Below are 250,879 nucleotides of genomic sequence, written 5' to 3' on the forward strand. Positions count from 1 at the left end.
GATCAATGTCTTGAACTCAAAACCGGATGGTAAGAACATGAGAGTGCGGAGAATATCAGACAAAGATTTCTGAACAAAAACAACATTGAGGCTTAAATGGACCTTTTAAAAAAAAATGAAGATTGGAGGATACACACATACATGTCAAGACATGTCAATGGGGCAGCTGTTAACCACCAGCCACCGATTACAGAAACTGACAATGGTCCCTTGGCTTTATGTGAATGGCTTTCTTCTTGCCGTAACAAGATACAGAAATCATATCCATTGCTGGTAGGTGCCTGAAGACACCCCTGCTAAGAGCTGGAAATGACCACGTGCAGGTTGTCTTTGCATGGCCCAGGGCGGGATTGATAATCCAATTGGATGACTTGATTTAAGGCATTCGTTTATATGCCAAGACACCAGGGTCAGAAAGGGGTATAAAGCCACAGCTCCAAAGGACACTTAGGACCGAGATGAGAAGAATTTGTTTTTACTCAGACAGCTGTGTATCTGTGGAATTCTCTACCCCACAGGACTCTGGAAGCTATCATTGACTCTGTTTAAAGTAGAGATTGACAGATTTCATTTATATTGCATTCAGCCATTCACACCTCAACTGGATATATCCTTTGCTTCTTTAATGTATTTGTTACCATTCCCATTAAACCCATTGCCATTTAATCACTGCTGCCCTCCACCCTAACCCAGACCTTTTGTTCTCCACACCACACCATCCCCATGCCCCCTCCCCACCAAACAACTTACTCAAAAATCAGAGCTTTTAAAAAATTCATTCACAGCATGTGGGCTTCGCTGGCTGGGCCAGTGTTTATTGCCCATCCCTCGTTGCCCTTGAGAAGGTGGTGGTGAGCTGCCTTCTTGAATTGCTGCAGTCCACAATGCTGTTAGCTGAAACATTAATGCGTTTTCTCCACAGATGCCACCTGCTCTGCTGTATATTTCCAGCATTTTGTTTTTTTACTGCTCACTGCCAGCATATGCAGTATTTTGCTTTTGTATCAGTGAACCCAATGTAGTTTCACAGCAACCTGGTAGCTTTAGGATCAGAGATCAGCATTTTTTTCCAGGTTTATCAATTGAAATTGAAATTCCCCTAGCTGCCACAGTGGGATTTGAACCAGGGTTGGAACATAACTGGTCCAGTAACAATACCACTATACTATACCTTGCAGCCATTCTTTACCATCCCATTCGAACAAAACAGGCTTGGGAATGGGCACTAAGATTTTGTGTGAAGGGCCAACAGCATGAAGCAGGAACACCAAGTGGGGAATAAAATACTTGACCTTGTCCTCACCAATCTGTTGCAGATACATCAATTCCATGACAGAATTTGCAGAGGTGACCACCCCATAGTGCTTGTGGAGTCCCATCTTCACACTGAGGGCATCCTCCAGCATGTTGTGTGGCACGACCACAAAGCTAAATGGGACAGAATCAGAACAGGTGCAGCAGCACCAACATGGACATCCATGGTGTACTGTGGGTTACTAGCAGCAGCAGCAAAATTGTATTCAACCACAATCTGTATGGCAGGCTTTAAAACACGTTAATATCCAAATAAATTGCAAAGTTAACATTTCTTGTAAAGTCAATCAACCTGTTTTTTCAATGAGTGGCTAAAAGTGGTTTGGGGTTTATTCAGTGCAAGGACAGGTCCATTTAAGCATTTGTGGTCAGGTATCCAAATCTCAGCTGAATAACATGCACTAAAACCGTTTAAACTCAGAACAAATGATTTCAATTAATTTAGTATTTCTCTCCCAAACATTATAAAGACTTTAGCCAGTCATACATTTGGGGAACAAGTTATTTCAATTAATTTAGTACTTCTCTCCCAAACATTAGAAAGACTTTAGCCAGTCATACATTTGGGGCATTAAGATTTACAAGAGAAAAAAAATGTATTAATGCAGTTTTCCAAAAGCTGCAATAGTGATCAGCTGAAAATCAGTTTAAAAAGTTAAAAATCTATTCAAGCTTTTCCAGCACTGAACATAGGAAACAAAAAAGCATTTTTTAAAAAACCAAAACATCTTTTTATTTTAACATCCACTGGATTGCATACCACTACAGTTCATGGGGATGAACAAATGAATTTTCCAGGTTCATTTATGTTGAAGGCTTGCCCACTTGACTTTCCATCAGTTCTTGCTGAAGGGTCAGTTTTTGCAGTTCTGCTGAAGGGTCATGAGGACTCGAAACGTCAACTCTTTTCTTCTCTGCCAATGCTGCCAGACCTGCTGAGTTTTTCCAGGTAATTCTGTTTTGTTTTAGATTTCCAGCATCCGCAGTAGTTTTTTGTTTTTATGACATTCCATCATGTTTGATTTTCTTATAGATACTCCAGTCAGTCAATACATTGTCCCATGTCTTCAGCAATCAGCAAAACTTCAATATACAGCTCCACAAGTCAATATCAAATTCCATCATGTTTGATTTTCTTATAGATACTCCAGTCAGTCAATACATTGTCCCATGTCTTCAGCAATCAGCAAAACTTCAATATACAGCTCCACAAGTCAATATCAAATTCCATCATGTTTGATTTTCTTATAGATACTCCAGTCAGTCAATACATTGTCCCATGTCTTCAGCAATCAGCAAAGCTTCAATATACAGCTCCACAAGTCAATATCAAATTCCATCATGTTTGATTTTCTTATAGATACTCCAGTCAGTCAATACATTGTCCCATGTCTTCAGCAATCAGCAAAGCTTCAATATACAGCTCCAAAAGTCAATATCAAATTCTCAGCTAATTATACATTATATAAATGCATTACAAATCTACCCCCAAACTGTCTCACCATGGAATTAAAGATTTACATAGCAGCAGGTGTTAGTCACATTTCTCCAGCCATCCCGAATATGGGGCAGCTCCCTGAGGCAAAGTGCTGTCTCAGGGAATTTACCGACAAGTAAGATAAGTCAAAAAATAGAGAAATATTAAAATTATTAACATGTCCCCCGCATGCGACAATGTCACACGAGTTGGGACATGTTAATAAGAAACACAAAGTTTACTAAATTTGTAAAAAAACAGACATGAAACTTCATTCCGCCAGTGGATTAAGTTTCATGAATAATCTGGAGCCTGCTGGGGCTCCTGGCCTGCCTGCCAGCCAGCCTTAAAGTTGGACGGGCAGGGTCTTTAACAAGGTTAATTAGCCTGTCAAAGGCCTTAAATGGCCATTGACAGGTCGGTGGGCGAACAGCTGATTTCGTTGTCCAACCACCTTCCTGAAGATTTAAATGGACCAGGATGACGTCAGGGGTTCCTCCCGACATCATCCCGCGTCCTGCCCTGCCCCCAAACCACCAAGGGGAAAATCCTGGCCAGGAAGTTATAGGAACTCAAGGGATCACTGAATCAGCACTGCAATTGGTCAATCCATGAATGTTCACTGATATACAGTGAACATATTCTGCTATCAGGTGTTTCCCAGAGGAACAGTGATCTAAATGAGAAGACAAATACTATTTGCCACAGTTAAGTAGAAATACTGACTGCTCAGTGTCATCTCCTGGTCTCAAATTTCCACATAACTAAATCAGGTAAGAATTACAAGGTTGTAACTGCCAATCATGCTTTGAAGCTGGGAATATTGTTGGTGATGTGCGGGCACCAGTCAAGTCCAAAGTGCCAAGTGTGATCTATATATATTTAAACAAATTCAGTCATTTTAATTTTGTAGTTCCATTAGGAGTTCAATTGCCCAAGTATTTCAAAGGGCCGATTGAATTTTAGCTCAACAAAACGAAATTTTTACCTTGGGTGCACACTTGGGTGCTTAACTTCACAGGTATTTCAAAGGGCCAGTTGAATTTTAGCTAAATAAAACAAAATCTTTACCTTGGGTGCCCATCAGGTGTATAATTTCACAACTATTTCAAAGGACCGATTGAATTTTATCTAAACAAAATGAAATCTTTTCCTTGGGTGCAAACCTTCTTGAGGCTGGTTGTTTGATCGTACATAAATCAAATATCGCTTACAAAAACGGCACAAAGTTTCGTCTTGCAGTCATCAGTTGAAGTGCAAGACGAAAAGTTTCAACGTCTGTTTTCAGCGATACATATTGCAATAATACCTCTCAAAAGCTACCATGAAGCCACACAAGAATTTCAAGCAATTACACATCGAGTGTGGTCCAGAAAAACCTGATCAAGTCACCCTAAACCTCAATGCAAAAGGACTCAAGGCTACTGTCAATTAGACAAGGCAAATCCCATTTTCGGATTAGAATGTGAAAAGTGCAGAGACTCAAAATAAAAGGGAAAATAAAGAGATATTTCAATTAGCAGTAAAAATTGAAAAAATAAAGGGGGAAGAAAATAAGAGGGCAAAAACAACTAAAATATTTAAAATTCATGACTGGTTATCCTGGAATAAAGCCAGCCTGTGCATTAACCCTTTCCTCCATCAGCATTCTCACCTCAAGTTAGAAGGGAGTTGAACAAATAGAAATGTAAGTATTCCAGGGTAACACTGTCAGTGTTGCTCTGTCAGAGGCGGAGTCTTTGACATGAGACATTTGAGCAAGTGCGGCCTCAGTTTCTCAGTCACCATTTCAGTGCAACAAGGAAATAATCCCTCAAAATCAATACTAACACGTTACATGGTCATTTTCGCATTAGCATAGGTACCTGTGCACAAACTGAACATTGCACTTCCAAAAAGGTATTAAACCGGTTGGGATGTCCTGAGGTGGCTACTGACACCAACCTTCCTCGATTAGTACGGTAGCCGAGTTCGCCACTCAAAGACCAAGAAATTACAAGAAATTCAAATCATCAATCAGTTGCCTCATTTCAGCTGCATTCTTGCTAATGAAATTCCTCGTGTCCTGAGAAATCTTTTCCAATCCTGCTTCCTTCAGGGCTGATTGGTATTCTTCATTAGTCTGAAGTAATTGGAACAGTTATTAGTTATATCTTTATAGCTATTGTATTATGCGATTTGGAGATTATGGACAAGAATTCACATCATTATAAATACTTTAGCCCTAGGCATACTGTAGAAGACACATCATCAGCAAAACATTTAGCTCCATGAAGTTTAAATGTTATTGCAAAAAAAAACAATGGAAGAATCAGCAAAAGCACGGTGAGCTCAAACACCAAGAAGCTCAACATCATCCAGGACAAAATAGCCTGCTTGTCTGGCACCCCAAATACCTTCAACACCCACTCCCTCTGCCACTGACAGTGATAGCAGTGTATACCATCATCAAGATGCACTGCAACTCAGCAAAGCTTCTTCAAGAGCACCTTCAAACTCGTGACTTCTGCCACTTAGAAGGACAAGGGCAGCAGATGCATAGGAACACCACCACCTGCAAGTTCCCCTCCAAGCCACACAATATCCTGACTTGGAACTATTATTGCTGTTCCTTCACTGTCACTGGGTCAAAATCCTGGCATTCCCTGCTCAACGGGGCCAAGGTGTATCTACGCCACACGGACTGCAGCAGTTCGAGAGGGCGGCTCACCACCAATTTCTCAACAGCAATTAGGGATGGGCAATAAAAAAAAATGCTGGCCGCACCAGCAATACCCACATACAGTGAAAGAATTGAAAAAGTATTTTCTGCCACAGCTTTTAGGAGTACAGAATAGCAACAAAGCAAGAACCCAATAACACTTAAGCAAGGGTAACTCTGGGATTAATTCCACAAAGATCCCAATCAGTGTTGGGAGCTTGTTTTGCATTATGAGCACTTGTTTGCTGCAAACTCCATTTATTATATTCTGTCAATGATGAGTTAAAGCTGCCATACTGCAAAGTACATCTGTTAAATGCAGAAATATTAAATGTTCATGCTAATCACAGATCTCAAAACAATTAGTGTCATTCAGGCATTTATAATGAAGGACATAAAACTGATTATGCAAAAGATAAAGCCATGTGTTTAATGGTTCAGAGGTTCCTTGCTCAATAAGGAACTTTCATGGCTTACGGTGAACCTTGTTTTCAATATTGTTGTCTTCACAATACCATGCTGAATTTTAGCACACAAGAAAACAGAACCCTAATGTCACCATAAAACTTTATTTACCTTTGGCCTGAAACCTTTGCCATATTCATAGATTTCAGTTCCAGGGAATGTCACGCCTTCCGTAAAGAGCTGTTTTAAATTATTGGCAATTTTGTGCAACATTTCCTCTTCATAGGCAAATACTGGACCATCCTTTCCAGCAAGAATGACAAGTTGAAGCCCCGGAGCTAGAGACGGATAACCATCAATGGTACCCAGGACCACCATTTCCATTCTCTGCGGCAGGTAGAGATCCTCCCAACATTTAACCATGTCAGGCCTTCCCCAATAAACTGTATCATCCAGGTCTCCAATTATAATTGGCAAGCTCTTAGGAAGTGGTATAAGCTTTCCTTTGTGGGTGCTCACATTTTTTGTTACCAGTTGTAGATACTTTCCACCTAGATTAAATAAGAGTTATGAATATCTGAAATCAAATACCCATTCAGTGGATAAATACACTAGATAATATGGTGCTGGAGATATGCAATTTAGAAAGATTTCAGTTTGATCATTTTGTGCACTGAGCTAGCCAATTTTAGCTAGGAAAGCAATCAAGAGATGAGCTGGGGGTATAGAGGAGGGAAAAAAACCAAAGCCTGTCTCCTTCTGTCATCTAGTGATACCTGCAAGGAACATATGTAGAGCAGATTTCACTTGACACCATCCCAAATGGGGAATACTGATGACTGAACCAATTACAAAAGCAGCCATTTTGCAAAGAGGTTGCTGGCACAGGCAGATCTAAACTCCAGCACAATTTTAAACCATCTTCAGGAAAGGATGTGAAAGAGCTGGGGTCGGGGAATGTACAATAAGAACATACTCCCTGGGTGGTTGGGTGGAAGATAAACAAAAAGTGAGCAAGCTAGCCAAACAGACAGATGTGCTCATGAAATTGAAAACCAAGCTCCTGTAAAAAGGAGATCTGAAGTGACTACCGACCACTCAAGTAGAGAACATTGCAATATGCAAGAAAAGATAAAAGGGGAAAAAGAGAGAATGTTTCTCTCTACAATTGAGGGTGCAAAAAGACATAAAACCTGGTTTTAGCCCATACACAATAATAATTTGTATAAATGAAGCCTTTTACCTGGTTTCAGATTGCAGAAGTCAGTTACGTAAGATTTATCTCCTGGTTCTGGTCCTGTGATATTTTTACCACAGTCCTTCCTAAGGAAGTCAAAAATAAAAATTTACATATGCTATACTACACACAAACAGGTGAAATTGCTCAAGTCAAACACTAGAATTTTTGAATTCTATCAGTATACACAAGGACATGAACTGATTCAAAGTGATCATAAAATGTTATTTCATAATGTAAAGCAATCGTGGATTCTAAATAGCTCGTGAGAACATACCTAAGTCAACAAGTGTGACGTTCTCATTTTGAGATTGGATGCTAAGATCAAATAAGATTACACCTTTCAATTATTGTGATCATGAAGCAAATCTAACTACTGTATTTGCTTTGTTCCTTTAGATCTTGGGCATACTAGAAGTAAGTATCACGTAACGCCAAGAACTCACTTCTAGACTTCATTTCATCTGCTCGGAACTGGACAAAACTAGCTCAAAAAACAAAAACCAAATTGGGTATGGCTCATTCCCAGTGTTGAGTTAACTATGTTTGGATGTGAACAATAGTGCGCTGACATCACCCAGAATTAACACAAAACTATTGTCACAATAAAAAGAGAGTATATTGGTCTTTGACACCCAGAAGTTTTTATTCATTGTACACAAAATGTTCATCAGTACAACAGAATAAGTACAGATAGTGCAGCACTTTTACAAAATTAGGACAATATTCATGCTCAAAATATTCACTGATCCCACTTCTATTCATGCTTAATAAAAGTAGGAGCCATATAGTTTTAAGTCTATACTCTCCCAACAGTGGAGTTCATGCTTCTAAACATTTCTATTCTTAAATAGAATTAGAATACATTGGGAGTTCGGCATACTTGGAATAACAGTGATACAATAAGTGAATTTGCTGTGTCAGATTACCAAAAATGAAAGCTGTAAACTTAGGACAGCAGCAGAACTACACCAGTTTCTCAACCCTCGTCACCACCAAAAACAGGACTAAATTGATCAATTATTTCCAATGAAACTGGATTATCTACTACCAGCCTAAAGCAGCACGTCCAGTGACACCAATTATATTCATTCTAAAAGTTCAGTGCAATATTCAAATCTGCAGTAATAATCATTTCATTTTTGTCTTCATTGTAAAGATAGCAAATAGTGGTGCCAAGTTTCAGGGTTGAGAGACAGTAAAATTTGCTGCAATTGTGCTAAAAATGTCAGGGTTTTCAGTGTTTTACAGCATTACGTTTCATCTAAACGTGGAGCGTGGAGGGGAACAAAGAAAAGGATGGTGTTTACTATCTCTCCTCAAACTTGCCCCCTCAAATTAGTAGCACTGGGAGCATAACAGGTCTGCTTTGTTTAGGCAGTAAGTTAAAACAAAATGGAACAGGTACACTAAAGGTTAGGCAAAAATATGTTCAACACCAAACATGAATAGAACCAAGATCAGAACATTTTTACAGCCTTAATGGTGAATTAATATTCCCTTGATTACCATGAATACACTTTAAATAAACATAATTTTCTTTTAACAACTGCTTGTGTGCGTGTGTGTGTGACAGGAATAAACCATAAAACTGTGAGGTCATTCATGAAACCTATTTACAAGGCAGTTTTATAAGGACACTTTAATATTTCGGATTGAAAAATTCCAAATATGAAGAGAGCTAGAAAATCTATAGCATTTTAACATAACTAGACAGACAATCAAATAAATATAAAAGGAACAAGAGGATTAGGAAGTAACCAAGCTTTATCAGGGCTTGGTTTTAAGGATGGTCTCAAAAGGAGGAAATAGAGGCAGAGGGTTTCTTAAGTGTGTGGCTTAAGAACCTGAAGGTACAGTTTAAAAAAAGTGGGGCATAAAGGGAGGGCAACACAAAAGGCCGAAGACAGAAGAGCAAGTTCTTGGGAGAGAGAGAGAGGAGAGATGGGAGAAAGGCCATAAGGGGAATTAAAACACAATCAAGGACGAGATTTAAACCTGAGGCAGTGAGGGCCAGGAAATACAGGTCAATGAAGATGAGTGATGAGAGCAAGGGTAGGTCATAGGTAGAACTTTCGATGAGCTATGGTTTAGAGTTGGGATGTGAGTGGCTAGCCAGGTGAACACTGAAATGACCAAGTTGGGATGGTGCATAGGCATGGATAAGGAACTCAGAGGCTGTAGGTTGGAGGAGGTATTACAGAGATGGAAGAAGTCAGTTTTTGTGATTGACAGGATAAGAGTCAGAAATTCAGCTTTCCAAATGGGACAAGAAGCTATGTACAGTCTGGCTAAGCCCGAGATAGTAGCCAGGAGGAAAATGGACTTGATGAGAACTGAAGATGATGGCTTTGATCTTCACTGTTTAGCTAGTAGAAACTGCAACTTATCTAAGGCTGTATTGGACAAGTGGTCTATTCTTGTACTGCCCCAATGGTCAAAGAGAAGCAGACAGCGAGAGGTGGGGCCAACTGAGGGCAGGGAGGTTACCGAGGAGGAGAATGTACCTATCACAAAAAGCTTCTCATAACTTTGGTTAGGACCATTTCAGTGATATGGAGGAAACCCAGTTGCATTTGGGAGGTGAATTATGGAGGCAAGTTGTTTTGCAAGAGGGTCATAGTTGGTAAGAGTAGGAGGGGTCCAGAGAATCACAAGCTTTCCAAAACTCAAATTTATCCATGTATTACCAATGTAGATTTAGCAGAGCACGGTCTTACCACCAACTCAAATACTGCAAGTACTTGTTGTGGCTTTTCTTTCTCTTTAAAACGCTTCATCTTCAGAGAACTTCTGCAGATGGCACTGTTTAGCCTATCACAGCCTGCTGGACTTAACATGAACAGGTCAAACACCGCAGCAACTTTTCAGGTCATCTTCATGTGAAAACAAGTTTAAAACAGATGAAGCAGAGACGTCAGTTCATGAGACAGTTTAGTTGCACTTTCGGATAAGTCAGCAAGACATGGAAAATACCGAACTCCTCAAGATAGCTTCAGTTCCTTGTAATAGCATATTAATACTTTAAAAAATTATTGCTAAGTAGCATTCTTCCAATTTCTTCAAGGAGACTTATCTTCAGATGTATTAAATGTTCAAAAACCTCACTCTATTTGTAAACAATAGCTTTCTGGTGGCAGAAGTTTAAAACCGGGGTAGAAGTCACTTAAAAAAAATAAAAGCAGCTTTGGTTTTTACAAGTAGTTCTTCAGCAGCTCAGACACTAGCTGGTATCCTGTAGAGATCAGTATTCTTAATTCTGGTCGTCATAGTCAAGCCAGTCACTTCCAGGGATAACATTTATTCTTATGTATATTACTGTTTCGTACAGTCTGTTGTTGAGCACAAGAGCTTGTACTTTTTAAACTTCTGTTGCAATTCCAGACCAGAACGAACACACACACACGTCAAACTGTAAATACTATCTTATACTCTAAGATCCAGAATTAGCATATAAACACGAATTAACAGGCAAACCATGGTCAAACACACCACAAACAGCACATTGAACAGCAGACACAACAAAGACAGATCCCACGAATTTTGCAGCAACCCACCCTGATGTCAACGAGTCACAAATTCTTTAAAACCATCTCCGAGGGATTTCAGCTCTTTTTTTTCAAAGATCTGGCCGCCAATTTCCCTCAAAAGCCATTCCAACTCAGACTGCCTCGCTTCGCAGTTGCTCCATCGCTTCTCCCAAAACTGCATCCCACAGGATTCACAAGGCGGCACTCCAGTATCTAATCACTGGCACAATACAAGGTCTCCAGCTGCCTAGAAGAGAACCCCTTTGCCTTCCTTTGCCCCAATTGCCATCTCTTCAGCAGACAGCTTCCTTATGGCTCCACTGAGTTGCTGGGGCTTCCCGAGCCCTAACTTCCCAGCAGTATGGAGCCAGCGACACCCGCCGCAATCTCAGCTCCCCGCGGGCTTCTGAGCCTTCAGGTCCTCAGGCCTAACAGCAGCACTTCAGCTGTATGGAGCTAGCCACTTTCTTCTCCTCCAATTGCTGTCGACTGACTGTTTACTAACTGTTCACTGACCCTTGAACCAATCTGAGAAACCCATCAAAACATCCCAACAGGGACCTGCCTGTTCCTAGGTAGAATCGAACATAGCAACCATTGGAACATTGTGCCTTGAAAGTTATGCCCGCCAGTTAATTAACGGTCATTCCCCACAGGTGCTAACTTACAAGAACACAGAAACAAAAGAAAATTTAAAAAGATTGAATCACTCTTCACAAACATTTGCAGTTTTCACAGAAAAAGATTGAATTGTTGAACAGAACACTGAAAATTCCAGTAAATGTTCCAACAACAAAAAAAATCCCATGTAATAGATTATTAGATATTCAGTCATCAAATCAGTGCCTCAAATTACAGAGAGATGGACTCAGGGAACGCAAGCCCGTTCTTGAAAGTATCCAAGGATTTCATACAAAAATAATGGAATTTGGTTTAATCCGTCTAATAATTGGCTCTGAAACATTTTCTGTCTTTACTTTCTTCACTGCATCCAGGACCTTATAAAATCAGTGCCTTGATAAATCCTGTCAGATAGAAGTTCTCCCATTCGCAAAGAAGTTTCAAAAGGTTATCAATTTCTAAAGTCCTTTCTTCCTGTCAATTCTTGTTGTACTAGTGCAGAAGTTTATTTATGGCTTCCTAGGTAGAATGAAAATGGGAAGATTATCAAATCTGGCAAGAAGTTGTGTACTTCAGGAAACAGGCAAGACAACAGTTGACTTCAATGTCCTCAGGGATCTTGATTACGTTCCAGCAAGTGTCAGTGGATGGGTGCGAGTCAAGTTCCGCAGTATTGCTTCCCAGAGTCCATGTTAACATGTTTTGTGCAAGTTTGCATATGAAGGATAGACATCTAGGCATTTATATGTGGGTATTTGTGAAACTAAATACAAATCATTCTTCCAGAAGACAAGATGGGGCAGGTTTGAGAATGGGATAGAACAGTAAAGTCCCATGTTCGACCCTTGTCCTATTCACAAGTAGTTCAAATTCAGCCTGTGCAGCAACAAAAATTCAAACCTGCCCCTACATTCCCTGGGCTTGAAAGAGGGAGTGGGGAAATAGCCAGACAAGGGGAAGTAGAAATGCAAGCAGGCAGATCTCTCTCCACCCTTGTTGGAGATGCACTTGGGTTCGACTGGATTAGAACTCAAATCATCCACTTACTGAAAAGATTATGCCTTACCATGTTTAACATAACACATTGGACCAAATGGCTTTTTCCTCTTGACAACATGCATGCCCTTTCATTTGAAATTGAAGTCAAAACACTTACCGGCTTCGCTGTACAGGGGGAGTCAAAGGAATCAGTTTCACAGCAGCAGTCATACTTAATTCTTTCAAATGCGGTTGGAAAAAGTGTAGCTCAAAGAACCAAGCAGGAAAGGATAACTCACAGAAATAGTTACACCACCTGCAGAATAGGCAAGTAGGATAGAAGCACAAATTTAGAATCTGCCCCATGTGCAGGAACATGTCAAATACAATTAAATAGCAACTATTCACATTTGTGTTGCATCTCCAAAGTAGAAAAATACTTCAAAGCACTTTTCATCCTTGCCTTCAGTCCCCTCCAGCCTTGATAACTATCCTCCCACTCCCCCATTTTCCCTCCTAGCCTCTGTTCTTGCCTGAGCCCTCAGGTTATGTTCTTCATTGGCTCCTGACTTCACTCCTAAACCTCACTAAGTCCTGGGTTCCATCTAGTGGCACAAGTTGGTCAGTGCAGGTAGCAGCAGCCAACTGCACAGACAAACCTCTGCCACTAGATGGAGTCTGGTCAATCTAAGTGCAATGTAGAGGCAAGGACATTAACTAAAATTAGAAGAATTTGTTTGTTGTATTTCTTTTATATTTAGCGATGTATTTTGTTTTCCAAGTTATTTCACCTAAGAATGTACAGTGCTATACATGTTTGGTGCAGTATTTCAATGCATATTGTTTTTTTTACCGGGTGAGAAACATCCAAAGGAACATAACTGGTTTTAACATTGATTCCTGTGTGAACCCACGATTCACTCAATGTTGTTTCACTTAATCACAATGTTCAGGAGTGCAACCACAACTTGTCATTTTAATGTAACAATAATAGTCTCATCAGCTGCTGATTTATAAGAATGGCATTTTAGTCCAACTTGGAATTCTGCAAATTTTAGCCTGGATTAATTCAAGCAAATTTGGCACAAGCCAGTAAATATCCCAACAAGCCACAGGTTAATATGGATAATTTTTGATATAGGCTTTCCCCAATTATAGCAAATTGCATTCACCCAATTGGTGCAATAATTTGCAGGACAATATTCAAGATTTATTATTTTAATTTCTAATAGTTTCAGTTTCTCGAATAGAAATTATAATCCTAAAGCACAGGAGAAAATAGCCTCTCCAGTTAATCCACCCACCCTTTCCCTAAAGACCTACAAATTACTCTTTCCCCAGCCCCCCAGAAATTTTTATCCAATTCCTTTAGTTTCTATTGAGCTTGCTTCCATCACCCTTCAGGAATGCATTTCAGATCATCACCACCTCACACTGGATTTTGTCCCCCTCATTTTCTAGAGGCTCAAATTTAAGAGTGTTCTCGCGACCTTGCCACATAGTATAATCTATAGTCAAGTGGAATTTTAACACTATTTTGATAAGAATTTTTGCAATCGAGTAGCAATATGTTAAAAACTTCCTTCCAAAAGAGGTAGCTTGGACATACAAAGGCTTTTTTTTATTCATTCACGGGATGTGGGCTTCACTGGCTAGACCAGTATTTATTGCCCATCCCTAATTGTCCCTGAAAAGGTGGTGGTGAGCTGCCTTCTTGAAACGCAGCAGTCAATGTGATGTAGGTAAACCCACAGTGCTATTAGGGAGGGAGTTTCAGGATTTTGACCCAGCGACAGTGAAGGAAATACGATATATTTCCAAGTCAGGAAGGTGAATGACTTGGAGGGGAACTTCCAGGTGACAGTGTTCCCATCTAACTGCTGCCCTTCTCCTTCTAGATGGTAGTGGTTGTGGGCTTGGAATGTGCTGTCTAAGGAGCCTCGGTGAATTCCTGCAGTGCACCTTGTAAATGGTACACACTGCTGCTACTGTGCGTCGCTGGTAAAGCTGAATGTTTGTGGATGGGGTGCTGACCAAGCGGGCTGCTTTGTCCTGGACGGTGTCCAGCTTGAGTGTTGTGGGAGCTGCACTCATCCAGGCAGGACAAATTCATCTTATTTCAGGTGTATAGATAACCCTATTACTTGTTTGCTTTATAACATTTTATTTCACAAACTGTTTTAGAGCATACTAATTTTGTTTAAAACAGGATGCTTTTTAGACATTTGTATGATACAAGTTTACACTTACAGTTACCATAACTCACTGGGCTAGTATGAAGGGCCAGCAACAAAAGACAATGTGTTTTCCAGAAAACAAGCTCGTTTGAATTCTGTGACCACCCCATGCCCCAAGTCTTTGGCAAAATGAGACCCAGAAGTAGGTCTCCTAGTAATCCTCTAAAAGGCAGCCACAGCAGAAGTATTTTTAAGTTACAAAAACCTTTCGCTATATATTCACCTGCAACCAAATTAATTGAAATTTATACAGCTCTCTTCTTTATAAACGATTTAAAGAATTCCTTGCAGTTCCCTCACCAGTAATTATTCAAACATGAAGCTACCATGAGATAATTAAAATTCAGATTCCAAAAAATAACATTTTCAAAAGGAATAAGTTTGAAATTAGCTTTATGATGCTCTGACGGTTATTTAAATTGGAAACACAGGATTACAAGTAGGGCTTAAGAGGCACAATGAACCTTTTTTAAAATTCATTCATGGGTTGTGGGCGCCGCTGGTGAGGCCTGCATTTATTGCCCACCCCTAATTACCCTTGAGAAGGGGATGATGGGTGAGCTGCCTTCTTAAACCCGCTGGAAGTCCGTGTGGTGTAGGTCCCAGTCACAAAATTGTGGTCAATACGAAAAATGAGGCACTTAGTTAAAACAAAAGTTACATTCACTGAATGATAAAAGTCCCCATTGCTTATGGTGAGATCATCTGTGTGGGCACCAAAAAAGCCCCCAAATTTCCCTGACCGTACTACAATTTTTCGATTAAAGAGGCAGCTGAAAAAGATTGCTATCTTCCCTCCACCCCCACCCCCACCCCCAAACACTGTCATCAGGTGCTTTCGTTTCTATTCTTATTCAGGTTCCATGATGTTTCCATTTAATATTTCTGAATCCCATGGCGTTTAATGACTATCCTGTTGTTTAGCCGCTGGATTCAAAAATCATCTCTCATTTGCCCTGCCTCAGTCGTGAGACCTAAAACAGCCACCGTCAGGAGTTTCAGCACATTAACACGTTAAACTAACTTACAGGCACGATATTTCCCACTGAACACGGTCAGGGTCAAGCCTGAGCGAACATTGACCGTGGTGCTGGTGGGCGGAGCGAGCGAGCGAGGGGGGGGCAACTTCCGGGATCCAATCGACAGGCTAATCTGCCGCTCGCTTGCGTCAGAGCCCTGCCAACCGCGGGGCTCCGGGCCAACCAATCGGGTGGCGGCGGCGCCGCCCCAGAGCTCCGAACCAACCCAACGGGCCCCGCCCACCAACCGTTGTTTGTCGTCTTGTTGTGAGTGCTGCGCATGTGCAGTGCACCCCACCCACCATCGAAAGCGCCCAAAGACGACATTAATCATCAAAGAAAAGACTATCGCCGAAATATATATTTTTTTTTGTGAGGAAAATAAGACTGGAATTAAAATCCACACGTATCAAACTGCGACTTAATACGATTTGTTTAAACGCAGCGCACACTTCCGTCTTCGCTGTAATTTCGAATGATAAAATATTTTTAAAAATAAATTTAAAACTATTACATTACCTGATTATGTATCAATAATCACGGTAAATCTAAATATTTCTGTGAAATATCATTTCTTCCCGGCTCTTCGGCACGGAACTTCCTACAAACACGTCTCACTCAACCAGCTCCACACAGGAAATGTACCCAAATTTCAGCTGCGTCGTCGGTTGGAAACAGGCGCTTCTACCGTCACATCCGGGCACAACTTCCTCACATGACAGCACTGCACATGCTCATGTTGCAATCCTCACATTACAACACTGCTCAGCCTCTCATTACACATCCTCACATTACAACACTCCACATGCTCATATTGCAAATCCTCACATTACAGCACTACAAATCTTCACACTGCAAATCCTCACATTACAAATCCCCAGTCAACACTGCAAATCTTCACACTCAACACTGCAAATCCATATACTGCAAATCCTCACACTCAACACTACAAACCCTCACATTACAAATCCTCACATTCCAAAATCTCACATTCAACAATACAAAAGCTCATATTACAATCCTCACACTTATAGAGTCATAGAGGTCTATAGCACAGAAAAAAGCCCTTCAGCCCATCGAGTCTGCGCCGGTCAAACAAGTACCTAACTATTCTAATCCCATTTTCCAGCACTAGGCCCATAGCCTTGTATGCCATGGCATTGCAAGTGCACATCCAAATACTTCTTAAATATTATGAGGGTTTCTGCCTCTACTACCCTTTCAGGCAGACAGTTCCAGATTCCCACTACCCTCTGGGTTAAAAAATTCTTCCTCACATCCCCTCTAAACCTCCTGCCCCTTACTTTAAATCCATGCCCCTGGTTATTGATCCCTCCACCAAGGGGAAAAATTCCTTCCTGTCTACCCTATCTATGCCCCTCATAATTTTATACAAATAATTTTATTTGCAAATCCTAAACATTACACATCCCACATACTTAAAGCATCCCCATACTTATCATTAGTGCAAATCCTCACATTTATAACATTTCATCCTCTACATTTTTTACATTGTGGATCCTCACAATTGTTACAAAGCTGATCTATGTCTATTTTAAGTTCTGAGCTAGGAACTCCTTTGGTAACTATATTATATTGGGTTTGGAGGTCTTCTGGTGCAGGGGGAGCATCCCTTCCTCTGGGCCTGAAGCTCTGGGTACAAGTCCCACTTCAGGACTTGATGGCCACTGAAGGTGTATGCATAATGTGGCCAAACAGGTTGATTATCAGCCTGTAAATCCTTCCGATTATTCCTGATGGCAGGTGGTTAAAAAGCCAGACGGTTTCCTGGTCAGCCATACTGCAGGAGGCAACGGCAAACCACTGAAGTACTTTGCCAAGCCTAATCATGGACCAATCCAATGGAAGTCCATGGTCGCCAATGGGGTGTAGTACCAGAAGGAGGAGGATGATCTATCCTGGCCATGTCAGGAATTTACTCAATTTAATTCAGGTCATAGGAAGTGGAGAGTGAGCATTCACACGAAGAGTGATCGTGTAGAGTGAGACAGGTGATCACATAAAAAAGCTGAAACATGAACTGAAAATGTTGCTAACATACAACCACGCGTGCAAAACTTTAGCATTTCAATTGAACTTTGGATCAGGTCTCCCTGAATTGCTGAATGTTTGCAATATTTTTGTTTTTTGTTGCATCGGGAGTAAAGCTCGTTACAGAGTGGAGTCAATAATAGTAGGATGAGCAGGGTGCAGGATATTCGTGATCAATATAGTGAATAACAATATCAAGTTACAATATAAATATTAGTGAGTAAAGTGAACTAGTGATTTTACAATGAGTATTCTGATCGATGAAGGGTGAAGGATCCGCACCGCTGAACTTGTGTCGGATCGATTTTTGCCAGCACGGACACGGTGGGCCGAATGGCCTCGTTCTGTACTGTTATGATTGTATGAAGTTTACTGTTCTGAATTGCCAGCTGTTCTTCGGAATGGCGGTAATGTTCAGGTCAACAGCAGTCGACAAAATGTGGGTGAAGAGAACTTGTCTCTATTGTGAAATGTTAAGAGTTGGTGTCGCCCTGATTGCCTCATGTTATTAACAAGCAATGAGTCCGAGGCTGATGGACAAACATGTCTCGGGGTCAGGAGATATGTTCAGAATTCCCAGTGTGGAGTGAGCTTCTGGGCTGCACTAGCATCAGTTTTCAAATAAAGTGCCTTAAACCCAAATCAGGGTCTGCAGGCACCGAAAATCAAGAGGGGAGTTGTATTGTGGGGCAGGTGAATAGAGTAAAATAACACAGCATGTATTAGTAAACCTTCCCAGAGCCGGTGTTAGGAATTGCCAGCGAGGGTTCGGGTATGGCGGGTCCATTGCCAGAAACTGATTGAGGAAGAAAAGATCGTTAGTCTACGTGGCGCTTTTTAAAAATAGGAAATTGAGTCAGAAATGGAGCGTCTCGATGCAAGAGAAGGACTGGGGACTTCTCTGTCCAAGGGAAGTCGATAAAACGACTCAAAGGGGTAAAACTTCTGTGGAAGAGAGTTCACTTTAGGTAGCTTTTGGACAGGGGGGTAAATTGATGACTCAGGGTTACAAGCACTACGGGATTAAAGTCTCCAGAAATTAATGATTAATCCTCAAGCAACCAGGCTAAAATGGGTGGTTTTATTAACATTTTCTTTACCTATTTTGGAAATAAAGGATGGATTTAGTAACAATCAAGAATCATCCAATCAGATAACAAAGAGTGTTCTTTCCAATTGGTGTGGGAAACAGAAGTGCCAGGATTGACATGACGAGTGACCAATGGCAGGAGTGTGGGGTGGAGCAGGCGGGAGGCCATCTAATGAAAACTGGAATATGTCCAACCAGAATTGACAGCTCTGGACTCCACTAGCATTGGTAGTTTTACTGATGTAATTGTAGGTTGTGGTTTCTTACCCTATTCCACAGGTTGAGCAGATAAATTGCTGCTCTTCAAATTGGAAAAAAGAGAAAAGCAGCATATTTTAAATAGTGAGAGACCAAGAAATGTTGGTATTAAGAGGGACCAGCGTTTCCTTGTGGATGAGTCACAGGAAGTTAGCCAGCAAATACAAGAAGCGATTAGTAAAGCAAATGGTATGTTAGCCTTTATCACAAAGGGATTGGCGTATTAAAGAAGTCTTGCTACATTATATAGGACTTTGGTGAAACTGCACCTGGGGTACTGTATACTATTTTGCTCCCCTTGCCTTACCGAGGGTAACGTACAGTCACTCGACTGATTCCTGGCAGAAGGAGATTGTCCCATGGCAAGAGATTGACAGACCAGATCTATATTCCTGAAAGTTTAGCAGATTGGGAGATGATCTCTTTAGGACATATAAAATTCTTAAGGGAGTTGGCATGGTAGATGCTGGAAAATTTGGGGAGTTTAGAACTTAGTGGTTACAGTCTCAGGATACAAGGTCAGCTATTTAGGACTGAGATGAGAAGAAAATCCCTTGGTCAGGGGGTTGTGGGTCTTTTGAATTCTCTACCCCACAGAATTGTGGATGCTCAGTCATTGCGTATATTCAACACAGATACACATAGATTTTTTGGATACTAAAGGAATCAGGAGATTATGGAGATAGTGCAGAAAGGTGAAGCTGATGGGGTCAGTCACGATTTTATTGAATGGCAGAACAGGTTCAAAGGGACGAATTGCTGTCTATTTATTATGAGTACTGTGCGCAGTTCTGGTTTCCTTTTTATAGGAAGGAAAGGAGACACTCAAAAGATACAGATTTACAGGCACGTTATCAGACTGAAATGCTATACTTATCAGGAAAGACTGAACAGGCTGGGGCTCTTTTCTTCAGAAAAAAAAGAGGGCTGAGGGATAATGCGATAAAGGTCTTTAAAATTATGAAAATGTTTCATAGAGTAGACATAGAGAAGATGCTTCTATTTGTGTGAGGACCCATAACCCATGGATCATAAGAATAAGATAGTCTGACAAGTCCAATAGGGAATTCAGGAGAAACTTCTTTCCCTAGAGTTTGATAAGAACGTGGAATTGCAGCCATAAGTAAATGAGGCAAATGGCATAAATGTATTTAAGGGTAAGTTAGATAAACATGAGGGAGAAAAGAATAGGTTTTGCTGATATGGTTAAAGGTGGAGGCTCAGATGAAGCATCAACACTTGCATCTCGTCAGGACCTGGAAAAATTTATTAATTTTGCTTCCAATCTCCACCCCTCCACATTTTCACATGGTCCATCTCTGACACTTCCCTTCCCTTCCTTGACCTCTCTGTCTCAATTTCTGGTGATAGATTGTCCGCTAATATCCATTACAAGCCTACCAACTCCCACAGCTACCTTGACTACAGTTCCTCACACCCCGCTTCCTGTAAGGACTCAATCCCATTCTCTCAGTTCCTTCACCTCCGTCGCATCTGTTCTGATGATGCTACCTTCAAAAACAGTTCCTCTGACATGTCCTCCTTCTTCCTTAACCGAGGTTTTCCACCCACGGTCGTTGACAGGGCCCTCAACCGTGTCCGGCCCATCTCCCGCACATCCGCCCTCACACCTTCTCCTCCCTCCCAGAAACATGATAGGATCCCCCTTGTCCTCACTCATCACCCCACCAGCCTCCGCATTCAAAGGATCATCCTCCGTCAACTCCAGCATGATGCCACCACCAAACACATCTTCCCTTCACCCCCCCCAGCGGCATTCCGTAGGGATCGTTCCCTCCAGGACACCCAGGTCCACTCCTCCATCACCCCCTACTCAACCCCCATCTATGGCACCTCCCCATGCCCACGCAGAAGATGCAACACCTGCCCCTTCACTTCCTCTCGCCTCACCGTCCAAGGGCCCAAACACTCCTTTCAAGTGAAGCAGCATTTCACTTGCATTTCCCCTTAGTTTACTGCATTCGTTGCTCCCAATGCGGTCTCCTCTACATTGGAGAGACCAAACGTAAACTGGGCGACCGCTTTGCAGAACACCTGCGGTCTGTCCGCAAGAAAGACCCAAACCTCCCTGTCGCTTGCCATTTTAACACTCCACCCTGCTCTCTTGCCCACATGTCTGTCCTTGGCTTGCTGCATTGTTCCAGTGAAACCCAACGCAAACTGGAGGAACAGCACCTCATCTTCCCACTAGGCACTTTACAGCCTTCCGGACTGAATATTGAATTCAACAACTTTAGATCTTGAACTCCCACCTCCATCCCCACCCCCTCTCCGTTTCTTCCCCCTCCCTTTTGTTTTTTCCAATAATTTATATAGATTTTTCTTTTCCCACCTATTTCCATTATTTTTAAATCTATACCTGTAATGCCCTGTCAGACTTTCCACCCCACCCCCACTAGAGCTGTACCTTGAGTGTCCTGCCATCCATTCTTAATTAGCACATTCTCTTAGATAATATCACCACCTTCAACACCTCTTTGTTCCTTTATCTGTGACATCTTTTGATTATCTGCTCCTATCACTGCTTGCTTGTCCCTACAACCACCTCCCCCCACCCCCAACCTCTCTCCCCTCCCCCCACCACCACCTTAAACCAGCTCATATTTCACCCCTCTTCTATTTTTACTTAGTGCTGTTGAAGGATCATGAGGACTCAAAACGTTAACTCTTTTCTTCTCCGCCGATGCTGCCAGACCTGCTGAGTTTTCCCAGGTAAATCTGTTTTTGTCTTGCATTGTATAGTTGGGCTGAATGGCCTGTTTCTCTACTATACATGCTGTGTAATTGGGGAGGCATAGAGTAGTGGTATTGTTGCTGGGCTAGTACTCCAGAGACCCAGGGCAATTCTCCGGGGACTAATGTGGTTGACTCTTAAAAATGACCTCTGAAATGGCCTAGCAAGCCACTCAGTCCCAAGGGATGGGCAATAAATGCTGGCCCAGCCAGCAACGCCAACATCCCATGAACAAATATATGCAAAAGAAATTTACAGCCCACAAGATGCCTTTGCCTGCCACACAAGTGCATACCAGTAATGGGTGTACCCTGCCTGTAAAAACCTGCCCAACAAGGAACAAGTTGCTTTCTGTCCAATCTGCCCAGATGTCAATTCATTTTAGTTCAAAAAGAAGTGTCACCTGTCTTGATAAAACTGATCCACCCACAAGGAAAGGTGACTAATAAAACAATTCTTCGGGTACATTCTGAATTTAACCCATCCCTTTCCTCATGAAGAATTTCTTCATTTCACGGTTTCCTCCTTTTCTCTGCTTTTGTGCCTGATTACAGAATATGCAAGCATTAGGATGGTTAGGAAGTTACCTGTTGCTTGGAACTCTGCTCATGTTGATTAATTAATTGGGGTACAACACCCTGTTTTGTGATTCTTCTTTTGTTCTACCTGCATAATCAAATATTATTTACTGTTTCAAAAGTGCAAGCATAATCCTATACCCAGTCAGATGGAATGCTGCACCATGTGTACTTAATGTGTGCAATAACTACATAAGATTTTTTAATTTAGAGAAAAATAATCAGTTTTTTTTCCAGAATGCAATCATAACTTTTTTGTTTAAGGTTGTTGTCACAAATGTTTAGTTATGATATTATAGATTGTTAAAAAGCTAATCTTTCTTTCAAATGGACACAAGGACAAGGATATCAGCGCAAAAGATGAGGTTGAAGCATTTGCAACTATCTTCAGCCAGAAGTACCAAGTGGATGATCCATCTCCGCCTCCTCCGGAGGTCCCCAGCATCACAGACGCCAGTCTTCAGCCAATTCAATTGTGATGTCAAAAAAATGATTGAAGGCACTGGATTCAGCAAAGGCTATGGGCCCTGATAAAATTTCAACAATAGTACAGAAGAATTGTGCTCCAAACTAGCCACATCCCTAGCCAACCTCTTCCAGTACAGCAACAACACTGGCATCAACCTGACAATGTGAAAAATTGCCCAGATATGTCCTGTCCACATAAAGCAGGACAAATCCAACCCAGCCAACTGCCACCCCATCAGTTTATTCTCGATCATCAGCAAAGTGATGGGAGGTGTCGTTGACCGCGCTATCAAGTGCACTTATTCAACAATAACCTGCTGGTCACCAGTTTAGGTTCTGCCAGAGTCACTTAGCTCCTGATCTTATTACAGCTTTGGTCCAAACATAGACAAGAGAGCTGAATTCAACAGGTGAGATGAGAGTGACTGCCCTTGACATCAAGGCAGCATTTGACCAAGTGTGGCATCAAGGTGCCCTAGCAAAACTGGAGTCCATGGGAATCAAGGGGAAAACTCTCCACTGGTTGGAGTCATACCTAACACAAAGGAAAACGGTTGTGACCTTTGGAGGTCAATAATCTCAGTCCCAGGACATCGCTGCAAGAGTTCCTCAGGGTAGCGTACTAGGCCAAACCATCTTCAGCTGTTTCATCAATGATCTTCCCTCCATCATAAGGTCAGAATTGGGGATGTTTGCTGATGATTGCACAATATTTAGCACCATTCATGACTCCTCAGACGCTGAAGCAGTCCATGTCCATATGCAGCAAAACCTGGATAATATTCAGGTTTGGGCTAAGTGGCAAGTAACATTCTTGCCACACAAGTGCCAGGCAATGATCACCTCCAAAAAAGATTACCATTGGAGTCCCCCACTATCAACATTCTGGAGTCTACCATTGACCAGAAACTGAACTTGATCAGGTCCCAGAGCCTGGGAATTCTGTGGAGAGTAACTCACCTCCCGACTCTCCAAAGCCTGTCCACCATCATGAAGGCACATGTCAGGAGTGTAATGGAATACTCTCCACTTGCCTGGATGAGTGCAGCTCCAACAACACTCAAGAAACTTGACACCATCCAGGACAAAGCAGCCCGCTTGATTGGCACTCCAAAGGCTATGGGGCCTGACAATATTCTGGCAATAGTACTGCACTTGTGCTCCAGGATTTGCCATGCCCCTAGCCAAGCTGTTCCAGTACAGCTACAACGCTGGCACCTACCCAACAATGTGGAAAATTACCCAGGTATGTCCTCTACACAAAACAGGACAAATCCAACCCAGCCAATTACTATCCCATCAGTCTACTCTTGATCATCAGTAAAGTAATGAAAGGGATCGAGTTTGTTGATGCTTATTTTGGGTTCACCAGGGCCACTCAGCTGCTGATCTTATTACAGCCTTGGTTCAAACATGGACAAAAGAGCTGAACTTCAGAGCTGAGGTAATAGTCACTGACCTTGACATCAAGGCCGCATTTGACCGAGTGTGGAATCAGGGGCCCCTAGCAAAACTGCAGGCAATGAGAATCACAGGTGAAACTTTCCACTGATTGGAGTCATATCTAGCACAAAGGAAGATGGTTGTGGTTGTTGGAGCTCAATCATCACAGTTCCAGGACATCAGGGTCGTGTCCTAGGCCCCACCACCATCAGCGGCTTCAGTGGGGATGTTCACTGATGATTGCACAATACTCAGCACCATTCGCGACTCCTCAGATACTGAAGCAGTCCATGTTCAAATGCAGCAAGACCTGGACAACATCCAGGCTTGGGTTGACAAGAGCAAGTGACATTCACACCACACAAGTGCCAGGCAATGACCATCTCCAACAAGAGAGAATCTAACCATCGCCCCTTAACATTCAATGGCATTACTATCACCAAATCCCCCAATATCAACACCCTCTGGGGGGGGGGTTTACCATTGACCAGAGACTAAACTGAACTAGGGATATACTGTGGCTACAACAGCAGGTCAGAGACATTTGTGGCACCTCCTGACTCTCCAAAGCCTGTCCACCATCTACAAGGCACAAGTCAAGAGTGTGGTGGAATAATCCCCACTTACCTGGATGACAGTAGCTCCAACAACACAAGAAGCTTGACAACATCCAGGACAGAGCATCCCACTTGATTGGCACCCCATCCACACACATTCACTCCCTCCACCAATGTCACACAGTGGCAGCAGTGTGTACCATCTACAAAATGCACTGCAGGAACTCACCAAGACTCCTTAGAAAGCACCTTTCAAACCCACGACATCTGGAAGGACAAGGGCAGCAGATACATGGGAACACCGCCGCCTGGAAGTTCCCCTTCAAGCCACTCACCACCCTGACTTGGAAATATGTCACCGTTCCTTCACTGTTGCTGGGTCAAAATCCTGAAATTCCCTTCCTAACAGCACTGTGGGTGTACCTCCACCACACGGACTGCAGCGGTTCAAGAAGGCAGCTCACCATCACCTTCTCAAGGGCAACTAGGGATGGGCAATAAATGCTGGCCCAGCCAGCGACACCTACACCTCATGAATGAAAAAAATGAGCAGATTTCTTACAGGTTGGTACAGAATATTAAAAATGATTTCACGGAAAGAACAGAAAGAAAAACCTGTCTCGGCCACAATTTTGTAACGTTCTGCTTGCTAATATAATCTCTGCGGTACCTATAACAATATTCTGCAGGCATCTCACATATATCAAGATGTGCCCTGCATAGAGTACACCAATGAAAAGTATCCTGCTCCTCTCCTACACTTGTAATTGTTGCAAAAAATTATAATTGTTGCAAGATGAGGTCACAGAGAAAGGGATGCTTTTTAAGAGCATTTCATATTCAAAAAAACATTGGCCCTGAACTTGCGCAGTCAGATTCCTACTCAGCTCCTCGTTTCTTAGCTTAAAATCCAGCCAATCCTTTCTCGCCCAACCTTCTGACTCAGGCTGGGCGAGAACAGTGGAGTCGAGACGCCTTGTGTCAAGGGCTGGAGAGACAGAGATAAGGAAGCCATGCCCCCACCCCACCCCCCTTTTCTTTTTTTTAACAGCACTAACTGCTGTAAAGCAGGTAAGGTTAAAAACTCCAGCCACTTTGAGAAGCCAGAGAGAAGGTAAGTTTTTCAAGGCATGTGCATAGGATTGAGGGAGAGAGAGGGGGCGGGGGGGAGAGAGAGAGAGAGAGAGAGAGAGAGAGAGGGGGGGTGGGGAGATGCGGTGGGGTGTGGGTGGAGTCAGTACTGTAGCTAGCCAGGAGTTAGAATTGGTTTTAATTCTTCTAACTTTTCCTGGGTAGCTATTCTGATAGGACAGTTGGAACCATCCAAAGTTTGCCATTTATACCGTACAGGGCAATGGCCCAATGGAAGTTTGAACTTCCCAGGAAATTGCCGTGCAACCCTTACCTGGGGACTTCCAGGTGGAGGGGAGGGGCTTCCCAGCACATCAGTGACCACACCCCTGAGCTCGGAATTTACGGGCCATTATATTCTAATATACTGCTTATGTTTGCTGCATTCCTGACTTGAGGTCGACATAAATAGATGTAAAGATGAAACTTTTGATAATTTCTCTCACATACACTCCTGAAAGAGCAACATCATTTGCCTGGGGCTTGCACAGGAAAAGCAAGTACAATGCCATCCAAGTATGTGCTGCCACAAATGCTCCATTGGAGTGATAGAATTGGAACCCAGTATTTCATTGAAAACACCAAAGCATTTTTTTAAGTTTCAGGACATTTTAATAGTTCAGCACATTTTGTAACACAAATGTATACAAGTTGAATTCAATGGCACCCCCTGGCGTTTGGTAACAGTGGAACATTGTAACCCACTGTTATTTAAAACAAAATCATCATTCACTTGGCCAGTGTTGAGCCTCATTTTGGTTTGTATAGTAAAACATTTCAGTTTGTTATAATTCAATAACAATTGAAAGGAGTTTTATTTCACTCTTTATATAAATATAAACATATTAAAAATACAGTAAATTCTACATTCTATTAAAACTACGAACATTGACTACATGATCCAGAATAATTCCATACTAAGATTCATAAGAAGGAATGCTTTGAATCTGCAGTGAGTGGGAATTGGCTTTATAGAAAAATGTCACTTTCCATTTGTAGGTAGGCAGTGGACATCTCTTACTTCAAGCACCAAACACATTCAACAACATTAAAATTGAGATATTTTTAATCTATACAAGACCCTATTTTTCAATATACAATTGACTTTTTAAGGAATATATTGCATTGGTATCCATTGTATAACAACTGCATTTATATTGTGCCTTTAACATAAAACATTACAAGGTGCCACATAAGGAGATGTTATGATAGATGTCCATAAGCTTGGTCAAAGAGGTAGGTTTTAGGGCGGGTCTTGAAGGAGGAAGGAGAGATGGTGAGGCAGAAAGGTTTAGGAAGGCAATTCCAGAGCTTAAAGCTTTGACAACTAAATACATGGCCACCAAATGCGCAGCGATTAAAATCAGGGATGCTCAAGAGGCCAAAACTAGATGAGCGCAGATAACTGAGGGTTTTGGGGCTGGAGGAGATTTCAGAGATAGGAGGGGTGAGGACATGGAGGGGTTTGAAAATATGGATGATAATTTTAAAACTGAGGTATTGCTTAACTGGGCATCAGTGTAGGTGAATGAGCATGGAGAAATGGGCGAGTAGGAGTTTAGTCAAGACTAGAGATGACAAAGGGATGGGTGAGGGTTCCAGAAGCAGATAAGCTGAGGGAAGGGAGGAATTGGGCAATGTTACAGAGGCGGAAATAACTAATCTTGGTGGTGGCACAGATGTGGTAGGAGGATCATCTCAGTGTCACAAGCAAACAAACAGTCTGGCTCAACCGCAAATAGTTGCCAGGGAGAGGGATGGAGTCAATGGTTCAGGAACAAAGTTTGTGGCAGGGACTGAAGACAGTGGATTCTGTCATCCCAATATTCAGCTGCAGAACAGTACTGCTCATCTAGTACTAGATGTCAGACAGGCAGACTGACAGTGTAGAGACGGTGAAGGGGTTCAGAGAGGCGGTAGTGAGGTAGAACTGGGTGTCATCAGCATACATGTGAAAGCTGACTCTGTTTTCAGTTGATATCACTGAGGGGCAGCACGTAGATGAGAAATTGAAGGGGGCCACGGATAGATCCTTGGGGGGGACACCAGAGGTGGAATGGGAAGACACTCAAAAAGTACACAAAAAGAATAGTGATCACAATCCATTTTTGAATTGTGCTGTTGTGCAGTATTTACAACATAATACCTTAAATAAATCATAGTTTCCACTCGCTAGCTCAGACAAGGAGTCATTGTTCACCTAAACTTAGTAGGTTAGTAGATCAGTACTTGGCAAAAGGAGAAGCTGAAATATCAGTTTGTTCCCAAGCTGTGCATTACACATCTGTGCTACAACAGTTTGAAAAGTTAGCATTTCAAACTTTGTGAATACAAAAAAATCTGACCTCCTGGCATATGGCTGTCACAGTACAAGTAACAAAGTTCACAGACTGCTATGGAGGTATTTCCCAGATTAGTTATCCTGGTCTCCACACAGTATAAGGTAGGGCTTTATTCATACTAAAGTGGTCAGTAGCTTAGTTCTGAATTTTTAAGGGACAAAACATAAGCAACAAATTTGCTCCATTTACTGTAAACTAAAAATCTGAAAATGTCTATCAGTGCAACACATCAGTATTTTGTTCTTAGTCACTGAATATTTGCATCTGTAATTACAAATGCAGCAAAATAAGCAAAACATTAGTATAAATTATATGAACCCACCATGCTACATAGAAGGTTACTTCTTTAAAAAAAGCTCAAGTCTGATTTAGGCCACCGTTTTAAGCATAATGTTAAGTGAATTGAAATCCATATTATAAATATGAAAGTCAGAACTGTTAAGGTTTACCTATAATTTGTTATGCCCTGTTTTGCACTTTATATTTGGGCACCACATTGATGCGATAATGCCTGCTGCTGCACACTTCCACCACAAGATGGAGCACAAACAATGCACTTGGAGGGAAATTCAATCAGACCTGAATTTTTGCAGGCAAGACCATTGAACAACCACTGTTTCTTTTTTTTTAAAAAAAACTGTGCAATTGGTAACAAGGTTCATAATTGGAAATTCTCAACGAGTCTGCAGCAGGTTGCCTCTCTGACTCATATTTGCCATCCAAGGAAGCACTCAAGTGGAAGTCAGCTTACACAGAATTCACATCCAAGAAAGCAAAATGCAACAATGGTAAAATCAGTTTGAGATATTCTAGTAAAGCGGTGCTATGAGGAGATTGATATTACACCATGCAATTTAATGCAGCAGTGATTCCAGCTTTGTTTAATGTGCTTGTACCTTTACTGACTTAAAGTGCAGACAGCTGAATAACCCATCAAAAAAAGATACAATTCCAGGCATCTCCTAATAATTCACAGTCAAGTTATATTAGCTGCTTCACTGTTTTTGTTTCAATTGCTGGTTTTCTCAACAGCACAAATTATATCTTCTTCCCTTCTAGTAATTGTCAGGATAAACCTAATAAAATGACATAGATAAGAGGAGTTAACAGAAATGAGCTGCAATACATTTAAAAAGACAATAAAATTCTTAACCAAATACTGCTCATTAACCTGTCAGAGTAACTCTACTATCTTGGCACTGAACTTGTATTTCTAAAAACCTTTACTATTTAAAAAAGATAAAGTGAGTATGGGGAACTGGGTGGTACAGCATGTCACATTGCCCTTCACCTCTGGGGCAAGGATTCAAATTCAGATGGGAGGAAGGCCATTCCTGATGGATACGAGGAACCTTTGTGGCATCTGTTTGGATTTCAACGGAAAGAAAACTGTGCAGGTTATATAAAGCGTGGGCAATCCCCTCCTCGAGGTGGCCGCTTAAGCAGCGAAGTGGAAAATTAACCCCAATGCACCCATTTGTGTCCCACCATCTCCCCCAGATGGTTTTATTCTGCAAGTTTGCTTTTTTTCCCTCGCGTTTTTCATGACCTCGGCATGGCACAATGTCCTTCACAGTCAGTCAATGAAGCACTCCAGAAATGCAAGTCACGGTTGTAACATAGGAAAAAGAGTGTGCTGGGGCACCGAGCAGGGTATACACGCATTGATAATCAAAGTCAACACAGCTATCCCTAACCATATAACACACTTGGAAAACAACTCCAGTCACCTCATCTTCCCTTTGTGTGCGCCTCTTCTTTTGAAATTTAAATTTCTTTTTGTTGAAGTCATGGAGTTTACCAATAAGAAACTTCTTGTCATTTCCCTCCTGTACCAAAAAGAAAATCTGTATGCGTTGACATGGAACGTTACACGTTAAATAATAATTCAGTAAATATCTGCTACGACTGCGAAAGAGGCTGTAATAAAATCTGGCTGAGAGCCAAGGGTCAAATCCAAGTTTGTACAGAAAATTCTCTCTTTAACTCAATTCATTAGCCTAATCGATAAGTGATTTAATCTGCGATCTAACTATGAGGCAATTTGATTTTTAATACAAAGGCCCAGTGGCAATTCAAGTCTGAAAGTACCTACCTTTACAATAAACACTGACCCACCATATCAATTTATTAAGGAAAACAGTGAAAATAGCTTTCAATTGAAAGTATAAATTAATTTGGGGAATTATAATTTAATATAAGCACTCAAATTTATAAGGGCTTTATTAGAGTAAATAACTGTTTCCACCAGTGGAGGAGTTGGTAACCAGAGGATACAGACTTAAGATAATTGGATAAAGGACCAGAGGGGAAAATGAGGACTTTTTTTTTAAAAAAAAGTCAGTAATACAGAAAGCACTGCCCTTTAGCAGCTTCAATCGTGATTTTCAAAAGGGAATTGGATATCTACTTGGGAAAAAGACAAATATGCAGGGCTTCAGGGAAAAGATTGGGGGAGCAGGGCTACGTAGCTAGTTCTTTTAAAGAACCTGCACAGGCAGGATGGGCCGAATGGCCTATCAAATTATCTCCTGGAGTTTAACTTTCCATTCACAACGTAGCATCGTAAGTGTTCCATTTTGTATACTATTTCCACGTGCTTAACTCAAAATTTTAATAGGAATGCAACTGAACATGATATCAACAACGTACTGTACAAAAGTTCTTATCAAGATTCTTTCTCCACCACTATCGCAGTTATATTGACCCAACGATGTCAACAATTCCATTTAGGTGATTTATACAGGAATTTGAACTCTGCAGTGTTCACTGACGGTATTTTTTGGCATTGTGCTTTTATTCATACCCTTGGTATGCCAAACGAATAATCACTTTAGTGAAAGGTGGATTATTCACATTTAAATAAATAAAGCATTAAACGTACGTTGATCAAAAATTTGGATACTTACATTGGCAATTTGTTCATTTAATAGTTTAATTACTTTCCTTTGACCATCAACGACTTGCCAGTGGAAATAAACTACTATACTGAAAGAAAAAAGAATAGAATGCCAATGTTGAACTTTAACTACAATTCAGTATGTAGATCCTGATACTGGACTCAAATCTATGCAACCCAATATACTGAGTATGCTGTCTTTATTTTTTTCCACTGATACAATAAGCAGAAACCACAATAATCTTCTGGTTTCAGTATAATTTTTTTTCATGGTGTTGACTCTGCCCAGACTCCACATCTAAAAATTGCAGCAATGACTCGCACGTTATTGTTCCAGAGAAATAAAAGCAAATGCCCGTTACTCCTCATTACAAAGATAGAATTCTAAGAATTCACACACACAATCCTTACTCAATTAAACTAATCACTGTCACCTACAACTTAGCAAGGGCAAATTGTATCATATTTAAATGACCAGACTGTCCAGCTGCTTTTTATTAAGTAGTTCTGAACACCGCATTGTGGTGTTGGGTTTTTGGGTTTCATAAAATGCCTGAAGAGAAGCTAGGAGCTCATTTTACCAAGCTTGAAGGGGAAAGGTTATTAGCATTCGATGCTTGGATCCAAGTCATCAGTTTGTTGGATCCTGTTTGCATGCTTGTTGTAAGGGGTGGCCACTTTGGTACTAATGATAGAGTCGAGTAGCAGACACTTCATAGGTAGAAACTCTGTTTCAGCAGCAAGTAAATGTGTGCTTACACTTCAGACTCTAACTCTACACTACTGCTACCAACTACTGACTACAGAGGTAGCCTGCGCTACTCTCCTATTGGATACTAAGATCCTGTGATCCTCCATTACAGCATTCTTCTTAAAGGTATATTACACATCAGATTATCACACACTTAAACCACTTGTACATCTCCAAGTTATTGCTTGGGGTCTGGTGCAGCATGACAAAAATTGTAAACCCCATGAAATGCTCAACTTATCCATACCCAGCTTTTACAAGACCACTGCAGGAGGATGCTACAGTAAATATAACAGGTCAGCAATATTTACATATACAGTTTACTTTCAAACATATTAATGAAATCTGTTACCACGGCATTTTTTTTTGTTGCCTATGCATGAATCAATGATTCGCTGATTTCCCCAAGTACTATTTTTCTGTTGCAACCCTCAGAAATACACTGAGTTACAGCACCCATGTAAGTCATTCAACCCAAGCAGTTCTAGTAGGTGTTTACTCTGCACACAAAAAAGCCCAAATCTTATTATCCACCCTGTTCCCATACCCTTCACCTCCTCCTTCTTCGTCCAGTTATCCAACCTATGCTTGAATACTAGCAGTTTCAGAATTGTTACGATGCACCAGCTCTCCAAATGAGCATCATGACTTAGGTGCCATTCTCCTGCTTTTTCCCCGTACCCTTGCACATTGTTTCTATTCAAATAATCATCTATTGCCCTCTTGAATGCCTAAGTTTAACCTAGCTCCACCACATTTCCAGGCAGTGCATTCCAGACCAGAAATACTTGCCGTGTGAAAAAGTTTTTTCTCACATCACATTTGCTTCTTTTGCAAATCGCTTTAAATCTGCACCTTGTTCTCGATCCCTTGACAAGCGGGAACAGTTTCTCCCTATCTACTCTATCCAGCCCCCTCATGATTTTGAAAGCCTCTGTCAAAACTCCTCCTCTCCAAGGAGAACAGTCCCAATCTCTCCAATCTATCTTCATAACTCAAAGTTTCTCATCCCTGGAAACATTCTTGTAAATCTCTTCTGCACTCTCTCCAACCTGATCACATCCTTCTTATAGTGTAGCGCCCACTGTACACAATACTTCAACTGAGGCCCCTTGAGCCTGCTCCAACATTCAATAAGATCATGGTTGATCCACTTGTGTTTTGAGTACTACATTCCCATCTACCTGCGATAACCTTTGATTCCCTTGCTTAACCAGAATCTATCTACCTCTGTCGTAAAAATATTCAGTGACCCTGCTTCCACTGCCTTCTGAGGCAGAGAGTTCCAAAGTTGCACACAACCCTCAGAAAAAAAAAATTCTCACCTCTGTCCTATAAGGACAACCACTAATTTTAAAACAATGCCCCCTAGTTCTGGAATCACCCCCAAGAGGAAACATCCTTTCCATATCCATCTTGTCAAGGCCATTCAGGATCCTATTTACTTCAATCAAGTCACCCCTGACTCTTCTAAACTCCAGAGGAAAGAAGCCTAGCCTGTCCAACCTAACCTGCTCAATCGCAGGTATCAATCTAGTAAACCTCCACTGAACTGCCTCCAACGCATTTATATCCTTCCTTAAATAAGGAGACCAAAACTGCACAGTATTCAAGGTACAGTCTCACCAATGCCCTGTATAACCAAAGCATAACATCCTTACTATTCCTCTTGTAATAAAGGATAGCATTCCATTAACCTTCTTGACTACATGCTGTACCTGCATACTAACTTTTTGACTCATGCACGAAAACACCTAGATCCCTCTGCACCTCAGAATTCTGCAGCTGTTCTCTATTTAAGTCATACTCTGCTTTTTTATTCTTCCTGCCAAAGTGAACAACTTCACATTTTCCCACATTATACTCCACCTGCCAGATTTCTGCCCACTCACTCAACTTATCTATATCCGCCTGCAAACTCCTCATGTCTTCTGCACAACATACTTTCCTACTATCTTTGTGTCATCTGCAAATTTAGCTACCATGCCTTCGCTCTCCTCATCTAAGTCATTGATACAAATTCTAAGAAGTTGAGGCCCCAGCACAGACTCCTGGGGGACTCCACTGGTCACATTCTCCCTGTTAAAATCTCACATTCCATCATGCATCTATGGCCCCTTGTACTGGAAGCTTTCTCGGGGGGGGGGGCATACAGTTTTAATGTGGGTGAAATGTATGGGTTTGGGTGCTGGCGAAATCCCAGTAAATGCGAGTGTGCTAGGAAATTAGCTCCAACCTGCCAACTTAACTGTAGCCTGTTAGGCTACATGTGAACAACCCTCTCGGAAGATATGGGTTACCAATTTCAATATGTTAATTGCTCAGATATAGCAATATTAACATGGATTTTGCTGTTTAACTTTGGCTCCACAGGTTTCCCATGCTTCCTGGAACTCACCAGTCTGTGGTCAGTAAAAAGGAAATGGATAAAATTAAATATCACCGTTGTCCAATTATCAGCCCAATCACAGTCATTGTAACCTTAAACTGAGATGCATAACAACATGGTGATAACAAGGAGGATTTTAAAAAAGGTTTTCTCTAAAGCATTTTCAGATACAGTAATTTGTCAAAGGTTCTGACATGTTAAGAGGCTAAACAAGTCATGAACAAGGATCATAAACCAACTGTCAAATTATATGGATTTATGTTTGAAAAAGTAGCAACTCATGATTTAAATACAAGCTTCCTTAATTTATGATTGGTGGGGTTGGCATTACTGCAAATCATAGATTTTGTGCTGTATAGCAAACCCTAGGGAGAAATGTTCTCCAATCTTATTAAGCTAGGCAAAGCCATTTCCACCACAAAATACGCCTAGCACCTTGAAACACAATTTAAGGTGCCTGGTAAATACCAATAATGAACACTACTTTAGCTTATGCTCTTGTGATACGATGCACAAAAAGTGTAATGTTTCCATCATTGTAAAAAGATACATCAAAATTTAATGATATTTGTCTCCTTAGTTAACCATGGATGTCTGTCAAGGCAATGCTATCATTTGAAACAATGGAGACAGATCCTCACAATAATCACTGGTCCTATTCGACATTTTGTAGCTTTAACAGCAGTTTTTATAGGTATTGTAGAATACAGAGGTAGATCTTAAAACTGAGAGCTCATTAAAATACTTAAACTTACAGTAGGATGCCTGAAGCCAAGAAAAAGATGAAAGGATTTCTCAAGAAGATCCACGAAAGCTTAAAAAATTTAGAACCATTTTTATCCAGTTGATGGACCCAGAGCGATGCAGAATCATACATAGCATCCAGTGTTTGGAAGGGACCACAAGTTAGTGATGGCTTTATGCTAATTAAAGAAAAAAAAATCAAAATCAGGCAAAAAAAGACTTGGTTACTTTAATATTCACTGTTGTAAGTCAGTTTCAGGGAATATGAAAAGTGGGAGATGGCATTTGGCAGTCATTGTACACCACTTTTACTCTAAATCGCATAATGGTTCATGGTTATAGTCAAACTCCACTTGAACAATAATCATCATTAATTGAAAATGGGGTGAATTTTGCCTCATATAAGAACTGGTCAGAAAAGGAATATGACAGAGGCTTCCCTTACACTTGTACATTATCTGTAATTTCGGTAAGATAAGTTCAGCAAATAAATGGCTGGACAAGTGTTAATTTTACACCGGTAATCAACAGGCTGAAAATATCAATTACCTTTAAGCTAATATCTATATATAGTAATGACAGGGCAGATGCAACTACCGCAAATATTGTGCAGAATAACCACCCTACTGTCTTGAAGCCAGAACACTAAGTCAGCAGAACTTGGACTCGGACATCTCCAACACTGTCACCTTTATCATTCTGTAATTCACCATGGAAAATGGAAAATTTTCTGAATCTTATTAGGCAGCCCATGCAATCAGTGAGTTTAGAAGTGAAAAATTCAGCCAACATAGTTTTAGACAGATTGTAGTGTTGGATACAATAGAATCTTAATGGCTCCATTAAAAACTTAGTTCCTGAATTTATACAGATGACTAGTAGCAAGAACCAAAAATAAATTCTCTCTTCTCTGCTGAATCATAACTTGCACACAAATTTGGCTACAAAATTAACTATGCGTATACTTACTACCATATAGTGTAGGAATAAACCACAGAGGCTCCAAGGAATGATGGGAAACACAGAAGACTAATAAAGATGGTCTTCATATGAGATGCCCTCCAGAATTTATGTGGAGGCTGACAGTTCTTCATCAAGCTGAGCTGAAAAAGACCCAATAGTTTTGTTAATGTATATATGGTACACTGCACTGTACAGATCAATCTTTACAGATTGCGCAAGTGACTAAACATTTTTTAACAACTGGACAAGTCTTGGTTCCTAAGCAACCTGTTGAAGAATACATAAAGCCACGACATGTACAAAGGTTGCCGATGATGGTGACTATTCTATGAAGGGCAAACACGATTATTATAAATCAACGAACAGCACAGACTGGAGTCAAAATAAATTCAAAGCAAAGGCAATTTCTAAAACTGAACTAAGCCATCTCCTGTACATTCTATAATTTTCAGCCATTTTATAAATGTGAAAATTACCTTTTTAATATAGAAGACAATGATAAATTTGATTATTTGAATTGCAGGTAGCATTGGTGCAAACAGAAGACCCAACCTACAAAATAAACAGAACTAAATTAAAGGAAGTTCATCATAATTCTGTTGTCTTTTTTCCCCTCTTTCTATTCTTAAGGATAGACTTTTCACTGTTACTGTTGCGCGGAACTGGTAGCCGATTCATATGCTGCCTAAGTACCCACTCTTCCTTCGTGAACCTAGCCAGTGCGTTATTTACATGTGAGGAGCATCATCACTCAAGCCCAGCCTAGTGCTCACTTGAGATCACGCTTTCTGGGCAACGGAGAGGACACAACAATCGGTTTCAGCCTGTAGAGCCGCATTCCCGTCACTGCCCACCCAAAAACGACTAACCCATCATAGACTGATTCCAACTTGAGGTTGTCCCAATAATGTGTTGTTCACCACCACACCAGCTGGTGCAGTTACCATGAAACCACTGGTCAAGCTTCTCAGCAGGTGCCATGGTTTCTACATCAACGTAGCATGATCAAATGTGTTATTACCACGTGATAGTCTGTCCAAAGATCAAATCCAACACATTCCTGGCAATGTCAAACTCAGGCTTTCTTTTCCTTTTCAGCAGTTTGATGCAAATTACCCTGGATAGTGAAGGAAGGAGAAATGCTCATTAAAATAGTATTGTAGCTTACTCTCCAACTTTACTGAACTGCTTTCTCTTCTGCACAAAACAATCACATCAACGAAGGAGTATAGACAGAATGTCGACTGATTGTTGACTTTTCAGACTCCAACTCTAGGACTGCTCAGGATTCTTTGACAAGTTACTTCCAGTAAACAGAGATAGCTAGCAGGCCAGCCACTCTAAAGGTTTGTACCATATTCCTGCAACCTTTTCTGCATGTACATTCTTGAAACTTAATGGAATTTCAGTATTAGTGCATCTTTTAAAAATCAAAGGGTGCATAGTGCTTTGCAGCACAGATGTAAAGCATTGTGGTATAGTGGAAATAAGGTTTGATCTCCACTCTATTTAGTCCCTGAACTCGCCCTTCTGACTATGAAGGAACACTGAGTCAAGTCCATAGCAACTCCCATTCCCACTCCTTGGAAGGGAAAGGAGGTAGATAGATAGGACTGGATGGTGATTCCCCCTCAGGCCATTCTTGTACAGTGCCTAAAAGCCAGACTAGGAACAGGCTGGACACACTAGAAGCATCAATGGAAAGACGAACAGAGTTAACATTTCAGGTCTGCAATCTTTCACCAGAACAGTTTTGAAATGTTAACTCTGCTTCTACTCCACAAGATGCTGCCAGATCTGAGTATTCCCAGCATTTTCGGTTTTCATTTCAGATTTCCAGCATCCACAAGTATTTTGCTTTTGCGTAGGCTAGACACATTACTCTTAGATGCAGCAGATTGTGGCTAGGAGTGGAGGGCTTTGAATAGAGAAATGGAGACTCAGAGATTTTACTATGTAAAATGATGTTATTTGTTTTCAGTGTTTGGTTAAACTGGGTGAACCAAGCCAAACTCAACAGCATGAGGGAGCAACATCATCACAGGTGAGCCAACAACATGACTAAAAGGAACCAGAGTTAGTGATGACAACTTAATATTCCTCACACTGTCAGTGTCACCTAATTATGCCAAAGAAAAGGTACACCTCAAAGAAAGAAAGGAAAAACTAGTAAGCGTATAACCCGAAGCTAGTTTTGCACGCCTCAGTGTAAAACCTATACGTTTGGTATAACAATTGGTTAAAAGTTGGTGTGGCCTACAGACTGTCGAAACAGCATAAGTAATTATCAATAGATTAAAAAATATCTTCTTGTGTATAAAACTCACCTCCAGACATATTCTCCAAAAATTGTATCCAGTATAATGAATATAAAGTCTATCACCATCAAACGGTACAATTCTTGCCCTACAAAAGTCTCCCAGCACTGAGGCAAAACACAAACAATGCATGGATGGTTAAGTGTTTGACAATACAAAATTCATAATACAGGTGCTATATGTATCCTATCTTCAAATGCAAAAGATTACAAATCATTAATTTTTAAAAATTCATTCATGGGATGTATGCGCCACTGGTTAGGCCAGCGTTTATTGCCCATCCCCAATTGCTCTTGAGAAGGTGGAGGTAGTGAGCTGCCTTCTTGAACCACTGCAGTCCATGTGGAGTACGTACACCCACAGTGCTGTTACGGAGGGAGTTCCAGGATTTTGACCCAGCTACAGTGAAGGAACGACTATATATTTTCAAGTCAGGATGGTGAGTGGCTTTAAGGTGAACTTCTAAGTGGGGGTGTTCCCATGCGTCTGCTATCCTTGTCCTTCTAGGTGATAGTGGCCGTGGGTTTGGAAGGAGCCTTGGTGAATCCCTGCAGTGCAGTTTGTAGACGGTACACGCTGCTGCCACTGTACGCGGTGGTGAAGGGAGTGAACATTTGTTGATCAGGTGCCAATCAAACAGGCTGCTTTGTACTGGATGGTGTTGAGTTTCTTGAGTGATGTTGGAGCTGCACTCAATCAGGCAAGTGGAGTGTCACACCCTGACCTGTGCCTTGTAGATGATGGACAGGTTTTGGGGAGTCAGGAGGTGAGTTATTCGCTGCAGGATTCCTAGTCTCTGACCTGTCCTTGTAACCACAGTATTTATATGGCTAGTCCAGTTCAGTTTCTGGTCAATGGTAACCCCCAGAATGTTGATAGTTGATGTTGTCATTCCAAGATCAATTGTTACATTATTAATATTACATAAGGTTATTCAAAATGGAAACGAAATGGGTCATCTAGCTATTCTGGTCAAAAGGTGTTCTGTCTAAAAAAAGTCAACCAAGACAAAAGAAGCAGTGAAGACACTTGAGTGGCCTTGGTGACAGTACTACAAAGCACACTTATACCAGACTTGGACTCTGGTCTTCATTGAAATTCCAGAAAAAAATAATTGAGCTTTTATAAAATATTTTATAAAATTTTTCTGAGGTTAAAACATCATTCCAATAACAGCATTTCTGTTTCACCTCACAACACTATTTAAAGTGCTTGGATTGAATTAGAGGGAATAAAAACAAGATAACTGTCATCCTCATTAAGCAGCTGATTTATGACAATGATGAGAAGAAATTATGGTTAAAATGACCCATAACAATGAAGATGTCAACCACATTTCAACATGGCTTCATTTAAAATTTGTGCCAATCTACAACTATAAATAAAGGCAAATTTGTGGTGTTTTTAAAAACCAGATGGTTTCCCATGAGTATGATAATCTAAATAAAATTACCAGAAGTACAAGTACCTTCTGTATTCTTAGAACTGAAGTGGGGATATCAAAAGTTCAATGAAACCAATCTCAAAAACATTCAATTTTTGTAAACAGATTATGTAGGAGCCTCTGTTATTTTGGTTTAATTCATTCCTGATATATTTTTTTTTTAAAACTTACTGATATTTCTGCTATATATTTTACATTTCCTCCCATCCAGTGGTAACATAGCACTCCCAAAATGGACATCTTCAAAAGCAGGTTTCTGTATTAAAACAAAATCACAACCACATCAGAGGGAAGATAAAATTGTCTATCTATCGTGGGACCTTTAAAACACAGAGGCTTTTGTTGCTTGCGCAACAAGGCAAGATAGTTTGGATTGGCACTTGGTCTGGATTTGCCACCATGAGCAAACTGAGCTTCCGGTCTACAGACCAATCCACAGTGTAGTTTACACAAAATATTTTACCACACATTCTGAAATTGGCTCGGGGACACTGAATAATAACATTACCATTGTGTGTGTGCAACATATATGTAAACGGTGGTTTGATTACCAACTTATACTATACAAAAAAGAGAAATTCACCAAGAGTTGCTGAAAAACAAACCTTTTGAAGGAAGTAGATGAACTTGCATTTATGTAACAGCATTCATAACCTCAGCTAATAACGTACCTTTCAAGTGCAGCCACGATTGTAAAATTTGCACACAGCAAGATTCTACAAATAGCAATTGGATAAGGGACCAAATAATATTGGTTTAGGGATTAATGTTGGTCAGGACGCTAGGAGAACTTCCTTGATCTTCTTTGAATAGTGTCATGGGATCTTTGACATACGTGTGAGAGGGCAGACTGGGCCCCCGATGAATATCTCATCTGAATGGCATCACCTCCTACAGTGCAGTACACACACTATTTTCGCTGAAGCATCAGCCTAGATTGTGCGCTCAGGTCTCTGGAATGGGCCTTAAATCTACAACCTTCTGATCAAGTACAAGAATATGATCACTGAACTAAGGTTGACTATTCAAAACTACTAAACATGCAAATTTTTCTTAATGGACCTTCTGATTTAATGTCATTTAGTGATTTAATTTTCAGTAAATTCCCCACAGAAAGAGACATCTGTTTAGAGCCATTCTTAAATTTGTTGCCATTATAAGTTAAGCAATGACTACCTGTCTATGGCAATGTCATTACCTGCAAAGCTTTAAAAGCAACTCCCTATAACGCTTGGCTTCCACTTAAAGCTACTGTTGGTGCAGTTTCACAGAGCAAATAACTAAATTAACACACACACTCAAATTTGTATGAAGCAAGAATATGCAAATTCAAAATGAGGTAAAATGATAGCTTTAAATTGAAGAGATGAACACCGCAAATGTGAGAGAGAAAATACTAACAATGGAGAAAACTTTGATCAACATCTTAAAAAAAAGGCTGTGTTTTCAGAGAGACCTTTTATCAGGACTATTTTTAGCAAAGGGTTCCACGTTAAACATCAATCTATCTTTCTCTTCTAAATGCTCTATCGTGCATTTTCAACACCATCAATTGTTAAAATGCTATTTAACAGCAGAGTTCATTGGCAAAATATAAATTTGGGACCATTGTTTGGTCTTCTGTTTTTATTTTTATCTCACATATCATGTATTTACAGCATCAAAGTGACCACCACCAAAAGGTGCTCCAATGTGCTGTTCAATGGTGCGGTTTAACATTGTGGTTTTTTTCACCCACATCTCCATCTAGTGGATTCCCAATCACAAATTTACTGGGGTAGCATGGAATATGAAAACCAGACACTTTGACACGGACGCAAGAAAGAACCTAACAGCGTCATCCGGGAACACACACATGATAAATGCTACAACTATGGACTTTGGTACCCTCCTCCTATCATTTGGATAAAGAAATTGCATATTCAGCAAAAATAAAACACGACATAAAACAATGTTTGAAAATTTTGAAAGACCAGTTTGTCTCTAACATATTCATACCTGGTAATGGAAACATAGATCTGTTGCTGTGGGAAGTCATATTTTTCCAGTAACCCAATTAGGTTATAAATATACGGCATCACAAGATTAATAACTGACACAACCATGGGAAGCGTTAGCAAACTGTACTCCACTTGCTTCTCGAACATTTCCTGTTGAATGTTTAAAACAGAAAACATTTTAATCAGCTGAAGGCAGGCTTTTAGAGAATCAAGAAGCACAAAAAAAACCACAATGGTTATCTCCATCATATAAATACATACTGCCTCTTTGAAATTTGAAAAATTGATTTGGAAAGCTTGCAAAGTTGCTAATTTCACAGGCAGGGTGAGACGTTCCATAATGTCAAAATTTTGTTCACTTGTATAAATTAAAATTGCAATCCACGTTTCCTTGTAGGACAGATGACGTTTATTTTAATTTGGAAGGGAGAAGGTAGAAATTCTCATCCAGCTTTGAAGCTTCACATTATAGAATGAACAATTTAATGTAAGGAAGAGTGAAGAGAGTTCAGCAACACTGATCTCATCAACTAGGGTAAACAGTTAAATGGTATTGAAATATTCCCTCAAGTCAACAAACCAGAAAGTAAAATTCCATGAATTTTTCACTTTTAAATCAAGATTTAACAGAGCAAAATGAATAATTGGGACATACACAGGGGGTTATGGTTGCAGCTGTCAGTCCTGTCATTTGATATCAAAGCGATGAAACTCATAAATCACAATGGCCAGAATTTTTCTGTCGGTGAGCTGGGGGCAAGGCCCGCTCGCCAACGCGAAAATGACCCCCCGACGTCATCCCGGTCCATTTAAATTTTTAGGAAGGCAGGCAGACAGTAAAATCAGCTGTCTGCCCGCCAACCTGTCAATGGCCAATTGAGGCCACTGACAGGATAATTAAAGACCTGCCTGGCCAACCTTAAGGTTGGTGGGCAGGTCAGGAGCCCCGGCGGGCTTCTGAAAAAACATGAAACCTCATCCAGTGGCGGGATGAGGTATCATGTCTGTTTTTTAAAAACTTAAATAAAGTTTCTGTGCTTCTTATTAACATGCCCCATCTCGTGTGACATTGTCACAAGGGGGACATGCTAATAATTTTAATATTTTTCTATTTTTAAAGATTTTTTAGACGGTCAGTAATCTCCCTGAGACAGCACTTAGTGCACGTGTGCGAAAGAGCGCACTAACAGTTGGGGAATCCCTCCCCTCCGCCCGCATAGCGCTTCCTGTTGGGCAGCCCGCTAGGCGGGCCTTAATTGGCCCGCCCACTCAAAATGGCGGTAGGCCCCATTTCGGCAGCAGGGGTCGGCTGCCCACCCGCCAGCCAAGAGCAAAATTCTGCCCAATGAGTTTAACTTGAAATTTTCACATTTAGATCGAATTGGGACGTTCTTCCTTTTTCGAAATGAATACCGTTTAGCACCAACTGTGAACCTTAGGTTACAAAACAACCTCAGACCACAAGATCTTGGAAATCTTTTGACGTCAACACTTGTGGTTCCTGACACACACTCAACCCCTTTCTCGTGCTATAATCATCTAATTCATTTTCCAATGAATGTGCATGAATTTACGATAAGACTGCAATAAAATTCAAGCAACAATTTTTGACTCATTATTTGAGTATTAAAGGATACTGGATTCACCACTTCACAAGTGTCAATTTAAAAACCTTTAACATACACCAGCAGATATAATGTAAATGATACAGTTGTTTCTTTCATGGCAACATGGGATGAGAGTGCAGCAAAAATAAACTGTGATACCCAGCTAAGATTACCTCAGTTTCTCCCAAAGAGTACAACTCAGATCAGACTCACTAAGTAACATGCTTTGATGTGCTGTGATGTCACACACACAGCCATCTCCAAGTAACACACTCCTCAGAGTTGGAGAAAGAATAGGAGAGAGGAGGAGAGATTCTTCAAACTTTTGCAGTATTTTTTTGAATGCTCAGTTTATGGTGTCGTCTCTTCCAGGAATACCGGCCAAGTTCTGTCCCTCCCTTCACTGTGTTTTTCATTTTTTTTACCAAACCCAACAAAAAAAGCTGTTCTTTTTGTTTTCAATTTTTACGTAGGATTAGACCGCAAGCACAAACTGGCCCTTTCTCTTTACAGATCCTATACATTACCTTTTAATGTTTCAGATTTCCAACATTTCTGGAAAAAAATCTTGGCTTCTATGTTCCCATGTTTCATCTGCACATACTCCACTATTGACGTTGGCATACTGTCATCATAATTCCTACCTGGAAGCGGAGCTGAGGCAGGTTGAGAGCCGGGAGCATTTCAGCTTCTGAAGAAGCTGAGTGGGAAAAAACAACCGTGACATCACAGTAAACCAGCGAGTTGATTGGCTGGTAAGTGCTTGGTGTAAGGGACAGTGTGTCAAAAGCCAGCTAACAAGTAGTAAAACGTTAAAATATAAGATAACAAAATAATTAAAATAAAATAGTTAAAATAAAATAATTAAAGTAAATGATAGGAAACAGAATAGTGATAAATGGTTGTTTATCAGGTTGGAGGAAGGTTTGTAGTGGAGTTCCCCAGGGGTCAGTGTTGGGACCCTTGCTCTTCCTGATAGATATTAATGACTCAGGCTGTGGTGTGTGGGGCATGATTTCAAAATTTGCAGATGATACGAAGATTGGAAAGGTTGTCAATTGTGATGGGGAAAGTCTTGAATTTCAAAATATGTCCTTTTGAAATTCAAGACTTTCCTCATCAAAATAATTGACAAAAGGAGTAAATGTGATGAGGAAAAATGTTTTCACCCAGAGGGTGGCTGGAGTCTGGAACAAACTTCCTGAAAGGGTGATGGAGGGAGGTTCAATCAAGGTATCCCAAAGGAAATTGAATTGCTACCTGAAAAGAGAGAATGTGCAAGGTTACAGGAATAAGGCAGGGGAGTGGGATTAGGTGGAATGCTCTTTCAGAGACCCAGTGCACACTGAATGGCCTCCTTCTGCACTGTAAAGATACCGTGATACTGTGAAGATGCATCTACAGAATAAGGGAGTAACTTGGGTCGATTACAGGGCAGGAATTTTATCAAGGTGCTTAAAAGATTTATGATGTGACACTGAAATAAATCGGAGTAGTTTAGAATAACTTTCTACATTCAAGGTATGATTTTTAACCTCATTTCATGATGCACCATGAAATACACACACTGACTTTAATCATCAAATACTGAATAATTTTCCCAATAGTGAGTGCCACGGACAATGGAAATTGCCATTACACTTTATCATGCTGGATTAGCCACGATCTGATCATTGCTGGCTATACAGGGAGTATGGTGAGACATTTCAACTAGGAAGTGATGCAGCTCAGTACGTTGCTTGCACAAAGATTCAGATAACAGAACCAGTGCATAGTCAAATCTACAATGACAGGAACAGAGATTTAACAATCATGTTGAAAGCTCAGATGAGATGAGATATTTTACCTGCAAACACAGGAGGCTTTGTGAAACTGATGCAATTCGCTTAGTTGCAAGATTATTGCATTTGGCTTAACTGACTAAGACAGTGAGTCAGTGTTAGCTCATTTTGCCTGTGTAGGCAATGAGGCAGGAAGTCTTGGGGCGCAGTGGTAGCACTCTTACCTCTGGGCCAGAAACTCCGGTTCAAATCCCACTTCGGGACTTGATGGCTGTGGAAGGTGCATTCAGAATGTGGCTGTACAGCTTAGTGACCAACCTGTAAACCCTTCCAATATGCCTGATGGCAGGTGATAAAAGTGAAAGTGTTTCATGGTCAGCCATACTGCAAATGGCAATGGCCAAACCACCGCAGTACTTTGCCAATCATAATCATGGACCAATCCAAAGGAAGTCCATGTTTGCCAACACCCTCTTAGGGCATGGTGCCTGAAGGAGGAGGAGGCAATGAGGCATTTCAATCAACACCTTTGGTTTTGTGAGGTGGAGAAATACATTTTGCGCGGGTTCTTGCTTCTGGCCATCGTTTAATCAGCCCTGGTAGACACTGGGAGAACAGAATTGGACTTGGCATTGGTGCTCCCATACGTCAGTAACCCAGTGACACTCCTCGCATAGGCTTAAATCGGCAAAAAATTGGCCAATTGGATGAGGTGCCAGAAAGTGCCTACAGAACCAGATTAGGGAGAATATTGATAGAAAAGTTGAAGAACTGTTTCTCAAAAGTAACCATATTTATTAAATAGTCTTGCAAAAAACAAAAAATTCATATCCATTTGCCATTATTAAAAAAAATCTGCTTCCCTTCATTTTGGAACTCAACACAAAAATATTTCTTGTATTTCTTTTCACTGTCATTTATAAACATTTCTTTTTAGTAAGTACTGGTTTCCAGCCAACTTTCTCCAAAAGAACAAACTGTATAATTTCTCAATGACAATGTCTAATATTGGTCCAAGCTCAAGTAATTAGATAAAGTTAGATCTGTTTTTTCTTCCTTCTCTATTCAGTAGTGAGGGAGGAGGGAAGTTCCCTCTACAAACATCCACTTTGAGGGTTGATGCAGTTTAGAAAGAAAAGAAACTTCCTACAAATGTGCTTAATTGAGTGGAGTATAGAACAGTCTTGGGGTTAGCATCAGTGATCGAACAACTCTTAAAGGTATGATCTTCACTTCTAAAGGTATAAGCAAGCAATGCGAAAGTTATCAAATTTTTCCACTAAGCAGATAAATTAGTTCACCCCGACTGAATGTTTCTTGATCATGATTGCACATTTATGAGTGGTCATTGATGAACAGAATCATATCACACAAAACCCACCTTCGGCCTGCTTTTTGAGTAGTCGTAAACTCCAAAGGCACATCCAACAACACTCCCCAAGGACAACAGCCAGCCCAGAACATGAACTGACAGATTAGCCAACCACCGATAAATGCTTGAGCGAGTAGCACGAAAATCATGCTCAGTAAGATATTCCTATTTGGGGGGGAAAAAAAACAGTAACGTTTTAGCAGAAGTAAATCTACTTAGGATATTCTTTAACTAAACCGCTCAACAGTACAGCCCGTCCGCTGGCCACTAATTGGCCAATTCAGAAAAACAATCACTGCTGGGTGACTGTTTCCCCACAAACAGCGGTATGTGACCCCCATTTGACCGCAATGACCCAAAACTCTGCCCCATATTTCTGCTAAATTCTGGTTTGTAACAAAATGTCCTTGCAGTTATGAACATGAAATCGATTGCCTTGTTGTTTCCAACTTCAACAATAGAAATTGTGAAAAGGCAACAACAGAAGGTAGCATTTTGGTGGGATAGTGGTTCCGCTGATGAGGAACCAAAATAATCAAAAACAACAACTATTTTAAAACAAATTAAATCACTGTCTCTAGTGACTGCCACAAAAGAATACTAGCTACTTTAACTACAATGCCCATTATGGATTAAAAGTGAATGGAAAATTAATGGAATAAAGGGGGAATTTAGAAAAGTAGCCAAGAAGTAACAAGATGATGTTAAAAGTTCTGTATCGTTATTGCGTCGTGGCCTCTGGTACCACATGGCTAATCCTCCCCAAATCCAGTGTCATCTTGCATCTGTATTGGAGACTGTTAACACCCTATTCTACTTCACATAAAAGTGCATAAGCCAGAGTAACAGGTTGATGGAAGGTGGCTTTCTGGTTGTGAATCAAACATGCCAAACTGGCAGACCAACAGATGTGTGAATGTCTGGTTCAATCGCACAACACAATAGTTAGCGCTAAGACACAACTCACCTTTAACTGGGTGCTGATGTTCTCGTAATTTGACTCAACTGACTGTTTCTGTGTCATCTTAAAATCCCACGAGCAGAACACTTTGGCTACCAGATTCCCGTAGTTGCTGCCCACTCTATAACTCTCTCCAAAAGCTCTGGACAAACTGAAGGGTTAAAATTCTCAGGTTATTTATGGCTGCCACAAGCTGCGAAATCATTTCTGCACATATTATGAAAAATAGGCTTCAATATTTTTTGCTCGGTGAACCTTGAACTGATCTATTCAAATTCAAAAATCTATTCAAAATTCACAGTCATTTGTTGGAATCCATAATCACATCGTGAGACACACACATCAACCCTTTAAGACCCTCAATTTGCCTTAAAAAGTCAAATCTAAAGCATACGTTCTTTACCACCTAACTGGATTTGCTATTTTGTGATTCAGTATCAGGGGACATTTAAATTTTTCATCTTCCTTCTTACGTAACTTAGATATTGTTACACAATTTTGACACTGATACAGGAAAAAAATATTTTGGTCTTTATTGACATGATTTTCAGCAAAGGAAACCAATCTGGACCCTCCCTCAGCTACACATTACCAAAGATAGCTGTTGAGCAAAAACAATAGTTTTGCACACTTTCACCCAATATCATTTATATATAATGATGAAGCATGACTACACTTTTGATTAGATCTGCCATATACTGGTTAGAGTTTCAAACACCAGAAGAAAATACACATCAAGCTGTCAGTATCTCACATTCTTTAAAAACCACAGCAGGATTAGTGTCAGATTGTGCATAGATTTAGAGGTGTGGTGACAGTCTCTATTCTGCAGAGAAGCTTAAAAAAAACCTGATCACTAATAATTGTAATCAATTGGCATTTGACATTGCTATTTATTCTGGAAAAAAGCCAAATGGTGTGAACAATCCTGGTTCACAAATGCAGAACAAAATGCTGTCCCAAATGTTGTAAACACAGAAAAGAATGAACCTAGAGACTTATAGTGCAATTATACACAGAATCTTTTGCTCACGTCTACTCAAAAATCAATGGTAAATTGTGAACATAACCAGCTATTTACTTGCATCACTGGAGACTGTACGCACCATCAAAACTTCAACCTCCACCTCAGACAGCAACCTAAATGGAGAGCATGGTGCTTTTAGAGGTACAGGGTGGTAAGTTGTTTGGTGGCTAAGATCCAACAAGATTCTATCACTGTTGTCCTTTATGGACATTCCTCAACTACACAGTGAAAGATTACAAGCTGAGCAAAATAGTTTATGTTTGTGATTTTAAAGAAACTACACTTGCAAAACTGTTTTAAGATGGATCTGGCTGTGTAGAAGTGGCCCTGCAATATTACTAAGAGGCTGTTTTTGATGCTGGGGAGAGCAACCGGCACGAGACACAGACAACTTCAGAAAACAGTTATTGAACATAAAACACTAAAGGCAGTCAATGGTGATAAAGGACAAATAAGCAACTCAGGAGTCAGTAATCATGAGAGTGCCAAGATCCTGCAAGCAGCAGAGACTGCACGTGCTGGAAACCATTTTGAACAAGGTCTCAAGCAAAAGTCATTATTTTCCTGCACATTTTATTTACATTATATAATCAACGATAAGGGGTGCCTTTGATCTACAGTCCCACTGTTCAAAATCAGTTCTGATGGAAAGTTCATTGACCTGAAGTGTTAACTCTGTTTCTCTTTCCATGGATGCTGCCTGACCTGCTGAGCATTTCTGGCATTTTCTGTTCAGATGATCAGCAACTGCAGAATTTTGCTTTTGTCCAAATTCAGGATCCCCAACATGTGAACATACATAAATTAGAAAGCAACCCCAAAGTAGCACAACATTCATTCCCCCATGAAATATGAAAAATTAGAGGTCTACTGCTGTGGCTGGTCAGTACAGAGTAACATAAGTGGAAAAAGATATTTTACCAATGGACCAGGATGATGCAGGTGACGAAGAAAGAAGTTCCAAGCGTGTAGATATATGCTATCGGCATATTATACCATATATTAAGGGCATCAGTATTGGATCCTTTACTGCCCAAAATATTCCAAGAGCTGTTTCTATAATATCCATAGTATAGAACTGTGTCTGTGAAATAACCCTAAACAAGAAAATAAAACACAATTTGAACAGCCTATGGCAACATTGTAAGGGTGTTAACTCAGTCTGCTATTTTTTTTGCAGCCAAGAGCACACACTTCCCCTGAACTGTTTGTAACTTCTCTTAACATCAAGCATCCTGTGCTTTGTTCCTTCAAAGCCATTTCTTTTCATAAAACTCCTGTAATGTTAAACAGTTGGGAAGGTCAGGCACCAATGTGCTGGGTTCCCAAGTTGGGTAACTATGCTCTTTCATGAACAGCAGCAGAGTCTTGAGAGATATAAAACCAGCGAACATCAAAACATGTTTTCATATCATCACTTACTTGGAAACAGATACTCTCCACATTTGATTTCCATATTTATTCCTTAAAAAAAAAAGTAACAAGATAATTTGTTCTCACACAAGGAGGCAGGAATGAAACAGGTCTACTTGACCTCTGCTTTTTTTTTAATATAAAAATGTTGCCCGCTTCAGTAATTTTCCCCTCCCTTTGTGATCATTCAACAAAGGTCTGGAATGCAGCCAAGGAGATTTACAGACACCAATCTACACCCTACCCGTGGGAGCATCAAGTTATCGACAGAATCAGATTTTGCTGCAAATTGGCTGCTAAATCTTTCTACTCTTGACCATCCTACGAGAGAAATTTGCAACTTAAATTCTTCCCCATCACTTGCATTCATTTCTGTTGTACTACATCACCAACCAAAGCAAGAGGTTTGCTTCAATGTTGGTTTCAGGCACAGGAGAAGTCCAGAGATCTAGGGTAGCTTTAGCACTCTTTCCTTCTGTCTGCCCATTTACTCGCCCACTAATGAATTACAGTTACATAAACATCTGCAAATGTATTCACTGTCTTTTTATTAAGACAAATATATTGCGAGAAACTCAATGTAAGTTTACGACTGTTCGAATAATGTTGCAAAAGGACAATTTATCGTGATAGATAACTTCAGGTTTAATAATGAAAACAAAAATCCCAAGAACAAGTTTGACCAAATTTCACTTTAAAGCTGTTTTTATTGAACACCATTTCTCTTTTCTTTTTACACATTTCCTCAGGGGAGAGAGCTGGCAGACAACCTACTCCCAGCCCATAAACTTCCGTTCTGGAGTCTAAGTTTCGTGACAGGAGTGGGAAGTGAGAGCGATTTGAGCTGGGGGTTGGCTGGTACAAGGTGCAGACAGCCAGTTGCAATCATGTCCTGTCCCACCACCCCCCCCCTTAAACCAGCTTATATTTCACCTCTTTTCTATATTTCCTCAGTTCTGTTGAAGAGTCATACGGACTCGAAACGTTAACTGTGTCCCTCTCCGCAGACGCTGTCAGACCTGCTGAGTTTTTCCAGGTATTTTTGTTTTCGTTTTGCAATCATGTGCTGTTCAGCTCGTTAAAATGCATCTGCGAGGAGCTCAGCAATTCTCACAGTGGGGGTGGGCAGGGAGTCACTGTCGCCACTGTTACCTCATGGGTCGAAGGTCCAGGCTCCAGATTTAAAGGACACCCTGAGATCCTGCACTATCCTTTCCACCTTCACCTAACCACTTGCCCACGAACCATTCCCCCCCTCCCTTGGTCATCCTGCACGCAATCCTACACTGCCACCAGCCTCAAGCATAGGCTGGCATTTACAGACACTCCCCAAAGAGGACAATGCAGCGGCAACTCACCGTTAATCATGGAAGAAATCTGCCTCGCCAGGCGCATGTCAGTTCTGCACAGTCGTAAAAGTGAAAAGTCCTAACTTCTCACTGGCAGGGAACTTACTTTGGAAGGGGAACTTAACTCTGGCAAGCTGCTCTTTTAATGAGCATGCATGGCATGCAAAAGGACTTCCAGACATCATTTGTCAGGAAGCTCAACTCTCCTTTGAAGCCCAGGGAACTTAATTGCAAAAGTTCAACCCACCGTCGGAAGACTGATTTTTGGCCCCAAGCCAAATTAAGATACCCCGTTCGCCAAGCTTCCCGCTGCTGGCGGACCAAGAAGATTCCACCCCTAGGCCAGGATTTTCAGTGCCCGCTGGCGTCGGGTGAGTTCGGTGGCATGAGCAGACAATATGGCGTGATCAGTTTCAGCCCGCCGACGGTTCTCCACCACCAGGCGCCTCATTGTAATACATCAGCATATCATTATTAGGCCTGCCAGCTGGAATCATTCCCCTCCCCCGCTGCATTGTCCACCCACGTTGGCGGAAAACATGCCAACGTGTTCCACAACAGCACATAAACGATATGAACCTGGCGGGCTGCACTTGGCTCGGGATTTCAAGGTTTGTTTGCCTACCTTGCTTCGGTCAGTGCTCGCAGTCATCAGTGCCAGGCTTCACAGGCAGCACCACGTCACTTTTATGGGGGCTCACAGGTCGGTCTCTACCTACCAGGTCAGCCGTATGTGGGTGGCTTTTCAATGGCTGCAGGGCTAGGTCTTGCTTGGCGAAGCGGGAGAGTTGGCCTCAGGCAAGGGAAGAGGCTGCAGGATGAGGGCTGTACTGGGGAAGGAGGGTAACCCAGGGGGTGTGTGGGGGCACATGTTGATCTGTGCAAGTGGCCTCAAGTTGGTGAGGGCTGAGGAGGCAGTCTCCAGAGGAGTTGAGGCCAGATGGAGATGTGAGGGTGTGTGTGAGAATGGGTGATGATGTCCCTTGAGCTGGCAGTGAGTGAGATGTCAGTAAATGTGTGATGGGCTTGAGTCTGAGAGTTTATAGCGTGTGAATTTAGAGTGTGAGAGATGGTTGTCATACCCTGGCTGCATAGATGAGATCATTCATCCTCTATCTGCATTAGATGGCCAGCCTCTTCTGTGCAACATTGGCACTGACCACCGCTGCCTCCACCTCCCAAGCCTGGTTGGTCACGCCACTGCCCATCCTGCGGCCAGAGTGGGGGTAGAGGACGTCGGACATCATGGCAGACCTCCACGGCATCCATAAGGCGTTCCATTAAACCTGGGGGCTGCAGTCTTTTTGCCTTTCGTGGACATCTTCTCTGCAGTAGTCGTGCACTGAGATGTGTGCCCATGCCTGGACTTTAAATATGGCGCCTGGCGTGACGAAACGGCAAGATGAGGGTGTGGCGGGTGAATGAGAGCCTACCCACCATGGAAACAGCGTGTTTCCCGGGAATGCATAACTAATGCAGTGGGTTTGGGACGATGCGGCGTGAAAACCCACCATTGCAGCCATCGGGTAAACGCACACGCTACCATACATAGAAACTGGGGACATAATTGTCCCAGATTTGCACTCTCAATATCACTCAGTGATCCACTGGAAGGAGCTATGCAAGAACCAGCGGGAATGTTACCCTCTGGTAGGTAAACACTTGGTTCGCCTTTGTCCTGCCGCCTCATCGTTTAATCCAGCAAATATTATTAACTCTTCCCTATCATAATATGGTAATACACCAAAGTATACCACCATAGCACCTTAAGAAGAAATTAGTATCAAAAAAATGCAAGGAGTTTTCCTCGTGTTACCCTTTTTCAATACAAATATTGGGCTTAGAATTTTATATTCATGGCCACGTACTTCTCTTATAGACCTCGTTCTGGGCTCTTGGATTCTTTGGATCAATACCATTGGCTATCATGAAGGGTTGGAGAGGAGGAAGAAGGGTTGGGGGTTGCCTTTGTTGAAGGATTTATGATGATGAGGTCAGCTGGGTAATGTTGATTAGGGCCCTGTTTATTTCACCATTTCTCTCACTTCTTTCGGCCATTTTTGGTGCGGTTAATTTGAGTCACGTCTTTCACCACCATCTTGAAATTTGGTATTGAAGGAAGAGGGAAGCTCTATTCTCAAAATGGAGAATGCGGAGCAGGAGTTTTAGTCCAGTGCAAATGAGTGTGCACAAAATGAGCCTGTAGTGAGCATGGCACTTGTTGTTCCTAGTTCATTTTCTGTTAAACAAATCGTTAATGGAGATGAGCAGACCTTGGGCAGCAAACAGACACCAAGTAAATTTTGGACTTCATAAATTCTCCAATTCACAAGGTGCAAAAATACATTAACCTCTCCAGTCTGGAATGCTTGGAACCAAGACGTTTCTGGGTTATAGAATAACATTAGAATGTCTAACCAGAAGTTTGTGAACTTGTCAATAAATGTGTACCTGAGACATAACATATACCTAAGGTTAAGACACATAAGTACACGTTTTCAAATCCATTGATTTCAAAATATTGCACTAATGTGCAGGGGTCCAGAATAAAATTAAGCATCATCAACATTTAAGCAATACAGTCCATTATAATGTTCCTTTAGGCCTGTAAATCCAAACTACAAGTGTCTTCAAATGTAATGCATTATCTCAAGCTCTTATCCAATCTGAATCCTCTACTCCAGTCTTCCAACGTGACCCCATTTTAACACACACAGCCCATGTGTGTGATATAAGCAGCCCCTCTCTTCACACACACTAATCCCCACTGGCAACTGGTGATGGAGTTACATTTGCCTATCTTTGCCTGCACCAAGTCAGTGCATGCACATCCAAGGCCCACTCAGCACTCACTGATAAAAGTGTTTCCTAAAGTTGAAGAGCACTTTGGGCTCACCATCCACCCCTTGTTCTTCGGTGGCACCGATCCAGTGGGTCCAGGGATGTCCTACCAGAGCCTCGGGAACAGATCATCTCCTCTCCACAGTCAACATTCCTGTCAGAGAAGGTGGAACCCACAACCCCAAAAGCTCTCTCGGTGACCTCTCAGTGGAGCAGGCCCTCAAAGCAAAGCAGATAAGAACCCCGGTTTTAGTTCACTTACCACGCCGGTCAGGAGCTCCAGCCCGCTGAAGTTTACTTTCGTGCTTACAGGAGGATGAGTGGCTTGGGGAATAACAATGAAGAGTAGGTTCAGGACAAGGTGGAAAACATTGAATATCAGCAGCATCTTGAGGAAAATGAAGTACGAAAGCACACCCGTTCCAAAGCGACCACCGATTTGTTTCTGGGCAATCTGCCACAGGTGAAACGAATGCAGAAAGGAAAGAAATCCATACCAACATTGCCTGGCAGCCTAATAATAAAACACAAAGATGACGCTAAACAGTCCGTAGGAAGAGAAAAAGTCTTTTTTTTTTAAATCCTTGATTTACAGGATAATTGCTAATATTGGCAGACACTCTTTTGTACCATATATTTCATTGTTGATATTTTGATATTTTTAAAAATAACATATTTGGGGAAACCTTTAAAACTTTGAGGAAATAATATTTTCTACAGCTGCAATTTCAGATATGTTCCGATGTTATTTTTATTTTAAAAAACATACAAATATTACTTTAACCAACTGAGTACAAATTAAAGCTTTTATAAAAGGGACAAGAGATTGGATAGAAATTACATAGTTCCTATTATTGTTAGTAATATATTTAAAATAGTAATACTAAAAAAGTAGAAATATCTAATATTCAAAGAGTTTGACGGTTTTTAAATAAAACCATTTTCAGCTGCTTACAATTATCATATTGTACTTTGTGCGACTCCAACAAGATAGACGATTCTTTTCAAGCGGGTCACAACTGTGATCTCTACAGTTTGATGTCATACGCCTGTAGGAACACAGAAGCATTAGATGAATTATAGCCCCTTAAAGCAAGTTAAAACTACCAACCTCCACACTTCTTCCAACAACATTTTTGGCCCACATGTATCCCCTCTTCAGGATATTTACCATCACTGAAAACACGGTCAAGTAACTTGTTTCCAGCTAGCTACAAACATGCTTTGCTCTCTCTCCCTCGAAGCAGGGAAGTTTCAGGTTCTAGTTAGAAGCAACGCACTCTCTAATTTTATTTTTGGAGCATGCAGGCAACTTGTTTAAGTGTGTGGCCTCTATAAATTTCTTTGCTCAACTGCACAATAACTTAAAAGGGACCGACTTGCGTGCAGCCTGCGCAGATGCTTCTGGGTTGCTGCACAGCCATGCGGCTTAGGGGGACGCTGCTAAGAATCCACTTCTGTCACCCTTTGGCATCACAGATGAGATTGAGCATTTACACGCCCTATAATAGTGTCCTTCAGTAGTAGCACCATTATACGCCCAAAGGTTGAGCTCACCTTCACAATTTCTTTCAATACTTTTTTTGCACAACTTTACTTTTGTGCACATTAGTCAGCCTAGCTTCGGCAGCCCTGCACTCCGGATGGCAGGAGGTCGGCGCAGCTAAGTGGACTACTCTACCCAATTTTGTCGCCAGAGTTTACATCAGTCACTTTCAGGTGCAGAGCAAAGTGTTACCTTTACTCCATTCTTGAAGCATGTTCAAATGTCCGAGCACTCACAATGCACTGTCTATTTTTCCACTTCTCATGCCAGTAATAATTAAGTACTTCTCAATATCGAGAAATTCCTCTGTGCCTTACGTCTAAACCACAAAGTCCTGTACCCATTATGATCTTGCCTGTGGTGAATGTAACTCATGAAAGGATTCCTATTACTGACAATTTGGGATTTTTTTTTGCTGTAGGTCCACAGACGACATGAACTGGATCAAAATTATCTAAATTTCTTTTATATAGAGCATTTGCAGCTTGAACATCAATTTCATCCAGCTGAGCTAGGTTTCCTAGCTAGAATAACCTGCCAGTTATGACTGCGAAGAGACGGAAGACAATATTGTATTGATTCTTACATTCTGTTAAAGCATGAAAAACTCAGTTCTTAAAAGCCTGTCTAAATCCTATATGATAAGCAGAGTAAATCCTTAATGCGATGGATAGTTCTGAGGCAAAAGGACTGCTGAGTATTTTGTGGTTATGTAATTGGCCTACTAACATTGTACTGAAAATTCATCTGATAAATGAATGCCCACTACTAAATCAGTTCCAGAATGTCTGAAGGAATAGGACTCTTAAAAGGACACATTGTAAAAGACCATGCAGTGAAAGGGTAGATCACCGTAGCAACAAAAATTTGTACCTTTAATATGGTAAAGCATCTGAAGATATTTCACAGGAGCATTTTCAAACAAGGGCAGATGTCCAAAAAGCTAGATTTTCACCAAGTGTCTTAAGGAAGGGTGGGGGGTGGGGGTAGGTGGGTGGGTGGTGGAAAGAGGTGAAGAGGGCTCAGATAGCTGAAAGCAATGCTACCAGTGGTGGAGAGATTTGAAAATAAAGATGAGAATTTCAAAATAGAGACATTGCTTAACGAGAATGAGTCCAGATCAGCCCAGGGTCATTTGAACACCTGTACGCAGTACGTTGTGGATCCAGAGAAAAGAAAGGACGTGTCAATCAATCCTGCAATGTGTTTGTATGAACTAATTGGCAAGTCACTGCGGTTCTATGTCTTTTAAAAGCTAGGCAGCTTTCAGAGTGGGTAGAGTCACTGCTCCAACCTCGCCTTTGGTTTTATGTCGACGTTTCACCTAGTATCTTCCTCACTGTTTGCTATCTCACATCTTCATGCCTGTGTGTGCTTACAGATTGCCTGTGAAGAAGCTGACTTGCCTACAAAGGAAAACCACAAGGTATCCGTCTAAAATACCTGGAATCTTCCCAACAAGCCCGAGTTGACAGTGATTACATTACTTAAGTTACAGGGTTAACCCAAAGTAGATATCTGTTTTCCAAAAAAGTTATGTTTTTTGTGAACTCAGAAGCTGTGTTACATTGATAAATCCTAATTTGTGCATAAACCACATATTTAGATTTTAATGTATTAATAATAAATTATTGGCTCTTATAAAGCCATGATTTGTGCCTGAAGCTTCTTTAGGAGGAAGAGCCCATTAAGTTGAGAAAAATAAGCCTTGGAGTTAAGAAGGTAATTCCTCAAATTGAAGTATAAAATCACTTTGTGCCTTTTTGCTCTTCCAACATTGAGCTTTTTATTATGTGGCTGAAAAATTAGTGCAGGATGGAAGAGAAAAGGGCTTAAAATTCTATTTAAATCACCTGACTAAACACATCTTTTATCAACTGTTTCTCACAATCTTTACTTCCCCTATATTCTTGTATCCTCTCCCCAAGGTGTACAGGCTGTCATGAACACTTTAATCACAAAAAATGGATCATCTTCAAGGGCCGAGGACATTCTGGAAGAATGTACGTTTTAAAAGACACTGTCCCTCAAAGGGTTAACGCAGGATTCTGATTGCTATTCCGGGGAGAAAAAGCATTCTTTTACAAGAAAGGGTAATTAAACAGTTGTAAAAAACTGTAAACCTCTTGACCCTGGTGAACTGTGTACAAAGGGGCTCACGTGGGTTTTAAGGCTCTGTAAAAGCCACGCCTGGAACAGTGCTTTAACAAAGTGGGATTTGGTTTTAAGAGGAGGACCAACTGCTTTAGAAGGGAGACAGCAGCCTTTTGCAGTCCAGAGCCAGTCCAAAGCCGAAAGTGAATACAAGCTGCTCCTAAGTTGCTACGTGCTTGGATAGTGTTCCTCAAGCCCACCTGAAAAGCAGGTGCCAGAGTCACTGATTGTTTCACAGATCAGTGCTGAGACCCCAACCGTACAACCCAGATGTCATTTCAAGGACTCCACCATCTATCCTTTGTCTTTGAACCACTGACTATTGATAAGCTTTGCCTTTCTATTTGACAAGAATGGTTTTATAATAAACCAAAAAGTTTTTGAAAGAAGCCTGGTTAAAGACTCTTTTATTCTGGGTACCAGTACTGAAGGTAAACAATTGGCCATTTTGGTGAGTAAATTAAACTTCTAAAATAATAGTATGACCTGTGGAGTAGTGGGACTAAATCAACTGCATATTCCTCCCAGCCTGGTCTAACAAGGTATTGACAGTTTTGGGCTTTTGCCTAAGGGGCCATTTCCCTTTGAAGATGAAGTCTAAATCGGCTGGTATTTTGATCAAACATGTTCTAAACAAGCAAGAACCTCATTTCACCTCCTGTGCTTTTCAGTAGAATTATCGTCTAGAACCTTTTCTCCGGCTGATGGTTTCCTTTTGCTCAAGTCTAGATTCTGAGCCCAACTGTTAATGCCCTACCTCTGCCCAGCTAATTTAGGTACAAATAAAAGACCAAACCTAGGGCCTTTCTTTGTCTGTTAAAGCTCAGTAGCAGATACTGCATTTTCTGGCTAGGTCACAGATGTATATAACCACCCATAATACCTAATGTAACATTCATGGAAATTCCCATACCTTTCATAGAGTTTAGCCTTGCTTTGGCTTCGAGGTATGTTTTCAGTAAAGTGCCCAGGGAAAAAAAAAAACAGCAAATCCTTTCTGGTAATTTTATTTAACCTACTAAAAGTGATCCTACGCCTCAGTCATGTTGGGAGAATTCAGACTATTTTTTCCCCTCAGACTATTTGGGGGAGAAAAATGTTACATTTGAGTGTTTTACTTCAAACACTTTTTGAAAAGGATGAAATGAAAAGTGGTTAAAATGTAAATGATCATGAAGTAGTTTCCTCAAAGGCTTTAAACAATACACAATTTGTTAGCCTGTCTTGATAATCAATAATGATCTCACGTGCATTGTGTTGGAAGATCCCTAGACTTGAGCACGCAGTAGGGACTGCCTGGCATAGGCCAACCTCTTGGATTTTGAGCATAGCAGCTCAAAACAAGGGCCATGCACAGATGGCCCAATTTTTAGACAAAATTATGAGTGAAAGATTTCACCAAGCTTAGATGATTGGAATGCAGGACAGTTGTCAGAAATTATTTTAAGTCATGCAAAATGACTGATAGAAAAATGTAACTTGTTCCTTATTTTGCATTACTGTGCCAAGATTTATTAATTTTAATAAGTAATATAGCTTCACAATACACCTTGATTTAAACTTAAAATATTGAATCGATTTATTTATTAAACTAACAACAAAGAAGTAAATAACCCAAGTGATGTAATACAGTTGTATATGTACCAGAGAACTACCAATATCTATCTTCTGGAGATGATAAATTAATAAAAGATTTTAACTCTTAAGCATTAAACTAAATCTTTGTAAAACAACTTTTGAATATATATTTTCTTTTCCTTGCATTTTGTGAACACCTACACTAATTCAAGTGGTTTCTTGCAAATCTAAACAAAATTTCAAATTGATTCCAGTATCCAACAGATTTGCATTTTGTACAATACTAGATTTTCCTGGATTTTGACTATATGGCCACTCAAAATTTAATAAAGGAACTCTTAAAAAACGGAATCAATCGCACATCACTGTTTAAGTCTAAACTATTCCTCTCTCCAGCTTGCACCCAATAACTTTTGCAACACCATATCAAAGTAAGGTTGGTGCAGGAATCTGAATTACAACTTTTCTTTTAAATTTTTATAAAAAAAACACCCACGCACTGAATTTAAAGAAACAGTGACCAAACTAAAATTAGACAAAAGTTTTTTCACAGCCTTCTTCTGTTGACTGCAACAGCACCGATAAAAGAATAGGGGCAACAAAAGTTCATCAGTTTAGTACCACACATCAAATTATCCATCTGACCTGAGTTCCCGCTTCATAGAGAGGTTCAGTGGCATAGTCCGCAACATCCTAGTGCATTCACTCCCTGTCAATTGCTGTAACTCAGCCAACAGTTTTTGCTTTTCTGAAATACAAAATCAAACATGACATATACAATCCTTTTACAGCAACGAAACAGCAATCAATATGTACAAATCAAGACACGGAAAATCATTCAACTGCAGAACTGAAAGCACCTTCTTATTTTTAAAAGATATTTTGCAACTTTTCTCAAACATAACTACTGAGAATTAGAGTATAAATTTTCAATCACGTTAAGAATCTGGTGGAGGAAAAGGCTCACAATAGATCACACTGGGACTGGACCTCCCAGCATGTGACATTTTGGGACAAAATGTATTTTTCTGGGAACTCTGGCATACAAATGCTAATTTCTATCCCACTAAGAAACCACAACATTAACTGCTGAGATTTGAAGCGGAAAAATCATTTCATCTAATCCAAGTGAACGAGAGCCTTTATTTTAAAGATGTCTCTTAATGCAAATACCAGCTATATCAGATTGGCACTCAGCAAGTTATTTTTCAGACCCGCACAAAACTTTGCATATGTACGGGATGGACTGGCAATAAATGAAATTGGGTTAGAATAGGCATCGCTTTTGCAAGATTGCTCCAATTCAGTGTTTAATTTTAGAGTTATGGAGCGCAGCTGATCTGAATTTGGGACCTCTGGGCGAGCTGAATTCAGAGGTTTTTGATTTTCTAATGAACACAATTAAAAGTGGAAAGCTGAGCCTGTCTAAAGCTGTCAGCTTTGAGCAACTATTATTGATTTTGATATTATTCTGAATTTTTTTTTAAATAATAGGGGAGATTGGGAACATCTGCAAATCCTCTGAACCACTTTGCTTTTTCAGCCAAATGAATCATGAATTTAAATAATCCCAGGGCATTTGTTCACCAATTGTCAAAGCTGCCAATATCAACATTACATAGCAGGAAATTTCTTCGGCTAAAAAAAAGAGACTATAAAAATCCCTGACAAAGGATTTTACAAAATGAAACAGGGGGAAAAACAATGATGAGGTACAATTTAACACTTTAGGGAATTTGGTAAAGTCAGAGCTTTTAGGTTTTAAATCTTGCTATGGCGATTAGAACCTAAAGGGTTGCTTTATTCAAATTGCAATGGTGCTCCTTCACTTTTTTCAAAAATAAAGTGGCCCACTGTGGACAGCAAGAGCAAAAGGCTGATAGCTCAATAATCATATTGTCGGTTGGACCTTTTACAGTGAACAGGCCTGCCCTTAACCCAGAGGGTCATTGTTTAAAGACCAGGGAAAGCAAAGGCAATCACTCTCAGTACCTACGTTTTTTCTGATAATTTCCATTTTGCCATCCACTCCTGTCTTTTAGATATACTCAGAGCTGAGTGTGGCTCCCTAGGTAAAGGGCAAGACAAGAAACATACTTGTCAGACTGTAAATGCTGTCGTGTATGTGGCTGTTAAGAGAACACCACAACAGCGAATCAGGCTTCCTTCTCACTTTCCCTCCCTTTCTCTAGAGTCACGCCCAGCCACCTCTCAGTGACACTGGCAGTTTCGAAATTTCACACTGGACACACAAACCCACATCACACTGTTCTACTGCAATAGAAATTAAATTAGGACACCATGGTGCAGAACTTCTGATCTCCGGATGGTCCTGCTGCTGAAGTAATTTCCCCCCGCTCCAAGATGCACTGCGGGACCCCTGGGAGTACATAGGAATTACCCAGGAAGTTTGGACTTCCGATGGTCGATTCTCCTGTGTTCAGAACCCTCTGAAAATCTCCAACACTGAATCAGAGTCCGACACTTTGGATAGTTCTAACTTATTTACCTGGATAGTTACCCAGGAAATGTTAGACAGAAAAACAGTTCCAACTCCTCCTGCCACCCCCTCCGCCCCACCGCGACAAGACTATACCTCCCGACCCACTGACTCCACCCCCTTGACCCGCTGGCCAAATCTGACTCGACCTCACCACCCCGCCACTACCACCCTACCCACCCTGCCCTCCTACCCAGCTGGCACCCTGCTACCTACCACCCTACCCACTTAACCTCACACACACTCATTAACTAACACGCATGTCCTAGAGCTTTTCAGTGTGCTAGTGAATGAAGACTTAGCAGAATACGGCAGCTAGCACCATAAAAAGTGAGCATGACTTGGCTTCCCCCCAATGATCCTGCATGACGAGGAAGGGCACTGAGAAAGGGTGCGCTCCGCATTTCTGAAGTGGCCCAGTTTGGAAGTCCGGGCCAGAAATGCAGAGCTCTAATGCTGTGTAAAAATTAATGGCAGTGGTGTGTCAATCCAATGATTGCCATTCCTTGAAACTTTCAGCCCAATGTGCCTCAAATTTGATCCAATCGCCTAACAAAAGATACAATTTGCCACAGCCAAAACATTAATCATTATCTGAGGCCACTTTACCACCATGTAACAAATGAGTAAGATGGTAGGATAAGTAGTGGCAGATATTTAAGGAGATATTTCATAATTCTCAACAAAGATACATGCCTTTGAGGAAAAAAGGCTCTATAAAGAAGGATGAAATCAGTGGCTAATGAGGGATGTTCAGTATAGTATCAAATTAAAAGAAAAGGTATACAATGCTGAAAAGATTAGTGGGAGGCCAGAAAATTGGGAAAATTTTAGAAACCAGCAAAGGATGGAGAAAAGAAAACAAAAGTCAAAGTAGATGAGAATTAAAGCTAGCATGAAAAAAAAAATGATAAGAGCTTCTACAAGTATATAGAGAGTGAGGCTGGGGAATTAATAATGGGAAAGGAGAAAACTGCAGATGCTTTGAGGGTATATTTCAATTTGTCCTCATGGTAGAAGATACTAAAGCATCCCAAAAATAGTAGAAAATCGGGGCGGGTGGAAATGAGGCACAAGTTTGTACAACAAATTAGTACATTGGATCACTCAAATCAGTGTTTCTTCTATAATTTCCATATAACTTCACTCTTGCACTCATACTTGCCTATTTCTTCTTCACAATTCTCATCTAATGCAGCTACATCCCGTATGCTGGGTCTCATAGATCGAGGCATTTCTGTCAGAGCAGGCCGAGCCTTTTTTCGCCGTAATCTTAATGTGCGATTGTAGTACTCAGAAATAACTGCACCCCTGGAACGACCTGTAGTGACATGAAATCCAGTTGCTTAAAATTGTCAATTACTTTGAAAAACAGGAACATTAACCTCGTAAATCGAACACATATATTAATTCCCTCAAAGCCTTCTGGTTCGCACTCTCTGGTCTTGGTCTGAGGGATAAGAAAGATTGTAGACTTTTTCTTTTAACAAAACAGCACGAACGACCGCAACCTTCCCCCAACAAAGTGTTGTGATACCAGCTGTTAATAAAATGAAGTGGGGCTAGAGATGAATTCTATAGCAGATATATTTTTGTGTATTTTTCTTTTTCTCCCTTGCGTCATTTCTTTTCAGCACACAACGAATTGATACTCACTGTCTGGGGAAGAATCGAAGTGGGATTGTGAACAGAGCCTTCTTTTCTCTGCTGTGGCTATATACCAACCTCAAAAAGCCACTCCTCACAGGGTAATTGTTTGAACTTCCTACATGATTTCTTACTCAATGCCCAATTTGCTGAGCTAAGTGTAGTAGTATGAAGTTTGCATTGTGGATGTGTGGTTCAGAAGCTTTTGAAACTCAAAGTATCCATAATGGGCTCTACCGTCAAAACAAACTGTTATAACTCCAAACAATAGGGCCTGTTGAAACTAGACCAGCAGGAACTAGAATGTTTATCCTCAGAGTTGAAAGGTAACTTAAGGCATTGTAAATTCGGCCTCTTGTTTATGAGATTATCCCATTTCATATTGCCAGATGATTTATGTAAAGATCTTTTTACAAAAGTGCAATGAACCATAAATATGGCAACCTTGCCCTTTGCTCCCTTTTTATTTGTAGCAGGGTGAAATCGCTGAAGTGCAGGTATTATTGACCTCAGGATTTGTTCAGAAGAGTGAAGAACTGAAATTAGGGGTAGGATTTTCATGTCCTCCTAGAGTTGAACATGGGGTCAGGAATTGCCGAAACGCTTTTTTTTATTTCACAGAAAATAGGCCCACACAATCTTCCCATTGGTAGGAAGAGGTTGGAGTTAGGGCTGAGTCTCAACATCACACGCACGCTCTATGACGTCAGAGTCGCTACTGACAGCCCTCAGGGAAATTTGAAAATACTGGGGGACAGGGAATCCGTCGACTCGGGTGGGTTTTGAAAGACTTCTGAAAACCCACCTTCTATAAGAGTTCATGAACCTTGGGGGAAGCTTGCTGATGAGTTGGGAATATTCAGACAGGTAAGTGTTAAAAGTTTTGGCAACTTCAGATGTCATTATTAGATGCTGTCTTATAAGTTAGATATGCTTTTACTGCAATGATTGATCATAGGGTGTGTCCTGCAAAGATAAGTTGACCTTGATCAGTATTGTATAAGTTGTGAGATGTATTAGAGTACTTTTTCCATTTGGTAAAGTGTTATTTTGTATTCAAAACCTGAACAAAACTGCATTTGGGAACTCTAGTGTCATAATTTGAAGTGACACAAATGTCCACAGTGCTTCAAATTTGAAAAAGAAATTGGTCTGCAGCTTTTATTTAGAAAAAAAAGCTACCTGTTCCTGGACAGCTTCGATTGACAGACCATCTGGTGTAGTTTAGAAAAAATAGCCACCTGTTTCTCCAGTTTCAACAGGCCCTATTGTTTGGAGTTATAACAGTTTGTTTTGACGGTAGAGCCCATTATGGATACTTTGAGTTTCAAAAGCTTCTGAACCACACATCCCAGCAAGGGCTTGTGTACCTAGCTTCAAGAGGCTATTAAGTAGTATCTGTCTTTGATGTGGTTACTACATAGATGTTTGTTTGTTTTGACAACTGAATGACCACTTGAGGAGATTCAAGTTTTTTTTCCCCCATTGGGTCTGGAATTTTATTTCCAGTCATTCTTTTGAGTGATAGTTGTATTAGATTGTTAGAGATTAACTTTTTCTTCCCCCCATATCCATTTCAAAGACTTCCCATTGTTATTACATGGCTCCTGAGGTCTGTGCATAGTGGATACTGGGTGAGTTGCTATCAAGGGTACATGGGAGGGCATGGGGGATATGAGGGGGCAATGGGGATTATGAGGGAGCGTGGAAGGGACATAAAAATAATATGGAGAGCTAGGCCAATTCCCAGCAAAGCGAGGCAGGCCTTCTAACCAGCCCATCTCAGCGCCTTCACTCCTCTGATGCGGTCTTTGGAGTCAGGAAACCTGAACACTGTCTGCCCACATCTCCAGGAGATGAAAATATGGCAGATATGGGCAGAGGTGACAGGCTCAGGTTTTCAAAGTTGAGGAATGGCCAGTCTCGCATTTCCCAAGCCCAACACAAAAATCCAGCCCTGGAAATGAAAGCATCATTACAACAACAGTAGAGTAAAAACAACAAGCACTTCTAATAAAAAAGAAAATGGATAAGTCAATGTGCAGTGTGGTTTTATTGACATTGGTGGTATGATGGTAGGGCTGAAGTTAATATTGCATCTTGTGGGCACCTTCCACCATACTTATAAATATATTCTCAATCTCTCTAAAAGTTGCATGGTAAACTATGTATTTATATGGAGTGATACAAAATATAGTTCATGCAAATAAACCGGTACAATCAATAACATTAAAAATCACCTATAGTTCTGCTGGGCATGAAGGACAGCACTTTCAAGGTAGCAGGATCATAGCAGTCATCATTGAGCTTACATTGTGCACGAGGGGGTGATCCAATATAACCTTCATTTCCTGAACAAAATCAGAACGCAAATCATTTGCAGCAGCCAAAGTAATCAGTGCTCATTTTATATTCTTTTGTAAATTCCAACTCCATATCCTCTCCATCACCAATATCACCCATTTCCACCTCCACCCATGTCTAGCCTAACTAGAGCTGAAACCTTTTGCTAGCTCCAAGCTTCCAATATTCTCCTGATTGGGCTCTCATCCTCTCTGTACTTTAAAAGCATTCAAAACTATTCGACTTGTAGCCCATCAGGTTCACCCATCACTTTTCTCATAGCTGACTTGCGTGAGCTCTCAGTCCCCAATGCCTCAAATGTACAATTCTCATTCTCGCATTAAAATCCCTTCATTACCTTGTCTTCCCCCCCATCTCTAAAACCTCCTCTAGCCCTCCAACTCTCCAAGAGCTCACTGTTCCTTGGACTTTGACATCTTATGCATCCTTCTGTTCCTTCGCCCCATTTTCAACCACAACGTCAGTCTTCTAGGCTCCTGCTCTCGGAATATCTCGCAGAAACCCCTCTGCCTCTCCATCTCCCACTCCTCCTTAAAACCCACCTCTTTGGCCAAAGCTTTAGTCATCTCTCCTAACATCTACTGCTTTAGCTCAATGATTAGTTTTCTATGATTCCACTCGTGTGAAATATAAACATTACATTTTTATATTAAAGATGCTATGCAAATTTAAGTTCTTGATAATTTCTTCGTACATAAACCAATTTTGCTCTAAGTGTTCTTCATAAATGCAATAGGCTTCAACTCTGATCATAATCATTAGGCTTGTAAATACACACAAGGAAGAGAAAATTGTTTTATAACACACAAACAACACTGAAATGTTCTGAATCTCATTACCTATCCCTGCACCCAGCTGATCCAACTCAATAATCACTGATGATTCAGATTCTAGGGCACTCTGTTCAGAGATAAGACGGGCAAAAGAATGGTGCACCAAATCTTCTTCAAAGCAGGAATCAGGAGAAGCAGGGTCATAGTCACTGGAACAAAAACATTTTTTCATTGGAAGTACCACCCCTACTGGATTCTCAAAATAATAAACATAGTTAATCATTTCTCCTCAAGAAACAACTGATCTTCTCATGCCCAAAGTAGAAATCAGTTGCCAGCTCAAATCCTATTCTGATACACGAGACACATCAGAACTCCTTAGCATCTATTATGAACCAACAAATGGGTCTGGCATTTGCCCAAGTCATGACGTCCCAGCTTACTTTGCAAACAGATCTCTGAAATCCTATTCTGATCGGATTTGAGAGATCTGTTTGCAAAGTAATCCGGGACTTCATGACTTCGACAAATGTCAGACCCATTTGTTGGTTCATAATAGATGCTTGGGAGCTCTGATGTGCCTCATGTGGTTTTATAAAATTAATATCAATAGATCCAGGCACTTTCATAATGGACTAATGTGCCAAACACACACATTCATGAGTTTTAACAGAAGCAAGCATTAAGTGCAAGTTGTTGAAGTCAGTCCAAATAAGACAGTTTTTGACCATTTTATGAAATGACAAACAGACAAACTAGTTAGTTGGAGCCCCCCTGATTGGATTTCCTTGCAGAACTCTTTAACAAAAAGGCTACATGAGCACCCTTTGAATGGCAGGGGTTGGATTACACTGACACAAGGAGTTTCATCGTGTAGCAGTATCTGGCAGAAGGTTAAATACAGTTTTCAACAATACGTCAAGAAGCTTTAGATTGTTCTATTCATAAAATCTTCTGAAACACGGACACACCTGGTCACCAGGTCAATCTGCTTGACAGTGATAATTCATTCAAACAACAGGTGGGTAGCTTTCCAATATAACCACAAAAAGGATGCTAATCGCCACCTTATGTGCTTGACTAGACACGTTTGCATTAAGTGTATCTTGATGAAATTATATTTATAGCCAGGTGCCTGGCACATGCTAATTATTTCTACAATATAGCTGCTTGGCATCAAGTGGCCTGGGTTGACCCGCTGGTTCCTTATGTACTTCATGCAGAGCTGGAAGAATCAAAGCCGTTTCCTCAGCACAAGTTGCAGAAGTCATTCTGGGGGTAGTAACTTTCTTAAATGAATCCAATTTTAAGGAAAAATGAAGTAAAGAAAAAAATCCATAAAATTGACAAAAATATCCCAACATCTTGTTGGAAAGTTATCCCTTGATAAGATTACTGTCAGAATGGTACACTTTCCTGTTCAATCAAGCATAAGCCAGGGACATTACAAATGTAATTTCTATGATGGTCAAACAGCTGAGTTGTAATTCCGCTTTCACCGAAATTAAAATACAAAATCAAAGTTCCAAAATTCAATTAGGCAAAATGCATTCATGCTTTTGACCTGAAAAGCACTGATCACAATAATATTTAGGACACCAAAATATTTGCTTGAGGGAAGGAATTTGACGGTCCTGGACAGCACAGGGATCACCCAACAGAAAAGTTTTCTCGTCTTCCAAGGCGGTGCCTTTCTTACTGTTCGAGTCTGAACTTTTTTTTTGTATCAGGCAAGGGGAGGGTGCGGTGGAGGAGGAATGAGAACCAACATGGTGTGTAAAATTTCAGGGAACGTTCATCAAAGATCACAAGATTGACAGATTACTCAGGGAGGGAAGTCCACTCCAGTTCTTACTGAAACTTTGAGTAGAGAGTTTAAAGCAATCACTGTCATAAAATATCACGTGTCTATTTAGAACATCTAACTGCAGTGACATGATGCCACCGTCAATAAATCAAGACCTAAAGGCTTGCAGTTTAACAGGCCACTTGAAGTCTGCTCCGGTGATTAGTAAATATTTTGATCCATGTTATTGTTTACAGTTCAACATTGATTTGGAGTTACAATCCCATTTGTATTCATTGGAATAGCTAAATTGAGCCATTCAAAAAGGGAGGGTGGGGGGGAGGGGGCGGGCTGCAATTTCTCACGGAAGCAGGAAGCAACTCTCCACAAGAACAAATTACTCACCTAATCTCTGGGATCACATCATTGATATCTAGGTGAAAGTCCACACTGTGCGCCATGGTGTTTAAGTGAGCCCTTTAAAGGTTTGCAGTTTGGACAAAGTTAACGGCTGCTCAGTCAGCTTCGGCCACCACCTTCAATGAACCACTTCATAGCTTTTCTGTCACCTAATGGAAGAAGACTGAAAAATATGCATTATTATACTTATGCAGATCAAAATAGACATTATGTACCAGCGGATGGAAAAAGTCACTTTAGTGCATATCTCTCCTGTCACTCAACAACAAATTGAGTTTACAATTTGCTCTTATATGGCACGTTTAATGTAGGAAAAAATCCTGCAATGCTTCAGAGGCATAATGAAACAAAATAGAAGCTGAACTTGAAAGTAATATGCCAATTACGGGCTGACTGAAATCATCATCCCAGCTGTTGGTTGTTCTACTCATATAACGGAATGCCAAAAAATGTTTTAGTAAAAAATTGGTGGTATTCTGCCTCAGTCACATGTACGACTCCTTGAGGCACCACTTCCACATTAAATATTTCAGACAATTTTTTTAAAAAAATATATTCAACAACAAACTGAACATGTTTCTAGCTCTTTTAATGACACGAAAAAGCATAAAAATTAATGCAATCTTAAAAGATGGAAAGCAGTGTAAAGGAGATAAAGAGTAATGTGAAAATGTTTCTTTTCCTCAAAAATTGTGCAAAAAGATAGGCTTCACCTCTATGAATGTAGAACAATTCTGCTCCATTTTCTCAAAACAATATTATACCAGAATTAAACATGAAATAATTTTTATGGAGATAATGGCCAGGTTTTGCTGTAGAAATAAGTGAGGTTATCAGCTGTTATTAAAATGAGAATCAGAGAGCAACTTTTGGTGACTGCATATTTGCAATTAAAATTGGGAATCAGGAAAGTGTTGTATGAGTTACCCAGCTCCTCCTGAAGCTGCCGTACACCAGAATCTTGCTAGAGATTCTGTATGAAGCATATGGAACCGCGTGAAGTTGGGGTCCTTAGGTGATAGATGCTCAATAAACTAGCCAAAGATAGGACTTCTCATTCTGATGGAATAATTTTTAAATCAATCAATCTCAATTAATACCAATCAGCCTCTCTGGCACTGAAAATTAACTTTTATAAGTTTGGAGCTGCATTCCTTCAGATTTTAATTGCTGGAGATTTTAAGAGAAATTGATTTTTTTCTCACTTTTTCGTTGTGGCTTATCTCTTTCTCTTAATCCCATCTTTCTTTCCCTCTCTTCATTTCACTCTCTGTACTGTGATTTGACATTGAATTGAAGTATTCAACTGACACTTCCCGGTTCAGATTACGCTGCTCTTCAACAATTCTTCAGTCTGATTGGTTAAGGTGGCGGAGGTGGTGAGCTCCCGCAGTGTGGTGCGGCGCACCTGGATCCAGTGTCGCAAGCACTTCAACGACTTGTTGCGCTCTGGCAGGGCGAGGACCATGTTGGCATTGGCCATTTAACCCAGCAGGTCGGCTTACCCACCTGCTGCAAGCACACGTACCCCTCCCCCCCACCCATCCCCAAGTGTGAGTGTAGTGACTGCATTGGATCATTGACGGCATGTGTCCTTTGCTGGGTGGGCCAGCAGATATCGCCCATGCTGAGGTCAGCCTGAGAGGGTGATGAAGAGATGTGTTTTGACCCTGTAACATGTGTTACACTCCCACATAACTGGAGAAGCTGAACCTAGGCGCTGTGACAGGACATGTCCAACTCAGGATGATGACATGCTGGGAGGGGAGCTTCAAGGCGGCGTGGCAACGAACCATCTGCTGCCCTCTGCGCTCCACATGCTTGCGCCTCCTTGCTATGGAAGGATATACCATGTGGTACCTAATGTGATGTAGGCAGCATATGTCCAAGAGGAGGGTGGGGAGCAGGCCTAGCATCTTTTGTGTGTGTGTTTGGCAGCAGCAGGGTGAGGAGCCCTGATATGTCCCACTCTGGTTGGGGTGGGCCGTGCACGAAGAGAGTCCATGTGCAATTTGCACTAATCAATGCTCGTCTCTCATTTTCAGGAGAAGAATGCTCATAACGCGGCAGAGCATGCGAGGACTGGCGGCGGCCAGGCGCAGGTCACCATTCTTAGCCACTTCAAACAGGAGGCCCTGGATCTGGAGAGGTGTCATGCACCCAGGTCCACTGGTGCCTGAGGGGCTGGGGTGCCACAGCCAGGTGTTTATGCCCAACAGTGAGGTCAGCATTGTTCTCCCAACAACCACAGCACTGCTGAATGTAAAGTGATTTAATTTTGCAACATGGCTTAACCATTGGTTATGGAAGGATGAGCACATAATGATCCAGGGGACAGGGTTGCACTTTGTCATTTTCTCCACGTTAACTGATCCACTGCCCTTGTTCTCCCTTTCAGCATCATCGGAGCAGAGCCGGGAGGAGGAGCAGCAGAGGCCCCCTCTCACACCTGAGGGGCCTGAAATCTCACCAGCGTCACACCATTTCTGCGAGGCAGGCGCCAGTGCAGATACTAGCACCTCTGTGGAAATTCGAACATTAGCTAGTGAGCTGGGACACAGTGGTGAGGCCACTTCACAGTTGCTGGAGGAGCTGGAGAGAGTGCTCATGGTGCCAGCAGTCGGAGGACTGCAGGGGGCCAGACACGTGCTCAGTCGGTGCCTGATGATGTGTCTATGGAGTCATCCACAATGCAGCAGGTGCAAGAAATGCAGCCGGGTGTGTGGGAGCATCTGGGGGAGATACATGGGGCTATGCTTGGCTTGGTGTCCGTGGTGGAGAAGTCTATGTGGACGATTGCCAAAGCAATGAGCCACATGTCCGAGTGCCATGCGTCCTCCATGGACAGCGTGGCAACTGTTGTGGAGTGGCTCCTGCAGGAGACCCGTCAGGGCTTCCTGGGGATGCACTCTGACCAACAAGCCCTCACATCGGCATTGACCTCATCTGGTCAGTGCCAGTGTGGGAGATGGTCTGGGCATCAAGTTTCCCAGCTCAGTGCCCACCCAACCACGGTGAGCAAGGAGGTCTGAAGCGACCTCACGTCAGCGCAGCAGCTGCCTGTCATCTCTGCGGGCGCCTCTCAGGGTGCTCCGGATGAGGGCAGCAGTTCCTCCACCCCTCTCCCAGTGACTGTAGCATCCGGTGATGCTGCGACAACTGGGGAGATGCCAGCTGTGGAACCAGCAGCTCCCTCCCAGGCAGGGCCAGCAGAGGCTCCACAGGCCAGAGGACGACCGCCAAGGTCATCGAGACCAACAGGACAGCTGAGTCAGCAGGCATGGGGTGTCCACCCACACAGTTTGCAGAGATCTCAGATCCTATCATCTAACATGTATAGTTGGCTGTCTCCCTTGAGAGACGGAGCCTCCTTCGGCACTGCACCTCCGCCTGTATACCCTGGCAGCAGGATAATGGCGTCTTCTATGGCCCCTTCTGCCTCGGACTACCTCTTGGCCCTGCGCCCCTTGTGCCTGCGCCTGTCCTCCCAAAGGTGGCTCCCCTGGAGGCTGAATGTGCACTCCTGGCCTCCTCCCCCTTCTAGCCCTCCCTTGCTCCTCAAAGGAGGTGCCTCCAGTGGAGAGTTCAGCTCCCATTCCCGGGCTAAGGGAAGGTTTCCTGAAACCTGCAGGCCCAGAAAAGATTACTCAAAGCAGAGTGCTGACCTTAAGGTTGAGTCCAGAAAAAGCAGCTGGTATGTGCTTTGAAATACTGCAGATCACACAGGCATGTTTCAAAAAATAAATACTTGACTGTGCACACTCGTGACCCCAGTGAACTCTCTTATCCCGCCCGTGGATGAGATTAATACAAATGTGTCCTACCTGCCTGCCCGTTGTGCCCGCACGTCGACCCGAAGATTGCACGGGTGCCGAAAAATTGGCGTCAATTGGTGAGTCAAGGGCCTTGAGTAGCCCGTTAATTAATGGCAGGCACGCGTCAGACATCATCACGATGGCGTGCAGTGACGTCGGGACACTTGCCCGATGTTACTGCACATCATTTTACACGCAGACGTGTAGGGTCCACTCCCGCATGCCAACGGGAAAATTCTGCCCAATGAGGAAGTAACAAAGTCAATGACCTACCTTCACTATTCAGCACTTAAGTTGCAAATATAAAAAGCAAGAACGATCATCTTGAATAGTACTTACTATCCATCATGAAAGCATCACTCAGCTGAAGCAAATAACAAGGGAACTGCTACTCCGGCTGCATATTTAATGGTTTTCAGTATTCTATTGGGTGGAGATGTCAGAGGTACAGAAACCAAACAACTGCTTAAAACTAGAGCAGGAAATCCTCATCATCTGCAGGAAAGTAACTAACTGGGTGACTTCCTTCTGTTATCTGTCGTGTTATCTTTCTCACCAGCAAAACACGATGTCTTACAAACCTTTGTCTGTCGAGTTTCCCTTCTGATCTTATATTTGGAATTATATTTTTTCTGACAAGATAAAGCAGTCCAGGTATCATACTGCATTTAAACTAATTAATGAAAATGTCCCTTCTCCCAGCTGTGATAATCCTAAATCATAGCACCACCAATGGTTACACTGGATCAACGCCAAAGAATATATAGAAAAATACATCAAGATTCATATTTTAAGAAAGTTAATTAACTCCAAGAAAATTTAAAACATGATTAGTACTGAGGCACATGAACATAACTTCATGCTGATCATCCTGTGCTTCTCTCAATTTATGAAGGGTGAAAAATTTTTTCACTTTGACGGTGGGGGGGTTGCAGGGCCCGCACATTAGTGCATAAAATGACGCGCGGTGACATCGGGTGAGTGTCCCAACCTCACCGTGCGCCATCGCAGTATTATTTCGCTAGGCGGGCGCGCGATGAAGTTCGACGCATGCCCGCCAATAATTAACGGGCTCATTAAGGCCCTTAAATTGTCAATTGATGGCGATTTTCAGCCGCCCATGTGATCTACAGGTCAGCGCACGGGCGGGTAAGAGACTTTTTAATCAAACTCCTCCACGGGTGGGATAAGAGGGCTCAGTGGGGTTGTCAATCTGGTCTGTGAAGTATTTATTGCAGAAAGTTTTCTTAGACTTGTCTGTGTGATCTGTAGCAGGTCAGAACGAATTGCAGCAGCTGTGTACTTTGAACCTTCAGGTCAGCACTCTGCAGTCAGTAATCTTTATGGGGCCTGCAGCTTTCCGGAGGCTTCCCCTTAGCCTGGGTATGGGTTCTGGCATGTCCACTGGGGGCAGCTCCTCTGAGGAGGAAGGGAGGACTAGATTGAGGAGCAGGCGAGGAGTGCACAATCAGCCTCCAGGGGAGCCGCCTTTGGGAGTACAGGCGCAGGCACAAGGGGCGCAGGGCCAAGAGGTAGTTCAAGATGGAAGTGGCCACAGAAGACGCCACTATCCTGCTGCCAGGGTATACAGGCAGCGAGGCAGCAACCTCAATATGACTGAGGCGCAGTACCGAAGGAGGCTCCGACTGTCAAGGGAGGCAGTCAACTACATCTGTCAGATGATTGGCCCTGAGATCTCTCCTGTGTGGCCGGACACCCCATACCAGTGGCTCTGAAGGTCACTGCTTCCCTCAACTTCTATGCCTCTGGTTAACTTCCAGGGATCAGTGGGTGATCTTCGCGGTGTCTCCCAATCAACTGTCCACACTTGTTCCGGATGAGGGCAACAGCTGCTCCGCCCCTCTCCCAATGACTGCTTCAGCGGGTGAGGCTGCGATGACTGGGGAGATGCCAGCTGTGGACCTGGCAGATCCCTCCCAGGCGGGGCCAGCACAGGCTCTACGGGCCAGAGGACGACCACCAAGGTCAGCAGAGTCAGCAGGCTGTCTCAGATGCCACTCTGAGCGATGGGGTGCCACCAAGATGTAGCACATGAGAGTCACCACTCTCTCCATGGAGGAAGCATGACGCTCTGCCAGAGGCTCATTGCATTACTGACCCCCTGCATGGACTCCTCCACTACGGACACCAAGCAAAGCATAGTCTCATGCAACACTCCCAGATGCTCCCGCACACCTGGCTGCATTTCCTGCAGCTGCTGCATCACGGACGACTCCAGAGGCACATCATCAAGCACCGACTGAGCATGTGCCTGGTCCCCTGCAGTCCTCCGACTGCTGGCGCCATCGGCATTCTCTGTCTCTGCCAGTTCCTCCAGCGATTGTGAAGTGCCCTCTCCACTGTGCCCCGGGACACTAGCCAATGTTGCAATGCCCACCGAGGTGCTAGTATCTGCGCTGGTGCCTGCCTCACAGAAATGGTGTGACGCAGGTGAGTTGAGGGCCCTCAGGTGTGAGAGGGGGCATCTGCAATTGCTCCTGGTCAACAGGCTCTGATGATGCTGAAATGAACAACAAGGACAGTGGATCAGTTAGTGTGCACACAGTGACACACTTCATCCCTTTCCCTCTGGCTCATTATGCACTCAACCTTCCAGAACCTATGGACACAAACATTGGTGGGGTGGCAAATAGTAAGGAGGATACATTAACATTACAGGCGGATACAGACAGGCTGGTCAGATGGCCTAAGGAATGCCAAATGGAATATTATGTGGATAAATGTGAGGTGATGCACTTGGGCAGGAGAAACAAGGTACGGGAATACACGAGGAATGGTAGGACTGTGGAAAGTAAGGAGGATCAGAGGGACCTTGCTGGGCATGTCGACAGGCCCGTTAAGGTTTTGGGAGAGGTACATAAGGTACTTAAGAAGGAAAATGCCATACTTGCCTTTATTAGCCGAGAAATAGAATATAGGAACAGGGAGGTCGTGTTGCAAGTGCAGAAAACACTGCCTAGGCCACAGCTATAGTTCTGTGTGCAGATGTGAATTGCGCTTCATGGGAGGGATGTGATTGGAGTGGAGAGAGTGCAGGGGTCGTTGACCAGGATGCATGCTGGGTTGGAGAGTTTGACTTATGAGGAGACATAGCATAGACTTTAGTTTATTTCCCCTGGATGAGAGGAGATTGAGGGGTGACATTATTGAGGTTTATAACATTATGAGGGGCATAGATAGGGTCGACAGAAAGGAACTTTTCCCCTTAGCAGAGGGATCAGTAATCAGGTGGCATAGATTTAAGGTAAGCAGTATGAGGTTGACAGGTGATGTGATGAGCAACTTTTGCACACAGTAATGTGGGACGCACTGCCTGAAAGGGTGGCGGATGCAGAAACCCTCCTAACATGTAATAAGTATTTGGATGTGCAGTTGCGATGCCATGGCATAAAAGGCCCTGGGGATAGTGCTGGGAAATGGGATAAGGCGACTTTGGAAGGTGCTTGACACACACATCTTCGAAGGGCCAAGGGACCTTTTTCTATGATCCACACCTCTGACTCTATCACACTGTGACCGAGCAATGTTGCAGCAGCAACAAATTAAATAATCAGTGCTATGGATGTTGGATGGACATAGCGGATGTCATTGTTGGCCTCAAATACCGTAATGCCCAGCATAGGGTCCCTGACTGGTGAAGAGCAAATTCAAGCCCTCACACCAGATCTCAACCATGTTGTGGTAGGGGATGGGTGAAATGGAGCTGCTGTGGGGCAAGTCTGAAGGGCCATTGTGCTGCTCCTCATTTTGTTAACCAAGTTAGAGCCAGCCATCTTGGCAGAGGCTTTGGGTACAGGTCAACCCGAGAAGGTGCATCATCCAGCAACATCTGAATAGGTGGGTGAGAAATGGACAATTAAAAAAAAAACACCATCTAGCCAACTAAACTGGCCAAGTCAAGAAGTGAATTTTTGGGGTATTTTCCACTGATAATCAACAAATGATTTTAGCAGTTGATCCTTGTTTATGTTTTTTTTATTAGCATTTATTAGACCCTTCCTGCTTGTATCTTAGGGCAGAATCTTCTGCCTGTTGGGCAGGCGGAGCAGGAGCGTTCGCAGATCTGATTGGGGCCGTGCTGCCATTTTGCGCGGGCGGGGCCAATTAAGGTCCGCCCAGCGCATTCCCCAACTCCCGTGGATAGTGGGAGTGTGCGGGCTGCGGCGGGCGTGCACAGACTGCCGGGTCCAATGGCGACCCGGCAGTCTGGTTAAATGAAGGCCTGGCAGCCTCCTGTTGGCTGCTGACAATGGCCACTTCCAGGTCACAGCACAGGGGGTCAGCGGAGCAGGGCAGGCTGCAGGGTCCGCCACAGGAGCAAGGGCAGGCCAGCGGGGGGCCAGTGCACCCCTCGCTTTTCTGATGACTGCCTTGCTGCCCTCCTCGAGCAGGAGGTGTTGGTCCCCCAGGATGGGAGGAGGAGGGCCCCCCCCACCTGACATAGCGTGCCTGGGAGGAAGTGGCGGAGGTGGTGAGCTCCCGCGACGTGGTGTGGCGCACCTGGATCCAGTGTCGGAAGTGCTTCAATGATTTGTTGCGCTCTGGAAGGGTTGGCATTGGGCATTTAACCCAGCAGGTAGCCTTAGCCTTTGAGGCCCCCCCCACCAAGTCTTACTGTCATGACTGCATTGAATCATGTTGGGCATTTCTCGTACACTGGGTGGGCAAGCAGATAGTGCCCATGCTTAGATCAGCCTGAGTGGTCCATGAGGAGATGAGTTCTCCCCCGCAACATGTGTTGCTCTTAGTTGCACATGACTAGTCTGGGGACAACCTGCAGGAGATGCAGCTCGGCGCATACTCAGAACTCCAACACATGTCCTATTGACAGTGATGAGATTGTGGAAGGGGAGCCTCAAGGTCTCATGGCCAAGAGCCATCTGCTGCGCTCGACGCTGCACGTAGTTGTGCCTCTTTGCTATGGAAGCAAAGACCGTGTGTTTCCTAAAGTGATAGACGCAGAATGTGTCCAAGGTGGCCGTTTGGAGGGGGTTGGGAGCAGGTGTACTATCTTTGAGAGACTGATCTGGAACTTGTAAATTTTGAAGGGTTTAGAATTAAAGAAATTCTCTGCTGCACTGCAATTTGCAAAAGGTTTTCTTCAAACAATGATCGTCACTCATTTGAGTTTTGAACTTCTCATTAAAACACACCCACACAATCAAAGGCAAACTCATTTTTTTTAAAACCAGGAAATGGGTAAACTGTGCTTCATTATAAAGGGACACATATCTGATCGGCAAAGTGAACGCGGTGAAGATTCTAAGTTGTGATACTGGACAACAGTTCAACTATTTTAAGTTTTGACTAGAAGCCCATTTCTTTCTGCCAATATAAAAGATGCAAAGCAGGAGCTCTGAATAATGCACTGAACAAGATTACGAGCCTGACAACAGATCACACACACATGCAAATATTTCACTATGGATCTGAGAAAGGTACACACCTTTATCTGACTCAGTAAGAACTATTACCCCACATCAGTCAAAAAGGTATACTTAAAAAAAATATATAAACAAACCATGCAACTGCAGCCTGTGTAAACATCAGGTTTCAATGCTACACCAGTAATGACTAATGGGCAACTCTTTACCCTTCCCCACAGAGAAAAGAAAAGAATGCATTATAATGATCTCGCTATTCAGATTTTGAACCTTGTGTACAGAATCCCCATAAGTACTTGTTTTTTCTCCCCAAAAGTGAACTAGCTGGATGTTTAAAATCATACTGAACTGTGACTGCTCCGCCAAGAAAAAAAAAATCATTTTGCGCAACTTCTGATGTATATTTGAGGCAATCTTTCCACACAATTTAGTCAGAGTAATTCCAGACACAAGGCGGGACACAGAATGTCTGAGGCACCCCAGAAAGGAGTTCCTTTCAGACTTCCCAATTAGTACAGCAGCTAATTGTGTAATTTTCATGCTTGCGCTCAAAACCTGTGCTACCTGCTTCATATGGTAAATAGAAGTGACTCGAGTGCAGGATTTGGTGTTCTTGGATTAACACTCTGTCCCTTCACCTCTGGTATCTGGGTTCTCTCCACTGGCTGCCAAAGTCTGATCTGAAATAAATTTGCGCAACCTAAACTGAGCTCTAAAGAGAGGTGACAGTGGTGTAGTGGTAGTGTCACTGGACTAGTAATCCAGGCTAATGCTCGGAGGACATGGATTCAAATCCCACTGCAGTTGGTGAAATTTAAACTCAAATTAATAAATCTGGAATTGAGAGCTAGTCTCCATAATGGTGACCATGAAACAATCATTGATTGTTGTAAAAACCCATCTGGATTCCCCTTTAGGGAAAGGAATCTGCCATCCTTTACCTGGTCTAGCCCATATGAGACTCCAGACCCACAGCAGCAATATGGTTGACTCTTAACTGCCCTCTGAAATGGCCTACTCAGTTCAAGGGCAACTAGGGATGGGAAACAAATACTGGCCTTACCAGCAACGCCTACATCCCATGAAAGGATAAAGAAAAAACATGGATGGTCGGAGTAAGAAATGGAAAAGGTCACACTCATAAGGAATGCTTCCAAGGTCTGGAGTAGAGTCACCCTGTTAGGTCAGAATTGAGAATGCTTTGCTAATCTCTGCCACGTCTGACCAGGGCATACCTAGATCCATGGTATGGATTGTCTGGAAAACAGCAGAAATGTGCACAAAAAGCATTGAAACATTATGGTGAAAGGAGGACAAGATGCCAGGACCTGACAGGATTAGTCAGAGGGTCCCAAAGGAAATGAAAGAATAACAGAGGCCGTAGAAAATATCTGTGTTTTAGAGAGTGCACATGCATGCCTGGACTGGAGAGTGGCCAAATGATCCTGGTCGACTTGAAGTCTCACTTGCAGACATCCTTGTATCGCGGACGTGGCTGACCTGTTGGCCTATTGCTGATAGCAAGCTGGCCACAGAGCATGTCTTTGAGGATGCAGTTATCACCCATTCAGTTCACAACACTATAGAAAGGATATCAAGCCATCAGAAGATGCACTGCAGATTCACGGTGATGTTGCCTAGCATGAGCAAGTTCAAAAACCAAGACAGACTTTAAAAAAAAATGCGGATGTTTGCACTAGAATAGGGATAATTATTGGATGATTTGATAAAAAGTGTTTACATTTACGAAGGAATGGGCCAGAGAAAATTCAACAGCCTAAGCTCAATGGGTGAAGTGGTCTAGAACAAGGGGCTATCAATTATATGATTAAATGTCAAATATTTAGAACAGAGAAATTTTGTTTATGCAGAAAGTTCAAGGCTGTGAAATGTACCATTGAAATGCACCACAGGCTATGTTGCCATTTGAGAACAGGTTGGACAGGTAGCTGAAGGAAAGGAATGTCGGATCATGCCATGTGGAATTAGCATCACTGTTCATGTGGATGATCAATATTTGCAGACTGGTTGGACCAACAGGCAAACTTCAGTCTTGAAAGCAGACAAAAATAGCAGCAGGTTTAAAGAGGAAGTATTACTGAAAGCTTGATCAAAGAGGTGGATTTTAAGGAGCGTCTCAAAAAAAGGGGGACAATTTAGGGAGAGAAGGATGTTCTAAAGGCACAATGATGAAGGGAGAGTTCAGAGGGTGTTGGATTGGGGGTGGGCTGTGTCTTGCTTCTTGTTTTAAATGATGCACACAGGCTGTCAACATTGTAGCTAAGCGAACTTTTATCAATAACACATTTTCCTAACGAACACACATCTGCAGTGTCGGAATTCCCTCAAGGCAGGCTCCAACATGCGTTACCTAACCTTCAACCTCCCCCCAGGTCAGGTAACCCTGTATATAATACAGAGTACCGTATAGCATCTAATACTGGAGAGTCCACAACAACAATCGGCTATTATCATGGCAGGATGTATGGCTGAAGGTTCAGAGATAGGAATGGACGAGGCCACAAAAGGGGCTTAAACCAGAGGGCGGGAATTCTAAATTGAAAGCTTTGGGAATTGCAATCTCGGTGCGTTTCCCATTCCCTAACCTAGAGGCGCACAATGCCCATTCCTGCTGAGAGATCCACACAGATCAAAAATTCAAACCTGGGACATGCCTGGTCCAGTCAGGTCAGCCAATCAGTGGAAAAACTGAGTGATCGAATAAAGGCACTTCCAGAAGACAACTAAATAAATTAACCATTGCATCAGTTATACTTTTACAGACAAATATCCATTTCTATGCTAAAACTCATTTGTTTCCAAAAAGTAAACATCATTTTGCAGTAGCTGCCTACTGTTAATGGTTGAAAATGTGGAAATTCTCATTTTAACTTTAAGTGAAGCTGGCAAATCATTTTGCTTCTCACTTTTTTTTTTACAATCTGCCTTTTCACCTCATTTCATCTATGCTCTCATTAAGTTGCTACTTTTCTTATGCTTTCTTCTATTTCTTGTTACCCCTCCCATTTTCATCACTCTTTCTTCTTTATCTTCATTTTCTTGTTCTCAGGGCATTTCTCTTTAACCGAACATGTACCTTTTGTCCACAACATTGAAACGCAGAAATGCTGAATTTCCAGAACAAAAAAAAGATACAACTATAAAATGCTCTGTGCAAATCTATTTGACAAATGCACCCTTTCAAATTCATTAGAACAGTGATGGGATGGCAGTGGCAACACATTGTTGCTTCACCACTGCCCACAGAAACTAGGCCAGAGTTCACCAATGACCTTAAAAGAAAGCTGACCACAAAGATCTAGTAATTCTGCAGAGTGGACTTCCATTTCCGGACGTCAATTTGTTTCAGGCACCAAATCAAGGAGACCTTCATGCATGCAGCAGTGATGTCATCAAGCAGGGTAAGCAGCCAATCACATTTAAGTATTCTCATAGACAGCAAATCAGGAAGTATAAACCACTGAATCCCTTCACTTGTAATTTTCAGATCTTTCATGTAATGAACTATGATTGGGACAAACATATGGGGTGAAGGTAGCAGAAGAAAAGTCAAAGAAACCTTAAAAATGTTTTTTGAAACGTGTAATTGATCAAAATGGAGAAATGTGACATTCAGCAACTATAAAATACTCTTAAGGCCACTGAGAGTTTTTAGTAATAATTTGCAAACTTAATAGACCATTAAAAGCCCTGTTACAGCTTGTTAAACAAGGTGCAACACTTGAGGGCTTTTACAGTGAAGCTAACAGCACTAGGAGGTGGAATCTCTTGGATCACATCTGCGATGGAAACCATTTGCAAGGCAAACAAAACAAGGTTTTTAGTTCCCATCTCAAAACAGAACACTAACAATTATCATGACCTAAACAGTCAAAACACAACGTTCAATTGTAACATGTAAAAACTAGAATTATCTATTTAAAAAATGCATAAACAGGACCCATAAAACAAAAATCTTCTAGATGAAAAGGATATATTTCTGTAACGATAAAATATGAATGGTTTAAAGGGGTGTTACGAGGTGACTCTGTTTCTCCCCCCACTCCTCGGTTGATTATAACGTCTTTTTTTAAATTTAAGGACGAACTTGTCAATTCAGTGCATGTACTTAACCATTTATGTGCTAATTTAAAGAATTCAGTCCAACAGGCTCTCTCGAGTTTAAACACAAAAAGGATTAGTTTTTATTGTGCTAAATAAAAGGTAAATATTTTTAAAATTTAAAAGGTAAGCACACCGTCACCACACACACACACAAACAAACACTTTGCAGGGCGGAGGAGGTGGAATTGGTGAGAGTTACTGTCTGTAAGGAAATAAAGAAATATATGCTCCGACATCTCTGGTAGTCTTGAAATTCCAGTGGGGGGTTGCAGCTGATGTAAGATGTAATTTCTGGAGACAGTCTCCTTTAAACTGTAATCTGTCTTTATGCCCTTGCGGTTCCTTAGGTTGAAATTCTCTATCTCTGAAGTACTCCAAAAACGTAACAGAGATAGAGTCTTGAACTCAAAATTCAGAACAGCAGCAGAGATGGTGTTACTCGTCCATTCTGCAGGCGACTTCTGGCTGCTCCAAAAGCAGCCAGGATGTTGTAATAATTACATGATTCCCTCTCCATAATGATTTGAGTATTCCATAAAAGATAATTGATTAGCTCATGTCTGGATACACCTTGGCTATTGATTTATGGCCTAGGTGATTTAAAATCCAAGCCATCACTTCTGAATGGTCCTTTCTTCCTCGTGATGAGCTCAGAAGAACATAACACCACCTTTAACATAGCAATTGTCTCGGTAGACTGTCCGTCTCTGCCTGATGGCATGGAATGTAGCTTTATAGTAATGCAAATGGTGATAGCCATACAAGTTTCAGTCCATCTTTGAAGAAATTCTTGACATCAGCAATGTGAAATTCCATAGGTGGTCTGCCTGGGCATGTCCTAATCGTAACCCACACTGGAAACTTCCAGAAACTGACCATGATGTAATTGCAGATGTCAGGTGACCTGTGGCAGCCATCTTAAGTCAGTGCCTTTGCTTGGAAAATTCCTTGGATGAAATTAATATTCCATATGCACATGACACATCGTCATGACAGGAGGTTGGGTTTTACTTGGTTTTCACATAGGTACCATAATGGCTCGAGCCGTGTAGACACAATCTCATTATATGCAGTTGTGTTTCTGAAGGCAAGGAAAGCCAAACTGACATTAATTTCATGTACCATGAAAATGCTATATAAGTATCATTTTCCAAACTACTTTGACAAGTTCCAGTGCATCAGTGAATTGGGATTATTTGTACCAGTAATGGGAATAAACAAGTGGAGCACCTTAGAAACACACTTATTGGCCGTTCAAGAGTGAGTGTTCTGCACATTTATTGCGCATGTGGACTTTGCACAATTTTGTTGAAAGAGGGCTATAACACTTAAGATTTTTGCATACATGTGAAGGTATTTTAATGTAAAACCCTAAAAATAAAACTGCACCAATATATTTCAGACTATGCAAAATATCTTTTTAATAAGATATTTAGAGTGGAAAGATATTTTTTGAAGAGGCGTGCTAATGCTATACAGGTTATCCCTTGTTTTCATCACTCCAACAGTGGTATTGTACCTTCAGCTGCCTGGACCCTTGGCTCTAGAATTTTCTCCCTAAACCTCTTTACCTCTCTCCTCTTTCAAGGTGCTGTTAAAAGCTACCTCTTTGACCAAGCTTGGTCATTAGTCCTAATATCTGCTAGTGTGCCTTGGTTTCGAATTTTGTTCGATAACGCTCCTGTGAAGTGTCTTGGGAAATCTGACTATATTGAAGCTGCTGGATAAATGCAAGTCATTGATTACCAGAAGAAACATCACAAATGATTGATCAGGATTTTTGTATTTTTTATCTTCTCGGATATAGAAGCAGCCTGAGTTTAATGATACAGCAGTTTTAAAAAAACCCAACTTCTTCACTTTCAGTAAATGCCTCCTATGTCTGGGCATGTCAAGGCGTGGTCTGCTTCATGTATTTTGTATTTGCCAATGTGCTTTTTCAGGATGCACGTACGATGATACATACATTAGAGGGGGTTGTGATTAGTCAGCACGTAGCCTGTAATAGACTTAGAGGCCAAATGTAGAGTTGTCTCAATTGTTTCATTTGGTGGTGGTGGGCGTGGAGTGAGTTTCTCCCATCTTATTGCAGCTGCTGTTTATAACATATTATATGTTATATAATGTATATATATATATATATATATATATATATGAAACTGTTTATAAAAGTGTTTATAATTTTAACATGTCCTCCATGTTGGTCAGATTACAGCTGCAGCTAGTGCTCACATGGTTAGCTGGGGCTTCCTGAAAGAGGGAACAAAAAGTAACGTTTTTCTGCCTCAAGGGATTTGCTTTCTGAGTTTTATACGCATTCTGTGTATGTAGTGTGTGCGTATGTTATGATTTCAGTAACAAATAAATATGAATTGGATGGAGATTGGCTATTTAAAAAGCATTCCTGCCTGGACACTATCCCTGACTCTGCTTGCTTAAAAGTTGTTCTCCTCCAACACCTTTCAGTGCTGATGAGAGATCATTAATTGAAACAATAACTCTCGTTTCCCTCGCCACAGATACAATGTGATCTGAATATTTTCAGCATTTTCTGTTCTTATTTTTAACAAAACTGCTGTTAATAATAACTTGTTCACTCAAACTACTAAATCTATTGAATGTGTCTCATAATGCATTCCAAAAATAGCCAAGGGCCACGATCAGAAAGTTGAAATACTAAATGGATGGGCATTGAGAGCCCAAAAGAGAGGTTGTTCTCATAACTGACTTTCCTCACATTAACATATTAATCACAGCTCATATGTGGTTCAACAGGACTTTTGCTACAAGGTAATAAAGACAGAAAATGCTGGAAAAACTCAGCAGGTCTGGTAGCATCTGTGGAGAGAGACAGAAACAGAGTTAATGTTTCGAGTCCATATGACTTCTTCAGAGCTAAAGAGAAGTAGAAATGTGACGGATTTTATACTGTTTAAGAGGGAGTGGATCAAAATAGAAACTCAGGGATAGGTGGGAGCTCAGGAGAGAGTGTCAAAGATGTCTGGACACAAGACACAGTGTTAAAGGTAGTGCTGTTTAACATCTTTGTCAATCTCTCCTGAGCTCCCACCGACCCCTGACCTTTTATTTTGCTCCAAACCCCTCTTAAACAGAATAAAATCCATCACATTTCTACTTCTCTTTAGCCCTGATGTCATATGGGACTCGAAACGTCAACCATTTCTCTCTCCATAGATGCTGCCAGGCCTGCTGAATTTTTCTAGCATTTTCTGTTTTTATTTCAGACTTCCAGTATCTGCAGTATTTTGCTTTTATATTTGCTACGAGGAGCTGCCTTGATGACAAAGAAAGAGACTTCAATAGGGTATTCAAAGCAAGCTTTCAAACAGACCAGGGTGAGAATGGGTTCTTTTTTCTCTCCATCGCTTTAGAATAACTTAATTTTACAGCAGCGTCATATCCTGATCACACTTCCTGTCAGTAACAAATCTTTGTTTTCTTCCTGTTTACACAGGAGTACGAATGCAGCAAGGAAACATAAAAGCAAAGCAGTTTTCATCTATTTTCACATTTTCACTGAAGTTTATAAAAATTAAAGCTTGTTCCTTTGCTTATCCTTGCCTTTTTTATGGCTTCTCTCCAATTCTGTTCAGTTTTATCTTCCCTTTCTGCATTACATTGGCTCTACATGTCACATTGATATCGGAGCATTTTCATGCAGCATTAGTGCTCTAATAGCTAGTAAGATGCTGTGGAGGACAGTGATGCAGTAAACTCTCCTTCCTTCCCCTTCATGCTCCATGAATACATCTCAGTCCACATCAGAACAAAGAACATAAAAGTCTAGGTTGAAAATAAAGGTCACTGGCCATCCAGTCAACTTCATCCATCCAGAGCATGTGGCCAATTACTGTACGATGGGTTACGCTTCCCCCTGCTCATCTCGTTTATGAAACATTATATTTCTTCCTGAACCTCCGGGGGAGTTGAGAAATAAAATCAGGCAGTTCTAATATATTGATAACTCTCAAACTTCCAGGTCTTCCCCATTCAAAACATTAAGAACTTAAGCGATAGTTTCTGTAGTTAGAAAACCTGCTGTGAATTTTATTTGCATAACAGGTGGTGGCGTTTTATTGCTCCTTAACATGCCACTTATAAAGTTTTAATGGCAAATAAGTCAGTCACATTTAAAGTACATTTGTCTACAAGAGGAACTTTTAAAAAAGGTACATACTGGGTTTCTGGAAGTTAGTGGTTTGACAGACAGACAGACATTTATATAGTGTTTTCACAACCAGCAGACATCTCTAAGCGCTTTACAGCCAATAAGATACTTTTTGAAGTGTAGTCACTGGTGCAATGTAGGAAAGGCAGCAGCAAATTTGTGTGCAGCAAGTTCCCACAAACAGTAATGTATAATTGCCAGATAATCTGCAATTGTGATGTTGATGGAGGGATAAATATTGGCCAGGACACCAGAGATAACTCCCCTGCTCCTCTTTGAAAGAGTGCTGTGGGGTCTTTTACATCACCTGAGCAAGCAAATGGTGCCTCAGTTTAATGTCTCATCCAAATGACAGCACCTCTGATAGTGCAGTGCACACTAAGCAATGCACTGGAGTGCCAACCTTGATGTTTGTGCTCAATCCCTGGAGTGGAATTTATGCCTGGAACCTCATGACTTGAGGCAAGGGGGCTACTAGCTGAGCCACGGCTGACATGTTTGGAAAAGCTCAGAATAGCAAATATTCTGGCATTTGCGATTGCAGCGTAAATTGTAATTTCGGGTGCATATTTTAACTGTAAAGCTGCGGCATTTCCCACCCAACTACATCAGTCAATGTTATATGTTCTTGTCTCAGTGTGGCACACAAGTCTTAAGTTAGAACTGAAAAGTAATTAGACTGCGCAGCAAAATTAGGGAAGAATAACAAATGGTTTAGGGACAGAGGGCATCGAGGTAGGGGTGGGAGTGGAGGCAAATTCATTTGATACTCAAATGTTTCAAAGATTAAAATAAAGTTGAATCGAAATCTGTGCAGAATGAGAAGCCCCTGAAATTATCCAGTTTATTTCTCGTTTAAGACAGACTTTATTGGCTCTACATTTCTTGCATTTCTCATTGTTTTAAGAGTACAAAATTAAAGTCATTAAAAAAAAATCCTATTTTTGAGAGTCGGGCACAACAGAAAAGAAAACTGTACATTTCAGCCCTTTCAGAAAGGTTTCAAAATGCAACAATACTGTTATTGGAATTCAGCTAGATTTAATGTTATTTGCTAACAAACGTAAAGGGCATAAAGTTAGATAAGTCCTCTAAGCAGCATGAGTAAGGTTCTCCAGAGTATTTATTTTAGGTCATTCTGCTGTTATAAACGCAACTGTTGATAAGCTACAAAAAAATATTCTGGGCTTTTTTGTGTATAAACTGTAAAATTGCAATGCTCTGCACCAGCTCTGCACCAATACAAATATTTGGCCAAATAAGTAACCGGAAATTTCTGACATTAAGAACTTTTCTGCAACTTTCATAAATAACTGTACAGAACTGTCTCCTTTCCTTCAATTTTAACTAAATACAGCAGGTTTGTATTAGAACAGCAGCTGGAATAGGATGGGGGAAACTCACTCCACGCCCACCACCACCAAATGAAACAATTGAGACAACTCTACATTTGGCCTCTAAGTCTATTACAGGACAAAAACTCTCTTAAGTGCAAACGGTTCAATTTGAAGATGCCATAACAAGACACTGTACACACAGAACCTTCTAGAATAAGGACTCATTGTTGGAGGGAGCTTCATCTTGGCAATCAGATGTCAGTTATGAGTCAGTGATCGTTATCTGCTGAGGGCAATGTGTTACTGGAACAGACGCATTCTGGATAACACTACTGTGGCAGGAACATTCATCATTCAGATAAAAGCAAAAAAACTGTGGATGTTGGAAATCCAAAACGAAAACAAAAATACCTGGAAAAACTCAGGTCTGGCAGCATCTGCGGAGAGGAACACAGTTAACGTTTCGAGTCCGTATGACTCTTCAACAGAACTAAGTAAAAATAGAAGAGAGGTGAAATATAAGCTGGTTTAAGGGGGGAGTGGGACAAGTAGAGCTGGATAGAGGGCCAGTGATAGGTGGAGACATCATTCATATAGATTACTGTCGGAAGGAAATAATCCATTTTCTTAAGTAAAATATTGTATATTTTCTGTAAGGAAACATACCTTAAAAGATACGTAATATGCTAAACAAAGCAAACAAAAAATCAGATTTTGCTAACTACGGTAGTTTTTCTTCCAGCTGTCTCCTCTCTCATATACAGACACAATATTCACATTTCCCCTTCAATAGCCAGTTTTTCTCAATTATTACTTCATAATTCGATTGCCTAATAAATAACCCTTCAGTACAAAACAAGTTGAAACAACAAACAAGCAGCTGGCATTCAAATGTTCACCCTCAAGGTGCCAGACATATTTGACTTGAAACTAATGTCACATTCCAGTTCAGATAATGACATATAGATTTCGAAGCACTTGGTCTTACAAAGTGATTCTATGTGCTTTTGCCATTGAATAAGCAGTTTTAACAGTTGCGGTTATAGATTTATCAGAATTTCTAAAAAAAATTCCCCATTCTTTCCTTTGCTGTTAATTTTTTTAATACTGAAGGCCGAGACTTTTCATGAAAAGTATCACAAAATCAACCCAGCCGTTTGCCACCCCATCAGTCTACTCGTGATCATCAGTAAAGTGATGAAAGGAGTGCTCAGTGCTGTCAAGTGGCACTTGCTTAGCAATAGCCTGCACACTGACGCCCAGTTTGGGTTCCGCTGGGGCCAGTCAGCTCCTGACCTCATTACAGCCTTGGTTCAAACATGGATGAAAGAGCTGAACTCCAAGGTGAGGAGAGAGTGGCTGCCTTTGACATCAAGGCTGCGTTTGACCAAGTGTGGCATCAAGGAGCGCTAGCAAAACTGGAGTCAATGGGAATCAGGGGGAAAACTCTCCACTGGTTGGAGTCATACCTAGCACAAAGGAAGATGGTTGTGGAGGTCAGTCATCTCAGCTCCAGGACATCACTGCAGGAGTTCCTCAGGGTAGTGTCCTAGGCCCAACCATCTTCAGCTGCTGCATCAATGACCTTCCTTCTATCATAAGGTCAGAAGTGAGGATGTTCATTGATGATTGCATAATGCTCAGCACCATTCGCGACTCCTCAGATACTGAAGCAGGCCATGTCCAAATGGAGCAAGACCTGGAACATATCCAGGCTTGGGCTAACAAGCAACATTCACAATATACAAGTGCCAGGCAATGACCATCTACAAAGAGAGAGAATCTAACCATCGCCCCATGACGTTCAATGACATTACCATAATTACCAACTATCAACATCCTGGGAGTTACCATTGACCAGAAGCTGAACTGGACTAGCCATATAAATAACTGGACTAGCCATATAAATACTGTGGCTACAAGGCTAGGTCGGAGGCTAGGAATCCTGTGTCAAGTAACTCACCTCCTGACTCCCCAAAGCCTGTCCACCATCTACAAGGCACAGTCAGGAGTGTGATGGAATACTCCCCATTTGCCTGGATGAGTGCAGCTCCCACAACACTCAAGAAGCTTGACACATCCAGGATAAAGCAGCGCGCTTGATTGGCACCCCATCCGCAAACATTCACTGCCTCTACTACTGACACACAGTGGCAGCAGTACATATCATCTACAAGGTGCACTGCAGGTACTCAAAGGTCCTTAGACAGCACCTTCCAAACCCACGACCACTACCATCCAGAAGGACAAGGGCAGCAAATACATGGGAACACCACCACCTGAAAGTTCCCATCCAAGCTACTCACCATCCTGACTTGGAAATATATCGCCATTCCTTCACTGTCACTGGGTCAAAATCCTGGAACTCCCTCCCTAACAATGCTGTGAATGTACCTGTGAATGCAACAGTTCAAGAAGGCAGCTCATCGCCACTATCACCTTCTCAGGGGCAATTAGAGATAGGCAATAAATGTTGGCCTACCCAGCAACATGAATGAATAATATATAATGTTGTTAATTGACTTTTTAAAAAATAAGCATGTATCTTCACCATATCACATACACTGCGCTGTTCAACATAGCCTGCTCTCAGTCTTCTTGTAAGGATTAGTCTCCAATTTTCACAGCCATTGCTACTGCTATCCCACTTTCAACTTGAACAAATCTAGGAATTTGCCAAGTGCATAACTCCACATTGTAGTGTAGTGTGCCTTCGTACTGCAGTGTGATGCTGTCTACCACTTAGACCCACATCCACCTCTGGATATCTTCCAGAAAGATGTCGTCTTGAACACTCACCCATCTTTGTATGTAGAAGCTCAAATGCTTTGATATCCATTATTTATTACAGAAAGGCAAAAGGACATGAAGTGAATTAGGCAGTGGGATAACTGTGATTTTACCACCACAGAAAATTCATGCCACATCTACCCGGTCTCATTTTATTCTTTTCTTATTTCCACAGCTGCAACTTAATTTTATTTCCTCCCAATTTGGTGCTGTGTCAACCTTCCTGGTTGCTCAGGATGGTACTTGGAATCTCACGTACACTCCTGCCAGCAACCCAGAAGAATTAAAAAATGTTGTAGCAGTCCCCTTACCCATTATTGATGTAACTGGCAACCACCCCAGAGTGAGGTCTCAACTCCCACTGCTGCGGAGGAGGTCACCCCACATAGGAGGTGACAGAAAATGGGACCAGCCGAGACCCTGGGTTTGGGGGGGGGGGGGGGGGGGGGGGGAAGGAAGGTGGGGGCGGAGAGAGAAGGGGAAAAATGTGGACTGTTTGCTTTCCATTGTAGTGAGGTTTGGTCAGTCGAAATTATAATGAAGAAATTGGCACAACAGGGTGCAGGCAGTGATAACAGTAACAAGGGCAGATATCTCAGTTAATTTTCAATGCTATGGCAATCCTCAGCAATGCAGGAGGGCTTCAATATTCAATAGGCAGATGTGAGATGGTACAACACCGAAATAAACTTCCACAACCAGAAGGTGTTGTGCACATTTGAAGATTAGAGCATGACCATTTACCTCTTCTAAAGCGGTAACCTGAAAGCCATGTCTGATCAAGGGAAATGGGTGGAAAGTGAGTTTGAGATCAAAGATCAAGCATAACCTTATTGAATGGTGAAGCAGGTTCAAGGGACTATATGCCCTACTCCTGTTCCTATTCATGTCCTTTCATTAAATTAATTCATGCGATGTGGGTGGCAGTAAGGTGAGCATTTATTATCCAACAATACTTGCTTGACGAGGTGGTGGAGAGCCACATTCTGGAACAGTACTAAGTGGTTTGCGGTTCCAGTTGATAGAGAAGTTCGGAGTGAACCACATTGCCATGGATCTGGAGTCAAAGGTAAACCAGACTGGGTAAGGGCAGCAGATTTCCTTCCTCAAAAATACATGGTTTTTAATGTTTTTAAAATCCCATTTGGTTCACAAACTGGTTTCTTGTCGAAACTACCTCTCATTTAGCCAGTTGAACTTAAGTTCCTTGGCAGCGATTGTGGTGTTTGAACTCATGTCTCCGGATTTTTAGTGTTCCTGGATTACTAGTCCAGTTATGTAACCACTTTGCTACAGTAAAACCTATGTTCTTCTGTCTGGTGGAAAAAAGAAAACCAGAAAAAAGAAAAAATGAGGAACTCCAACTGTGCTCAAGTTAATCACCTGTACATTAGTTAGCTGAGCAAGTACAGGGACCTCAAGTGAAAAAAAAAACCTTCAAACACTTTCTAAATTTAAAAAGAAAATGGGGTTAACTGCAACTTGAGAACTCAAGTCCTGAGAAAAGGCACACCCTGTGAGAAGCTAGAAGAAAAATGTGTTTTCCATTTAGTAATTTTGTTGAGGCCTGCCAAGACATCAAACACATGGTTTCTGCTTTTCTATGTTTTCTCTCGTCTTAAAGGGACACAGTCGCCATGGAATGTAGGAATTAGGAGTGTTCCCACAGGCAAAGCATGTCCTTTGTCTGTTTCTTTGGCTAGGTTTTCCTGGAGCAGATTTCCAGCCTGCAGCCAGAGGCTATAGCTCGAGGGGCACCACTTTGCATCAAGCATGGCTGACCAGGAGACTCTCCCACCTCTTACCACCTGCCACAGGTGAATTGGAAGGATTTACAGGTTGACCATCGACCTGCTTAGCCACATTATGAACGCACCTTCCATGGCCATCAAGTCCCGAGTGAGATTCGAACCTGGAGCTTTTGCCTCAGAGGTACGGACGCTGCCACTTCACCCCAAGGTCTCCCTGTCACTATGGCAATGCATTTAATAATTTTTATGCAGAAAAATGGGCATGATATGATTGTCGTTGCAATTGTCCTACAATTATATTCTACTTTGGTATTAGGAATAGAGGAAAAGTGCACTGAAAATAGTGCCGGTCCGGTGAACCGGTGGTAGCAGTTAATAAGTTGTTCCTGCTCTTTAATAGTCCAAGCTGCACCATTAAATAAGATTTGCATTTCAAATGCACAAAGAAACTTTTTTTTTTAAGAACATAGGCTTCTGCTGTTGCACAGCATACCTAAGTAAATCGAACTAGCTACAATATACAGACAGATGAGAAATAACTACTGAATATTTATTTCATCAAGCTGAGATTTGCTCAACACATGGTATATTTAGTTTTCTAGTTTTGAAACCTATATCAGCAACGGTTAAGACACAGCAGAGAACAGTGCTAACATAATACACTTTTCACAAAAACTCTCAACAATGTGCCTCAATGCCACCCAAACATATCTTATGGAGTGACTTCCAATTTCCAAACCAGCCATTAAGAATGCTAAATCAGTGGCAATTACGGCCATGTTTCTGATATAGCCCAATATTGGGATGAGTCTGCCCAGAGCAGTTTTATTTTGATTCCGACTCCCAAAGCTCCAAGTCCCCTTTCTGATTTTTTTTAAAAATGTTTACAGGATGTGAGCATTGCTGGCAAGGCCAGCATTTATCATTCATCCATAATTGTCCTGGAGAAGGTTGACTAGGTGCACAAAGTAAAGTGACTAACTGAGTCCCTTGAAGAAACTACAGTAGTTGCCAGACCAGAGAACAAACTAGTTCCAGTGGGACATACTTTCCATGATTGGGTCATCACTAAGATACAGCAAACAATAACAAACAAATGACAAACAATCCCCAGGGCATATCAAAGGAGTAGACATAAACATAATAAACCCACGGAACCACCAAACCCAGGGTAAAGGGCGAAAGGCACTGATAAAGAAGAAATAGCAGCTGGCACAGAGCCTGTGTGGGTGGATATTGATGGCAGAAAATGTGATAGGTTACAACAAATTAAACAGAGGTGAATGTAACTACTGTAAGGAGATCATAAAGAGTGATCTAGGTTAGTGTCTCATCAAATTATTTTGTTAAGGTTTGTTAATTACATTTTTTTGTAAGTTAATTCATGGGACATGGGCATTGCTGGCTAGGTTAGCATTTATTGCCCATCCCTAATTGCCCTTGAGAAGGTGGTGGTGAGCTGCCTTCTTGAACCACTGCAGTCCATGTAAGTACACCCACAGTACTGTTTGGAAGGGGGTCCCAGGATTTTGACCCAGGTGACAGTGAAGGAACAGTAATATATTTCCAAGTCAGGATGGCGAATTGACTTGGAGGGGAACTTCCAGGTGGTGTCCTTCTAAATAGTACTGGTTGTGGGATTGGATGGTGCTGTCTAAGGAGGCCTGGTGAGTTCTTGCATTACATCTTGTAGATGGTACACACTGCTGCCACTGTGTGTCGGTGGTGGAGGGAGTGAATGTTTGTCGACGTGGTGCCAATCAAGCAGGCTGCTTTGTCCTGGACGGTGTCAAGCTTCAAGTGTTGTTGGAGTTGCATTTATCCAGGCAAGTGGAGAGTATTCCATCACACTCCTGTAGATGGTGGACAGGCTTTAGGGAAGTCAGGCGAGTTGCTTGTCACAGGATTCCAAGCCTCTGACCTGTTCTTGTAGCCACAGTATTTACGCCTAGTCCAGTTCAGTTTCTGATCAATGGTAACCCCCCCAGGATGTTAATAGTGGGGGATTCAGCAATGGTTCTGCCATTGAACGTCAAAGGGCGATGGTTCGATTCTCTCTGGTTGGAGATATTCGTGCCACACAAGTGCCAGTCAAAGACTGTTACTTGGCACTTGTCAGCCCAAGCCTAGATATTGTCCAGGTCTTACTGCATTTGGGTATGGACTGCTTCAGTGTCTGTGGAATCACAAATGGTGCTGAATGTAGTGGGGATGTTTGCTGATGATTGCACAGAGAGTAACCAGGTGATGGGCATTCATTGCCTTTGAGCACATGTAAATAGGAGATAGCTGGGACACTGGCTGGGAGGAAGGGGAGCTGTTAGACTGCACAAGTCAATACACTGTTTCAATAAAGAAAAGTTCTGTGTCTTGGTTTCTGGTTCACCAACCGGCTTGGATCCCATTAAGAACCTATGCCAAAGTCTCAGTTGCAAAGGGACCAACCTACAGAAAAACACACAGGAGTGAGTGTTCACTTCCTGAAAAGGATTTATTTTCATAATTTTCCAATCTCTCATTCTCAAGTGTGAAGAAGAAACTTGTTCCTCCCCTGCTGCCTAGGGAAGACCATGTTTAAGATCAGCCAAAACGTGGAAATAAAGCAAACAGATTATGCCAATCCAGTTTTAATAATCTTGAATTTGTTTGCAAACTGATCTTTGATGTTACAATGTCATGGAAACACTGATGTGAAAGTATCAAAACAAGTGGCAAAGTTGTTAAAAGTTCTATTTCATCTTTATGGTAATAAGAGACATTGTTACCCCAGTTTCTCTGGCTAAGTTTTTCAAATCAATTACATAAGTGTAAAAACTTTAACGTCAATAGGCACTCACAAATTTATACAGACTTTATTGAAGTCTACTTAAGAATCAGTCAGAAAACTTGCATCTACACACCCACTAACAAGCTGACACAGACCTGACCAGTCCTGCTGAGTTTTTCCAGGTAATTCTGTTTTTGAACAAGCTGACACAGTCTGACAAATACAGGAACAGCATTCCTGCTGTTGCACAATATTGTGGCATCACCTCTCCCTTCGATAATGAATGACTAAGAGCTATGAGACACAGTCACACCTTTTGAGTAATGCAAAAGGAGATAATGTTACCTCTTTCCCAATTATAATACTTAAGAACCAAAGTCAATTACAGCTGAATCCAAAAACACTGACCATAAGAACTCAATTCAACAAGGAACAGTTGAAGCAAATAGCATGTATGCAGTTAAGGGAAAGCTAGATAAGCCTGGGGAAGAAAGGAATAGAAAAATACATTGATGGGGGCAGATGAAGATGGGAAATGGTGTGAAAAGAGGCGGCTTGTGTGGAGCATAACATTAGAATGGACTTGGTCCAAATAAAAGCAAAAAACTGCGGATGCTGGAAATCCAAAACAAAAACAAAAAATGCCTGGAAAAACTCAGCAGGTCTGACAGCATCTAAGGGAAAATGGAAAAGAGGTGAAATATAAGCTGGTTTTGGGTGTGTGTGTGTGTGTGTGTGTGTGTTGGGGGGGGGGGGGGGGGGGGGAGACGGGGACACACAGGTAGAGCTGAATAGAGGGCCAGTGATAGGTGGAGATAACCAAAAGGTGTCACAGACAAAGAGGTGTTGAAGGTGGTGATATTATCTAAGGAATGTGATCATAGGTGACATTAAGGGTAGAAAGCAGGACGAGCAAGGTACAGATAGCCCGAGTGGGGGTGGGGTGGGGGGAAGGGATCGAAAGATGCTAAAAGGTAGAGATAAAACAATGGATGGAAATACATTTAAAAATAATGGAAATAGGTGGGAAAAGAAAAATCTATATAAATTATTGGAAAAAAGGGGGATCGGAAAGTGGGTGGGGATGGAGGAGAGAGTTCATGATCTAAAATTGTTGAACTCAATATTCAGTCCGGAAGGCTGTAAAGTTGGAAGATGAGGTGCTGTTCCTCCAGTTTGCGTTGAGCTTCACTGGGGCAATGCAGCAGGCCAAGGACAGACATGTGGGCATGAGAGCAGGGTGGTGTGTTGAAAAGGCAAGCAACAGGGAGGTCTGGGTCATACTTGCGGACAGACCAAAGGTGCGCCGATTTCCCTTCCCTTCCTTGACCCCTCTGTCTCAATTTTTGGTGATAGATTGTCCACCAATATTCATTACAAACCTACCAACTCCCACAGCTGCCTTGACTACAGCTCCTCACACCCCGCTTCCTGTAAGGACTCCATCCCATTCTCTCAGTTCCTTCGCCTCCGTCGCATCTGTTCTGATGATGCCACTTTCAAAAACAGTTCCTCTGACATGTCTTCCTTCTTCCTTAACCGAGGTTTTCCACCCATGGTGGTTGACAGGGCCCTCAACCGTGTCCGGCCCATCTCCCGCGTATCTGCCCTCACACCTTGCTCTCCCTCCCAGAACCACGATAGGGCCCCCCTTGTCCTCACTTATCACCCCACCAGCCTCCGCGTTCAAAGGATCATCCTCCGCCATTTCTGCCAACTCCAGCATGATGCCACCACCAAACACACCTTCTCTTCACCTTCCCTGGTGGCATTCCGCAGGGATCATTCCCTCCGGGACACCCTGGTCCACTCCTCCATCACCCCCTACACCTCAACCCCTCCCACGGCACCTTCCCATGCAACCGCAGAAGGTGCAACATCTATCTGCCCCTTTACTTCCCCTTTCCTCACTGTCCAAGGGCCCAAACACTCCTTTCAAGTGAAGCAGCATTTCACTTGCACTTCCCTCAATTTAGTCTATTGCATTCGCTGCTCCCAATGCAGTTTCCTCTACATTGGAAAGACCAAACGCAGACTGGGTGACCGCTTTGTGGAACACCTTTGGTCTGTCCGCAAGCATGACCCAGACCTCCCTGTCGCTTGTCATTTCAACACTCCACCCTGCTCTCATTCCCACATATCCGTCCTTGGCCTGCTGAATTGTTCCAGTGAAGCTCAACGCAAACTGGAGGAACAGCACCTCATCTTCCGACTAGGCACTTTACAGCCTTCCGGACTGAATATTGAGTTCAAAAATTTTAGATCATGAACTCTCTCCTCCATCCCCACCCCCTTTCCGATCCCCCTTTTTTCCAATAATTTATATAGATTTTTCTTTCCCCCACCTATTTCCATTATTTTTAAATGTATTTCCATCCATTGTTTTATCTCTGCCTTTTAGCCTCTTTCGATCCCTTCCCCCCACCCCACCCCCACTAGGGCTATCTGTACCTTTTTCGTCCTGCTTTCTAGCCTTAATGTCACCTATTATCACATTCCTTAGATAATATCACCACCTTCAACACCTCTTTGTCCTTTTATCTATGACATCTTTTGGTTATCTCCACCTATCACTGGCCCTCTATCCAGCTCTACCTGTCCCACCCCCACTTAAACCAGCTTATATTTCACCTCTTTTCTATTTTTCCTTAGTTCTGTTGAAGAGTCATACGGACTCGAAAAGTTAACTGTGATTCTCTCCGCAGATGCTGTCAGACCTGCTGAGTTTTTCCAGGTATTTTTGTTTTTGTTTTGGTCCAAATAACTCGATTCTGGGTGTTAAATGCTTTATAACTGTTATTGTAATATTTTTGCATTGCCAATGTCCATATCATAGAATTACAAAAAAAGTATGTGAATATGTGCAAAACTCTCCTAGTGTCGAGATTGAGATTCAAGTTGGATAGGGTTTTACTCGCTGCACTGTGCACCCTCCAGTTATTGATTCCAAATTTGCAGTGCGGTAAGACTACAGACCTACTTCCCCAGTACACTTCCTCAACAAGTATCACTGCAACGTGCACAACTGAACGTTTACACAGGCTTCACTTTTTTTCAATCCTTACTTACACAAGTACATCTCCTATTCCAGACACCTATAAAATCATTCTCCTTATTTTCTGTAATGCATAAATTTGAAATGTCATTTTATAATTTATGAACTTAAACTATATTTTTTGGGAAAAAATATTTCTCCAAATTAGGAATCAAATGGTTTAATTAAATGGTATGTAATTTGAAAGTAACAAGACAGGACAGGTTCTTGAATTAGCAACCCAGAGGCCTGGACTAATAATCCAAGCAATGTGAGCTCAAATCCCACCATGGTAGTTTCAGAATTGGAACTTAATCTAAAAAAAGTAATGCCTGAAAAAAAAAATGTTCAGCTGTGCACATCACTGTGACACTTGTTGATGAAGTGTACTAGGGAAGTAGTCCTGTAGCCTTACTATATACACTGCAAATTGGAATTTAATCGAAAAAGAAATACATGATGCACCAAAACCAAAACCATCTCAAGTGACTTTATGGCTGAGGATATATTTGTCTATCCTCACCCCTCTTTCCCCAAGTCTTAACAAAATAGCCCAATGTGAAGATCTAATGTTTGATTCCTGGCTAGTGCCAAGTTGCCAGATCTCAAATAATGCAACAACAGTACTTTAATGGTCAGCTTCAAATTTTCACCAGCTATAAAAGGGAAAGAACAAATCAGCATCCTCTCTCCCAATTGCTATCTAGATCAGGATTCGCTAACAATCACCAGCAGTAATTTTAACTTTGTTCGATGTCCATCAGCTGGTTTCACATCCCTCACGAATGTTGCTGATTCATTGTGCAAGTCTAAAACGGGTGATAAAGGAAAAACTACCCCCATTATGAGAGATTTTAAGATTTTTTTCTTCTAGATCGAAAGGTACTATATAAAAGTTATGAGACTTACATGAAAAAAGGTGCTGCAGGGGTACCAAGCCCTCTTCAGCCTGTGTAGTATAGATGCCTGAAGTATTGTACCCCAATCTCAGACAGACAGTCTCTTTAGGGGAAATGGGAAGGCACAATAACAAGTACTCCTTAAATTAACTGTGACACTGATCACATTACACTGACTCCTCTATTTTTTCATATAGTTGCCCCATCGTGTGTGAATTTCCAATGATTGGTGGATTACAGGCTGTAGAATTACAATATGGTTCAGTATGCCCGAACTCAAAAATGACAAAATGGAAAATGACGGTGATTAAACACTGACTGAATCAACCAGAACTTTTTTTTTCAAATCATGTTGGGAAATAGTGCTCTAATTAGATTTCTTGTCCAATTCCAGTGATAAGCTCAATTAATTGCAGCATTTTCTAAAACTAATTCAAAGGATGTGGGTGGCGCTAGCAAGGCCAACACTTGCTATTCATCCCTAATTGCCCTCGAGAAGGCCATCGTGAGCCAATCTTATTGAATCGTTTTAATCCTTATAGTGCAAGTACTCCCACAATGCTATTAGGTGGGGAGTTCGAGGATTCAGACTCAGCAACAATGAAGGAATAGCAAAAGAACTCCAGGTCAGAATGGCATGCAACTTGGGAACATCCCCAAGTTCCCCTCCAGGAGCCTGTTGCCCTTGTCCTCCTAGGTGGTAGAGGTCACAGGTTTGGAAGGTGCCAAGAGAGCCCTGGTGAATTGCTGCAGTGAATCTTGCAGATGGTGCAAATTCCAGCCACACTGCACAAGTGGCGGGGGTGCATATTTAAAGCTGGTGGATGGGGTGCCGATTAAGCTGGCTGCTTTACCCTCGACGGCTTTGAGCTTCTTGACTGGGTGCAGCTCCAACTCCATCCAGGCAAGTGGAGAGTATTCCATCACACTCTTGAGCTTGTGCCTTGTAGATGGTGGACAGGCTTTGAGGGGCCAGGAGGTGAGTCACTTGTTATAGAGTACCCAGTCTCTAATCTGCTCTTGTAGGCAATGTTTATATGGCTGGCCAGAAACTTAGCTCGGCCAATAGTGGTTCCCAGGATGTTGATGGTGGGGGAGTTCAACAATGGTAATGCTGTTTAAAATTCAAGGGGAGGTAGTTGGATTCTCTCTGGTTGGAGATGATACTTGCGTGGTGTAAATGTTACTTGCCACATCAGCTCAAGCCTCAATTGTTGCCCAGTGTCTTGATGCACGTGGGCACAGAATGCCTCATTGTCTTAGGAATTGCAAGTGGTAGAGAACACGCCTCTTCCAACCTTTTGATACAGGGAAGGTCATTAATCAGCTGAGAAAGGTTGTGTCTAGGACACTTGCCTGAGAAATTCCTGCAACAATGTCCTGAGGCTCAGATGACTGGTCTCCAAAAACCACAACCACCTCCCTTTGTGCTAGTTTGACACCAACTGGTGAAATTTTATTCCTTATGCCCACTGACTTTAATTTTACTAGGGCTCCTTGGTACCACATGGAGTCAAAAGCTGCCTTGATGTCACTCTCACTTTACCCACTGGAATCCAGCTCTTTGTCCATGTTTGAACCAAGGGTTGAATGAGGTCAGGAGCGGAGTGATCCTGCTGGAACCCAAGCCGGGCATCACTGAGCAGGTTATTGCTGTTTAAGTACTGGTTAAAAACACTATCAATGACATCTTCCATTACTTTGCTGCTGATTAAAGGGTAAACTGATGGGATAGGAAGTGGCCAGATTGTACCAATCTTGCTTTTTGTGGCCAGGACATACCTGGGCAATTTTCCATATTATCAGGTAGATGCTAATGTAGCTAAACTAGAATGGTATGGTCAAGGGTGTGACTAATTAGAGCTGTTTATATGCTCATACAATTTTGCACGCTTATAATGCTCCTTATCTACTTGTTCACACAACATGGGTCTATTGCAAATATCCCTGTAAGACCTGCAATTTTCTTCTGTATTTTACTGATTACATTATTTCCCCCACAGGCATTTCCTGACACGGTGCTGGACATGTAAAAAAAGAAACTGCATTTATAGCTTGCCTTTTGTGCATTCCAATGTGCTTCACAATCAATTAATTATTCTTGAAATGTGATAAAACATGATTTCCAATTTATGTACAATGCCCGTTAAAAAGAAAATTAAAAGAAAAAAAATAAAATTGTTGAACTCAAGGCAAGAATACTGCCGAAGCTTCAACTGTTAGTGTCACGCCCATCTTTCATTTTTGCATACTTCTTGATTTGATTGGTGTGCAAAGCACCCTGAGACCTGACCAGGTCTTATGCAAGATAATTCTTATGTCTGAACCAAATGAAGTGTCTGCAGAGTCATCTATTAGTCATAGTTTGAAGGAAAGATACCCTTTATCTCTAAGAACAGGACTTTTGAGAAAGCCACAACAATGGCTCCCTCTAAAACAGCAGGTTTTAGTCAAAAGGCGAATACCATGTGAGCCAGGTGAAAAATCAATACCATCGGGAAAAAGTAAAACAACATTTGCTCTTGATAAATGGGTAGCAATATCCCGAGAAAATGTAACCCCTTTTACGACATGATATGCACAAGGGCTTGAAGATTATTTCCTGACAAAGCATCACTACAAAAGAAACAAAACACATCGTCTGCAAAGAAACCCTGAACTTAATTTTCAGCTTTATTGCCTTTGCTAATTGATTCACGGAGGCAACGATACAAAAAGATTTAGGTACCTTTTACCATTTTCTCCGATCACCAAGAAGTACATCAGTGAGCTTTTCCAAAGGATTACACAATGATCAAAAGCAGCTTGGACCAGTTTTACTAAAAGATGTTGCACTGATTAAATGTAATGTTTACATCACAGAGATGCAGAATCTGTAGCACAAGTTACAATTTAGGTCACGTCAATTCAAGCCAAGGTCAATTATTCTGTGAATAATTTTATAACACTCAGGCTTCACAACAACCGCAGAATGTCAGCATTTTTAAAACTTGAATGTTTTGATTTACAAAGCACACCATCCTCTCAAGTCGCTTAGTATGTTAATACTGTTTTCAATGAATGTCCAGGTACCACATTGACAGAACTCTGCTAGCCCTGAGCAAACATCAATGTGAATGAGGCAGCACAACTCAGTGCTCAGTGATGTCAAGCCTCAAGTGTAGCTGCAGCAATTAGTAAACATATTAGTGCAATAAAAATTATAAACTCTAAGCCATTTTATATTGCACACTGTGCATATAACATTTCAAATTGAATTATAAGCACATTAGTAAATTAGGTGAAGGATGCACTCAGGAATAGATTGTACTGTGCAAGAGAAATGTAGTGATTGTTTACACAAGATTTTCTCTCAGCCAAACACAGAATTGTTTTTAGTAAATATTGATCAACGGAACACCACAGTTATTAACCTTCAGGTCTTCTGACAAAAATATCCTTACCATCGTTAGATTTTTGGTAGCATGTCCAAATTATGGTCAACAAGTTTGAAATATCATTTTTTTGGCTGAGGTATGACTTCTCAGTCCCACATCCTGCTGCACAATAAGATCAATGGAAGATTGATGCAGAACATGATTGGGACATTAGCAACGGTCTTTTTTAGATATCACTTATGATTTTGTTTTAGACTTCGCTTCATGTTTTGTGGGCCCAAATCAAGCACTTGTCAACCACTCGAAAATATTGCTTGTTTAAAAATCGACCTTTATATTTTTGCTTAAAAAATTGATCTCAAATGTGGCTTTTTACACAGGTATGTACAGTATTCATATTACAAGAAGCTCGATTACAACCGACGACAAGATTTAGGCCACAAAATGTTATGCTGTTTTGTAAGGGAAACAATAATGATCGATCTGATAGACTGATAGCTACTATATCCACATATTTTCCCTCATGACCCAAAGAATTAAACTTTCTTGACTGTCTATTAGTTAGAATGCGGGATACAGTGGGATCCATCCTCTTGTTCCATCCTGTGCCTGAGTGCTAGGCAGAGAGCCAAAGCTTGTTCTTTAATTTCAAGAATGAAGTTCCTCTGACAGAAATCTGCCTGTATTTGTGGCTTCAAGTCAATAGCTAAGACCCAAAGCACTGCAGACTCAGACTTATCCCCTGGCAGGACCTTGCACCTGTGAAAAAAGGCCCAGCAACTGCTGTAATCCCAAGATGACCAAACTTCTCTTTCAAACACAGCTGCAATAAAATAAAGCCTCTCATGCTGCACCCGAATAGTAAAAATAGAAGCCTATCAGCTTTGGTTCTCTGGACTCCTTTGCCTGTCCATCTCAGATTCTCTACATCCCATTTTTTCTTTTAAAAAGACACCCATCAAAATGAGCACCCCCTTCAAGCATGGAGAAGGGGGGTGGTGGTGGTGGTGATGGGAGAAAATAAGGAAGAAGAACCAGTTACATTCCACCCCTCCCCCCTCACCTTTTTTGCTTCCATCTTCTGCAGAGACAAGCACTTTACCCACAGGCGTCGCCTACCCCTTTTCCTGTCCTTTGTGCCTAGGAACTGAGCATTCCCCAGATACACTGGACTGGAAAAATTGGTACTGATGATTCATGTACGCTCAGGCTATCAGGGTGAAAGGCGAGCTTGATGGACCAGCCGTTTCTCCCCCCTCAGCTGGTAGATTTTGTATGCAAATCGATAAATGACTGACTACCCTATATCACTTCTAAATGTCGAATAGGTGACAAATGTGCGAATTCTACAATGTTCAGGATCACAATTTGACTCCTCTCAGAATCAACTACAAAGTGCAGCTATCATTGATAAATGGATCTTTATTATCTCCATTCACTGTCCCCATATTGTATGGTACAAACACCAATATCAGGGGAGCAGGTGCAGATTCCAAACTAAGTAAGTGCACACAAGTTTCACATTTTTCACAGATCTCTTTTCAGACAGAGGGCTTGCTACTCCATTTTGTGACAGATGCAGCACCAAGTAAACCATCCTATTAGAAGAGGGAACTGGATCTGATGATAATCCATTTTACTGCAACAAAAAATGACTTTGTACTTCAAATATATGATAATGAAACTAGACGCTAGCAAGAATGCAGGCATGTAAAATTCAATTCTCAGTTCAACAAACCAGATATGTTCTGTGGCTGTCATAATGATGAACTGCACTGCCACTCAACAGGCTATTTGACACAGCGATAGGTTCACACTCAGAGATATGGGGCTAAACTATGCCATTGGAGTGCAGAGCACAGCTTGAGAATATCAGGCTGTCCTCCTGAACCTCTTCACAACTGGTTCAAAAGTGGGATCAGAGGAAAACAGTCGAACATCAGGCATCTACATCAAGGAATTGTGTTTATTAAGTAACAAAACCGAAACAAAAACTTGTCACTTCAACTTCTAATTTTGTAGAATTGTTCTTTATTTCAATAGCTGTTAGCTCGGATATCATCTGACTGACAGTGTCCACATCAGCTGGAAAAAAAAACGACAATGCATTTCCCTTCAGAATGATTTGCAATTGTGGTTTAACTTTATAACATGTGTTTATGGGGAACATGCTTTTTGTCTGAGGACAACGGGGCTGATTCAGTCCCTTAAGCTTTGTTTTGCCAACAAAGGGCAATTGAGTTCACATCTATTTCTGCACAACCAATACCCTAAAAAATGAAGCCATTTTCAGACAAGTCAATTCATGAGCCAACTGCTTTGTGGGTACTGATTTCTGGAACCAGGGAAAGCAGAAAACAATTAAGCATCACATGAGGTCATACCCAATCTGTTTCGACCAAAGGTCAAAGGCAGGACATTTCAGCATCTACAGTGAACCATCACGGACCAAGGAGCTTTACAACCAATTGTCAGTAATGTGGGATTGTACAGCTATCTAACAAACTACCAGTGGCTGAAGTCTGTGCCCAGTACAAACTAGAGTGTCACTGCAACAGCTAACAGGCAACAATCTAGGTTTGAGATAAGAATTGATTTTTTTCTAAAGCATTCATAAACAAAATGGTAATAAGTTCATAAAAAACAAAAATTATGGTAACTGCCCAAAATTCACATTTATGACTTTGTTCGGCTGTGTAAAGCCTAACTAGTTTCGATTTGTTACAAACTTGCCCTTCTGGATGCTGAATAAAGAGCCATCAGAAGTTGCTACTTTTCAATCCACCACAGATTCATAGATTATTGGGAGTAAATCAGTTTATATATTGCAAAAGTAGAGCAAAACTTGAAGTGTTTTAAAAAATTTCAGCCGAACTTCGCTGATGGGTCATGGGATCCATACAGAAAATATTAATCTTTCCCTTCTCAAATGCCAACAGATTTGCAATGTAGTTCCAATATTTATTTTAAGGTTTCCAGTTTCTTTCCCTTAAAAAATAAATCATCTTCCCACGATGGGTCATGCGTAAATTCACGGTCTGACAGAGAACCAAGCCAGGTAGATAAAAAGGATTCTTGGTTCCATCTCAGGTTGCACGGAGTTAATTAACCTCACTTGGTGCAGAGAGGAATCCCACCATTTCCCTCAGTGTCTGCCAAGAAGTAGGCTGAGCTAGGGGAAAAATGTCTTACATTTATATAGTGCTTTTCATGACTACCGGAAGTCTCAAAGCACTTTACAGCTAATGAAGTACATTTGAAGCGTAGTCACTGTTGCAATGTATTAGCTCCAGTTATCATTACAATTTGCTGAGAACAGTGCACACATGGGAGCTTTGTGGTGGACCTTGCCGGAGGACATGGCCAAATATCGCTACTGACACACTGTCTGGAAAGGCTCACACACAGAGCTTGGACTTGGGAAAAATATAGCAAAGCTATTGTCGCTTTATCACAACATCAAGCAAACTCTGCATCTTATGGAGAGAAAACAAAATTATGGGGCTCAGGAGGGCGGGGGGGAGAGAGAGGAAAAAAAGCTTGGAATTAAGGAAACACTTGAAGTTTCAGATACTGGGTATGATTGTCCTCACTCAGTTTTATAAATCCATTATGCACATAAATGCAAAGGCTTACTGGGCATGTTGTGTAGATTGCAATAATACTGCAGCCCGTGTACCTTTTTCCCAGCGTTGTCACTATAGCACCATGAGTTGTATCATGAATGTTGCAGTCAGACTGCAATGGTTTTATTATTGAATAAAAACAGAAGTTCTAATTCAAACTATACATAGACCCAAATGCTTAAGAGTTGATAAAGTGAGAAAGGAAGTTCCTGATTTTATATGAGCAACTTGTCAGTTAAATATGATCAGTGCTGACAAGAACCGAGTCCAGATGTGGTTTGCAGGGGTCCCATTACCAAATACATTTTTCAGAATTGAGTTTTGCACTCCAATCCCCTCCACCACTTCCACGCCACCTACACTTCCCCAGAAAGCAGACACAGGCTTGGTTAAAACCACATTGTCCTTTTTGATTAAATGTGTCATATATAGTAGGGCAGGGGTGTGGAAACTGCAAATAGCTGAAGCCTGATAATCTCCACCCAAAACTTTGACCAATAATCAACTTCAATTGTGTTAGGGAGCAAGCTCCATTTTATACCACACACAACCCTACGGGCTATTTTCCAGTTGGCAGTGTTGTCACAGGGCCATGGAAGAGCTTCAGGTAGTAAACAGTACAGCATTCAAATGTTTACTGTGCTGTACTGAATGTTTGACCTGACACCTCAGATTTTGGCCATGTCCAGGTCCATGCCTAACATTGTGTGTTTGCGGGTCTACTGGGAATCTGTGGCATAACCTTAAACAGTTTCCTACCAGCTTGCTTTGCCAAAACCATTACAAATTAAAAGATGGATTAAATGTAATTACTGAAATTGTTTAAAATTACTCAAGTTTTTAAAGAAGTGTTTTTTACTCTTTTCGATGATGGTTCTTGTTATGAACATTTGCTTTTATGATAAACACTATTGCTCTGAAGGTTTTAAAAGTACAATATGACATACTTGCCGAAGACAAGTACAGTCATGCAATGTAAAATCGAAAAGAAAACAAATACCATTGCTTCTGGCTGACTTTGTTAATTCAACTTCACTGGCCAACGGGCAGTTTACAATGACATAGGGACTGGCCAGCTGCCAGGTTTGACAGAGCAGTATTCTTTCCGATTGGAGTCACTCCATGAATGAACTGCAAACACTTTTGTGCAATTATGCATGTATTTTTTTTTTAAATGGCATCCAAAACAATAAACACAAGGGGCAGAAGGTGCTTTAATATTTAATAGACCACGTGAACCATGTCTCACAACCTCTGATAGTAAGTAGCCAATCATACTTGTATTTAAATTGTGACTAATTATTACAGAAAAGTAGCTCTTTTGCAAAAGAACTGGATAAACCTCTCATTAGTATTAAAGGTTATAGAAATGCTAAAACATCCCCTTCAACAGTATAGTTCCTGAATTACTGCGAATAGGAAAAGTCATTCCAATGAAATTTAATGCCAATTATTCTGGATTTTCACTCAAATGTGTTCAAGGGCATGATGCTTTCAAGGACAATTGTTAAGCAATTAAATAAGCTGCAGAGGGCAGTTTGTTCAGTAAGCAGAAAGAGTGGGGTCAGTGGATTGTTTACCCCTTTTTTAAAAAAAAACTATCCTTCTGGCTGAGGCAAAGTAGCTGCAAGGGATCTTCAATTTGACTGAAGAACCAGCTGCCTTGCTTTTTCTAACACAACAATGTTTGCAGAATTGGGTGGAGAATTTTCCATCCAATGTGCAAAATGATGGCATGAAACACAGCAACACGAACTGTAACAGTACATTCGTACAATGTGTTATTCTTTATAATAACCACACATACACACTATATTAGTGAACAGGCGAAGAGCGGAGAGCCTATCTCGCCTGCTCCCTCTAATTTTGGGAGCACATAACATCACAAAACACATTAGTGGTTTGCTTCAATCACCCTTGGGCAACAGCTCAACCTCACAGCCTTCTTCTGTACCTCAATGTTCTACAATTAGTTCTGGTTTCTCGCAAAGAGTGAAAACTAATATAGCTGTTTGCGATGGTCTTAGTAGCTCCTTTCCCTTCTGTGTAACCATGGGGCTCATTTATCGGTTCCAAACACAGGTTTTAACTCCTCGGGCAAGGCTGGCGAGCCGCCAAACGTTAAGTGGCTATTTGCAAAAAGCTTCCAAATGGGAAAAAAAATGTATCTGCCCCCCGGGAATACGAATGTAAGAACTTAAACGATGCGGGAATTGGAAGTGGGGAACCTCCAGAACGCTGACCCCCCTCCCTCCCTCCCTCCCCCCGACCTCTCGATCGAGTTTGAAAGGCTGGGATCTCCCTGGGCTTCAGGACCCAGGTAACCGGGATCGCACGGAAACCGAACGAAGCGGACGTCCTGATAACAATAGCTTCGAAGTTCCTGAGCGTCGCCCAGTGAAGGGATTCTGCCCGAGGCTGTCTGTGTTACTTTTACGTTGTCAAACAGCACGAACCAAATGCCGCCTCGAAACACTGTATCCAAAAAAAAGAATAATAATTATTATTATTATTACCTGAGGGATTGTGTCGCCCCGTCTGCGCTCGGCTTCCCAGCTCTGTCTCTTCGGTTGTAACAGTCTTGTTGCTGCTACTTTGTTGCGCTCCACAAGCGGACTCTCTCCCCGCCAGCAGAGCTCCGCCGCGGACCCGCCTCAGCCTTCTGGGAGATGTAGTTCACCTTCCTCGGTAATTCATTCCATTGAACATTCGCCAAAAATGTACGTTTGTAATTTGCAATTGACCGTCGACTATTTATTTCAAAAAAAAAATCAAAAAAAAAAATAGACTTGCATTAATAGAGCGCCGCCTCAGGATGTCCCAAAGCACTTTACCCGCCAATTAAGTACTTTCCCCCCCCCCCCCCCGCAGTGTAGCCGTCGTCGAAAGCCAATCTTTAACTCTTGTCGACCGCAAATGTTGATAGAATATGGGATAAACATAGATTTCCACCAGGAAATGGGTGGTTGTGTTGGTAAAGTCACTGCTCTCCCAATCTAGAGGCCCAGGCTAATCGCCTCTGGCATGGGTTCAAATGGCAGCTGGTGGAATTTTAATTCAGTTAATGAATGAAACGTTTGGAATTGAATGCGTGTTTCGGTGATACTCTTTCGAGTTATCAACAGTCACAGATTGCAACTCTTTTGAGTACAATCACAGTTCTTGGTCTACTTCCTACCTGTAGGAAACTCGTTCAAGTTACCAACAGTCACAGATTGCAACTCTTTTCGAGTACAATCACAGTTCTTGGTTTCCGGGAGTGGGACATGAACCCACAACCCTCTGATTCAAAGGCGAGGGTGCTATGAACTGAGCCACAGCTGACACCTCCCTACATCACAGTTCTTGGTTGAAAGGCTGTACCATCAGGAAAGCCCAGCAAGCATGTGGGAAACTCTTTCGAGTTACCAACAGTCACAGATTGCAACTTCTTTCGAGTACAATCACAGTTCTTGGTTTTCCAGGAGTGGGACATGAACCCACAACCCTCTGATTCAAAGGCGAGGGTGCTATGAACTGAGCCACAGCTGACACCTCCACATTTCAGTGATGGTGCCATGAAACTATCATTGATTTTCGTAAAATCCCACCTGGTTCACCAATGGTGTTGAGGGAAGGAAATCTGCTGTCTCAACCTGGTCTGGCCTACATGTGACTCCAGGCCCACAGCATTGTGGTTGACTCTTCACTGTCCTTTGAAATGGCAGAGCAATTAGGATGGGCAACAAATGCTCACCTTGCCAGTGACATCTGTGACAGAATAAAAGAAAAGTTAAACATTGGACAAATCAAAGCCATTGTCCTTGGCCACCACCACAAACTCCGCTCCCTAGCCCCCAATGCCATCATCTTTCTGGCCACTGACCCAGACTATTTGCTTGATGTTCTATTTGACCCTAAGCTTCTGACCACATATCCCCTCCCTTCCACCTCCATAATATGGCAGATCTCTGCTCCTCCCTCAGCCGAACTGCTGCAGAAACCCTCATACATCCGATTTTTTTCCTCCTTATTCCATTGCTCTAATACTCTCCTGATTGGCCTCCCATGCTCCACCTTCAAATAACTTGATTTCATCCAAAGCTTTAGCTGTCTGTATCCTAACTCAAACCAATTTCCATTCCTGTGTCACCGGCTTGCATTGGCACTTGGCCCACCAATGCCCCAATTTAAAATTCTCAATCTTGCTTTCAAGATTCCTCCAAGCCCTTACCCCTCCCTATCTCTGTAACTTCCTCCAACCCTACAACCCTCTGAGAACTTGATTTTGTTTGCTGCACCATTAGTGACTGTGCCTTCCACAGTCTAGGTCATAAACTCTAGAATTCCTTCCATGTACCTTTCTCCTTTAAGACACTTCCTAAAATCTACATTAACTATACTATTACTACCTTCTTTGTTTCCACGTTGGTCTTTCTGCTGTCTGATTACATGGCATAGGACATTTTATAACATTAAAAGTGCTTTTAAAAAGCAAGCCATGCTGTAGGTTAGAATATTATATAATTACCTTAGAACTTTTCTTTAGAAATAGTACTAATTTTGTAAGAAACTTGCGGCATTTTATTTTAAACATACTGTTTAATTTGTGTTGGTTTAGCCTGAGTCCAGATTCCATGTGAAAGCTTAGTTACTTGCCCCTTAATTTCAGCTTGAGTGGCTGATGGCTGAATGTAAAGAATAACAGTGACATTGTACAAAATACAATTCTGAAAATTCATTGACAATCTTTTAACTCTCCTTCAACATCCTGCAAAGACTCCCCATGCAGCCTGATCCCGCGCATTCTAGTTTCCTGTTTACACCTTTAGACAAATGTCAGAAAGTTCTCTCGCATTTCCATCCTGCTGCACAGTATAAATAATTCAGATTTAATTTTTCTAGTCGTATATGTAGGGTTTTGTAAAGCAGGAGTGATGATGACAAGGTGTTAAGGTCATGTCTACATTTTTTTAAGCTCAGTCACAGGATGTGGGTATCACTGGCAAGATCAGCATTTATTCACTATCTCTAATTGCCTTGAGCAGGCAGGTGGTGGTGAGCTGTTTCTTGAATACAACAGTGTCTTGCTAGGCCATTTCAGGAGACAGTTAAGAGTCAACAATGTTATTGTGGGTCTGATCACATACAGGCCAGGCAGGTTTCCTTTTCTAAAGGACATGAGTGAAACAAATTAATTTTTCTATTCATGGTCACCATTACTAATTAGCTTTTTAATTCCAGACCTATTTAATTGATTGATTTTAAATTCCCCAGCTGCCATGATGGAATTTGAACTCATATCGCTGGATGATTATTCCAGGCCACTGGATTATTAGTCCCATAACATAACCACAATGTATTGTATCCCTGCAATGGCTACAGTTCAATGGGCCCCTCAAGCATCCTGATTGGGAGTGACATTTACTTACTGTTTTTAATCACTGGAAATAATTCATATGCTCGAATAGGTTTGCAGTTGAGGCTGATCACATGTATCAGTTTTTGACTCAGTGATCCATACCTCTGAGACAGACGATTTTGATTCAAGATTTAAGCACATAATCTTTGCTAATGCTTAAGTGCAGTTTACTGAGGTATTTCTGCATGCCCAGAGATGCAGTGTCTCAGTTGAGGAATGAAACCTTGTCTTTGGTGTTGCATGGACCGAAAATGTTCCATGGCATTTTGCAATGAAAAGCGCCCTGGCCAATATTTATCCTTTAATTGAAACAAATATAAAATGGATTAACTGATCCTTTATCTCACTGCCGGATGCAGAATTTTGCTTTGTGCCAATTGGCTGCCGTGCTTTCTTACATTATAACACTGATTACATTTTGAAAGTATTTCATTGACTGTGAAGCCCTGAAGCCCTTTGCTATGTCCTGAGGACATGAAGGGTCCTATATAAATGCAAGTTCTTTCTTTAACATTTCTTCAGTGTTGACGGATCTGCATCCTCAGTGAAGTAAGTTGCTTCAATTGGCCGCTGGTTTTGTACTGTATAATTTGGCCACAAACGATTATAACAACATGCTTTAGTAGTGGCAAGTTTCCAACTATTCCATATCAATGCCAAGCAGAGGACTGAAAAGTGTCATCGGGGTTGGATACATTTGCAGAGAAGTGAAACTCAAAAACTTAAATGAAAGATAAAAATAGTGTAGAAGTATGCGTACAGCTTCATGCATTTATTGTACAATATACAATTATGATCCTACTGTTCATGTATCAGAAATATGTCCTTGTAAGCAAGGTATCACATGGAGAGCTCAGAGCTCTACAGAGGTTCAATGACAATGGGGAGACATCACCAGGAACTAGGTACTTTAATTGGTTCCAATGATTCAAGAGGTTGAACCCTCAGATAACCAGATATAAATACAGACAGTAGGGTCTTTAGATAGCAAGCCATGTCATCTAATGCAGACATTTCTGCTTGAGCAACATAAAAAGTGACCATTTTGTAATGTTCTTTTAGATATTTTATGAGTAAAGTATATTTTTGCAAAGAAAAGCATAAAAAGAAGTCTTAGTGCATGATTCAGCAGAAGTTTGTTGACATACTAAGTATGTTGAGAACAACACGAAGAGCTCTTTATTGTATTCATCGACCTGACCAAAACATTTGACTTAGTACATCGCGAGGCTCTCTGGATTCTGCTCCAAAGATTTGGATGTCCAAGAAACTTCAGAATCCTACAATTGTTTCATGGTGACGTCATGGACAATTTTAAAAATGTTACCTGTGATCAAACATACTTGAACGGGGATGTGTGTATTCCTTACCCTCAAAGCAATTAAGTCACCTTAAATAATCCAACAGCAAGCTTTTGTATTTAAAAAGGAAAAGGCTAGTTTATTTTCTCACACCCTTCGCCCTGGAGGTCAATAAAGAAGACAACATTTCACTCACTCTCTCAATCACATACTCTCTTTCTCACACACGCACACACACACACAAAACCAGCTACAGATGAAGAATAAGAATAGGAAGTTTAAAAACGGAATTTAACTCAGCCTCTGTTTTGGTGCAGGCCAGTTGTTTCGTTGTTGTGTTGTACAGTGAAACCTTTTGTTTCTTGAAAAGGCAAATTTGCATTTTTACAATGAAGGAGTCAGCAGAGTTTTGGTTATCTCCTGGTCTGACAAATATGAGAAAGAGGGGCCTCTTGTTCTGTCAGGAGACAAGATGATGTTTTATAATCCACAAGAGGAGTCAAGTGATCATCAGGATCCATTTTGATTCAGTCTTTTTAGACAATAGTTTTTATTAGAAATATAGATTTTTTAAAGAGTCACAATATCAACTTGTTAGTATGGCCGTGACAATGGCATGGCTGCAACTGTCATGGGTGAGACATCTGAAGGAGACAACTTCAAAATCCTTACCGGGGTCATCTCCCAGACGGTGATTATTCACCTCATCAAAGATCAACTGCCCTCTGGTGTCAGAATTAAAAACTGTCCAGATGGAAAACTCTTTAATCTCAGTCATCTCCATGCCAAAACTAGACTGACCACCATTGGTTTGCATGATCTACAGTTTGGGGATGACTACACTAGATTTGCAAACCGCTCTTCATCTCTCAATTCTGCATACAAGAAACTTGGCCTGCCTTTGAATGTTGTTAAAAAAAAACTCATATCAACTCACGCCTGGTCAGTCAAATATTCCACTGCCCATATATGTTGAAGGGAAGAGCACTTCCCAGCCTTGGCAGCCACCTGTCTCAAAAGGCCAGCAGGGAGAACCAGTACCAGATCAGCTGTGCCAGCTCAGCCATCTACAAACTAATGCAGTGAGTATTTGACAACAAAGACATCTGCATGTCAACAAAAAGTCCCAAGTGTGCAGAGCAGTTGCCACCATACCCCTGTACTGCAGTGAGACCTGGACTGTGTATCAGTGACTTTTAAGAGCGCTGGAGAAATTCCATCAGCAATGCTTCCGCTTCATCCTCCGGGTTCAATGGAAGGACTGTTGAACAAGTGCTAGTGTCCTTCTTGATGCCAGTTCCACAAGCAATCAGGCAAAACTCCTGCAAAGTCAATTTTGATGAACTGGACACTGTCCGGAGGGCCAAAAACCATCTCCCTCACCAGGTCCTATTTTCTCAATTGTGAAAACGGCCAACATTCCTGGGGAGGACAAACAAAATGCTTCAAAAACACTCTGAAGCTCTCCTTGAAGTGTGGCAGCATTGACATAATGACTGGGAGGAGCTTGCCACCAGTCGTTCAGAATGGTAACAAATTATCCGTCAAACTGAATTATGTTTCGAGTCACAACTTCTTAATGATGAGGTAGTGTGGTGGCGGAAAAGGAAATGAAAAGACAGAACAGGGCAGAAACTCATGACCCTGAATAGACATCATCGTTAAACTGAGGGACAAACAATTGTATTACTAAGTAGGATTTCAGCAGAAAACCAGAACCAAAGTTGTTTACCACAAGAAGTTTTGAAACTCCCAAGTTTGACAAGTGAAATCTGCTGTACGTCACTCAGTAAAATGTACGTCAAAAAATTTTCATAACTTGTTCCAGTGAACTACCACAGCAAAATTATTTTTATTTTACAGAAAAGGTTAAGAATAAATATTTTATCACTGGCTGTATCTCCTCATCAATACAAAGTTTATAGCAAACAAATTTGTAGCAAATGAAATTACTGAATTTATGGCCAAGGAATTGGATTACAAAAGTACAAACATATGAATCAGGAGCAAGAGTAGACCACTTGGCCTCTTGAGCCTGCTCCACCATTCAGTATGATCATGGCTGATCTGAATGTAACCTCAAGTTCACATTCCTGCCTACCCCCGTTAACCTTTCACCCCCTTGCTTATCAAGAGTCTATCTACCTCTGCCTTAAAGATACTCAAGGACTCTGCCTCAAACACCTTTTGAGGAAGAGAATTCCAAAGTCTCACAACTCTCTGAGAGGAAAAACATTTTCCTAATTTCTGTCCTAAATGGGTGATACCTTATTTTGAAACAGTGACCCCAATATCTAGATTGTCCCACAAGAGGAAGGATCCTTTTTACATTGACCCTGTCAAGTCCCCTCAGGATCTTATATGTCTCAATCAAGTCGCCTCTTACTCTTCTAAATTCCAGTGGATACAAGCCTAGCCTGTCCAACCTTTCCTGATAAGACAACACACCGATTCCAGGTGTTAATCTAGTAAACCTTCTCTGAACTGCTTCCAATGCATTTACATCTTTGTAAGGAGACCAATACTGTATGCAGTACATAGATGAATGTGTGAAGGGCAAAGGCTTAAAGGGCAAAGGCATGGGAGACCTCTTGCATATGGTTCACAAGGGCCCTGGCAAAGATCCTTGCCTCCCTGCACATATATTCCCGGGGACAGAGACCCAGACTGGGTTGTCCCTCGGAAGCTGATTGGAGGGATGGGGCTGAGGGACTACAGCACAAATAAACCACATCAGACCTCATTAAAGTGCAAGTGGACTATGTTTAAAAAAGTGTCATAACATTAACAATCGTAGTGCACCCATGCAACACATGTGAAGTCCAAAATTTTTAATCTTGCGTTCCCTACCACTTCTTCTAGGTGCTCCCTTGACATACACAGCAGTGGTGGAGGTGGCCTGCTGACCAGTTTGCACTATTGTGTTGGATGCCCTCTGGGAACCTGAGGCCTGGAGGACCCCGGCTTACTTTAGCTTCCCTGTTTTGGAGTAGTTGCTCTCTCAGTGGTCACAGAGGATAAAACTGAAGGGATCATAGGCAAGGGGGAGTCGGAAGGGCCGGACACCCTCAGAGAGCCCTGAGCCGCTCGTCCTCCCTTTGGGTGCCCGAGGGTCCCTGCCTGACTCCTTGAGGGGAAAGGGCACCTGGAGGGAGGTTGAGGTGCCCTGTTTCCCTTTCGTGTAGCTACTGCAAAAGCTCACCCATAGCTACAGTGATGGAGTGCAGGTCTGCACACATCTCTGGCAGAAACTGGCCATTCTTTTGGACCAGGTTCTCCATGGTGTCCGCCACCCGTGGCGTCAGCACCACTTCATCAGAGAACAAGCAGATGGACTCCTTTACCTCATGTATCACCCTGTTGAGGGCCTCCACCACATCTGCTTGATGTTCCCGTGACTCTTGCAGCTTCCCCAGAAACTTGTGGACAACACATCCCAGCATCCTGTCATCCGACTTGGCCATCGCAGATGCCTCTTTCCCAGCGGTCCTCTGAGTGCCAGTGAGCTTGGTTGACCCTGCCTCCTTTTGCTGCAGACATGTGTCCATGCGGTGACCATCAGAATGTGAGACCTGGCCTGAACTACACCTAGTGCCCACTGACGTTTGTGTTTCTGCGCTGTTGGAGGGTGCAAGTGACTGCTGTGATGCCTCTACTGGTGCACTTCCTTCCTTCTCTCCAACGTCCTCAGCCCTCTATGGCTGGGAACTGCTGGACAGAGCCTGCTCTTCTTCCCTTGCCCTCTTTCTGCTGGCACCTGTAAATGAGAGAGGAGAGAGTGAGTGACTGCATGAACTGCCTCCAACATGGAGGAACACATGACCTTCAGGTTTCTACGTGACTACGCTATGCACGGATCCTTACTGGATGGAGGCCACCCACCGACTTCTCCATCATGGCAGACTCGGTCTGGTTCCTCCCCAGCCAGTTGGGCTGCCCAGTCTTTGAATTCGGTCAGGTTCCTGAGGTCAGGCCGGCCTTCTCCCTTCTTCACACTCTCTCTCTCTCTCTCCTGTTGTGCCTCAACTTTTCCTGCACAAGGATAGAAAATAGTGTTGAGAGCAATTGGGTTTCATGTATCTTCCTCATGCTTCCAGTCTTACAAATAACCCGCTGGATTGTGTGCCATGTGATTGATGCACAGCAGGTTGTCCAGAAGGGTTCTGGGGCATGGGCCAGAGCAGTGAGCCCATGCAGATAGGGGGATAAGACTCACAGAGGCATTTCAATAACAGTGCTTGCTGGTGGCCTCCACACCTAACCCCCTCCCCACATCACCCCCAACCCCAGACAGCAGCTGAACTCTGTATGTGGAAGGGTCAGGGGCCCACAGTGGCCTCTCCACCTGAGAACTAGATGGACTGCATTGGGTCTATGAGGCATCTCCTTCTAATGTTGAGTGGCCCTTTGTTGCATGGGCCACATAGATGGTGTCCTTACCACTGAGTCCCTTGTCCCCTGTACCATTCAGTTAGGTGAGTGTGAGCAGTTGAGTGTTCACTTACCCTGGTGGAGCGGATGAGGCCATTCATGCATTTGCAGCATTGCAGGGCAGTCCTCTGGTGGAGTCCCTGGGCACTGACCTCCCTGGAGATTTCCTCCCATGCAGGGTTGGCATAATAGCTCGGCGTCCTCCTTCCATCCCCTGGATAGAGGATGCCTCTCCTGGACTCCGTTGCATTGAGAAGGACGTGTTACTGAATCTAGGGGCCAGAGGTCCATGTGATCAATGGGCCACCTTATGCTTCAACAGTGGAAAAGTGTGATGTCTGGGCACCTTTTCAACATGGTGCCCGGATATGATGGCGAGGGCACATGCCATCCAGTCTGCCCTGCTATGAAAAACATTGGGAAACCCTCAACGGCATAATTAATAATTGGCATCTTGCGATTTGGCGCGAATCCCCACCAGCATCCGCAGAGGGAAACACTCCCTGTTTTCACCCTTCGTATCTGTAAGATGATGTCTTGAAACATTTTTCTATGTTACAGGTGCAATATAAATATAACTTGTTACCCTGTTTCCTACATCGAGTATTTTACAACATTGTGCAAATGTCAAATGTGTCTGAAATGGTTTAAGTTCATCATTGCAATACGGTAACAACAATTGAGTCAAATGAGGGTGGTAGATACATGGGTTAATAATAACCTTTAGTTATGCGGTTTCCTTTCAGCTTGCAGCTTGCAGCTTGCTGTACATGTTTTTTCAGCTTCATGCAACAGTTGCCTCTTCGTTTAAGGAAATTGCGCAGTGTCTCTGGTTCCTGTCACATGATTGGTCTCTGACATACGGATAAAACTCCCCAAAATGAGTATCTTCAGGCTGAAATGTTGCCATTGAAATGAAGATTCTGTCCGCTATACCCAAAATCTAATGGGAGAAGTTGCAAAGTATGGAGCAAGTGGTTACACATTGTACAGATGTAGATTCAGGTGAGATTGAACTGATAACTAAATTAAAGTGCGAGGGGGAAGGGCGGTATTTTTGGACCTCAACAAGTTATGTTCAAAATGTATGATTCTTTCTCACTTGTTCTGAACAATCATTTGTTGAGTCGTTGTGGACATTAGTTTAATAAAGTAACCAAATATAAACACAATATTCATAAATTTTAATTTTTTAATCAGCTCATTGAACTTTATGTTTAATTGTATCAAACTATGCAGGTTTCTATTTATGTAAAATGCAGTCACCAGCAGCTCGATGAAGGGAAGTATTTTCAACTCCCTGACTGAAAAAGCTTAGAGAAAGGAGTCATTACTTGGCTGCAGTTTTCTTCTTTTATTCTAGGAATTTTGTTACTTTCTGCCCCTTTAGCGGTAACTGGAGCTTTCCCCTTAGCTGCAGATTGTTTCCACACAGAGACGATTAGGCAGCTGGTTCCCAAACATCTGCTGATGCCACTCTTAAGACTTATTTTGTTTTCTGCCGTGTGGTCTGAAATACCTTACTGTATATAGCCAGCACCATTGACATATTGAGAATTTGTTGCTTGTTAGGTGTTGAATGAAAGTGGCCACAGGTAAGTTGCCCAATGAGTTTTCCCTTTTTGTCAAGGAGGGGGTGGGGGGGTGAAACAATCTTCTACTTGGCACCTCCTTTAAATGATAGGATAATGGGAACTTGGTGTGTGGAGAATTGTGGACTGAACCATGTTGTCACACATTAACACATAAGCACACATTATTGGTGCTACAACTCCACCAGTACTCACTCTTTAAATGTTTTAAGTTGAGTTGAAATGAAAAAGATATTGAACAAGAAATTGGATTCATTAGTGCCCTTTTTAGCACGATGAGTCTCCTTAGAGCTCCAAAATAGCATCCACAGCACACTCGGACATTTGTGGGGTGAATCATGTAGAACATCAATGTGGGCTTTAGCACACATGTACACACAGTGAATGTCCACCAGAAGCATGTAGAGCAGGCAGATCATGGCATCAACAGCATGCATCACTGATCTGATGCCAGCGGTTCCATTTTGGAGCTCAGTGCTCCAGCTAGTGCTCTCTCTTAACCTGATACAGCTGAATATGGATTCAGCAGCAGGAAGGACTGCACCCCCCAATACCCACCCACCAGTCCTGTTTAAAGGGATCATCAGGTAAGTTGCTGGTTGATTCTTCAGGTTGTTGTTATGATTCTACAACAATTTAGTACTTTCTGTAGTTGTTTACAGTTACAAAAGTATACAGGGCATGGTATAGCAGGTCCTGCACCACAACTGCCATCTCAGAGCAGGGCAAGGACCGCATTGCCAGTGATGCGAAGGTGACTCTGGCAATGAACTTTTATTCCAGGCTGGAGCTGGATCAAGCATACAGTTTTTGCTCAGATTGCAACCTTCCCCATGGTGCACGATGTCATTGGCTGCATGCTCATCACTTTGTCTGTGCCCCACGTCAACACTGCCCTATACCAGAAGCAAAAGCGATTCCATTCCCTCAACGTCCAGCTGCTGTGTGACCAAAGGCAGTCATCATGCAGGTCAATGCCCTGTATGCTGGCAGTAGCCATGATGTCTCCATTCTGTGGCAGTCCTACCATGTCAGTTGCATTTGAGCCACCAATGCAAATCAAAGACCACCACATGACAAGAATTATCTGCTAGTGAAATGCTGATGATTGGGGTGCGCAACCCATGCACAAGTGAACAGCCTACTTACAATGAAAACCATGTTGCCACACAAAGAGCAGACCATTGGCATTCTGAGACAATGCTTCAGCTGCCTGGGCTACTCTGGAGGTGCTCTGCCATATTTAGCAGAGCAATGTCAAGATTTGTGATGATTTGTTTATGTTGCATATCCTCCCCATCATGAGCAGCCCTTGCCACCGGCTATATGGCGAACAGTTGAGGAGTAGGAGGATGAGGAGGAGGAAGAAGAGGGAAAGGAAGAAGAAGAGGGGAGAGAACCTAGACAGCCCAATACCAGCCTGACGGCAGCATCGCTGGTGGGAGGCTGCTGCCTTTCAGTGGAGGAGACTACACATGTTCGTGGAGGACAACCTCAAGCGGTTCTGTCCCTATAAAATCTGCCTTTGGACTGCGCCATCTCAGCATTGGTGGCAGCAGTCTAGGCTGGGTGGCTGACATGCAACAGCAAAGGCAGTGGTGGAGTGGCAGCGTTGGGGAAACGAATGCTGTCCTCCTGAGTGAGGACAGCAGATTCACGATCCATGGAACCACTGCCCACATGCCTGGGGCAGCACCTCAGCAATCCTACTAATTCACTGGAGGACAGATTACTGGACTGCTGAGGCATCCTCCAAACCCCTTTGCACACTTTAATCCACTGCCTTGATGGCAGCAGCCTGAGTTTGCATGGCATCAAGCTGACTATGTATGATAGAAGTTTGAGCTTCCACTCCAACAATGCAGGCCTTGGGTAGCTGCTTCTTGTGCGGCAATGGAAGCTTTGATATCAGCCATTAAATGCTGCATCACAGTTGGGTCCTCAAGTGTGCAAATGGAGTTGACCAGCACTTCCATACTGGGAAGGATGGGTTCCACGCCATGTTGATGCTGGACTCCTCCATGCTGCTTGAAAATGACTACAGGCATTATTTGCATCTGTCTTTACCAAGGAACAAGATGCTGTGCAGGTCATGGTGAAAGAGGAGGTAATTCAAACACTTGAAAGTTTTAAAATTGATATGGATGAGGTCTTGGATGAGCTGTCTGTACTTAGAGTTGATAAGGCACCAAGACTGGATGAGAGGCATCCAAGGATATTGAACGAAGTAAGAGTGGAAATTGCAGAGGCACTGGGCATAATTTTTCAGTCTTCCTTCATCTCAGGGGTGGTGCCAGAGGGCTGGAGAATCGCAAATGTCACACCCTTGTTCAAAAAAAGGGTGTATAGATAAGCCCAGCAACTACAGGCCAGTCAGTTTAACCTCAGTGGTGGGCTGCTTCTAGAAACGATTATTCAGGACAAAATTAATAGTCATCTGGGCAAACGCAGGCTAATTAAAGAAAGCTAGTACGGATTTATTAAGGGAAAATAGTGTTTAACTAACTTGTTGGAATTTTTTGATGAGGCAACAGAGCGAGTTGATGAGGGTAATACTGTTGATGTGGTGTGCATGGGCTTCCAAAAAGCATTTGATAAAGCGCCGCACAGCAGACTTGTGGGCAAAGTTATAGTTCAAGGAATAAAAACAACAGTAGAAACATGCATACGAAATTGGCTGACTGACAGGAAACAGCGAGTAACAGTTAATGGATGTTTTTCAGGCTGGAGGGAGGTTTGTAGTGGAGTTCCCCAGTGGTCAGTGCTGAGACATTTGCTCTTCCCGATATATATTAATGTCCTAATCCTTGGTGTACAGGGCACAATTTCAACATCTGAGGATGATACAAAACTTGAAAGCATTGTGAACTATGAGTAGGATAGTGTAGAACTTCAAAAGGCCATGGACACATGGCTGGAATGAGTGGGTCAAGTTGCAAGTGAAACTTAATTTCAAGAAGCGTGAAGTGATTTGCTTTGGTCAAACTTAGGGAGACAATATAAAATAAAAGGTACAATTCATGGGTGCAGGAGCAGAGGGACCATAAATCATAAATCATCTGGCAGGACAGATTGAGAGCACGGTTAATCAAATACACAGTATCCTAGGCTGTAATAATAGGGACATTGAGTATAAAAGCAAGCAAGTTATGTTAAACCTGTATGGAACACTGGTTTGGCTTCAACTGGAATATTTCATCCTATTCTAGGCACCACACTTTAGAAAGGATGTGAAGGCATTCGCGAGATTGCAGAAAAGGTTCATAAGAATGGTTCCAGGTCTGAGGAACTTGAGTTATGTAGATAGGTTGGAGAAGTTGCCACTGTTTTCCTTGAAGAAGAGAAGGTTGAAAGGAGATTTTATAGCGGTGTTCAGAATCATGAGTGATCTGGATAGAGTAGATAGGGAGAAACTGTTGCTATTGGTGTAAGGACCGAGAACAAGAGGGCACAAATTTAAGTTAATTGGCAAAAGAAGCAATGCTGACATGAGGCAATACTTTTTCACGCAGCGAGTGGTTAAGATCTGGAATACAATGCCTGAGAATGTGGTGGAGGCAGGTTCGACCGAGGCATTCAAAAGGGAGTTGGATTGTTAACTGAAAAGGAAGAATGTGCAGAGCTGTGGGGAAAAGGCAGGAGAATGGCATTCGGTAAATTGCTCCTACTGAGAGCCGGCGCAGACACGATGGGCCGAATGGCCTCCTTCTGTGCTGTAACAATTTTGTGATTCTGTGATTCTGTGATTATGGTAGGCTAATGTACCAGTCCTTTCGTTGTACATATCCCTCCGAGTTCTTCTGTAAGCTGCCCCCTCAAAGTGCTCATCTGAATCCTCTGTGCAGAACCCATGTGCGATTTCTCTTTGCAGCAGGCTGGCCCCTGCACTATCCTTGCCCTGGCTGCAGTCCACTTGTGTCCGGTGTCTCACCATGTACTTTAAATTATTCTCTAGGATATGCGCTTTGTTAGTGTCTGAGATGATGGATGCGAGTGTGAAATCAAGTGATGGTGCTGTATCTTCATCATCATTCTCTTCTTGGTGTTTCTTAGGTTTTACCTTTTGCTGTCGGAAAGGGGAATGACATAAGAGTGAGGTTGTGGTGTAAGGAGTGGTGAAAGCAAGAACTGCATGCTTACACCAACCACAGGTTGTAAATCCGAAGAGAATGTGGGAATGAGGAGGAAGTTGGATGTGGAAAAACAGATTAGGTACGAGGAAACAATCAGCTAACAGCTTTGATAGTTTCAGCTGGCCACGGCCTCAGCAATGGGTAACCCAATAAAGACCAACACCACCTCCTCCATGGGGTTAGGACATACAGGCATGTCTGTTTTCCTCAAGTTAGCTCCTGCTGACTCTGGTTGTGCATCACCTGGTCGTGCAAGAGATAGAGAAGTGTGTCAGTGATTGTCATGAAATCTGTTTGGGTGATGTGCATGCTGAATATCTGGCAGTGTGTGCAAACTGCGGGATGTGTTTGTGAGGCTTGCAGCAGTGGTAAGTGTATGATGATAGGTTGAGCATACGAATGTTAGGTTTGATTCCTGATTGATAGAGATTATTGGTAGGCGAGTGATAGGGGTGTAGTGAATTGAATAATGTCTGATGCTACTGGTGCAATTGGTAAGATATGGCATTTGAAGATGCAGTCACTGACCTTGACCACTCGTATGAGGTTATTGAACTTCTTGTGACACTGCATCCAGGTCCTGAGGGATGGACTTTTAGCATTGACCTCCACTGCTATCTGCCCCCACTACCTTTTGATCATGTGGCCGGAAGGTCTCCAGATACAGGACATCTCTCCTAATTTCCACCTTTTCCAGTGCAGCATCCAAGAATCTTGGAGCCAGCTGTCTTCCATGTTGTGCCATTTCAAAGTTTCCCAAGTCAGATTCACTTCCTGCACAACTGCCAGCACTTACTCCAGCCACAATGCACGCCACCCCCAAACCCACCAAACCCCCTTTAAGAGATGCAGGTTAGTTTCTTAAGTCTTGCCAGCAAGTTAGAATTCTGGGCTCCCTGTGGATGTATGCAGCCCATGAACAATATGGTTAATGCTGGCTGCACGCAGCAATCATTCAAATGAGCAGGCAACACAAAATTGGCACGTTGCTTGCATTATATTGAACGGGTGAGGGGTAATCATACAATATGATCCCTGCCTGTATTTGGGGTCTATCCAATTTATCCCCCATTGACTTTAACAATTTCCAGCCTTGACTACAACTCCTAATTTCTCTAAAGTAGTTAGTGCTGGCAATGTGGGATAGGTATGCCAATATGGCCGGGGATAAGGGAGAGAGCATGCTGATCCTTTGAGTGGGCACCACATGGTGGAACACCACTTTTGGGGTGCTCTGCACTGTTGACCTGATTATTTTTTTTCTTCTCCTTCCACAGACCATTGGATTATGCTTTGTCTGACCAGTTTTTTATCCTTCCCTGTTTACCTGCCTGCCTTTAGCTGTTTAACCGTGCCTTGTCACTGGACTAGTAATCCAGAAGCCCAGACTAATGCTCTGGGGACACGGGTTCAAATCCCCCCTATGGCAACTGGCGGAATTTGAATTCAATTAATAACTCAGTAATAGAGACCATGAAACTATCATTGATTGTTGTAAAAACCCACCTGATTTACTAATGTCCTTTAGGGAAGGAAATCTGCCATCCTTACCTGGTCTGGCCTACATGTGACTACAGACCCACAGCAACATGGTTGGCTCTTAACTGCCCTCTGAAATGGCCGAGTAAGCCACTCAGTTCAAGGGCAATTAGGGATGGGCAACAAATGCTGGCCTTGCCAGCGACACCCACATCCCATGAAAGAATAAAAAATATGTCTGTTATTTCTTTGATTCTCAGAAGATGCCCCCACTTGTCCCATGCTAATATCAAATTTAATAATTTCCAGTTTGCCAGTTCATTACTCTATAGGTCATCCTATTTATTTCAGTATGATTCTGTTTCGCACTATTTTCCTGCCTCCATTCGCTTACTGTGTTCCCTTTTCACTACCGTTCATCTACGAACTCTCCTAGTCTTGAGAAAGGTTCTTTTGGCCTGAAATCTTGACTGACTCCCTTTTTCCACAGATGCTGCCTGACTTACTGGGTATTCCCAGCTCTCTCTGTTTTTGTCTTTTTATTGGATCATTGTTTGCATTGTACATTTGTTTTCTATATTTACAGTTTTGGACAGATCACTTTGAAAATAGGTTACAAGCTTTATAGCATTACCCTACTTTAGGTATTTGATTATTGGGAATGTATGTCTTTCTATAGGTTTGTACTAGTCTAAGTGAGGTGGTTAATCACACATTTTACATCCTGTTGGAACCCAAAGAAATGTTGGGATTGTTGAAGGGAGATAGCAATAAGGACAATTTGTTACATTAATACATGCCAAAATTAAGTTCCAAGCTGTATTTGTTTTGTCCAGCATTCAAATGTCACAGTATTGTTTTTAAAATCTTTGCACAATGGCGTGCAGTTACACACGGGACACAAACTTAAGTTATTTGGTAAACTACATATGGTTCCCTTCAGTGGTGGCATTTAGCATGATGCTATTTGACTTTAATAGGCTTATAATGAAGCTTGGATCTGCTATCATAAATTTATAATAGTCTTACCTACATCATTCACCCAAACCCCATTTTGTGTCCATTGTGGCCTTGAATGGTCATTTCTGTTTGCCTCACGTCTGTTTTTGGGAAATCTCTATCGAGGCTCAGGTTAGGGATCTCACTGCAGCAGTTGTGCTGATTCTTTTGTTAAGAAAACATGCAGACTTGCATTTATATGATGCCTTTCACAGCTTCAGGGTGTACCTAAAAGCTTTACACCCAATTAAGTACTTTTAATGTGTCTTCACCATTGTGATGTAGGAAATGCTGTGTTCAATTTGTAAGCTGCAAGGTCCCACAATCTCCAGTGCAATAATGACCAAGTAATCTGTTTTAGTATAAAACTGCAGGCTTTGTAAAGACTGAACCCAAAGACAATTCGGTCTATACAGCTCGTTAAGGTATCTTTCGAGGGCTCATTGAGGTGCTACCTTTGCTGCCCGTCCAATGTTACGGTTGGCGGGTGGGCGAATGGGCCAGGCGGCCTTTGGGTTTTTTAGAAAACCTCATCCACAGGCGGGATGAGGTTTCTGACATTAATTTATTGAAAAACGAAACTTGTTTTGACATAAATTTTATTATGATTCTGTTCACGTGAGTGCGTCCTGTGTGGGGACATTTTGTTTCTGATTTTCAACATCTTTATTTTTGATTTTAGAATTGTTCAAATCCCTGAGGCAGCTCCCTGTCTCCAGGGAGCTTTCAGTGCGTGCTCCCCAGCGCATGCGCAGACTTTTGCGCTCGCCTTCCTCCCGCTCCCTCAGCGTTAATTGGCCAGCCAGCATGAAATCGTGGTCAAAGGTCGATCAGGGGCGGTGGTCCGCTTCCCAGCCGCCCCTGGGCCTGCCTGATGACCCGAAAATCCTGCCCTAAATGCCTCATTATCTCCAGTTAGTATGGAACAATGAATTTCTGATCTGAATACACGGCAATGTTTGGCTGCACTTACTAAGTTGTAGAAATGGAGTTATGGCATTAATCTAACAGAAGTGCAGTGTATGGTGCAGTTTAGTTATCATTAATTGGTTCCCGGCCTGGCAACATTGCATCATTGTGTTCAAACCCCTCATTGGTCAAGCCTCTCCCTATCTTTGTTGCTTTCTCATGCACTCCCTGCATTCCTTCAATCCTGGCCTTTTGTGAACACAGATGCCTTCAGATGCCTCTGGAAAAATCTGAAATCCCTCCTTGAAATTCTCTGGCCCAGGTTTTTGTCCCCCGGTCGGATTCGCAGAGTCGAGAGATTTCTCACCCCGGCGAACCCGACTTTACAAATGGCCATTTTTGGTTGGGGTCGGTGCGGGGGGTGGTATGGTGACCCCGGAACGAATATGCAGGCTGCCAGGTATGGAGGTGGGCTCGGCGCAAGGCCTGCCTTTGTGCTCTGGCACTGTGTTTAAACAAATAATAATAAAACAAAAGAAATGCCTCCATTCCTCACCCCCTCAGCCCTCATGCACCCCCTATGCCCCATCCATGCCAGCCTATGCCAACCCATGCCCCCCACCCACCACACTTTGCCCTAACCCCCTCCGTGCCAACTCACCTAATATCCTTTGAGGGCTCCTTTACAGCTTTGACACTTCTGGACAGGTTTGACAACTGTTTTGCAGTTCCTTGACAGCTGGATAGCTCTTTGACAGCTTGACAGTTCCAATGAGTTTGTGCGTTAAAAGTGCATAATCTTGTTCACTTCCAACAATCTCCCAAAAGTGTCCCAGGACCCTATCCAAAGGGGTACCTTACCTCTCTGAAGAGGTACCACAGCTATCCAAATGAATCCGCCAAGTTTACCTGTTCTAATCTGCACCCTCTGGATTCCACACTTCTGTTCCTTCCAAAATCCCTTTTCATTGGAGGCAGCCGGTGATTTAAATGGCCAGCTGCCTCTGCGAATTGTGCATGCATTAACCTCAGCCCAACTCCAGCCCACCCCCGTGAAGATACTGGGTTCGGGGGTGGGACTTAGAAATTTCGACCATTTCCTGGATTTTTACCATGACAGAGAGCCTCTCCAATGTGACGAAAATGTGGGCCTCTGTCTCTCCATTTCCCACTGCTCCTTTAGACTGCTCTTAAAAACCTATCTCTTTGACCAAGCTTTTGATCACTTGTCCTGATGTGGCTCGGTGTCAAATTTTGTCTGGTAATGCTCCTGTGAGTTGTCTTGGAGTGTTTTTAAATGCAGTATATAAGTACAAATTGTTGTTGAATATAATATATACCAGGAACTGACAGTTTTTGAAGTGGGTGCCACTTAATGGTTTATTTCCTATAAACCAGTGATGCCCCATATATATAATCTGGTAAATCCTAATAATTACTCAACAGACCAGTTTAAAGATTTATCCGGATAGTTGCTGGACAGTAAACCGGTATTTGCTCTTTCCTTACAGATCCGAACTCATTGTCCAACGTTTCTCTGCAACCCTACTATCAAACCGGCATTTTCCAGGAACTGCCAAGTCACCAGGCAGTGAGAAGAAGAACAAAATGTCTGTCTTCCAAAAATGAAGAGCATTCTTCAATTCGCAACTCAGGAAATGAGACTTCAAATTTACAGTTCATATATGAAGAGGTGCTTCTATTTGGAGATAGCAAACAATGCCTGAGAGACCTTCCTATTAATTTGGCAGAGAAAAGGAAAGTGAGGTCAGTTCTATCTCTTTACAGTCATGTCTTGCATTTATATTTAGTAAGTTCAGTAAAATATAGGCAACTGTGCTGCTTTCCATTTTATATAATCTACTTAGATTTGGATGCTATTTTCACAACATTCATCTATAAGAAGTAGCTGAATAAAGCTTTAAAAATTATAGGATTATTCAAAAGATCCCAATGCACCTGCTGCCATCAAACAACCCCTGACCACTTGAATGCCTTTGCTCCCAGAGTGTTCCATTATCCTAAACATTCATGGTTTCTGCTCTCTTACCTATACCCACCTCCCTCCGGTGTGTTCCTTGTTTTTCCCTGCCTGATTGCCCTCCCGCTGATGTGTTCCTGTTTCCCCAACTTGGGATGACAGCTCCTACAGGGTGTCATCTGGATGAGAACACAAGCTCATATATTCAGGGTTTCTCAGGCTGTTATGAAGCTTTACATCCGGTGGAACCACCATTTCATTGGGATAGAAGCATTGGTGGCAAGACCAGCAGTTGTTGCGAAGGTGGTGGTGAGCTGCCTTCTTGAACTGCTGCAATCCATGTGGTGTAGATACATCAACAGCGCTGTTGGGAAGGGAGTTCCAGGTTTTTGACCCAGTGACCATGAAGGAACGGCGATATAGTTCCAAGTCAGGATGTTGTGTGGTTTTGAGGGGAACTTGCAGATAGTGGCGTTTCCATACGCCTGGCTTTGGGGAGTCAGGTGGTGAGTTACTCTCCACAGAATCCCTAGATTCTGACCTGCTCTTGTTGCCACATTATGACTTGGATGAAGGATCAAATGTATGGTTGCTAAATTTTCTGATGATACAAAGATAGGTAGGAGAGTAAGTTGTGAAGAGGACATCAGGAGTCTGCAAAAGGATATAGATAGGTTAAGTGATGGGCAAAAATTTGGCAGATGGAGTATAATGTGGGAAAACGTGAACTTGTTTACTTTGGCAGGATATTATTTAAATGGAGAGAGAGATTGCAGAACTCTGAGGCACAGAGAGATCTGGTGTCCTGGTACATGAATCAGGAAAAGTTTGTATGCTGGTACAGCAAGTGTTTAGGAAGGCAAACAGAATGTTGTGGTTTATTGTAGGGGAATGGAATATAAAAGTAGGGATATTTTGCTCCAGTTGTACAGGTCGTTGATGAGACCACATCTGGAGTACTGTTAACAGTTTTGATCTCCTTATTTAAGAAAATATATAAATGCATTAGAAGCAGTTCAGAGAAGGTTCACTAGGCTGATACCTGGGATGGGGGAGATATCTTACCCGGAAAGGTTGGAAAGGCTGGACCTGTATCCACTGGAATTTAGAAGAATGAGAGGTGTTCTTATTGAAACATATAAGATCCTGAGGGGACTTGATAGGTATGGGGGAGGATATCCGGAGAATGTTTCCTCCTGTGGAGGAGATGAAAATTGGGAGACATAGTTTAAAAATAAGAGGTCTCCCTTTTAAGACAGAGATGAGGAGAAAGCTGTTCTCTTGGTGCTTGGAATTCTCATCCTCAGAAAGTGGTGGAGGCTGGCTCTTTGAATTTATTCAAGGCAGAAAGGCTCTTTATAAGCAAGGGAGGGGTGAAAGGTTATCGGGGGTAGGCAGGAATGTGGAGTTGAGGTTATAATCAGATTGGCAATGATCTTATTGAATGGCCGAGCAGGTTCGAGAGGCTGAATGGCCTACCCCTGCTCCTAATTCATAAGTTTGTATGTATGTAGTATTTACATAGCTGGTCATGTTAAGTGTGTGCCCATGCTTTGGTCAAGCAATTGATATGTACTCATACATTTCATAGTCAGTAAGGTTGTTACTTATGGGATGGTTCCTGGTACCGAGGGATGAGGTAAGTAGACTATCTTTGGGGTTAAACAGGCTTTAAGATGATACCTCTAACAATGAAAGGCTGGAACTGAGTCAGCCATCTACAAGACTTGGTAACCAATTACCTGAGCCTAACCATGCAAGATTTCAGTACTCCAGTCTGGATTACAAATGGGACCTTGAGGAGAAAACATATCAAATCACCACCTAATCCTTTGGGGATTAAATGCCTTGACATTTGTCAACCTGCACTAATATTCTCTGGACTGAGGTAAATAAAGTGTGTCCCTACAAGGAGAGAGTGTGCAACCCATTGCAGACAAACAGAAACTTGTCTTGGGAAAATTGCCCAGAGCCCTTGTTTGGAAACTCTTCGACATCCCAATGTGTTTCGGTGTGTTTCTGACATCCAGCTGGCCAAATATATTTTTAAAAATCCCTTTTATTTCCTGCCTGTTCCAGATCACATCTCAACCATTTCAGAATGTGTTAGCTACTTTCTGCCGAATGTGCTTAAACCCCAGATTTATAATGTTGCAAAAGCAAACTACTGAAGATGCTGGAAGGCTGAAATAAGAACAAAAAATGCTGGAAAAACTCAGCAGATCAGGCAACATTTTGGAGAGAAACAGAGTTGATCAGGCTGTAACTTCTGGTGGAGTGGCATTTGAGTCAGATTGCCACTCTGCTCGAAATTACTTACCTGGAAATCAGCCGCTCCTATCTCACCCGACCTTCCGACTCAAGCCAGGCAAGATCTGAGCAGCGCAGCAGGTTCCCACGGCCTTCTGTCCAGGGCTGCAGCGATAGAGGGAAGGAGGACACACCCTATTTTTTATGGCACTACCTCCCGTAACGCAGGTAAGTTTAAAGGTGCCACTGAACAGATTGGTGGGGAGAGAGGTGGGAGATAGCTGGCATAGAATGGATTGGGGGCCGTTGGGTGGCCAGTCGGGGTGTGGACGATGGGAGAGGTTGGGGTATGGGGAGGGCAGTTGGGGGGAGTGGGGGTGAAGTGGGGGCTGGGGTGGGCAGTTGGGGAGTTGGGGGATAGTTGGGGGTGGGGGGAGCAGTCTGGAGTGGGGAGGGAATTTGGGGGTTGGGAGGATAGCTGGAGGGTGGGGAGGGCAGTCAATGGGTGAGGGTGTAGTTGGGGGTGTCCTGTGGGGGGTTGGAGGGCTCCATGAGTGGTCAGCAAGGGTAATTGAGGGGTGGTGAGGGAAGTAAAGGGGTGGGGGTGAGGTTGTGGCATTCCATGAGGGTGTTGGGGGGTCCCATGGATGTTCAGGTGTTGGGGTGTACTTCGGAAGGGGTAGTCGGAGGATCCCGCGGGGGGTCAGGGGTGGTGGTGGGGGCAATTGGGTGTGAGGGGACAGTCCCTTGGCCTGGGGGGTGGGGATGTTCTGGGGGTGAGGGTGTCCCATGCGGGCTCAGTGTGGGTCAGTGCTATAGTTACCCAGAAGCTAGAAGTGGTTTTAATTCTTCTAACCTTTTCTGGGTAACTATTACTGTGACACAGTCGGAATCATCTGAAGCTTGCGATTTAAATCGGAATATCTGACGGTTCCCAGTGCAGGGCAATCGCCCATCGGAAGTTTGAACCAGGCAATAGCCAGACAATCCTAACCTGGGACCCTCCGTGGGATGGGGAGAGGGTGGTTCCCCAGCACATCTTTTGGGTACTTCCCCAGTAGACAGCCTGGAGCTCAGAAGGTATGGGTCAATGTTTCAGGCCGATGACCCTTCATCGGAACTGGAAAAGGTCATCGACCTGAAATGTTAACTCTGCTTCCCTCCACTGATGCAGCCTGGCCAGCTGAGATTATCCAGCATTTTTTGTTCTGGTAACATTGCAACCCTCATTGATAGGAGGGAAGGAGTGTAATAGTTTTTATGCCAGTGACTACAAATCAAAGGAAATCTTTCAGAAACATACAGCTTAAATACATCTTACAACTGGCTCCATTTTTGGGGATATATTTAGTTCATTATAAGCCACTGTCGTAAACCTATAAAATAAATCTGGAATTCTGATCCAAGAATTCATTCTGTCTATTAACTCTCAAGGTGGATCAGTAGGGAAGTGACCTAGTTCTTTGTCCATTGCATTTAAGTTTAACTTTTCCACAGAGAGAAGAGAAAGTGTGATAATGGAACTCTCAGCAGCTGGGAGACTTGGAAGCAAAGCCAACAGAAATCACTGAAGAAGCTCATGGACGAAGTGAAACATGCCATATCCTGGTTAGAACTATGGAAGAGCTCTCTGAGTAAAATAGAAGGTGCGAGTGACTTCTTTAGTGCGGGATGGTGTTCATAGCACAGGGAACACCAAACTGCTGAGTGCTTAAGTGAAATCAGTTTTTAGAAGGTGTTTCCATAGGGAGGAGATGGAGATATGTTTTAGTCAAATCACTGCAACTCGGTTAAATTGCCTGAACAATTTTGATAGAGAGTAGGATTTTTTTCAAGTTTCTCGTGTAATAAGTTGACAAAAGAGAAAACGGGGAACAAAGTACAGAATAACAGATACACCTGGAAGTGATCACTCATCAAGTGGTTCAAGTGTTTATGCAGTAAATACTAGTTATCAGGAGGCTATTACAACACTTCATTAAGTTTTCCAGAAAATAATAGAAATTAGCAGGGAGGAATGGATAAAGAGTAAAAGAGTGAGTGAAGGAAAAGGATGTTTGTTTATATAGCACCTTTCACAACCTCAGAGTATCCCAAAGCATAGTACAACCAAGGAAACTGTCGTAATGTATAGAAAAGCACCAACAAATCTGAGCACAGTAAGGCCCAATAAACAGCAGTGAGATTGCAACCAGATTTTTACTGATGTTAATTACTCGGCTATAGTCTCATTGAAAGGTTCAGATTGTTTATACAGAGAATATCATGCATACCTAGGAAGCATTTTAAAGCTTTACATTTATTAAGCAGTTATATCATTCATGTCAAATTCATGGTCAATTTTGAAGGTAGTGAGAAAACAATGTTCATTGTTTGTATTCCCAAAATATTTAGCAGGAATTGAAAATCTGCAGCGCCTCTGGCAGACTCCCACTGTCACTTAGGCAAAAAAATGGCAGAAGGTCTGGTGATGAGGTTGAGACCCAGATATATCCATCAGGGATGACCTGTTGGGAGCAGAGTTTTTTACCCATCCCAAACAAGGCCATCAATGTCGAAGAAGTCATGGGTGGGATAGGGACACCCAATTTTGGAAGTTCCTATATTCTTGGTTCTCAGAGAAAACCTGGCATAGGAATGGCAGGGAAACGCCAAGTGAGACCTTCTGTGAACCAGTGAAGTGCGACCCACCTGGGCGAACTGAAGAAGAACTAGACTGATTCTTTTAAAGAAAAAAGTTTAATGCTACTCGGTTACAAAGGGGGTACCTTAAAGATACTTCTGGGGTTAGAATGAGGCGGGTAAACTGACCAGCAGGCCACGTTTCCAGCTCTCCAATGGGTGGGAATCCTAGATGTTTCTCCAGTGGCCTGTGTGCCTGTCAAACAATGGGGCCAGCAGCAAATGTCCCAGGTGGGCACTTCTGCCAGGATGTGAGCCCTCTGATTTCTGGCCTCCATTATTTTTTATGCAAGAAACTCACACAGGAATATTATTTGTTGCCTGTAATATTGGCATTTTCCATATTTCAATGATCCCATTCACCGATTTCCCCTAACGTAATACAACATCTAACAATAACACATGGATGACAATTTGACCTGCTGGTTAGACTGGAATTATAAGCATGTTCTTTACACTCACATTTACCATGTTGTTACAAATATCAGGTGTATCTAAGATTTTTGACTTTGTAGGTGCCAGAGGCATTTTATGGTATTTTCTCACAGAATAGTAACAATAATTTGCATCAATTTAAGCTGCGGATACCAACAATATTAGTCTTAGATTTAGGGGTTATCCATCATTAGCCCTATGCAAACCTCCAGATCAATGAAATTTGAACAGGGGCAAACTAACCAGCAGGAAATGTAAGGGCAAATAGAATTGTGCATTATGGGCTGCATTGATGGAATTCACAGGGAAATCCTGACTTTATACCAAATTCCCAAAAGTACAGACTTTCTACTCACTTTAGTATTTAATAAAGTTATGCTGTTCAGCATGGTTCATGAGCAAACGATGAATATAATGGTTGGCAGACCATCAGGATTTCTGTACTAGGGAAGTAACGGAAAGTACTTTGTCACGTTGAAGTGTTTCCTTGGATGAAATAATAGTTGGAGTCACGTAGGTTTACCTATTTTAATGTGCAAAAGCTGAGAACGTTTTGTCTGGAACCATGTGTCAATTCACTCCTTTGTGCTGTGTTGCGGACTAGGTCGATATGGCACCGGCATCCAGTCATACTTCACCTTCCTGCGCTTTTTGGTCTTCCTGAATCTTTCCGCCTTTCTTTTGGTTAGCGGTTTTGTGCTCCTCCCATCCATCTACATCAGCAAAATGAAGCTCAATCAGACAGCCACAGAGCACACGAGGAACAGTGAGTATGTCCAGAGTTTGTGTCACACGAAACCAGCGCACCAACATCAGTCACTTTTAATGCACTTTATGGGCATTATTTTATGACAGCGGGATTTTAGGTTCCCGCAGAAGTCAGTGGAGTTTAGAATGGCTTACCGCATTTTATGGCCCTGTCCCCGACATGACGGGGCTGTAAAATTCCGGCCCATGTGTGTTCTTTTTAAATGCAGAGTCGGTTTAACCAGTTAAATTAGCCGTTAAATAGATTGGCTCTCTAGGTATATGCACTATTAGCTACCTATTTAGCAATTAGTGCAGAGATGAGTGCACATACGGTAGCCAACATTCAACATATCCAGGGAATTATTCTTCCATTGCTTTGTTTAACAGTTCATTAATGAGCATACTGCTGTGGTGGAGGCATTCTTACTTACAAGTGTATTTTGAGAGTCTCTTCCTGGATTGAAAGGCCTCTCTTGCTTCTTCATTGTGTTGCCTTATACATTATTTCAGATTGAGCTAATTCTTGAGGGGCTAATTTAAAAGTACCTCTGCAGTCCCTATTTGATTTTTTAATTCAATAGGGAAACTTGGAGAGACATCTGTCCTATTACCGCTATCTTCAGTTGCCCTGTTTGGTAGCGAGAATCCGAGATCATCTTGAAGAAATTTTACTGGAGTATCGATGGATTAGTCAGAGATTTCTGCAACCTAACGCATACCCCTAAAAACCCTTGGTTTACTCTCTAGGTTTTTAGGCTTAAACAATGGAAACGCTAGGTCATCTATATCAAAGGTTCTATCCCATTTACATTGTAGGCAGCAGTCTCAAGTTGAAAATATTCCACTTATACTGTCACTGTTAGTCTCAGACTGGCCAGTATCCCATTTACACTGTCATTGCTAGTCTCAGACTGAGAATATCCCATTTACACTGTCACTGTCAGTCTCAGACTGAGAATATCCAATTTACACTGTCACTGTTAGTATCAGACAGGCCAGTATCCCATTTACACTGTCACTGTCAGACTCAGACTGGTCAGTACCCCATTTACACTGTCACTGCTAGTCTCAGGCTGGTCAGTACCCCATTTATACTGTCACTGCTAATCTCAGACTGGTCAGTACCCCATTTACACTGTCACTGCTAGTCTCAGACTGGTCAGTACCCCATTTACACTGTCACTGCTAGTCTCAGGCTGGTCAGTACCCCATTTACACTGTCACTGTTAGTCTCAGGCTGGTCAGTACCCCATTTACACTGTCACTGCTAGTCTCAGGCTGGTCAGTACCCCATTTACACTGTCACTGCTAGTCTCAGGCTGGTCAGTACCCCATTTACACTGTCACTGTTAGTCTCAGGCTGGTCAGTACCCCATTTACACTGTCACTGCTAGTCTCAGACTGGTCAGTACCCCATTTACACTGTCACTGTCAGTCTCAGACTGGTCAGTACCCCATTTACACTGTCACTGCTAGTCTCAGGCTGGTCAGTACCCCATTTACACTGTCACTGCTAGTCTCAGATTGGTCAGTACCCCATTTACACTGTCACTGCTAGTCTCAGACTGGTCAGTACCCCATTTACACTGTCACTGCTAATCTCAGACTGGTCAGTACCCCACTTACACTGTCACTGCTAGTCTCAGGCTGGTCAGTACCCCATTTACACTGTTACTGTCAGTCTCAGACTGGTCAGTACCCCATTTACACTGTCACTGCTAGTCTCAGGCTGGTCAGTACCCCATTTACACTGTCACTGCTAATCTCAGACTGGTCAGTACCCCATTTACACTGTCACTGCTAGTCTCAGACTGGTCAGTACCCCATTTACACTGTCACTGCTAGTCTCAGGCTGGTCAGTACCCCATTTACACTGTCACTGTTAGTCTCAGGCTGGTCAGTACCCCATTTACACTGTCACTGCTAGTCTCAGACTGGTCAGTACCCCATTTACACTGTCACTGCTAATCTCAGACTGGTCAGTACCCCACTTACACTGTCACTGCTAGTCTCAGGCTGGTCAGTACCCCATTTACACTGTCACTGTCAGTCTCAGACTGGCCAGTACCCCATTTACACTGTCACTGCTAATCTCAGACTGGTCAGTACCCCATTTACACTGTCACTGCTAGTCTCAGACTGGTCAGTACCCCATTTACACTGTCACTGCTAGTCTCAGACTGGTCAGTACCCCATTTACACTGTCACTACTAGTCTCAGACTGGTCAGTACTCCATTTACACTGTCACTGCTAGTCTCAGACTGGTCAGTACCCCATTTACACTGTCACTGCTAATCTCAGACTGGTCAGTACCCCATTTACACTGTCACTGCTAATCTCAGACTGGTCAGTACCCCATTTACACTGTCACTGCTAATCTCAGACTGAGAATATCCCATTTACACTGTCACTGTTAGTCTCAGACAGGCCAGTATCCCATTTGTCACTGTCAGTCTCAGACTGGCCAGTACCCCATATATACTGTCACTGCTAGTCTCAGACTGAGAATATCCAATTTACACTCTCACTGCTAGTCCCAGGCTGGCAAATACTCCATTTACACTGTCCCTGTTAGTCTCAGACTGGCCAGTACCCCATTTACACTCTCAGTGCTAGTCTTAGACTGGGCAGTGCCCCATTTACACTGTCACTGCTAATCTCAGACTGGTCAGTATCCCATTTACACTGTCACTGTTAGTCTCAGACAGGCCAGTATCCCGTTTACACTGTCATTGCTAGTCTCAGACTGAGAATATCCAATTTACACTGTCATGTTAGTATCAGAATGGGCAGTGCCCCATTTACACTCCAGGCACCAGTTGCAGACTGGGCAGCAACCCATTTACACCATTGCTGGTGGATTTAAACCATACAACACATTATTTGCAGAATTTGGCTGTAACGAACTCTGCACCAGTTTAGTTATAGACATCATGTACCTCCCCAATTTTTAAATGGTTCAGCAATGGGATTGCAGTGTCTGCATTGTTTTATACATTCAATTTAATAGGTTTATCTGTAATTTGCACCAAAATGTCCAAGGGCTCCAAAGGAGCTCCCATCCCATGTCAAGCCCATGGGTGTGAAACTACCCTCACCCTTCCTGGGATCTCAAACTTTTCTCCTAGCCAGGTTTACGTTTACAGCTTTATGTTACAATTTCAGCAATGATGCTAAACACACCTCGGTAGCCCACCCTTGTACTAGCCCACATTATATTACACTGTAGTCAAGTAAGATGCTGAGGACTTAACAGTAAATCAGCGGACACATCATTAACAGTCGTGTTTCCAGTTTCCTTTACAGCACCTGAATGTTTCAAGTACGATCCATACCTTCATGGCTTGGTTCCTTTTTATGCATATATCTTGGATCTGTTCTCTGGAACGGTAAGTTATTATTGCTGAAAAAAAAGACATGCAATTGAAGCTTTTTGTCTTGCATTCATCAGAACAGCTACACAAGATAAACCAACAGTAAAGAGAACACCAATTTATACTGAACAAAAACAAAAATACCTGGAAAAACTCAGCAGGTCTGACAGCATCTGCGGAGAGGAATACAGTTGACGTTTTGAGTCCGTATGACCCTTCATCAGAATTGAAGGGTCATATGGACTCGAAACGTCAACTGTATTCCTCTCCGCAAATGCTGTCAGATTTGCTGAGTTTTTCCAGGTATTTTTGTTTTTGTTCTAGATTTCCAGCATCCGCAGTATTTTGCTTTTACCAATTTATACTGCGTTGCCTTGGAGAATGCAGCAGAGAACAGTTAATTGTTAACTGCCACACTTTTATTTCAAATTCAAACCAGGCAGGTCGACTCTGATTGGTCATGGTGTTGCCACTGGGAATGAATCAGGGAATGGCTGCCCCACAGCTTTTGCTAGTTGGAAAAGGTGCAATGTGTGGACATGCTCCTTCTGTCTGCAAAGGACAGGGCCCTGTGTGTGAATATATGTGGCTTCTAGCATGTAAGTTATTACTTAAATTAAAAATTTGATTAAAATTAAACATTCTGAGCGTTAAAAGGGGTTATTTAAACCTAGATGAGCAGTTGTCAGTTCCCAAGTGATGAATTCACAATCAGCCATAGTGGTATTTGAAATCATGACCTCACTGTGGTTGGTCCAGTATCACAACCACTGGGTAATTCGAGGAAAGAATGAATGCAGATAAATTTGATCACACACATGGGGCTTGTGGTAAGTAATGAAGAGAACTAATGTTGAACACCCTCCTGCAAATGGGGGTGCATATGACCACATAATCCCTATATCCACCACATTAAGTTTGTGCAGTGACCACGAAAATCTACCTGAGAAGCTGTGATTAATGCCCTGTGGTCTCAGTTCAGGTTTTTAATTGAGGTTTGTAAGAAATTACTCCTAAATTCTCCCTGTCTGCCTCTGTGTACTGTAATTTGGTAAATTAATTCAGATAACGAATTTGAGCTGGCACTCATAATTGAAAATCTGTTTAGTATTTATGATTAGGGAGATAGAGTGACTGAATAATGGAAAACCTGATTGAGTTGGTACACAGAATTTAAGAGGTTGGGAATGTTCCATGATCTATTTATTTTCCTCTCTAGAATTTTCAGTCCCTTGATGGTTTCTGAGATATGGACGTGGGTTCTCCATTAGCAACTGGTATGATGTGCAACTTTACCAAAAACAGAACCATGCAAAGGGCTCCCTTAAAATCATAGAGTACAATCAGGTTTACAAATAAAATAAAAAATCAGAATATGCAAAATGCTGCAAAAAATTTAAAATAAAAAATTTCAGAAGTAATTAAGGCAAAATAACTTATTTTTTTCTATTGCCTGCAGAATCCAGCCAAAAAGTGGACACTTTGAACTTTTCTCACCACATTTATAATTGCTATTTATTTCATTCAACTATTCTCAATAAAATAACTGTACCTTGGGTGCCTATCTCACCACCCTCCCCAGTCAAGAGAGCAGATAAAAGCTGGAATTTTCCAGCCCCTACCCTTGTAGCGGGTACCCCACGGTGGGGCCAGCAAGCCATTGAAATATCCATTCACATCAGCGGGACTGGAAGATGAACTGGTGTGAGATGCTGGAAAATTCCAGCCAAAGTACCTGTTAGTAGGTACTTTGACCTATGTTGATTTTAACCAGACACCCTGAGATAATATCACAGGTCAAATGGGTAACTTGCTGCATGTAAAATTATGGGTACAAACAATACGAAATTCTGGCACAGTGGTCAAGAACTCCAACATATCAAATTTAGAGGGCGGTGAAGGTAGGGTCACACAGTTTAAATTATACTTGGCATCCAGGTCCATGCAACCTGCATTAGATTTTAGTGGAGAGACTTTCTGAAGAATCCTCAACTATTTAGCTGCAACTAAGAAAATGTACCATCTTTAAAGGAGACTTTAACATGAGTTTGTGTGTGTGTGCGCGTGCTCGTGTGTGTGTGTGTGTATACGGCTAAGGGCAGGAGGAGGTCTGGTCTCAGAGCTCTGTGTTCCTTCAGTGCTGAATGGCATCAGCATATATTCCTTTAAGAGAGAAAATTGAGCTATTGTTAATTTTATTTCTTTTCTGTGTGAGGGCCATTGTACCATTCACAATGAAGCATTACAGGGAACCAGAACAAGAGACACACTGCCTGGTAGGCCCTCCAATGCCAGTTACTCACTTCAGTTTATAAGTTGATCTAAAAAAATTGAAAGGTCACTTATTTAAACTGTGTGGACAGTCTGGCACTTCTCACTTAGCTCCTTTAACAGGCAAATCTGGTTTATATAGCTTTATAGTTTAATAAAGTTTTCAACTACATATTACTCCACTAGACTTTTGTGTAACTTTTGAAATGTGTTAGGTTCAAAATTATTTCCAGGAAATGCTATTTTGAATTGATTTTCATCAAATGATTTACGAAATATTTTTAATAAACCATCTTTTGTACAACTAAAAGTCCTGACAGAAAAATTAAGTTTCAATTAAGTACCACCATTGGAAAGTGCTTTAAAAATATTTATATGCCCCAAGGCACTTCACAATTGGTGAAATGGACTCTGAACTAGAATTGGGGAAGAGATAGGAAAAGCAACCAAAGGCACAGATATGTTTTGAAGAGGATTTAGAAGGTGCCAAGAAGGAGTGGAGGAGGTCTTGTGACACAGTGGCAGCATCCCTACTTTTGGGGCTCTGAGCTGAAGTCCCATTTCAGGATATGATGGCTGCAGAAGGTGCGTTCATAACATGGCCAAACAGACTGCTTATCAGCCTGTAAATCCTTCAAATACACCTGATGGCAAGTGATAAGAGCAGGAGTGTTTCCTGGTCAGCCATACTGTTGAAGGCAATGGCAAACTACTGCAGTACTTTACCAAGAATAATCATGGACCAATCCAATGGAAGTCCATCGTCTCCAATGCCCTCTTAGGGCATGGTAACTGAAGGAGGAGGAGAGAAGTAGCAAGAACGAGGGTTGGAGAAGAGAATTCCATACCTCAGCCTTGCAATGGGCGATGATGACATTCACCAATTTTGGACGATAGTGAGGGAGGGAGCTTTTACAGAGTGGGAAGTGGAGAAGATGCCACCTGGGGTTTTGACTGAAAGAGGTTGCAGTGGCTCAGAAGGGTGAGGCCATTTTGGCATTTTAAATGGGGATGAAAAGATTTGGAAATCTGTGTGCTGGGGGCTGCGGATCCAATGGAGGTTTTCCAGGGTGGTAGTGAATGCAACTCAGCAAGGTATAAGATATGGACCGTGAAGCTTTGCACAAGGTGGAGATTCTGTGAATGGATTTCAGAAGATGAGCATTGGAGAAATCAAACCCCAAAATGTGGATAATTGGCTTCAACAATGATGAAAAGGTAGCAGGAAGAGAGAAGGGCAGTGTATGTGGCTAGGGATTAGGTGGTGTTGGCGATGGCTAGGATGTTGAATGAACAGTTGGGAAGGTGGATGGAAATGGGAGAGTTTCTATGGTGGAGGGTGAACAGTATGGTTTATGTCTTTCTACTGAGAAGTAGAAAGAAGGCTACAAGCTGAAGAAAGTTCAGGCTCAACCAAAACCTGCAGAACAGTTATCAAGTATGTTGGCTTGAAAGACTCAATGATCTAGTAACTAAATGTACAGATGTACATTGGAAATCGATGTGGGCTATTAACTTCTGAAGTTACGATTAAAATAATTAAGTAGTTCCTTTCATAATATTGATATTCTTTGTTTACAGGGATTCGTGGAAGATTCCTATATGTTCTATGGCTATTATAAATTTGATGTACACCAGAACGTTATCTATAACCTCCCTCTGGCCTATCTGCTGACCATGGTCCTCTACTTTCTACTTTGTCTTTGCTGGATTATTAGAAGGTTAGAACTGCCACAGCCCTTTGCACTTTCCTCATTTTTAATTCACTACTGGTGACATAATCACTAAGTATCAAAACAGTCCAAGAACTCAGAAAAAACGATCTTCAGGAAAATATAAATCAGATTAGAATGACAAGCTGTCTGCTTTTGTCAGTTTGATGCATTTGGATTGTCATCCTGTTCCTGCCTGGGGGTCAAGCTCTTCCGCCAGGCTTAACCTTTCCACAAGAGCAAACATGAAGTTAAAGGAAACCTTGGTGGAAAAGAATTGGGAATGTTTATTTAGTAATGTTCTCTGTGCATTAAAGGGAAAAAAAGGGTAATTAAAATGTTATGGAAAAGAACAGAACTTTAAAAGTCAAAGGAGTTTTCTAAAGAGTAAGCAAGAGCAAGGGAATATTTTGTAGCACTTATAGATAATAGTAACATATGTACATAGTAACATATGTACATAGTAACAATAGTAACTTATCTCAGTTGGTTAGATGGCTGGTATGTGGATCAGATTCGTGCCAACAGCATGGGGTTCAATCCCCATTCTGGCTGAAGTAGATTCAGGGCCTGCCTCCTAACCCTACCCTTAGTAAAAATCACAGCACTTTGCTGTGATTCTACAAGTAATCACTTAAAGACCTGCCTTCAGGCAAAGAACTGAAGAAGAAGATATTGTATATTTTGCACTACTTCACATAGACTGCATCCAACTGGTGAACTCCTTTAGGATACAAGTTGTTAAATTATTGAAAAGGAATCAAGCAATTCACCTAATAAAGAAGACATTCATTGAAGCTGGCAACAAGCTCAAATATGGGGGAGAATTTTCTCCCCGTCAGGGGTTTGTGTGGGGGCGGGCATGGGCGGGCACGCAGCCAATCGGCGCCTCCAATTGGCTGGGTGCCGCCATTTTTTGTGGGCAGGCCAATTAAGGCCCGCCCAGCGTGATTCACGCCCGGAAGCACTGAGTGCTCCCTGTGTGGGCAGGGTGAGGCTACCTGACTCGGGAGTGCGCACGAAAGAGCACAGAAATCTCCTTGAGGCACAAAGTGTTGAAAAAATTTTTACGACATGTTCCCGCACGTGAAGCTGTCACATGAGCTGGGACATGTCCATTAATTTTAATAAAGATTTTTCTGAAAATTTTAAATCATTCATGAAACCTCATCCTGCCCGTGGATGAGATTCCATGAAAAATGCGAAGGCCGCCTGGGCTCTTCGCCTGCCCACCAACCTTAAGGTTGGATGGGCAGCTCAGCTGATTGCCTTAATTGCTTTTTAACAGGCTTTCGGCTGCGCGCCCACTGAACTGAAAATGTGAATGATACGCGGTGATGTCGGGACGCACGCCTGACGTCAGCCTGCGTCATTTTATGCCTCGGCGAGCGGGGCCTGCTCCCACTCACCGAGCCGAAGATTCTGCCCATGGAAATGAGTAATGTCATAACTTAATTTGATCTATTTATAAAGACTCTTAAACGCTGTTCTAAGGTTTACTGTTATCATGTTGTAGAGGCCAGGGTATTGATGACAAATGATCACGGATGTATCCTACATGTGTTTGCAGTCCTGAGTGAATTTGGTAGTACTACATTTTTTGACATCATGCATATTATTACAAGGTAAATATGCAAGCTGAGGTTTGGGGTGACACCATATCTCATTAGAGCGTTGAAAACTCAATGAGAGACCCTGGCGGTATTTAATGGAGGCAACGGGGGCCTCAGCTACCAACCGGGAAGCTGCAAGAGCTCCATGTTGTCTCTTTTAGGAAAGGCCCACCACTTGGATACTTAACTGGACAGTGGTGGGCCTGCCCTGGGATCAATCAGAGGCCGGTAGCTCTAGTGAGTGGCAGTGTCATCAGGGAGGCAGTGGCTGCTGCAGGTATGACACCCACCCAAGGCCTAGTATCATCGCTGTATCCCAGGCCAACAGTCTAACATATAACAACAAGTTCCATTTCGGCAGTACAGGGAAAAAAAGTAGGTTGGTAAATCTTAGATTGATCTGAATGAAAGCCGCAACATTATGTATTACAGCTTTAAGGTAGCGAAATGTCCCAAGGTGCTTCACAGTGACATAATTTAAAATAAAAATAGACACCAGCTAAAATATAATATTGGGGGTGTGGAATAAACAGATTATGTACTGGACTGTCCTCTTATTTCTGGGAACAATCCAAGGGTAGTCAGTGTTGTCAGTGTACTATTGCACACGTGATGTAAATGCTTTGTTATTGTTGCAATCTCACTGAATTTTCAATAAATTTACATCTGAAAGCGACCATGAAACATGTGCTCCTGTTTTTTGAAGCTGTGTGCCAGCTGCAATCTTCTGGTATTTTGAAAAATAATGAAGAAGAAATATCGATGACGTTAACGCTTGAAAAGAAAGCAGAGAAGGTCAATGTGTGTGAAACGCTACGGCAGTCTTGGGGTCAAGCGCATGATTTAGTGTGAAAGCCAGTGCTCCTTCAAAAATGTAAAAGCTTTCTCTTGCCTCCAGGATCGTGAGTGGATTTAAGCAGGAATGCATGCATGAGACAAGTTACAGACACAGTGCCAAAATCTTCACTCTTTGGGACTTTTGTATCAAGGCAACCATTATGGCTACACTTAAACAACAGAGCATTGTAAATGACCTGAAGGTATTGCAACTCAATATTTCGCTTTATTGAAGTGGTGCTGCAAAATATCACTCTGAAACACCATAGCATGACATCTCACATGGTTCTTTAATTAATTCAGAAACTATGTTTATTCCTAAACTATGCTCTTTATATTTGGGTTTTTTTTGTCACAGATTCTGCAGTATTTGATTTCTCAATATGAGATCGATAAAATATACCTTACTGCAATATTTCCATCAGTTTAAAAATGTCATATGACTGAATTTTATTCATTGGCAAATCTTAGGTTGATCTGAATGAAAACCGCAACATTATGTATTACTGTTTATGATCTTCTCAGCAATTACCTAGTAAGACTTGACATTTGTTTATTTGAAGGGTACAGGAAAGACCAGGGACTGAACTATTGAGAAGCACCAAACATTCTTGCCAGGCTGCAGTTGAATTTTAATGATTTGAGGGAATAGTTTATTCACAAGATGGGAGTGTAGATTGTGTAGTACTTTGTTAGCCTGGAACTGTGCTTTCACTATGATTTTTTTCAGGCATGATATGGTTTTATGAATTGAGCCCTGAGCTGCAAAAAGAAACAATTAACACCAGAAACAGCAGCTGATATCTAGCCCAGCATCAGCATCACAAAGTGTGGCAGGAATGTTTAGGTGAAATGTTGTCTTCATCATGTTGTTCCAATGGCTGGTGTCACTTTTCAGGGATAGGGACTGCAAATTAGTCGAGGCTGTTTCCTATAGCATTGCATTTAGAAGAATTGTAGAATAGAATCAAAGAATGTTTACAGCATGGAAGGAGGCTATTCAGCCCATTGACCCAGTGCTTCCTCAATGCAACAGCAATGCAGCTAGTCCCACTCCACTGCCCTTAACCCGTAATACTGTAAATTCTTTCTTTTTAAGCGTTTATCCAACTTCCTTTTGAAAGCCACAATTGAATCTGCCTCCACAATGCTGTGAGGCAGTACATTCTAGATCCTAACCACTTGTGCTTTAAAAGATATTTTTTCATGTGACTTTTGGTTCTTTTGGCAATCACCTTAAAACGATATCCTCTGGTTCTCGAACTCTCCACCAAAGGGAACAGTTTCTCCCTATTTGCTCTGTCTGGACCCCTCATGACCCCTCTATCAAATCTCATCTGAAACTTCTCTCCCCTGGGGAGGACAATCCTGGCTTCTCCAATCAATCTACATGACTGAAGTCCCTCACCCCTGGAACAATTCTTCACCCGAAAGCCTTTAGAATTGGGCACAGTATTCCAGCAGGGGGCGCACCAGTGATTTGTAAGAGTTTAGTGTAAATAAACTTGCTTGCAAACAAATTATTCACTAATGCTTTACAAAATTGGCATTTCTCAACAAAAAAAATTTAATTTGACTGAATTGGAGTTGGCGAAAAGTGTGGTGATTGAACAAAATACGGAACCTGGTAAGTTGGGCCATCAATTCATCTTCATTGGCTTGACTGAATTTGACTTTCAATTCCTGGAAAACTTCACTGCAAGTTTTCAGAAGTCAGGATCCAAAATGATAATTACAGTGCAGATTCAAATGTAACGCCTTCAAAGTTTAGGATTCAGAAGTCAGTTGAATATAAATTGGCATTGAAGTGGACTGAAGGAAACTGAAGATCTGAATCGAGACAGATTCCCTAATCAATGGTTTGTGTTTTTCATTTTGAACTAGATTGATTTGCAAGAGCAAATGTGCAGGAGGAGAAAAGCAGAGCGAAGCACAAAGGATAAAATATTCCTCTACTTCATCCGTTTTGTGCTCAATCTGTTCATCATGATTTCATTGACTGGAGCTTTTTACTGCATTTACCAAGCAACTAAATCATCTCAACAATTCCAGCAGAAGGTCAGTGCATTGACACAGTTGTTCAGGTTGCAGAATATCGAATGACCAAATTACAGACATAAAATTCCATAGAAATTGAAGCACAAAACCAGGCCATTCAGGCCAACTGATTTATGACAATGTTAATGCCCCACACCAGCCTCCTCCCACCCGACTTCATCCAACCCTATCTGCATATCATCCTATTCCTTTCTTCCATGTGCACTTATCTATCTTCCCTTTAAATGTATCTAAGCTTATTCACCGCAACTATTCCACGTGGTAGCAAGTTCCACATTCTAACCACTCTGGGTAAAGAAGTTTCTCCTGCATTCTTTATTGGATTTAGTAGTGGTTGCCTTATAGTTATAGCCTATTATTTTGGGCGGCATGAAAAAAACGTAATTTTTTTTTTCTTAAAAGCAGCCAAAACGAATCTGTTTTCAATTTAAATAATTTGCATTTCAAGATTCTTAACCTATTTTTTCCCCAGTTTTAGAGATTAACCAGAAAATTGGTCATTAAATAATTAAAGTTCTTGAAAATCTATCATGAGACCAGATTCAGAAGCGGTTCACCTGATACTTCTAAACTGAGAGTGAAAACTAAAGGAGTTGTGACATAATTACTCATAGGTTAGTGATATGGTAGATTTTTGGTTGCATAACTAGAAGTTTTTACTGAAGGCCTGGACTAACAATCCAGAGAACATACATTCAATACCCTCCATGATGGTTTGAGAATTTTAATTCAGTTTAAAAAACCTGGGAATAAGAAGCTGGTGCCAGTACAAGTGGCCACGAAGCTGTTAAATTATCATAATCGTTGGATCACTAATATCCTTTAGGGAAGGAAAGCTGCCTTCCTTCCCCAGTCTGGTCTAAAAATACTCCAGTCTCACACTAATGCGGTCAATTGCCCTCTGAAACAGCCCCACAAATGCCAGGAGGTCCACCACCACTTTCCCAGGAGGAACTAGGGATGGGCCATAAATGCAGCATTTTCCTGGAATGCCTACTTTCCAAAGTATAACTTAAACCAAAAAACATAGAAATGGTATCAGAAATTTGAAAACATCCATAACATTATTTCAATTGAAAAGATTAGGAACACCATCCTTGCAGTTAGAGGGTTGCAACTTTGTATTTACGATCTTTACATAATACAACTTGACTTTTCAAAAGCATTTGATTTTAGTTCATTGGCAAATGCCATCAAATTCAAAGTCGGCTGATTATGTTTAGTACAAGACCTTCTCCAGGGCAATTAAGGATGGGCAATAAATGCTGGCCTAGCTGGTGACACCCACATCCCATGAGTGAATCAAAAAGATAAATTCCTTATACCCGCAACTTTTGAAAGTATGAATGCTCGTATCAATGAACTATTTCAATAAAGGAAAGTGGGGGTGAAAAACAAAATGGCTTTCATTCATATGCCGGAAGAAAGCTGTGGTTTGCTTTTATAAATTTATCAATTTAATCATGCTGACATCATTACCACATGAAAAGTTTCTGCAAATTCCTACTTTTTAATTGGCATCCTCTAGCTTCCAATTGCTTATTTTGTAACTAAAATATATAGGGCAGGATTTTCCCGTCAGCGAGCGGGGGGTGGGGCCTGCTCGTCGACACGCAAAATGACACGCGGAACTCCAAACGTCACCCCGCCCCATTTAAATTTTCAGGTAGGCGGGGGCTCAGCAAAATCAGCTGTGCACCCGCCAACCTGTCAATGGCCAATTGAGACCATTGACAGAGTCATTAAACTAATTAATGGACCTGCCCGTCCAACCTTAATGTGGGCAGGCAGGCCAGGAGCCCTGGCGGGAAGTAGAAAAAGCATGAAACTTAATCCACGGGTGGGATGAGGTTTCATGTAGGTTTTTAAAAATGTAATCAAAGATTTAAAAAAAATTATGGACATGTCCCAACTCATGTGACAGTGTCACATGAGGGGACATGTCAGGGAATTTTTTTTTTTATTTTTAATATTTTTGACAGTAGAGGCGATCTCCCTGAGGCAGCACTTAGCCTCAGGGAGATGAGTGCGCTCTTTCGTATAAATGCACGAAAGAGCATGCTCTCAGGTTTAGGGATTCCCCCCACCGCCCGCACAGGGAGCGCTTAACACTTCCGTGCGAACGTCACGCTGGGAGGGCCTTAATTGGCCCGCCCACGTAAAATGGCGGTGCGCCCCTGACTGAGGACGCCGATCGAAGGTGCAGATCCGCGCGCCCCTGTGCACCCCTGTGCGCCCGCACTTCAACTTTGCCCCCGATGGGGGGAAAATCCTGCCCATAGTTTTGTAAGAAGTATTTTTGCCTTTTCCCTGTTAACTTTGCAATTATTTCTTTGGTTTGGGGAGTATGGGGATTAAGGCATTGAGGTAGAAGATCAGCCATGATCTAATTGAAAGGTGGAGCAAGCTCGAAGGGGCGAACAGCCTACTCCTGCTCCCATTTCCTATGTTCCTATGAGTTTTCTTACCAGCTAATTTTGGTGCATTCCCCATGGCAATATCCCTACAAACAGAGTCTACTTTCCAACCAATCAGCACCCTCTTCTCATGCAGTATAAAGTGTTGTTCCCTTTGAGATTTGGTATTCTTGCATCTGTCCTGATGAGTGCAAGACACAAAGTTTTGACAGCATGTCTCTTTGTTCAGCAATACTCAAATTCTGTACTACCAAGCAACTATATTTATAATTAATTTTGAAAAAAATAGAAGCTAAATTTTCAAAGTTTTTCAAATGTATCAAGTTGCGTGGAAGAGTCACCTCTTGAGAAGGAAGGTTACAATTAAGACATCTGCAAAAATTGATAACTGAGTGGATGGATTACAGCTGATATTTAAAAGGCATCTCATCGTTATTTCAGAGAGGTAGTTAGGAATTATTTGCTCCAAAATCTATCATAGTGGCTGTGGGAAAGTTTGTGTTGTCAACTGTCAGGATGAAGCTTTTGTTCTAACCTCAATATTTCAATGTGCATTAAATAATATCACATATTTGTACATTTCGTTTACAAGCCAAGTAAAAAGATAAGCATTAAGATAAAAGCAAAAAACTGTGGATGCTGGAAATCCAAGACAAAAACAAAAATACCTGGAAAAACTCAGCAAGTCCGGCAGCATCTGCGGAGAGGAACACAGTTAATGTTTTGAGTCCGAATGACCCTTCTGTTCTGTTGAAGGGTCATTCGGACTCGAAACATTAACTGTGTTCCTCTCCGCAGATGCTGCCGGACTTGCTGAGTTTCTCCAGGTATTTTTGTTTTTGAAAAAGATAAGCATGTCATTCTACTGAGATAACCACACCCATAGGGGTAAGGCAAAGTTTGTTGTACTGTAAAAGTACTGAGTATTGTCAAAAAATTAAGGGTTATAATTAAATGTTGGAAAAAAAAGCTGGTTATAATAGTTTAGCAAATGTTTGATTATAGTGCCAAGTCAAAGAGAGAGATTATTGGGTTTATCAGATTCATAGGATGAAAGCCCAAGCTAGTTACAAAAATACACAGATGCTGGAAAACATAAGTAAAGATTAAGCAAACAAAATATCTGAATTTTGAAAAGAATGAATGAAATTGCAAAAATGAATTTTGAGGCAATCTATGTCAAATCACAGTAGGAAACCTAGATAACATGACTAAAAGCTAAAGAAGCTTTGGATTAATTTGCACATTAAGCCATTCAAACTTTGAATTAATTTATGGATAAAACACTCATCATATGCTGGAAATAGCCAATTTTAATATTACATTTGGTAATTCATCAAATGGCAATATTAACATCACAGCATAATGAGCATATTTTCAGCCTAATGGTAAATGGAAGGAAATCATTGGTCCTGAAATTCATGAAGGTGGTACTGGGGTGGAACATGGGGCAGGACCTAAGTTTTTATATTATGCAATTCAGCTGAGAGGAAACAGATGCTTCTTGTGCCCACTGCTGTAGCTGTGGTGTCATTGCAACAGATGGGATGACCTCTCCTACCAGCTCCACCTTTATGAGAAACATGGTAATGTTGATCTGCGTGAAACAGGCCTGCCAACTACATCAATATGGCACCGAGGGCCTAATACCAGTTTTCCAGTGACAATCAAGTGCAGAGCTGGGCAAGTAGCTGTGGAGACCAACCCACAGTGTTAAAAAGACCCTATCCAGAGATTCAAAGTTAGGCTCCAAGGCAGGGCAAAATAGCACATCTGGAAGAAGGCTGCTGCTCCAAGAATACGAGGGCTATCATATGTACTTTTTACATTTATAAAATAACACGCTTTTCTTTCCAGGGGCATGGAAGTGGTGAAATTTATTTTGTCTTCGAATTCTTCATGGAATATCTTCCATCCATTGTCATCTCCATTAGTAATATTCTTCTGCCATTCTTATTTCGGATAATTGTCCGATATGAAGAGTATCCGCCAAACACTGAAATCAATTTGATACTAATCAGGTAAACCTTCTTAAATGTGTAATTAGGCATGGTATTTTATTGATGTGGCGGCTATTGCCAGTCTGCCACTCGTTAAAGGGAAGGTCAACAGTGTTTGAAGATGTACTTTATTGTCCATCATTATTGTCTATTCCTCCGGAGATTGGTATAATCTAGTTTTTTTCCCCATTAGAAATGATCTAATTTCACTTCAGTCACTTGAGTTATATCATAAGGTTGTTCTAATCCAGTGTTATATTTGGCTGAGAACAATCTGCAAACTTAAAAAAAAAACACAGAGAGCTTTTGTTTGTTGCAGTATCGCTCACTGTCTGTGTTATGGAATGTTTTAGCATCCTGGACTGTTCCTGAAATAACTCGAGCATGAACCCCTCTATCATGATTGCCTAACTGCGAAGTAGCAGCATTGCAGCAATAAACCAAAAGAAAAAGAATGTGTGTTTAATGCAGCACCTTCATGTCATTGGGATATTTCAAAGAGCTTCATAGATGATGAATTGATTTTGAAGTTAAGTCACTGCCATTATATAGATCAATGTGACAATTGTTGGTAGTGTTGGTTGATGGATAAATGTTGGGCAGAATGCTGGGAGAATTGTCCTGGTCTTGTCGAATGTGGAGGCAGTGGTATAGTGGCAATGTTGCTGGATAATAATTGAAAGGGCTAGGCTAATGCTTTGGGGGCACAGGTTCAAGTCTCACCATGGCAGCTGATGGAATTTTACTTTTATTATAGTAATTGAGAAGTGTGGACTAATGATCTGGAGGCATGAAGTCAAATCCCACTGTGGTAACTTAAATTGAGTCAATAAGTAAAACCTGGAATTGAAAGCTAGTCTCAGTAATGCTGACCATGAAGCTATCATTTTTTGTCATTAAAAAGTCACCTGGTTCACTAATATCCTTTAGGGAAGGAAATCCGCTGTCTTAACCTGGTCTGGCCTATTTGTGACTCTAGGCCCACAGCAATGTGGTTGACTTTTGCCCTCTGAAATGGCCGAGCAAGCCAATCAGCTCAAGGGTAATTAGGGATGGACAACAAATGCTGGCCTTGCCAGCGATGCCGACATCACATAAAAGAACAAAACAAAGGATCTTTGATCGATCTTGGTTTTAACTTCTCTGTGGACTGGGAAGGTCCAAGGTTTGATCCTCTTGGCTGATGTAACAGTGGGAAATTGTTCCCCAGGTGGTGTGGTGAGGAGAAAGCGGCTAGGATTCATTCTGATTGCCTCACTGTCCATTCACTGGACTTGTAGCAGTCATGAGGTGACATTCTATAGCCACGCACTATTCCAACCAATATAAACCGTATCCGTACAGTATTTTCACACAACACTATATCAACACACAGCTTGCTGCAGCACAAACTGCCAAGTTAGTGTGAAACCTCATGTGGCTTTTGTGCCAAGATTTTTACAGCATTGGTCATTGGCTTGCATCATAATACCACCAACTTTTAATTATAACACCACATGTATTTTTAACAATTGAAGCAACAGTGGGTAGGTTAGAGCAAGGTGTCCCGTTCCAGAAAGTCAGGTGGTGTGAAAGATAGAACAGGAGCTTAATCTTTCCCTACTTTGTAAGCTTTTATTTGCAGAGATACACATTACAAACATGCACCTCCTAACTCAACAACCAGAATTTCAGTAGGAGCACAGGATAAGCCCCAGTTAATGCCCACCAGCTCAATAGCATTAAATACTCATTCGCCACACAATGCAATTAACACAAGGAGAAGGAGAAAAACAGACAAAATGTCTTTCCGTTAAGAAAAGTAATGATTTCTGCAATGTACAAAGTTTCACTGTTTTTGAGTTTCTCCATTTATTTCCATTTAGGAGTGTATTCTTGAGGCTGTCCAATCTGAGCATGCTGGTGTTTTCCTTGTGGCAGCATATCACCTGCTCTGATGGCAAAAGTAAGGATTGTGAAGCCTGTGGTTACAACATAAACTACCAGGTGAGTGAAAAGCAATAATAAATAGTAGCTTGAGGGAGCTCAGTGGTGCCAAAGAGTGATAGATTACAAGTCTATTCTTGTTACATCACAGAGTGGGCTGAATTTTGCCCTTGACGGGCGGGCAGGCCCGAGTGACTCGGCGGCAGGCGGGCAGCCAATCGCCACCGCCGAAACGGGCCGCGCCGCCATTTTGCATGGGTGGGCCAATTAAGGCCCTCCCAACGTGACATCCGCCGGGAAGCACTATGCGCTTCCTGTGTGGGCGGGGGGGGGATTCCCCAAATGCGAGAGTGCGCTCTTTCGTGCATGTACACGATAGAGCGCACATCTCCCTGAGGCTAAATGCTGCCTCAGGGAGATCGCTGAAAGGTTTTCAAAGTTTAAAAAAAGAAAAATAAAAAAAATCATTAACATGTCCCCCTCATGTGACAATGTCACACGAGATGGGACATGTTAATAAATTGCACAAAAACTTTAATAAACTTTTTTAAAACCAACATGAAACCTCATCCCGCCAGTGGATGAGGTTTCATGTTTTTTCAGAAGCCTGCCGGGGCTCCTGGCCTGCCCACCAACCTTAAGGCAACCTTTAATTGTTTTAATTATCCTGTCAATGGCCTCAATTGGCCACTGACAGGTCGGCGGGCCGACAGCTGATCACGCTGTGCCCCCACCTTCCTGAAAATTTAAATGGGGCGGGATGACGTTGGGAGTTCCCCCCAACATCATCCCACGTCATTTTCGCGTCGGCGAGCGGGCCCCTCCCCCAGCTCGCCGACGGAAAAATTCGGCCCAGTAAGTCCAATTTACTCCTCTTAATTTTTTGGTTTCATTCGTGGTGCTTTGGGCAGAAAGGGTAATTTTGGATGTGGCATTCTTGACTGGATCACTATCATTGGTCCTTATGGCAGCAAGACTGCTATTGCTGCAGACCTGAGAGTGTAAGAAATAACTTTCATTTGCATATCATCTTATCACATCCTCGGGATGTTCCAAAGTGCTTTGCAACCAGTTAATTTATTTGGAAATGCATGCTTGCAAATATGAAGCTAGTTGACCCACAAACTGTTACTGACCAATCTTGTCTATTTTGGCTGATTTCTCAGGTAAGTGATACAGTTCTCAGATAAGTGTTCTAAGTTGTCAGATGTCATTGGACAAAGTGCAATTGCTCTAGTTAAGGCAATCTTATGTGATTTTAGTTTGAATATTTCATGCGTTATATTCAGGTCAACATTTTGCTGCTTAAGGCAGCGTTTCGTTGCCAGGTAATGTCCCAAATCTTGCTGGACCCATTGTTTGCAAACAGTAATAATACTTTATCATTCAAATATTTGTTGCCGTCATCTACAATTTAAACGAAGGAACTCCTTGCTGTACAATTTCTCAGTAACAAATTGACACTCATTTCACAGCGCTGTTTGCATGTTTACTGATATTGTTTCTGCTTTGTCCTCCAGTGTTGGGAGACAAAGATTGGACAAGAAATGTACAAGCTGATGTTGTTTGACCTTCTAGCTTGCATCGGTGTCACATTTTGTGTGGAACTCCCAAGAAAGTAAGCAATTAAAAAGATATTTCCACATGCACTAGAGCTGAGAAAATTGAGGCCTGAATTTTCGTTTCTGGGTCGGGAGGGCAGAGTGGGGAAAATTCCCAACTCCGCAAACCCGACCCAGGAAAATGTGCCTCGGCTGCTCCGAGTTTGGCTCCAGGGTGTTATAGGAGTCGGGCCCGCAAACTCCAGAGGTGTAGAGGTGGAGGAGGACCCAGAGGATTGGGTGTCTTGGTCAGGTTTAAACAGTGATGTAATAAGACAGTCTTTTGGTAAAGCTGAGTTTTTAAAAATCCCAGAGGGAAACTTTAAACGACTGTCATAACCCATATTTTTAAGTGGTATGTTTGAGATGCAACTCTAAATTCAGGAATCAGACCCCCAGTTCTCGAAAGGCTTTACATTAAACTAAATGAAACATTTTATTAAGTTACAGCACATTAAACACATGTACATGGCTACAAATGACTACTATCATAACAATTCCTAAACTAATCTCCATTAAGGCAACAGCAACCCATAGACTTAACCAGGCACCAGACAAAGCATTTTCACCGTACAAATTCCAAATGCGGTTCCTTTCACTTTGGTTCCTGTGGAGTCAGTTGTAGGCTTAAAGCTACTTTGACCTTACATTGCCTCTCCCCTGCACACACAAAAACTGCTGAAGTTATACCTCGCACAGCTCATTGAATATAAATTCTCATTGTATCACCAGCCTCTTTGAGCAATAAAACCCCTATCATAGTACCAATTTTATTAGTATTATAAACATATTGCTTGGTCTCTGCTCACTAGGTACCAGATTTCACCCCATTTCTTGAATGCTGTATTCAAAAAATGCAAATGCACTCTACCTCTCTTACATCTCAAAACTAGTACACACCAAAGCACCCAGACTAGCTGGCTTTAATCCAATTAAGATACACCCACAGACTAAACCTCTATTTTAAATGAAAAACATTTTCCAATAATATTATATACATTAACAGCTTCATGACAAGCGGTCTGTTAGGGAGATCCATTTGTGAGCCAGGCAGTCTATGCTGTTATGCTGTTGTTACTGTGCCTCCAAGGAGATGTCACTGAGCAGTCAGGTGAGTACAAACTCTCTAAATGTTGTCCAACTGGTTGCTGACTCTGGAATAAGTAGCCCATGATGGGTTTTCCACAGACAAAAATAGGCATTGTTGCTGCCTTTTCACATTGTAATGAAGGACTACACTGACCCATGTAGAGCATAGAGAGGCATCAGAAGACACAACCATGGAGATGGCAGCATCTTGGCACCACAAGCTGCTCACGATATTCAGGGTTAGCGCAGGTTACTATCATGCCGCAGGAGGGGTCTGATACCCACTATGATTGCCCCAGTTCTTTGCCCTTCCACCTGCCTTCTTTCCACCCATTTATCAGGATGCACCCACCCAACTCACCCTCGACCAGGTCCCTCTCAGCTGCACGTTGGCATGGCACAACAGTGTGATTCAGAAGGAGTAAGCCAGTAGGATAATTAGTGGTCAGGCACACATGCCATCTGGGAGCGACAGCAACAAAATCCACGGCATGATGCATTTGTGCGGAGCCATTTCCTTCCCATCCACCCCCATCTTCAATAGTACTCATTGATGTGATAAAGAAGATGGGTTGTGTATGTAAGCACTCAAATATGTTTGAGAGCATTGTAAGCTGCATGCCGCACAGCCCTTTTCGTTTTAAATTTGTATTGCCAGAATGTCACGCAGAGCTGAGAGTGTGGAAGGAGTGTCCCGGTTTAGCGACCAGGACCTCCAGGTTCTGGTGGAGGAGGTGCAGAAGAGAAGGGACTTCTTATATCCAGTTGGATGTTGCAACCCTCCTGCAACCACAGTATCACAGAATTGTTACAGTGTAGAAGGAGGCCATTTGGCCCATCGTGACTGCACCAGCTCTCTGAGCATTTTAACTTAGCACAAATCTCCTGCCTTTTCCCTGTAACCCTGCACATTGTTCCTATTTAGATAATCGTCCAATGCCCTCTTGAATGCCTCAATTGAACCTACCCCAGGCAGTGCATACCAAACCCTTACTACTCACTGTGTGAAAAGGTTTTTCCTCACTTGGCATTTGCTCCGTTTGCAAAACACTTTAAAACTGTGCCATCAGGTTCTCGATCCATTTACGAGCAGAAACAGTTTCTCCCTATCTACTCTGTCCAGGCCCCTCATTATTCTGAAAACTTCTATCAAGTCTCCTCTCAGCCTTCTCCTCTCCAAGGGAATCTGTCCCAACTTCTCTAATCTTTCCCCATAACTGACCACAAAGAGGACATGGACGGAGACCACAGCAGCGGTTAGCACGCCGGTGAACATAGACGGTCATGGGTACAGTGCCAGAAAAGGGTCCACGACCTGTTGTTTCTGGAAACGTGAGTTGTTCGGCACAAGCCCACAGAGGCCCCAGGGAAGGTTCACATCTGCATGCTGCAGCTAAGGAGTGAAACATGCTTCTGCCATAGCACAGAGGCTTGTATGTTCATTTTGGTCCTCCAGGTGCACACAGTACAGGTGTGAATGAACACTGTGACGCACAGACACATTCAAGAGATTTTTCCCTGACTGCATCATATATCAGGCTAACATTACTTCATGGTGCCCTTAAAGTTTAAGAGGGCCGAGAACAGACTGGGAATATGTCAGAGGCTACAGGTGGTTTGTAATGTCAAGCAGATGGCCATGGAGGTTGCCAGGGTGCCTGTCTGGCTGGCTGTCAAGGACAGAGAATTGTACATAGCAGGTGATAAAGGCAGTGGTAAAGACACTTTGGAACATGGTGGTAATGGTGGACGTCATGCTGTCAGCTTACTGAGCGCAAGGGGATGTTTACATGAGAGGGAGTGCAAGGATGGGGTTGCATCATAAGGGCAGTGCGAGCATGCTTAAAGGCAATGGCATGCATCAGATTGTGCTTTCACAATGTGAAGGGCTATACCTAAATAATTTCACACAGGTTCCAGCTCTGCTCACTCATACGCCCACCCCACCCCACCCACCGCCACCACCACGGCCACCTCATCCCTCGGGCATCAGGTGGAGGAATGTCCGAGGAGGCAGTGTCACAATATCTGACTAGCCTACACTATGCCAACTCAGATACCAGCACTTCGGAGGGATGTGGTGTGTGTGTAGAGTTGGTGGTATGGGATAAAGGGCACCGCACCAGAGTGCAGGAAGTGTCAGAGTCAGAGATACCCGTGCACAGTCCCCCTCGGAGGGAGGAAAGTCACAAAAATGCTCCAGTGGGGAAGAACGTGGAGCCTCAGGAGTCACCTTTTGGGGTGCAGCATTTGGACAATCAGTAGCAGATGTGTGGACATCTGGCAGAGTTCCCTGAGAGCTCATGCAGTGTGTGTGGGGGTCTACTATCCATGGATGATCTCCACGTTGTCCCTGCCGCTCCAACACATGAGCTCTGACCATGAGAGATTGGCCAATCTTGTGGAGAGACACATGCAGCAACACTTGGACTGGATGCAAGAGCAGCGTCTCGGCCAGAAAAGGGTGCAAGACTCACACAGTAGCCCGGAGAGTCCATTCTGATCTTGAGTGCTCACATCCATGGAGTACGTGAGGATCTGCGTCCGCTGAACAGGACAGTCACTGTGTTGGCACAGCAGTTGCTGGAATCAATGACTGCTGCACACCATCCGCCAGCCCCATCAGCCCCACCAGAAGGTCAACCTAGGGCAGTGCTGTTACTGAGGAGGCTGAAGATACTGAGAGCATCTCAGCACCCTCATCTTCTGCCAACTCCATAGCCTCACTGCCAGAGCCTTTGTCTGCTCCAAAGGCGTCAATGCCAACAGCTGCCGATGCAGAAATACAGAGGCTACTGTCTGAAGGAGGTCCCCAACGAGTTCCTGCATGAAGAGGTCGGCCACCACACTCCACAACTCCAAATAGAATGAGATGTGAGCAGCCTGGCCCCACCTCCTCCTTTGTAGGAGTGTGCGTGAATGTAGCGTGCTGTCTCACCTAGAGCACTAATGAGTTCACTGTGGTTGCACTTTTAATGTTGTCAGTCTCACAATTAAGCACTTTGTGAATATGGGTCAGTACACACCAAGATATCTTGGTGTGCATTTGTACACTACAAAACTCAATGAGAATGTTAACCTTATGAAGGATGTTCTTACCGGTGACATGGAAAGCTACATGCTAAGGCCTTCCTCACATTTATGTCATCATGTGACCGACATTTATCGGGCACTGGAAGGTTTCTTCCTTCTCCGGTCCTTCACATAATGGAGTGGTGATCAATGCATTTTGAGAGACTGCAGTCAAGGAATGAGATGATTATTTGTTGTCCATCCACGATTGAGTTTAAGGGAGGCTCAAAGATCAGACACAACGATCAGATGGAGTTCACGAGGTGCAGCTCAAGCATGAGTGCTGGGTGCAAGGCAGTCATTGCATGTCAGTGTTACACAGTCAACTGAGTGGAGGCTCCTCAGGTCAAGATGCCATGTATGCTCTAGTGAAGAGCACTTGTGAGCTCTCCCCAATACATCGGAAGCCTTTGTCTTCTAGGTGTCAGAAGCTGTGGTTTGTAAGGGAGCCAAGGTCTATGGCAGCATTGCATGTTGACCTTGGTTCGAATCCCATCATGGCAGATGGTGGAATTTGAATTCAATTTTTAAAAATCTGGAATTAAAAGTCTAACAATGACCATGAAACCATTGTCAATTGTTGTAAAAACCTATCTGGTTCACTAATGTCCTTTAGGGAAGGAAATCTGCTGTCCTTACCTGGTCTGGCCTACATGTGACTCCAGACCCACAGCAATGTGGTTGACTCTTAAATGCCCTCTGAAATGGCCTAGCAAGCTACTCAGTTCTCAAGGGCAATTAGGGATCGGCAATAAATGCTGGCCTAGCCAGCAACACCCCCATCCCTGAACGAATTTTTAAAAAAATGTCGTCCATTCCTGAGACTGGACCATGGAGGTGAATGGATAATGTGGCAGATCTTTCAAAGAGCTGGTCTAGCATAGTTGTGGCCTAACCTTGCACAATGTGCATTATCTGCATCCTTGTTAGCACACACAGTCATATCAGTTGGTATTGGACGTGAAGTCATGATTCCTACTGCACACTCTCAGCATTGTGGGCACAGTTGAAGCATGCACAGGGTGCCGGCTTTGGCGCCTCGTTGACAGCCGTTGGTGGTAATGTGAAGATCCAGGTTGTGAAGCACTTTTCAAGATGTGTGTTTGCAATACGTTGAGGGCAATGGTTTTGATAGTAGATTCTCAGCCATATCTATTCAATGGAGTAAAACTCATTAATGTCGCTTTTCTCTCTTGTTCGGAATGGTCATTTCCATGTGTAACTGTGGCCCCTATGAATGTGAAAGATGTTCATGAGGGACTGGCTGAGGGTAAATGTGAGATTTCAGGACCTTAGGTGAATCTATTCTGGATTAGCAGGCTTCTGGCAATCACCCGCTCCTGCACAGAATCAGCCGTGGCTACATGGGCCTGCCCTTCAGCTGCTCTGCCATTGCTGCCCTCTTCCTCCCCCATGTCAGATTCCTGAGAATGGGCAGGGGCAGCCTCCTCCGGCCCCTCCTCCTCCTCATCTTTCTCATCACCCTCCTCCTCAGATGCTGGAGCTCTGGACGTGACTTCTTCCCTTTCCAGTTGTAGGCCCCTCTGCTGTGCAACATTGCGTAGCATGCAGAACACCACTACTATTCGGGAGACCCTTGCTAGGGAATACTGTAGAGCTCCACCTGAATGGTGAAGGCACCTGAAATGCATTTTGAGAGACTGCAGTCAACCCATGACTGTTGTAATAGTTCTTCTCGGGCTCAGTTTGCAGCTGCCTAAAGGTGGTCATTAGACACCTCCTTAAGGGGTATCCCTTGTCCCCCAGAAGCCATCCACAGACCTATGTAGGTGACTGAAAAAGTTGAGGCAGGTGGGAACTCCTCAGTATGAAGGAGTTGTGGCAACTACCAGGGAACCTTGCACAGACTTGCAGGAAAACCTTGCTGTGGTCACAAACTACCTGCACACTCAGGGAGTGGAATAATTTTTGATTCACAAAGGGTGTCAGGTTGATGCTTTGGAGCCTTTGTAATGATGTGGGCACAGTCGAGAATGCCCTGCATCTGAGGGAAAGCTGCTAACAGAGCAAACCCCCTGCTCTCTGCGTCTGAGGCACCACATCAACCGGGAATTTAACGTTCTCCCCCATAGGAGCAAACAGGACATCAGTGACCACCTTGATGCAGCTGACTGTGATATTCCACATATTCCACGTTCTCGTTCTGAGCCCTGGAACGAGCCTGATGCATAAACATTCAGAGCCATGGTAACCTTTAGATGCACTGGGAGGGCGTGAGAATTGACAGACTGTGGTACATGATGCTGTTGTAACATGCCACATATGTCAGTTACCACTACTCGGCTTAACCTTGGCTGCCTTCTGCAATGGTTATCAGTCATATTGAGATATGATCTCTGAGCTCAGTACACCTTTACTTCAGGGTAAAACCTGGTTGTCCTTCTCTTCTTCCTTCCTGGTGCTGCTTCTAACTCCTGGCCTGGTGCCTACCCTCTGGCCTGACTTTGGTAATGTTCACTGGGCTCGGTGGCGCAATGTGTGAAGGTGTCATCCCCCTTTTGTTTCTTATTTGGCACAATGTGCAATGCTGCCTTCTCTGGCACACTCTCCTTCCATTTGTTAGCTGGGTACCCGAGTCTGCAGGAGCAAAACGTTTGCCCTTCCAGGTCCAGCAGCAACCCCCCCACCCACTCCCTTGGGTTAAAGTCAGCCACCTGCAATTTACTTTTTGCCACTTCTGTGGCAGTTGCTGCAACTTTTCAAGGTTATCCAAAGGGGTCCCTGGACCTATCAAAAAGGGGACTTTATTTCTCCAAAGAACTCCACAAACTTTAGAGCTTCTCCTGATTGGTCTAAAGTGCACAAATCATATTTCCCATTCCTTCCTTGCGAAAATCAGATCTCACTGAAGACAGCTGCAGTTTTACATATGTAGCTGTCTCCGTGAAAAGCACATGTCCAAAGTGCAACCCGCCAGCATTTCACCCCCCACCGCCCCCCCGGCCCCGCAAAAAAATGGCGGGAGCCAGGTTTGGAGATGGGACTTCCAGATTCAGGCTACCAGTATCATTTTGGATAAGGCAGGGACCCTCCCCATCATGGCTAAAAGTTCAGGTGTGATATGATAGATGTTGTAAAATTGATGAAGAATTATAACAGAGTAAAAGGTAGCAGATCACTTCCAATGATGGTGTGATAGTAAAATGACTGCAGAAAGTTAAAATACTTGCAAAAAGAAATTTAAAGTAAGTTAGAAAACATTTCTTCTTATAGAGGGTGGTTAGAATGTGGAACTGTCTGCCTCTAAAGATTATTGAAGCAGAAATACAAATTCTTCTAAATTGGAATGATATTGTAACTTTAAGAAGAGTATTAAATAGTATGGGAAGCTAGCAGACGAATAATACTGATGCTGACATGATTGGCTGAAAGGCCTCTATGCGTATCATAACATTCAATGATTCCATATATTACATAATATAATGCAGTGTAACTCCCAACTCTGCATGGGCAACATCATGGATGATATGCTAGTTTTAAATTATTGGGAAAAATTCTATATTTTTTAATAATCCCTGATATAGTTGAGGGTGTATTCAAAATTTATTCCATCTGCAATTTTTGAAGCATTTCTCTTCAGTTCAGATAAACCTGTCTGTAGATTGTACTGCTTTGTGTTATCTGCCTGTACCTCAATAAAATGGGCAATGTTTCTTTATCGTGAAGCAAGGGAATGAATGTACTGAAACACTTTTTTCATTGTTTAGATTTGTGGCGCAACATGCTCCCTTTGAGTTAACTAAAATGTTGCAGAAGCAGCAATTCCTGGTTCCGGAGAATGTTTTGGATATTGTTGACGGACAAACTATCGTCTGGATTGGGATGTTTTACTCTCCATTACTGCCACTTCTTAACATTATCAAATATTTCGTCACTTTCTATGTGAAAAAGGTAGGCTAGAGAAAATAATATGACTGCAGCTGCAATTTTGCTTTTAATTAAAGACACACAGTAGGTCATAGTGTCTACTGGAGCTCATATCAATCTTCTGTCTGTGAACCTGATCCTCTGGTAATTGTAATGAACGAAAATGGGACAGAAAGATCCCTGCTTTTCGAATTTGTAAAGAGGCTGTTCACATGAAGAAAGTTCATGTACAGACACAAATAGGTCAGTTTTGCACATGTTTATTCAACATTCCCAATTAGTGCATTCAAATCAGCCTTCCACCTGGAATAGGCAGGCACTTTGGTCGGTCATATGGAGGCCCCGGGAAAAGGCAGCAGGGGGGAATGAGCAGTAAGGACAGCACCATGATTGTTAGACCACTACCCATCACAACCGGCTGAATGACTATTAGCCCAGGTGAACTTTTACCTATTGACTGTTTTCTTGCATATCCTAAACCATTGGGATTTGGGCTTGGTGCAGCGCTGTTACTTTCACGACAGGTGACAAAATTGTTATTTAAGTCTTTGTAAGTCGGAACACATCAATGTGTTCCCTCCTTGCCAGCTTTTTACATACAGATAGTATGGACAGGAAAATGTGGATAAGCAACAAAAATGTTTCAAAAATTCATCATGAAGTGACTTGCCTCCCAATCAGACCCACCATCTCAGCATTTCCAAGGGCAGGCACTGAAACTTCACGTCACATTGCCCAGCCTTATATTTCCAGGATTTCTGCTGCTCATTCAAATCCAGTCATCAGAGGTGTAAGGGCAGTCAAGTGCATTGCATCATCCAACCCTTCCATTAATGCCTTGGGCTGATGGGGAAGTAAAGGACTAACTATATTTCTGTAGTGCCTTTCACAACCTCAGGGTGTCTCAAAATTCTTTAAAGCACTTTGTAATGACAGCCAAATGTAATGCTTTTTTGAAGTGTTATGAATGTTGCAGCCAACTTGTGGACAACAGAGTTCCACAAACAGTGATGTGATAATAACCAGAAAATCTCCAGGGGAGTGCTTCCCAATGTTTTTTCTCCAGTGTGACCCCATTTTAATGCCTCAGATTTCGTGTCATCCCCAAGGAAAACTGGGGGCGGGGGGAGGGGGAGGAGGAAATTTGTTTATGGTGGGGGGGGGTGGACAATTTAAACCTGCTGGGTTTTCCCTGAAAAAAAGCAAAAAACAACCTTTTAACATGCTAGCTGTGGCTATAAGCAGCAATCAGGCCTGTCAGAGAACAAAGGATTAAGATACGCCCACCTCCAGAGAAAAACACAAATATTTAAAGGGGCCTCGCAGCTGTCAAAACTCAGTCCAAGCTCCCTGGCCGCCATTGCTGCCTCGGAGCTCGCGATCCCAAAATCCTGCCCTGCGACTCCACCGGGGGTCGCGACCCACAGTTGGAAACTCCTGCATAGGGAGCTGAGTAACGGTGAATAGCTGTTATCTAAAATGTAAGATATTCAATACACGGTTGTGTTTTTTATAAACTCAGATGTGTATTTATGTATTTTTGCTTATTCTCTTTGTGATATGGAACAATACTTCAACCTGTAAAGTGCTGGCCTGTGTTGAGGTATAATGAGTTCTCTCCTTCATGATTTTATCTGCAGCATTCTTTGTATAACTACTGTCGTCCTGGAAAAAGACTGTTTCGACCATCCAGCAGTAAGGTTTTCTTCCAGTTGATACTGCTGTTTGGGCTGGCTGCAGCAATTGTTCCTATCATTGTCAATGTAGCTACGTAAGTCTCTCTGGGTAAAGTAGAACAGTTTACACTTCTCTTTATTGTTTGTGGGAGAGGGAACCAGGGGAGGAGGGAATGAGGGAATCTGACTACCTGGAATTCTGTACATGGGGCCGACATGGTCTTGATGAACTAAATGGCCTCCCTCTGTGCCATAAAGCCTCTACGACTCAATGATTTGTGAAGGGTTTAATTGTAAGGTTCAGGATAAATTACTTGCCTTGATGCAGTAATGCAAAGTTATTCTCAGGCCTGGAGATGGAGTGGGAAGAATGTTTTGTCCAGCCGAAGGCCATAATGTGTGATCTCCTCCCTGGTCACTGACACAGGAGAGAGTTAGCATCCGAGCTTTTAAAAAAAAAGCAGGCACATTGTCAGAGAATCAAGCTATCTCTCTTCTTAATTGGACTGCACAATATTTGCCCAAACCAAACTACCATTCACAAAAAAATGCTGGTTGAGAAGCTAGCCTTAGCAGAATTCCAATGCAAAAATGAACTTAATAAGATTGGCTGTCTACCTGCTTGCTGGCATCACTGTTGCTGCATGCCAAGACATCCCTTTAATTTAGCACCAGATTTAAACTGCCAGTGGGAAAGGGGAAAATCATGCCTCAAGTATCACTTGTGAGCGGCTTTCTTCCAAGTGAGCAGCGAGTGTCCTTGCTTCACTGCTAACCGCAAAATCCAGGCCAATGATTCAACAACACGGTGACTGATCCAAATCTCACATGAAATAAACATGCCTCAATTTTCTCGCTGACATCCACCCCCACCCTTTTCTGCCCTTCTCTCACTTGAGGCAATAATTCTTACATGGTCACTAGTGGTTCTCTTTTGTATTGTCCCTGTGACCAGCCTCATGTACGAGCCTAACTGCTTGAGTGTCAGGAGGCTTTTCAATCATGAATTGTGTTTAAGGATTAGGTGAGCTAAATATTGTCTTCACCTGATCTCTCCACGTGTATATCATTTGTTGCTGATGTTCCCACATGCATTATTGATTTTGACAGCAATTGTACAGATCCAGCAGCAGGTTTGTACCACTAAAAAGGCTGAATGTAACTATTGATTATCCCTCAGGGTCCAACCATCTGTGTCATGTGGTCCATTCCGATACTATAAAACAGCCCGGGAAATTATTCCAGAAGTGGTGTCAACGCTTCCATCAGAAGCACAGAACTTTCTGAACTACATTACGTCAGAGCCCTTTATCCTGTTACTCACCATTGTTTTATGGTAAGAACTGCAACTGATTACTATAAGAAAATTTACAGTTAAGGAACAAGGGTTGTAATTTGACATATTAAATCACAAATAGAAAAGTGAGTGGTCTGATGGAGATTTGTGACACTACAATAGACTCTTACTTTTTGATGGACTGTGCAATTAAACTAAACATATAATAATTTTAATTCAATCTCAATATATATAAAATAAATCTTATGTATACATACATGTGCTTATATAGAAGAACAATCTGTAACTAGTTTAATTAAATAAATTGTGAAGAGATTAATCCTGAAAGAGTAAAGATATCAGCAATAATCCAGACATCCTGTGCATAGGTTGAATAGATTAGCATGTTACATGGCTAAGCATTGATCATTACTCAAGATACACACTGGAAAGATCAATCAGATAGCCACCTCATCCTTGTAATCCTTCTGATTACTGGCATGACACTCCTTTAATAGCAACCATGGAGAATAAATTTACATTTGTTTCATTCAATCCTGTGTATATGCTGTACATATCGGCACTCAAGGCAAGTGCAAAGGAAATCCAATCAGAAACAGCAACCTTTGCTCCAATTTTAAAAACGCAACATCCTCCCAGTACCTTGTTAAACTTCCGATGCAAAAATGTATTAAAGACATCATTCATAACATGTGTCAAGCTGTAGCTCAGTTGGTAGCATTCTTGCCCCTGACTTTCAAGGTTGTAGCTTTATGTCCTACTCCAGGAGAAGAATTTTCGGGTCAGCAAGTGGGGGCGGGGCCCGCTCACCAACGTGTAAAATTACGCACAGTGATGTCGGGCGGGTGTCCCGACTTCACCGCGCGCCATTTAGATTTTCAGTTCGGCAGGCACGCAACTGAGTCGGCTGTGTGCCCACCGAACTGTCAAAGGCCTACTAAGGCCATTAAGAAAGTAATTAAAGTAGTTAAGAACGCTGTCCATCCAACCTTAAGGTTGGCGGGCAGGCGAAGAGCCCAGGCAGCCTTCACATTTTTCATGAAATCTCATCCACAAGCAAGATGAGGTTTCATGAAGGGTTTATTAATGAAATAAAAAATGTTCAAACATTTGATAAACATGTCCCAGCTCATGTGACACTGTCACATATGGGGAAATGTCTAAATAATTTTTTTCTGCCTTTAATGCAAATTTTCATTTTGAACTTAATCTCCCTGAGGCAGCTTCTTGGCCTCATGGAGATTTCTGTGCTCTTCTGTACGAGTGCGCAAAAGAGCACAGGCCCCGACTCAGGGAATCAGGGAATCCACCCCCCGCCCCCCACCCCCGCAACCACCCCCCCCCCCCCCCCCCCGCCTGCACAGAGTGTCCTCAGCGCTTCTGGGTATGCGTCATGGTGTTAACGGCTAAAAAGGCCCGCCCATGTAAAGTGGCGGCACGGCCCTGATTGGGGGCGCCGAGCGGGTTCGCACCTGCCCCTGCCCACCCCCGCACACAACCCCCCCAAACGGAGGGGAAATTTCTGCCCCAGGACTTGAACACAAAAAACCTAGGCTAACACTCCAGTGCAGTACTGAGGGAGTGCTGCCTTTCAGATGAGATGTTAAACTGGGGCCCTGCCTGCCCCCTCAAGTGGTTGTGAAAGATTCCATGGCACTATTTTGAAGAAGAGCAGGGGAGTTATCCCTGGTGTCTTGACCAATGTTTATCCCTTAATGTCACAAAAAACAGATTGTCTGGCCATTATCATTTTGCTGCTTATCGGAGTTTGCTGTGCAAATTAGCTGCCACGTTTCCTACATTGCAACAATGATTACACTTCAAAAGCAGGCTGTAAAGTGCTTTGGGACATCTGGTGGTTGTGGAAAGCTCTACATAAATGCAAGTCTTTCTTTCTTTATGATGCAAGAAGGAACACATGTCTGTCATATTCCCATAAAATGCTAGTGGAATGAGGTGATGCAGTGAAACTGTTCAATCTATTTTTCTCTAAGACCTGAATCCAACCAGACTGATAGAAACATGGTTACAAGTTGTTGCATAATACAGGAACCAAGAAATAGGTTTTGTTTACAGGATTCTTGGTTTCAATCAATTAGGGTGTGTCTTTTGTTACCTCCAATCTGAAATGAATGGGGAATAGAACATTTGCATGGCAGCTAACTAGAGGAACATACAAATTGCTAGATGAAAGAAGACTAAGGTGCATCTAGTTCACTTTCTAATTCTGGCTATCTATCCTTGAAGTGTATAGATTTATTTTTTATAGCTCCAATACTGCATCTTTTACAATTGTTCTTTTATTACCATGAAAGAAAGAAGGCTGTTGCACCTAAAATAAATTATTTCATTCTCTGCTGTTTTGTGGCTGGAACGACAATGTGCATTTCTTACTTTTAAAAATCTGTAATTTAAGCTTCACTGTTACTTAAGTGTTTAAATGAAAAGTGCAAACATGAATTGATGAGAATATTAGTGTCACATATACTTCTCATGTGTTAAATCATCATGGAGAGTCATGGGGATAGAATGTAAATTGTCCATTTTGGCAGAAGGAAAAAAGCATATTAGCTAAATGGTGAGAGGTTGCAGAGCTCTGAGAGTCAGAGGGATGTGGGTGTCTTAGTGCATGAGTCGCATAAGGCTAGTATACAGGTGCAACAAGTAATTAGGAAAGCTAATAGAATGTTATTGTTTATTGTGAGGAGAATTGATTGCAAAAAGAGGGAGATTATGCTTCAGTTTTGCAGGGCACTGGTGCGACCACATCTGGAGTATTGTGTACAGTACTGGTCTCCTTATTAAAGGAAGGATGTAAATGCATTAGAAGCAGTTCAAAGAAGGTTTACTAGACTAATACCAGGAATGGCCGGGTTGTCTTATGAGGAAAGGTTGGACAGGTTGGGCTAATATCCACTGGAGTTTAGAAGAGTAAAAGGCAACTTGATTAAAACCTTGATAAAAACAAAAAGCTAAAAGCTACTGCGGATGCTGGAAATCCAAAACAAAAACAGAAAAAGCTACTGCGGATGCTGGAAATCCAAAACAAAAACAGATGCTTCTTCTAACTATGCTTCAGTTCTGCCGAAGGGCCATGAAGGCTCGAAACGTTAACTGATTTCTTCTCCGCCGATGCTGCCAGACCTGCTGAGTTTTTCCAGGTAATTCTGTTTTTGTTTTTGATTAAAACCTTTAAGATCCTGAGGGGTCTTGACAGGGTGGATGTGGAGAGGATGTTTCCTCTTGTGGGAGAATCTAGAACTCAGGATCACGGTCTAAAATAAGAGGTCACTCATTTAAGACAAAGATGAGGAGAATTTTTTTTCTCTCAGAGAGTTTTGAGTCTTTGGAACTCTCTTCCTCAAAAGGCAGTGGAAGCAGAGTCTTTGAATATTTTTAAGGCAGAGCTAGATAGATTCTTTATAAACAAGGGGGTGAAAAGTTATCGGAGGTAGGCAGGTACATGGAGTAGAGGTTACAATCAAATCAGCCTTGATCTTATTGAGTGACAGAGCAGGCTTGAAGGGATGAGTGGCCTATTCCTGCTCCTAATTTGTATGTTCATATGCGTGCTTGCAAATGCCATTATCTTCATGAATATTGTGTAAATAATATACTGAAATGCCAAAGGCATCAAAACTTGGAAATCGTTGCTCATACGTCTGAAGGTTATTTTAAAGAATCTCCAATTTTCTTAGGCATTATAGGTCGAAAATACATATATTTGCATAAATATTTTAATACTTTTCCTCCATTTTTTTCTCTTGACAACAGTATGTTGCTGACAACATTGGTTTCTTTGGTTCAAACTAACAGAAGTACTATTACCCAGCTGAAATGCCATTTAGCCCTGGTAAGCCATTTGTTGCATTGACGGTGCTGTATTAAACCGAGGTAGAATGATTTGGATTTTTCAGGCTTATGCACCCTTTTATTGCACAATATCATACCAATATAAATTTAACAAAATGAAAAACAGATTCACATATAGAAAAATATCATTGAAAGTGGCTATACATTAAAATATATTATGGGATTGATAATAGTGGTGTTATTTGAATTTCAATTTCAATTTGCCGTGGGAAAGTAAATCTTAAGGGGGTTTTAATTTAAATGGGATTTTTTTCACCTTCAGACTGGAGATAGGCCTCAAACCACACAGCATATACACTATACATTGCTGGCCAGTGAAACCTGAACACACCATTATAATTAAAATAGGAATATGTGCGCAGGATTAGCAGTAGATTGTCCGTCTAATTCTTCACCAGAAAGGATGTGGTCTATGATTGGAGGGGATTTAAAAAGAAAAAGCAAGATAATTTGAAATGATACAAGTGAAAAAAAATGTCCTGAACTAAAACTTTACGCTTTATAGGATTGGCTGCAAGTTCCTGGGCTGAGGAGATTTCCCGAGTTGGTGGGGTTTTGGGGAGGAGTAATAAGTGAACCCTCCAGGTGACAAAAGAGTATAGAGCCCTCAGAGAAGGGTACAAAGTGTCAACAAAATGGAGTGTGCATAAAAACTAATTAATTCCATTGTAACTTGCACTTAAAATTTAGATTCAAGCCCAATGACTGAATTTATCCAACACGCTTTTCAGATATTTTATTTAGAGACCTTAACTTGTTGATACCCTGTTTATAAACTATAAATATGTGCTATCAAATAATCTGAGAGCAATTTCACCTTGTGATTTTTGTTAGTTCTCTCCTTGAGCTAGGTGAAGGCCACCAAGTTTTGCATAAAGAAATAAGAGTGTAATAAACATGCTCACAGCAAGAAATTAAGGAATCTTCATTCTCCATATTTAGATACATTCTTATTCTGATATGAAAGCTGTTGAAATTTTGCATAAATTACTTGGTTATTGCAACTTTTGTCATTTCAAATTACTAAAATGCTTTGCACAGAACAAAATATTTTAAATTGGTTTAAATCACTTATTTTAAGCAAATCAATGATAATTTTCTCAGCTTTGCTGCACCAAATAACCTGCTAGCAGTTTTTCCTTCCTTCTTAAAACTCCATAGTTTGCTGCAGATGCTTTGAGGCAGTAAGGGTCTGCTGGTAAGACCTCTAATGCAACAAAACCTTTTACATTAATGCAAAATATTAACAATTATAAACTATTTGTTTTACTAGGCAGGAAAGGATAAACGATATTTGGTGAAAAAACTATTGACACATTCTCAGCATCCAAGAGATGATCACTTTCAAGATAGTTCATCCCAAAGTGCCAAAGATAAATCCATATCGTCAGCCGGACTTGAACCTTTCAACAATGGAACTTCATCAAGGAGAGAATCAGTTAGTTGCCAGTTTCAAGAGAAGTAGCACAATTGAGAGAAGGGAAGATATTGTGTAGTATCTTACACTGTTTATGAAAAGACTCAGCAATGTTTGTCAGGTGCTTAACCTCCCATGTTTGTTGAAAAGGGTTACCCTAAAAAATTTATATGGTTGTGCATGTTTTCTTTCTGTATTTTATTCTTTTGAAGTTAGCAACCATTTTTATATGTAATATTTTCTTAGTAATACATCCTGACAAACATTTTGTGTGCATTAGCACAGGGGTTCCCGGGGTGTTTTGGAGCTTGGTCCCGGGGAAAGTTTTGAGTAAGAATGGTCCATTGTCAAGGCCAGTTACAGTATCTGATATATGACCTCCGCTGACAGATGTGAAGTATCAAGAGAAGACTTGAAGAAAGTATCAAGACTTTCCATGGGTCTTTCTGTACAAAGTGTTTCCTTTCAAAAAATCCACATAAAAAACACTATAGAGGGAGAGACAGTTGATGCCATTAAGAACTCGCCACCTTTGTTTCTAGTTATGCACAGATAACCAACCTAAGGACACTCTAAAAAAGTTTGGATTGTCCCCAAGCATTTCCTAATAGGCTGTGCACTTCCACCCAAAGAACCCCCAGTACTGAAGCATGTTAAAATTACTGTCAATATATGAAGAACTCAGATGTAAAGATGCTGTAACTTCCTGTAAATACTGTAATGATTTTTAGCGCAGCTGGATCAATATGAAACCAGGCTCTGATTTATCATTTAGATAAAACAAATACTGCATTTATTTTGTTATTTTTAAAAATTATTTCACAGGAGGTGAGCATCGCTGGCTAGGCCAGCATTTATTACCCATCACTAATTGCCCTGATAAGGTGGTGGTGAGCTGCCTTCTTGAACCGCTGCAGTCCATGTGGTGTAGGTACACCTGTTTGGAAGGGGGTTCCAGGATTTTGACACAGTGACTGTGAAGGGATAGCAGTATAGTTCTATGTCAGGATGGTGTATGGCTTGGAGGAGAACTTGCAGTGATGATGTTCCCATGCTTCTGCTGCCCTTGCCTTCTAGATGGTAGAGGCTGCAGGTTTGGAAGGTACTGTTGAAGGAGGCCTGCTGAGTTGTTGCAGTGTACCTTGTATATGCTACACACTGCTGCCACTGTGTGTTAGTGGTGGAGGGAGTGAATGTTTAATTTGGTGGATTGGGTGCCAGTCAAGTGGGCTGTTTTGTCCTGGATGGTGTAGTATAATAGGTTAATAGAACAGTTATAGTAATGAGTAATGTAGATCATGATGTAACAGTGACATCAGCAGTCATGTACGAGAGACTCTGTACAACAGATGGAATAGTCTGCACTCAAGAGAGATGTGCCTACTTAGTAGCTCATCATGTATATAGTGTACATAATGTTAATAAAACAGTTTGAAGTAACTACCTGAGTCCGACTACAGTCTCTCTGGATCAGATAGGTCATGCAACCAGCAGACAAAACTGATAGTGTCGAGCTTCTTGAGTGTTGTTGGAGCTACATCCATGCAGGCAAATGGAGAGTATTCCATCACACTCCTGACGTGTGCCTTGCAAGTGGTAGACAGGCTCTGGAAAGTCAGGAGGTGAGTACACGTTGCAAAATTCCCAGCCTCTGACCTGCTCTTGTGGCCACAGTATTTATGTGGCTGGTCCAGTTCAGTTTCTGGTCAACAGTAACCCCCAGGATATTGATAGTGGAGGATTCAGTGAGAGTAATGCCATTGAATGTCAAGGAGAGATGGTTGGATTCTCTCTTGCTGGAGACGGTGGTTGCTTGGCACCTGTGTGGCGCGAATATACACTTAGAGCATCAATTGCTAAATGTTTGCCAAGTTTGCAGTTTAAATTTGTAATCTGTGTAAAATAATGCATTCTGGTTAATTTTGTAAGATTTGTTACTTCAGAGTTAAAGATTTAAAATAATTGAAACAGTTAGGTCATAAAATGAAAGAATTTCATTTTAAAATGTCTGCAACATCCACAAGTGCTTCACAGTCAATGAGTGCAGTCACTGTTGTTATGTCCCAAAATAGCAATGAGCAATTGTTCATCTGTTTTCATAGAATCATATAGGGCAGAATCTTTAGCTCAGCGAGCAGAGGCGGGGCCTGCTCGCCGAGGCATAAAATGACGCGGGGTGACATCAGGCGCGCGACTTTCAGTTTTTCATTTGCGAGTTTAGATTTTCAGTTCGGTGGGTGTATAGCCAACTCAGCTGCGTGCCCGCCGAACTGTCAAAGGCCTATTAAGGCCTGTTAAAAACCATTTAAGGCAATCAGCTGAGCTGCCTGTCCAACCTTAAGGTTGGCGGGCAGGTGAAGAGCCCAGGTGGCCTTTGCATTTTTCATGGAACCTCATCCAAGGGTGGGATGATGTAAAATTTTCAGAAAATTTTTTATTAAAATTAATGCACATGTCCCAGCTCATGGCAGTTTCACATGAGGAGACATACTAAGCTCTGATGGCCCAGGAGAGTGGTGCAGGAGAAAGGAAGGTCAACATTGGGGGCACATTAATATCTGAATAACAGGAACTCCAACTGACCCACCATTATGTAGCTTAGGGCTTGAAACTGGAACCTGCCACAGTTTAGGCAAAGATAGGACTTTTAGTATTAACTCTGAAGAGTCATACGGACTCGAAACATTAACTCAGTCTTTCTCTCCGCAGATGCTGTTAGACCTGCTGAGTTTTTCCAGCATTTACTGTTTTTGTTTCTTTTAGTATTCGGTGTTGGGTTACCAACTCTGGTTGGCTGTGTTCCAGGATTCCAATGCCTGCCAGTCACACCTTACACTCCTTCAATTAGTCACTCCACACGTCAATGTTGCTGACACATTGCAATCGGAAAGAAACATTCTTTGTAAGTAAACGGATGACTGTCCGCCAGTCAGCTTCGCCACTGTCTCCAATATGCTTAAAAGTTTTTTTAAAATGTTCAAAGAACATAAAAAAAGAAACATAAAGCAGGAAAACGAGAGCTGGTGCACACACGATGGGCCGAATAGCCTCCCTCCATGCCATATTCTGTGATTCTGTGAGCAGTGTCCAGCTCGGAGACCGATCTTTCATTTCTGGAGAGTTGGGAAGCCTGCCTGGCTCATGCTGAACCAAAATGGAAAAAAAATCCCAGCTAACTCCTCCCATGTTGAAAAGTTGCCTGAAGTGAAGTATCCATGTCCCGTTGGCAAAGGTGTTCCTGGGTTGTTTTTTATAGACATTAACTTCCCCTTCCACAGAGGAGTCTCCAAACTTTCACCTGCACGGAGACGCTCCATTTCTGACTCAACCTCCTATAGACAAGTGCCACAAAGACCAATGATCTTTTTCCAGTCATGGACCCATCACACCAGAAGCCTCAATGTTCCTAACACCCACTCTAGGGTTGACAGCGTTGGGGGTTTACGGATGTATACTTTATTGATATTTTACTTTATTCAGCTGCCCACAAGACAATACAATTTCCCTCTTGTTTTTCAGTGCTTGGAGACAATAATTTGGGTTTAAGGTATTTTATTTGAAAACAGATATTAGTACAGAACAGAGGTTACTCCACACTGGAAATCTGAACGAGTGAACACTTGTCCCGACCCCGAGACATGTTTGTCCATCAGCCAGGGACTGCCCGCCAGACAACTAAGCATTCATGGACATATCAACTGTTACATTTCACAATAGAGATGATGAAGCGACCCACCTTTTTGTCAACTGTTGGTTTATAATATTCAGCGTTTCATAAATTCCACTCGACCGGAACAGTTTGCCAATTCCGAAGGACCGCTTGCAATTTTTTAATTCCTTCATGGGATGTGGGAATCTCAGGCTAGGCCAGCATTTATTGCCCATCCTTAATTGCCCTTGTTCAGAGGGGCATTTTAACAGTCAACCACATTGCCATAGGTCTGGAGTCACATGTAGGCCAGACCAGGTAAGGACGGCAGATTTCCTCCCCTCAAGGACATTAGTGAACCAGATGGGTTTCTACGAGAATCGACAATGGTTTCATGGTCATCATCAGACTGTTACTTCCAGATTTTTTATTGAATTCATGAAAGTAAACTTCTCCAAGCCTCATTGCTCACTGTGCCCAAAGATATTAATAATGAATGTTCTGATGAAAAGCTAACCTGACATGTTAACTCTGTTTCACTCCACAAATGCTCAAATGCTTCCTGGCCTGCTGAATATTTCCAGCGTTTTTGTTTTATTCACTATATTGATAATGAGGACCCTTCACTTTCTTCATTGTGCAGTAGTTGACTCCATACTGTAATGTGCATTAATCGATGCAGTTCTCAGCTTTTGAACATGCTGTACAGCAGGTTTAAAGTGCTATATGTTTAAAATGTGGACCTGCTATACCCAGCCCTGGATCGCACCTTGAAGGGACTGGGAGAGAGGAATCTCCTCATTTGGCGAAGTTGGAGCGTCAGGATTGAGCAGTGTGAACCTGCTGTACATTCAAAACGTGAACCTGCTGTACGTTTAACAATGTGAATCAGATACGTTCTGCTTTCTTACCTTTATGCCACTGTCGGCACCTTCTTTAGTCTTTAACACTACCAGTAACACTCCCTTTATCTTGTGTCCAGCCTTCTTTGTCAATCTCGCCTTAGCTCCCACCTATCCCTGACACTCTATTTTACTCCACCTGCTCTACCCCCTCTTAAACAGTATAAAATCCATCATATTTCTACTTCTGTTTAGCTCTGAAGAAGCCATATGGACTCGAAACGTTAACTGTTTCTCTCTCCACAGATGTTGCCAGACCTGTTAAGTTTTTCCAGCATTTTCTGAATCTGATGAACTTTTTTTATTCTTTCATGGGATGTGGGCTTTGCTGGCTAGGCCAGTGTTTATTGTCCATCCTTAATCGGCGTTGAGAAGGTGGTGGTGAACTGCCTTCTTGAACCGTTGCAGTCCATGTGACTGTCAATACACCCACAGTGCAGTTAAAGTTGTGGATCTACTGTACGTTTAACAATGTGGAACTCTTGTAGGTTCAAAAGATAGATCCATTGCACGTTTAAAATGTTGACCTGGTGTAGGTTTAACGTTGTGAATTAGATGTGCATTTAATGTCATACGAATTTAGGTTTGTTCATGTGAATCTGATTATGTTTAAGATCATAAAAGCAATATACTGGGGATGCTGTAAATCTGAAACAAAAACAGAAAATACTGGAAAAACTCAGCAAGTCTGGCAGCGTCTGTGGAGAGAGAAACAGAGTTAACGGGCAGAATTCTTACCCCGATGGGTGGGCAGGCCCCACCGGCTCAGCGGTGGGTGGGCAGCCGAACTCCGCAGCCGAAACAGGGCCCGCCGCCATTTTGAGTGGGCGGGCCAATTAACGCCCACCCAGTGGCCTGCCCGACAGGAAGCACTATGCGCTTCCTGTGCAGGGGGGGTGGGAGGGATTCCCCATCTGTCAAAGTGCGCACTGCTCCCTGAGGCAAAGTGCTGTCTCAGGGAGATCAGTGACAGTGTCAAAAACATTAAAAATAGAAGAATATAAAACTTATTAACATGTGCCCCTCATGTGACAATGCCACACGAGATAGGGCATGTTAATAAATATAACATAACATTTATTAAAGTTTTTAAAAAGGAACATGAAACCTCATCCCGCCAGTTGATGAGGTTTCATGCATAATCAGGAGCCCGCTGGGGTTCCTGGCCTGCCCGCCAGCCTTAAGGTTGGACAGGCAGGTCTTTAACAATCTTAATTACCCAGTCAATGGTCTTAGTTGGCCATTGACAGGTCGGCGGGCAGACAGCTGATTTCACTGTCCGCCCGCCTTCCTAAAAATTTAAAGGGTTCTTCCCGACGTCAACCCGCGTCATTTTCCCGTCGGCGAGCGGGCCCCGCCCCCAAATCGCCGACAGGAAAATCCTGGCCAACATTTTGAGTCTTTATGACCCTTCTTCAGAGCTGAGATCATGCTGCTTATGGCTTAATGTTGTAAATCAGAGGTACATTTAATATTGTGCAGTTGTTAGTGTGAATCAGATGCACATTTGACGTTTTGCTGATGTACGTATAATGTTGTGAATCTGATTTAAGTTTGAAATGTGTTCTGAGGTCAGTCGCTCTTTCAGTGAGACTGAGCCTTCCGGATGAATGGCCAGCTGCCTTCCTTCACCCAGAGCCCAAAGCCAGGGGCTGAATTTTCCCCCCATCGCTGAGAAGTTGGGCAGGCACGGTTCTGATTGGTGCCATTTTACGTGGGCAGGCCAATTAAGGACCGTCCAACATGATGTCCGCAGGGAAGCGCTAAACGTTCCCTGTGCAGGCGGGAGGGGAATCCCAAAATCGAGACTTCAATCTTTCGCGCATGCGCACAAAAGAGTGCACTCATCTCCCTGAGGCTAGGTGCTCAATATGTAAAAAAGATAAAAGTAGAAAAATAGAATTTCCCTTACATGTCCCCTCATGTGACAATGTCACATGAGTTGGGAGGTGTCTATAATTTTTACACAACCTTTATTAAAAAATGTTACAGCCGACATGAAACCTCATCCCGCTCGTGGATGAGGTTTCACGCTTTTTCTAGTTGCCGCCGGGGCTCCTGAGCTGCCTGCTAACCATAAGATTGGACGGGCAGGTCCTTTAATTGCTTAATTGACCTCAACTAATGCCCTCAATAGGCCATTGACCGTCTGCAGGCGCGCAGCTGATTTTTGCTACACTCCCGCCTTCCTGAAAATTTACATGCGGCGCGGTGACGTCGTGATTTTACGCGTCGGCGAACGGATCCTGCCCCCGCCCCCCCTCCGCTTGCCGACTGGTAAAATTCAGCCCCAGGTGTGTTCGCAAGAATTCCCTCATTCTCCCTTCAACCACCATGGAGAATCGCACAATGATCTACTCTGTTGAAATGTTTTGCAAAGTTCTTCCAGATATTTTATGAATAAAGTATACTTTTCAAAAAGAAATCAGCGAGCTGTTCAGATATTTTTATTACAAGTTATTTAGATCTCCAAAGAACAATAGAAATATTTTTTTTCTTCTGTACTTTTTACATTATATTTACACATATAAAAGTGCCAACAATGAATGTAACATTTTTGGAAAGTAACTATGGAAAATCTATTCTGAATTTGGAGATGTCACCAGCTGCTGCTACAATGTATATTTAAAATGAGGACCTGCGCTCCGCTCGCTTCCTGAGACAGTTGCTCGATCTGTAAGACTGACTTCGCGATCAATGCCCCCACGAAGCAAAACTCCATGTCCCTCATCCCCCCTGCAACCACCGGAAATCTGTGATCAAGAGATTCGCACACTGATGTGTTCAGATATTTTTATTAAAGTTATTTAAATGTACATTTAGCAACAATAAACAGAAAATATATTTTTCTTTGATCCTTTTTATGTTTAACTATACAGAGGTATCCGCCTAGGCTTGTACTGCCGGATCTACGTTGTATTTCTGCTCCTGTTAACGTACTCAATCTTCGTTGTACTTCTTACTGTTGTATTTCGGCTACTACCAACGTTGTCACCGTACGTTGAATCTCTTCTACTGTCAACGTAGTCAGTCGGATATACGTTATATTTCTGCTCACGTTAACATTGTCGATCAGATCTAAGTTTCCTGTTTGCTGCAGTTAACGTTACCAATGTACGTTGAATCTCTGCTACTGTCAATATCGTCAACCTACGTTGTATTTCGTACCATTAACGCTGTCATGGTAGATTGAATTTCTGCTACTGTGAACATCGTCTACCAACATTGTATTTCTGCTACTATCAACGTTGTCAACGTACGTTGAATCTCTGCTACTGTCAACGTAGTCAGTCGGATCTAAGTTGTTTTTCTGCTACTATTAAAGTTATCAATCGGATCTACATTTTATGTCTGTTACTGTTAACGTTGTGAATCTGTTGTACATTTAACATCAGTTTGATGTATATTTAAAATGAGGACCTGCGCTCCGCTCGCTTCCTGAGACAGTTGCTCGATCTGTAAGACTGACTTCGCGATCAATGCCCCCACGAAGCAAAACTCCATGTCCCTCATCCCCCCTGCAACCACCGGAAATCTGTGATCAAGAGATTCGCACACTGATCTTTTCAGATATATTTTATTAAAGTTATTTAAATGTACATTTAGCAACAATAAACAAAAAATATATTTTTCTTTGATACTTTTTACGTTCACCTATACAGAGGTGTCTTCTCTGCTACTGTCAACATAGTTGGATCTACGTTGTGTTTCTTACTGTTGTATTCCTGCTACTCTCAACGTAGTCGGATCTACTTTGTACTTCTTACTGCTGTATTTCGGCTACTATCAACGTTGTGAACGTGCGTTGAATCTCTGCTACCGTCAATGTAGCCAGTCGGATCTTCGTTGTATTTCTGCTAACGCTGTCAATCGGATCTATGTTTCGTGTCTGTTACTGTTAAAGTTGTGAATCTGTTGTATATTTAACATCAGTTTGATGTATATTTAAAACGAGGACCTGCGCTCCGCTCGCTTCCTGAGGCAGTCGCTCGATCTGTAAGACTGACTTCGCGATCAATGTCCCCACGAAGCCAAACTCCAAGTCCCTCATCGCTCCTGCAACCAACGGGAGTCTGTGATCAAGAGATTCGCACACTGATGTGTTCAGATATTTTTATTAAAGTTATTTAAATGTACATTTAGCAACAATAAACAGAGAATATATTTTTATTTGATACTTTTTACGTTTAACTATACAGAGGTGTTTTCTCTGCTACTGTCAACGTAGTGGGATCTACGTTGTATTTCTGCACCTGTTAACGTACTCAATCTTCGTTGTACTTCTTACTGTTGTATTTCGGCTACTACCAACGTTGTCACCGTACGTTGAGTCTCTGCTACTGTCAACGTAGTCAGTCGGATATACGTTATATTTCTGCTAACGTTAACATTGTCGATCAGATCTAAGTTTCCTGTTTGCAGCAGTCAACGTTACCAATGTACGTTGAATCTCTGCTACTGTCAATATCGTCAACCTACGTTGTGTTTCGTACCATTAACGCTGTCATGGTAGATTGAATTTCTGCTACTGTGAACGTCGTCAACCAACATTGTATTTCTGCTACAATCAACGTTGCCAATGTACGTTGAATCTCTGCTACTGTCAACATAGTCAGTCGGATCTACGTTGTATTTCTGCTACTGTTAAAGTTATCAATCGGATCTACATTTTATGTCTGCTACTGTTAACCATGTGAATCTGTTGTACATTTAACATCAGTTTGATGTATATTTAAAATGAGGACCTGCGCTCCGCTCGCTTCCTGAGACAGTTGCTCGATCTGTAAGACTGATTTCGCGATCAATGTCCCCACGAAGCAAAACTCCAGGTCCCTCATCCCCCCTGCAACCACCGGAAATCTGTGATCAAGAGATTCGCACACTGATCTGTTCAGATATTTTTATTACAAGTTATTTAGATCTCCAAAGAACAATAGAATTATTTTTCTTCTGTACTTTTTACATTATATTTACACATATAAAAGTGCCAACAATAAATGTAACATTTTTGGAAAGTAACTATGGAAAATCTATCCTGAATTTGGAGATGCCACCAGCTGCTGGTAGGCGAGCTGGAAGTCTGCCTGACAGACAGACATCATGTAGTTGATTCCCCGTCTCCGGTTGCATCCCAAGTGGATGAAGCGGAAGGTGCGATCGGCCCCGCTCAGGCTGAGCACCGGGGCCCCGGAGGAGCCGCTGACGGTGGACGCGATGTGGTCCAGGATCCCTGGGGGGAGATTCTCCTTCTCCAAGCGGCTGCACTCAGAGGCCAGCCCCGCCGAGATGAAGATTCCCCCCGCCGCAGCCGCAAAGGGGAAGGCGGTGAGGGCGCTGTGGAGCTGCGGCCTCTCCCTGTACTGCCGGAGACAGCGCTTCTTCCCCGAGGGGCGCTTCCAGCCCAGCACCGCCACCGCCTGGCGCCTCCTGCGGCTGGGCCGACAGAAATCCGGCTGCAGAAGGTCAGCGGAGCGCAGCTCGGTGCGGAGGATCAGGAAGTCGGCCCGGGAAGGGTCCCCTCTCCGCCCGCGGCTGCGGTAACTCCAGCTCTCCAGCTGAGCCGCCGCTCTTTGGCCGCCCGCGGTCTCGATGCTGAAGCTCCAGCTTCGCCCAGCGGGGAGCTCCCTCTCTCCCGGGGCCTTCAGGAGGTGAGCGGCCGATACGATCCGCTCCGGGCTGATGTAAAAGCCGGTGCCGTGGAATTGCTGGCCTCCCCGGGTCACTCTTACAGTCACCACCGCCGACACAGCCTCCAGCAGCAAGCTCCGTTTCTGCAGCAGCTGATCGACCAGGTTAGTCTGCACCTGGTAGCCGCTTGGCATCTCCTCGCCTTTCAATTGGTCCACGGAGAGAACGGGTCCCGCCTCTAGGAGGGGCTCCAAGCCGACGTTTAAAATCATTGTCCAATAGTTCTCCTTTCCTTACTCCCTCTTCTTCCTGGATCCTGTCATGTTTTAATAGTTCACTTGGGAACATATAATGTTCATCTCGGAATTAAAACGTGAATTTTTACATATTTTAGTTCATTAGAAAACATTGGAATAGGAATTTCTGTTGCCAATGCAGATTGAATTTATGCTACTGTTAACGTTGTCGATGTACATTGAGTGTCTGCTCCTGTTAATGTAGTCAATATATAGTCTTACTATTGTATTTCTGCTACAATCAACATTGTCAACGTCTTCCTATATTAACGTTGTCAATGCAGATTGAATCTCTGCTACTATCAATGTAGCCATTCGGACCTTCGTTGTATTTCTGCTAACGTTGTCAATCGGATCTATGTCTCGAGTCTGCTACTGTTAACGTTGTGAATCTGCTTTACAGTTAACATCTCTTTGATGTATATTTAAAATAGGACAATCTAGATTGAATTTCTGCTACTGTTAACCTTTTCAATATACGTTGTACTTCTTACTATTGTATTTCTGCTATTATCAACCTTGTCAACTTACGTTGAGTCTCTGCTACTGTCAACGTAGTCAGTCGGATCTACGTTGTATATCTGCTACTATTAAAGTTATCAATCGGATCTATGTTTAATGTCTGCTACTGTTAACGTTGCCAATGTACGTTGAATCTCTGCTACTGTCAACTTAGTCAAGCGACGTTGCATCTCTTGCTATATTAACGTTGTCAATGCAGATTGAATTTCTGCTACTATCAACGTAGTCAGTCGGATCTTCGTTGTGTTTCTGCTAACGCTGTCAATCGGATCTATGTTTCGTGTCTGCTACTGTTAACGTTGTCAATCTGTTGTACATTTAACATCAGTTTGATGTATATTTAAAATAGAGACCTGCGCTCCGCTCACCTCCTGAGGCTGTCGCTCGATCTGTAAGACTGACTTCGCGATCGTTGCCCCCAGGAAGCCAAACTCCAAGACCATCATCCCCCCTGCAACCACTGGGAGTCTGTGATCAAGAGATTCGCACACTGATGTGTTCAGATATTTTTATTAAAGTTATTTAAATGTACATTTAGCAACAATAAACAGAAAATATATTTTTCTTTGATACTTTTTACGTTTAACTATACAGAGGTGTTTTCTCTGCTACTGTCAACGTAGTGGGATATACGTTGTATTTCTGCTCCTGTTAACGTAGTCAATCTACATTGTATTTCCTACTGCTGTATTTCTGCTACTATCAACGTTGTGAACGTGTGTTGAATCTCTGCTACGTCAACGTAGTCAGTCGGACCTTGGTTGTATTTCTGCTAACGCTGTCAATCGGATCTATGTTTCGTGTCTGTTACTGTTAAAGTTGTGAATCTGTTGTACATTTAACATCAGTTTGATGTATGTTTAAAATAGTGACCTGCGCTCCGCTCGCTTCCTGAGGCAGTCGCTCGATCTGTTAGACTGACTTCGCGATCAATGCTCCCACGAAGCCAAACTCCAGGTCCCTCATCCCCCCCTGCAACCACTGGGAATCTGTGATCAAGAGATTCGCACACTGATGTGTTCAGATATTTTTATTAAAGTTATTTAAATGTACATTTAGCAACAATAAACAGAAAATATATTTTTCTTTGATCCTTTTTACGTTTAACTATACAGAGGTATCCGCCTAGGCTTGTACTGCCGGATCTACGTTGTATTTCTGCTCCTGTTAACGTACTCAATCTTCGTTGTACTTCTTACTGTTGTATTTCGGCTACTACTAACGTTGTCACTGTACGTTGAATCTCTTCTACTGTCAACGTAGTCAGTCGGATATACGTTATATTTCTGCTAACGTTAACATTGTTGATCAGATCTAAGTTTCCTGTTTGCTGCAATTAACGTTGCCAATGTACGTTGAATCTCTGCTACTGTCAATATCGTCAACCTACGTTGTGTTTCGTACCATTAACGCTGTCATGGTAGATTGAATTTCTGCTACTGTGAACGTCGTCTACCAACATTGTATTTCTGCTACTATCAACGTTGCCAATGTACGTTGAATCTCTGCTACAGTCAATATCGTCAACCTACGTTGTATTTCGTACCATTAATGCTGTCATGGTAGATTGAATTTCTGCTACTGTGAACGTCGTCTACCAACATTGTAGTTCTGCTACCTTCAACGTTGCCAATGTACGTTGAATCTCTACTACTGTCAATATCGTCAACCTACGTTGTATTTCGTACCATTAACGCTGTCATGGTAGATTGAATTTCTGCTACTATGAACGTCGTCTACCAACATTGTAGTTCTGCTACCTTCAACGTTGCCAATGTACGTTGAATCTCTACTACTGTCAATATCGTCAACCTACGTTGTATTTCGTACCATTAACGCTGTCATGGTAGATTGAATTTCTGCTACTGTGAACGTCGTCTACCAACATTGTATTTCTGCTACTATCAACGTTGCCAATGTACGTTGAATCTCTGCTACTGTCAATATCGTCAACCTACGTTGTGTTTCGTACCATTAACGCTGTCATGTTAGATTGAATTTCTGCTACTGTGAACGTCGACTACCAACATTGCATTTCTGCTACTATCAACGTTGCCAATGTAAGTTGAATCTCTGCTACTGTCAATATCGTCAACCTACATTGTATTTCGTACCATTAACGCTGTCATGGTAGATTGAATTTCTGCTACTGTGAACGTCGTCTACCAACATTGTAGTTCTGCTACTATCAACGTTGTCAATGTACGTTGAATCTCTGCTACTGTCAACGTAGTCAGTCGGATCTACCTTGTATTTCTGCTACTGTTAAAGTTATCAATCGGATCTACATTTTATGTCTGCTACTGTTAACCATGTGAATCTGTTGTACATTTAACATCAGTTTGATGTATATTTAAAATGAGGACCTGCGCTCCGCTCGCTTCCTGAAACAGTTGCTCGATCTGTAAGACTGACTTCGCGATCAATGCCCCCACGAAGCAAAACTCCAGGTCCCTCATCCCCCCTTCAACCACTGGGAGTCTGTGAACAAGAGATTCGCACACTGATCTGTTCAGATATTTTTATTACAAGTTATTTAGATCTCCAAAGAACAATAGAAATATTTTTCTTCTGTACTTTTTACATTATATTTACACATATAAAAGTGCCAACAATGAATGTAACATTTTTGGAAAGTAACTATGGAAAATCTATTCTGAATTTGGAGATGCCACCAGCTGCTGGTATTCGAGCTGGAAGTTCGCTCCCCGACTCCGGTTCCATCCCAAGTGGATGCAGCGGACGGTGCGATCGGCCCCGCTCAGGCTGAGCACCGGGGCCCCGGAGAAGCCGCTTACGGTGGACGCGTTGATTAAATGATTAAAACAAAAAGCTAAAAGCTACTGCGGATGCTGGAAATCCAAAACAAAAACAGAATTACCTGGAGAAACTCAGCAGGTCTGGCAGCATCGGCGGAGAAGCTCAGTCTTCTCCACCGATGCTGCCAGACCTGCTGAGTTTTTCCAGGTAATTCTGTTTTTGATTAAATGATTAAGTTTGAAGGGAGTTCCCTCTTCAGAAATGCCAGCATGGTGAACTAAACTGGTCGAGTGGCATTTCCGAGACGTTGCTCATTATGAACCAACATTCCACAGAGACTTGGATGAAGTGAAACTCGTCGCCCTCCTTGTCTCTGTTGTCAAATTCCTCACGTTATTAACCGGCTGGCTGGCAATGAGTGCAGACTAACATATGACCATACGAAATAGGAGCACAAGTATGACATACGGCCCCTTGAACCTTCTCCGCCATTCCATAAGACCAGAGCTGATCTGTTTGTGTTTTGAATTCCACATCTACCTTTGATTCCCTTGCCTAACAAGAATCTATCTACCTCTGACTTAAAAATATTCAATGACCCCACCTCCACCGCCTTCTGAACAGACTTCCTCTGAGAGAGGATTCTGCTCATCTCTGTCCTAAAAGGGTGACCCATAATTTTAAAACAGTGCCTCCTAGCTCTGGACTCATCCACAAGAGGAAACATCCACATCCACCTTGTCCATACTTAACAGGATCTTATATACTTCAATCAAGTCACCCCTCACTCTTCTAAACTCCAGTGGAAACAAGCCCAGTCTGTCTAACCTTTCCTCAGAAGGAATTTAGTAAACCTCCTCTGAACCACCTCCGACACATTTAAATCCTTCCTTAAATAAGGAGACCAAAGCTGCAAACAATATTTGAGATGTGGTCTTACCCATGCCCCACTGTATAACTGAAGCATAACATCCTTACTTTTATGTTCAATTCCTCTCATAAAAAGAATAGCATTCCATTAGTCTTCTTAATTACTTGCTGTACCTGCACATTAACTTTGTGACTCATGCACTAGAACACCTAGATCCCTCTGCATCTCGGAATTCTGCAGCCATTCTCGGTTTAAGTAATACTGTTTTTTTATTTTTCCTGCCAAAATGAACAACTTCACATTTTCCCACATTATACTCCATCTGCCAGATTTTTGCACACTCACTTAACCTATCTATATCCACCTGCAACCTTTCCACAATATCCTTTGATGTGGCACCTTATCAAATGCCTTCTGGAAATCCAAGTACAGCACACCTAGACTCCCCTTTATCCACGGTGCACGTTATTCCTTCAAAGAACTCCAATAAATTGCTTAAACATGATTTCCCTTTCACAAATCCATGCTGACTCTTCCCGATTACCTTGAGTTTTTCTAAGTGCCCAGCTGTAACCTCCTTAATGATCGATTCTGGCACCTTCCCCATGGCAGACATCAGGCTAACTGACCTATAGTTTCCTGTTTTCTACCTCCCTCCCTTTTGAATAGAGGGGTTATATCTGCTACTTTCCAGTCTGATGGACCCTTTCCAGAATCTCGGGAATTTTGGAAAATTAACACCTATGCATCTACTACCTCTTAGTCACCTCTTTTTAGACCCTAGGATGAAGTCCATCAGGACCTGGCGACTTGTCAGCCCACGCTCCAACAGTTTGCTCAGTACTGCTTCCTTGTGATTGTCATTTCACCAAGTTCCCTCTCCCTTCCACCTCTTGATTTACAGCTATTACTGGAATGTTTTTTGTATCCTCTAGAGTGAAGACAGAAGCATAGTTGTTCATTTCATCTGCCATTTCCTTACTATCTACTATTAACTCCACACTGTCACTCTCTAGAGGACCAACACTCACTTTACTTACTCTTTTCCTTTTTAAATACCTGTAGAAACTCTTGCTATCCATTTTTACATTTCTAGCTAGTTTCTTCTCATACTAATTTATTTCTCCTGATTAACCTTTTATTCATTCTATGTCCTTCTTTAGATTCTGCCCAATCATCTGACCTGCCACTCAACTTTGTGCAGTTATATTCTTTTTGCTCAAGTTTGATGCTTTCTTTAACTTCTTTAGTTAACCAAGGATGGTGGGCCCTCCCCTTAGAATTTTTCTTTATAGTATCCCACTCCCACCAGTGAATCCTTACCCATACTATTCCTCATCTCCAGCCAACCTGATCCTACATGCTGATCTTCTGGACCAAGTTCATCTTTAATTATTGCACCAATACCATCCTTGATAAACAGTGCTACCCCTCCACCTTTACCTAGCTTCCTATTCTTATTGAATGTCATATACCCCTCGATATTCAGGACCCAACCCTTGTCATTCTGCAGCCATGTTTCCATAATGGCTATCAGATCATATTTATTACTTTAATGTGTGATATCAATTCATTTACTTTGTTATGAATGCTACACACATTCAGATACAGAGCCTTTAGTTTTGCCTTTTTGTTATATTTGTAATGTTTTTAAGCATTTAAAATAATTGAAATAGTAGGATTATAAAATGAAAGAGCTTTTTATAAAGAAGAATACATAAGAATTTTTGCTGCAACATCTAAATTATCCCAAAATGCATTATTTTAAAACAGGTTTTAATTCAAGAAGTGTTTAATCTTAAACACATTACAAATTGAAACAAGTGAACTGGCAAATATGTAACAATTGATGCCCTAAATATCCAAGAAAAATGCAATGTCTGTTTTACAGAAAAGTCATACCTTACTTTCAAATTAATCTAAAACTAAAACAAAATATGGCGATGCAATATTTTGTTTATAACAGGCCGAATATAGATCGTCGTCAACCAGCCTGTTCTTGCTAAACCTCAAACAAGATGGCTACTGTTAGATGTGATTCTGCCACTGAGCAGTACTTGCTTAACAAACCTGAGTGTCCTAATAACTACATCACAACAAATTTAAGGTAATCAATCAAGCTCATAACATTACTCATTGAAGTTTGCCAGAAGCAACATACATTCATATGCAAGGATCCATTCTCTGCAAACAAAAGGAATATGATCAAGCCTGTGTCTTTTTTGAATTACTCGGGAACTTGCGGAGCCAATAGTTCCCTGTTTCTTTCTCCATCACGATGTCTTGGCCAATCAGAGTAAACTTGCCAACCATTCAGCATCCTTTTCTCCTGTTGTATAAACCATTGTGATCATTTGAAATATGGCATTCTTGCATTTGTCCTGATGAATGCAAGACGAAAAGCTTCGGCAACATGCCTCTCTTTCAGCAACGTAAGAAATAGGAAGCACAGTCGACCATAATGCTCATCAAGCCTGCTCTGCCATTCAATAAGACCATTGCTAAACTTCTATCTCAGCTCCACTTTCCTGCCTTGTACCTATAATCCCTCGATTCCTGTAGTGCCCAAAAATCTGTCAATCTCAGGGTTGAAAGTACTTGTCAACTGAACATCCACAGCCCTCTGGGGTAACAAACATGTAAGCAGATGACATCAAGCTCTACCTCACCACCACCTCTCTTGACCCCTTCACTGTCTCTAAATGGTCAGACTACTTGTCTGATGTCTAGTACTGAATGGGCAGAAATTTTCTCCCATCAAATATTGGGAAGACCAAAGTATTTGTTGTTGGTCCTCGACATAAACTCCACTCCCTTGCCACCACTCCATCCCCGTCCTTGGTAATTTTTTGTAACTGAGACTGCTCACAATCTTGGTGTCAGATTTGACCCCAACATAAATGTCTGACCACATATTTATGCCATCACTAAGAATGCCTGATCCCACCTCTGTAACATAGCCTGACTCTTCCCTTCCCTCAGCTCATCTGCTGCTGAAACCCTCGTCCATGCTTAATTACCTTTAGACTTGAACATTCCATTGCACTCCTGGCTGGCCTCCTGGTTTCTACCCTCCATAACCATGAGGTCATCCAGAACCCTGCTGCCTGTATCTTAATTCAGACCAAGTTCCATTCAACCATCACCCCTGTGCTCGCTCACCCGCATTGGCTCACAGTTAAACAACAAATGGATTTTGACATTCTCATTCTTGCTTTCAAATTCCTCTATAGTCTTGCCCCTCCCTAATCTAATCTGTAATCTCCTCCAATCCCTAAACATTCCAAGATATCTGCATTTTACCAATTCTGGCCTCTTGGGCATCTCTGATTTTAATCACTCTACCACTGGTGGCTGGGTCTTCAAGTGCGAAAGTCCCAATCTCTGAAATTCCCTTGCTACGTCTCTTTCCCTCTCTATTTCTCTTTCCACATTTAAGACAATCCTTAAAACCTACCTTTTTCAACCAGCCTCTTGATCATCTGCCCTAGTATCTCGACCATGAACAGGTACAGAAAACAATTAAAAAGTTGAATCGAATGTTGACCCTTATAGCTAGAGAACTAGAATACAGAGGAATAGAAGTTATGCGTCAGCTACACAAAGCCCTGGCTAGACCACGCTTGGAGTATTCTGAGCAATTCTGGGTACCACACCTTTAGGAAGGATATATTGGTGTTGGAGAGGGTGCAGTATAGATTTACCAGAATGACACCTGGGCTCCATGGGTTCAATTGCTAGGAGAGAGTACACAAACTGGATTCAGAAGATTAGGGGGTGTTTTGATTGCAGTTTTCAAAATATTAAGGGGAAGAGATAGAAATTGCAAATTTTAAACCTCTGTTCAAAAAATGGGAGAGGGATAAACCTGGTAGCCATGGGCCTGTCTAATGACAGTGTTGGAAAAGTGCTAGAGTCCACTGTGAAGGGCAAAATTTATTCTCACTTGGTGAAGCAATGGTTAATAAGGGACAGCCAGCATGGATTTGTTAAAGATGAATCATGTCTGGCTAAACTGATTGTGTCCTTGGTGAAGTAACTACGGGTAGGTGAAGGTAATGTAGTAGATGGACTTTCAAAAGGCATTTGATAAAGTACCATATGACTGACTTATTTGGAAAATAGATGCACATGGCATTAAAGGAATGGTGGTACATTGGTATCTTGGGTACATAATTGGCTAACGAATAGGAGACAGAGTCGTGGGGAACTGAAAAGTTTTATGACTGGCTAGAATTATACGGTGAGTTCCCCCCACCACCTCACATGATTTTGATATTAAATCCATTGCTTTTCTTGTTATAGCTAAATGACCTGGACTTGAGCATAGGGTGTACAATTCTGAAGCTTGTGGATGACACAAAACTTGGCAATGCAATAAGGAATGAGCAGGATAGTTCTGGATGTCAAGGTACATAGACAGACTGGTGAATTGGACAGAGACAAGGCAGATGTAATTTAATACAGCTAAGTGTGAGGTGATGCATTAAGAAACAACATGGAGAGGCAGTGTCATCTAAGAGGTACTATTTTGAGGGGGTTGCAAGGGCATAGGAACCTGCAGATGCATATTCACAAATTTTTGAAGGTGTCAGAGTAAGTTGGGAAGATGGTTGAGTAAATGTATGGGTTCTTGAAATTTGTAAATAGGGACATTGAATGAATGCAAAAACAAAGAAGTCATCCTAAATTGTTACAAATCATTGGTTAGGCCTCAGCTGGGGTATTCTTTACAATTGTGGGCAGCAATCTAAGGAAGCGTGTAGAAAGGGTACAGATGAGGTTTACCAGGATGATATCAGAGATGATTGACTTTAGTTTTGTGCTGAGGTTGGAGAAACTGGGGTTGTTATCCTTCACTCAGAGAAGATTAAGGCGAAACTCAATAGAGTGCTTCCAAGTTATGAGGGGTTTTAATAGAGCAAGTTTCCTGTGTGTTTTGATTTGGTTAGGGGCCCTTAACGTTTAATGAGAAATCCGGACACCTTATTTTACCCAAACCATGCCACACGATTTCATGTTTTTAAACAAAAACACATACTTCCCCTAAGCCTTTCCCTAATAAGATACAATCTTAAAGTTATTTACTTTTATATGGACCACATAAAATATGCCACAGTCCTCTGGAGATGACTTTAATTCTCCTCAGCTCCCGTTATTCTCAGAGGTAAGACGTTCATTAACTACCTCTTGACTGCAGATACCTCAGTCCCTTGTTCTGATTTGCCTTCTCAATACTTCCCTGCTCATTCAGCTGATTGCTTTCTTTTGTCACAATACACTATGAGGTCCACTGTAGATTCTTCCACTAGCTTCAAAATAGGCAATTTTCCAGTTTCTATTCCCTCACAAAATTCAAAGTGAGATTAAGCCTCACCCACATTCCACATGGTGAAACTGATAAAAATAGTTTTTTGCTTTACTAGCAGCACATGTCTAACTAGCTATCATTTACTTTGGCTACCTCTTAATGAGCTGCAAACCACTCTAGGTCCAAATTGCAACTACTACTGAGCCTGCATGGATCTGCATTCCATCATATAGCCTCAACCCCAGTTTTTATTTGCTCAGAAGTTTTGGTTTCCAAATCTCAGGTTCAGGTGTTGTTTAAACTGGAAAGGTGATTTCCTTTCTATGATTCTCTTTTTGGTTTCCATTTTCAGGTTAAGTTTTCAGTTAGGTCATGCGCTACTTAAGTTTCTCCATCTATTGTTGAATAGCTCTATCTCTTCTATTCTGATCTTTTAAGTGTAATAATCTCCCAGCTTGTTTATGTTGCATTTACCCCTTGTTTGAAATTTTAATTTCCTCAAACTACGAGTTATATTCTGAAACACATGAACAGTGAATTAGATATTTGCAACATCTGACAAGTGTGTCAGTAAACCAAAGGTCATAGGTTTAAAATAATTGGCAAAAAAAAAACTAAAGGAGAAATGAGGAGACTTTTCCACACAGAAGGTTGTTAAGATCTGGAACGTACTACCTGAAAGGTTGGTGGAATAAGATTCCCCAGGAAGGTTCACAAGGCAATTGGTACTGTACTTGAAGAGGGCCAATTTGTAGAGTTATGGGGAAAAAGCTTGGATGTGAGACAATATTAGAGAGGTCTTTCAAAGAGCTGGCATGTGATTAAAAACACCACATGAATGCAATTTGCTGTTTAGGTTGAAATTTTTTTTAAAACATAGAAATATTCTCACAATTTGATCAATTTCCCTGTTCTTTGCTTTATGCTTCTTTATTTTCATGTCAGTGTTTGACTCAATATTTCGATTGTAAGTACTGAGTGTAGCATTACTTGTGGCCTGTTTCTTCTGTAACAAATAAATATATAGTGGATTCTGTTTGCTTTATGTTCAGTGTTTAAGGTTAAATTTCCCCATTAATGTACAGATACTGTCTTCAGTGCAAAATGTATTATTAAGTGAGTCATAATAAATTAACTGTGGATTGAATGGAACGTGCATTCATTACTAAAGTGCAGCAGTGAGTACATTTCAGAAGGTCGTCATTGGCTGCAAAGCATGTTGGGAATTCCTGAGGCCTAGAAAAATCTTACAGAAATATAAGTCTTTCTTTTGTGTGTTCTAACTGTTCAACTGCCTTCACTATGTTAATTTTTTGCTGCATGTTGTTTGTTTCTGCCTCCATTTTTTCAGTTGAGTTTATTTAGTTTTTTCCTGTGTTTCTATACTCTATTTTGGAAGACGTCATGTGTATGTAGTATGTATGTGTATGTCTTTTCCTTCTCCATTACCTCTGAACATACTGACTAACAACCTTGGTGTGATTCCATGGCCATTGGGACCTTGGCTATGAAGAAGCCACTCTTCATGTATGAACTGAGAGAGTCTGTGTCAGAATGGTACTTGATCATGGAGGTCATCGCATTTGCATTGTGGGGACATGCCTGAGATTGATAACTCAGTGTTTGTAAAGTTGAGTTAACAAAAGAGAACTCTCAATGCTACAGCAGTGACCATTTATTGTACTTTTTTAAAAAAATCATTAAAATATAACATAGAAACAGAAAATGCTGGAGAAACTCAGCAGGTCTGGCAGCATCTGTGGAAAGAGAAACAGAGTTAGGGTTTTGAGTCCATATGACTCTTCTTCAGAACAAATATAACTTCCTATTACATTTCAATCACAAGCAAAGGGGAATGTAGGTGGATAACTACTCCCCACCTTATGCCCAAAATGCTGCTGTGGTCAGGTGATTCATGTCACAAAGAATGTCTTTTCGCATTTCCTCTATAAAACTTTGGCCAAAGTCAGCCTGTGGTGGGTGAATGTGACAGTGAGGCTCTATGATTATTTATCCATTTCATGATTTTTTCAGGTCCAAGTCAATTTTTATGTTGTCTGTCCATAGAAAATTCAACTGTTAACAGGTGGAATTGAAATAATTTGAGATATTTCAATTGTTTTTTTTAATTACATGATTTAAAATAAAAAGTCGGAGTTCTAAAACTAATTGAAAGGAATGTCTTGTGTTATGGCATTGGCAATACTGTAAATTAGCAGAGACCAAGGCTCCTTCGACAACACCTTCCAAACCCACGACCTCTACCACCTAGAAGAACAAGAGCAGCAGATGCATGGGAACACCACCACCTCCACGTTCTCGCCCAAGTCACACACCATCCTGACTTGGAACTATATTGGCATCCTTTCATTATTGTTTGTTCAAAAGCCTGGAACTCCCTTCCTAATAGCACTGTGGGTGTTCCTGCAATGCATGGACTGCAGCGGTTTGAGGCACTGGCTCACCGCCACCTTCTCAAAGGCAACTAGAGATCAGCAATAAATGTTGGCCTAGCCAGTGATGCCACATCCCATGAACGAATAAAAGGGAAACCCAGAAAACCTTTGTGGTCGAATTAGTATCTTTATTGTGGCAGTTATTGAAATGCTGGATTTCTGGTTAATCTTTTACCAAAGACCAGAAGAGAATTAAAACTTCTCACTCTGGAAAAAGCTATATTAAGCTGTCCATGTGCAAAGAGTCCTAGAATGTAACTACAAATGTTGTCAAGAGTGGCCTTGTGACTTGTTTAAGATATAAAAGGCTAATTGGAAACTGTTTTCTCCTGAGTTGAAAAGGCAGGTTTACATCTGATGGGCCCAATATTTTTCAGGGAATAACCACTCTTATTTTCTTTCCTGTTATAACTTCAACATCTACCATTGAAGAAAACAGCTTCCTAACTACCAGTCATGTTCCATGACAAAGTCCTTGTTTAGAATTCAAGTCTAATAGCAACATTATAACTGCTCCTTCCTTGAGTCTAAGTTTGTGTGGTGGCATGCCCATTAAGGTTATGCTGTGTAGAAACTCTGGAGGGTATAGATTATAATCATCATCTTCGTCAATAGAACTAACACTGATGTATTCTTTTTATTCATCTGACAGCTTGTCTGAAACTTTTTCATTTCAAATTTAGTGAATCTTTCCCGCCACTTTGCCACACTTAACCAATTCCATCATCTGATCCTCCCATGACACCTGCTCCCTCCAATTCCATCCTTCGCTTGCCATCCCTCTCATGCTATCCCCAATCCCATCCTTCATGAAAACAATTTCTCCAGCCAGCGTAACTTTATTGTTGGGCTCCGCTTACCTTCTGCTGTTTTCGTTCCCCATCAACCCCACTCCCCCAAAACCCTGCCGCCAGCCATTGGCAGCCACACATGTGTCACATGCTCCAGTCCTTTACACATACTGGGCAGAATTTTAGGGCTATAAAATGCGGCAAGCCATTCAAAAGTCCATTTACTATGGCAGGACCATAAAACCCCGTTGGTGTAAAATTCTGTCAGGGCCCCAGTTATACCTGTTTCTTTATGGATATGTGGAACATTCCTTATTCCAGTCCTACTCAGGCCCCCTCCCACAACTCTTTCTCCGGTACATCGATGACTGCTTCGGTGCCGCTTCATGCTCGCATCTGGATGTGGAAAAATTTATTAATTTGTCTTCCAATTTCCACCCCTCCATTTTCACGTGGTCCATCACTGACACTTCCTTTCCCTTCCTCGACCTTTCCGTCTCAATTTCTGGTGATAGACTGTGTACCAATATTCATTACAAGCCTACCCAGCTACCTGGACTACTGCTCCTCACACCCTGTTTCCTGTCAGGACTCCACCTCATTCTCTCAGTTCCTTCGTCTCCATCGCATCTGTTCTGATGATGCCACTTTCCGAAACAGTTCCTCTGACATGTCTTCCTTTTTGCTTAACCAAGGTTTTCCACCCACAGTGGTTGACAGAGCCCTCAAGCATGTCTGGCCCATCTCCCACGCAACCATCGTCACACCTTTCCCGACCTCCCAGAACCATGATAGGGACCCCTTGTCCTCACTTATCACCCCACCAGCCTCCGCATTCAAAGGATCATCCTCTGCCATTTCCGCCAACTACAGCATGATGCCTCCACCAAACACATCTTCCGTTCAACCCCCCCGGCGGCTTTCTGCAGGGACCGTTCCCTCCAGGACACCCTGGTCCACTCCTCCATCACCCCCTACACCTCAACCCCTTCCCACGGCACCTTCCCATGCAACAACTTTACTTGCACTTGCCTCAATTTAGTCTACTGCATTCGCTGCTCCCAATGCAGTCTCCTCTACATTGGAGATGCCAAACGTGGACTGGGTGACTGCTTTGTGGAACACCTTCGGTCTGTCCGCAAACATGACCCAGCCCTCCCTGTCACTTGCCATTTCAACACACAACCCTGTTCTCATGCCCACATGTCCATCCTTGGCCTGCTGCAATGATCCAGTGAAACTCAATGCAAACTGGAGGAACAGCATCTCATCTTCCGACTAGGCACTTTACAGTCTTCTGGACTTAATATTTAGTTCAACAATTTTAGATCATGAACTCTCCCCTCCATCCCCACCCCCTTTCTGACCCACCTTTTTCCAATAATTTATCATTTTTTTACAAATATATTTTTATTTTCCCACCTATTTTAAAATTTATTTCGATCTATTGTTTTATCTCCACCTTTTAACACATTTCGATCCCTTCCCCCATCCCACTCCAACTAGGGCCATCTGCCACTGGCTTGTCCTGCTTGCTACCCTTAATGTCCCCATTAGCACATTCCTTAGATAATATCACCACCATCAACACCCCTTTGTCCTTTTGTCTGTGACATCTTTGGCAATCTCTTCTTGACCTCCACCTTTCACTGGTCCCCTGTCGAGCTCTACCAGTCCCACCCCCCTTTAACAGCTTATATTTCACCCCATTTCTCTATTTCCTTAGTTCCGCTGAAGGGTCATGCGGATGATACTTCTTACATTTAACTATACAGAGGTGTCTTCTCTGCGACCGTCAACGTAGTGGGATCTACGTTGTACTTCTTACTGTTGTATTTCTGCTACTGTTAAAGTTATCAATCGGATCTATGTTTTATGTCTGCTACTGTTAACCATGTGAATCTGTTGTACATTTAACATCAGTTTGATGTATATTTAAAATGAGACAGTCAGAGCTTCCTGAGACAGTCGCTCGATCTGTAAGAGTGACGTCGCGATCAATGCCCCCAAGAAGCCAAACTCCAAGACCCTCATCCCCCCTGCAACCACTGGGAGTCTGTGATCAAGAGATTCGCACACTGATGTGTTCAGATATTTTTATTAAAGTTATTTAAATGTACATTTAGCAACAATAAACAGAAAATATATTTTTCTTTGATCCTTTTTATGTTTAACTATACAGGGGTATCCGCCTCGGCTTGTACTGCCGGATCTACGTTGTATTTCTGCTCCTGTTAACGTAGTCAATCTTCGTTGTACTTCTTACTGTTGTATTTCGGCTACTACCAACGTTGTCACTGTACGTTGAATCTCTTCTACTGTCAACGTAGTCAGTCGGATATACTTTATATTTCTGCTAACCTTAACATTGTTGATCAGATCTAAGTTTCCTGTTTGCTGCAATTAACGTTGCCAATGTACGTTGAATCTCTGCTACTGTCAATATCGTCAACCTACGTTGTATTTCGTACCATTAACGCTGTCATGGTAGATTGAATTTCTGCTACTGTGAACGTCGTCTACCAACATTGTATTTCTGCTACTATCAACATTGTCAACGTACGTTGAATCTCTGCTACTGTCAATATCGTCAACCTACGTTGTGTTTCGTACCATTAACGCTGTCATGGTAGATTGAATTTCTGCTACTGTGAACGTCGTCTACCAACATTGTATTTCTGCAACTATCAACGTTGCCAATGTACGTTGAATCTCTGCTACTGTCAACGTAGTCAGTCGGATCTACCTTGTATTTCTGCTACTGTTAAAGTTATCAATCGGATCTACATTTTATGTCTGCTACTGTTAACCATGTGAATCTGTTGTACATTTAACATCAGTTTGATGTATATTTTAAATGAGGACCTGCGCTCCGCTCGCTTCCTGAGGCAGTTGCTCGATCTGTAAGACTGATTTCGCGATCAATGCCCCCAGAAAGCAAAAATCCAGGACCCTCATCCCCCCTGCAACCACCGGAAATCTGTGATCAAGAGATTCGCACACTGATGTGTTCAGATATTTTTATTACAAGTTATTTAGATCTCCAAAGAACAATAGAATTATTTTTCTTCTGTACTTTTTACATTATATTTACACATATAAAAGTGCCAACAATGAATGTAACATTTTTGGAAAGTAACTATGGAAAATCTATCCTGAATTTGGAGATGCCACCAGCTGCTGGTAGGCGAGCTGGAAGTCTGCCTGACAGACAGACATCATGTAGTTGGTTCCCCGTCTCCGGCTGCGTCCCAAGTGGATGAAGCGGAAGGTGCGATCGGCCCCGCTCAGGCTGAGCACCGGGGCCCCGGAGAAGCCGCTGACGGTGGACGCGGTGTGGTCCAGGATCCCTGGGGGGAGATTCTCCTTCTCCAAGCGGCTGCACTCAGAGGCCAGCCCCGCCGAGATGAAGATTCCCCCCGCCGCAGCCGCAAAGGGGAAGGCGGTGAGGGCGCTGTGGAGCTGCGGCCTCTCCCTGTACTGCCGGAGACAGCGCTTCTTCCCCGAGGGGCGCTTCCAGCCCAGCACCGCCACCGCCTGGCGCCTCCTGCGGCTGGGCCGACAGAAATCCGGCTGCAGAAAGTCAGCGGAGCGCAGCTCGGTGCGGAGGATCAGGAAGTCGGCCCGGGAACGGTCCCCTCTCCGCCCGCGGCTGCGGTAACTCCAGCTCTCCAGCTGAGCCGCCGCTCTTTGGCCGCTCGCGGTCTCGATGCTGAAGCTCCAGCTTCGCCCAGCGGGGAGCTCCCTCTCTCCCGGGGCCTTCAGGAGGTGAGCGGCCGATACGATCCGCTCCGGGCTGATGTAAAAGCCGGTGCCGTGGAATTGCTGGCCTCCCCGGGTCACTCTTACAGTCACCACCGCCGACACAGCCTCCAGCAGCGAGCTCCGTTTCCGCAGCACCTGATCGGCCAGGTTAGTCTGCACCTGGTAGCCGCTTGGCATCTCCTCGCCTTTCAATTGGTCCACGGAGAGAACGGGTCCCGCCTCTAGGAGGGGCTCCAAGCCGATGTTTAAAATCATTGCCCAATATTTCTCCTTTCCTTCCTCCCTCTTCTTCCTGGATCCTGTCATGTTTTAATAGTTCACTTGGGAACATATAATGTTCATCTCGGAATTAAAACGTGAATTTTTACATATTTTAGTTCATTAGTAAACATTGGAATAGGAATTTTTGATGCCAATGCAGATTGAATTTATGCTACTGTTAACGTTATCGATGTACTTTGAGTGTCTGCTCCTCTTAATGTAGTCAAAATATAGTCTTACTATTGTATTTCTGCTACTATCTACATTGTCAACGTACGTTGCATGTCTTCCTATATTAACGTTGCATTCCGCGGATCCATTCACATCCCTCTGGAAATCTGACCCAATTCACATTGTACTTCTTACTATTGTATTTCTGCTATTATCAACATTATCAACGTACGTTAAATCTCTGCTACTGTCAACCTAGTCAATCTACATTGCATTTCTGCTACAGTTAACGTTGTCAATCAGATCTCTGTTTCATGTCTGCTGCTGTTAACGTTGTATTGCTTCTTACTGTTAAAGTTGCCAATGCAGATTGAATTTCTGCTACTGTGAACATAATCAGTCAGATCCACGTTGTATTTCTGCTCCTGTTAACGGAGACAATCTACGTTGTACTTCTTACTATTTTTGTTGCCAATGCAGTTTGAATTTATGCTACTGTTAACGTTGTCGATGTACATTGAGTGTCTGCCCTTGTTAATGTAGTCAATATACGTTGTACTTCTTACTATTGTATTTCTGCTACTATCAACATTGTCAACGTACGTTGCATGTCTTCCTATATTAACGTTGTCAATGCAGATTGAATTTCTGCTACTATCAACGTAGCCATTCGGACCTTCGTTGTGTTTCTGCTAACATTGTCAATCGGATCTATGTTTCGTGTCTGCTACTGTTAACGTTGTGAATCTGCCTAGTTAACATCTGTTTGATGTATATTTAAAATTGGACAATCTAGATTGAATTTCTGCTACTGTTAACGTTTTCAATATACGTTGTACTTCTTACTATTGTATTTCTGCTATTATCAACCTTGTCAACTTACGTTGCGTCTCTGCTACTGTCAACGTAGTCAGTCGGATATACGTTATATTTCTGCTAACGTTAACATTGTCGATCAGATCTAAGTTTCCTGTTTGCTGCAGTTAACGTTACCAATGTACGTTGAATTTCTGCTACTGTCAATATCGTCAACCTACGTTGCATTTCTTACCATTAACGCTGTCATGGTAGATTGAATCTCTGCTACTGTGAATGTCGTCAACCAACATTGTATTTCTGCTACTATCAACGTTGTCAACGTACGTTGAATCTCTGCTACTGTCAGCGTGGTCAGTCGGATCTACGTTGTATGTCTGCTACTGTTAACCACGTGAATCTGTTGTACATTTAACATCAGTTTGATGTATATTTAAAATGTGGATCTGCGATACTCCAAACTCGAGGTCCCTCAACCCCCCTGCAACCACTGGGAGTCTGTGATCAAGAGATTCGCACACTGATCTGTTCAGATATTTTTATTAAAGTTATTTAAATCTACATTTAGCAACAATAAACAAAAAATATATTTTTCTTTGATACTTTTTACGTTTACCTATACAGAGGTGTCTTCTCTGCTTCTGTCAACGTAGTTGAATCTACGTTGTACTTCCTACTGTTGTATTCCTGCTACTGTCAACGTAGTCGGATCTACGTTGTATTTCTGCTCCTGTTAACGTAGTCAATCTACGTTGTACTTCTTACTGCTGTATTTCGGCTACTATCAACGTTGTGAACGTGCGTTGAATCTCTGCTACCGTCAACGTGTTCAGTCGGACCTTCGTTGTATTTCTGCTGACGCTGTCAATCGGATCTATGTTTCGTGTCTGTTACTGTTAAAGTTGTGAATCTGTTGTACATTTAACATCAGTTTGATGTATATTTAAAATGAGGACCTGCGCTCCGCTCGCTTCCTGAGGCAGTCGCTCGATCTGTAAGACTGACTTCGCGATCAATGCCCCCACGAAGCCAAACTCCAGGTCCCTCATCCCCCCTGCAACCACCGGAAATCTGTGATCAAGAGATTCGCACACTGATGTGTTCAGATATTTTTATTACAAGTTATTTAGATCTCCAAAGAACAATAGAAATATTTTTTCTTCTGTACTTTTTACATTATATTTACACATATAAAAGTGCCAACAATGAATGTAACATTTTTGGAAAGTAACTTTGGAAAATCTATCCTGAATTTGGAGATGCCACCAGCTGCTGGTAGGCGAGCTGGAAGTCTGCCTGACAGACAGACATCATGTAGTTGATTCCCCGTCTCCGGCTGCGTCCCAAGTGGATGAAGCGGAAGGTGCGATCGGCCCCGCTCAGGCTGAGCACCGGGGCCCCGGAGAAGCCGCTGACGGTGGACGCGGTGTGGTCCAGGATCCCTGGGGGGAGATTCTCCTTCTCCAAGCGGCTGCACTCAGAGGCCAGCCCCGCCGAGATGAAGATTCCCCCCGCCGCAGCCGCAAAGGGGAAGGCGGTGAGGGCGCTGTGGAGCTGCGGCCTCTCCCTGTACTGCCGGAGACAGCGCTTCTTCCCCGAGGGGCGCTTCCAGCCCAGCACCGCCACCGCCTGGCGCCTCCTGCGGCTGGGCCGACAGAAATCCGGCTGCAGAAAGTCAGCGGAGCGCAGCTCGGTGCGGAGGATCAGGAAGTCGGGCCCGGGAAGGGTCCCCTCTCCGCCCGCGGCTGCGGTAACTCCAGCTCTCCAGCTGAGCCGCCGCTCTTTGGCCGCCCGCGGTCTCGATGCTGAAGCTCCAGCTTCGCCCAGCGGGGAGCTCCCTCTCTCCCGGGGCCTTCAGGAGGTGAGCGGCCGATACGATCCGCTCCGGGCTGATGTAAAAGCCGGTGCCGTGGAATTGCTGGCCTCCCCGGGTCACTCTTACAGTCACCACCGCCGACACAGCCTCCAGCAGCGAGCTCCGTTTCTGCAGCACCTGATCGGCCAGGTTAGTCTGCACCTGGTAGCCGCTTGGCATCTCCTCGCCCTTCAATTGGTCCACGGAGAGAACGGGTCCCGCCTCTAGGAGGGGCTCCAAGCCGACGTTTAAAATCATTGCCCAATAGTTCTCCTTTCCTTACTCCCTCTTCTTCCTGGATCCTGTCATGTTTTAATAGTTCACTTGGGAGCATATAATGTTCATCTCGGAATTAAAACGTGAATTTTTACATATTTTAGTTCATTAGAAAACATTGGAATAGGAATTTCTGTTGCCAATGCAGATTGAATTTATGCTACTGTTAACGTTGTCGATGTACATTGAGTGTCTGCTCCTGTTAATGTAGTCAATATATAGTCTTACTATTGTATTTCTGCTACAATCAACATTGTCAACGTCTTCCTATATTAACGTTGTCAATGCAGATTGAATCTCTGCTACTATCAACGTAGCCAGTCGGACCTTCGTTGTATTTCTGCTAACGTTGTCAATCGGATCTATGTCTCGAGTCTGCTACTGTTAACGTTGTGAATCAGCTTTACAGTTAACATCTCTTTGATGTATCTTTAAAATAGGACAATCTAGATTGAATTTCTGCTACTGTTAACCTTTTCAATATACGTTGTACTTCTTACTATTGTATTTCTGCTATTATCAACCTTGTCAACTGACGTTGAGTCTCTGCTACTGTCAACGTAGTCAGTCGCATCTACGTTGTATATCTGCTACTATTAAAGTTATCAATCGGATCTATGTTTAATGTCTGCTACTGTTAACGTTGCCAATGTACGTTGAATCTCTGCTACTGTCAACTTAGTCAAGCGACGTTGCATCTCTTGCTATATTAACGTTGTCAATGCAGATTGAATTTCTGCTACTATCAACGTAGTCAGTCGGATCTTCGTTGTGTTTCTGCTAACATTGTCAATCGGATCTATGTTTCGTGTCTGCTACTGTTAACGTTGTCAATCTGTTGTACATTTAACATCAGTTTGATGTATATTTAAAATAGAGACCTGCGCTCCGCTCACCTCCTGAGGCTGTCGCTCGATCTGTAAGACTGACTTCGCGATCGTTGCCCCCAGGAAGCCAAACTCCAAGACCATCATCCCCCCTGCAACCACTGGGAGTCTGTGATCAAGAGATTCGCACACTGATGTGTTCAGATATTTTTATTAAAGTTATTTAAATGTACATTTAGCAACAATAAACAGAAAATATATTTTTCTTTGATACTTTTTACGTTTAACTATACAGAGGTGTTTTCTCTGCTACTGTCAACGTAGTGGGATATACGTTGTATTTCTGCTCCTGTTAACGTACTCAATCTACATTGTATTTCCTACTGCTGTATTTCTGCTACTATCAACGTTGTGAACGTGTGTTGAATCTCTGCTACGTCAACGTAGTCAGTCGGACCTTGGTTGTATTTCTGCTAACGCTGTCAATCGGATCTATGTTTCGTGTCTGTTACTGTTAAAGTTGTGAATCTGCTGTACATTTAACATCAGTTTGATGTATGTTTAAAATAGTGACCTGCGCTCCGCTCGCTTCCTGAGGCAGTCGCTCGATCTGTTAGACTGACTTCGCGATCAATGCTCCCACGAAGCCAAACTCCAGGTCCCTCATCCCCCCCTGCAACCACTGGGAATCTGTGGTCAAGAGATTCGCACACTGATGTGTTCAGATATTTTTATTAAAGTTATTTAAATGTACATTTAGCAACAATAAACAGAAAATATATTTTTCTTTGATCCGTTTTACGTTTAACTATACAGAGGTATCCGCCTAGGCTTGTACTGCCGGATCTACGTTGTATTTCTGCTCCTGTTAACGTACTCAATCTTCGTTGTACTTCTTACTGTTGTATTTCGGCTACTACCAACGTTGTCACTGTACGTTGAATCTCTTCTACTGTCAACGTAGTCAGTCGGATATACGTTATATTTCTGCTAACGTTAACATTGTTGATCAGATCTAAGTTTCCTGTTTGCTGCAATTAACGTTACCAATGTACGTTGAATCTCTGCTACTGTCAATATCGTCAACCTACGTTGTGTTTCGTACCATTAACGCTGTCATGGTAGATTGAATTTCTGCTACTGTGAACGTCGTCTACCAACATTGTATTTCTGCTACTATCAACGTTGCCAATGTACGTTGAATCTCTGCTACAGTCAATATCGTCAACCTACGTTGTATTTCGTACCATTAATGCTGTCATGGTAGATTGAATTTCTGCTACTGTGAACGTCGTCAACCAACATTGTAGTTCTGCTACTATCAACGTTGCCAATGTACGTTGAATCTCTGCTACTGTCAATATCGTCAACCTACGTTGTGTTTCGTACCATTAACGCTGTCATGGTAGATTGAATTTCTGCTACTGTGAACATCGTCGACCAACATTGTATTTCTGCTACTATCAACGTTGCCAATGTACGTTGAATCTCTGCTACTGTCAATATCGTCAACCTACGTTGTGTTTCGTACCATTAACGCTGTCATGGTAGATTGAATTTCTGCTACTGTGAACGTCGTCTACCAACATTGTAGTTCTGCTACTATCAACGTTGTCAATGTACGTTGAATCTCTGCTACTGTCAACGTAGTCAGTCGGATCTACCTTGTATTTCTGCTACTGTTAAAGTTATCAATCGGATCTACATTTTATGTCTGCTACTGTTAACCATGTGAATCTGTTGTACATTTAACATCAGTTTGATGTATATTTTAAATGAGGACCTGCGCTCCGCTCGCTTCCTGAAACAGTTGCTCGATCTGTAAGACTGACTTCGCGATCAATGCCCCCAGAAAGCAAAAATCCAGGACCCTCATCCCCCCTGCAACCACCGGAAATCTGTGATCAAGAGATTCGCACACTGATGTGTTCAGATATTTTTATTACAAGTTATTTAGATCGCCAAAGAACAATAGAAATATTTTTCTTCTGTACTTTTTACATTATATTTACACATATAAAAGTGCCAACAATGAATGTAACATTTTTGGAAAGTAACTATGGAATATCTATTCTGAATTTGGAGATGACACCAGCTGCTGGTATTCGAGCTGGAAGTTCGCTCCCCGACTCCGGTTTCATCCCAAGTGGATGCAGCGGACGGTGCGATCGGCCCCGCTCAGGCTGAGCACCGGGGCCCCGGAGAAGCCGCTTACGGTGGACGCGTTGATTAAATGATTAAAACAAAAAGCTAAAAGCTACTGTGGATGCTGGAAATCCAAAACAAAAACAGAATTACCTGGAAAAACTCAGCAGGTCTGGCAGCATCGGCGGAGAAGCTCAGTCTTCTCCACCGATGCTGCCAGACCTGCTGAGTTTTTCCAGGTAATTCTGTTTTTGATTAAATGATTAAGTTTGAAGGGAGTTCCCTCTTCAGAAATGCCAGCATGGTGAACTAAACTGGTCGAGTGGCATTTCCGAGACGTTGCTCATTATGAACCAACATTCCACAGAGACTTGGATGAAGTGAAACTCGTCGCCCTCCTTGTCTCTGTTGTCAAATGCCTCACGTTATTAACCGGCTGGCTGGCAATGAGTGCAGACTAACATATGACCATACGAAATAGGAGCAAAACTATGACATTCGGCCCCTTGAACCTTCTCTGCCATTCCATAAGACCAGAGCTGATCTGTTTGTGTTTTGAATTCCACATCTACCTTTGATTCCCTTGCCTAACAAGAATCTATCTACCTCTGCCTTAAAAATATTCAATGACCCCACCTCCACCGCCTTCTGAACAGACTTCCTCTGAGAGAGGGTTCTGCTCATCTCTGTCCTAAAAGGGTGACCCATAATTTTAAAACAGTGCCTCCTAGCTCTGGACTCATCCACAAGAGGAAACATCCACATCCACCTTGTCCATACTATTCAGGATCTTATATACTTCAATCAAGTCACCCCTCACTCTTCTAAACTCCAGTGGAAACAAGCCCAGTCTGTCTAACCTTTCCTCAGAAGGAATTTAGTAAACCTCCTCTGAACCACCTCCGACACATTTACATCCTTCCTTAAATAAGGAGACCAAAGCTGCAAACAAAATTTGAGATGTGGTCTTACCAATGCCCCACTGTATAACTGAAGCATAACATCCTTACTTTTATGTTCAATTCCTCTCATAAAAAGAATAGCATTCCATTAGTCTTCTTAATTACTTGCTGTACCTGCATATTAACTTTGTGACTCATGCACTAGAACACCTAGATCCCTCTGCATCTCGGAATTCTGCAGCCATTCTCGGTTTAAGTAATACTGTTTTGTTATTTTTCCAGCCCAAATGAACAACTTCACATTTTCCCACATTATACTCCATCTGCCAGATTTTTACCAACTCACTTAACCTATCTATATCCACCTGCAACCTTTCCACAATATCCTTTGATGTGGCACCTTATCAAATGCCTTCTGGAAATCCAAATACAGCACACCTAGACTCCCCTTTATCCACGGTGCACGTTATTCCTTCAAAGAACTCCAATAAATTGCTTAAACATGATTTCCCTTTCACAAATCCATGCTGACCCTTCCCGATTACCTTGAATTTTTCTAAGTGCCCAGCTGTAACCTCCTTAATGATCGATTCTGGCACCTTCCCCATGGCAGACATCAGGCTAACTGACCTATAGTTTCCTGTTTTCTGCCTCCCTCCCTTTTGAATAGAGAGGTTATATCTGCTACTTTCCAGTCTGATGGACCCTTTCCAGAATCTCGGGAATTTTGGAAAATTAACACCTATGCATCTACTACCTCTTAGTCACCTCTTTTTAGACCCTAGGATGAAGTCCATCAGGACCTGGCGACTTGTCAGCCCACGCTCCAACAGTTTGCTCAGTACTGCTTCCTTGTGATTGTCATTTCACCAAGTTCCCTCTCCCTTCCACCTCTTGATTTACAGCTATTACTGGAATGTTTTTTGTATCCTCTAGAGTGAAGACAGAAGCATATTTGTTCATTTCATCTGCCATTTCCTTACTATCTACTATTAACTCCACACTGTCACTCTCTAGAGGACCAACACTCACTTTACTTACTCTTTTCCTTTTTAAATATCTGTAGAAACTCTTGCTATCCATTTTTACATTTCTAGCTAGTTTCTTCTCATGCTAATTTATTTCTCCTGATTAACCTTTTATTCATTCTATGTCCTTCTTTAGATTCTGACCAATCATCTGACCTGCCACTCATCTTTGTGCAGTTATATTCTTTTTCCTCAAGTTTGATGCTTTCTTTAACTTCTTTAGTTAACCAAGGATGGTGGGCCCTCCCCTTAGAATTTTTCTTTATAGTATCCCACTCCCACCAGTGAATCCTTACCCATACTATTCCTCATCTCCACCCAACCTGATCCTACATGCTGATCTTTTGGACCAAGTTCATCTTTAATTATTGCACCAATGCCATCCTTGATAAACAGTGCTACCCCTCCACCTTTACCTAGCTTCCTATTCTTATTGAATGTCATATACCCCTCAATATTCAGGACCCAACCCTTGTCATTCTGCAGTCATGTTTCCATAATGGCTATCGGATCATATTTATTACTTTAATGTGTGATATCAATTCATTTACTTTGTTATGAATGCTACACACATTCAGATACAGAGCCTTTAGTTTTGCCTTTTTGTTATATTTGTTATGTTTTTAAGCATTTAAAATAATTGAAATAGTAGGACTATAAAATGAAAGAGCTTGTTATAAAGAAGAATACATAAGAATTGTTTGCTGCAACATCTAAATTATCCCAAAATGCATTATTTTAAAACAGGTTTTAATTCAAGAAGCGTTTAATCTTAAACACATTACAAATTGAAACAAGTGAACTGGCAAATATGTAACAATTGATGCCCTAAATATCCAAGAAAAATGCAATGTCTGTTTTACAGAAAAGTCATACCTTACTTTCAAATTAACCTAAAACTAAAACAAAATATGGTGATGCAATATTTTGTTTATAACAGGCAGAATATAGATCGTAGTCAACCAGCCTGTTCTTGCTAAACCCAAAACAAGATGGCTACTGTTAGATGTGATTCTGCCACTGAGCAGTACTTGCTTAACAAACCTGAGTGTCCTAATAGCTACATCACAACAAATTTAAGATCATCAATCAAGCTCATAACATCACTCATTGAAGTTTGCCAGAAGCAACATACATTCATATGCAAGGATCCATTCTCTGCAAACAAAAGGAATATGATCAAGCCTGTGTCTTTTTTGAATTACTCGGGAACTTGCGGAGCTGATAGTTCCCTGTTTCTTTCTCCATCACGATGTCTTGGCCAATCAGAGTAAACTTGCCAACCATTCAGCATCCTTTTCTCCTGTTGTATAAACCATTGTGATCATTTGAAATATGGCATTCTTGCATTTGTCCTGGTGAATGCAAGACGAAAAGCTTCGGCAACATGCCTCTTTTTCAGCAACATAAGAAATAGGAACCACAGTCGACCATAATGCTCATCAAGCCTGCTCTGCCATTCAATAAGACCATTGCTAAACTTCTATCTCAGCTCCACTTTCCTGCCTTGTACCTATAATCCCTCAATTCCTGTAGTGCCCAAAAATCTGTCAATCTCAGAGTTGAAAGTACTCGTCAACTGAACATCCACAGCCCTCTGGGGTAACAAACATGTAAGCAGATGACATCAAGCTCTACCTCACCACCACCTCTCTTGACCCCTTCACTGTCTCTAAATGGTCAGACTACTTGTCTGATGTCTAGTACTGAATGGGCAGAAATTTTCTCCCATCAAATATTGGGAAGACCAAAGTATTTGTTGTTGGTCCTCGACATAAACTCCACTCCCTTGCTACCACTCCATCCCTGTCCTTGGTAATTTTTTGTAACTGAGACTGCTCACAATCTTGGTGCCAGATTTGACCCCAACATAAATGTCTGACCACATATTTATGCCATCACTAAGAATGCCTGATCCCACCTCTATAACATTGCCTGACTCTGCCTTTACCTCAGCTCATCTGCTGCTGAAACCCTCGTCCATGCTTAATTACCTTTAGACTTGAACATTCCATTGCACTCCTGGCTGGCCTCCTGGTTTCTACCCTCCATAACCATGAGGTCATCCAGAACCCTGCTGCCTGTATCTTAATTCAGACCAAGTTCCATTCAACCATCACCCCTGTGCTCGCTCACCCGCATTGGCTCACAGTTAAACAACAAATGGATTTTAACATTCTCATTCTTGCTTTCAAATTCCTCTATAGTCTTGCCCCTCCCTAATCTAATCTGTAATCTCCTCCAATCCCTAAACATTCCAAGATATCTGCATTTTACCAATTCTGGCCTCTTGGGCATCTCTGATTTTAATCACTCTACCACTGGTGGCTGGGCCTTCAAGTGCGAAAGTCCCAATCTCTGAAATTCCCCTGTTACGTCTCTTTCCCTCTCTATTTCTCTTTCCACATTTAAGACAATCCTTAAAACCTACCTTTTTCAACCAGCCTCTTGATCATCTGCCCTAGTATCTCGACCATGAACAGGTACAGAAAACAATTAAAAAGTTGAATCGAATGTTGACCCTTATAGCTAGAGAACTAGAATACAGAGGAATAGGAGTTATGAGTCAGCTACACAAAGCCCTGGCTAGACCACGCTTGGAGTATTCTGAGCAATTCTGGGTACCACACCTTTAGGAAGGATATACTGGTCCTGGAGAGGGTGTAGTATAGATTTACCAGAATGATACCTGGGCTCCATGGGTTCAATTGCTTGGAGAATCCAAACTGGATTCAGAAGATTAGGGGGTGTTTTGATTGCAGTTTTCAAAATATTAAGGGGAAGAGATAGAAATTGCAAATTTTATACCTCTGTTCAAAAAATGGGAGAGGGATAAACCTGGTAGCCATGGGCCTGTCTAATGACAGTGTTGGAAAAGTGGTAGAGTCCACTGTGAAGGGCAAAATTTATTCTCACTTGGTGAAGCAATGGTTAATAAGGGACAGCCAGCATGGATTTGTTAAAGATGAATCATGTCTGGCTAAACTGATTGTGTCCTTGGTGAAGTAACTATAGGTAGGTGAAGGTAATGTAGTAGATGGACTTTCAAAAGGCATTTGATAAAGTACCATATGACTGACTTATTTGGAAAATAGATGCACATGGCATTAAAGGAATGGTGGTACATTGGTATCTTGGGTACATAATTGGCTAAGGAATAGGAGACAGAGTTGTGGGGAACTGAAAAGTTTTATGACTGGCTAGAATTATACGGTGAGTTCCCCCCACCGCCTCCCAAGATTTTGATATTAAATCCATTGCTTTTCTTGTTATAGCTAAATGACCTGGATTTGAGTATAGGGTGTACAATTCTGAAGTTTGTGGATGACACAAAACTTGGCAATGCAATAAGGAATGAGCAGGATAGTTCTGGATGTCAAGGTACATAGACAGACTGGTGAATTGGACAGAGACAAGGCAGATGTAATTTAATACAGATAAGTGTGAAGTGATGCATTAAGAAACAACATGGAGAGGCAGTGTAATCTAAGAGGTACTATTTTGAGGGGGCTGCAAGGGCATAGGAACCTGCAGATGCATATTCACAAATATTTGAAGGTGTCAGAGTAAGATGGGAAAATGGTTGAGAAAGTGTATGGGTTCTTCGAATTTGTAAATAGGGACATTGAATGAATGCAAAAACAAAGAAGTCATCCTAAACTGTTACAAATCATTGGTTAGGCCTCAGCTGGGGTATTCTTTACAATTGTAGGCACCAAACTTAGGAAGTGTGTCAAAGCTGTAGAGAGGGTACAGATGAGGTTTACCAGGATGATATCAGAGATGAGGGACTTCAGTTTTGTGCTGAGGTTGGAGAAACTGGGGTTGTTATCCTTCACTCACAGAAGATTAAGGCGAAACTCAATCGAGTGCTTCCAAATTATGAGGGGTTTTAATAGAGCAAGTTTCCTGTGTGTTTTGATTTGGTTAGGGGCCCTTAACGTTTAATGAGAAATCTGGACACCTTATTTTACCCAAACCATGCCACACGATTTCATGTTTTTAAGCAAAAACACACTTTAGTGTATATAAAAGAATCTAACAAAACAGGCAGTCTTAATACTAAGTTATAACTATGTACGGTATGTACTGAGTTTTAGTCCTTACTTCCCCAAAGCCTTTCCCTTATAAGATACAATCTTAAAGTTATTTACTTTGTATGGACCACCATAAATATGCCACAGTCCTCTGGAGATGACTTTAATTCTCCTCAGCTCCCGTTATTCTCAGAGGTAAGACGTTCATTAACTACCTCTTGACTGCAGATACCTCAGTCCCTTGTTCTGATTTGCCTTCTCAATACTTCCCTGCTCATTCAGCTGATTGCTTTCTTTTGTCACAATACACTATGAGGTCCACTGTAGATTCTTCCACTAGCTTCAAAATAGGCAATTTTCCAGTTTCTATTCCCTCACAAAATTCAAAGTGAGATTAAGCCTCACCCACATTCCACATGGTGAAACCGATAAAAATAGTTTTTTTGCTCTACTTGCAGCACATGTCTAACTAGCTTTCATTTACTTTGGCTACCTCTTAATGAGCTGCAAACCACACTAGGTCCAAATTGCAACTACTACTGAGACTGCATGGATCTGCATTCCATCATATAGCCTCAACCAGTTTTTATTTGCTCAGAAGTTTTGGTTTCCAAATCTCAGGTTCAGGTGTTGTTTAAACTGGAAAGGTTATTTCCTTTCTATGATTCTCTTTTTGGTTTCCATTTTCAGGTTGAGTTTTCAATTAGGTCATGTGTTACTTAAGTTTCTCCACCTATTGTTGAATAGCTCTATCTCTTCTATTCTGATCTTTGAAGTGTAATAATCTCCCAGCTTGTTTATGTTGCATTTACCCCTTGTTTGAAATTTTAATTTCCTCAAACTACAAGTTATATTCTAAAACACATGAATCATGAATTAGATATTTGCAACATCTGACAAGTGTGTCAGTAAACCAAAGGTCATAGGTTTAAAATAATTGGCAAAAAAACCTAAAGGAGAAATGAGGAGACTTTTCCACACAGAAGGTTGTTAAGATCTGGAACGTTCTACCTGAAAGGTTGGTGGAATTAGATTCCCCAGGAAGGTTCACAAGCCAATTGGTACTGTACTTGAAGAGGGCCAATTTGTAGAGTTATGGGGAAAAAGCTTGGATGTGAGACAATATTAGAGAGGTCTTTCAAAGAGCTGGCATGTGATTAAAAACACCACATGAATGCAATTTGCTGTTTAGGTTGAAATTTTTTTTAAAACATAGAAATATTCTCACAATTTGATCAATTTCCCTGTTCTTTGCTTTATGCTTCTTTATTTTCATGTCAGTGTTTGACTCAATATTTCGATTGCAAATACTGAGTGTAGCATTACTTGTGGCCTGTTTCTTCTGTAACAAATAAATATATAGTGGATTCTGTTTGCTTTATGTTCAGCGTTTAAGGTTAAATTTCCCCATTAATATACAGATACTGTCCTCAGTGCAAAATGTATTATTAAGTGAGTCATAATAAATTAACTGTGGATTGAATGGAACTTACATTCATTACTAAAGTGCAGCAGTGAGTCCATTTCAGAAGGTCGTCATTGGCTGCAAAGCATGTTGGGAATTCCTGAGGCCTAGAAAAATCTTACAGAAATATAAGTCTTTCTTTTGTGTGTTCTAACTGTTCAACTGCCTTCACTATGTTAATTTTTTGCTGCATGTTGTTTGTTTCTGCCTCCATTTTTTCAGTTGAGTTTATTTAGTTTTTCCCCGTGTTTCTATACTCTATTTTGGAAGACGTCATGTGTATGTAGTATGTATGTGTATGTCTTTTCCTTCTCCATTACCGCTGAACATACTGACTAACAACCTTGGTGTGATTCCATGGCCATTGGGACCTTGGCTATGAAGAAACCATTCTTCATGTATGGACTGAGAGAGTCTGTGTCAGAATGGTACTGATCATGGAGATCATCGCATTTGCATTGTGGGGACATGCCTGAGATTGATAACTCAGTGTTTGTAAAGTTGAGGTAACAAGAGAGAACTCTCCACGGTAAAGCAGTGACCATTTATTGTACTTTTTAAAAAAATCATTAATATACGACATAGAAACAGAAAATGCTGGAGAAACTCAGCAGGTCTGGCAGCATCTGTGGAAAGAGAAACAGAGTTAGGGTTTTGAGTCCATATGACTCTTCTTCAGAACAAATATAACTTCCTATTACATTTCAATCACAAGCAAAGGGGAATGTAGGTGGATAACTACTCACCACCTTATGCCCAAAATGGCTGTTGTGGTCAGGTGATTCATGTCACAAAGAATGTCTTTTTGCATTTCCTCTATAAAACTTTGGCCAAAGTCAGCCTGTGGTGGGTGAATGTGACAGTGAGGCTACTACGATTATTTATCCATTTCATGATTTGTTCAGGTCCAAGTCAATTTTTATGTTGTCTGTCAATAGAAAATTCAACTGTTAACAGGTGGAATTGAAATAATTTGAGATATTTCAATTGTTTGTTTTAATTACTTGATTTAAAATAAAAAGTCTGAATTTTAAAACTAATTGAAAGGAATGTCTTGTGTTATTGCATTGGCAATACTGTAAATTAGCAGAGACCAAGGCTCCTTCGACAACACCTTCCAAACCCACGGCCTCTACCACCTAGAAGAACAAGAACAGCAGATGCATGGGAACACCACCACCTCCACGTTCTTGCCCAAGTCACACACCATCCTGACTTGGAACTATATTGGCATCCTTTCATTATTGTTTGTTCAAAAGCCTGGAACTCCCTTCCTAATAGCACTGTGGGTGTTCCTGCAATGCATGGACTGCAGTGGTTCAAGGCGCTTGCTCACCGCCACCTTCTCAAAGGCAACTAGAGATCGGCAATAAATGTTGGCCTAGCCAGTGATGCCACATCCCATGAACGAATAAAAGGGAAACCCAGAAAACCTTTGTGGTCAAATTAGTATCTTTATTGTGGCAGTTATTGAAATGCTGGATTTCTGGTTAATCTTTTACCAAAGATCAGATCAGAATTAAAACTTCTCACTCTGGAAAAAGCTATATTAAGCTGTCCATGTGCAAAGAGGCCTAGAATGTAACTACAAATGTTGTCAAGAGTGGCCTTGTGACTTGTTTAAGATATAAAAGGCTAATTGGAAATTTTTTTCTCCTGAGTTGAAAAGGCAGGTTTACAACTGATGGGCCCAATGTTTTTCAGGGAATAACCACTCGTATTTCCTTTCCGGTTATAGCTTCAACATCTACCATTGAAGAAAACAGCTTCCTAACTACCAGTCATGTTCCATGACAAAGTCCTTGTTTAGGATTCAAGTCTAATAGCAACATTATAACTGCTCTTTCCTTGAGTCTAATTTTGTGTGGTGGCATGCCCATTACGGTTAGGCTGTGTAGAAACTCTGGAGAGTGTAGATTGTAATCATCATCTTCGTCAGTAGAACTAACACTGATGTATTCTTTTTATTCATCTGACAGCTTGTCTGAAACTTTTTCATTTCAAATCTAGTGAATCTTTCCTGCCACTTTGCCACACTTAACCTATTCCACCATCTGATCCTCCCTTGACACCTGCTCCTTCCAATTCCATCCTTCCATTGCCGTCCCTATCATGCTATCCCCAATCCCATCCTTCATGAAAACAATTTCTCCAGCCAGCGTAACTTTGTTCTTGGGTTCCCCTTACCTTCTGCTGTTTTCGTTCCCCATCAACCCCACTCCCCAAACCCTGCCGCCAGCCATTGGCAGCCACACATGTGTCACATGCTCCAGTCCTTCACACATACTGGGCAGAATTTTAGGGCCATAAAATGCGGCAAGCCATTCAAAAGTCCATTTACTATGGCGGGACCATAAAACCCCGCTGGCGTAAAATTCTGCCAGGGTCCCAGTTATACCTGTTTCTCTATGGATATGTGGAACATTCCTTGTTCCAGTCCTACTCAGGCCCCCTCCCACAACTCTTTCTCCGGTACATCGATGACTGCTTCAGTGCCGCTTCATGCTCGCATCTGGATCTGGAATAATTTATTAATTTGTCTTCCAATTTCCACCCCTCCATCATTTTCACGTGGCCCATCACCGACACTTCCCTTCCCTTCCTCGACCTCTCAGTCTCAATTTCTGGTGATAGACTGTCCACCAATATTCATTACCAGCCTATCCAGCCACCTCGACTACTGCTCCTCACACCCTGTTTCCTGTAAGGACTCAATCTCATTCTCTCAGTTCCTTCGTCTTCGTCGCATCTGTTCTGATGATGCCACTTTCCGAAACAGTTCCTCTGACATATCTTCCTTTTTCCTTAACCGAGGGTTTCCACCCACGGTGGTTGACAGGGCCCTCAAGCATGTCCGGCCCATCTCCCACGCATCCATCCTCACACCTTTCCCTCCCTCCCAGAACGATGATAGGGTCCCCCTTGTCCAGACTTATAACCCCACCAGCCTCTGCATTCAAATGATCATCCTCCACCATTTCTGCCAACTCCAGCATGATGCCACCACCAAACACATCTTCCCTTCACTTTTCCCAGCGGCTTTCTGCAGGGACCGTTCCCTCCGGGACACCCTGGTCCACTCCTTCATCACCCCTTACACCTCAACCCTTCCCACGGCACCTTCCCATGCAACCGCTTCACTTGCACTTGCCTCAATTTAGTCTACTGCATTCGCTGCTCCCAATGCAGTCTCCTCTACACTGGAGATGCCAACTGTAGACTGGGTGACCGCTTTGTGGAACACCTTCGGTCTGTCCGCAAGCATGACCCAGACCTCCCTGTCACTTGCCATTTCAACACACCACCCTGTTCTCATGCCCACATGTCCATCCTTGGCCTGCTGCAATGTTCCACTGAAGCTCAATGCAAACTGAAGGAACAGCACCTCATCTTCTGACTAGGCACTTTACAGTCTTCTGGACTTAATATTGAGGTCAACAATTTTAGATCATGAACTCTCCCCTCCATCCCCACCCCCTTTCTGATCCACCTTTTTCCAATAATTTATCATGTTTTTACAAATATATTTTTCTTTTCCCACCTATTTTAAAATTTATTTCGATCTATTGTTTTATCTCGACCTTTTAACCCATTTCGATCCCTTCCCCCAATCCCGCGCCCACTAGGGCCATCTGCCACTGGCTTGTCCTGCTTGCTACCCTTAATGTCCCCATTAGCACATTCCTTAGATAATATCACTACCATCAACACCCCTTTGTCCTTTTGTCTATGACATCTTTGGCAATCTCTTCTTGGCCTCCACCTATCACTGGTCCCCTATCGAGCTCTACCAGTCCCACCCCCCTCTACCAGCTTATATTTCGCCCCATTTCTCTATTTCCTTAGTTCCGCGGAAGCGTCATGCGGATGATACTTTTTACATTTAACTATACAGAGGTGTCTTCTCTACTACTGTCAACGTAGTCGGATCTACATTGTACTTCTTACTGTTGTATTTCTGCTACTGTCAGCATAGTGGGATCTACGTTGTACTTCTTACTGTTGTATTTCTGCTACTGTCAACGTAGTCAGTCGGATCTACCTTGTATTTCTGCTACTGTTAAAGCTATCAATCGGATCTACGTTTTATGTCTGCTACTGTTAATGTTGTGAATCTGTTGTACATTTAACATCAGTTTGATGTATATTTGAAATGAGGACCAGCGCTCCGCTCGCTTCCTGAGGCAGTCGCTCGATCTGTAAGACTGATTTCGCGATCAATGCCCCCACGATGCCAAACTCCAGGACCCTCAGCCCCCCTGCGACCACCGGAAATCTGTGATCAAGAGATTCGCACACTGATCTGTTCAGATATTTTTATTACAAGTTATTTAGATCTCCAAAGAACAATAGAAATATTTTTCTTCTGTACTTTTTACATTATATTTACACATATAAAAGTGCCAACAATGAATGTAACATTTTTGGAAAGTAACTTTGGAAAATCTATGCTGAATTTGGAGATGCCACCAGCTGCTGGTAGGCGAGCTGGAAGTCTGCCTGACAGACAGACATCATGTAGTTGGTTCCCCGTCTTCGGTTCCATCCCAAGTGGATGAAGCGGAAGGTGCGATCGGCCCCGCTCAGGCTGAGCACCGGGGCCCCGGAGAAGCCGCTGACGGTGGACGCGGTGTGGTCCAGGATCCCTGGGGGGAGATTCTCCTTCTCCAAGCGGCTGCACTCAGAGGCCAGCCCCACCGAGATGAAGATTCCCCCCGCCGCAGCCGCAAAGGGGAAGGCAGTGAGGGTGCTGTGGAGCTGCGGCCTCTCCCTGTACTGCTGGAGACAGCGCTTCTTCCCCGAGGGGTGCTTCCAGCCCAGCACCGCCACCGCCTGGTGCCTCCTGCGGCTGGGCCGAGAGAAATCCGGCTGCAGAAAGTCAGTGGAGCGCAGCTCGGTGCGGAGGATCAGGAAGTCGGGCCCGGGAAGGGTCCCCTCTCCGCCCGCGGCTGCGGTAACTCCAGCTCTCCAGCTGAGCCGCCGCTCTTTGGCCACCCGCGGTCTCGATGCTGAAGCTCCAGCTTCGCCCAGCGGGGAGCTCCCTCTCTCCCGGGGCCTTCAGGAGGTGAGCGGCCGATACGATCCGCTCCGGGCTGATGTAAAAGCCGGTGCCGTGGAATTGCTGGCCTCCCCGGGTCACTCTTACAGTCACCACCGCCGACACAGCCTCCAGCAGCGAGCTCCGTTTCTGCAGCAGCTGATCGACCAGGTTAGTCTGCACCTGGTAACTGCTTGGCATCTCCTCACCTTTCAATTGGTCCACGGAGAGAACGGGTCCCGCCTCTAGGAGGGGCTCCAAGCCGACATTTCCCCTAACTTAGTCTACTGCATTTGTTGCTCCCAATGCGGTCTCCTCTACATTGGAGAGACCAAACGCAAACTGGGCGACCGTTTTGCAGAACACCTGCAGTCTGTCTGCAAGAAAGATCCAAACCTCCCTGTCGCTTACCATTTTAACACTCCACCCTGTTCTCTTGCCCACATGTCTGTCCTTGGCTTGCTGCATTGTTCCAGTGAAGCCCAACACAAACTGGAGGAACAGCACCTCATCTTCCGACTAGGCACTTACAGCCTTACGGGCTGAATATTGAATTCAACAACTTTAGATCTTAAACTCCCCCTCCCCTCATCCCCACCCCGTTTCTCACGCCCACCCTTTTTTTTCAATAATTTATATAGATTCTTCTTTCCCCACCTATTTCCATTATTTTTAAATCTAATACTAAAACCTTGTTAGTCTTTTCCACCCCACCCCCGCTAGAGCTGTACTTTGAGTGTCCTGTCTTCCATTCTTAATTAGCACTTTTCTTAGACAAATATCACCACCTTCAACATCTCTTTGATCCTTTGATGTCTGTGACATCTTTTGATTATCTGCTCCTATCACTGCTTGCTTATCTCTACAATCACCACACCCTCAACTTCTCTCTTCACCACCCCCCCCCCCCGCCCCCCCCCCCCCACCTTAAACCAGCTTATATTTCACCTTTCTCCTAACTATGCTTAAGTTCTGCCGAAGGGCCGTGAAGGCTCGAAACGTTAACTGATTTCTTCTCCACCGATGCTGCCAGACCTGCTGAGTTTTTCCAGGTAATTCTGTTTTTGTTTTAAAATCATTGTCCAATATTTCTCCATTCCTTCCTCCCACTTCTTCCTGGGTCCTGTCATTTTTTAATAGTTCACTTGGGAACATATAATGTTCATCTCGGAATTAAAACGTGAATTTTTACATATTTTAGTTCATTAGAAAACATTGGAATAGGAATTTCTGTTGCCAATGCAGATTGAATTTATGCTACTGTTAACGTTGTCGATGTACATTGAGTGTCTGCTCCTGTTTATGTAGTCAATATATAGTCTTACTATTGTATTTCTGCTACAATCAACATTGTCAACGTCTTCCTATATTAACGTTGTCAATGCAGATTGAATTTCTGCTACTATCAACGTAGCCAGTCGGACCTTCGTTGTATTTCTGCTAACGTTGTCAATCGGATCTATGTCTCGAGTCTGCTACTGTTAACGTTGTGAATCTGCTTTACAGTTAACATCTGTTTGATGTATCTTTAAAATAGGACAATCTAGATTGAATTTCTGCTACTGTTAACCTTTTCAATATACGTTGTACTTCTTACTATTGTATTTCTGCTATTATCAACCTTGTCAACTTACGTTGAGTCTCTGCTACTGTCAACGTAGTCAGTCGGATCTACGTTGTATATCTGCTACTATTAAAGTTATCAATCGGATCTATGTTTAATGTCTGTTACTGTTAACGTTGCCAATGTACGTTGAATCTCTGCTACTGTCAACTTAGTCAAGCGACGTTGCATCTCTTGCTATATTAACGTTGTCAATGCAGATTGAATCTCTGCTACTATCAACGTAGCCATTCGGATCTTCGTTGTATTTCTGCTAACATTGTCAATCGGATCTATGTTTCGTGTCTGCTACTGTTAACGTTGTCAATCTATTGTACATTTAACATCACATTGATGTATATTTAAAATAGAGACCTGCGCTCCGCTCACCTCCTGAGGCTGTCGCTCGATCTGTAAGACTGACTTCGCGATCGTTGCCCCCACGAAGCCAAATTCCAAGACCATCATCCCCCCTGCAACCACTGGGAGTCTGTGATCAAGAGATTCGCACACTGATGTGTTCAGATATTTTTATTAAAGTTATTTAAATGTACATTTAGCAACAATAAACAGAAAATATATTTTTCTTTGATACTTTTTACGTTTAACTATACAGAGGTGTTTTCTCTGCTACTGTCAACGTACTGGGATCTACGTTGTATTTCTGCTCCTGTTAACGTACTCAATCTACATTGTACTTCCTACTGCTGTATTTCTGCTACTATCAACGTTGTGAACGTGTGTTGAATCTCTGCTACGTCAACGTAGTCAGTCGGACCTTGGTTGTATTTCTGCTAACGCTGTCAATCGGATCTATGTTTCGTGTCTGTTACTGTTAAAGTTGTGAATCTGCTGTACATTTAACATCAGTTTGATGTATGTTTAAAATGAGGACCTGCGCTCTGCTCACCTCCTGAGGCAGTCGCTCGATCTGTAAGACTGACTTCGCGATCAATGCTCCCACGAAGCCAAACTCCAGGTCCCTCATCCCCCCTGCAACCACTGGGAATCTGTGATCAAGAGATTCGCACACTGATGTGTTCAGATATTTTTATTAAAGTTATTTAAATGTACATTTAGCAACAATAAATAGAAAATATATTTTTCTTTGATCCTTTTTATGTTGAACTATACAGAGGTATCCGCCTCGGCTTGTACTGCCGGATCTACGTTGTATTTCTGCACCTGTTAACGTAGTCAATCTTCGTTGTACTTCTTACTGTTGTATTTCGGCTACTACCAACGTTGTCACTGTACGTTGAATCTCTTCTACTGTCAACGTAGTCAGTCGGATATACGTTATATTTCTGCTAACCTTAACATTGTTGATCAGATCTAAGTTTCCTGTTTGGAGCAATTAACGTTGCCAATGTACGTTGAATCTCTGCTACTGTCAATATCGTCAACCTACGTTGTATTTCGTACCATTAACGCTGTCATGGTAGATTGAATTTCTGCTACTGTGAACGTCGTCTACCAACATTGTATTTCTGCTACTATCAACGTTGCCAATGTACGTTGAATCTCTGCTACTGTCAATATCGTCAACATACGTTGTGTTTCGTAGCATTAACGCTGTCATGGTAGATTGAATTTCTGCTACTGTGAACGTCGTCTACCAACATTGTAGTTCTGCTACTATCAACGTTGCCAATGTACGTTGAATCTCTGCTACTGTCAATATCGTCAACCTACGTTGTGTTTCGTACCATTAACGCTGTCATGGTAGATTGAATTTCTGCTACTGTGAACGTCGTCTACCAACATTGTATTTCTGCTACTATCAACGTTGCCAATGTACGTTGAATCTCTGCTACTGTCAATATCGTCAACCTACATTGTATTTCGTACCATTAGCGCTGTCATGGTAGATTGAATTTCTGCTACTGTGACCGTCGTCTACCAACATTGTATTTCTGCTACCTTCAACGTTGCCAATGTACGTTGAATCTCTACTACTGTCAATATCGTCAACCTACGTTGTGTTTCGTACCATTAACGCTGTCATGGTAGATTGAATTTCTGCTACTGTGAACATCGTCGACCAACATTGTATTTCTGCTACTATCAACGTTGCCAATGTACGTTGAATCTCTGCTACTGTCAATGTCGTCAACCTACGTTGTATTTCGTACCTTTAACGCTGTCATGGTAGATTGAATTTCTGCTACTGTGAACGTCGTCTACCAACATTGTATTTCTGCTACTATCAACGTTGTCAACGTACGTTGAATCTCTGCTACTGTCAATATCGTCAACCTACGTTGTATTTCGTACCATTAACGCTGTCATGGTAGATTGAATTTCTGCTACTGTGAACGTCGACTACCAACATTGTATTTCTGCTACTATCAACGTTGCCAATGTACGTTGAATCTCTGCTACTGTCAATATCGTCAACCTACATTGTATTTCGTACCATTAACGCTGTCATGGTAGATTGAATTTCTGCTACTGTGAACATCGTCGACCAACATTGTATTTCTGCTACTATCAACGTTGCCAATGTACGTTGAATCTCTGCTACTGTCAATATCGTCAACATACGTTGTGTTTCGTACCATTAACGCTGTCATGGTAGATTGAATTTCTGCTACTGTGAACGTCGTCTACCAACATTGTAGTTCTGCTACTATCAACGTTGCCAATGTACGTTGAATCTCTGCTACTGTCAATATCGTCATCCTACGTTGTATTTCGTACCATTAACGCTGTCATGGTAGATTGAATTTCTGCTACTGTGAACGTCGACTACCAACATTGTATTTCTGCTACTATCAACGTTGCCAATGTACGTTGAATCTCTGCTACTGTCAATATCGTCAACCGACATTGTATTTCGTACCATTAACGCTGTCATGGTAGATTGAATTTCTGCTACTGTGAACGTCGTCTACCAACATTGTATTTCTGCTACTATCAACGTTGCCAATGTACTTTGAATCTCTGCTACTGTCAATATCGTCAACCTACGTTGTATTTCGTACCATTAACGCTGTCATGGTAGATTGAATTTCTGCTACTGTGAACGTCGTCTACCAACATTGTAGTTCTGCTACCTTCAACGTTGCCAATGTACGTTGAATCTCTAATACTGTCAATATCGTCAACCTACGTTGTGTTTCGTACCATTAACGCTGTCATGGTAGATTGAATTTCTGCTACTGTGAACGTCGTCTACCAACATTGTAGTTCTGCTACTATCAACGTTGCCAATGTACGTTGAATCTCTGCTACTGTCAATATCGTCAACCTACGTTGTGTTTCGTACCATTAGTGCTGTCATGGTAGATTGAATTTCTGCTACTGTGAACATCGTCTACCAACATTGTAGTTCTGCTACTCTCAACGTTGCCAATGTACGTTGAATCTCTGCTACTGTCAATATCGTCAACCTACATTGTATTTCGTACCATTAACGCTGTCATGGTAGATTGAATTTCTGCTACTGTGAACGTCGTCTACCAACATTGTATTTCTGCTACTATCAACGTTGCCAATGTACGTTGAATCTCTGCTACTGTCAATATCGTCAACCTACATTGTATTTCGTACCATTAACGCTGTCATGGTAGATTGAATTTCTGCTACTGTGAACGTCGTCTACCAACATTGTAGTTCTGCTACCTTCAACGTTGCCAATGTACGTTGAATCTCTGCTACTGTCAATATCGTCAACCTACGTTGTGTTTCGTACCATTAACGCTGTCATGGTAGATTGAATTTCTGCTACTGTGAACATCGTCTACCAACATTGTATTTCTGCTACTATCAACGTTGCCAATGTACGTTGAATCTCTGCTACTGTCAATATCGTCAACCTACATTGTATTTCGTACCATTAACGCTGTCTTGATAGATTGAATTTCTGCTACTGTGAACGTCGTCTACCAACATTGTATTTCTGCTACTATCAACGTTGCCAATGTACGTTGAATCTCTGCTACTGTCAATATCGTCAACCTACGTTGTATTTCGTACCATTAACGCTGTCATGGTAGATTGAATTTCTGCTACTGTGAACGTCGTCTACCAACATTGTAGTTCTGCTACTATCAACGTTGCCAATGTACGTTGAATCTCTGCTACAGTCAATATCGTCAACCTACGTTGTATTTCGTACCATTAACGCCGTCATGTTAGATTGAATTTCTGCTACTGTGAACGTCGTCTACCAACATTGTAGTTCTGCTACCTTCAACGTTGCCAATGTACGTTGAATCTCTACTACTGTCAATATCGTCAACCTACGTTGTATTTCGTACCATTAACGCTGTCAGGGTAGATTGAATTTCTGCTACTGTGAACGTCGACTACCAACATTGTATTTCTGCTACTATCAACGTTGCCAATGTACGTTGAATCTCTACTACTGTCAATATCGTCAACCTACGTTGTATTTCGTACCATTAACGCTGTCATGGTAGTTTGAATTTCTGCTACTGTGAACGTCGTCTACCAACATTGTAGTTCTGCTACTATCAACGTTGCCAATGTACGTTGAATCTCTGCTACTGTCAACGTAGTCAGTCGGATCTACGTTGTATTTCTGCTACTGTTAAAGTTATCAATCGGATCTACATTTTATGTCTGCTACTGTTAACCATGTGAATCTGTTGTACATTTAACATCAGTTTGATGTATATTTTAAATGAGGACCTGCGCTCCGCTCGCTTCCTGAAACAGTTGCTCGATCTGTAAGACTGACTTCGCGATCAATGCCCCCACGAAGCAAAACTCCAGGTCCCTCATCCCCCCTTCAACCACTGGGAGTCTGTGATCAAGAGATTCGCACACTGATCTGTTCAGATATTTTTATTACAAGTTATTTAGATCTCCAAAGAACAATAGAAATATTTTTCTTCTGTACTTTTTACATTATATTTACACATATAAAAGTGCCAACAATGAATGTAACATTTTTGGAAAGTAACTATGGAAAATCTATTCTGAATTTGGAGATGACACCAGCTGCTGGTATTCGAGCTGGAAGTTCGCTCCCCGACTCCGGTTCCATCCCAAGTGGATGCAGCGGACGGTGCGATCGGCCCCGCTCAGGCTGAGCACCGGGGCCCCGGAGAAGCCGCTTACGGTGGACGCGTTGATTAAATGATTAAAACAAAAAGCTAAAAGCTACTGTGGATGCTGGAAATCCAAAACAAAAACAGAATTACCTGGAAAAACTCAGCAGGTCTGGCAGCATCGGCGGAGAAGCTCAGTCTTCTCCACCGATGCTGCCAGACCTGCTGAGTTTTTCCAGGTAATTCTGTTTTTGATTAAATGATTAAGTTTGAAGGGAGTTCCCTCTTCAGAAATGCCAGCATGGTGAACTAAACTGGTCGAGTGGCATTTCCGAGACGTTGCTCATTATGAACCAACATTCCACAGAGACTTGGATGAGGTGAAACTCGTCGCCCTCCTTGTCTCTGTTGTCAAATTCCTCACGTTATTAACCGGCTGGCTGGCAATGAGTGCAGACTAACATATGACCATACGAAATAGGAGCACAAGTATGACATACGGCCCCTTGAACCTTCTCCGCCATTCCATAAGACCAGAGCTGATCTGTTTGTGTTTTGAATTCCACATCTACCTTTGATTCCCTTGCCTAACAAGAATCTATCTACCTCTGCCTTAAAAATATTCAATGACCCCACCTCCACCGCCTTCTGAACAGACTTCCTCTGAGAGAGGGTTCTGCTCATCTCTGTCCTAAAAGGGTGACCCATAATTTTAAAACAGTGCCTCCTAGCTCTGGACTCATCCACAAGAGGAAACATCCACATCCACCTTGTCCATACTATTCAGGATCTTATATACTTCAATCAAGTCACCCCTCACTCTTCTAAACTCCAGTGGAAACAAGCCCAGTCTGTCTAACCTTTCCTCAGAAGGAATTTAGTAAACCTCCTCTGAACCACCTCCGACACATTTACATCCTTCCTTAAATAAGGAGACCAAAGCTGCAAACAATATTTGAGATGTGGTCTTACCCATGCCCCACTGTATAACTGAAGCATAACATCCTTACTTTTATGTTCAATTCCTCTCATAAAAAGAATAGCATTCCATTAGTCTTCTTAATTACTTGCTGTACCTGCATATTAACTTTGTGACTCATGCACTAGAACACCTAGATCCCTCTGCATCTCGGAATTCTGCAGCCATTCTCGGTTTAAGTAATACTGTTTTTTTATTTTTCCTGCCCAAATGAACAACTTCACATTTTCCCACATTATACTCCATCTGCCAGATTTTTGCCCACTCACTTAACCTATCTATATCCACCTGCAACCTTTCCACAATATCCTTTGATGTGGCACCTTATCAAATGCCTTCTGGAAATCCAAGTACAGCACACCTAGACTCCCCTTTATCCACGGTGCACGTTATTCCTTCAAAGAACTCCAATAAATTGCTTAAACATGATTTCCCTTTCACAAATCCATGCTGACTCTTCCCGATTACCTTGAGTTTTTCTAAGTGCCCAGCTGTAACCTCCTTAATGATCGATTCTGGCACCTTCCCCATGGCAGACATCAGGCTAACTGACCTATAGTTTCCTGTTTTCTGCCTCCCTCCCTTTTGAATAGAGGGGTTATATCTGCTACTTTCCAGTCTGATGGACCCTTTCCAGAATCTCGGGAATTTTGGAAAATTAACACCTATGCATCTACTACCTCTTAGTCACTTCTTTTTAGACCCTAGGATGAAGTCCATCAGGACCTGGCGACTTGTCAGCCCACGCTCCAACAGTTTGCTCAGTACTGCTTCCTTGTGATTGTCATTTCACCAAGTTCCCTCTCCCTTCCACCTCTTGATTTACAGCTATTACTGGAATGTTTTTTGTATCCTCTAGAGTGAAGACAGAAGCATAGTTGTTCATTTCATCTGCCATTTCCTTACTATCTACTATTAACTCCACACTGTCACTCTCTAGAGGACCAACACTCACTTTACTTACTCTTTTCCTTTTTAAATACCTGTAGAAACTCTTGCTATCCATTTTTACATTTCTAGCTAGTTTCTTCTCATACTAATTTATTTCTCCTGATTAACCTTTTATTCATTCTATGTCCTTCTTTAGATTCTGCCCAATCATCTGACCTGCCACTCAACTTTGTGCAGTTATATTCTTTTTCCTCAAGTTTGATGCTTTCTTTAACTTCTTTAGTTAACCAAGGATGGTGGGCCCTCCCCTTAGAATTTTTCTTTATAGTATCCCACTCCCACCAGTGAATCCTTACCCATACTATTCCTCATCTCCACCCAACCTGATCCTACATGCTGATCTTTTGGACCAAGTTCTTCTTTAATTATTGCACCAATGCCATCCTTGATAAACAGTGCTACCCCTCCACCTTTACCAAGCTTCCTATTCTTATTGAATGTCATATACCCCTCGATATTCAGGACCCAACCCTTGTCATTCTGCAGTCATGTTTCCATAATGGCTATCAGATCATATTTATTACTTTAATGTGTGATATCAATTCATTTACTTTGTTATGAATGCTACACACATTCAGATACAGAGCCTTTAGTTTTGCCTTTTTGTTATATTTGTTATGTTTTTAAGCATTTAAAATAATTGAAATAGTAGGATTATAAAATGAAAGAGCTTGTTATAAAGAAGAATACATAAGAATTTTTGCTGCAACATCTAAATTATCCCAAAATGCATTATTTTAAAACAGGTTTTAATTCAAGAAGTGTTTAATCTTAAACACATTACAAATTGAAACAAGTGAACTGGCAAATATGTAACAATTGATGCCCTAAATATCCAAGAAAAATGCAATGTCTGTTTTACAGAAAAGTCATACCTTACTTTCAAATTAATCTAAAACTAAAACAAAATATGGCGATGCAATATTTTGTTTATAACAGGCCGAATATAGATCGTCGTCAACCAGCCTGTTCTTGCTAAACCTCAAACAAGATGGCTACTGTTAGATGTGATTCTGCCACTGAGCAGTACTTGCTGAACAAACCTGAGTGTCCTAATAACTACATCACAACAAATTTAAGGTAATCAATCAAGCTCATAACATTACTCATTGAAGTTTGCCAGAAACAACATACATTCATATGCAAGGATCCATTCTCTGCAAACAAAAGGAATATGATCAAGCCTGTGTCTTTTTTGAATTACTCGGGAACTTGCGGAGCTGATAGTTCCCTGTTTCTTTCTCCATCACGATGTCTTGGCCAATCAGAGTAAACTTGCCAACCATTCAGCATCCTTTTCTCCTGTTGTATAAACCATTGTGATCATTTGAAATATGGCATTCTTGCATTTGTCCTGATGAATGCAAGACGAAAAGCTTCGGCAACATGCCTCTCTTTCAGCAACATAAGAAATAGGAAGCACAGTCGACCATAATGCTCATCAAGCCTGCTCTGCCATTCAATAAGACTATTGCTAAACTTCTATCTCAGCTCCACTTTCCTGCCTTGTACCTATAATCCCTCGATTCCTGTAGTGCCCAAAAATCTGTCAATCTCAGGGTTGAAAGTACTTGTCAACTGAACATCCACAGCCCTCTGGGGTAACAAACATGTAAGCAGATGACATCAAGCTCTACCTCACCACCACCTCTCTTGACCCCTTCACTGTCTCTAAATGGTCAGACTACTTGTCTGATGTCTAGTACTGAATGGGCAGAAATTTTCTCCCATCAAATATTGGGAAGACCAAAGTATTTGTTGTTGGTCCTCGACATAAACTCCACTCCCTTGCTACCACTCCATCCCTGTCCTTGGTAATTTTTTGTAACTGAGACTGCTCACAATCTTGGTGTCAGATTTGACCCCAACATAAATGTCTGACCACATATTTATGCCATCACTAAGAATGCCTGATCCCACCTCTATAACATTGCCTGACTCTTCCCTTCCCTCAGCTCATCTGCTGCTGAAACCCTCGTCCATGCTTAATTACCTTTAGACTTGAACATTCCATTGCACTCCTGGCTGGCCTCCTGGTTTCTACCCTCCATAACCATGAGGTCATCCAGAACCCTGCTGCCTGTATCTTAATTCAGACCAAGTTCCATTCAACCATCACCCCTGTGCTCGCTCACCCGCATTGGCACACAGTTAAACAACAAATGGATTTTGACATTCTCATTCTTGCTTTCAAATTCCTCTATAGTCTTTCCCCTCCCTAATCTAATCTGTAATCTCCTCCAATCCCTAAACATTCCAAGATATCTGCATTTTACCAATTCTGGCCTCTTGGGCATCTCTGATTTTAATCACTCTACCACTGGTGGCTGGGCCTTCAAGTGCGAAAGTCCCAATCTCTGAAATTCCCTTGCTACGTCTCTTTCCCTCTCTATTTCTCTTTCCACATTTAAGACAATCCTTAAAACCTACCTTTTTCAACCAGCCTCTTGATCATCTGTCCTAGTATCTCGACCATGAACAGGTACAGAAAACAATTAAAAAGTTGAATCGAATGTTGACCCTTATAGCTAGAGAACTAGAATACAGAGGAATAGAAGTTATGCGTCAGCTACACAAAGCCCTGGCTAGACCACGCTTGGAGTATTCTGAGCAATTCTGGGTACCACACCAGGATATATTGGTCTTGGAGAGGGTGCAGTATAGATTTCCCAGAATGACACCTGGGCTCCATGGGTTAAATTGCTAGGAGAGAGTACACAAACTGGATTCAGAAGATTAGGGGGTGTTTTGATTGCAGTTTTCAAAATATTAAGGGGAAGAGATAGAAATTGCAAATTTTAAACCTCTGTTCAAAAAATGGGAGAGGGATAAACCTGGCAGCCATGGGCCTGTCTAATGACAGTGTTGGAAAAGTGCTAGAGTCCACTGTGAAGGGCAAAATTTATTCTCACTTGGTGAAGCAATGGTTAATAAGGGACAGCCAGCATGGATTTGTTAAAGATGAATCATGTCTGGCTAAACTGATTGTGTCCTTGGTGAAGTAACTACGGGTAGGTGAAGGTAATGTAGTAGATGGACTTTCAAAAGGCATTTGATAAAGTACCATATGACTGACTTATTTGGAAAATAGATGCACATGGCATTAAAGGAATGGTGGTACATTGGTATCTTGGGTACATAATTGGCTAACGAATAGGAGACAGAGTCGTGGGGAACTGAAAAGTTTTATGACTGGCTAGAATTATACGGTGAGTTCCCCCCACCGCCTCACATGATTTTGATATTAAATCCATTGCTTTTCTTGTTATAGCTAAATGACCTGGACTTGAGCATAGGGTGTACAATTCTGAAGCTTGTGGATGACACAAAACTTGGCAATGCAATAAGGAATGAGCAGGATAGTTCTGGATGTCAAGGTACATAGACAGACTGGTGAATTGGACAGAGACAAGGCAGATGTAATTTAATACAGCTAAGTGTGAGGTGATGCATTAAGAAACAACATGGAGAGGCAGTGTCATCTAAGAGGTACTATTTTGAGGGGGTTGCAAGGGCATAGGAACCTGCAGATGCATATTCACAAATTTTTGAAGGTGTCAGAGTAAGTTGGGAAGATGGTTGAGTAAATGTATGGGTTCTTCGAATTTGTAAATAGGGACATTGAATGAATGCAAAAACAAAGAAGTCATCCTAAACTGTTACAAATCATTGGTTAGGCCTCAGCTGGGGTATTCTTTACAATTGTGGGCACCAAACTAAGGAAGCATGTAGAAAGGGTACAGATGAGGTTTACCAGGATGATATCAGAGATGATTGACTTCAGTTTTGTGCTGAGGTTGGAGAAACTGGGGTTGTTATCCTTCACTCAGAGAAGATTAAGGCGAAACTCAATAGAGTGCTTCCAAGTTATGAGGGGTTTTAATAGAGCAAGTTTCCTGTGTGTTTTGATTTGGTTAGGGGCCCTTAACGTTTAATGAGAAATCCGGACACCTTATATTACCCAAACCATGCCACACGATTTCATGTTTTTAAACAAAAACACATACTTCCCCTAAGCCTTTCCCTAATAAGATACAATCTTAAAGTTATTTACTTTTATATGGACCACATAAAATATGCCACAGTCCTCTGGAGATGACTTTAATTCTCCTCAGCTCCCGTTATTCTCAGAGGTAAGACGTTCATTAACTACCTCTTGACTGCAGATACCTCAGTCCCTTGTTCTGATTTGCCTTCTCAATACTTCCCTGCTCATTCAGCTGATTGCTTTCTTTTGTCACAATACACTATGAGGTCCACTGTAGATTCTTCCACTAGCTTCAAAATAGGCAATTTTCCAGTTTCTATTCCCTCACAAAATTCAAAGTGAGATTAAGCCTCACCCACATTCCACATGGTGAAACTGATAAAAATAGTTTTTTGCTTTACTAGCAGCACATGTCTAACTAGCTATCATTTACTTTGGCTACCTCTTAATGAGCTGCAAACCACTCTAGGTCCAAATTGCAACTACTACTGAGCCTGCATGGATCTGCATTCCATCATATAGCCTCAACCCCAGTTTTTATTTGCTCAGAAGTTTTGGTTTCCAAATCTCAGGTTCAGGTGTTGTTTAAACTGGAAAGGTGATTTCCTTTCTATGATTCTCTTTTTGGTTTCCATTTTCAGGTTAAGTTTTCAGTTAGGTCATGCGCTACTTAAGTTTCTCCATCTATTGTTGAATAGCTCTATCTCTTCTATTCTGATCTTTGAAGTGTAATAATCTCCCAGCTTGTTTATGTTGCATTTACCCCTTGTTTGAAATTTTAATTTCCTCAAACTACAAGTTATATTCTGAAACACATGAACAGTGAATTAGATATTTGCAACATCTGACAAGTGTGTCAGTAAACCAAAGGTCATAGGTTTAAAATAATTGGCAAAAAAAAAACTAAAGGAGAAATGAGGAGACTTTTCCACACAGAAGGTTGTTAAGATCTGGAACGTACTACCTGAAAGGTTGGTGGAATAAGATTCCCCAGGAAGGTTCACAAGGCAATTGGTACTGTACTTGAAGAGGGCCAATTTATAGAGTTATGGGGAAAAAGCTTGGATGTGAGACAATATTAGAGAGGTCTTTCAAAGAGCTGGCATGTGATTAAAAACACCACATGAATGCAATTTGCTGTTTAGGTTGAAATTTTTTTTAAAACATAGAAATATTCTCACAATTTGATCAATTTCCCTGTTCTTTGCTTTATGCTTCTTTATTTTCATGTCAGTGTTTGACTCAATATTTCGATTGTAAGTACTGAGTGTAACATTACTTGTGGCCTGTTTCTTCTGTAACAAATAAATATATAGTGGATTCTGTTTGCTTTATGTTCAGTGTTTAAGGTTAAATTTCCCCATTAATGTACAGATACTGTCCTCAGTGCAAAATGTATTATTAAGTGAGTCATAATAAATTAACTGTGGATTGAATGGAACGTGCATTCATTACTAAAGTGCAGCAGTGAGTACATTTCAGAAGGTCGTCATTGGCTGCAAAGCATGTTGGGAATTCCTGAGGCCTAGAAAAATCTTACAGAAATATAAGTCTTTCTTTTGTGTGTTCTAACTGTTCAACTGCCTTCACTATGTTAATTTTTTGCTGCATGTTGTTTGTTTCTGCCTCCATTTTTTCAGTTGAGTTTATTTAGTTTTTTCCTGTGTTTCTATACTCTATTTTGGAAGACGTCATGTGTATGTAGTATGTATGTGTATGTCTTTTCCTTCTCCATTACCTCTGAACATACTGACTAACAACCTTGGTGTGATTCCATGGCCATTGGGACCTTGGCTATGAAGAAACCATTCTTCATGTATGGACTGAGAGAGTCTGTGTCAGAATGGTACTTGATCATGGAGGTCATCGCATTTGCATTGTGGGGACATGCCTGAGATTGATAACTCAGTGTTTGTAAAGTTGAGTTAACAAAAGAGAACTCTCAATGCTACAGCAGTGACCATTTATTGTACTTTTTTTAAAAAATCATTAAAATATAACATAGAAACAGAAAATGCTGGAGAAACTCAGCAGGTCTGGCAGCATCTGTGGAAAGAGAAACAGAGTTAGGGTTTTGAGTCCATATGACTCTTCTTCAGAACAAATATAACTTCCTATTACATTTCAATCACAAGCAAAGGGGAATGTAGGTGGATAACTACTCCCCACCTTATGCCCAAAATGCTGCTGTGGTCAGGTGATTCATGTCACAAAGAATGTCTTTTCGCATTTCCTCTATAAAACTTTGGCCAAAGTCAGCCTGTGGTGGGTGAATGTGACAGTGAGGCTCTATGATTATTTATCCATTTCATGATTTTTTCAGGTCCAAGTCAATTTTTATGTTGTCTGTCCATAGAAAATTCAACTGTTAACAGGTGGAATTGAAATAATTTGAGATATTTCAATTGTTTTTTTTAATTACATGATTTAAAATAAAAAGTCGGAGTTCTAAAACTCATTGAAAGGAATGTCTTGTGTTATTGCATTGGCAATACTGTAAATTAGCAGAGACCAAGGGTCCTTCGACAACACCTTCCAAACCCACGACCTCTACCACCTAGAAGAACAAGAGCAGCAGATGCATGGGAACACCACCACCTCCACGTTCTCGCCCAAGTCACACACCATCCTGACTTGGAACTATATTGGCATCCTTTCATTATTGTTTGTTCAAAAGCCTGGAACTCCCTTCCTAATAGCACTGTGGGTGTTCCTGCAATGCATGGACTGCAGCGGTTTGAGGCACTGGCTCACCGCCACCTTCTCAAAGGCAACTAGAGATCAGCAATAAATGTTGGCCTAGCCATTGATGCCACATCCCATGAACGAATAAAAGGGAAACCCAGAAAACCTTTGTGGTCGAATTAGTATCTTTATTGTGGCAGTTATTGAAATGCTGGATTTCTGGTTAATCTTTTACCAAAGACCAGAAGAGAATTAAAACTTCTCACTCTGGAAAAAGCTATATTAAGCTGTCCATGTGCAAAGAGTCCTAGAATGTAACTACAAATGTTGTCAAGAGTGGCCTTGTGACTTGTTTAAGATATAAAAGGCTAATTGGAAACTGTTTTCTCCTGAGTTGAAAAGGCAGGTTTACATCTGATGGGCCCAATATTTTTCAGGGAATAACCACTCTTATTTTCTTTCCTGTTATAACTTCAACATCTACCATTGAAGAAAACAGCTTCCTAACTACCAGTCATGTTCCATGACAAAGTCCTTGTTTAGAATTCAAGTCTAATAGCAACATTATAACTGCTCCTTCCTTGAGTCTAAGTTTGTGTGGTGGCATGCCCATTAAGGTTAGGCTGTGTAGAAACTCTGGAGGGTATAGATTATAATCATCATCTTCGTCAATAGAACTAACACTGGTGTATTCTTTTTATTCATCTGACAGCTTGTCTGAAACTTTTTCATTTCAAATTTAGTGAATCTTACCCGCCACTTTGCCACACTTAACCAATTCCATCATCTGATCCTCCCATGACACCTGCTCCCTCCAATTCCATCCTTCGCTTGCCATCCCTCTCATGCTATCCCCAATCCCATCCTTCATGAAAACAATTTCTCCAGCCAGCGTAACTTTATTGTTGGGCTCCGCTTACCTTCTGCTGTGTTCGTTCCCCATCAACCCCACTCCCCCAAAACCCTGCCGCCAGCCATTGGCAGCCACACATGTGTCACATGCTCCAGTCCTTTACACATACTGGGCAGAATTTTAGGGCTATAAAATGCGGCAAGCCATTCAAAAGTCCATTTACTATGGCAGGACCATAAAACCCCGTTGGTGTAAAATTCTGCCAGGGCCCCAGTTATGCCTGTTTCTTTATGGATATGTGGAACATTCCTTATTCCAGTCCTACTCAGGCCCCCTCCCACAACTCTTTCTCCGGTACATCGATGACTGCTTCGGTGCCGCTTCATGCTCGCATCTGGATGTGGAAAAATTTATTAATTTGTCTTCCAATTTCCACCCCTCCATTTTCACGTGGTCCATCACTGACACTTCCTTTCCCTTCCTCGACCTTTCCGTCTCAATTTCTGGTGATAGACTGTGTACCAATATTCATTACAAGCCTACCCAGCTACCTGGACTACTGCTCCTCACACCCTGTTTCCTGTCAGGACTCCACCTCATTCTCTCAGTTCCTTCGTCTCCATCGCAACTGTTCTGATGATGCCACTTTCCGAAACAGTTCCTCTGACATGTCTTCCTTTTTGCTTAACCGAGGTTTTCCACCCACGGTGGTTGACAGAGCCCTCAAGCATGTCTGGCCCATCTCCCACGCAACCATCGTCACACCTTTCCCGACCTCCCAGAACCATGATAGGGACCCCTTGTCCTCACTTACCACCCCACCAGCCTCCGCATTCAAAGGATCATCCTCTGCCATTTCCGCCAACTACAGCATGATGCCTCCACCAAACACATCTTCCGTTCAACCCCCCCGGCGGCTTTCTGCAGGGACCGTTCCCTCCAGGACACCCTGGTCCACTCCTCCATCACCCCCTACACCTCAACCCCTTCCCACGGCACCTTCCCATGCAACAACTTCACTTGCACTTGCCTCAATTTAGTCTACTGCATTCGCTGCTCCCAATGCAGTCTCCTCTACATTGGAGATGCCAAACGTGGACTGGGTGACCGCTTTGTGGAACACCTTCGGTCTGTCCGCAAACATGACCCAGACCTCCCTGTCACTTGCCATTTCAACACACAACCCTGTTCTCATGCCCACATGTCCATCCTTGACCTGCTGCAATGATCCAGTGAAACTCAATGCAAACTGGAGGAACAGCATCTCATCTTCCGACTAGGCACTTTACAGTCTTCTGGACTTAATATTTAGTTCAACAATTTCAGATCATGAACTCTCCCCTCCATCCCCACCCCCTTTCTGACCCACCTTTTTCCAATAATTTATCATTTTTTTACAAATATATTTTTATTTTCCCACCTATTTTAAAATTTATTTCGATCTATTGTTTTATCTCCACCTTTTAACACATTTCGATCCCTTCCCCCATCCCACTCCAACTAGGGCCATCTGCCACTGGCTTGTCCTGCTTGCTACCCTTAATGTCCCCATTAGCACATTCCTTAGATAATATCACCACCATCAACACCCTTTTGTCCTTTTGTCTATGACATCTTTGGCAATCTCTTCTTGACCTCCACCTTTCACTGGTCCCCTATCGAGCTCTACCAGTCCCACCCCCCTTTAACAGCTTATATTTCACCCCATTTCTCTATTTCCTTAGTTCCGCTGAAGGGTCATGCGGATGATACTTCTTACATTTAACTATACAGAGGTGTCTTCTCTGCGACCGTCAACGTAGTGGGATCTACGTTGTACTTCTTACTGTTGTATTTCTGCTACTGTTAAAGTTATCAATCGGATCTACGTTTTATGTCTGCTACTGTTAACCATGTGAATCTGTTGTACATTTAACATCAGTTTGATGTATATTTAAAATGAGACAGTCAGAGCTTCCTGAGACAGTCGCTCGATCTGTAAGAGTGACGTCGCGATCAATGCCCCCAAGAAGCCAAACTCCAAGACCCTCATCCCCCCTGCAACCACTGGGAGTCTGTGATCAGGAGATTCGCACACTGATGTGTTCAGATATTTTTATTAAAGTTATTTAAATGTACATTTAGCAACAATAAACAGAAAATATATTTTTCTTTGATCCTTTTTATGTTTAGCTATACAGGGGTATCCGCCTCGGCTTGTACTGCCGGATCTACGTTGTATTTCTGCTCCTGTTAACGTAGTCAATCTTCGTTGTACTTCTTACTGTTGTATTTCGGCTACTACCAACGTTGTCACTGTACGTTGAATCTCTTCTACTGTCAACGTAGTCAGTCGGATATACGTTATATTGCTGCTAACCTTAACATTGTTGATCAGATCTAAGTTTCCTGTTTGCTGCAATTAACGTTGCCAATGTACGTTGAATCTCTGCTACTGTCAATATCGTCAACCTACGTTGTATTTCGTACCATTAACGCTGTCATGGTAGATTGAATTTCTGCTACTGTGAACGTCGTCTACCAACATTGTATTTCTGCTACTATCAACATTGTCAACGTACGTTGAATCTCTGCTACTGTCAATATCGTCAACCTACGTTGTGTTTCGTACCATTAACGCTGTCATGGTAGATTGAATTTCTGCTACTGTGAACGTCGTCTACCAACATTGTATTTCTGCTACTATCAACGTTGCCAATGTACGTTGAATCTCTGCTACTGTCAACGTAGTCAGTCGGATCTACGTTGCATTTCTGCTACTGTTAAAGATATCAATCGGATCTACATTTTATGTCTGCTACTGTTAACCATGTGAATCTGTTGTACATTTAACATCAGTTTGATGTATATTTAAAATGAGGACCTGCGCTCTGCTCGCTTCCTGAGGCAGTTGCTCGATCTGTAAGACTGATTTCGCGATCAATGCCCCCACGAAGCAAAACTCCAGGACCCTCATCCCCCCTGCGACCACCGGAAATCTGTGATCAAGAGATTCGCACACTGATGTGTTCAGATATTTTTATTACAAGTTATTTAGATCTCCAAAGAACAATAGAAATATTTTTCTTCTGTACTTTTTACATTATATTTACACATATAAAAGTGCCAACAATGAACGTAACATTTTTGGAAAGTAACTTTGGAAAATCTATCCTGAATTTGGAGATGCCACCAGCTGCTGGTAGGCGAGCTGGAAGTCTGCCTGACAGACAGACATCATGTAGTTGGTTCCCCGTCTCCGGCTGCGTCCCAAGTGGATGAAGCGGAAGGTGCGATCGGCCCCGCTCAGGCTGAGCACCGGGGCCCCGGAGAAGCCGCTGACGGTGGACGCGGTGTGGTCCAGGATCCCTGGGGGGAGATTCTCCTTCTCCAAGCGGCTGCACTCAGAGGCCAGCCCCGCCGAGATGAAGATTCCCCCCGCCGCAGCCGCAAAGGGGAAGGCGGTGAGGGCGCTGTGGAGCTGCGGCCTCTCCCTGTACTGCCGGAGACAGCGCTTCTTCCCCGAGGGGCGCTTCCAGCCCAGCACCGCCACCGCCTGGCGCCTCCTGCGGCTGGGCCGACAGAAATCCGGCTGCAGAAAGTCAGCGGAGCGCAGCTCGGTGCGGAGGATCAGGAAGTCGGGCCCGGGAAGGGTCCCCTCTCCGCCCGCGGCTGCGGTAACTCCAGCTCTCCAGCTGAGCCGCCGCTCTTTGGCCGCCCGCGGTCTCGATGCTGAAGCTCCAGCTTCGCCCAGCGGGGAGCTCCCTCTCTCCCGGGGCCTTCAGGAGGTGAGCGGCCGATACGATCCGCTCCGGGCTGATGTAAAAGCCGGTGCCGTGGAATTGCTGGCCTCCCCGGGTCACTCTTACAGTCACCACCGCCGACACAGCCTCCAGCAGCGAGCTCCGTTTCTGCAGCACCTGATCGGCCAGGTTAGTCTGCACCTGGTAGCCGCTTGGCATCTCCTCGCCCTTCAATTGGTCCACGGAGAGAACGGGTCCCGCCTCTAGGAGGGGCTCCAAGCCGACGTTTAAAATCATTGTCCAATAGTTCTCCTTTCCTTCCTCCCTCTTCTTCCTGGGTCCTGTCATTTTTTAATAGTTCACTTGGGAACATATAATGTTCATCTCGGAATTAAAACGTGAATTTTTACATATTTTAGTTCATTAGAAAACATTGGAATAGGAATTTCTGTTGCCAATGCAGATTGAATTTAAGCTACTGTTAACGTTGTCGATGTACATTGAGTGTCTGCTCCTGTTAATGTAGTCAATATATAGTCTTACTATTGTATTTCTGCTACAATCAACATTGTCAACGTCTTCCTATATTAACGTTGTCAATGCAGATTGAATCTCTGCTACTATCAACGTAGCCAGTCGGACCTTCGTTGTATTTCTGCTAACGTTGTCAATCGGATCTATGTTTCGAGTCTGCTACTGTTAACGTTGTGAATCTGCTTTACAGTTAACATCTGTTTGATGTATCTTTAAAATAGGACAATCTAGATTGAATTTCTGCTACTGTTAACCTTTTCAATATACGTTGTACTTCTTACTATTGTATTTCTGCTATTATCAACCTTGTCAACTGACGTTGAGTCTCTGCTACTGTCAACGTAGTCAGTCGGATCTACGTTGTATATCTGCTACTATTAAAGTTATCAATCGGATCTATGTTTAATGTCTGTTACTGTTAACGTTGCAATGTACGTTGAATCTCTGCTACTGTCAACTTAGTCAAGCGACGTTGCATCTCTTGCTATATTAACGTTGTCAATGCAGATTGAATCTCTGCTACTATCAACGTAGTCAGTCGGATCTTCGTTGTATTTCTGCTAACATTGTCAATCGGATCTATGTTTCGTGTCTGCTACTGTTAACGTTGTCAATCTGTTGTACATTTAACATCAGTTTGATGTATATTTAAAATAGAGACCTGCGCTCCGCTCACCTCCTGAGGCTGTCGCTCGATCTGTAAGACTGACTTCGCGATCGTTGCCCCCAGGAAGCCAAACTCCAAGACCATCATCCCCCCTGCAACCACTGGGAGTCTGTGATCAAGAGATTCGCACACTGATGTGTTCAGATATTTTTATTAAAGTTATTTAAATGTACATTTAGCAACAATAAACAGAAAATATATTTTTCTTTGATCCTTTTTATGTTTAACTATACAGAGGTATCCGCCTCGACTTGTACTGCCGGATCTACGTTGTATTTCTGCTCCTGTTAACGTAGTCAATCTTCGTTGTACTTCTTACTGTTGTATTTCGGCTACTACCAACGTTGTCACTGTACGTTGAATCTCTTCTACTGTCAACGTAGTCAGTCGGATATACTTTATATTTCTGCTAACGTTAACATTGTTGATCAGATCTAAGTTTCCTGTTTGCTGCAATTAACGTTGCCAATGTACGTTGAATCTCTGCTACTGTCAATATCGTCAACCTACGTTGTATTTCGTACCATTAACGCTGTCATGGTAGATTGAATTTCTGCTACTGTGAACATCGTCTACCAACATTGTAGTTCTGCTACTATCAACGTTGCCAATGTACGTTGAATCTCTGCTACTGTCAATATCGTCAACCTACGTTGTGTTTCGTACCATTAACGCTGTCATGGTAGATTGAATTTCTGCTACTGTGAACATAATCAGTCAGATCCACGTTGCATTTCTGCTCCTGTTAACATAGACAATCTACGTTGTACTTCTTACTATTTTTGTTGCCAATGCAGTTTGAATTTATGCTACTGTTAACGTTGTCGATGTACATTGAGTGTCTGCTCCTGTTAATGTAGTCAATATACGTTGTACTTCTTACTATTGTATTTCTGCTACTATCAACATTGTCAACGTACGTTGCATGTCTTCCTATATTAACGTTGTCAATGCAGATTGAATTTCTGCTACTATCAATGTAGCCAGTCGGACCTTCGTTGTATTTCTGCTAACATTGTCAATCGGATCTATGTTTCGTGTCTGCTACTGTTAACGTTGTGAATCTGCTTTACAGTTAACATCTGTTTGATGTATATTTAAAATAGGACAATCTAGATTGAATTTCTGCTACTGTTAACGTTTTCAATATACGTTGTACTTCTTACTATTGTATTTCTGCTATTATCAACCTTGTCAACTTACGTTGAGTCTCTGCTACTGTCAACGTAGTCAGTCGGATCTACGTTATATTTCTGCTAACGTTAACATTGTCGATCAGATCTAAGTTTCCTGTTTGCTGCAGTTAACGTTGCCAATGTACGTTGAATCTCTGCTACTGTCAACATCGTCAACCTACGTTGCATTTTTTACCATTAACGCTGTCATGGTAGATTGAATTTCTGCTACTGTGAATGTCGTCAACCAACGTTGTATTTCTCCTACTATCAACGTTGTCAACGCACGTTGAATCTCTGCTACTGTCAACGTAGTCAGTCGGATCTAAGTTGTATTTCTGCTACTGTTAAAGTTATCAATCGGATCTACGTTTTATGTCTGCTACTGTTAACCATGTGAATCTGTTGTACATTTAACATCAGTTTGATGTATATTTAAAATGAGGACCTGCGATACTCCAAACTCCAGGTCCCTCAACCCCCCTGCAACCACTGGGAGTCTGTGATCAAGAGATTCGCACACTGATCTGTTCAGATATTTTTATTAAAGTTATTTAAATGTACATTTAGCAACAATAAACAAAAAATATATTTTTCTTTGATACTTTTTACGTTTACCTATACAGAGGTGTCTTCTCTGCTACTGTCAACGTAGTCGGATCTACGTTGTATTTCTGCTCCTGTTAACGTACTCAATCTACGTTGTACTTCCTACTGCTGTATTTCGGCTACTATCAACGTTGTGAACGTGCGTTGAATCTCTGCTACCGTCAACGTAGTCAGTCGGACCTTCGTTGTATTTCTGCTAACGCTGTCAATCGGATCTATGTTTCGTGTCTGTTACTGTTAAAGTTGTGAATCTGTTGTACATTTAACATCAGTTTGATGTATATTTAAAATGAGGACCTGCGCTCCGCTCGCTTCCTGAGACAGTTGCTCGATCTGTAAGACTGACTTCGCGATCAATGTCCCCACGAAGCAAAACTCCAGGTCCCTCATCCCCCCTGCAACCACTGGGAGTCTGTGATCAAGAGAATCGCACACTGATGTGTTCAGATATTTTTATTAAAGTTATTTAAATGTACATTTAGCAACAATAAACAGAAAATATATTTTTCTTTGATCCTTTTTATGTTTAACTATACAGAGGTATCCGCCTCGGCTTGTACTGCCGGATCAAAGTTGTATTTCTGCTCCTGTTAACGTAGTCAATCTTCGTTGTACTTCTTACTGTTGTATTTCGGCTACTACCAACGTTGTCACCGTACGTTGAAGCTCTTCTACTGTCAACGTAGTCAGTCGGATATACGTTATATTTCTGCTAACGTTAACATTGTTGATCAGATCTAAGTTTCCTGTTTGCTGCAATTAACGTTGCCAATGTACGTTGAATCTCTGCTACTGTCAATATCGTCAACCTACGTTGTATTTCGTACCATTAACGCTGTCATGGTAGATTGAATTTCTGCTACTGTGAACGTCGTCTACCAACATTGTATTTCTGCTACTATCAACGTTGTCAACGTACGTTGAATCTCCGCTACTGTCAACGTAGTCAGTCGGATCTACGTTGTATTTCTGCTACTGTTAAAGTTATCAATCGGATCTACATTTTATGTCTGTTACTGTTAAAGTTGTGAATCTGTTGTACATTTAACATCAGTTTGATGTATATTTAAAATGAGGACCTGCGCTCCGCTCGCTTCCTGAGACAGTTGCTCGATCTGAAAGACTGACTTCGCGATCAATGCCCCCAGAAAGCAAAAATCCAGGTCCCTCATCCCCCTGCAACCACCGAAATCTGTGATCAAGAGATTCGCACACTGATCTGTTCAGATATTTTTATTACAAGTTATTTAGATCTCCAAAGAACAATAGAAATATTTTTCTTCTGGACTTTTTACATTATATACACATATAAAAGTGCCAACAATGAATGTAACATTTTTGGAAAGTAACTATGGAAAATCTATTCTGAATTTGGAGATGACACCAGCTGCTGGTATTCGAGCTGGAAGTTCGTTCCCCGACTCCGGTTCCATCCCAAGTGGATGAAGCGGACGGTGCGATCGGCCCCGCTCAGGCTGAGCACCGGGGCCCCGGAGAAGCCGCTTACGATGGACGCGTTGATGAAATGATTAAGTTTGAAGGGAATTCCCTCTTCAGAAATGCCAGCATGGTGAACTAAACTGGTCGAGTGGCATTTCCGAGACGTTGCTCATTATGAACCAACATTCCACAGAGACTTGGATGAAGTGAAACTCGTCGCCCTCCTTGTCTCTGTTGCGAAATGCCTCACGTTATTAACCGGCTGGCTGGCAATGAGTGCAGACCAACATATGACCATACGAAATAGGAGCAAAACTATGACATTCGGCCCCTTGAACCTTCTCCGCCATTCCATAAGACCAGAGCTGATCTGTTTGTGTTTTGAATTCCACATCTACCTTTGATTCCCTTGCCTAACAAGAATCTATCTACCTCTGACTTAAAAATATTCAATGACCCCACCTCCACCGCCTTCTGAACAGACTTCCTCTGAGAGAGGGTTCTGCTCATCTCTGTCCTAAAAGGTTGAATCATAATTTTAAAACAGTGCCTCCTAGCTCTGGACTCATCCACAAGAGGAAACATCCACATCCACCTTGTCCATACTTAACAGGATCTTATATACTTCAATCAAGTCACCCCTCACTCTTCTAAACTCCAGTGGAAACAAGCCCAGTCTGTCTAACCTTTCCTCAGAAGGAATTTAGTAAACCTCCTCTGAACCACCTCCGACACATTTACATCCTTCCTTAAATAAGGAGACCAAAGCTGCAAACAATATTTGAGATGTGGTCTTACCAATGCCCCATTGTATAACTGAAGCATAACATCCTTACTTTTATGTTCAATTCCTCTCATAAAAAGAATAGCATTCCATTAGTCTTCTTAATTACTTGCTGTACCTGCATATTAACTTTGTGACTCATGCACTAGAACACCTAGATCCCTCTGCATCTCGGAATTCTGCAGCCATTCTCGGTTTAAGTAATACTGTTTTTTTATTCTTCCTGCCAAAATGAACAACTTCACATTTTCCCACATTATACTCCATCTGCCAGATTTTTGCCCACTCACTTAACCTATCTATATCCACCTGCAACCTTTCCACAATATCCTTTGATGTGGCACCTTATCAAATGCCTTCTGGAAATCCAAATACAGCACACCTAGACTCCCCTTTATCCACGGTGCACGTTATTCCTTCAAAGAACTCCAATAAATTGGTCAAACATGATTTCCCTTTCACAAATCCATGCTGACTCTTCCCGATTACCTAGAGTTTTTCTAAGTGCCCAGCTGTAACCTCCTTAATGATCGATTCTGGCACCTTCCCCATGGCAGACATCAGGCTAACTGGCCTATAGTTTCCTGTTTTCTGCCTCCCTCCCTTTTGAATAGAGGGGTTATATCTGCTACTTTCCAGTCTGATGGACCCTTTCCAGAATCTCGGGAATTTTGGAAAATTAACACCTATGCTTCTACTGCCTCTTAGTCGCCTCTTTTTAGATGCTAGGATGAAGTCCATCAGGACCTGGCGACTTGTCAGCCCACGCTCCAACAGTTTGCTCAGTACTGCTTCCTTGTGATTGTCATTTCACCAAGTTCCCTCTCCCTTCCACCTCTTGATTTACAGCTATTACTAGAATGTTTTTTGTATCCTCTAGAGTGAAGACAGAAGCATATTTGTTCATTTCATCTACAATTTCCTTACTATCTACTATTAACTCCACACTGTCACTCTCTAGAGGACCAACACTCACTTTACTTACTCTTTTCCTTTTTAAATACCTGTAGAAACTCTTGCTATCCATCTTTACATTTCTAGCTAGTTTCTTCTCATGCTAATTTATTTCTCCTGATTAACCTTTTATTCATTCTATGTCCTTCTTTAGATTCTGACCAATCATCTGACCTGCCACTCATCTTTGTGCAGTTATATTCTTTTTCCTCAAGTTTGATGCTTTCTTTAACTTCTTTAGTTAACCAAGGATGGTGGGCCCTCCCCTTAGAATTTTTCTTTATAGTAGACCACTCCCACCAGTGAATCCTTTCCCATACTATTCCTCATCTCCACCCAACCTGATCCTACATGCTGATCTCCTGGACCAAGTTCATCTTTAATTATTGCACCAATGCCATCCTTGATAAACAGTGCTACCCCTCCACCTTTACCTAGCTTCCTATTCTTATTGAATGTCATATACCCCTCAATATTCAGGACCCAACCCTTGTCATTCTGCAGTCATGTTTCCATAATGGCTATCAGATCATATTTATTACTTTAATGTGTGATATCAATTCATTTACTTTGTTATGAATGCTACACACATTCAGATACAGAGCCTTTAGTTTTGCCTTTTTGTTATATTTGTTATGTTTTTAAGCATTTAAAATAATTGAAATAGTTGGATTATAAAATGAAAGAGCTTGTTATAAAGAAGAATACATAAGAATTGTTTGCTGCAACATCTAAATTATCCCAAAATGCATTATTTTAAAACAGGTTTTATTTCAAGAAGTGTATCATTTTAAACACACTACAAATTGAAACAAGTGAACTGGCAAATATGTAACAATTGATGCCCTAAATATCCAAGAAAAATGCAATGTCTGTTTTACAGAAAAGTCATACCTTACTTTCAAATTAATCTAAAACTAAAACAAAATATGGCGATGCAATATTTTGTTTATAACAGGCCGAATATAGATCATCGTCAACCAGCCTGTTCTTGCTAAACCTCAAACAAGATGGCTACTGTTAGATGTGATTCTGCCACTGAGCAGTACTTGCTTAACAAACCTGAGTGTCCTAATAACTACATCACAACAAATTTAAGGTAATCAATCAAGCTCATAACATTACTCATTGAAGTTTGCCAGAAGCAACATACATTCATATGCAAGGATCCATTCTCTGCAAACAAAAGGAATATGATCAAGCCTGTGTCTTTTTTGAATTACTCGGGAACTTGCGGAGCCGATAGTTCCCTGTTTCTTTCTCCATCACGATGTCTTGGCCAATCAGAGTAAACTTGCCAACCATTCAGCATCCTTTTCTCCTGTTGTATAAACCATTGTGATCATTTGAAATATGGCATTCTTGCATTTGTCCTGATGAATGCAAGACGAAAAGCTTCGGCAACATGCCTCTCTTTCAGCAATGTAAGAAATAGGAAGCACAGTCGACCATAATGCTCATCAAGCCTGCTCTGCCATTCAATAAGACCATTGCTAAACTTCTATCTCAGCTCCACTTTCCTGCCTTGTACCTATAATCCCTCGATTCCTGTAGTGCCCAAAAATCTGTCAATCTCAGGGTTGAAAGTACTTGTCAACTGAACATCCACAGCCCTCTGGGGTAACAAACATGTAAGCAGATGACATCAAGCTCTACCTCACCACCACCTCTCTTGACCCCTTCACTGTCTCTAAATGGTCAGACTACTTGTCTGATGTCTAGTACTGAATGGGCAGAAATTTTCTCCCATCAAATATTGGGAAGACCAAAGTATTTGTTGTTGGTCCTCGACATAAACTCCACTCCCTTGCCACCACTCCATCCCTGTCCTTGGTAATTTTTTGTAACTGAGACTGCTCACAATCTTGGTGTCAGATTTGACCCCAACATAAATGTCTGACCACATATTTATGCCATCACTAAGAATGCCTGATCCCACCTCTATAACATTGCCTGACTCTTCCCTTCCCTCAGCTCATCTGCTGCTGAAACCCTCGTCCATGCTTAATTACCTTTAGACTTGAACATTCCATTGCACTCCTGGCTGGCCTCCTGGTTTCTACCCTCCATAACCATGAGGTCATCCAGAACCCTGCTGCCTGTATCTTAATTCAGACCAAGTTCCATTCAACCATCACCCCTGTGCTCGCTCACCCGCATTGGCTCACAGTTAAACAACAAATGGATTTTAACATTCTCATTCTTGCTTTCAAATTCCTCTATAGTCTTGCCCCTCCCTAATCTAATCTGTAATCTCCTCCAATCCCTAAACATTCCAAGATATCTGCATTTTACCAATTCTGGCCTCTTGGGCATCTCTGATTTTAATCACTCTACCACTGGTGGCTGGGCCTTCAAGTGCGAAAGTCCCAATCTCTGAAATTCCCTTGCTACGTCTCTTTCCCTCTCTATTTCTCTTTCCACATTTAAGACAATCCTTAAAACCTACCTTTTTCAACCAGCCTCTTGATCATCTGCCCTAGTATCTCGACCATGAACAGGTACAGAAAACAATTAAAAAGTTGAATCGAATGTTGACCCTTATAGCTAGAGAACTAGAATACAGAGGAATAGGAGTTATGAGTCAGCTACACAAAGCCCTGGCTAGACCACGCTTGGAGTATTCTGAGCAGTTCTGGGTACCACACCTTTAGGAAGGATATATTGGTCTTGGAGAGGGTGCAGTATAGATTTACCAGAATGATACCTGGGCTCCATGGGTTCAATTGCTAGGAGAATCCAAACTGGATTCAGAAGATTAGGGGGTGTTTTGATTGTAGTTTTCAAAATATTAAGGGGAACAGATAGAAATTGCAAATTTTATACCTCTGTTCAAAAAATGGGAGAGGGATAAACCTGGTAGCCATGGGCCTGTCTAATGACAGTGTTGGAAAAGTGGTAGAGTCCACTGTGAAGGGCAAAATTTATTCTCACTTGGTGAAGCAATGGTTAATAAGGGACAGCTAGCATGGATTTGTTAAAGATGAATCATGTCTGGCTAAACTGATTGTGTCCTTGGTGAAGTAACTACAGGTAGGTGAAGGTATTGTAGTAGATGGACTTTCAAAAGGCATTTGATAAAGTACAATATGACTGACTTATTTGGAAAATAGATGCACGTGGCATTAAAGGAATGGTGGTACATTGGTATCTTGGGTACATAATTGGCTAAGGAATAGGAGACAGAGTCGTGGGGAACTGAAAAGTTTTATGACTGGCTAGAATTATACGGTGAGTTCCCCCCACCGCCTCCCAAGATTTTGATATTAAATCCATTGCTTTTCTTGTTATAGCTAAATGACCTGGATTTGAGTATAGGGTGTACAATTCTGAAGTTTGTGGATGACACAAAACTTGGCAATGCAATAAGGAATGAGCAGGATAGTTCTGGATGTCAAGGTACATAGACAGACTGGTGAATTGGACAGAGACAAGGCAGTTGTAATTTAATACAGATAAGTGTGAAGTGATGCATTAAGAAACAACATGGAGAGGCAGTGTAATCTAAGAGGTACTATTTTGAGGGGGCTGCAAGGGCATAGGAACCTGCAGATGCATATTCACAAATATTTGAAGGTGTCAGAGTAAGTTGGGAAGATGGTTGAGAAAGTGTATGGGTTCTTCGAATTTGTAAATAGGGACATTGAATGAATGCAAAAACAAAGAAGTCATCCTAAACTGTTACAAATCATTGGTTAGGCCTCAGCTGGGGTATTCTTTACAATTGTAGGCACCAAACTTAGGAAGTGTGTCAAAGCTGTAGAGAGGGTACAGATGAGGTTTACCAGGATGATATCAGAGATGAGGGACTTCAGTTTTGTGCTGAGGTTGGAGAAACTGGGGTTGTTATCCTTCACTCACAGAAGATTAAGGCGAAACTCAGTAGAGTGCTTCCAAATTATGAGGGGTTTTAATAGAGCGAGTTTCCTGTGTGTTTTGATTTGGTTCGGGGCCCTTAACGTTTAATGAGAAATCCGGACACCTTATTTTACCCAAACCATGCCACACGATTTCATGTTTTTAAACAAAAACACACTTTAGTGTATACAAAAGAATCAAACAAAACTGGCAGTCCTAATATTAAGTTATAACTAAGTATGGTATGTACTCAGTTTCACTCCTTACTTCCCCAAAGCCTTTTCCTTATAAGATACAATCTTAAAGTTATTTACTTTTGTATGGACCACCATAAATATGCCACAGTCCTCTGGAGATGGCTTTAATTCTCCTCAGCTCCCGTTATTCTCAGAGGTAAGACGTTCATTAACTACTTCTTGACTGCAGATACCTCAGTCCCTTGTTCTGATTTGCCTTCTCAATACTTCCCTGCTCATTCAGCTAATTGCTTTCTTTTGTCACAATACACTATGAGGCCCACTGTAGATTCTTCCACTAGCTTTAAAATAGGCAATTTTCCAGTTTCTATTCCCTCACAAAATTCAAAGTGAGATTAAGCCTCACCCACATTCCACATGGTGAAACTGATAAAAATAGTTTTTTGCTTTACTTGCAGCACATGTCTAACTAGCTATCATTTACTTTGGCTACCTCTTAATGAGCTGCAAACCACACTAGGTCCAAATTGCAACTACTACTGAGCCTGCATGGCTCTGCATTCCATCATATAGCCTCAACCAGTTTTTATTTGCTCAGAAGTTTTGGTTTCCAAATCTCAGGTTCAGGTGTTGTTTAAACTGGAAAGGTGATTTCCTTTCTATGATTCTCTTTTTGGTTTCCATTTTCAGGTTAAGTTTTCAGTTAGGTCATGTGTTACTTAAGTTTCTCCACCGATTGTTGAATAGCTCTATCTCTTCTATTCTGATCTTTTAAGTGTAATAATCTCCCAGCTTGTTTATGTTGCATTTACCCCTTGTTTGAAATTTTAATTTCCTCAAACTACGAGTTATATTCTGAAACACATGAACCGTGAATTAGATATTTGCGACATCTGACAAGTGTGTCAGTAAACCAAAGGTCATAGGTTTAAAATAATTGGCAAAAAAAACTAAAGGAGAAATGAGGAGACTTTTCCACACAGAAGGTTGTTAAGATCTGGAATGTACTACCTGAAAGGTTTGTGGAATTAGATTCCCGAGGAAGGTTCACAAGGCAATTGGTACTGTACTTGAAGAGGGCCAATTTGTAGAGTTATGGGGAAAAAGCTTGGATGTGAGACAATGTTAGAGAGGTCTTTCAAAGAACTGGCATGTGATTAAAAACACCACATGAATGCAATTTGCTGTTTAGGTTGAAATTTTTTTTAAAACATAGAAATATTCTCACAATTTGATCAATTTCCCTGTTCTTTGCTTTATGCTTCTTTATTTTCATGTCAGTGTTTGACTCAATATTTCGATTGTAAATACTGAGTGTAACATTACTTGTGGCCTGTTTCTTCTGTAACAAATAAATATATAGTGGATTCTGTTTGCTTTATGTTCAGTGTTTAAGGTTAAATTTCCCCATTAATGTACAGATACTGTCTTCAGTGCAAAATGTATTATTAAGTGAGTCATAATAAATTAACTGTGGATTGAATGGAACTTACATTAAAGTGCAGCAGTGAGTACATTTCAGAAGGTAGTCATTGGCTGCAAAGCAAGTTGGGAATTCCTGAGGCCTAGAAAAATCTTACAGAAATATAAGTCTTTCTTTTGTGTGTTCTAACTGTTCAACTGCCTTCACTATGTTAATTTTTTGCTGTATGTTGTTTGTTTCTGCCTCCATTTTTTCAGTTGAGTTAATTTAGTTTTTTCCTGTGTTTCTATACTCTATTTTGGAAGACGTCATGTGTATGTAGTATGTATGTGTATGTCTTTTCCTTCTCCATTACCGCTGAACATACTAACAACCTTGGTGTGATTTCATGGCCATTGGGACCTTGGCTATGAAGAAGCCATTCTTCATGTATGAACTGAGAGAGTCTGTGTCAGAATGGTACTTGATCATGGAGATCATCGCATTTGCATTGTGGGGACATGCCTGAGATTGATAGCTCAGTGTTTGTAAAGTTGAGTTAACAAGAGAGAACTCTCAATGCTACAGCAGTGACCAATTAATTTACTTTTTTAAAAAATCATTAAAATATAAGAAACAGAAAATGCTGGAGAAACTCAGCAGGTCTGGCAGCATCTGTGGAAAGAGAAACAGAGTTAGGGTTTTGAGTCCATATGACTCTTCTTCAGAACAAATATAACTTCCTATTACATTTCAATCACAAGCAAAGGGGAATGTAGGTGGATAACTACTCCCCACCTTATGCCCAAAATGGCTGTTGTGGTCAGGTGATTCATGTCACAAAGAATGTCTTTTTGCATTTCCTCTATAAAACTTTGGCCAAAGTCAGCCTGTGGTGGGTGAATGTGACAGTGAGGCTACTACAATTATTTATCCATTTCATGATTTTTTCAGGTCCAAGTCAATTTGTATGTTGTCTGTCCATAGAAAATTCAACTGTTAACAGGTGGAATTGAAATAATTTGAGATATTTCAATTGTTTTTTTAATTACTTGATTTAAAATAAAAAGTCGGAGTTTTAAAACTAATTGAAAGGAATGTCTTGTGTTATGGCATTGGCAATACTGTAAATTAGCAGAGACCAAGGCTCCTTCGACAACACCTTCCAAACCCACGACCTCTACCACCTAGAAGAACAAGAGCAGCAGATGCATGGGAACACCACCACCTCCACGTTCTCACCCAAGTCACACACCATCCTGACTTGGAACTATATTGGCATCCTTTCATTATTGTTTGTTCAAAAGCCTGGAACTCCCTTCCTAATAGCACTGTGGGTGTTCCTGCAATGCATGGACTGCAGCGGTTCAAGGCGCTGACTCACCGCCACCTTCTCAAAGGCAACTAGAGATCGGCAATAAATGTTGGCCTAGCCAGTGATGCCACATCCCATGAATGAATAAAAAGGAAACCCAGAAAACCTTTGTGGTCGAATTAGTATCTTTATTGTGGTACTTATTGAAATGCTGGATTTCTGGTTAATCTTTTACCAGAGACCAGAAGAGAATTAAAACTTCTCACTCTGGAAAAAGCTATATTAAGCTGTCCATGTGCAAAGAGTCCTAGAATGTAACTACAAATGTTGTCAAGAGTGGCCTTGTGACTTGTTTAAGATATAAAAGGCTAATTGGAAACTGTTTTCTCCTGAGTTGAAAAGGCAGGTTTACATCTGATGGGCCCAATATTTTTCAGGGAATAACCACTCTTATTTTCTTTCCTGTTATAACTTCAACATCTACCATTGAAGAAAACAGCTTCCTAACTACCAGTCATGTTCCATGACAAAGTCCTTGTTTAGGATTCAAGTCTAATAGCAACATTATAACTGCTCCTTCCTTGAGTCTAAGTTTGTGCGGTGGCATGCCCATTACGGTTAGGCTGTGTAGAAACTCTGGAGGGTATAGACTGTAATCATCAGCTTCGTCAATAGAACTAACACTGATGTATTCTTTTTATTCATCTGACAGCTTGTCTGAAATTTTTTTATTTCAAATCTAGTGAATCTTTCCCGCCACTTTGCCACACTTAACCAATTCCATCATCTGATCCTCGCATGACACCTGCTCCCTCCAATTCCATCCTTCCCTTGCCATCCCTCTCATGCCATCCCCAATCCCATCCTTCATGAAAACAATTTCTCCAGCCAGCGTAACTTTGTTGTTGGGCTCCGCTTACCTTCTGCTGTTTTCGTTCCCCATCAACCCCACTCCCCCAAAACCCTGCCGCCAGCCATTGGCAGCCACACATGTGTCACATGCTCCAGTCCTTCACACATACAGGGCAAAATTTTAGGGCTATAAAATGTGGCAAGCCATTCAAAAGTCCATTTACTATGGCGGGACCATAAAACCCCGTTGGCGTAAAATTCTGCCAGGGCCCCAGTTATACCTGTTTCTCTATGGATATGTGGAACATTCATTGTTCCAGTCCTACTCAGGCCCCCTCCTACAACTCTTTCCCCGGTACATCGATGACTGCTTCGGTGCCGCTTCATGCTCGCATCTGGATGTGGAAAAATTTATTAATTTTTCTTCCAATTTCCACCCCTCCATTTTCACGTGGTCCATCACTGACACTTCCTTTCCCTTTCTCGACCTTTCCGTCTCAATTTCTGGTGATAGATTGTCCACCAATATTCATTACAAGCCTACTCAGCTACCTCGACTACTGCTCCTCACACCCTGTTTCCTGTCACGACTCCACCTCATTCTCTCAGTTCCTTCATCTCCGTCGCATCTGTTCTGATGATGCCAAACATTTCTGAAACAGTTCCTCTGACATGTCTTCCTTTTTCCTTAACCGAGGTTTTCCACCCACAGTGGTTGACAGAGCCCTCAAGCGTGTCCGGCCCATCTCCCACGCATCCGTCCTCACACCTTCCTCTCCCTCCCAGAACCATGATAGGTTCCTCCTTGTCCTCACTTATCACCCCACCAGCCTCTGCGTTCAAAGGATCATCCTCTGCCATTTCCGCCAACTCGAGCATGATGCCACCACCAAACACATCTTCCCTTCACCCCTCCCCCGGTGGCTTTCTGCAAGGTTCGTTCCCTCCGGGACACCCTGGTCCACTCCTCCATCAACCCCTACACCTCAACCCTTTCCCATGGCACCTTCCCATGCAACCGCTTCACTTGTACTTGCCTCAATTTAGTCTAATGCATTCGCTGCTCCCAATGCAGAATCCTCTACATTGGAGAGACCAAATGTAGACTGGGTGACTGC

General features: G+C 42.1%; 3 protein-coding genes and 1 long non-coding RNA gene across 7 annotated transcripts; 1 reads left to right on the plus strand and 3 right to left on the minus strand.

Annotated features, from left to right (window-relative positions):
* Positions 1-2,035: 2,035 nt before the first annotated feature.
* LOC144699821 (uncharacterized) lies at positions 2,036-12,598 on the minus strand. Its single transcript, XM_078571107.1, has 5 exons — positions 12,442-12,598; positions 7,141-7,220; positions 6,069-6,448; positions 2,417-4,913; positions 2,036-2,130 (listed from the first exon to the last, which is right to left on the minus strand). Exons 1-4 carry the CDS (start codon positions 12,492-12,494, stop codon positions 4,785-4,787), a joined length of 642 nt encoding a protein of 213 aa, XP_078427233.1. The 5' UTR covers positions 12,495-12,598; the 3' UTR covers positions 2,036-2,130; positions 2,417-4,784.
* A 13,842-nt stretch (positions 12,599-26,440) lies between these two features.
* Positions 26,441-108,581, minus strand: tmc6b (transmembrane channel-like 6b). Its single transcript, XM_078571111.1, has 21 exons — positions 108,452-108,581; positions 68,806-68,983; positions 66,681-66,823; positions 65,718-65,828; positions 62,996-63,151; positions 59,976-60,078; positions 55,008-55,101; positions 54,315-54,566; positions 49,371-49,546; positions 47,429-47,573; positions 46,471-46,626; positions 41,700-41,851; positions 39,873-39,957; positions 38,267-38,364; positions 36,961-37,056; positions 36,416-36,491; positions 35,946-36,079; positions 34,988-35,155; positions 31,103-31,181; positions 29,924-30,022; positions 26,441-29,269 (listed from the first exon to the last, which is right to left on the minus strand). Exons 2-21 carry the CDS (start codon positions 68,859-68,861, stop codon positions 29,249-29,251), a joined length of 2,400 nt encoding a protein of 799 aa, XP_078427237.1. The 5' UTR covers positions 68,862-68,983; positions 108,452-108,581; the 3' UTR covers positions 26,441-29,248.
* On the plus strand, positions 108,531-171,840 carry LOC144699826 (transmembrane channel-like protein 7). Of its 4 annotated transcripts, XM_078571112.1 has the most exons (17): positions 108,609-108,623; positions 117,881-118,073; positions 127,692-127,947; positions 131,909-132,057; positions 134,133-134,294; positions 137,562-137,668; positions 141,506-141,645; positions 144,148-144,289; positions 145,971-146,144; positions 150,419-150,582; positions 152,427-152,547; positions 154,008-154,105; positions 161,978-162,161; positions 163,778-163,908; positions 164,994-165,149; positions 168,885-168,963; positions 170,257-171,840. In XM_078571112.1, exons 2-17 carry the CDS (start codon positions 118,034-118,036, stop codon positions 170,446-170,448), a joined length of 2,295 nt encoding a protein of 764 aa, XP_078427238.1. In that variant the 5' UTR covers positions 108,609-108,623; positions 117,881-118,033; the 3' UTR covers positions 170,449-171,840. The 4 variants fall into 4 exon arrangements, with proteins under 4 accessions (XP_078427241.1, XP_078427240.1, XP_078427238.1 ...); XM_078571115.1 differs by lacking the exon at positions 117,881-118,073 and having other exon boundaries at positions 108,531-108,623; XM_078571114.1 differs by lacking the exon at positions 164,994-165,149 and having other exon boundaries at positions 108,606-108,623.
* A 29,920-nt stretch (positions 171,841-201,760) lies between these two features.
* Positions 201,761-234,174, minus strand: LOC144699828 (uncharacterized). The gene is made up of 3 exons (XR_013580634.1): positions 234,065-234,174; positions 215,083-215,172; positions 201,761-201,863 (listed from the first exon to the last, which is right to left on the minus strand). It is a non-coding gene; the product is annotated as an uncharacterized LOC144699828 (long non-coding RNA).
* Between the last annotated feature and the right edge of the window lie 16,705 nt (positions 234,175-250,879).

Source organism: Cetorhinus maximus, chromosome 24 (assembly GCF_964194155.1).
Source record: "Cetorhinus maximus chromosome 24, sCetMax3.hap1.1, whole genome shotgun sequence".
In the NCBI taxonomy this organism is placed as follows: Eukaryota; Metazoa; Chordata; class Chondrichthyes; order Lamniformes; family Cetorhinidae; genus Cetorhinus; species Cetorhinus maximus.

Bases quoted from the DNA above. Each gene is read 5' to 3' on its own strand.
- LOC144699821 (XM_078571107.1), bottom strand. From the start codon at position 12,494: ATGACTGCTGCTGTGAAACTGATTCCTTTGACTCCCCCTGTACAGCGA. The intron at 6,449-7,140 runs GTAAAAGGCTTC...TATTTAATCTAG, and splicing joins CTTCTGCAATCTGAAACCAG to GTGGAAAGTATCTACAACTG. The intron at 4,914-6,068 runs GTAAATAAAGTT...CAATTACTTCAG, and splicing joins GCAAAGGTTTCAGGCCAAAG to ACTAATGAAGAATACCAATC.
- tmc6b (XM_078571111.1), bottom strand. From the start codon at position 68,861: ATGGCGCACAGTGTGGACTTTCACCTAGATATCAATGATGTGATCCCA. The intron at 55,102-59,975 runs GTCAGATGGATA...GTGTTCCTACAG, and splicing joins TCTATGAAGCGGGAACTCAG to GCGTATGACATCAAACTGTA. The intron at 46,627-47,428 runs GTGAGTTGTGTC...CCCCCCAAATAG, and splicing joins ACATCAGCACCCAGTTAAAG to GAATATCTTACTGAGCATGA.
- LOC144699826 (XM_078571112.1), top strand. From the start codon at position 118,034: ATGGAGCAAGTGGTTACACATTGTACAGATGTAGATTCAG. The intron at 132,058-134,132 runs GTGCGAGTGACT...GTTGCGGACTAG, and splicing joins CTCTCTGAGTAAAATAGAAG to GTCGATATGGCACCGGCATC. The intron at 165,150-168,884 runs GTAAGAACTGCA...TCTTGACAACAG, and splicing joins TTACTCACCATTGTTTTATG to TATGTTGCTGACAACATTGG.